We start from the raw sequence: 288,358 nt of genomic DNA, 5'->3' as shown, positions 1-288,358 counted from the left end.
AGCCCTTACTATACATTTGTTTTTCATAGTGGGCTTTTTCCTTTCCTAGTTTTCTTTTTTGTTATACCCTTTTATTTTCTACTTAGAAAAGACCCTTTAACATTTCTTTTAGGGTAGGTTTAGTATTGATGAACTCTTATACTTTCTTTTGTTTTATACTGAGCTTTTTCATTTATTTATGCTCTGCCATGCTCCTGTAAATATTTGAGTTTGTGACCTTGCAGAAACTGGTAACAGAGTTTGTTGGAAAATGCAGTGAGCATCACCGTGGTGAAGGGCCTGTGTACTTATCTATGGCCCCTATTAGATTAAAAGCTCCATGTGGGCAGCAATTCTGTGTTGTAAATTATTGTGACTCCAGCATCTTGCACACCAAAAACCCCGTAAATGCTTGTCAACAGCTTGTAGGACCAGGGCGAAATCTGCAGTCTCCTCAATGACGAGGGCACTCAGTGCCTGAAGTACTGACGTATCAGGCACAGGATGAAGGGCAAGGACTCTAGAGCCAGGAAAGTGTTCAAAGCTGAGTCTTCTTTGCCAGAAAATAAAGAAACTGAATGGGAAAGTTTTAGGTAGACATAAATTAAAGAAAGAAATCAACTGAAATGTAATTGGCCTAATATCTGCCTTGCCTTTATATCTTTAATTTCCCCACTTGAAAATTTTGGTCCCAGAGCCTCAGGTAAGATTGAACTTGCAAGTGAGGTCAAGAGGAGAGATAAAGAAACCAGGCAGGGGGGATGGCCTGAGAGACATTGCCTGGCTAGTGTCTGCCATATTGAAAGCATGGTGTAAATGTCTACATCTGCTGAATAAATGAATAAACTGGGTTACAAAATATCTTGCCACTGCTTCTTTGTGTGGTCATCTACTGTATCAGAGATCACAAAAATCAAATGTCCACAGAGACCATTCAGGACACAGAAAGGAGGGAAGTGGTATCTATCAGGTGCTGTTGACTGTGGCAAATAATCCTTGCTCCATCTGAAAGGGAGCAGTAGCCACTCAGCTCTCACCAATTTGTGTCATGAGAATTTGTGGGCCTATTTAAAAAAAAAAAAACTTTCTGATTTTTCAAGATCAAGTGTATTTTTAAAAAAATGTTAAATCTCCCTAATTTAAATGCTGGCAGCTAATTTGATTTAAAAAAACCAAACCAAAACAAAGCAAAATGCATACACAGAAACCACCACTGGCTAAAAAATGGACAGATACAGATAGTATATCTACTCATAACCATCATGTTTCAGTATTTGGCCAAATATAAGGTGAGGTGAGTGAAGCATTCCCCTTGGATATAAAATTTAAGGTGATATGACAAAGCTCAGTAATCAAAATAAATTATATTTTAAAGAAATATTTTCCAAAATAATCAGAAAAACAGTGCCATGCAGAGCCATATTAAAGCCCGAGGACAAAGGATAAATTAGTAATACTAATCCTGTCTTTATTTAAAACTGAGGTTTTATTTATCATGAGTTTTTGGCATTAATTTTGATTTCTTAAAATTTATTGCATTAAAGTATTGTTTATCTTGATTACTGACGTTTTAAAATTGTTAGATGAGTGCTGGGTGCCTCACTCAATCTCACCCTAGTCTTTCCTTCTACATTCATTTCCTACAGCTATAAATTAAGGGGTTTGGGGCAGATCAGTGTTTCAAAAGCTGTCTAAGCCAAAAGGGCTGAGGGGGCTTCAAAAATTACAAATTCCTATGTCTGACCCCTGGAGAGTCTGAGTCATTAGGCCTGAGTGGGTTTTTGGGGAAAGATATGTGTCTAAAGAGACCCCTGATAATTGATTCTGTTCAGAAACCACTGAGTTAGATGTTGTTTAGGCCCCTTCCGTTTTAATATCATAGGACTTTATGTTCTTTTTTCATTTTCAATGCAAATACCCCCTGGGATTATGGTCCATTAAGTCAGTAACGTCTTTATGTCACTTAATTTAATAGCTTGTTTTTCTCTTGACTTGAAGGACCCTGGAGCACAGGACCTGGTGGGGGGTGCGGCTGATGGGAGGAGAGTGGGGTTCAAAAAGGGGCTGTCCCCTCAAAGAGGTTTCACTAAATCTAGGGAACCAGGAATGCCCCTTGGTCCAACCATGAACAACAGGAAATTGCTTTTAATCAATCTGAAAATAAATGGAAGCGAATGCCAGAGCATCCTTGCTCTGAAGAGATGTTAGGAACACTTTCAATCTTTTATCTTCCCGAAAACAGCGGGAGGAACGCTACTGGAATCAGCCCTGTAATTTCTACCCAGTAATTATACCTGTCACCACTTCCGGCAGAGCAGATATAAATAGCCAGTATCTTACTTTTTCTGCTTTTCTTTGTATTTTTCCTTCTCCCACCATCGACTGTGGTGTCTGATGCTAATACCCGTACAGAACGCCAACCATTCGCAGAAAGTGTGAGGCTAGAACTCAGACCAGTATTCCAAAAAGACACATGCAGTGGATTCAGGGAAGCTCATTTGCCCCCAAACTCTGGTCTCTTAAGATTTATGACAGGTGACAGAGAGAGACAGGCACCAAGGGAAGGGACTTTGCTTTCCATTTCTATTTTCACTTCACTCCTGGTAGGGACGAGCACGTGCATGCCTGCCTGCTGCTCCGTGTGTGCTGTTACACCCACGTACCTCATCTCCTCTGTGCCTGAGTGACTCAGTGGGAGAGAGTCAGGGCTTCTGGTATGTGGATTAACCCTTTCAGGATCTCTGAAAAGCCATGTGAGTATGTCACTGTCCTTAGGACTGGGCACAACAGACATGTACCCAAAAATTATTCCTTATGATGATGGTTATTGCTTTTGATAGTAATAATACTGTTTCACAGTCATATAGGGCATTTACTTGTTCTTCAAAGGGATTTGACATCGATGATCTTGGAACTTCCCACCAGAATAAATGTGTTATAGTGGAAAGAAGATGGATTCTGAAGTCAGACATTCTGAGACTGAAATTCCAGCTTTTCCACTTGCTTGTGGTGGCCTTAGGTGAAATAATGTTTCTGAGTCTCAGACTCCAGATCTGTAAAGTGGGGATAATAATAATGCTTAACTTCGGAGAATTTCTCTTAGAGAATGTTATAACATTGGGTAGATCTTGCCATTGTCTATACACTAGTTCTAAAACTTTAGTGGCATCAGGCTCACCAGGAGGGCTTGTGAAAACAGAATGTTGAGTCTCATTCCCAGAGTTCTTGATACGGTAGTCTGGGGTGGGGCCTGAGAATTTGCATTTCTAACTAGTTCCCGGATGCTGGCCCTGCTACTATTGGTCCAGGGACCGCACTTTGAAAACCACTGGTTGGCAATTCCTCAGTATATATTAGGTTTCCTTGTTTTATGTAGTCAATAAAAATTAATTGTTAAGCACACTTCATGTTCCAGACAATGTGTGTGATACAAAGAAGAGTAAGACAGATAACTTTCTTCCTTTAAAAAACATACTCTAATGGGGAAGACAAATCTCTCCCCCCACTGCCACTTAAAAAATTATGGCATATTCAAGGAACTAAGAGCAAGGTGATAAGGGTTGAGTGGAGTTGAGTGATATGAGAGGGAGAGGGAGGGAAGTGAAATGCTGACCCCCATTATACTTATGGTCTAGTTTGTGAATTGCATGAATTATGTTCAGACGAATACCCAGAGATGGAGCCATGCATTGTGGAGTCTATAGCTTACATATTCTGGGGATTCACTTTAAGAAAATGGGTACAAAATTATGAGTATAAAATTAGGGGTAGAGCTGTGGAGGGAACCCATGCAAGAGAGGGTCCCTGAAACCTCAGTTATCTTCCCCAGCTTCTTTGTACATCCACCTTGGTGCATATATGTGCAGTCGGGGTCCCTGATATCAGGAGTCTATAACATAGCTGGTCAGATCGATCTGACGTAACTGACCTAGAGATAAGAGCATCTGCAAAGAATTAGAGAAATGACACAGAGGGCAAGAAGTTGCTGGGAAAAGGAATCTTGGTTTGTCGCAAGGGGGGCAGGTGTGCTACTGGCATCTAATGGGTGGCTTTCAGAGATGCTGCTAAACATCTTACAACACACAAGATGACAGCCACACAGAAACGTGTCCTGCCTCTGTCTAGGTAGGAATGCTCTCCAAGGAGGAGACCGAGTAGGAAATGACTGAGGCTCTACTATTTTGAGAAGCAACATCTCTCCTTTCCCCTGCTACCCAGCCCCTGGTTCCTCAGCTCTGTCTGGAACACTCTCCTGAAGACACTTTCATGGCTGTCTCCCTCATTGTGGTCAGGTGTCTGCTCAGAAGTCCCGTCCTTGGATACCTTCCCTGACCATCCACCCAGTCTAACTAGCCCCTCCCTTTTCCATGCCTCCTAATCACTTTCCCTACTTGCTTCTTCTTCTCAGCCTTTATTACCTGAAATCACATCGTATTGCTGGATAGTTTATTGTTGGTGTCTGTCTTCCACATGTCAAGTCTATCAAGGCAAGGACTTCGACTTGTTCATTTCTCTAACCTCAGAACCTTATAGCATTCTTGGCACATAGTGGGTGCTTAATAAATATCTGTTGCATGGATGGAGAAAAAAGGGTTTTATTGATAATGCTAAGGTGGTTGAGTAAGTGCTCAATGGATACCGCCTATTGTTATTAATATTGTAATCAAGGTTATTGTGTCCTACTTAGACTGCAGTGTGAGGCTGACCAGAGGATTCTCATGATCTCAGCCTTTGGAAGGAGGAGGCTGACTCTCCCTCCCTGAGCCCTCTGGCTTGGCACCAGCTTCACATTTTTCAGTGTCTGCCTTGAGAATGAAGCTGACGGGCTCTAAAAGGACTGCCATTCATCACTCAGTCCTTCCATCACCTGCTCTGCAAATGACAACCTCTGACAGGAAAGTTGGGAGGGGTGGGTGGAGCTGATTCGGAATTAATGCCCTGCATCTGGAGAGAGGCATGTTAAGACAGCAACTATTCAGGGAGCAAATCCAGGCAGTCAGATCAAGGACAGAGAGGCAAACCCAGATGCCCAGGCTGAGCTTGACTTTGCACCTGGACAACTTCTTTGGGTAAGGCCCTCGAGTAAATGCAGCTTGGATTTTATTTTGTATTTTTTAATGTGTAGAAGGAGGAGAGAATCCTGGAAATGTGAAACCGCCCAGATTGCCCCTTTAGACATGATCCTGAGCAATGGGTGAAATGAAACAAGAATAGAATCAATTTCATTTATTCAACAGACATTTACTGAGTGCTTGCCCTATGCCAGATGCTGTGAAGAAAGTGTTATTCTGGTTTCCAGGAATGAGAATGAGGCTGGGAAAACTGTAGTAACTTGCTCAAGGAAGAATCAACCAGTAAGTGGCTATTCCTCAAATAGGCTCGTTCTCCCTTCAGAGCCTTTGCACATGCTGTTCCCTCAGTTTGATCCATTCTTCCTCCAGGTCATCATGTGGCTGGCTGCTTCCATCATGCACGGTTCAGCTCAGCTGTCACCTCCGCATGGAGTCCCTCCTCGATCCCATTGTTCTAAGTCACCTTTCTCTTCACTCTGTCAAATGACTTTGCTTTATTTTTTTTTTAATCATTTCTGTATTTGAAAATGACCTAATTGAATCTAGTCTGATCATTTATCTATCTATGTATCTGTTCATTTATCTTCCCCCAATAGAATGGAACCTCCATTGAAGCAAAGAACGCACCATTCTCAGTTTTGTTCCCAGTTTCCAGCACTCAAATCAGGACAGCACATAGGAGTTGCTCAATAAATACTTATTGAATACATAAATTGGTGGTGATGGGCCTCAAATCAGATATGTCTGCAGCTGAATCCTACATTCCTGAGTGCTAACTGTCCTGTCTCTGGAAGAGCTCTGTTAATGCTCTGATGCAACATGAAGTGAACTTGTGTGAGTCACTTTCTCTCTCCTGGCTTCAGCTTCCTCTTCTTCACTCTTTCAGACACAGACGGTTGCTCCAAGACACCAGCAATTTAATGCTTCAGAATGTGTGGGATTTTTGGGTAAATATCAAATACTATATATTGTAAGACATTTAAGTAGTGTCTGAAAAATAGTATGTGGGGACTATCTAAGTTCTGAGTTTAAATTCTGATTTCACTACTTATCTATGTGACCTTTGGAAACTTTCTGAACTGCTTTGATATTGGGTTTCTCATCTGTGAGATGGAAATAGTGATACTTTAGAAGGTAGTTGTGGAGATTACATGATGTGTCATATAAAAGACACGGAGAAATTCCTGGCACATGGGAGACATTGAACAGATGCAAATTGCGCTTGTGCTTTAATAGAATCAAGCAACAGTGGCAGAGGCAGTGTCATGGTCGTGAGGACTCCTAGATGGGTTGTAAGTCTCAGGGCTAGTCCTTCTGCCAGACCCATGGGAGAAAAGACCAGAGGGAAGGAGTGGTTAAAAGAATGTATTAACCGTCATTATTAAGCACCTACTCTGTACCCAGCCTTATGATAAATGAGACAAATCTCTAAAACTAGTAAGGACACAGACGTGCAGACTGATAGTGTCTTTTTTATTCTTTCTTTTTTTGTTACTATTTTATTTCTTGGTTCACTCCTTCTTCCCTCCCTTCTTTCCTTTTGTCCTTCCTTCTTTTCTTTTTTCCTTCCTATCATTCTTCTTTTCAGGCAAGGATAACACAGAAGGAGGGCAAAAAACATGAGAAACTGGAGAAGGGTAGAAATGAAAAAAAGAATATGAGTCCAGGAATAAGATAATATATATTTGCTGATCTCCACTCTAAATTTGGCTCTGAGCTTCCCAAGAGCCGAAGTAAGAGGGATAAGTGATCAGTTAAGATATTGTGTCCATAAGAACAAAATAACACAATGTTTTTCTGGTTCCTAAAACCAGAGGAATATTCCATCCTTGGGACTTGCATAGAGGCTGCTTCTCCAAGAAACAGCATCTCAGCAACATTCCTACTAAAATGCAAGAGCAAATATTCTATAAAATTCCTGTCAGTGTTATATAATGCCATATCTCATATCAATAAAGTCAATTCCATAAGTACAACAGTAATCATTGTCATCCAGATATACAGCTCCCTGGTGGGCTGGCTGGGTCTGAGGGTGGGACGAGGACATTAAGAGGAATGTAAGTTCTGTGTATCCTTAAGTAATCTTCCATGTACATTCTTGTTTAGTACAGAGCTTTTGATAAACTATGGGAAGCAACAAATTCTTGGGCTACATCAAGAATGCTACTGTCACCAGTTAAGGACAGATACATGAGCACTGATAGTCAAAAAGCAGAGGACAAATTTGATGTCTTTCTAAGACATTGGAAGCATGTGATGAGGATGGAAGCCTCATGTTACTCAGTTCTAGGAGCAGAATGGACTCGTGGACAAGACCAAGTATTTCCTCAGCAAACAACCCTTGCTCTGTGAAAACCCTGGACAGATGGAAAACAGAGACCCCCAGAGGTGAATTGGGGGCTGACCCCTAAGCCGTATAAGCAAGATTTTAACTGGTGTATTACTTATCTATACTCTGTAGCAAATTACCCTAAAACCTAGTGGTAGAAAACAACAGACATTTATGATCTCACACAGTTTCTGTCGGTCACAGATTGGGTACAATCTTCAACGGGTAGTTCTGACTCAGAATAGTTTCAGGGGCTGCTGTTGAGGTGTTGGTTGGTTCTGCAATCATTTCAAAGCTTTACCTGGGGGAGGATCTGCTTCCAGGAAATGGCTTGTTCCCATGGCTGTCAGCAGATACCAGAAAACCCACTTCCAAGCTCACTTATGTGGACCCTTGTGTAGTGTTGCCTCAGGAAGTGGCAACTGCCTTCCTCCAAAGCAAGTGATCCAAGAGGGAGCAAGAGAGAGAACCAAAGATTGGAGTCATAGCCTTTTGTAACCTAATCTCAGAAATGACATCTCATTATTTCTGGAGTATTCTATTCAGTAGAAGCTAGTCAATAAATTCAGCCCATATTCAGAGGAGAGGATTACATAAGAGCCTATCATATCGGTTTATAATTTTATTTGATAAAAATTGCCCCTGCTACAAATAAAAACATTTGAGAACAACTTCCATAGCCTATGGCCATGATAACTGTAAGCTAGAGCAGTCGTTCTCAATCTTGGCTGCATACTGGATTCACCTGTGTTGCTTTAAAAAATACTGATGTCTGGGTCCCACATCTAAAGAGTCTTATTTAACTGGCTTGCGATGCAGGATGGGAAATAAGATTTTTCAAAAGCTCCCATATAATTCTAACATGTGGCCAACATTGAGAACCACTGGCCTAAAATATTTTCCCAGGAGGTAGTTCTCATCATCTGGCATGATCATTTAAAAATACCTCAATAGCACATTTTAATAACACCAAACTTTGAATCTTGTGACACCGTGGTGAACTCTCAGAGATAAACTAGCTGTGAAAAACAATAAAATAATCAAACGAATTGATCTGCTTATGGAGTTGTTAGCACTGAGCCAACTCAGTGTTGTGAGGTGTTAGATGGTGTCTGCCAAGAATGATTTTGGTTTCAAACTAGTTGAAATTTGGAGCCATTTATTTCTGACAACAATTCGATAGCAAGGATAGTGGTGTATTGAGGACACTCCTGGATCATGAAAATAAAGCCTCATCAGGAAAGTTATAGGAAGATGCCCTTCTGTTTATTCACTGTATCAGGAGAACCTGCAGCTAGCTTTCCAGGAATGGTTTGAATGAAAGACAATACTGATTTTAAAAGAACAGGTTTCTTTTTTCTTATCCCCACTTGAATCATTATTTGACCCAACAAGAGATTTTTTTCCCCTGTGGGTCCTGCTTCTCTCAGTGAGATTCAGATGACCATCCTATATACATAGAACTGACAGAGTGAAGAGGGAGGCATTACAATGAGGTCAAACAGCTCAGTCCAGCTCAGCTTTTGAGGGTTGACTTTTTTTTTCTCTTGCTTCAGCTTATTTATTAGTTTCATCTGGTAGGAATATATATTACATTAGTCTAAAATTTTTTTTAGTAAAGTTTTGTGACTTTCTCTTTCTCTCTCTCTACATGTATATATATGTATATACGTAGGTATATACACACATAATTATAATACAATTAGGTATACATATCAGGTTCTAATTCGAAAACTTATTTTTTTCCTAGAACACGTATTCAAGTTTTGGTACTAAATAGGCACACTTATTTTTTTTTTAAATTGTATTGTTTTTATTGGGTTTTGGAACCAAGCTTACACTGGCTTTGTTTTTTTTTAAATTTTATTGAAGTATAGTTGATTTACAATGTTGTGTAAGTTTCAGATATATAGCACAGTGATTCAATTATATACACACACACACACACACACACACACACACACATATACATAGTGTATTCTTTTGCAGATGCTTTTCCCTTATAGGTTGTTACAAAATATTGAGTATAGCTCCTTGTGCTATACAGTAAGTTGGGATTAACATATACACACTACTGTATATAGAATAGATAACCAACAAGGACCTATTGAGGGTTGATTTTTAAAGGAGTTCATGAAAGGAGAAAGGGAATAGTCATGTGGGCAAAGCAAAATCATTTAATATACAACTAAAGGCAACTGAATTATAAAAAAGAGATTAAAGGAAAATCTAATGATAATAACTGCAGCTACCACCTGTACATTAACCACAGAGATTACACAATGATGCTCAAGAATCATGAGAACAAAAGTAATACACATGCTTGTTTTACAGATGCCCCTTGATGCCAGGACAGGTATGGTATAAATAGTCATGAGCAGAAAGTGAACAATACTTTTCACACTGGAGTTGCTAATATTGCATATGAATTATAAAAGCCATTATTATAATTACTAACATGACCTGCACCAAACTGAGTAGGGACCTAGTTACTGTATTAAACACTCTATAAACATTATCTTATTTAATACTACAACAGTTCTATGAGTTAGGAATTATTGCTTCCTTTTTACTCATGAGGAAATGGAAGCACAGAGAGAGTAGTAACTTTTCCAAAGCCACACAGCTAGGATGTGATAGAGCCAGGGCTTTAATTCAGATCTGTTGATCTTCAAACATATACTCTTTGGATTACATAAGGTGTTACATGAGGGAGGTGGCCTGCACTATACAACTTCAGGGAAAAGTTATTTTTGTGAACTGAATTTGAGATCATTTTGCCCACTCCTGTGATTCTGAGTTCCTGAGTCAGTAGGATCCCACGATTCTGAAAGGCAAGTTCTTTTGGCCTCATGGTATCTCACGTGCCCTTGACTCTTGGGCACAGAATGGAAGGATAGAGGAAACACATGCTGTTTATGTTGTATCTTAAAGATTTCTTCACAAAGTAATGAAAGTCCAACCATGGTAAATAGTGAAATAGTCCTGAATCTAAAGCAGAGCTGCTGCTTCTAAAGACTATTGACTTGAGCAACGCAAAATGCAATGTGTCAGGGAGGGAATCATCATGCATTTTAGATGAGATTTATTGTTAGCTAACGTGCTTGCTAGGATTTAAGATAGAATGAAAAATGTCCTATAAATCTGTGCAAGTCATGTCAAGAGAGCTAAGGTAATTCTAAATGATCCAGAGTTGGGATAAAAGGTGGAAATATAGGAATATTCTAGAAGATGCAGTCACTTGATGTGACTCTTGAAGGATGTGTAGGATTTCTAGAAGCTGACAAAAGGAGTAGTGATGTACCAGAGCTCACTCCTGAGAGCTGACTGTGCACATTTCTCCCCAAATCTGCATTCACTGACATCCCACTGGTGGCTTGGAACTGGCCATAGTGAGAGTATTTGCACCATGGAAATTGGCAAACACAAATCAGAACCAGTATAGCATTAAAAAGGAAGTTAGGAATCCCTTGTAGTTGTAGATGCCCAGACGTGTGAATGTACATTAGGCGAAGTCTGGTGATGTAGGATATCTGGAGGAGAGAGTGGTGGGTGAGGCTGACAAGGTAGGATTGAGCCAGATTATGGGTGTCCTTGAATGTCAATCCAGGGAGACTTGATTTTGTTTTACAGGCCCTCCACTCATCAAAGAATCTTTATGATATAATCCCATTTATATTGTGGACTGATTTCAGTGCCAGAGCCACAGTTAGACTGAAAATGTGAGAGATTGGAAGTGAGAGACCAGTTAAGAGGCTGTAGTAGTAAGTAGCATGATAGAAATCTGATAGAAACCTGGAAAGGGTAGTAACAGTAATAATGGGAGAGAATAATATAGACAGAATGACATGAGAGGAGAAAGAATTTACAAAACTTGAAAACTTGATTGAATGGGAGTTATAGGGGTAAGATAGGGAGGTGTCCAATATCACTTTGAGGACTCAGAGTTCGTGGTGTTATTTGCAAATATAGGAAAGGCAGGGGAACAGTATAACTGAGTGGAAAGTAGTACCCTTAGTTACAGACATGTTGAATTAGAAGATATTTTTGTCCTTGCAGTCTAGAACTCCAGAGAAAGGTCAGGGATAAAGATAAATAGGTGATGATAAAAGTCAAGGGTTAGAGGCTAGAACACGGGAACAGGTATACAGGGCAGTAATGGAACATTCCAGTAAAGCTTTCCTTCTACCCTTTCCTTCATTTACTAATCTACATGTTTGACAAACTTCCACTGTGAGTTGAGTAACCATATATCCTACCTTATCTGGGATGCCCCCAGCTAATATTTTTTGACGCAGTATAATTATAAATAGCATCCCTTAACACCATCAGAAGTGTCCTTGTTTGGGTGATAAGTCATATCTTAATTATGTGCCATGAACCGTGCTAACAATCAAGAATTTAATGATTTTCTACTGTAGATCCTGCTCTTAAGGAGCTCAACAAAATGTTCTTTTTGTTGTGGGTTGTGGGAGCGAAGTAAAAGTTATGCTTTCTTCTGTCATTTAATTTACAATCTGTAGGTAGGGATGTCCCTATCTACCTATTCAATAATTCAAGAAAGCAGAGTACGAGTGAGTGCCAACACCATAGCATCAGTCAGTAGGAACTAAAATACTAGAGAAAGAGATCCATCAATGGGTTGGATGTCTTCATCTTGCCTTTAGATCTATTTTCTGATTTCTCCACCTTCCCTTGTGCCCAGGGAGGCTGATATGCATTGATTGTATCAATGGGCTCTTCTTTTTCTGATTTCCATGGGTTTGGTGAATGGAAGGAACCAACAAGTAGATCCTAGGATAGTGAAATTGGAGTGCTTATTCCTTAGGCTCTGTTAGTGCTGAGTCACTATAAGTTGACTGCATCCCTCCCCTAAAGCACAGCTCCATTCATGTATACTCTCTGGGTTCCAGTAATAACTCCCTCTTCTTTCAGTGCCCTTCCCTTCCATGCCTTGGGAGGGACTCCCCGCCCCCAATGTATCGATATGGTCATGGTCATGTGTTTTTGGATACCTTGCTAAAATAAGATCTTGTAAGAGTCAGAATTCTAAAAATGATCCGGCTGGAACCTGTAAATATGATGAGATATTGCTCCGTGATTATGTAACATTATATGGCACAGTTGGCATTAAGATAGGGAGTTTTTCTGGGCGGGACTGATCTAATCACACACACCCTTAGCTGTGGAGAGCTTTCTACAACTGGTGGCAAAAGAGTAAGGCAGAAAGATTTAAAGTAGGCGCAGGATTTGATGTACCATCGCTGGCGTGAAGATGGAGAGGGTCACGTGGGAAGAAATGCGGGCACCTTTAAGGAAGTGATGGAGCCCCCAGTTGATAGCCATTAACAAGGACCTTTAGCTGTAAGGTACAAAATTCTGCCAACAACCTGAATAAACTTGGAAGCAGATTTCTCCCCAGAACCTCCGGGTGGGGACTCAGCCTGGTGCCTTGATTTTAGCCGTGTGATATCCTGAGCAGAAAATTCAGAGAACTTCTGACTTACAGAACTGTGAGCTAATAAATGGGTGTTGTTTTAAGCTGCTAAGATTGGGATAATTTATTACACACCAAAGAAAAACTAATATAGATAATTCAACTCATACTGTATAAGGCTACAGTCTCTTTCTACTCTGATTTCCCTTTGTAATACTTCCTTTTGTGTCAGGTAATGTAGGGTGACCCTGAGAATTTGAGGGATCTCATTAAGGGGAGCATGAGTTGGGTATACATTTAGTTTGGATTGAGTGGGGCATCATTTTTATGGGGTTCACAGTCACTTCTGTGAATAATTACGGGTAGTCTTCTTGGGAGAAGAATGGCTTCCAGAAGTACTCTTGTAATTCATTGTACTGGTTCATCTGGCATCACCATAAGAAAATGCCTGGCCAGAAGTTGAATTGTGACATGTCTGACGGTGCCTGATACACAAGTATCTGGGTCCTGGAAGAGAAGTAAGGTTTGAAATACAGACAGCCAAAAGCTTGTCTGTGGAGAATTCTTCCAAATCTTATATGGCACATTAAAAGAAACCTGGTAAACATTTTCCCATAATAATTTCAAAGTCATTCTAAACATTTATATGACATTACCTAAAACAAGTTATGGAACTGAAGTAAATAAGAAAAAGATGCTTATAGGTTTTCTCAATTTAGATTTAAATTGTAACAATTTACCTATCATTACCAATAACAATTTATGAAGCAAATCATTGTCATTTGACAAGGTAGTCAGTATGCAGCCAAAAATTTAAGGAAAAAATAATACAGCATTTCATCAGGCAATTAATTAATGTAACTATGCTATTTTTCTAGCTTTTGTAGTTTTTATGGAAGTTGTTTAAGCTTTGTTTAAACTTGTAAGTTATTGTAATTTATTTTCCTATTTGAAAACATTCATTTACAGTATTAATACTGTATTCTTTTTATTAATCAAGTGAGTGAGTAAACTTCAGGTGCCACAAACCCTGGATTTCCCTATAAACCTTCCTTCTGTTGTTAGGCTTGGAGTACTGTGCTGTGTTGTTAGTTTCCTTCAACCTTGTCTGCAATGCGGTAAAAAGCACCTTATTCAGTCTCCTCAAATTGCCCGGTGCTGTGTGCCATCTTTTTCTTCATGGTTCCTCACCTGATACCCTCGGTGTTGTGTTGAGTGACCTTAAATAGTGGTTAGGCTCTCACAGGGGAGAGAAAGAGGAGGTGGACTTTCCTGGGCAAGAGAGTTTCCAGAGCTGAGGAAAAGACAAGGGAGTGTGAAGGACCCTGAGAGGGGCTGGAGCAGTAGTGGGGTTCACAGTAGAGATTAGCCATATACACATTAAAACTGATAATTTAAAAATTCTACACCCATAAACCAACACTAGCCAAATTTGGCCAACTGTTGTTTTTACCTGTAATCTGTGGAGTCTTACCTCTTATTCTTACTTTGCGTTGCTCTTGGAGATGATTGCCATTAATAGATTTGGAAGCTTCTTTCTGCTAAATTACTGAACACCTGGAGGCTTATTGGGAGAATCAAGGTAGCATTTGTCATTGTGCGTGTTATATATATATGTACATTGTATGTATACATGTGTAAACATGCACACACACTACTTAGTGGAGATAGCACCACAAACCTAAATTAGGCCTTTCAGTGGGTGATAGAGAGTACTGTCCCCGAATGATGGCTGACAATTTCTAAAACATTGCAAAGGGCTAAATGGGGCTGCCAAATATGGATACCCAAACTTCAGACAGGACTCCTTGTTAAAGTAGAAATGTCCTGATGATGAAATGTACCACCATTTCGTTCTGTTTTTTTAATAACTTAAAAAATTAACTCATGCTCAGTGGAGAAAACCTGAGAAATGCAACAAAAGAGAAATTGAAGTATAATAAATATAATTACTCAGCAATATTTTACTACGTGCTGTTTAAATTTTTTTCTGTACATATCTGTATTTTAGGTGGCCTTGTCCTACAAATACCATTTTATAACTTCCTTTTTTATTTAGCAACATAGAATGGTTTTTATCAGAGCACAAGTATTCTTCTCTATCTCAACTTTGACAAGTTTTGCTGTTTTGCTTGCTAAGCAAACAACCGAAACAACAACCAAAGAAAAAATCAACAACAAAAAAACACCATCCAGAACGGTCATCGTCATTACTATTAATGATAGTCCCTATTAACATTTTGATATAATGCAATTTTTAATGGCTGTATTATATTTCATCACATGGATATGCTGTAATTTAGTGAAAGAATCCCACACATTAGATATTAGGCTGTTTTCACTTTTTCACTGTTATAGGTAACCTGAGATGAACATCCTTATTCATCCACTTTTGTATATATATCTCTGATTATCTTCTTAGGATTAATTCCACTTTTAATGCTTGGCATATTTTAATGCCATAGAAGTCTAAAATGATAAACGGCTCTTACTTAGCCAGGTGTCCAGGGCTTTGCAACCTTCCTCAAAGTATAGGCTCCCTAGGGCAGCTGCATTATCTGTTGCCTTGCTCAGAGAACATTGGAACCAAAAGCTAACGATTCAAGGAGCATAATATCATATGTCTTAAAGTCTAATTACATCTAATCATTATCAAACATGTAGTTGGCCTTCCAAAGTGTTTTCCTTAGTGCATTTAAAATGTGTATTTTGAGAAAAATCTCATTTTCCTGTAAAATCTCTTCTCCTTTTTAAACTGTCCAATTGTTACCATCGTCAACATCTAGTTCAATGGTACATAATATTTGGGGATAGTCAGAGTACTTCGAGGAGAGCATGTCTCCTGTAAGTTATAGAGCATCTGAGGACCCTGGCTCCCAAAAAACCACAAACATATTTACTGCTTCCCAGCGCAGAGGTCCTGAAAGAGTCATGTTTCTCTTTAGTACTTCACTAATATCAAGTGAACCCTATCCTTCTTGAGTGTGGAAAGTCCAGATGCCTCCCTATGCATTTATGGGTCTCTTTTGGGAATTTTCACACTTGCTCTGATTTATGCTTATCAGCTCCTGCTCTGGATGGATGGATTTATCCATCAGTCCCCTCTTGCAGCTTAAAAAATTTCTTCATACCATGCTACTCTCTGTGATATACTTTAACCCAGGCAAGAATGTAGGCCCTCTCTTAGTTAGCAAAAGCTAATGTCAGATTGAAGAATTGATAGCACTTTATAAAAAGCTAGGGAGTAGAAAGAATTACAGTATAAAGATGGTGGAGATGTGAAATTAAACATTGGGAATAACAGCTGTAAAATCGAATTACTGTGACCCCCACAGGAGGTTTCCCAATCGTCACCTCTCTCCTGGGAGCCTGGTCTTCAGCCACACTGCAGGTGCCTATTGGTCCCCCATAGATAAGAGACCCCAGCTCAGTCTTCACTCTGATCTAGACTCAAATGTCCCTTCCTGTAATGGGGACTGAAGAACGTGGCACTCAGTAAAAATATAATAAACTTTGCAGGGAGGCAACTGTGCCCCCCATGAATGACAATTTTTCATATTCATAAACAAAATGCTTATCCTGAGACATTTGGAATATGTCACTGTTTAAGGGTCTTCTGAGAACAATCGGTAGATACTTGCCTGAAATACCTCTAACTGAATGACTCATCAAAGTGGTCTCTCAAAACAAAGGGCAGACCGGCATGAAGAACACAGTCTAGCTTCACTCTAGAAGGCAGAGCAGATTTTTGACATCCTTCCCCATTCCATCATTTTTATAAGTTCAATGATAATTTTAGTAACTCATCTCCTATAGCTAAAATAAATTGCTGGCATATTTAAATACCAATTTGTCTTTCTCACACAACCATACAATTGGGCTGAATATTTTTAAATGTTTTAGACCCTCTCCAACCCTGCCAATCCCTTTAACAGATTCAATTCATAGCTACTTGCTCCATCTCAAGCCTTTTTGAATTTTTCTCTCACCTGTACTGATATCCATTTCTTCTGAAAAGTGTCTGCATCACAGATGATTACTTGCTAGATTAATGGTCTACTTCACAAACATTGGTCTATATATATTTTTAGTGCAGTTGATTTACAGTATTATGTTAGTTTCAGGGTAGAGCAATGTGATTTGGAGACATATCTCAATTTTTTGATGATTCTTTTCTCTTATAAGTTATTACAAGATATTGAATATAGTTCCCTGGGCTATACAGTAAATCCTTGTTGTTTATCTCTTTTTATTTATGGTGGTTTCTATTTGTTAATCCTATACTCCTAATTTATCTCCCTCCCCACCTTCCCCTTTGGTAACCATAAGTTTGTTTTCTATGTCTGTGACTCTGTTTCTGTTTTGTAAATCATTTGTATCATATTTTAGATATGTATAAGTGATATGATATGGTATTTGTCTTTTTCTTTCTGACTTGCTTCACTTAGTATGATAATCTCTAGGTCCATCTGTATTACTGCAAATGGCATTATTTCATTCTTCTTTATGGCTGAGTAATATTCCATTGTTTATATATCTCACATCTTCTTTATTCTTCTGTGATGGACACTTAGGTTGCTTCCACTGCTCTAGATTTTTGATTGCAAACTCTTTGAAGGCAGAGACCTTGTTCTTACTTTTATGTTTAACAATACGAAACACAATAAATACTGTACTGTTCTCTTTCTTCAGAGATGCTATTGATTGTCAGATTGCCCCATTGATTTAATGAAAGCTCTTCAGAAAACAAACAAGAAACCCACTGCATTAAATGTACATGTTGATTTGAAAAACTCATTCCAATTTTAGAAGCATTAATATGGGGGTAGAGGGAATAAAGAAGTTTATCCTAGATGGAGGAAGTATGGCCTCTCACAGCTCTGAGGACCTCGAAGATCAATTATTCCAGCCTCTCAGCAAATGCTGGAATCTTTCCAGAACAGGTGTGCTTAACCTAGGGTTAATGAGGAATGCAGGTAATACGTTGATTCTCTGAAATTATAAGCAAAAATGTGTGTGTTTGTGTGAATGTGTATAGACTTTTCTTAGGAGATGATCAACATATTTTATTAGCCTCTTAAAGCAACTACTGAACTCAGCATTCTTAAGAACAACTAATCTAGAGTAATACTTGTAGGTGATCATTCAGTCTGGGCTTGAATATCTCCAGAGGGAATTCATTCAGTCACTCACAAGATGTCTTGGCTAAACTTGACCTAAAATTTTCTGCCATGTGTTCCTTGTTCTGAAATATATATTTTCTGTTGGGTGTTTTATTATAAATAGTAATTATGATAGGCATTGATTAGTAGCTTAATTTATATCTGTTGGCTTACTAATATTAGAAAGACCTATGTGAAGACCATGAAATCCGATTTTTTTTTCTTTTCTAGCCAATTAAGTTTTTATTGTTCTTTTTTGGTATAATTTAGAATATGAACCATTTAAGAAGTAAGCTAGTTTGGTGAAGGAATGTTGTATAGTTAGTGCTCAGTAAATGTTGACTGAGTGGGTAATTCAGCAAATAATGAATGAATGAGTGATTAAATGGAAGGATAACTGAAATGTGTGGAGTATGAATTTGTGAATGAATGAATGTGTAGCTCAGTATAATGAGTAAATTAACACATGTGGATCTAATATTCTAACTTTCATACATGTAAATTATTGACATTCTCTGCTGGACCATACCAATATTATTTATGATAACAATTTTAGCGTAGGAAGTCCACTTCGTCTGAAGATAGATTCTTTCAATCTTCTATCCTCCCATCAATCCATTCATCCACCCAACAAACATACCTACTATCCTGCATTACCTTAGATGAAGGAAATATGGTTTAGTGATATAAGTTAGACACTGACAAACAACAGTGGACAAGGAAAGTCCATGCTGCTGAATGATAACTGCCACCAAAACTACAGGAGCACAGGATTTTCCATTTAAAATACACATTAGTGATTATACTTGTTCAGCTTCCTCAGCTTGTTGACAGGAAGAACAGACTCAGAAAAAGACATAACCAGTAGACGATCTATGTTGAGTAGACTCATGGTCCCTAAAATGTGAGACAAAGAAAATAGAATGAGGCATACATGATTAAAAAGGCTCTTAGTTTAGGGGAAAAGTGCAGCTGGTTTCGTAAACATACGATCTTGGAAACCTGGAATAAATTGACATAAACCCTGGAAAATAAACCACAAAAACTCAGTTACATACATACCTACACCATACCTCCTATATAACAATTTTTCTGCTGTTGATAAATGCTAAGTGCATGTAGTGAAGAAACATCAGGAAGAATCAGAAGGTCAAAGAGCCCTCCTTAGCTCGCTGATGGTGTGCTGTGTGTGTTTTGAGCAAGTGGCCATCTCTCTGTGTTTCAAGTGACTCATCTGTAAACCAAGAAGACCATATGCAAAGGTCCTTCCCTCTGGATTTCTCAGATAAAAGACACTTACTGACACAACAACCTGTAAGCACCACTGCTTTCTGGGGAGGGTTTTTGTTGTTTGTTTGTTTTTTGGAAGCGCTGCCTGACATTGGGAGATAGCAGTTATGAACTCTACAAGGTAGTCTTGTCCTTTGGCAAACCATGGTACTTTTATTCCAGCTATATTGTAACCACTTTCAGATTTCACTGGAAAGCCAAATCTAATGAAATAGTACATTATTGAACTTCACGTTTCTTCCCAATACTTGATAGTTCTTTCTTTCTTTTTCTTTCTTTTTCTTCCTTCCTTCTTTCCTTCCTTCCTTCCTTCCTTCCTTCCTTCCTTCCTTCCTTCCTTCCTTCCTTCCTTCCTTCCTTTCTCTCTCTCTCTCTCTTTCTTTTCTTTTCTTTTCTTTTCTTTCTCCTGGCATATAAGAAATCACCAAATTGGCTACATATCTTGGAGGCAGAAAGGAGAAAAAGCTCAGGAATCCTTTATGGCTTTTCTAAGCACCATGGAAAACCTCATAAGGCATTGATTGGCACCATTGTAACTGTTTTTTTTTGCTGTAGCCACTAATCAGTGCTATGACATTAAAAGGTGAGTGCAGACAGCACAGCAATTCAGAGCAGGAAAGTGACAGACAGTGATGAGTATTTAAAAAACTTCTTAAGGGTTGAGGTTTTGGGGAAGATGGGAGGTGAGGTATCTGGAGGAAAGGTCACGAGGACTCTGGGTCCTGTTCAGCCACTCCAAAACCACCAGGAACAGACCCAAAGAGAAGGAGTGGACAAAAGAGAAGGGATGAACCCCTGACATCTATTGAGCATGTTAGATTTGTCAAGTGTCTTAGTGGAAATTCTTCATGAGCATCAATGGGTGAGGTCCACTTCATTCATTTATTCATTCATTTGTTCATTCAATGAATATTCATTCAAAATCTGTTACATGCTAGATACTGTGCTGAGTGCCAGGTATTCAGTAGTGAGCAAAACAGCCCTGACTCTCCTGGAGTTTATCAGTGGAGCTCATGACTATCCTTTTTTATTATTTTTTAAACTTTTCTCTGAGACAGGCAAGATAGGGCTCTGCCAAGCTGGGCCTGGGGCAAAGATTTTGGTGCACAGGGTGTAGTGGGAGTTCATCCTAGGAAGCACAGTGAGGGGATGGTAAGTGAGATAAGGGAGGTGAGCTGAGAAGGGGTTCGTAAGTGAGTGGGTCACCAGTGTGGGCAAGTGGGGCTCAGTCCTCCTGGGGACCCTCTGAGAGACTGTGTAGAATTGACCTACACAGGGTCTCAGAATTGACCTACACAGGGTACAAGGAAGCCAAGGTGTTTATCCAGCAACCCCTGTCCCTCCTTGGTTGAGGCTGCTCCAGTCACTAACTCTCTAGCAGTCTTGTGGGACTGAGCCCTTAACCTGTGGGGTCTGATGCTATCTCTGGGTAGATTGCATCAGAACTGAGTTTAATTGTAGGATCCCCAGCTGGTGTCAGAGACTTGCTTGCTGTGGGGAAAACTGTCCCCACATTTGGTGACCAGAAGTGTCAGAAGTGTTTGCGTGAGTAGTAGAGAAAAACACACAGGTGGGAGACTGAAGTAAAGTCTTTCCTTACAACAGGTGGAAAATTGAGTTTTTCTCATGAACCCTGGCTCTGAGCCCTTGGTTGGTATGGAATGAGGTTAAGAGAAGCAAATGAGTGAGATTTCTTTTTCACCCTGAGGCTTTATAAGTTTTATAAAGCCCACTTGGAAGCACATGATGTTAAGAACAGCTTAGTGCTGTGGAAATTCATTAAGAGTCAAGTGGTTGGGTTCAGTTTTGACTTGCTTGTCAAGCCACTTCACTCTAGAAGCAAGACATTTCCTCATTTATAAGAGAGAAATGTCATCGGTGTCACAGGGTTGCTGTTCAGATTGTCCTGAGGATTAGATGAAATACTACGCGTGCCTTAGCCTCGGTACCTTGGACAGTAGAGTCTGAGGCACAGTTCATATGTAACATATACTTCAGTGTTAACTCTTCAGTGGGGGTTGGGTTGAAAACTCAGAACAGCCTGAGAGATGGAGGAAGAGTGAGCAGGGTGTCTGCCGGCTCCCCATTTGGTGTCCTGTCTCTCACTTGTAAAAGGTTGCCCCTTAAGACATTAACTCCCCCATACTTCTGAGTTATGTCACCTGCCCTCCTGGAAGCTACTAGAGTCATCATTTGGATTGGGGGGTATAAACTGGCACAAGACTCTTGTGAGTCTCACCCCCAGGGAGACGCTAGGAGAGGAGGCCATGGTGGACGTGGCCAGAGTTTTATGACCGTGAGAATGATGTATGTTGCTGCTTCGGCTGCTCTTGGAACAGAGGCGAGAGCTGAGAGGGGAGGGGAACAGGACTGAGAAGTATGAGGAGTTGCACAAACCCGGTCAGGCATAGTATGTGCAAAATACCTTTATATGTGTGAAGAATAAGGCAATATAAGGCAAGTCATTATAAATGACTTTGGATCTCCAGATTTCAGTTCTGGTGCCTAAATTTTATATTTTTCTTTCTTGCCCCTGTTGTGACTTGTCCCAGACAAGTATGTTCTTTCTATGTGTTGTTACAAAATAATTTAAACATGTTAAGTGAACGCATGAATGAAGAATATTGCCTAATTTTATAGGCATCTATCTTTGTAAGACCCCAGAGATGGCTCTTTTCCTCTCAATAAAAATAGATGACATTTATTGTGAACTTACCCATGTACTGGGCCAGACACCTCTCAGGTACCACCTCACTTAATCCTCACTCAGGCCCATTGTTATTCCTACTTTACAGATGAGGAAACTGAGGCTTAGAGAAGTTAAAGATTTTGCTCAGAGTCACACTAGTGAGTTCCAAGAAATGTACTAGAGTTCTGTGGCTTCTGTTTTCTGCTCAATTACTGTATTTTCTTTTTGCATATTAGGGTTCCCAGATTGAGTTTGTATTACTGAGGTAGCAGGAAGTATTACTGGGCATTATCGTCATGTTTCTGTGATCCTAACTATGGAGACAGTCCTAAATGCTCTATCCCAAAACTTGATTGCACATATCCCTATTAGAATTTTGCTCTCAGCTCAGTGATACTGAATATTAAATTCAGTATTAAATACTGAATATTAAAGGAGAGAATCTGTGTCTACTTTACCTTTGCTTTCTCCAGGCCTGGAAGAGTGCTGGATTATATTAAGCCAATGGTAGAACAGATCATATACAGGTTGGAGGTAAGACTCTGAACCTGAGAAGTGCCCTAAAAGGCAGAGGTTAGCAAATCCTGGTGCACAGTCCAAATCCAGCCCACTGCCTGCTTATGTAAATAAAGATTTATTGAAACACAGTTATGTCCATTTGTTTATATATTGTCTATGGCTGCTTTTGTGTTTATGCTAGAATGGCAGAGATGAGAAGTTGTACCAGAGGCTGTATGGCTCACAAAGCCACAAGTATTTCCTGTCTGGCCCTTTGTAGAAAGTGTTTGCCCACCCATGCTCTAAGGTGTGCTTGAAGTAGACTCAGGATCTGCAATAAAAAGTTTAGATGAAAAGAAAAGGATGTGAGCTATAAAGTGCTGTTTTACCTCCCCTCCCTTATCTCTAATGAAAACATAGTTATGATGTCATATTAAATCTATAAAAATGGAACCAAGTTAAATGCCTAACAATTGAGGGGTGATTAAATACATTGTAGAATGCTGTGCCATTGCTAAAAATGCTGCCATCAAAATGTAAACAATAGAAAAATGGTTATGATATAATAAAGGTAAAAAATCAAAATACTAACTTCCATTTAGTTCCACTTTTCTGCCAAGATGTATGTACATTTGTAAAACGAAGTGTAGGGGGGAACACCAGAATGTTACCAATGTTCAAGTGAGAGAATTATGGCTCATTTTGATTTTCTGTTTTATACTTAACTGCATTTTCTATGCTTTTCTACAATGCATAGGCAATTTTCCTCAATAAAAAGTTTCATTTTGAAAATGTTAGAAAATATAGAATATCTCATAATATAATATTAAAAAAAAGTCCAGACAATTGTCTATGTGAAGAGGGTGGCTAGTTATGGGCACATCCAGCTTCTTTCCCTTAAATGTCCTTTTTCTCTGGGGGCTTCTCCATTAGTTTATCGTGGCCTCTACTACATCAGGCTCCAGGGAGCCCTGTTCCCCCTTAAAAACTGCAAATGCGTGAATTGAAACAACTTTTCTTGTTTTCCTTTGCTCAGCTGAGACAGGCTGACATTTTCAAAAAGAACTTTAATACTCAGAGAACAAAAAGGCAATAATTACAGAAAATACAAAAGGCATAACAGTTGTCAGGTTTAAAATGCAAGCTTCCAGTTCTCTAAAGGGCTGGTTCCTTGTGGAATCAGAAGCAAACTTCACACCATGCTGGAGCCTTGGCTCATTCCCCTGAAAGGGGCACCACTGCATTTCTGCCACCTGAAATCAGTGGGGCGAATAGTCTCCATTTTAGTCAAGGTTAAAACATCAGTTGCCAATGCTCCATCCACCTGGGACTTTCCCATTTGGTTCTCCTCCAGGAGAGGTTACAGTACATCCAGAGATTACTGATAAGGTGACATATGTCACCCTTTGTCAGTTTAGCAGCGCCTCACACCATAAACATGCATACGTATCTGCACATACACACAGACATATATTTATATGTCTATAAACATATAAACACATACAGAGATACAAACATGTATTAGACACACATGCATATACACACACATACGCACAGTGCAACTGTAGAGAACGTAATAACTCATTTCCAGGTTAGTGTCTTTTGTCCCTCACAGGCAGGTAAGTGACCAAGTTGAAGTCTATCCGTTACTGGTTTATGACAGTTCGTGACATGCCCATATGTCAAAAACTGCCCATATGCAGTGACAGAACATTTTCAGCGTTCTCCATCTTAATGCACAAGCTAGAAATCCAGGAGGCATCAAATCCCAAAGCGTCTCACCTTTGCCCTTGCCCATGCTATTGATCCTCTTGCCTCCGGGAAGCCTTCTCTGTAAACCCTAGGAAGAAGTGATTCCTCTCTCCACTGAAATAATGAAATCTTGCTCGCGTTTCCCTTGTAGCTTGTACCATAAAAGTGACCTGTGCTAAAACTAATTGCATCCCTCTCTTTTGTCTCTGTAAGCAGCTGAGGGCAACAGCTATTTTTTAAAATTGTGGTATCCCCTGTACAGGTTTTTTTTTAATTTTTCAAACTTCATATGAATTTTTTATTACCTATCTATTTATGTCATTTGTATATTTCTTCCTAACTCAAAAATCAGAAACTAACACAAATAATTTGTAACAAGTGGACTACACTGACATATTATCCTAATAATCCTTATATTTTTCTGGGGGCAGGAAAAGCAAAAAGTTTATCTAAACTACTAAACAAGGTAGAAATTCTAGATTTTAACTAATTCTGTGTATAATTTCTGTATTCTCTGTGGAAGTTTTTAAAATCTGTTTGACATTTTTATTTGAAATAATATGCTTCAGAAAAGTGTGAAAGCGTAATGTCAATTCTGAACAAAATTCAAAACTAAATTATCTACCACATGACAATAGATGACTTGAAAAGTAAAAAGCAATTACAAAGAGATAACCAGTGTTTGTCAAGAACGAATAATGCCAAACTAACCTATTTTTTGCATTGGTAACTTTCCTTCTGAAGTGGGAAAGAGGAGAATCTTACTGATTTTCTATATTTTGGATTTTTAACAAGACTTTTGACAAAATATTTAATATTATTTTTATGACTGAAGTAGGAAAATGTGACCTAAGTGAAACAACTACATAGGTGAATTTGCAGTAATTGAAAACTGTCTTCCAAAGCTGGACTGCTGTACACAATGGTGCATTTGAAGCTATGTGAATACACACCCAGATTTGTGCACTGCACAACCTGTACAACTAAAGATAGAGGCACTGAATTGTTAGTTTATTCATCTATAATTTTTTTTTACATCTTTATTGGAGTATAATTGCTTTACAATGGTGTGTTAGTTTCTGCTGTAAAGTTAATCAGCTATACGTATACATATATCCCCGTATCTCCTCCCTCTTCCGTCTCCCTCCCATCCTCCCTACCTCACCCCCCCATACAGGTTTTGAAAGAGTGGCTTATGTGTGACAGAGGCTCAGTAAACAGCTATTGAATAATTGAATAAATGCATTTTAGTAATTATAGAGAAAGTCTAAAGAGGTAAATCTAGCATTAAAGTGTTAAAGTTCCCAGGAGATCAATTTATACTCAGTTTTAAAAAGTACTTTCTCAGAGTCCACATTACATAATGTTGTGATGACTTGTTCTGGAAAATACCACTGGGTGTATTCTAGTCAAGATGAAAGTCTACTTTTGAGGAATATCATAATGGACATTCACGCTAGAGCTGAAAGATTGAATTAGATGTCTTCTAAAATTCTTTCCAGCTTTATCTTCCTGGTAACTCTAAATCCAAACGCAGGCAAGAAATCTCACTGGAATAAGTTTTATCATTTGCTCAGGTTGTCAACAAGCTAGGCTACGTCTGCACTGTGCATATCCATCATTAGCTATTTTTCTTTTTCCTATCTAGTCCTGCTTTTTTCAGCTATAGCTGTTAAAGTATATTAAGTGACATCATAACAGCTAAAAAGCATTAGCAACCATTGAAGTAATTGATGCTTCTTGGAAATTCACGAAATGCATGTGTCTTGTTTGAGGATAATTTGGCTTTGAGTTAAAATATTTGCTAGGTTTCTCTCCCTATTCTTCCCTAAAATGGCTAGTTTCCTGAAACTGGGTCTTAGTTTCTGAGAATTGCCTTGTTCTACTGCCTAGCCTACCTGTGGTGCTGAAATCCTATTTGCAGCTACCAAATTACTTTCTCTGAATCCAATTTATACAGTGACAGATGGGGGATTCCAAAAGGGAAAGTTTCCATTCATATCCAGCAAATCATCTTTATGGGAAGAAAGAAAGTAAACTTGGTGACATACACCAAGAAATTTAACTTCTGGAAACCGTCATCTTCCATTTTTTAATTATTTCTCTATAAAGTAGCTGGGCCCAGAATAAGTTTGCACCTCACTATTTTCAGACATTCGAGCTAACCATTAATGAGTGATGATGAATTTACTTTATTAAGCAAGATTATAAAATTGGTTTTCATTTTCTTCCTATCTCCCTCTTTGAATGTTTGTACCATTCATGTTGCAAGCACTACTTGATCAGGACATAATTCATTTCAAGAAATTAAATGCCCAATTTCTGATTTTTCCCCTTTTCCCTCTTTTTGAAAAATTCACATTTACAGAATTACTTTGGCTTCAAACTATTGCATATGGATTTTTTAATGTAAATGATCCATTACTAGTTCAATTTCCTTGTCTGTTAACTTATCTTTTGTGGTGGGAGGTTCTTGTTTCTGAAAATCCAGAATGTTGCTTAGGCTGCTGTTTGATAAGCTCATGACGAAAAATCACAAGATTGAAAATGACCTGAACAGAGTGAAACATAGTATGCTAGAATTCCATGGGAACCTCATTCCTGGGAACCCCTGCAAGACTGCTGGGGAGTGGGAACTGAGGCCCTGGGATTGTAAGTGATTTGCAAGAAGTCACACAGAATATTGGTGACAATAATAATAATAATTACCAACTTTATTGTGCACTCATGGAGTTCTGGGCACCCTTCTAAATGCTTTTCAGCTGTCTACTCATTTAATCCATTTAGTCATTCTATGGGATGGTTGCTATTATTAGTAATAGATGAGAAAAAAATGAGATGCAGAAAAGTTAAATATTTTGCCTAAGGTTACAAAACTGGTAAGTGATGGAGTCAGGATCTGAACTCGGGCAGAATGGTTCCCAAACCTTGCTCTTATTCATTATGCTATTCTGCCTTTTTGTCAGAGATACATGGACTCATTTTGGTCAGAGTCTATAAATGTCTGCATATATATATAGGGGAGAAGAAAACACATACACAATACGTATATCCTACATGTATATTGTTCTCTTTCGTTTGCAAAGCTCTGCCTCTAAACAGGGAAAGGATGACTAACAGTTCCTTCTGGTAGGTTGATTATCATATTACAAGTTCCTGCAAATGGAAAACCATTGCCCTAGCTAATCTTAACATCCCCACATCAGTAGCTATTTCAAGAAAAAGCAATTCCCATCTGTTATAGAAACATATTCAGTGACAGCACACATCTCCTTATCCTAGTACCATCCCATTGCAGTGCAATGGTGAAAATAGCATGATTTTCTTCTTTAATTCTGGAAAGCTCTCTCTAAGCCAAAACATGTGAGAGGGTTTAGTGCCTTCTTAATTGTAAGGTACAAAAGGATGACTATAATTTTTGTTCTCTCATTTTGAATTCAGCTAAATCATCAGATGTATCTAACAATCAAACCTTTTGGCTTTATGTGCTTTTTTCAGAATATAATGGTTACTTTTCTACACAGTATAGTTTTCCTTTGGAGAAATGGTCTATCCCCACCTGGTGCGATTGTCATTCACATGGCCCTTCCTCGCCTATGACAGGTGTGGGCTTAAGACCCACTAACCAAACAATGTGTCCCCTACCTGTATGCTGAGGTTGCTTCAGGAATAGGCACATGACCAAAAGTGGGACAGTCAGGGTTTCCCCCTAGATTTCCTGCATGAGGAAGAGGATCTTTCCTCTCTGGAAGATTTCAACGTATGAGGATAATATAATCTGGGATTGTTGAGAGCCTTTGCTGGCATGTGAAATGAGTCTGCCTGAGAATTAAGCCAAAAAAAAAAGATTAAAGAGAGGGGAAGAAGAGATACAAAACCTTAAACTCTTGAATTGAGCCACATCTGATGCTAGGATCTAATTTGGGGTTTTCAATTGTGCAAGCTTAAACAAAAGGAGAGTTTCTGTCATTTGTAACCCAAAGAATCCTAGTACATGGACTCCTAGAACCTGAAAATCAGAAGGGATCTTAATGATGTAATCTCCCACCTGGTATGGAATGCCATGTATTGTACTTCTGTCTTTCGTTACCTAAGTTCTGTCTCTGAATTCCCCTAGTGACAGGAGGTTTGTTATTATACTTGGCAGTTCATTCCACTATTGGCCAACTCTATAGTTTCCAGACAGTTTGTTTTTCCTAATATCAAACAAGTTGCCTTCTCAAGCCTTCCCTTCACTAATCTTACTGATGTTCTCTGGAGCTTCACGGAAAAGTAAACTTCTTAAAATAATTGAAGACAGTTATCTTGTCTCATTTCTTTCAAACATTCCTTCAACTTTATTTGAAAATTAACATACTTCTCTGCTCTTCATCCTGCCCACATCATGCTTTGTAAATATTCTAGTTGCATAAACCCCTAAATCTTCCATTCAGCTGCCTCAGAATCTACCAGGGGAAGGCCAAAGAGACTGTTGTTCAGCCCCACACCCTCTTTAGCTGTGTTTTTGTTTATCTCTGCATACTGCTTCATTTGGAAAACAAAAATAAGAAAGATTGGATAGACATGACTTTTTTTGTTTGTTTTCAGCCTTCTTAAATGCTTTCCTAATGCCAAAATTAATCAGAGTATGAAACAAACCCCTACAGATGAGGGTTGATTTGCTCAAAGATCATTTAGATTATCCTTGGTCATGATGCAGGAGCTATGCTTTTACTGAGGAAGCCTGGAATGGCTTCTAGCTCTGGGAAGCCCAGAATCCATTGAAATTCCCAGATCTTTGATTGTATGAATAGCTCTCAAAGCTAAATGTTCATGTGTTTCCAATTTTTACTGATAATAAAGAGGAAAGGGAGAAATGGGTTAATCTTTGTATTTGAGGATTTTAAGTACATTTTCTTGCTAACATCAATGTGTTTTACATAAAATTAAATTATAATGTTTTTTTCCAAAAGGTCACAAATGTAACCCTTATAATAAGAAGTCAATTAATTCATAAATGCTTAGGGAAAAACTGTAGTAAACTGCCTCATTGCCTCTACTTCTACTCCCTTAAGGGAATCAATGTGGACAGTCTGATTTGTATTCTCCCACGTGAATCTATGTACTCATACATATATGTACACATATATCCATTTACTTTTGTGTCTTTTAAAAATATGTTTATTCATGGATCCAGCCAATGCTTATGGCATGTTTATCATGCATCAGGCACTGTTCTAAGCATTGCAGCTACAGAGTGAACAAAACAAAACCCTGGCCTTCCTGGAGCTTATATTCTTATAATGGGAGAGAGACAATGTACATCAAAATTGGATAAAATACACAGTAAGGAGAAAAGTAAGTGAGAAAGAGGGATTAGAAGTATTGGGGGTTGCATTTTAGTGTAATTGGTGAGGACTTCAGTGCGAGGAACGTCATATTTGGGGAAAGGGAAGAGTAAGTATCAAATCCCTGGGGTGGGAGTGTTCTTGTATGTTCAAGGGACAACCAGGGGCTCAGCTCTGCTGGGGTAAAGTGAGGGATTGCGTAGAAAGGTTAGATCTATGATGGGGGTCAGCCCCTGTAGGGCCTTAAAAGTCTTTGTAAGGACTTTGGATTTTACTCTGAAAGAGACTGAATGGTTTTGATCCAAGGACTAGCACACCATGATTGGCATTTAACAGGATCACTCTGGCTGCTGTGCTGAGAACAGACTGAAGGGTGACAAGGGTCTAAGCAGGGAGCCCAGTTGGAAGGCTGTTGTAATCATCTCGGAGGGAGATGATGGAGCAGGATGGTGGGAGTGGGTGAGGAATGAAGTGACAGCTTTCTGGATAGGTTTTCAAGATTGAGTTCCCAGATTTTCTGAGGCACCAGATACGGAGTGTAAAACAAAATGCAGAGCCAAGGATGGTACCAAGGCTTTAATCCTAAAAAAGTGAAAGAAGAGTTGCCATTCAGATGAGACAGACTGCAAAATGAGCAGGATTTTTAAGAGCAGGACCTGAAATTAAATTTTAAGGCATGTTTAAATTTGAGATACCAATTGGACACTATTTTAGTAGGTGTATAGTGTTTCATAATGTAATTAATCTAACGATCACTTTATTGCTTCAATTCAGGTTATTATAAGATTTTGCAAGTATGAACATCGCTGCAAGTTTTTCAGGGTCAGATTCTTGTTGGTCAAGTCTCGCCTTAAATGTCAGCTGCTTAGAGGGCCCTTTCTTAATCACCCATTTTAAAGTTACATGTTATCACATTGCTCCGTTTAGTATCTACATAACATTTATCTCTGCTGGATACTTTTCCTTCTGTATTTATCATCCATCTCTGTCCCTTACAATGCAAGCTTTGTAAGACCAGAACCTTTGCCTGTCTTTCGTGATTGGCACAGGATAGGTATTCAATAAATACTTGTTGAAAGAATAAACACTATGTACGTAAACAGAGCCTCATGTACTGGCATTTTTGTTTTTATAGGCTAGCTTTCCCAAAAGTGATATTGCTGTGTCAAATTGTATTTTTAATTGTACTGATATTGTCAGATTAATTTCCTAAAAGGTTGTAACAATTCATTCTCCCACCAACAATGTAAGAAAGCAGTTATTTCCCTGCATCAATTGAAGCACTGGGTAATTTTATCCTTTGATGTTTTGCTTCAGCATTGCTTTCTTATTTTTCAATCTTTCTGCTTCTAATGGCTCCAAATAGCTTGAGTAAATCTCGTACAGTTAATGAACTCCTATACCAGGCAGCAACTATTTGTTTAGGTCTCTTTAAGATTATCTTAAAGACTGTATTCACTTTTAACTTCTAGGATTGTTTGATGTTGTGAGTATAAGCAGTTTATCAAGGATGGAGTTAACTCTTCAGTCCTTTCTTCTTTGGTGCTTGGAAACTTGAAACCACTAAGAGAATAAGGTTTTTCCCATTAAAATACCTGATGGTTTTTAAAAGAGAGATTTATGAGAAGAAGTTCTGTAAATCCATATTTTAAAATGCATGCGTGTTGGATCATTCTAGGAGAGGGATGTGAATAATGGTATAATTAGTGTAATAAATGTTGGATCCATGTTGAAAATAATTTATTTCTGCATAAAATCTATGAAGCTGTAAAGCCTTCCAGCTGAAACAGATTATTTACATCTCCATTCAGGAGAGGTAGACACTGATTCCCACCCCCTTCCCTTCTTCCCCCTCAACTGGTCTTGTCAGGATCTTCATCCACGTTATTCATCGGTGAGGAAGCTTTTCTTTTGTTCCTTGACTGTCATTTGCCCTTCATTGTTTGGTTTGAATCTCTTGTTTTCATCCAGCTGTCATATTTTCTTCCCACTCTCACAGTCAGGATAAAGTGAGAGTACACAAAATCTGAGACTCTGTGTTCAGATACCTCTCCTGCTCTGAACCTGCTGTCTGTGATGTTAACCCTGTGTCACAATCTCATTGTTCCAATTTTTCCAGCATAAACATGTTGGGTGCAGGAAAGTGTGCCAGTTAGACTGGCAGGCTTGCAGTGTTAAGGACACACCATCTAGCTAGAAAGAAAGTGTTATGTAAAAATCTCCTTGCTGAGAAATTAGGTGAACAACAGCATTTGTAAAGAACCTGAAAACCAGACACTCTGTAAGGTCTGCCCCCAATCTCTCATCCACATTTCCAAATCCCAACCCTCTAAAAACAGCAAGATCTGATCTGAACTTCTCTGGTGGTAAACGTGACCTGAAATGACTTGAGCCTATTTATAATCTTTATTCCATTTAAAATGAATAGTTACACATTTCTCTGTAGAGATATTAATGTGCACAGTTATGACATACTGATCAGATTCTACTGGAGGAGATAAGTAATATAAGGTTTATATAGCATATTACCTGTTAAAATCTACAATAATTGGAATTTTGAAAACTGGAGGTTTAGGGTGAAAGCTTGTGGACCTGTAGGTAAATCTATATGAATATTGGCTGCATAAATAATTACAGTATCTCATGGATATAAAAAATATAGAGACAAAGTATCCAATAACGGTATCATATCAGTAGTGAAGGAGGTAAATGGAGTTAAGGTGTGCTAAAGTCTTTTCATGGATAAGGAGAATAAGAAGCAAGGGTAATTTCTGAGGTAATACACAAAGAATAGAAAAAAAGTATAAATTTCAAACTAACAGAAAGAAAAATTAAATATAAAAAATCCTTAACAAATCTCAAAACAAGGCAAAAAAAGGAGAGTAAAAGGAACAGAACAAGAAAGGAAAATGTAAAATACACAGAAATATACATTAAATTTAATGAATCTAAAGGCACTGTGCAGAATTAAAAAAAAATAGGATGTTAAAAAAAATAGGATGAATTATAAAAGCAGAACAAAAACAAAAACTCATTTGGGATTTCTCTAAAAACTCAACATTCTACACATAAGGATACAGAGAAGTTGAAAATAAAAGGAAAAGAAAATATATTGCCTGTAAACGGTCACCAAAGGAATGCTAGTGTGCTTATATTAATAACTTATGGCGAAAAAGATTTACTAGAGATAAAGAAGGTCATTTTATAATACTAAAAGTTTTGATTCATAAGGAAGACATAACAACTCTAAAGTTTATGCACATAATAACACATTCTCAAAATATGTGAAGCAAAAATGGAAATACAAGGAGATATAGACAAATTTATAAAACTAATAGGACAAATCTCTTGTAAACAAGAGAAGATATAAAAGAACTTTACAGAATCAGATCTTGTACTGTCACCTATCTTTATCTGCCTCTTAAGCAATGTTTATTCATAAATCATTTCCTGAGAATGAATATAACTGGGAGTATGAGTCTCATTTTGAAATGCACATAGCAAATGAGAACAACTTCCTGAACAGAATCCTCCTCCTCCAAATTATAGATGTGTAAATGTTTAATACATACACAAAAATTTTGTGTTAAAATTCTCAAAGGAAATAAACATTAGAAGTTGTTATTGAAAATATGACCTGAGTTCATCATATGACAGGATCATAATAGGAGAAATTTTGCTATAAACGGCTATTAAGAGATTATTTCTAACCTAACAACATTTCAATAATATTTGTTCATCTTTGTTAAGTTATAATTGACAAAATTATGTTTAATATGTACAAAGTGATGATTTGATATAAGTATAAATTGTAAAAGGATTTCCACCATTGAGTTAATTAACACATTCATCACCTTACGTATTTATCTTTTTTTTTGGTAAGAACACTTAAATTTTCATCTCTTAGCAAATTCAAATTATGCAATACAATAATATCAGCTACCGTCAACACATTATATACTAATCCTGAGACTTTATTAATTTTATAGCTAAAAGTTAGTAACTTTTTAAAAACTCTCCCTATTTCCCATACCCCTCAACCCCTGGTAACCACCATTCTATTTGATGTTTAGTTTTAGATTCCACATGTAAGTGATACCATGCAGTGTTTGTTATTCTCTGTCTGGCTTATTTCACTTAGCATAATGCCCTCCAGCTTCATCCATGATTTTGCAAATTGTAGGGTTTCCTTCATTTTTAAGGCTGAAGAGCATTTCATTATATATGTGTGTGTGTACATATATACTTATATACATATATATAGTATCAGTGTACAGATCTTATGCTTCCTTGGTAAAATTTATCATGATCAAGTTGGGTTTATCTTACTAATGCCATGTTAGTTATCCTTAAAAATCAGTGTAAGTCATCACATTTAACAATATGGAAGAAAAAATATATCAACAGATTCGGAGAAAATCTTTGATAAAATTTACCATCTAATCAGGAAAAAAATTCCTAGTAAACTAGGAACAGAGGTTATGTTCTTCATCTGATAAAAAGGTATTTACAAAAACCACAATAAATGTCATGCTTAATGGTTAAATCTTGAACTTTTTTCTTTGATTTTAGGAGCAATGCAAGCATTCCCAGTATTACCACTTCTGCTTAACATTGCACCTGGTATCCTGATCAGTACTTTAAGGCAAGAAAGAAAAGTAAAGACAAAAGGATTAGAAATAAATAACTTCCATCATTCCTGTATTATTTAATCACATATGTAGACAATCCAAAATAATTTACATATAAATTAATAATAAAAAGAATTCAAAATTGTGTCTAATTTTGCTGGATACAAAAATCAATGTACAAAAACTGACCGTCATTTTGTTTACCAACATTAAACATTGTGAAAATACAGTTTTAAAAAAAGATGTCATTTAGGATAGTTTTCAAAAAGTCAAGTACCTAGGGTCAAATCTAAAAAGAGAAGTACCAAATTTCTATATAGATAATTGTGGAACACCACTGAGAAAATTTAATGAAGAGTTAAATAAATGGAAGACGATGCCATAAGCATGGATTGGAATACTCACTATGTCAGAAAATATGAATTAGCACCAAAATGTCTTACAGATTCAGTGAAATTGCAGTCAAAATCCTAATAGTTTTTATATGTATATACATATATGCATAACTTGACAAGATTATTGTAATATATGTGGAAATGCAAATGAATATTACTCAGCAATAAAATGGAATGAAGTACTAATGTATCTACAACATGGATGAAACTTGAAGACATTTTGCTAATGTGAAAGAAGTCAGACACAAAAGACTATATATTGTATGATTCTGCTTATTTGAAATGTTCAGAATAAGTAAATCTGTATGTAGAGAAAGAAAGTAGGTTATTTTGTCTAGGGCTAGAGTATTTGATTGGAAACAGAAAGTGACTGCTAATGAGTACAGGCTTTCTTTTTGGGGTGAAGAAAATGTTTTAGAATTGATTATAGTGTTGGTTGCACAACTCTGTGAATGTATTAAAACCATTGAATTGTACATTTTAAATGAGCTAATTACATAGTGTGTAAGTTGAATTTCCATAATACTTTTATATTTAAAAAAACCTCAAAACTATAGTGTTTAGAAATGCATGCTTAGGTAGTAAAATTATAAAGAAAAGGAAGTGGTTACTATAAAACTGAGGATAGTTGTTTTCTCTATGGGAGAGAGAAGGAATTAAATTAGGAATGTAGCAGGGAGAGGAGGTGGGTGACTCTGGAGTGCTGTTTATGTCTCTTTCTTTACCCAGGTTATGGTTACACATACCTTTATTTTACATTGGTATATTAAATTGTCCATTTATGTTTTAAATATCTGTATTTGTGTTATACTTCACAGTAAAAATATAACAAAATATAAAAAGCTAATATAAAGACGTGAATACAAAAGATGATAAGGTTAGAAATATGGTAAGTCTATCAAACATCCAGAAATGAAGACACACCTGTACTACTAGGAATGAAGGGTCTGGGTCTCTGTCAACATCAGCTATTCTGTGGATGCTCCCTTTGGCTCTTGGTTGGATTGGGGTCAAATCTTCCATCTCTTGAACATTAAGAGAAGACCATTACCTGAAACAAAGCAGTGAGCATACATTTGTTTTCTTTCATGTTCGTCATACTCTCTTATGCCAGCAAAGTGTAAGTATGATCTAACAGTGATGATGGTGATGATGATCATGATGGTGATGATGGTGATGATGATGATGGTGATGATGATGATAATAATGGCTAGCATTCATTCTGACATACCTTAAGGCAAACAATATAGTTCACCTCATTTAGTTTTCAAAACAATCATATAAAGTAGGTAGTAATTTTCTTCCTGATTTTTCAGTGTAAGAAACAGAGAAATGAAAATTTCAAATGAGTTATGCAAGGTCACCCATTTGGGAAATGAAAGAGCGGTGATTGAAATCTGATCTATCTCCAAAATCTGTTTCTTAGTCTCTACCTTACACTTGAATAATAAGTTTAATATGACTACATCATACCATCTCATATTAACTTTTGTTCCTTTTCCATCACTTGAGAGAGGTAGGGAAGGCAGTATTAATCCCAGTCTATGAGAAAGAAAGGGAGTCTTAGAAGCATCAAGCCATTTATACAAGGACACTGTTAAGATGTGACAGGTGAAATTCAACTCCAGCTTTCTTGTCCCAAGGTCTACAGATTTCCTTGACATGTCATGAGGTCTCATTGGTAATTAGGTGCCCGGGGCATATTTCTATTACTTTTTTTTTTTTTACTGTGGAATTATTGAGGAAAAATCAAACTCACATGTGCATTTCTTCCTGAGTCACTTGAGAATGCTTTAATTAGCTTGAATTGTTTAGCCACAGTGTGTTCTAAGCTGAACTTCCTGCACTGCAAATCACATTTCTCCTCTGCTTCTTTGAGGAACCTGTTTCTCCCTCCTCTCCTTAGCCTTTGCAGGAAGAGCAAAGCCTGGACCACATCCTCCGGAGGTATTTCCTCCCAGTAGTCTCTTCTGCCCTCCTACACAAATGCTGGGATCTCATTAACACCTCCTACAGGAGCTCATTCATTTCTTCCCCTCTAACCACAGTGAATGCAACAATTCCTGGAGCACCTCTCCAGCCAAGTAATAGAATGCATTGACAGTTGTTTCTTTGTCAGCTTGACATAATTCAAGATATTTGCATCTCCTGATTGTTCACACTCCTCAAGAACAATGTGACTTAATGACAGCATAGGGTCCTGGTTTTTCTACTTTCCTTCACAGAATGAAAGAACTGAAAAGAGACCTATTTTAAGAATTGTTTCTTCTTTCCCCAAAGAGGAAATAGGGGTTCAGAGAGGCAATATCCTGCTTAAAGTCTTTGAGTTAGTGACTAAGAAAGAATTAGAAACCAAATTTTCTGACTCTTAGGTCTGTATTCTTTCTGTAATTCAATGTTACGTGAATTTGTAAGATCAAGTATACCTTGGAGCTTGTGTTACTGAGACAAAAGGGGTTGCAATTACAAAAGGAGCATGATTGTAGGAATGTCTAGAGTTTGTAGGAATGTCTTTCAATTCAGGAGTAGCCTCCGATTGCTAAAATTCAAAGAAGCAGAAAATGTTAATGATAAAAATATAATTGCAAGAAGATAGAACAGAAGTAAGAATGGATTGGGAAGAGTAGCACTCAGTATTGTAAGAATATGGTTAATACCTTTTAAACCTTGAATATGGAAATACTATTAGTCATTGTGACACACAGTATCTTTTGGAGCAAGAATGCTCCTCAAAACATCTCTATTAACCCAAATGTGAAAAAATCCAGTTGTATGGGTTCACCTAGGTAGTCTGATTGGTTGGTGGAAAAGGATATGAACATGAAATGAGAAGGCCTGAGTTGTAATTCAGACACCAAAACTGGTTAGCAGAGATGTTTTATCTCATTGATAAAATGAGAAAAATGCACTAGATCTGTAGTTTCTCAAATTTTATTGTACATAAGAATCACCTAGGGGACTTAATAAAATGCAGATTCTAGGGCCCATTTCCAGAGTTTCTGATTCATTGATTTGGGGTAGGGCTGTAGTGTGTGCATTGTATCAAATTCCTAAGAAGCTTCTAATGAATGTGCTTCAAGGACTATGCCTGAAAAAATGAAAATATACTGGGAAAAAGGACCCATCAAAGATTTAGCATTTTTTAACATTTGCTTCCCACCAGCTAAAGCCTAAAACCTTCCTGAAATTCTCTGCCATTTAATAACACTTTCAGAAGATTACCTGTTTGCTGCCTTGGGTCATAATACCATACATTCAATACATGTATCAAATTTATGGGCTTTTGTGGAGACCAATGCTGCCCAGCAGGAGAACACATGAGCCTGAATTCTAAGGCAAAGTATTAGCCTGTTTGACTATGACTTCATTTCCTTTGACTCCTCAGGTAGATGTTAAAGGTCTCTGGTGCCTTCAAAATAGTTGAACAAGAAGAGGTCCTTCCAATTTTTTAATTAAGCAAGCTTTGACCTTCAAGGCTGTAATTGCTCTTGACATCTAACTTATTGCTTAATTAAAACATGGTGAGATACAAGACCTCACTTCTGGAAAAATAGAGAGTCATGGTCATTTCTATTTTATTAAAGTCCCTCTTTTATCTGAAAGGTATGGGCTGAGGTAATCATAGAATAATGTCCCATTGCAGAGAGAAAGGATTTGGCAGGCACCAACCTGAGGTGAGTCATTACCCTTCTGATACAACTAGAGCTTATGAAATTATTAGTCAGAGAGAGAAAAAAAAACTAAATAATTTTTCTGTGTTATGTCAGAAGAATAAACAATGAAAAATTAAGAATGATGGCATTTCCTTGAGCAGTTGAATAGCAATAATTCTTTTCCCCTGTTTTAAAAACAAATACAAAATGATACCAGTTGTCTGTTTTTATGTGTTTTTCTGTATGGCTTCTTTTTTTTTTTTTTTTCATGCCTTTCGACTATTCTTTTTTTTTTTTCTTTTTTTAATGTCTGAAACATTTATATTAACATATTTCCATACATATTTCCATACAAATACAAATATAAGATTTTTAGAAATTTCATGTAATGTCTGAAACATTTATATTAACATATTTCCATACAAATAACCCAATGAAAGTTTAGTATTAGTTGTTTTGTTTGTTTGTTTTTTTATACTTCAGGTTCTTATTAGGCATCAATTTTATACACATCAGTGTATACATGTCAATCCCAATTGCCCAATTCAGCACACCACCATCCCCACCCCACCGCAGTTTTCCCCCCTTGGTGTCCATATGTCCATTCTCTACATCTGTGTCTCAACTTCTGCCCTGCTGTATGGCTTCTTAAGTGCCTTTGCATCTGCAGGGAAAAATATTCGAGAAAGCCTTTTTTTGGACAGTCATTGAGGGTTTTAAATGATAACGTATTTAAAAATTAGAAAGCCAACATCTTTTCCCTCCTCTATTTTCAGAAGAAGGACTTGTAAAAAAGAATGAGGGCAACAGAAAAAGGAAGTTGTTAAGTATGGAGTTATGGGTGATTTCTCTAGATCATCCTGGTAAACTTGGAAAACATTTAGAAGAAGTGTTACTGTACCATTTACTCTATTGGGATGTTACAGTGACTTAACTTGGTAACAGAGCTCCGATTTGCTGAAGAATTGTCAGCCTTCTAGCTTAATTGGTTAGAACTACTCAGCATAAAATTTGTAGTGATAAAATCATGGGGTCCTAACATGTTAGAGTGTGTCTTGGAGATCAGTGATTCCAGATCCTTGTTTTACAGACATGGAATCTGAGGTGGAGGAAAGGACACAGCAAGCATAGTAGGTAGGAGGCAGAACCAGATGAATTCAACCCTTTCTGACTCCCCTTCCTCAATCTGGTGCCATTTTTGCATCACTTTACGAATGAGATACAGTCTAAATGGCCACAGTAGACATCCGCTCTTGGATTTCTCTATTGGGAAAAAGAAACAAAGCTAGTTTGTTCCTAGCAGATTAACACATACTGTTAAGATGTCTTTTTAATTTAAGTGTATCTCTGTGTGTGTATATGTGTGTGTATATATTTACAGTATTTGAATCATTTCTTCTTTCACTTAACAATGTTCCATAAGAATCTTCCCAATGTCATTAATACTCTTTGAAAAAAAATGACTTGGCAGGATTACATCCCACTTTATCACAGGTGATAGTGTATTCTCCACTTATTGGATATTTAATTTTTAAATAACATTTATAGTTTTTTTTTTAATAGTGATGGATACTTTTTATAGAAATCTTTGACTGAAATACTGATTTTCTCCTTGGTTAAATTCCTAGACTCAGAATATCTGGGTCAAAGGGCAAACCCGTTTTTAGGCTTCTGACACATCTTGCCTTGGGAGTCTTCAAAGGAGGTTAACAAATAGGACCCCTCTTCACTGCCTGGATCCTGAACAAAGTGAGAATTAAGACAAAGAGTAAGGCAGATGGAAGTAAAAATGTCACACAATTGTTAAGACTAGTATGGAGGATATATCTTAGCTTAAGAGCCCAGTGGGCTTCCTAACTAAACCCCATGGTTAAACTTATGGCATGTAGAGGAGGATGAATACCTGCTTCCTATGGGCAGTGCCCTCACAAGAAGAAAAAAGGGAGCAGTTGAAGGGAACGTGCATTATTTCTTTTCCCCAAATTACCAATCATATGTTACTCTACTCACTCTTGGTGCAGCCAGTAAATGAGCAGAGACATCTGGGAGTATCATGCATATTGAAACTCCCTCAAGAATGGATGAAGCATCTCCTTCCCCTGAATACTTAGCAAATTGCTCCTTCATTCAACATCTCTTGACTCTACTAAGTGCCAGGTACTGTACAGAACACTGAAGGGAACCAGATGAATTAAGACACAATCTCTGCTCTTAGGTGACTTCAGTTGGTATTTTTCAAGGAACTTTCACACCCCCAGTTTGTTATGGTTTCTTCATGCAGTGCCCTGTGAGAACATTCTGTCTTAGGACTTGGGCACCTATTCTACTGGCAGCAAAAAGAGGCAGCAGAGAGAACCAGTAGCTAGAACTGTATTGATCATACATTCCCTCAAAGCAGGATGACAAATTGAGAAATTAATTTTGCTTCAAGACAAAGGATGGTGTTCAAAAGCTATACTAGTACTTGGTCTGTCCAAGTAGTAATGGTAATAATAATAGTAGGAGTTATTATATATTGAACACTTACTAGATGTCAACCTCTGTGCTAAGCCCTTTGGGAGGGTTTCTCCTTGAATACTCTTTATAACTCTAGGAGTCAGGTGTCAAACTGAGGCTCAGGGAGGTCATTAGTAGCAAGTCCAAGGGTATCCAGCTACCCTTGATGATGGGGAAATGAATTGAAATTCAAATTCAAGTGTGTTTAACACCAGGGCTTGAACTTTTAACTATTACATTTCAGTTAGAGCAAAAGAACAAGTGATTCCACAGATAGGTAGAGCAGTTAGGAAATCTTGGGAGAAAGGGTAGTTCACATATTCAGACAGATGATCAGTGAGCACCTGGGAGATCTCTCAACAGGTTGCATGGCTGAGGTGGAAGATAGAAAGGGGAAATCACAGGAAAGATCAGGTCACAACCATCAGAGGGTTCTGTGGGTACCAGAAGCAGAATTTTCAGGAAGATTGGCTGTAATGCAGACTCTAAATGAAGCAAAAGTTTAGTTCTTAAAACAGGCGTTTTAAGGCTGTACAGTGATTTGAGAATGTATAGTGCTCCTCTTGCATTTGTCAGGGAGGAAGAACTTTTCCTCTGTCTTCTTAGGTTCAGGGGTTGGGGGTGAGGGTGTGACAATTAAACAAACAAAAGGCAGGGTAACAGGAGAAAAGGCGTATAAGTTTTATTAATGTTTTATGTGCACTATGGTTCAAAGTGGCTAGACTGGGGGCTTCTTTACCATTTTAACAAAGGAAAGGGTGTTCGGGCTTCAAGGGATGATATATTGTGGAGAAGTATAGGAAATATGTGGGGGAAGACTAATGGAAGATAACAGTTGTTTTAGTAAGGTCTGTTTATGCAGACTTATCTTGGTGCTCTTTCCTCCAGTAATAAGCGTCACTCTCTTTTTCTTGGTATGGGGGAGAGGTGTACTTTCACAAGGAAAATGTATGCCATTTTCATGAACAGAGATTTATGCTCTACTTCTAGGCAGAAAAGGGGAGGGCAGAGAACTCTTGCATCTGTGGATTCTCAGTTGCCTTCAGGTCAGAGTAATCCGTATGCCAAAGTGGCTACTGCATATCCCGATCCCCTTTATCTCTGTATCCTCTTGTAATGAATCTCATAAAGTGGGATTGATGCTTTATAATGGGCAAACATAAATGGGAGTTATCAGTCCACCTTTTCCAAAGCAGAGGGTATGTCCTTCGAATAGAATTCTCTGAAGTGGATAGTTGGCTGAGACAAGTGCATCAGTCTGGGTCCTCTGTGAAGTAGGTACCAAGATGGGATTGAATGTGCAAGGATTTTATTTTAGGGGAAATGCCTGTGTTAAAGGAAATAGGGAAGGAATCAAGAAGGCTGAGAGAGTTGCAGTGCAATGAGCCCGACGTGAAGGAGAGATAGAAGGCGGGATGAATCATCATCAATGGCCGTGTAATCTACAGAAGGTTCAGCAAGGACATCAGAGAGTCTCAAGATGATGCAGGCCATCAGTGGAGTCCATCTCCTAGGATGGCTCTGTCTTAGTAGCCTCTATGGATCCAGTCATTAGCTGGTAGCCAGAGGGAAGCATGGTATCAATGCCAATGTGGGTATGGATTTCAGTGTTCATCAACTGGGATCCAAAGTCACCCTCCCTGTAGAAGGAGGTGAGAAAGGCACATTCTCAGGACTGTCACAAGTATTTATCAGATCATGCTTCAAAATTAGGGAAGATATTTTGTTTCCATTTTATAGTTAAGAAACTGAGACACGGGGATATTGATGAATTTCCTCCCTTTGAATGCTGACTCTGTGATAGACACTAAGGTTGCCTGGGTGTGAGTTTCCTCTTTCTCAAGAGGCACTCAGTGTAAAGTTCTACTGGAGAAGTTTTCTCAAACTTGAATATGCATCAGAATCCCCTGGAGGGTTGTTAAAAGAATGAACCCTGGAAACCATCCCCAGAGTTTCTGATTCTAGAGATCAGAGCGGGGCCTGAGAATTTGCATTTCTAACAAATTCCCAGGTGAGGCTGATACTGCCAGTGTGGGGACCAAACTTCGAGAGCCTCTGTACTCAGTATTTTATGCTTTTCAATTCTCTAAGCATGTGTGTGTGTGTGTGTGTGTGTGTGTGTGTGTGTGTGTGCGTGCTTGTGTGTGTATGTGATTAGAGGGTTGGGAGAGGGAGGGAGAACAGGGGAAAATGTCATATTTATCTTATAAACTCCCCCTCCTTGCACAGTCCAAACACTGTGCCTGAGCTGTGATAGGTATGTAATAAATATTTGTGAAGTTGAATTTCTTTTATTTGGGAAAATTTTGTAAAATACTCAATATAGTGAAAACAGACCTGTCTTTCTAGAGGAAAGACATTGGAACTGACTCATATTTCTGCCAGCAAGGACTTCTCCTTGGGAGAAATAGAAGTTGCCTTTGTCTGTTTTCCCTAACCCTGTGGCATTTAATATCTCTCCTGCTTCAACCACATTACTGAAGCCAGGGAACACAAGGGGACAGGAACAAGGTGGCGAGCTCAGTGTGATGTCTAGTTTGTGGATGCTTCTATTATGTATGTGTGTGTGTATATATGTATATATATATATATATATATATGCTTCTATTATATATAATAGAATTTATATTATATATAAATATACAATTTATTTATCTTTGATGCATGCAGCAAGTGCAAGGGAAGATGTGTTAGCTGCTAGTTTTCCCATCTGATAATAACTCTAATAGTTCACTTCCTTCAGTCGGGCTGCTGGGTTTGTTATTTTGTGTAGGCAGATGATAAGCAAAAGGTCCTGGAGAGACTTAATCCTTGCTGCAGCTGCTGCCTGGTGACACCATGACCTGGAAAGTCCTGTCTGCAGTGGCAATGAATAATAAGAGTATTGTGTGCCTGGCACTGAGCTAAGAGCTTTACATGCACATTTTATTTATTAATCACAAAAAGTTTATCATGTCGGTTTTATTCTTATTCCCATGTCACCAGTTAAGAGAACTGGGCAGAGTGAATAGAATGGCTTACATATGTGGCTGGTGAGTGGTAGAGCCATGATATGAACCCTGTTCTGTTTGGCTACAGTATCTTTACTTTCAACCAACAACTGTATTGCTTCCCGAGTGCGTGTAGATATATCCTACAGAATAGGATCACTCAACCCACCCAGTATACACAGCAAAGGGATAACAGAGTAGAAAGAGGGCAGGTGATTTTCTCCATGTCATACAGTGAATTAGCAACAGAATCAGAACTAGAACAAAGGTCTCCTTGTTTCCTGAGTCAGTGTCAATGGCTTTCCTAGTTACCGTGTTCTTATGCTTAAGCATCATTATTACTCTCTGTCTTTGTGCTTCTCCATGACAACTGGGTGTCTTTTAGTCGTCCCTCTCATGACTCAATGCTGACATGATTTCTGTCCCATCTATGCTTACTTAGGCTACAAGTCCATTTCCATTCTCTCCCACCACGTAGTCCTGTTAGCTCAGGAGGCCTGAGGATCTTCAGTTACACACATTTTAATTTCTTCACAAGCCATTCATCCCGGATGTTAGGTCTGATTTAGTAGAAACTTTAGGGTGAGGGACAACACCACCACCTCGCCTATCTCATTGCTAAGGGAATGATACTGTGAAAATCATGGACAATCATTTGCTCACTCTTCTTCATTATATATAATTATCAAGAAACCCAAAAAGGAACTTGTAGGGACCTTCATCACATGGACAAACATATGATAGCATGAGTCGGCCAATGATTGCAATCAGTACACTCACTCACCTCGATTAAACCTTGAGAAAATCTGGACAAGCTAGAGCCAGTGGCTTTGTAATCACATCTTCTAAAGCAAAGAAACTACCCAAATTAAAATAAATTGCTCTTCCATTACCTCCTGGAAACATTGTGTCATCCCTTTCTATTGGTGTCCTGTGAAAGTTAGGATGCCACCCCCCATTTTGTGTTACCAGAGAGGGTGATACAGTAATTATGATGTTGATAATCAGTAATATCTTGAATGTGTTACTATTTTGGCTAGCGAGTAGAAAAAAAATGAATTCCAAGCAAGCTTGAGGACTGATTTACCTCATTTCCCACCAAACTCAAATCAAAATAAGACGCCTTCCATGTCCTCTTAGATTCTCTTACTGGGTTTTAATTATTCCAGCTAACATTGATATTCCCTATTCTCCCTTATTATTTCTCATAGAGACACTGGGGCTTATTAACCATAAGATGTGGGAAGTATTGTTCTTCTAGAGTAGTGTTTTCCAAATTCTAGTACAAGAATGGATGTTTGCATGATATTTACACTAGTGCATGGCGGAATGAATAAATAAATCTGTACGATATACAGATTGCAAAGGTTGTTACTCCCCAATCCCCTCCATGTGACCTCCACTGGGTCTTGTCTCCTTCCTCACCACAGTATTTCCACCACCAGGAACACTGTATCACACAACAGGCATTCAATACAATATCCTTTCAGTAAATGAATAAATGCAGTGTCCTATTTTGGGAAGAGCTGTTCTTTATTCTGTGATTATGTCCTAATTTTTGGTGTTAAAATATCTTTTTAAAAAGGAAATAATAGTAATAGAAATTATTTTTAATACCCTTACTTGGAAAAACTAAAGGCTAAGGATCCTGTCTTGGTCATCTAAATTTGATTTTTTAAATTTCACTGGGTTGGAAATATAACAACCTGTAAATCACTGGTATAATCTATTTCTTAATGTTAAAATGGGGGGATTGCTGTCCAGAGAGAGAAAATAACTTGCCTAAAACCTCAGTAACTAGATTTTTATCTATTCTCCCATACCCCTTTTGTTTTATAGAATTATAATTATAGGTTGATTCTTTTTCTTCTCCCTCCCTCCCTCCCTCCCTCCCTTCCTTCCTTCCTTCCTTCCTTCCATTCATTCCTTCATCCTTGTATTTTTATAGATAATTGTGGTCTTTAAATATCGTAAGCTTCTTGAGAATGTGGCTTATGCTATATTCTTGTTTCATAGGATTAACAACCCCCCTTGTTTGGGATGACACTGTGCTTTGTATGCAGCTTCTGCCTTGAAGACTATACTTAGTGGATACAAATAAAAGCAAGGAACTCTTTTTCTTTCCTTTTTGGATATTAATCCCTTTTCTGATGTATGGTTTGCAAAAATTTTTCCCTATTCTGTAGGTTGTCTTTTCATTCTATTAGTTGTTTCTTCTTTTTTTTTTTGAATTTATATTTCTTTTAATGTTGAAACTTTTTTTTTCACACACACACACTGTATTTTATTTTTACAAGAGATAAATAGACTGACACCAAGCATTGTACATGGATGACCACAACAAAAGCAACAATGATTGCAATTACCAAACATGAAACACACTCATACTATGTCATAATATTGACATTCAGTCCAGTAATCCTCCACTGTAACAGCTCCTTTACTTTGCAGTGAAAATTGATTTGTATATTCTTTGCCTCTGAGTCCTTCTGGCATTTTTTTTTTTAATTCAGACAGAAAGTCACAAAAATTATACTCATCCTCATCAGTTCACTCAGTCCCATGTAATTAATTTTTTTTTCATCTTGATCTTTTGTTAGTGCTTTTATGAGTTCATCAGTTTTTCATTAGAGTTCTGAAAATGCTTATTCATTCAGTTCAGCAGTACAGTCAGTTACCAGAAACCTGTACTTGTCAGAGTCTTTTCCATGAATTTCTTGAAGATGAAACCCTTTTATAGGAACATATTTGCCAAAGCATCAGAGTACACCCAGAACTGTCTGTAAATGACAAAAGACTTAAAAATGACCCCAGTTAAAGATTTGATGAACGTTCATAATAATGCAGTTGACAAGAAAATTAGTTATTCCTGAGATATACATTTTAAAGTAATAACTAGGATTATGACTTAGAACATTATACCAGAACATATAAGATTTTTAGAAATTTCATGTAATGTCTGAAACATTTATATTAACATATTTCCATACGAATAACCCAATGAAAGTTTAGTATTAGTTGTATTGTTTGTTTGTTTTTTTATACTGCAAGTTCTTATTAGGCACCAATTTTATACATATCAGTGTATACATGTCAACCCCAATCGCCCAATTCAGCACACCACCATCCCCACCCCACCGCAGTTTTCCCCCCTTGGTGTCCATATGTCCGTTCTCTACATCTGTGTCTCAACTTCTGCCCTGCAAACCGGCTCATCTGTACCATTTTTCTAGGTTCCACATACATGTGTTAATATAGGATATTTGTTTTTCTCTTTCTGACTTACTTCACTCTGTATGACAGTCTCTAGATCCATCCACGTCTCAACAAATGACTCAATTTCGTTCCTTTTTATGGCTGAGTAATATTCCATTGTATATATGTACCACAACTTCTTTATCCATTCGTCTGTTGATGGGCATTTAGGTTGCTTCCATGACCTGGCTATTGTAAATAGTGCTGCAATGAACATTCGGGTGCATGTGCCTGTTTGAATTATGGTTTTCTCTGGGTATATGCCCAGTAGTGGGATTGCTGGGTCATATGGTAATTCTGTTTTTAGTTTTTTAAGGAACCTCCATACTGTTCTCCATAGTGGCTGTATCAATTTACATTCCCACCAACAGTGTAAGGGGGTTCCCTTTTCTCCACACCCTCTCCAGCATTTGTTGTTTGTAGATTTTCTGATGATGCCCATTCTAACTGCTGTGAGGTGATACATCATTGTAGTTTTGATTTGCATTTCTGTAATAATTAGTGATGGTGAGCATCTTTTCATGTGCTTCATGGCCGTCTGTATGTCTTCTTTGGAGAAATGTCTATTTAGGTCTTCTGCCCATTTTGGATTGGGGTGTTTGTTTCTTTAATATTGAGCTGAATGAGCTGTTTATATATTTTGGAGATTAATCCTTTGTCCGTTGATTCATTTGCAAATATTTTCTCCCATTCTGAGGGTTGTCTTTTCGTCTTGTTTATGGTTTCCTTTGCTGTGCAAAAGCTTTGAAGTTTCATTAGGTCCCATTCATTTATTTTTGTTTTTATTTCCATTACTCTAGGAGGTGGATCAAAAAAGATCTTGCTGTGATTTATGTCAAAGAGTGTTCTTCCTATGTTTTCCTCTAAGAGTTTTATAGTGTCCAGTCTTATATTTAGGTCTCGAATCCATTTTGAGTTTATTTTTGTGTATGGTGTTAGGGAGTATTCTAATTTCATTCTTTTACATGTAGCTGTCCAGTTTTCCCAGCACCACTTATTGAAGAGACTGTCTTTTCTCCATTGTATATCTTTGCCTCCTTTGTCATAGATTAGTTGACCATAGGTGCGTGGGTTTATCTCTGGGCTTTCTATCTTGTTCCATTGATCTATGTTTCTGTTTTTGTGCCAGTACCATATTGTCTTGATTACTGTAGCTTTGTAGTATAGTCTGAATTCAGGGATTCTGATTCCTGCAGCTCCGTTTTTTTCCCTCAAGACTGCTTTGGCTATTCGGGGTCTTTTGTGTCTCCATACAAATTTTAAGATGATTTGTTCTAGCTCCGTAAAAAATGCCATTGGTAATTTGATAGGGATTGCATTGAATCTGAAGATTGCTTTGGGTAGTATAGTCATTTTCACAATGTTGATTCTTCCAATCCAAGAACATGGTGTATCTCTCCATCTGTTGGTATCACCTTTAATTTCTTTCAACAGTGTCTTATAGTTTTCTGCATACAGGTCTTTTGTCTCCCTAGGTAGGTTTATTCCTAGGTATTTTATTCTTTTTGTTGCAATGGTAAATGGGAGTGTTTCCATAATTTCTCTTTCAGATTTTTCATCATTAGTGTATAGGAATGCAAGAGATTTCTGTGCATTAATTTTGTATCCTGCAACTTTACCATATTCATTAATTAGCTCTAGCAGTTTTCTGGTGGCAGTGGGATGATCTGTCCATTGGTGTAAGTGAGGTGTTAAAGTCCCCCACTATTATTGTGTTACTGTCGATTTCCTCTTTTATAGCTGTTAGCAGTTGCCTTATGTATTGAGGTGCTCCTATGTTGGGTGCATATATATTTATAATTGTTATATCTTCTTCTTGGATTGATCCCTGGATCATTATGTAGTGTCCTTCCTTGTCTCTTGTAACATTCTTTATTTTAAAGTCTATTTTATCTGATATGAGTATAGCTACTCCAGCTTTCTTTTGATTTCCATTTGCATGGAATATCTTTTTCCATCCCCTCACTTTCAGTCTGTATGTGTCCCTAGGTCTAAAGTGGGTCTCCTGTAGACAGCATATATATGGGTCTTGTTTTGTATCCATTCAGCAAGCCTGTGTCTTTTGGTTGGGGCATTTAATCCATTCACGTTTAAGGTAATTATCGATATGTACGTTCCTATGACCATTTTCTTAATTGTTTTGGGTTTTTTTTTGTAGGTCCTTTTCATCTCTTGTGTTTCCCACTTAGAGAAGTTCCTTTAGCATTTGTTGTAGAGCTGGTTTGGTGGTGCTGAATTCTCTTAGCTTTTGCTTGTCTGTAAAGCTTTTGATTTCTCCATCAAATCTAAATGAGATCCTTGCCGGGTAGAGTAATCTTGGTTGTAGGTTCTTTCCTTTCATCACTTTAAGTATATCATGCCACTCTCTTCTGACTTGTAGCGTTTCTGCTGCGAAATCAGCTGTTATCCTTATGGGAGTTCCCTTGTATGTTATTTGTCGTTTTTCCCTTGCTGCTTTCAATAATTTTTCTTTGTCTTTAATTTTTGCCACTTTGATTACTATGTGTCTCGGCGTGTTTCTCCTTGGGTTTATCCTGTATGGGACTCTCTGTGCTTCCTGGACTTGGGTGGCTTATTCCTTTCCCATGTTAGGGAAGTTTTCGACTATAATCTCTTGAAATATTTTCTCTGGTCCTTTCTCTCTCTCTTCTCCTTCTGGGACCCCTATAATGCGAATGTTGTTGTGTTTAATGTTGTCCCAGAGGTCTCTTAGGCTGTCTTCATTTCTTTTCATTCTTTTTTCTTTAGTCTGTTCCACAGCAGTGAATTCCACCATTCTGTCTTCCAGGTCACTTATCCGTTCTTCTGCCTCAGTTATTCTGCTATTGATTCCTTCTAGTGTAGTTTTCATTTCAGTTATTGTATTGGTCATCTCTGTTTGTTTGTTCTTTAATTCTTCTAAGTCTTTGTTAAACATTTTTTGCATCTTCTCGATGTTTGCCTCCATTCTTATTCCGAGGTCCTGGATCATCTTCACTATCATTATTCTGAATTCTTTTTCTGGAAGGTTGCCTATCTCCACTTCATTTAGTTGTTTTTCTGGGGTTTCTTCATGTTCCTTCATGTGGTATATAGCCCTCTGCCTTTTCATCTTGTGTATATTTCTGTAACTGTGGTTTTTGGTCCACAGGCTGCAGGATTGTAGTTTTTCTTGCTTCTGCTGTCTGCCTTCTGGTGGTTGAGGCTATCTAAGAGGCTTGATGGGAGGCTCTGGTGGTGGGTAGAGCTGACTGTTGCTGTGGTGGTCAGAGCTCCGTAAAACTTTAATCCACTTGACTGCTGATGGGTGGGGCTGGGTTCCCTCCCTGTTGGTTGTTTTGCCTGAGGCAACCCAACACTGGAGCCTACCTGGGCTCTTTGGTGGGGTTAATGGCAGACTCTGGGAGGGCTCATGCCAGGGAACACTTCCCAGAACCTCCACTGCCAGTGTCCTTGTCCCCACGGTGAAACAGAGCCACACCCCGCCTCTTCAGGAGACCCCCCAACACCAGCAGATAAGTCTGGTTCAGTCTCCCCCAGGGTCACTGCTCCTTCCCGTGGGTCCCGATGTGTACACTACTTTATGTGTGCCCTCCAAGAGTGAGGTGTCTGTTTCCCCCAGTCCTGTCGAAGTCCTGCAATCAATTCCCACTAGGCTTCAAAGTCTGATTCTCTAGGAATTCCTCCTCCCGTTGCCGGACCCCCAGGTTGGGAAGCCTGACGTGGGGCTCAGAACCTTCACTCCAGTGGGTGGACTTCTGTGGTATAAGTGTTCGCCAGTCTGTGAGTCACCCACCCAGTAGTTATGGGATTTGATTTTACTCTGATTGTGCCCCTCCTACCGTCTCACTGTGGCTTCTCCTCTGTCCTTGGACGTGGGGTATCCTCCTTGGTGAAGTCCAGTGTCTTCCTGTCGATGATTGTCCAGCAACCAGTTGTGATTTTGGTGCTCTCGCAAGAGGGAGTGAGAGCACGTCCTTCTACTCCACCATCTTTGTTAAATCTATTAGTTGTTTCTTTTGCTCTGCAGAAGCTTTTGAGTTTGATGTAGTTCCATTTATTTATTTTTGCTTTTGTTGTTTGTGCATTTGGTGTCCTGTCCAAAAAATCCTTGCCAAAACCAATATTGATGAACTTCTTCCGTACATTTTCTTCTAACAGTTTTATGGTATCAGGTTTTATGTTTAATCCTTTGATGCATTTTGAGTTAATTTTTGTGAGTTGTGTGAGATAGGGGTCCAGTTTCATTGTCCTGCATGTGTTTCTCCAGTTTTTCTAGCACTATTTGTTGAAGATACTATCTTTTCTCCTTTGGGTGTTCTTGGCTCCCTTGTCAAATATTAGTTGACCATATATACTGAGATTTAATTCTGGGCTCTCTATTCTGCTTCATTGGTCTATGTGTTTATTTTTCTGCTAGTACCATACTGTTTTTATTGCTATGGCTTTGTGGTATAGTTTAAAATCAGGACGCTACCTGCAGATGAAAAGACGCTCAACATCACTAATAATCAGGGAAAACAAATCAAAACCACAATAAGATATCACCTCACACCTGTTGGAATGGTTACCATCAAGAAGATGAGACAACAGGTGCTGTTGAGGATATGATGAAAAGGGAACCCTTATACACTCTTGGTGGGAATGTAAATTTTTCCAACCACTATGGAAAATAATTTGGAGTTTCCTCAAAAAATTAAAAATAGGCCTATCATACAATCAGGCAATTCTACTTCTGGGATAATATTCCCAAAGGAAATGAAAACAGAATTTTGAAGAGATATATGCACTCCCATGTTTTTTGCAGCATTATTTACAGTAGCCAAGATATGGGAGCAGCCCAAATGATCATCAGTGGATGAATGGATAAAAAAGATGTGGTACATATTCACAATAGGATATTATCCAGCCATGATAAAGGAGGATATCTTCCCATTTGCAATGACATAGATGGACCTTGAGCACATTACGCTAAATGAGATAAGTCAGACAGAGAAAGACAAATATGATATCATATCACCTGTATGTAGAATTTAAAAACTCATAAAAAAACAGTAAAATGGTTGCCAGGGGATGGGCGATGGGGGGAAAGATTGATGGTGTTTAAAGGTACAAACCTGCAATTAGTAGTAAATAAGCCATGGAGATCGAATGCATAGTATAGTGAATATAGACAACACTATTGTACTATAATTTTGTAATGTGATAAATATCACTGTGGCAGACATATTATAATATATACATATATACTATATGTATATAAATGTATCAAAATGATACAATGTACACCTTAACTTAATGTTATACATCAAATTTATTCAATTAAAAATCAAGGAAATCCTATTAACTATCACCCTTGTTTCAGAATATAAATGGAGACAAGAAAAAATAAGCCTGAACCTGATATGTAAACCAAGTATTGATAAAAATCTGTTATCTGATCAGTCCCTTGTAGGGAAATAACTTGATTTATAACAGATCAATTAGTTCATAAAAGTGGAATGACACGTAGAGCATTCACCTTGAACATGGATTTTGAGATTAGGTTTGAAAAGATGATTGATACCCCCTGCCCACCCAACCCTTGAAAATGAGAAAAAAGGAGACATTATTCTGGATATTGTTGAAGCTTGTGATATTGCAAAAAAGGACCACATTTCTAATATTTAAGCCAAAGATAAAATATATAGATAAAAACACCTACATGAAATGAACTTTATTAATGATGCAATGAACATTAGATAGATCTAAGAAGAAATATCATAATTTACTTTTGTCTAGGCATTTGCTCTAGATGCCTGAGAAGAAATAACAGACCTCTCTTTATCTATATTCTGTTACACTTTTTGCACCTTTCCACTTTACCTATTATTAGTTATTCATAAAAATCTAATTAGTAATTTGGTTGAAAACTCCTTTTATACTAATTGGTCAGAGTGCACATTCTTACTAAAACTGACCTGACCTACTAAGGACTGTTTTTTCCCTATCTGGTTCTAATTCCAATTATGCTTTATTTTACTTCTAACTTTAATTGTAATTTCTTACATAAGTTGCCCTTGTTTCATACATATATATAAAACTTTTAACATCTTAAATAGTAGTATAATAGGGAAAGCTTCCTCTTTTTTCTGTGCCTTTTTATATTATCTTGCATGCATTAATTGTGCAAATTAAAAATCACACAAGTAAAATAAAAATGCAATTAAGCCCTAATCAACTGAAGGACCAAGTCCCTGTTTTTTCTGCCTGGTTCAAAATTTGCCCATGTTAATAATACCAAGTAAAACGAAATAAATAAAACCTGATAAACTTGGGGAAATTTTTACTGCAGTTTATTATTATTATTATATCTGGAACTCTTAAATACAGCCCTAAATGTTGCCATAAGATAGGTTATTAAGGATGAATCAAGGTGCCAACTTGGATTTCAGTGCAAAATGCCCATATGCCAAAAGGTTGGGGGAGTGAGTAATTTGGGCATGGCAGCTCCCAGCAGACACATTCAGTATCAGTGTTCCAATCAAACACTTGGCTATGAGCCTCTGGATGTCACTTGTCTTCCTCCTACTGCGGAATGTCAGCTGAGGAGAGCCTGTTCTTAATAATAAGAAAAAAGAGTTAATAGAAAAGGAAGCAATCCTTCTGAAATTCCCTTGATGCTCTCAGTGCAGTCATAGCCTCAGGGGGTGAAGTCATCCAGTCAGGCTGCTGCCATTTGGGGGACAGAGTACCCCATCCCAGGTCTGCTCACAGGAGCTTATTAAATTCTAGGAGAAAGACAAAGCTCCTTGTGTGTGCTCCATACCAATGGATCAAATGCATTAGGTCCAGCCCACTAGTGTGCTTCATCCACTTGTCTTGGGGACTGATCTTGCTTTATAGACAGATTGAGGTGTGCATGTGCGCATGCGTGAGTGAGTGTGTGTGTGTGTGTGTGTGTGTGTGTGTGTGTGTAAATGCTTGGGGATGGACATGGGGCACATTTATGAGAAGGATGCAGTATGCAATGCCAGAGCAAAAATTTCTGGTGAATTTAGAAGAGGTTACGTTTTAAGTTTTACCTTTTATTTACACAGCATATTTCCATTTGCAAAGTACTTTCACATTGCAGTCTCTAATTTAATCCTAACAAGACTCCAATGATATTACGAAGACAGGCATAATTATCCATTTTTTTTTTTTTTTCCAAATGATACAACTAAGGTTACACTACTTGCCTTTGGTCACATAGTCAGAGTGGCTAAGTGAGATAGTCATGCCTCCAGCATAGGACCCATCTCTAAGCACAGTGTTCTCTGTCTATTCCCAAAATTGCTGACCAGTAAACATATAATAACTAGTTAGTTTGCCTTTTTATTAACTTTAAATTCTGAATATATCAAATAGTTGTGAAATCTGATTTATACTTTCATGGTGAGGGCATTTTTTCCCTCTGGTATAAAAAGAAAATTTTCTCTTAAAGTTGCAGTAATAATACTACTGACATTCAAATTATCTTCATACAGATTATCTCTTTTGAATTGCAGAACAACTCTTTGAGATGAGCAGGCAGGACATAGTTCTTGTGACAGTTTAGTGTCCCTAGCAGTTCATTTCTTACATATAGGAAGTATCTCAGCCCATCAAATGCACTTCCAGCCTTGGAAAATTTCTCCAACCTTTGTTGGTAACATTGTGTGTTTTCCTCAATCCTTTTTCTCCATATTCTGCAGCCTATATGCCCTATCTTTTGACCGAGCCCTGGCATCCAATACTCTGAACTTGACAGAGAGTTACACATCCTCACTTATTTGGGGAAAGAGCCTGTTAAACTGCTTTGACAGTCAGAGAAACTGAGACCAACAAAGTTAAATGACTTACCTAGAGCCTGCCTATAACTCCCAACCAATAAGGATGTAGGAACTTTGTCATTATGAAGGCCCATCACGGAGTCTCCCACACCAGAGCTGACATCTGAAACAAACATATTTACCATATGTCTTTGGTATAGTTCTTACACATCAAATAAGGAGGCATTCTTTTTGGTATAGTGATTTCAGGGGACATTATATTTCTCTATAATAGCTTCTCCAGTGGTAGATTGATAGCTGCAATTCCACCATTGGATAAATACCTCATTTATGTCTTTCACTTGTCCGTAGGGGATCATAAATGTCACTGAGAGGGGTAAATATTAACCTCCTTTTAACCATTACCTAGTTGACATAAACAAAGTTTTCAGTCCCTTTGTGAACATGATTGAAGAAAGAGAATATGAGGATAGATCATGGGGGGATGGGGACTCAATGACCATCATAACGATGGCTACTTATTATGTTCCGGGCATTGTTACACAACTCTACATACCTCTTATTATCTACTCTTCAAAACAAAGCAGTTTATAATGCATAATGTCATCAGAAGAGGAAATCAGCTTATATAGAAGGAATAATTTTTCCAAGGCCACCATGGTTGAAACAGATTTTTTGTTGTTGTTTGATATGCACAAGATCATGCCTTTCTGCTATACTCTTCTGTCTCAGGCAAGATACTTTCAAGGAATCATACAAAATAGACTTTTAATGCAGAAGTAACCATAGAGCTTCCTGTTATTCCAATGGAAAAGACAGATCTGTCCTACTTCTCTAGGTAGGCCCATCACCATTCTATAACATTGCCCTAGGACCTAAACTTTTACTTATGTACACTTCTTTTCAATTATCCCATGTTGGCCTCAGACCTGCAGAATTTGAGAGCCTACTCAGCAATTTTTAGAAAGAAAGACCAATAAGGACTATTTTTTCCACCTGGTTGAAGTCACAGAAACATTTAATACTGTCACTGAAGCACAGAGCAATTACTCCTGGAAACTGTTCAGCCCACACCTGCCTCAGGGGCAGGCCTCAATCAAGGGGAAAGTCAGAAATGAGTCTTTGACCTTCCTGGGATTGCTAGTTTATCCTCCCACTTTTCTATGGAGGCCCAGTATGTAACTCATTGCACTCTGTTGTGCATTTCTGCCTCTTTTCTACATGTGCAAAGAAAGGTGAGGTTTTCTGGGAAAGAAACATAAGGCATTGTTCAGCACGTTGGGGAGGAATTTTGGGGTGAAAGGCATCCCAAAGAAAACATTGTGATGGTAGAAAGAGCCTTGAACTGGGAATTAGGGGCATCTGGATTCTGGGCTAAGCTCTGACACTGAGCTGCCCTCTGGCCTTGGATAGCCACACTGGGTGACCACACTCCACCCAGCAATTCAGTGTACCCATGGTTCCAACTACCAGTGCTCAGTCCTGCCCTGTAGAAAGCAAGGACTGCTATTGTTGGAGTGCCCACAAAAGTCTCTTCTCCTGGTCCTTCAAAATAAGTGGACAAATATGACACATAGAGATCATCTCTAGAACTGTCAACAGAGGCTAATTTTCATGGATTGTGAAATGGGGAGTGACTGCTAAGGGGTACAAGGTTTTTATATGTGGTGATAAAAAAAGTTCTAAGAAGATTATAGCAATGATTGCATAACTCTGTGAATGTACTAAAAACCATTGAATTGGGGTGAATTGTATGGTATAGGAATTATATCTCAATAGAGCTGCTATTATTATTTTTTAGAAAGGCCTTACAGATCAGTGTCTAATTTTGTCAGTGTGTCAGCTCATTCTTTTTCATTTCTGATTTTATTGATTTGAGTCCTCTCCCTCTTTTTCTTGATGAGTCTGGCTAATGGCTTATCAATTTTGTTTATCTTCTCAAAGAACCAACTTTTAGTTTTATTGATCTTTGCTATTGTTTTCTTTGTTTCTATTTCATTTATTTCTGCTCTGATCTTTATGATTTCTTTCCTTCTGCTAACTTTGGGTTTTGTTTGTTCTTCTTTCTCTAGTTTCTTTAGGTGTAAGGTTAGATTGTTTACTTGAGATTTTTCTTGTTTCTTTAGGTAGCCTTGTATAGCTATAAACTTCCCTCTTAGGACTGCTTTTGCTGCATCCCATAGGTTTTGGGTCATCGTGTTTTCACTGTCATTTGTCTCTAGGTATTTTTTGATTTCCTCTTTGATTTCTTCAGTGATCTCTTGGTTATTTAGTAACGTATTGTTTAGCCTCCATGTGTTTGTCTTTTTTACGTTTTTTCCCCTGTAATTCATTTCTAATCTCATAACATTGTGGTCAGAAAAGATGCTTGATATGATTTCAATTTTCTTAAATTTACTGAGGCTTGATTTGTGACCCAAGATGTGATCTATCCTGGAGAATGTTCCGTGCGCACTTGAGAAGAACGCGTAATCTGCTGTTTTTGGATGGAATGTCCTATATATATCAATTAAATCTATCTGGTCTATTGTGTCATTTAAAGCTTCTGTTTCCTTATTTATTTTCATTTTGGATGATCTGTCCATTGGTGTAAGTGAGGTGTTAAAGTCCCCCACTATTATTGTGTTACTGTCGATTTCCTCTTTTATAGCTGTTAGCAGTTGCCTTATGTATTGAGGTGCTCCTATGTTGGGTGCATATATATTTATAATTGTTATATCTTCTTCTTGGATTGATCCCTGGATCATTATGTAGTGTCCTTCCTTGTCTCTTGTAACGTTCTTTATTTTAAAGTCTATTTTATCTGATATGAGTATAGCTACTCCAGCTTTCTTTTGATTTCCATTTGCATGGAATATCTTTTTCCATCCCCTCACTTTCAGTCTGTATGTGTCCCTAGGTCTAAAGTGGGTCTCTTGTAGACAGCATATAGATGGGTCTTGTTTTTGTACCCATTCAGCCAGTCTATGTCTTTTGGTTGGGGCATTTAATCCATTCACGTTTAAGGTAATTATCGATATGTATGTTCCTATGACCATTTTCTTAATTGTTTTGGGTTTGTTTTTGTAGGTCCTTTTCTTCTCTTGTGTTTCCCACTTAGAGAAGTTCCTTTAGCATTTGTTGCAGAGCTGGTTTGGTGGTGCTGAATTCTCTTAGCCTTTGGTTGTCTGTAAAGCTTTTGATTTCTCCATCAAATCTAAATGAGATCCTTGCCGGGTAGAGTAATCTTGGTTGTAGGTTCTTCCCTTTCATCACTTTAAGTATATCATGCCACTCCCTTCTGGCTTGTCGAGTTTCTGCTAAGAAATCAGCTGTTAACCTTATGGGAGTTCCCTTGTATGTTATTTGTCGTTTTTCCCTTGCTGCTTTCAATAATTTTTCTTTGTCTTTAATTTTTGCCACTTTGATTACTATGTGTCTCGGCGTGTTTCTCCTTGGGTTTATTCTGTATGGGACTCTCTGCGCTTCCTGGACTTGGGTGGCTATTTCCTTTCCCATGTTAGGGAAGTTTTCGACTATAATCTCTTGAAATATTTTCTCTGGTCCTTTCTCTCTCTCTTCTCCTTCTGGGACCCCTATAATGCGAATGTTGTTGCGTTTAATGTTGTCCCAGAGGTTTCTTAGGCTGTCTTCATTTCTTTTCATTCTTTTTTCTTTATTCTTTTCCGCAGCAGTGAATTCCACCATTCTGTCTTCCAGGTCACTTATCCGTTCTTCTGCCTCAGTTATTCTGCTATTGATTCCTTCTAGTGTAGTTTTCATTTCAGTTATTGTATTGGTCATCTCTGTTTGTTTGTTCTTTAATTCTTCTAGGTCTTTGTTAATCATTTCTTGCATCTTCTCAATCTTTGCCTCCATTCTTATTCCGAGGTCCTGGATCATCTTCACTATCATTATTCTGAATTCTTTTTCTGGAAGGTTGCCTATCTCCACTTCATTTAGTTGTTTTTCTGGGGTTTTTTCTTGTTCCTTCATCTGGTACATAGCCCTCTGCCTTTTCATCTTCTCTATCTTTCTGTAACTGTGGTTTTTGGTCCACAGGCTGCAGGATTGTAGTTTTTCTTGCTTCTGCTGTCTGCCCTCTCAGTGTGTCAGCTCATTCTCTTGCCAATTTTGACCTTGAGAAATATGTGCCCTTTGGGACAAGGCTTGCTTCTCCCAAAATAATGGCAATATATTCTTTCCACCAAATATTTAGGGCAAGAGTACACAGTGGGCTTACTGTTTGTGCAGATGATAGGTGAGAAAATTACAATTTCCTCTTTGGTATGACATTAGTCACACTTTTCTGGAGGCAAATTAGAGATGACTTGAGGGGAACTAAAAAGGATCATCCATCTCAAATACCTACCTCTACCCAAAAAAGTCAACTATTCAATCTTAGGAGATGAGCTTTGCAGTTTCTGATTTCTTTTTAAAACCAAATCTTACCTTGAATGAATACTTTAAATATTCAACTTAGGGTTAATTGGTTAATCCAATCTGTTCCCTGTATGATGATGGGTGTGGTGTTTCCAACAGTGTTGAAATTCTGGAAGATGTTGAAAAGTGAGGTGTGGACTTAAAAGTGGGAGAGAACAGAGAGAAGGGATGAAGGCACCAAAACCAGTCTTCACTAAATTTTTAGCCCATGATTTAAAGCTGCTGTGGATGCTGAAGGGAGGAGCGATTAAAATTCAGAAGTCAGGATGTTTTTATTTCATGCGCAAACTAGGTGCAAGTTGAAATTGGGAAAATAACGCTATTCAGAAGAAAAGGGGTGATTTAATTGGAAGTCTTTAAAAATGATTCACTCTACAGGCGTGTGCCCTTAGAAAATGTGTTTGAATAGGAGAGGAAAGGAGGAAAGGGTTTAAAAAGGGAGACAATGGCAACAGAATCAAGACCAAACCCTTTAAATTGAAGACCAGAAATATTCCTTTTATCTAGGTTTCCACTAACCTCAAGCTACGTGGTTCTTCCTCCTTACTTAGCAACTAGGGTGACTCAGCACAGGATGAGATGCAGAGAATAGCTGTGTGGGAGATTACTGTTTTCATGCCCAGCTATCCTGTCCCTCCCAACACAAAATATTCTTTTGGGAAGTGGCCCCTTTCACAAACTCTGCTCATAAGTTTCCCATGGAAGCAGGCGTGTTTTCACATGCCCTCCCCGCTGCCCAGAACTGTTGTCTAAGAGTGAACATGTGACTAATCTATATAAAGAAGTCTCTTCCCTTGGATTTCTGGTGCCCAGTGCTTGTTCTCTGAGTAAATGATTGAGCAAAGTTCAATATAGAACACAATATTATTTTAACATCTAAGTACCCAAAGGGAACTCTGAACAGAATATTTTCAGTTGGCATTTCTAATAAAGTTTGATGTTGTTATTTGCTCTATGGATAGTACTGCATACTTCATGCAATTGACCCCAACCCCATCCAAAAAAAAAAAAAAAAACACCTCTCAGGCTATTGAGAAATTGATATCACTTGAATTGATTTATAATAACCCAAACCACACACAATAAACTGGTAATTGAATCAAACACATCATAAATATTCACCTTGACTTTACCTCCTGGCTGAGCAGATGATGCTGCCTTCAAGTTTTAAATTTCATGGTAATATATTTAAGCTGGTGTAATATAATAATAGGGCATTAGCATCATGGATAAGATCACTTCTCTGCTGCTTTTCTCCTTTAAGTGGGAGAATGTATTGCTATTACTAATGATATTTCAAGGGCGAAATCTTAGCAATTGTTAGGCAAATATTTTTGACATACAAGAAGCTACCTGAAGTAGAGAAAAGCCTGGAACCTTCTTCTGTCTCCAACTCTCCCCCTTTCTAGCCATGTGAACTGGACTAACACCTTTCCCCCTCTGAGCCTTGGTTTCCCCCATTATAAAATTATGGTATAAGATTAGATAAACTTTAAGTCGCAAATCTAAACATGACATGTGTCACATGAACTAGGACATTTAGCCAGACAGACTCTAAATATTGTTATTGCTCTATGAATAATTTTATAAAACAATTCACAATTTAGGTTCAGAGGAACTAGTGTGTAAATGTTAGATTTCCCACTTATTAGTTGTGTGACCTCTTGACTAAGTTACTTAGATGATCTAGAACTCAGTTTCCCTGAAATTGAAAGTGGCGGTAAGTCAAAACAATAATGTCTATCTTACAGAGTTCTTGTAGAGTGCAAATGAAGTATTGCATGGCCAGATACTTAAATTTTTATATGTTTTTCATGGTAGTAAAAAATGGAAGAAATGGTAACAGTAAGTAGTAGTATTAGTATTCAAGCTGTGATAACAGCTAATGTTTATTGAGCACTAACTATATACCATACACTGATTTGAACATTATATACGCACTGTCCCATTTCATCCCCATAACAAGTCTTTCAGAAAGGTATCTTAATTTCCCCACTTTATAGTTAGAGAAAAAAGCTTACAAAATTCAAATTACTCGCTCCATGACACAGTTAATAAATGGTGGTACTCAGATGCAAACCCGGGGCAGTCCGAGTCTGGAATGTGCTTTTACCTACAGTGTTATACTGATTTATTCCTCCAGAATAAACAGATTCAGATTTATATGTGGAGATTTCTACTTCCAGCAATATTCTTGTTTGAAATGAAGAGTTCCACTAAGAATACCGGAAAAGCTATACCATCAAAAAATCAGTTTAAAGATGTTGGAGAAGTACTAAGGCAGGGAGCAATCAAGGGATAAGCCACTAGAGAGAAAAGGAACTCAAAGAACTCAAAGAAGTGAAAGTGACATTCAGCACCTTTTTTTTTTTTTTTTTTTGAGGCATTGACCAATTAAATTGCACCTGAAAGGCTGAAAAGCTGAGTAGGACCTTTGAGAGTTTCATGGGGCTGGGGGACACAAACTGTAGTTCAAAGCCCACCAAACGGATGGTCCTTGGTAAATATTCCAGGTTTTTAATTGTAGGTTTTTTTTTGGCTGTGCTGTGGGTATGCGGGATCTTAGTTCCCCAACCAGGGATCGAACCCACACCCGCTGCATTGGAAGTGTGGAGTCTTAACCACTAGACTGCCAGGAAAGTGCCTTAATTGTGAACACATTCTGATAGTAAGGGTGAACTGGAAATAGATTAATACTCATAAAATACTGAAGTCTCCCTCTAAATTAACCCAATCTATAACTGTATTAAAATAACTTGTGCCAACTCAAACTGCCTGCTAGAAGCAAAAGCAAATCTCTGGGGGCAGAAAACATCATCCAGAGCCTCAAAGATCCTCTGGGATTGTTCATATAATGAAAATAAAAAATCAAATAAAACAAAAAATCACTGGTTGTAAAAAAGACAAACAACTTGGGTGACTCAGCACAGAATTGACCAAAGATGATGAAAACATAACAGGACCACAAGAAACTCAGATATTAAGAGTTATGAATTTAAAGTAACCATAACTACTATGTTCAAGATAGTGAATGACAAGATGGAGAATTTTCATAGAAAACTGATGTCTTCAAAAAAGAATATCGATCTACAAAAAAGAATAGCTAAAAACCACAATATCTCAAATGAATAACACAACAGATAACAGTATATTTGCAGAGTAGAGAAGTGGAAGAAAGGTCAGAAGAAAATAGGTAGTCTGAATCACAGACAACAGGATGAAAATGCAGAAAAAAACCAGAAGGGACATGAGGACACAGTGGAAGGATTAAACATAAGCATAATTCGAGGCCCAGAGGGAGAGGAAAGAATGGAGCAGAACCAATACTTTAAGAGAAGGTGACTTAGAATTTTCCAAAATAAGAATTATTTATATGTGTGTGTATATATGTGTGTGTGTGTGTGTGTGTACCTAAATGTATTTATATGTATATATATGTATTTTTTCTATTTTGACACTGAATTATTATTATTATTTTTTTTAAAGAAATTCACGTTCTTTTATTTATTTATTTATTTATGGCTGTGTTGGGTCTTCGTTTCTGTGTGAGGGCCTTCTCCAGCCGTGGCAAGTGGGGACCACTCTTCATCGCGGTGCGCGGGCCTCCCACCATCGCAGCCTCTCCTGTTGCGGAGCACAGGCTCCAGACGCGCAGGCTCAGTAACTGTGGCTCACGGGCCCAGCCGCTCCGCGGCACGTGGGATCCTCCCAGACCAGGGCTCGAACCCGTGTCCCCTGCATTGGCTGGCAGATTCTTTTTTTTTTTTTAACATCTTTATTAGAGTATAATTGCTTTACAATGGTGTGTTAGTTTCTGCTTTATAACAAAATGAATCAGTTATACATATACATATGTTCCCATATCTCTTCCCTCTTGCGTCTCCCTCCCTCCCACCCTCCCTATCCCACCCCTCTAGGTGGTCACAAAGCACCGAGCTGATCTCCCTGTGCTATGCGGCTGCTTCCCACTAGCTATCTATTTTACATTTGGTAGTGTATATATGTCCATGCCACTCTCTCACCCTGTCACATGCATTCTTCACAGAGTTTTTATGATAACTAACAATGTATGCAAAGAACTGGCCGAGAGCCTGTCACATCCAGTGTGCTCTGTTAATGTTAGTGCCTCCCCACACATTTTTTTTCTTTCCTTTATTAATTATGAAAGTCATTTCTGACTTCTGCACAGGGTTTCTTGTGAACTGGTCGAGGTAGCAAGGGTTTTCTGCCCAGCAGAACCAGAAAACAAGGAATAACAAGGGTTCAGGTACAGTTTTATTATCAGCAATATCAATACCTCTGAGAAAATTTGGTTACCCAGATGTTGGGACAAAAGAGACAAGGCAAGTATTTAGAGTTAACAGGTACTTTTTGAAAAGTTAGTGTCCCAATTAGCAGGGAAGGAATCAGGTAATAGAGAAATCACCCAGTCTTCAAGAACACTAACCAGTAGTCACAGGACTATTTGGGGGAAACCTCCTTTATGATTACTTCTGGTAGAATGGTTTTATTCCATTAGTATATAATGGTTTCCTTTTCTATTTCATCACTTGAGATCATTCCCTTTCCCTAATAGCAGGTAATTTGACGTTTCTTGTGTTCCAGTTTCTCTTTGGTGGTATAATCTCAAAATTCTTATTAAACATATTGGTCCCATTGGAGTTCATGTTTTCTGTATTATCAACCTATCCATAACACGATGTGAAATAGCATGCACTAAGCAGTTTTTACCCAAGGATAGGAAAAGCAAAATGGTCGGAAGTGGGGGGCGGTAGATATGACTAATGTCTGTCCTGGGTTGAATCAAGATCTTCCAGCTGCCCATATCATACTTCCAAAGGTCCCAAATCATTCTAATATATGTTGTCTTTCTACCATATTTATTACATGATAATATTGTTTTGAGAACTGGATGAGGTATCGCAGGTGAAGTCATAATATAGAGAAGTTAATAACTATTAGTTGTTTTAATGGTGAAGCTCTTGATAATGATGGCTGACAGTGTTTTCTAGCAGAAGTTGCAGACAAGCGTTAAGATAAATAAAAGAAAGTTATTCCTCTCCTGTATAAAATATATGAAGTGGGGCTTCCCTGGTGGCGAAGTGGTTGAGAATCTGCCTGCCAATGCAGGGGACGCGGGTTCGAGCCCTGGTCTGGGAAGATCCCACATGCCGCGGAGCGACTAGGCCCGTGAGCCACAACTGCTGAGCCTGCGCGTCTGGAGCCTGTGCTCCGCAACAAGAGAGTCCGCGATAGTGAGAGGCCCGCGCATCGCGATGAAGAGTGGCCCCCACTTGTCGCAACTAGAGAAAGCCCTCGCACAGAAACGAAGACCCAACACAGCCATAAATAAATAAATAAATAAATAAATAAATAAATAAATAAATAAATAAATAGGTAGATAAATAAATAAATAGATAAATAAAAATAAATAAAATATATGAAGCATGCTGGATAAAGAGGTTCTACAGGTTGAAACTACAGGTTTTGGGAAGATGAAATTAATTGAGACTAACTACTAAATCTGCCACAGGTAATTTAGGGGAGGAGGTAACTTTGTCTTGTGATCGTGGATTTAAGTCCTCTAGAATGCCTTCGTAGTTGACTGTCCCTACTCTTTGGGATAAAAACTCACTCTCTAACAAAATGTAAACAATCCAGTCATCTTGTACCATGAGGATGATTGTCAAAGAGTCATTATCTGTGTGTTTTTTTTTTAATTGAAGTATAAATTTACAGTATTGTGCTGTGTTCTTAAATGAGAAGTTTTCTCTCTAGCTCTAGTAAATTTTGGCTTAAAAGGAAGAGCCAAGATGATAAAGTTAGGTCCATATTTCCTTAGATTTCCACCCACATTACTTTGTGCTCCAGAGACATGTTTCTACAGACAAGTTCCATAGTATTTAGGAAGCAACAGGTCATCCCTGTTAGAAAGTTAGGAAGACCAGAAAAATGTGGATTGACTTAGGTGATCATGGTAAGATTGGTGATGAAAGGGAAATGTGCTATTCAGTTTGCCCTTCAAGGAGAAGTAGTGGCCCTGGCTCCTAAGAATGCTGTCAGCAAACAGACTTCAGTTGCTAGCACCTTCCAGGGCTGCATCAGCTGTAGAGAGTTAACCTCATCCAACTGCACATCCTTCCTAGGTGGCCCACATCCAATGACTGATCAAGTTTGGGATATAAAAGCCTAGTCATTTTGGGATAACCTGGGCCACTTTAGTTCTAGAGTTGTCTGTGGGTTTGCTAAGGATATCGTTGGGTCTGTTCCTTGGCTCTCTGCTGAATCCTGATTCCTTCCCTTCCCTTCTACAGGTGTTAATTCCAAGGATACCCAACCCCAATAAATATGCTGCACCTTTAACTGTTTCAGAGTCTGCTCCCCAGAAAACCCAACTTGTGACAGATTTCTACTATATGGGGTAAGTAGAAAATACCCTGAATTTAAAGTCTGAAAATTAAGAATTCTAGTGCTGTCTGTGCCACTTATTTATGTGACCTTGGGCCAGGCATATCACATCTCTCAATGGTAGGTTTTTGTCTGTGTGTTCATATATGTGTGTAAAATACAGATAGAAATACCTTCCTCACAGTGTCATGCAAGAAATAAAAGAAAGAATGATGGTAAAAGTGCTATAAATATGGTAGGACAATTTGTAAACCCCAAAGCATAATGATGATGATAATTACTGAATCCTCATTGTGTATTTCTTTAACCTTTGAGCAAGACCTTTGCAGATTACTGTTCCTGTATTAATACACAAACACGAATGCTAACACATTACTTTCTTGAATGCCCTGGAAAAACCTTTCAAAAAAGTTCTTAAATAGTCATGAGCTTGGAAAATATAGGAATCTATGTTTTTCTCCAAATGAAATAGGTAAAAATATAATGGTAAAAAAATGATGGCTAGAACTTTATTGTAATTACCTGTATTTGTATTCATGTAGCACAACTTTATACCCTTTCATCTCAAAATTGAGATTTCTATGAAAGAGAGATGAATACAGAGAGCTTCTGTTTGATATTTAGTTTGAATTGTATTTTTCTCTTCCAGAGAAAAATTTCAATATTTCGTATATTGAAGATGCCATAAAGAACAAAACAAGACAGAATTTAAATAATTAGGTAGACATGCACCTTATAGTCCTATAAGGGAATCAGGAATCAAAAAATTCAATTCCAGTGCAGAAAACTAGACATTTACATCTTGTTTCAGGGAGCCTATAGTTATGCCTATAGATTGTAAATAAAAAGAAGTCTATCAACTAACCAGACTTCCAAGCCTCAAATATTCCTTTATATTTATTCATTCATTCATTCACCCACAATAATTTAATGTAGTACAATGTACAAAGCACATGGCTCCTTGAAAGCAGCATTTACTTCTTTTTTGTTCACTGTTACATTCCCAAGAGTCTGGCACAGTGGTTGGCACAGGGTCAGTGCTTGAAAGTATTTGTTGAATTCATGCATGAATAAATTAATGAAAACACTCTTCTGGGTTCCTTGGCTGAAAGCCAAAATGAATCAGATGTAGATCATAGGTCCTTGTCACCTCCTACCACCTCCACTTCATATCTCCTCTAATCAGACTGTAAGTATTGCTGGTTGTGAAGGTTTTCACTATCCTTTACATAGGCAAGTTCATCAAACTCAGTATTTTTCTTTTTTTTTAATTAATTGGAAGTACCTATTGAGAAAAGTGCACAAATCGTAAGTATACGGCATCATGAATTTGTACAAGATGAATACACTCATGAAACCAGTACCCAGATCATGATGTCAGATATTACCAGCAACACAGAAGCCTTCCTCAAGCCCAGTCTCAGTCATTATTCCCTATATTTCACAATTTTAGTTTTCGTAAGATTTTAGATTTAGCTGATTTTCAACTTATAAAAAATGGAAACACGCAGAATATATTCTTTCATACCTGGCTTCTTTTGGTTCACATTGTATTTGAGATTGACCTCTGTTGGATATAGTTACTTCATCTTCATTTCTGGATACTACCCATTGTATGAATATACCATGATTGATTTATCCATTCTTCTGTTGATAGACATGTGGCTCTTGGGCTGTTTTTAGTTTTGGCTACTAGGGTTAATGCTACTGTGAGTAACCTTATGTACCCTTTGGTACACATATTAAGCATTGTGTTGAGCATGTATTTAGGAGGGTAATAGGGTATGCACTTTTCAGTTTAAGTATACGTATTGCCAAAGAGTTCTCCAAAGTGGTTGTATTGGATAAGCAGTGTATTAGTGTTCCAACTCCTCCACATCCCTGCCAAAACTTGCTATTTTTGTTGTTTTCATCCTAGTGTATGTGTAATGGTATCTCATTATGATTTTGATTTTCATTTCCTTAATAATTAAATTGAGATGTTTTTCATATGTTTTGGGGTCATTTGGAGATCCTCTTTGGTAAAGTGGCTGCTTGGCCATTTTTCTAATTTTTCTAGAAAAATAGGAGTTTTAGGAGTTTTAATATATTCTGGTTGTGAGTTCTTGGTAGATAAATGTATTGCAAACATATTTTCCCACTCTATTGCTTGTCTTTTCACTCTTTCTATGGTGTTTTGTTCTTTTCTGATGAAAGAAGTTCCTAAATTTGAAATAGTCCAGTATAAAAAAATCTATTTTCCTGTCAAGGTCATAAAGATAATCTCCTGTGGTGTCTTCTAAAAGCTTATTGTTTTCATTTTTCTGTTTAGATTAACATTCTACCTAGAGTCTTTGCATACAATATGAAATAGGACTTAAAATCTATATATATTTTCCATATGGATATCTAATTTATCTAACATAATTTTTTGAAGAGACTATGGTTTTCCATCTTCACTGTAGTATCTGTCACCTTTGCCATCAATCATGTGACCATATGTGTAAGAGTCTGTTTCTGGACTCTTATTATTCCATTTTATTTATCCCATTTTATTTCATCAGTCTTTCTATTTTTATCTTGTACTAATATAGCACTGCCATTATTGTTGTTATTTTGTAATAAATGATGAGACTTGGTAAGTCTTCCAACTTTGTTCTTCTTTCTAAATAGTCTTGGCTTTCTTTTCCTTTGAATTTCTATAACATTTTAGAATCTACCTATAAATTATCTCCCCTCCCCTCTCCTTCCTTCTCCTCTCCTACTCCCCCACCCCCTTCTCTCTCTCTCTCTCTCACGCACACATACACCAAAAAAGCAAAATCAAAAACTCTTTAGTAAAGTTTGTTGAAAATTTGAACATCCATAAATGCAACTTACCATACTACCAGAAAAAGGGTACAAATACAAATATATTAACTCCACATATACTTTGAACTCCACAATACAATATTCTTTTTTTTTTCAGGTGCTGCATAATTTTATATTTCTTTTTTTTTTAAATATCTTTATTGGAGTTTAATTGCTTTACAGTGGTTTGTTAGTTTCTGCTTTATAACAAAGTGAATCAGCTATATATATACATATATCCCCATATCTCCTCCCTCTTGCGTCTCCCTCCCTCCCACCCTCCCTATTCCACCCCTCTAGGTGGTCACAAAGCACCAAGCTGATCTCCCTGTGCTATGTGGCTCTGCTTCCCACTAGCTGTCTATTTTACATTTGGTAGTGTATATATGCCCATGCCACTCTCTTCATCCCAGCTTACCCTTCCCACTCCTCTACAATATTCTTAATGGTTTTATTATTTTTATTTATTTTTGTATTGTTAAGAATTTTTTGTTACTTTCTATTACCATTGCTTACTTTATTTCATGTTTACATGAGGTATCATATTCTTTCTCCCTGAGGAATCACATGTACCTATATATCTGAATTCATATGTATGTATATAGTCTTACCAGTCTTGGTCATTTCACAGTAGCTCATCAACTGCTTCCTTCCTGAGTTGTGCTCTGTCTTTGTGTCATGACAAATCTCTTCTGATTTTCTTCATTCCACCCTGGCTGCACCTTCTCTGTCCCTTGTAGGCTCACTTCCCTCTGCCTGACCCTTAAGTATTAATGTTTTACAGGCTTCTGGTCTGCCATCCTTCACTGATTTCACCTTGTCGTGCTAATGCCCAAGGCAAGTAGAGGACCAGAGAAACCCTGGTGGAAGAAGGTAGGTCATGAAACTTGTATCTTCATCAAAAGGAGAAATGTGTTAAACATTAAGTCAATAATACAGCTTTTCATCTCTTGCTGGTGATTGAATGAAGGTACCCACTTCTGTCTTTTAAATGCTAACTCCTAAACCTCTAGAACTTCCTCAGATTTCTCATCTGAGCATGTTCAAATATCAAATGAATGGTCACATTTAAATGTCCTGCAAATACTAAACACTCAACATGTCCAAAATAAATGTATAACTCAGCCCTGTTCTATTCTACTGGCTACCATAGCTCTGTGAATGATACCCTCGTTGACCCAACTGCTTAAGCCAGCAACCTAGGAGTACTCTAGATTTCCTTCCTGTCAATACTCAGCTCAGATGTTACAACCTACCAACTGCCCGTCCCAAGGATTTTAGCTGCACTGTGTGTGTGTGTGTGTGTGTGTGTGTGTGTGTGTGTGTGTGTGAAAGAGAGAGAGAGAGAGAGAGAGAGAGAGAGAGAGAGAAATATTGTATATATTATACCATGTTATATCTTTGGCATGTCTGTCCCCTCTATCGGACTGTAAGTTGCTCAATGGCAGACACTGTGTCCTATTCATCTCTGAATACCTAGTGTCTAGCATGGCTCACTACTTTGTAAATATTTTTTAACGAATTTGCATATTTCAAGGTTAAGTGGGAAAAATGTCATGGAAATAGATCAGATGGATTTCTGTAGTGGTCACCAGAAGGAAAGGATCCTTGGGACTGGGAATGTCAAAAAGGGCTTCACTGAGCAAATGGCAGTTAGATAGGATTGGATTCTAGACTGATACTTACTACTGGTGTTTCCTGAGACAATTTGTATAACATGTGTAATCCTAAATTTTCTCATATGTAAATTGGGGATCATCATATTTTTTTTACTATATCTGTGAGAATTAAATGAGATGGTCCACTAAGGAGAATGCCTAGCACACAATAACCACTCAGTAAATGTTAGTTGTTAATATTAATAAAAGAACTCAAGCACTGACAGTTGGGAGAGTACAGTGCACAGATGGAGGATAGGGAATCTGTGAGGTTTATACAACAAGACACAAAGGAGAGTATTACAAATTTAGGTTAGAAAGTGAAGAGAGATTTAATTCAGCAGAAGACAGTGAATGTCTTCCTAGGTGCTCTTAATTCTGAAATATGTAATAGTCTGAATAACAGGACTTAGTGGAAAAGGACAAAGGGGGCATATAGCTGGCATGCAAGCCTTCACTTCCTCAGTTCTGTGACCATGTCAGACAGCACTAACCAATGCCGTATCTAGATGTGGCTTCCAAATTCTCAGTGGATTGGTCCAGGCAGGCATTTCCCATCAGTCAGGAACTGACTTACCATCTCTGAGTAGCAAGTATCTCTGTGGCTCCAGTTAATTTTGCATGTGCTGACATAGCCAACGTAAGGGGAGAAACCAGATGATCACTAATTAAATAATATGAGAATAATTGAAAGAATAATTGTTAGTTAGACATATTTCTAGTCTATACCCTGAAATTTCCAGGCTGTTTTTTATCCCTTGCATTAGTATGATCAGGGCTTTCAAAATCCATACACATGATCACATTTTATCCTCAGAACAATCCATGAGGGTTGGGAACCAAACTCACAGAATCCACCTCACAAATAAGCAAATAGATGCTTTGTGATACCTTAAAATTCTCGAAGTGAATTAGTGTTAGCACCAAGGTTGAAACCCTGGCCTTGGACACCTATTTCAGAGCTGGGGAAGGCAGGGGCTGATTGTTCTGAGTAGCTTTTGCCCTCTAGCTCAATATTCTAGTGAGGATCCAGTTTCTAATTAACAGCCATAAGCTTTATCAGAAGCACATTTGCCTTTCTTTTATTACAGTTCCCTTTTGGTTTCTTTAGTTCAGCGGGTGATCTTCGGAAGTGATCTATGAAAAGAATAGATGCTTAATTAATTGCAGGTTTCCTCCTATCTCCTATGTGGGGGCTAGTATCCTAGGTGGAGTTGAGAAGGTATGTTCTGCACTCCTCACCTTGACCTCATCCATCAAATACTTGGGGAAACTCTAAATTGAGCAAAGGTCAACAGGTTTCTTTCTTGCAGGACTCAGAGCCTTTATATCCCCAAGAGAGTAAAATAGTATTCAGTGCCTCATCTTTTCTGTGCATTTGACGTCGGATCACATTTTATTTCACTTTTCATTTTATAGTGAAATTTATCTTTCTCTGCTTTTTTTTTTTTAAACAAGTGAAAAGCTTCTCTCTAAAATTAGACTCTAAGCTTCTTGATACTGATGATACGATAGAATTATTTTCTAGATCCCATAATACGCAGTGTAGTACTGAGGTTATGCTATTAATTCCACGTTTCAGATGTGGAAGTTGGGATTAAGAGAGTAAAGTGAGTTTCTTAGGGTTTCCACTCTTAGCCCAAGGGCTCTTGGGCTGTACTGCCTTGTCTCAGTTTCCTCATCTGTAAAACAGGAATGTTAATAGTATTTACCTCATTTTTTAAATTGGAGTATAATCGATTTACAATGTTGTGTTAGTTTCAGGTGTATAGCAAACTGGTTCAGTTATACATACATATATATCTATTTTTTTCATATTCTTTTCCCTTATAGGTTATTACAAAATATTGAGTATAGTTCGCTGTGCTATACAGTAGGTCCTTGTTGGTTATTACCTCATGGTTTTGTAAAATAAGGATTAATTGAGTTAATTTATGGAAATTCTTTGACATAGTGATTAGCATAGAGTAAATACTCAGTAAAGATTATGTATATTAATATATGCAGAGTAATATATGAAAGAAAATAGAATATATTGTGATCACCCAGCAAAGAACTATTGTAAATTATGTCTTCAGTCAAGTTTTCTGCAGTTCAGCAGCTGTCCTTTTGCCCCTATTTTATCTGAAATAGGAGTAACTTTTTCTCTTGACAACTTCCAAGGGGTTCAGCCAGTCACTGAAAGACAGAACAGCTTGACTGTGGAAGACATTCTATTCCAAGGTGTTGGTCTATAATAGGATTCAACCCTAGGCTCACTGTGTTCTAATCTAGAAAGCTCTGTTCCTGCTTTTTATGACCTTCTTCCAGAAAGAAAATACTCTAATTTAGTACTGGGGGTTCAGGATGGAAGAAACTGATCAATTTTAGCATATCTTAGCTTCACAGTTTTTATAGACCAGGAAACATCAAACGGAAGCTTAAAAGAAGGGAATGGGAAAAATATCAAATGGACACCAAACTCATGACAAGGTTACAAGTGTTTGAGTATTGTGAATTTGGGATTATGAGTGGTGAAGTGGGACAAGAATATGATCTAGAATCAGAGAACCAAGATTCCAGTCCTGGCCAGATCATTAGTTTGTGTGTGACAGTGTAAATTTGTTTTCTCATCTGAAAATGAGTACAATAATAGCAACTACCCCACAGGATTATAGTGAGGGGAAAATGAAATAATGTATGGGAATGCACCCAGTAAACATTCACTATTGTCATTAGAAGTTAAGGACCGATGTTATCATCATTCAACCATCCAGAAAATGTGACACACTCAGCATTGTTCTAGCCTATTGTTCAGATGGAACATAAAGCAATATGCTTAATCTGCAAAAAAAAATAACCTAAGGGCACAAAAAATTACGACCAATGATTTTACTATAGTATGCTTCCAAGTCTTTATTTGAACTTTTCTATGTATTTCCCTTGAAAATAGCTAAATCTTCTTTAGTATATACTTTTAAAAAGTGTATATAAGAGAAGGGCCTTGAGGAAACTTTAAACTTGATTGTTGCTTATTGAGGGTCAATAACAGATAATGATTAAAATACAATACAGTCTATTCAAGCTGTGGAAAATAGCATTTGATTTGCCAACATTAATCACATTTCCTTAACTTTGGGGGTACTGAATGAAGGCTGTTTGTTGAATGGCTAAGAACACAAACTTTGGTTTCTGACCAGGACACAGTTTGCAAACCTGACAATTGTAAGTTACAAACATTTGGACAAGTATGTGACTCTCTTAGCCTCAGTGTCCTCATCAGAAAAGTTGGAATATAGTCCGTGTGGGCTGTAAAGAGGACTGAATGAGATAACATATCTATAGATAATGCCCAGCACTTATTAAACTTTGAATCTAATTTAGTTATCCCTTTTCCTTACTGTTGTACCTAGGGTACTGGGAGGCGGATTGTGCAGAATCCTTTCTCTATCAATTACATCTGCTTGAGATACAGAAATATACAGAACATAAGAGCTGGCCGGGGCATTAGATGTCATCTAGTTTCAAACCATCTTTTCCCGAAGGGTGTCTGATGCTCTGACTAGCTATGTTCTGATTCGAGGCCAGATTGCTATACCTTCCTCCCCTCAGTACTTCATCCTCTTCATCCCTGAGGGACACTTGATAGCACAATGGGAGGGAAGGGACCTGGGGACTTAGAGAGCCTAAAGGGAGATGAGAGCAAAGTTAACCTGTTGGAAAGGAAACTTGGAATAAGTTTAGACTTAAATCAGAAGAGAAATATGCCCCTAAGCCCTTTTCACAAAAGCCCATAGCCAAAGGCAATCACTTGGAGCCAAAGAAAATGTTGAGTTAAATGAATTAAAAGTTGTGTGTGCCAAGGCAGAACAGACTTGCTAACAGTGAGAGACCCATTTAATGAATAGCAGCCAGGTATGGATTTATGCACAATAAAATTCTGCATTTGACAGATTTTTACTACTCTGCATTTCAAGTTTATACAGAGAGCTAATAATTTTTCTCTATAGGCCATTCTTCCCAAATGCATTTAATCAGTGATAAGAACAACAAAAAGACCTCATTCTGTGCTTCAGGCTTTATGGTTCTCTGTATGCTATTTCTATGTTTAAAATAAAATTGCTCTTTGGGGAAAATTTTTAAAAGCCTGGGCAATGCTTTGAATGTGGGTCAGCATTCAGGAATGTCAGAGCTGGAACTTTCTTTAGGAGTCATATTAGAGGTCATTTTCAATATGGGAAACCAAGACACCAAAGTGATTTAGAACAGAAAACCAGGTTCTCCAGTAGAAATGCTTTATAAGCTTCCAGATTCTAAAGTCTTATGCTTGGGGAAAATAAAGTAGGTGTTCATCCACTTGTTATGATTGAGATGCTTCATCTCTCCCTCCCCTATATGACTTTGATGTTTGAAACTCCAGTGCTCTTTTTGTCAGGATTTACCTTTGTCATGCAGGGGGGATCATGGTCACATGCCACTTCCACCCAACAGTGTAAATATAACATAGGGTTTGTCAAGAAAAAAAACTTCTAGGAAAAAAATAGTAGAGTGCATAGGCTAGGCTTAACTGCTCTACAGGCATTATGGCCAACCTTCTAGAAGAGAGGGCCCCTGGCATATGCTCTGCATATTTACAGGGTCAGAAGGATGGGGAACATCCATGTGACTATTTCAGTAGTGCCCTGGGGCAGGCTTCTCCTGTGTCATAAAAGCTGACTGTGCTCACCTTTTCCCAGTTGTGTCTTCATGACTTCACATCGTTAGCTTGATATTGGCCACGGTGAGAGTACTTACACATCAGAAACTGACAAACTCTACAAAGTGAGGATTTTTTTGGGGGGACAGGGAGTAGCTCCTCTACTACAGTATAGCTACAACTGTACAATAATGGAAGCTTTCTGGTTAACGATGTGCCCTTGTTAGAAAGAGGAAGACTTGGGTGTTTACACAGACCTTCTGAGCTCTCTTCTGCAGAGCTACCCGGAAAGGGGGTGGGGGGAGAATGAGCAGTCCAGATCTGTCCCTCACCAGCTCTATTACAAAACCCTCATTCTCCAAGGATTGAAAATAATTATAATAATACTAATAGCTGATATTGAAAAGCCCTTACCATGTTCCAGCCAGTTTGCTAATTTGTCATTTAGTTCTCAAAGCAATAGTTGACACCGTTATCCTCACCATCTTATAGATGAGCAAACCAAGGTCTATAACATACTAAATAACTTGCTTGAGGAATTAGAGCTTTATAAGAGGCAATGGCAAAGGTCTGTCAGATTTTTGACCAGGAACTTCTAAGCATGACTCTTTTCTGTAGATTATTCTTAAGATAGTGGTTTCCAACTTATGGACTGTGGATCCCAGGGAGAAGGAGGTATAAATGAACTGTAGAAGACTTGAAGGGGTAATTGAATCTATACGCACAGGAATCATTGGGTATGAACCAAACAATTATCTCACGTGTTCATACTATGCTATTCAAATTTATGTGAATACTGTTGAGGTGAATACATATTTACTTTTTGAATTTATATTAGCATTAATTAAATGCCTACTTTGTTCTAGACATTTCACCATGTACTGAGCATATAACAACAAAATAGATAAGTATGGTCCTTGACCTAATATAATTTCTTAATTAATAAATGCTAAATACTATGATGTGAGGTGATAAAGTTTTTTGGCAATACAGAGAACACCTTGTTTTGGAAATGTTCGGGAACTCCTGCCTCTGGAGTGAATGCCTCTTGCCTCAGCAGTCTTTTTTTTTTTTTTTTATAATGTCTCAGCAGTCTCATCCCTAAAACTCACTGCCTTTTGTCCTATATGTGCCTCTATGATCCCATCACTGCGACTACTGCTATAGCTTCCTAGCTGATCTATTACCCTCCAATTCCTCTTGAACCAAATCTGCCCTGCCTGCACTGCCAAATGCTTCTTTTTAATGCTTAGATATGATAAAATCATTTTCTTCTGCTGAATGATGGTCAAATCTGACCAACAAAATACAGATCTAAGAATCAACATGTGTTTATCTCTCCAAATTTGGTGTAAGTCTGTGTAAGTGAACAATACTCATGTCATTTTTTTTTAACATCTTTATTGGAGTATAATTGCTTTACAATGGTGTGTTAGTTTCTGCTTTATAACAAAGTGAATCAGCTATACATATACATATGTCCCCATATCTCTTCCCTCTTGCATCTCCCTCCCTCCCACCCTCCCTATCCCACCCCTCTAGGTGGTCACAAAGCACTGAGCTGATCTCCCTGTGCTATGCGGCTGCTTCCCACTAGCTACCTATTTAAATTTGGAAAGAGCGGCATGGACATATATACACTACTCATGTCATTTTTAATGTTCAGTATTTACTTATTGTATTTCCTTCATCCTCCTCAAAACCTCTCTCTCTCCCCCTCTCCCTTTCTCTCCTTCTCTCTATCTCTTCTTATCTCCCTCCCTCCCTCTTTTACACACACACCACACACCCCAACAAAAAAGCAAAACAAAACAAAATAAAATAGTGCCCAAACAACAAAAAACCTTTTTAAAGCATTTTAAAGGCTTTGGCTGAAGCAAAGATCCCATCTGACTTAAAGTTCAAGTACTGATAAACTTTGCAAGTATTCTCCCAGCAAGTCCCAAGTCTCTCCTCTGTCAGATCTAAAATTTGCGTCATTTTCTAATCCACCTGCAATTTTCTTTTAATTTCTGTTATTTTCAAACATAATTCATAACTGAAAAATACAGTATATTAAGCATGATATACCAGATCTAGATACAGTAACCGGCTGTTATTCCTCAGCTAATGTGCTTTTTAAAATCAGTTGGTATTTAACCTGAGAAAACACCTTTTGAAATCTTAATGAAAGCCTATTATGAGAAAGTTAATTAAAATGTGTCACTCTTCTCTCTTCTCCCCCACCCCTGAAGTATGAGGTGTTGCTTTGTACGTGTGTAATCAGGATCTGGAGGGGGAATTTCTCCATATTCAACTTCAGAGACTGCTTCTTGAAAGGAAAGCACACACTCTGATTTTAAGAAACATGATCAATATATTTCTCCTTATGGTGTAGAAAATGTCAAAGCAAATCAAGTGTGATTGGGGAGCTAATTTCTAATTTAGCTGGGCCAGTGTAGAAACGCCTAAACTGGCATGGTGATAAAATCCAAAGAAATCACAGATAAATTGCTATAGATGGGGGGCAGCATCTCTTCCGTCAACCCCCCCATCAAGGCTCCAACACTGTGCTCACGTGGAAATGTTCCTGGTACTGGGATACTTTCTGCGCAGTTTCCTGCTTGTAAAACCACATACTAACACTCTACAGCTTCATTAATGAAAGAAGGATAATTGGGAGATCTCCTTAGATTTCAAAGTGAACATCTGCTTGGGAACATTTGTTAATTTTTTTCTTTTTTTTGGCTTCCAGGGAGGTCCTCACGTTCAGTATCAAGATGGGAGTATAATTGAGACCTTCCCTGCTGACAGTATAACTGCCTTTCATTGCTGAAGCACAAATAATTACTTATAAAACAGAAGGTGGTCTGCTTAAAAAATTCAAATAAATGTTCTAGGTATTTTTAGACATCTTTTGCTACAGACCTTTCTCATCCTCTCTTGGATCAAGTGACCCCTCTTCAAAGAATCAGCATGATGAATACTCTGACAACTGTTTCCTATAGATGCATTCACCTTCATTTCTCGTTTCTTTTTCCACTTGTTGAAGATTGATTTTGTCTCGTCCTTAAAGCCATCTCCATCTGAAGTATATGGAGATCTGTGTTTTTATTTACACAGTTATATCATCCAAGGATCCAATCATGAACTTAGTAACTCATTGTGTTTGCCTGTTTTCATCACCAAGAGAGAGCAGAGAAGTTAAGATGTTTGTTGAGAGAAGATGATGGAGCTTAGAATTCAGCATATCAAATTGGATTTAGGTGTGGTGCTGAATTCCAGCTATATCTCAGAATTGGTTTTTCTCCCCATTATACCTGAGTCTTTCTTTCTTTTTCTGTCCTGCCCTCTATAAAAGCCCCCAAATTGTTGGCTATATGGAAAGCTACTATTATCAGAGTGATATCATGCATTATAAGCAAGATAAACCTAATCTTCCTAACTTAATACATTTATTTTAAAAGGACATTGGCAACACACGGAATCAGTAGGAAGGTTAGAGGACCAGTCATGGACATATGGAGGAACCAATTCATATTCTGCCTTTTTTTTTTTTTTTTCAAGATTCGTAGTCCTGGGAGAGAGGAACCAATTGTCTGAATTTAGGGTGTATGCTCACCATCAAGTTTACCTGGGTGATAAGAGAATGGACCTGGTATAACGTACCTCAAGGAAGTCCTTAACCATGGCAGAGAATCTCAAATAGGTTCTTCAACTAAACTGTAAAACAGAAAATGATTTGTGTGACCATCTTTTTAATTCTTTTAAGGATGGTGTATAACTATTACCATTCTACATGCCTGGGGAGAGAAATAATTATGTACAGTGGTTGCTTAGGCACCGAAACTTAATCCTTTTCTGAAACCCAGTTGGCTCCATTTGATAAAATAGACCTCTTAGTTTACCAGCCCACTAAGACTGCACTCAAGAGAGGAGATACCATTCCTCAAAAGGAAATTAGAGTGCTATTAGAAAGTAGAAGCTGAGCAGCCAAAAAAAAACACATTTCTACTGTGCTACGTATACAATAAATTTTTGGCACTCACAAGGCAGCACTTTTTGAAGTGTTTTACATGGACTACTAATATCCCTCAAGCCACTGATAGCTGTTTCTAGGCAAAAGTGTTCTTAGAAAAAAAAGTTTCAGAAATACTCTATACTATAATCCTTTTCTAGGAGATTAATAATATGAAAGGCTCTAAGAAGTCCTACAATAAATAGTCAAGAGATCTGTTTAACTGTATTTCCCAAACTTCCATGATTTTTGAATCTTTTGGTAGAGTATCCTACAGAATTACTATTGTAAAGAATTTACTTTAGAAAATAGTCTTGAAGAAGTATGTTCTGATACTTTTAGGAATTCTCCAATTTGCTAGTACTACTCAAGGATTTAAATTCCCTAATGGAAATGATAATAGCCAAAGATGAGGATACTGAAATAATGTTTAATTATTTTACTTGTCATTCCTTGCCTGAGTATCCACCATTTTCCTACCTCCTTTCATGTGGCACTGCCCATAAAGAATGGGAAAATTATTTTATGTGTTCCTCTTCCCTTACCGTGTATGTACATTGGGGAATTACCTGGGGAGCTTTAAAAACTATTGTCTTCCATCCTGATCTGTGAACTTAGCCCTATGTATAAATGGTACCTTGAAGCCATCATGATTGGAAGAAGTTTTAAAAATAAGTGTATAGAACATGAAGACAGACAGCAACTAAGATTCTGAAACTTTAGTATGTGCCAGAATCACCTGGAGGGCTTGCTGAAACACAGATGGCTGGGTCACACTTCAGAGTTTCTGTTTTAGTAGGTCTGTGGTGGGGCCTGAACACTTGCACTTCTACTGAGTTTTTGGGTGATGCGGCTGCTTCTGGTCCCAGGAACACACTTTGAGAATCATTTTTCTACAACATGAAAATATACAATTGACAGTGTTTTTAGCCTAGTAGTCCTATTTACTTCCCAAGTTGGCACATGAACTTGTTTAAATGAGAACGTATTGTCTTTTGTCAAGCGCTATGCACACCTACAAGTTTATTACTTTATTTTCACTGTAGCATGTATTGAATCTTGGACCAGTATTGTGTTGCCCAGACTTGTCCACCATACAGTGAAGGAAAGCAGTATTCTCAAAACTGAGTTTTAAGAAGAATCTAGATTTGTGTTCACTGAGGTTTGGAAGCAACAGAGAACATATGAAGTGTGGCTTCATAAGTATTTGACATCAAGGGTAGAGGTCAAGAAGAATTATTCTGTATACATTTTCAGAGACTGTTTCTTGAAAAAAGAAGCAAGTAAACTCTTACTTTGAAAATACTGATTAAGATAGCCCCTGCCTCTGATGGTGGTGTGCTGAATTGGGCGATTGGGATTGACATGTATACACTGATGTGCATAAAATTGATGACTGATTAAAAAAATAAATTAATTAAAAAAAAAAAAAGATAGCCCCTGCCTCTGTGGAGATAACCCAAAATAAAATCAGATGTGGTTTGAACTATTTTCTCAATCATGTTCTGAAAAATCATGTCTTTGTGAGGATCTTTTTCAGCTATTAAAGTATTACATCAATAGAAACATGACCTGAAGCTTAGAACCAAAGCTTCAAATTGTTTTACCACAAAATGTTAAATCAGTATTTTAAAGAAATGATAAATTATTATCACATCATATACCAATAATAAATAGTATAAAATTAAATCTTACTTTTAATTAGTATTTTATAATCTGTTTTAATATTGTTTATTTTATCCTCTAAAACATTTAAAATTATTTTATAACATAATATATTAAAATAGTAGGGCTTATATATAACTTATAGATAAATACACATATGCCAGAGTAGAAGCACATTTATTTGTGAATAAAATTTTCACTGATATAGTGTATAGTAAAAAAGTTTGGAAATCACTTCTTTAAGAAGTTCTTAGAGGTGCTGTTTGAAATTGAGACTCTCATGTGCATGGACCAATTCATCTTAAGTGTATCAGGCAACATGTCAGCCCTAGTACCCATCAGCTAACACTAAACCATCTCTATATGTTGTCAGTAAGTTAACTTTCATTTGAATAGCCACTAAATCCTAAAATATTAGACTGGGTTTTGGTGAAGAGGGGGATTTCTTTGAACTAGAGCTATTAGCTGGCTTTCAACTCATGAAACCAATGATCCTCTAAGAATTAATTACCACATGTTAAATTGTCGTGGGACATGAATGGCAAAAGGTGAGCAGTGCTCTAACGTGCTAGTCATGATCAATGGCTGCTAAGCAAGTGCTTATCCATAAGGAAGCTATCACCTCCTGTTATTCAACTAGCCAACTCTAAGCATAATTGGCAGAAAAAAAGCAAAAAGGGAAACGTGGTGGTCTCGTTAAATCTATGGGGTGAAGAAACCGCCATAGTACATTTCTGGTGTATTTCTGATTCCTAGAATACTAGAATATTAGAGTGTCTCCCGGGCTGTCCAAACATTATATATTCCAAAGGTCTTCAGGACTGGTCCTTGACCAGCTCCTGGAAGATAACCTCTAAGTCCTTGGAATATTCTGCCCGATAAGAGCGTCTTTGTATATGTGAAGACTTGGGCCATGCAAGATAGTTTATGTGAATAGGGTAATTTATGGTGAATACCGGTTTTTATTTACCTAGGGCCCTGGACCATGCTGTATCAGTTTGACGTCTGGGGGCGGTGCTGAAGATTGAGTAGCTAAGGTCAGTCATGTGGGTGCCCCAGGCCTATGTGACTGACCTCCACTCTGGACACCAAGGGTCAGGTGACCTTCCTTGGTTGGCAATGCTTTGTACATGTTGTCACACATAGTTGCTGGGAGAGTTAAGCACTGCTATGTGCCTCTACTGGGAGAAGACAGCTGGAAGCTTGCACCTGCTTTCTCTTGGACTCTGTCCTATTTGCCTTTTACCTTTACTGATTATCATCTGAAGGTGGTCTTGAGGATTTGTGGCAACCCTCCACCTGCCCATAATTTTATCTCCATGAGGTTAGGGATCATACTCATTTTTATGTATGTTTTTTGTCCAGAATGTTGTAGGTCTTCCATTTATATTTGTTGACTAAATTAATTACTTCCATAATGAGGGAAGAGATCTTTACCTGGTGAGCCTTCAAGCTGTTTGTCATCATCATGGTCCTGTCTTTGCCCCATCTTTGCTCTGTCATGGATTCCCCACCTTCCTTAGACGTGGACTGTGGCTTTTGGTAGCACCTACCCATCTCTGCCCTCTTTCTCAAAGTTTGGGGTAAATATCAAGGGGCCTTTCTTTTACAGAAAGTCTGTGGCCTCTAAATAATGGCATTTCCTCCTAAACATGCATCACAGAAGAAGTATGGAGAGCATAGCAAAGGGACCTCTGAGTAGGGAGAGTTCACTTCCTTTCACAGGTTCCCAAAAAGTACATTGAAATTAGATATTAGAAGAGGCAGAGAAAAAAGGCCTTCCTGGCAGGTGGAAAATATGTGAATCCACATCAAATTAGGAAAATGTTTGTCATAAATTGAGAATATTAGGTACTTAGTTTGGGTGAAATCTAGGTAGTATTAAGTGAGTAATTATTTTTAAAAAAAGACAGGGATTAGGTCATGAATGGCCTTAAATGCCACACTAAGACATTTGAATTTTACCCTTAATTCACCAGGAGCTATTGAAAGATTCAGAAGTAGGAAATCAAATAGTAAACTGCACTTTAAGAAGTTGCAAGCTAGATTGGTTGCAGTGAGAAAGAAACTACAAAAGGAGAAACCGGTTAGGAGACTGTTGCAGTGTAAGTTGAGGAGGAAACGGCAAAATCTGCTTTTTAGTCTTTACACCAGTTTGCAACGGAACTGTGAGTTCCTGAATTATCAGAAGCCGCAGCATGTTCATTTTTCTGGAGCCTTGAAACTGGCTTCCTCTTCAAAGGAAGCATTTTGAACCCATTGTAAAAATCATACATCAGCTGGGAACCACAGAATTCCCCTGGCAATTTTCCAAGATCATTAGCGGTAATAGGAATGATTTAGGTAAAAATCAGCATGAAATCCCCTCAGTGACAAAATAAATGAGATTCCCTCTTGTATGTTCCAATTTAATATTGCTTTGTAAAGGTGTGTTAGTAGCTTTGCTGATTTATATTGAGTCTAAACGTGCAGAATGGACACAGGCCAGAATGGAGGCAATTATTAGGAAAATTGAAGCCAAATAATCATTAAAACTTAACTGATTTATGGAATCAGATTCCTAAATTCAATTCAAAATCAATAACTTCAAACCCTCCATTATTTTCATTTCATATATCCCTTTCTCTGAGAACCCCTTCTCCCTAACTCACTGCCTATAGTACCTCAATAATCCTTTGATCCTACCAGGTTCTCTAATCCATGATCCTACAAGATTCTCACTATCCCTCTTCCCTTTGATGCCCTCACTATCCTCCTTACACTGTATCAATTGTTACAGTCAGTTCCTTGATTCTCTTCTCCCTTTCTGTGGCTTGGCAAAACACTACCTGGCTCAGTCCAGCTTTCCTTGTACTCTAGGACACAATCTTCTCTTGGTTTTTCTTCTATTTCCCTGACCACTCCTTAACCTCCTTTGCTGATTCCTCTTCTTCCTATCCTGTTAATGGTAGGGGTGCTCATTCTGTGTACACTCTGCTCTCTTTCTCTGTGCATGCTTCTTTGTTGATCTCATCCCATCTTGGCTTTAAATACAATCTGTATTCCGATGTATGCCTCCATCTGAGACCTCTCTCCTGATTTGCATAGCCAGTGGCTACTCAGCATCTCCATTTGGATATTGTGCTGGTTATTTACCTAATGACTCTTCAGCCCCAAATCTACTCTCTGAAACTCTGCTCATTGATGCTAGTCTTGGGACTCTGAAATATATTTCCCAGATTCCCTTGCCACTGACTTCCTTTAGATTCTCCCAAATGAGGTCTTGAGAGAGAACTGGGTACCTTGCCTCATATGCCGTTGACCCGCCTTTTATTTCAGCTGCAGTGCAGGGAGCAGCGCCATGCATGCCGACAGTGTTCTACTTCAAGGGCTTGCTGTTGTCTTTCAGCTCTTATGCCTCACAGTTCTCTCCCAAGCCAGAGCACCCACTTAGCCTGTATACAGGTGCAGCACAGAAATTCAGGAGAGTTAATACCCCTGCAGAAAACCCTCAACCAATGGCATTGGCTAAATACCCCATCCTCCTGGCTTTCCTGTGGACAATCCTGGGAGGAATTCTGGATACTTCTCATAAAAAGAATCCACTTCCGGTTGCTTACAATCAACAACCTTCATAATATAGTCATTTTTGCTACTTTTTCTTTTGCATCTTATTTTGCCCACCTCCTCACTCCTGCTTCCTGGGGTCATCTCCTAAATAAACTATCTGCACCCAGGTCCTTGTAATTTACTTTTAGGGGAACTCAGACTAAGACAGCAGAAGAATTTGAAGGGGTTCCCTTTGGTTGTTTTGTTTTCTTCTAGTTCCCCCAGGGTCATTCCAGGGTGGCAACAATGAACCCAGCCTCTGGCTCCTTTTGGCACTGCTAGATCCTCATTAATGTACTCTTTAGTGCTAATCACCTTCTAAGATGCTCTTTGCTTTACTTATTTATTTTGTTTATTATTGATGGTTTATTATTTATTTGTTTATTATTTATCTACTTCCCCTCAAATTTAAACTCTTCAAGGACATTTTTTGATGACAGAGATCATGCTTATTTTATCACTGGTGTATCCCAGCTGCCAAAAAGTGTGTCTGAGCACATAGTAAGCACTGAATAAATATTTATCGAACAAAAGAATGAATGGCTTGACCACTTAATTATCCAACTGGAGAAAGTTGATTAGCATCTCAATTTCCATTTCTTTACCTATAAAATATAAAAATAATAGTTACCTTCTTCATAGGTTTATTATATAAACCTATGAGTGAATAAGAGTAAAGGGCCGAGCACAGTGCCTGGTACTTAGTGAGCCCTTGCTACACATTAGTTATTATACGAGTGTTAACACTTCCTCCAATGCATCATAGATATTAGACAATCAGACACACCGTTCATGTTTTCTCAGGCAAAATATAACAATTAGACTGATAAGTTGCTTAATCACGGACAATCAGCATGGTTTGTACAGACCCAACCCAGCTCTGTCACCTCCTGTTTCCTGAACTTGGCTCCATACTACTTAGGGCAACATACTGCCTTCCTTGGAGTTCAGCTGAGAATTTATAACTAGGTATCCTCAGGTTTTTCATGATTAAAATTGAACCTTTGATTCACTCTACCTTCAGGAGAAATTAGTTTATAAATAAAGGCTCCATGCCAAGAAGCCAGATAAGAAGTTAATTAATTGAGTGTTCAGTGTGTACTACTGCCAGAAATTCAATGTTTTATAGAATGTCTTTTCCCTTATGATCCAAAAAAATTTTTTTCCAAACAGCCACGGAATGTGTGTGGTTTTTTTTTTCCCTCTAAGTCATAGAGCCGATGGATATTTGAAGCTGACCTTTGAGATACTCAGGTGCAACAATGATGCATCAGAAATAAATCCAGCTCCCCCAAAAGGCACAGCCAAATAGGATACAGAATAGGAAAACAGGCTATAAGAGAGGGGCATATTTTCTCAACATTACCAAGCAGGTCAGTGGCACAGGTTAGGACTGGACACCTAGTTACCTTATCCTTGGTTGACAACCACCTGTCTGTTTTCTCATCTTTATAGAAATACCACATGCTGTTCTTGAAAAATCAAAATCACACATAGAGGGAGAAATCTGCTTTATCCTCTTTTAACAAGCCTTGAATTTTGTCTTTATTATGCAGGGAGGACTAGGCTTTCATCTTCCTTCTCCCTCTCCACTGGACTTGGACTCTCTTACATTTTTAAAATGCTGCATAAAGAAGAAAAAAAAATCCCCCAAATGGACCACATGCTGACAAGCTCCTGATGTTGTCAAATGGAGCTAGAGCATTATGTTTCAAAATTTCTTGGGCTAGAACCCTGCCTTCTACAATGGTGCTTTCAATTTGGGGGACTAAATGTTCTCTGGAGAAGGAGGTGGGGTAAAAGGGAGGAAGCACTGGCCAAATGGAATTAACCAGAAGTCAAGAGCCTCTTTGTCAGGAGACAATGCCTTTGATGACCTGGTATCATAGAAACCAGACTCCAATGTACAAGTATTTTGGTATACCACACCCCTGCCCATCAAGAACAGAAAGATAATTTTCCTAGGCACATCAGCAGATGGAATTAAGCTGGAACTGGTGTCCTGTCAGCTGTTCCCGTCTGACAGTGAAGCTCTCCAAGTGCTTACTAGAAAAAAACCATATTAAGCCCTATAAGCTCTCAATTTTGTACCCAAGTTGAATATCAAACTATGCTTCAAAACTTTCTCTTGTCAGGTCCAGCCATGCTAGACTTGAAAAAAAAAAAATCCCTCCTATAGGTCATATCATCTTACCTCCATGTCTAAACATATGGGGTTCCCTCTACCTAGAACCACCCTCAGTCTGCCCACCATCCCCTTGCCTAGTGGTTAAGAGCAGTTCTCCCTTAGTTCCAGTCCCAGGTCTTACACTAACTAGTCGTGTAACACTATAGGAAAAGTGCTGAAGCTCTGTGAGCCGTACTGTCCAGCCTCTCAGAAAATGAAAATATCTCAGAAGATTGTCATGAGGAATTAACCCATGTTAGAACATTTAGAAAAGTGACTGGCACATGGTAAGTGCTCAATAAATATTAATCTTATGATTATTATTATCATTATGAATGGGCTTGGATTTTGGAGTCAGACATGCTTGAATCTAATTTAATTTGATTCCTGGCTTGGCCACTTACTAGCTATGTTCCTTACATTTATGTTCCTTACATTTATGTTTCCTCATCTGTAAAAGGTGAGACCACCACCACCACCACCACCATCATCATCATCATCCAACTTATCCACAGAATGTTATAAAAATTAAATGAGTTAGCAGCATGCCTGGAATGTGCTTAATACTAAAAATACTTAATAGTTCCATACCTCATAATTCTCTTATTTTTTTAAGTCTCAGTTGTGATGCTACTTTTTCCAGAAAAATTTCTGTTACTCATTAAGTCAAAGTTATACGCCTCTTGACAGCTCTCACAGCACCCTGAACTTTCTCCTGCTATGACAAGACTTGCCATATCATAATTTCTGTTTACTTGCCTGTTTGCCACTCTAGACTCTGAACTTCACTAAGGCAGGAGTATTGCCTGGTTTATTCGCCATCATCTCCTAATCAGCCAGCACATGGTCTGGTGCATGGTAGGTTCCACAGAAGAGTGAAAGCCTTTGTTTCTATCAGTTTCTTCTCATCCTGTTTTCTTCCTCCTGCTGATGGTAAAGGCATCCATGTATATTTCTTTAAGGACTATGCCAAGACCTGGCAAAGCATGGGATTGCATTGTTCTTTGTTAGACAACGTAGAGTTTAAACACTTTTAATTTAGCCGTCAGTCATCAAAAATCTGAGGATTTAATAATCAAATCTGATTTCTGATTTCTCATGAAAAAATTTTGAGATTTGACAAGACTGAGGCTCATAGACAAATTCCACTTAAATATGTTCAAAGTTTAAAGATCCACTTTGCAAAAATAGCCTAGAGCCTGTCAACTGAAAAAAAAATGCACAACCTAAAAGCTGAGAATTGTTTTATTTGGCAAACTTGCTGAGGACTTAAGCCTGGAAGACAGCCTCTCAGATAGCTCGGGGGGAACTTCTCTGAAGAGGTAAGGGAGGAGCGGAGATATAGGAGTTTTTGCAACAAAAACCAGGTAGTCAGAACATCACAAGATTACTGTTAATTAAAGAAAACCAGACATCTTAAGTTTGTGAACTTAGCACTTTTCTATGTGTGGGAAGATGCAAGAGTCTGGGCTCACTGAAATCATTCCTTTGATGTACACCTTAACTATCTAGGCCAGTATCATGCTTTTCTCCATCCTGGGGCTGCTGTGGCCAATGGCTTGATGGCTCCAACATCCTTTGTTTACTGATATGGCAGGCAACTTTCCTCATCCAGAAGTCAAATAATAGCTGCCCCTTTTGGGATGGTTTGATGAAGTCTTCACTCAGCCTGTTTCACTCATTTGTGTTCCCCTTCTGAACATAAAGCCTTTGACTTTACAACCCTTTGGCTAAGATGAATAAACAAAGTAATATTGGATATGAGGGGAGGGGAGTAAAAAGTTGATAGAATCCCATGATCAAGAAGGGTATTTTGAAAAATTTTTTATTGAAATATATGTGACATATAACATTATGTAAATTTAAGGTATACAACACGTGAATTGGATACACATGTATCATAATAGCTATTGTAGCGATAATTAGCACCGTTATCACGTTACATAAGTATCCTTTGTTTTTAGTGGTTGGAATCATTAATTTCTTATCTCTTAACAAGTTTCATGATTACAATACAATATTGTTGTCTATATTCATTATACTGTGCAGTAGATCCTAGGGCTTATTTACTACTCATTGTAAGTTTGTACTGTTAAAAAATACCTCTCCTATCCCTCCACCCCACAGTCCCTGGTAACCACCATTTTACTATCTGTTTTTACAAGTTTGGCTTTTTTAGATTCCACATTTAAGTGATATCATACAGTACTTGTCTTTCTCTGTCTGACTTATCTCACTTAGCATAATGTGTTCAAGGTCTACCTGTATTGTTGCAAATGGCAGAATGTCCTTCTTTCTAGTGGCTGAGTAATAGTTCATTTTACATACTATACACACACACACACACACACACACTACATATATATATATATATACGCATATATATGTGTATATACATTTATATACTTATATGTGTGTGTGTGTGTGTGTGTGTGGATACATCTTCTTTATCCATTCATCTTTTGATGGGCACTTAAATTGTTTCCATAGCTTGGCTACTGTGAATAATGCTGCAATAAATATAAGAGTGCACATATCTCTTTGATATCTTGTTTGAAGGGTATTTTTTTCTTAACCTAAAAAAATACCTTTTTATGTTCTTTAAATGAGTATTTATTGAGCTGCTATACTCGATGGCAGGCAAAGTTATAGCAAGCCTGTAAAATCAGAATGCATCTACTTCCTCTCATAATACTCTGTGACTCTGGGTGAATGGCATCAGTTGTATGGGCCAGTATCTTCCTCTGAAAACCTGGCTTATGCTGTGTTGCCACAGACACACCACCATCACTTAATACCACACAGCTCAGTTTAATGTGAACATTAAGAGATGTGACTGTGGAACCCAACAGAGTAAGGTTCAAACTACTTACTAGGTGGATGATCTGGGGCAATTTTTAAAACGTCTGTGAATTCAGTTTCCTCTTTGTAAAAGTAGGATAGTAATATTACCTGCATCCGTGTGTTATTACAAAGATTAAATGGGATAATCCATCTAAAGAACTTACATGCTCACACATATAGTAAACTTTCAAATGATAGTTGTTTGTAGCAGTTGAAGCAGTATAAAGGGATTAGTTGCTGAAGAGGTTATAGAATAATGAACAAAAACTTCTGAAGGATAAGAAGCCTCCAGAAGCCATCCACTTTGTAGAAGCAATACTTTTTGAAGTAAATACAATGATCATTAGACAATAATAATATTCCACACACATAAAACATTTCCTCTGATCCCTGATTTATGGGAACTAGTAGAGTAGTATTTATATTATGATCAAAGAATAGAAGCGGGGGAAGCATGGTGATTATAATGGCTTATCTATAACTAACTTGTTGGGATTAGCAGAAGACACCTCCTGCCTTTAAAAAGATAGCTTCCCAGCAAAAATATTTACATAATAGTTAAGATAATGAGCGATGGGATAAGATTACTTGAGTTTGAATTCTGGTTCTACTACTTACCAACTGTATGATCTCAGGCCAGTTGTTTAAATTCTCTTTGCCTCAGTTTCTATATGGGTAAAATAATAAACACTAGAATGTCCCAAAGAGTATTGTGTGGAATAAGTCAGTTAAAATGTGTAAAACACTTAGGACAGTGCATAACACATTATAAATGCTCAATACTTTGTCTCATATAATTATTATCCTATATTTAAGATGACTCTAAACGGAGTTAACTTACAGATATTGCCATAAAGTTGTAATAATAATTAATGCACATGAGAATTAAATTCCTTCATTTGTGTTGTACTCTTTATTGCTGTTTTGTTATTCTTAACGTGTTTCCCTCATGTGAACCAACCAGGAAAATATGCCTAGAGTTATCCTGGAATGTAGAATAAGGCCCTAAATTTAATTACAACCTAAAAGATGTTTTTTAATCAATCCATACCTTTGCCAATAGAATGAGTTTCCCAGAAGGCTGGCAAATCATTAGGTATAAAAAGGCATTTGTAAGAAGATAAAATATGGAGGGATAACATGATTCTTAAGACTGTTACAGCCCTAAGATTGCACATCAGGATCTATTGCCAACATGGAAAAGAATGATCAAATATTGTATTGTTAGACAATTTAAAATTTTACTGAAGAAAATTATAATGACAGTGTACTTTTAAGAATTTCTTTAAACTTTTTTATAGAGACAGAGAGGTAGGGTAGCAAAACAACAGTCATCAGTAATATCTATAATATACACAAAGTATGGAAGCCTGGAGACAAACCGCCACCTGTGTGTGTCCTATTGGGATCTGTGTGGAAAGAAGCAGAGGAAGTAACGGGGTGTTGGATAAAACTGAGAACAGGAGAATTCTAAAATCACAAGTAGGAAATCTGGAACCATGGTGGATTAATTTAAGAAGAACAGCAAACATCAAAGGATTCTTTGCATACTCCAACTCAGGAGTGAGCCCAAGGCATTCATGGTAAGGTATAAGGTGACCAAAATATGATGAGCCCAAAGAATTCTCAAAACTGGCTAACTGATGCTCCATTCGAGGACTGAGAAAAATTACTGAGAATAGAATCCAAACTGAGTAGAATAGATATGATAGGATCAAAGGAAAAAGAAGGCTCAGATGAAGGAAAGCAGAGGAAGAATATCTTGGAAAATGCAAGATTATATTGGAGAGAGAGAGGCTCTGTGTGTGCGTGCGTGTGTGTGTGCATGCACATGTACGCGCATTTCAGAAAAAGGCAGAAGGAGCTCTAGATCAACAAGCTAGAAAAAGAATTTTGGCCCACTCTTCCTTCATACAAGCTTAGGAAAAGTATTCTTATGTAGAAGTGAGCAACAGTTGAAGAATAGCATTCAAATCTCATACAAAGTTATTATAAGAATAAAAGATAAGAAGAAGCAGAAAAATGTCCCTACACTCAATTAGCAAAAAGAAATAAAGTGACACAATAAATATAAGAACGACATAAGTCAGAATAAACATTTGAGAAATCAGAAATGAGGTGATACAATATAGGACAGAATTATAAGTAAAAGAAAATTCATTTCAGAAATGAAGACTAAACCAGAAGGTACATGGGAGCAAATAAACACAGCACAGACAGTTTAATGGAAATTGAAAATTGAAAGGAAGAAAATTATGAAAATTTTAAAAAGGAGTAAAGAGATAAAAGAATTTGAGAGAAAATGGGAGATATAGGAGGCAGGCAAACAATATGTAACATGGATAAAATATAAGATGTCTGAAGCAATGAAACAAAACAAAAACTAGAAGAAAAACTATTTCAAGAAATTGTTCTTGAAATAAAAGCAAAACATGAAACACTGTGTACCTGGGAAAATCCACACATAGTGACTAGAAGATATATTCTTGTAGGTCTACTGAACTTTAAAGACAAAATGGGAAAGAAAATCTTTGGGTACTTGGGCACTCATGAAGGAAAGAAAGTCAAAATTGTTTCAGATTTTCTAAAAGTAAAACTTTGTTAGAAAACCATGGAGTATCATTTTCAAGATTCTCAAAGACAGGATATTTAAGCCATAGTTTGTTTTTTTTTTAATCTAGCCCAACTAACTTTCAAATGTAAAGTTCGTAAACATTCTCTTATAAACATGCAAAACACAGGAAGTATTGTTTCAATGGGACTTTGCTGAGGAATGTGCTAGAAAATACATTTTACATAACTGAAATGCCTGTGGATACACTGTTACATAAGTACTTGTGGTGAGCATTAAATAATGGATTTTTATAGAACTAATAATAAATGATGGTTCTAAGGGAGAGAGTATGGTATAAAACAGCTATGTGCTTTGATATTATAGACACATTATAACTCTAACACATGGGATGAGAATGTGGAAAGTATATGAAAAGTATGCTTGCTAGTTGCCTTCCAGTTATTAATTAGAAGAAAAGAATAGTACTTCATATTAGATGTTAGGCCAGTGAGAAGAGGGGGGAAGAAGAAGTTACTAGCTAGTTCAATATTGCTCACTGTTGTGAACCAGTAGTAAATAACTAAAATGAATAGACAAAATACAAAGAAAGCAAAATAAATAGATCATATTTTTGAATACATATAAATTACTTGTATTAAACAATATGGCAGAAAAGAAGCCAGTCTTATCAATCACCCCAAGAAATTTAATGGGACTTACCAACTTATTAAGAGAAAAAAATTTTTTTCTGACTGGTTAGCAAAGTAAAATGCTGCTGTAGACAATGTGAATACCTAAAATAATGAGATTCATGGGTGGGGGAAGTTTGGACCAGAGAACTGCAAATAAAAAGAAAGAGGAAGTCTTGATATTGTTATCATAACAAGGCAAAATATAAAGAAAAGGCATTACAGAGAAACGAGGAAAACTTATCATGATAGAGGCTCCAATTCACAATGAAGGTGTGTCAGTTATTAATAATTATATACTCAGTAACACAGTATTTTCATAAAGCAGAAACAAAACAAGATGCAAAGATAAATTGACATAGACACACCAATTATAAGAGATTTTTCACACTTTTTTCTCAATCTACAACAAATCACATGAACTAAAATTGAGTTGAAATTTAGAAGACTTAAGTAACATAACCAATAAAATAGATCTAGCAGATATCAAACTATGAGCCCAGATAATAGAGAATATACTTTCTTTTCAGGTGTACATGCAGTGTCCACAAGAATTGATCATCTCATAGACCAAAAAGAAAAGGTTAATAAATTCCAAATAATAGAAATAATACTAAGAGCATTCTCTGGTGGCCGTGCACTAAAACAAGCTACAATAAAAACAAAACCATAAAGGCTCTTCGCCTGGAAATGAAAAGGAAAAGAAAAAATCCTGCTACTAAACAACTCTTGGATCACAGAATTTCTTAAAAATGAATAGGAATGACACCACACACACACACACACACACACACATCAGAATCTACAGTGTACAGCTAAAGTAGTTACCAGAGAAAATTTGAGAGCATTAAATACCGCTAACACTAAAAATCAAACTCTGAATGTAAACAAATTGAAAAATCAAAAACTAGAAAAGAAAACCATAGTAAACAAAAGAGACCAGAAGAAATTCATAAAAGCAGAATTCAGTTAGAAAACAGAGAATGACACCCAACATAGGAGCACCTCAATACATAAGGCAACTGCTAACAGCTATAAAAGAGGAAATTGACAGTAACACAATAATAGTGGGGGACTTTAACACCTCACTTACACCAATGGACAGATCATCCAAAATGAAAATAAATAAGGAAACAGAAGCTTTAAATGACACAATAGACCAGATAGATTTAATTGATATTACAGGACATTCGATCCCAAAACAGCAGATTACACTTTCTTCTCAAGTGTGCATGGACCATTCTCCAGGATATATCACATCTTGGGTCACAAATCAAGCCTCAGTAAATTTAAGAAAATTAAAATCATACCCAGCATCTTTTCTAACCACAACGCTATGAAATTAGAAATGAATTACAGGGGAAAAAATGTAAAAAACATGAACATATGGAGGCTAAACAATACGTTACTAAATAACCAAGAGATCACTGAAGAAATCAAAGAGGAAATCAAAAAATACCTAGAGACAAATGACAATGAAAACACGATGATCCAAAACCTATGGGATGCAGCAAAAGCAGTTCTAAGAGGGAAGTTTATAGCTATACAAGCCTACCTCAAGAAACTAGGAAAATATCAAATAAACAATCTAACCTTACACCTAAAGGAACTAGAGAAAGAAGAACAAACAAAACCCAAAGTTAGCAGAAGGAAAGAAATCATAAAGATCAGAGCAGAAATAAATGAAATAGAAACAAGAAAACAATAGCAAAGATCAATAAAACTAAAGTCTGGCTCTTTGAGAAGATAAACAAAATTGATAAACCATTAGCCAGACTCATCAAGAAAAAGAGGGAGAGGACTCAAATCAATAAACTTAGAAATGAAAAAGAAGTTACAACAGAAACCACAGAAATACAAAGCACCCTAAGAGACTACTACAAACACCTATATGCCAATAAAATGGACAACCTAAAAGAAATGGACAAATTCTTAGAAAGGTATAACCTTCCAAGACTGAACCAAGAAGAAATAGAAGATATGAACAGACCAATCACAAGTAATGAAATTGAAACTGTGATTTAAAATCTTCCAACAGACAAAAGTCCAGGACCAGATGGCTTCACAGGTGAATTCTATCAAACATTTAGAGAAGAGCTAACACCCATCCTTCTCAAACTCTTCCAAAAAATTGCAGAGGAAGGAACACTCCCAAACTCATTCCATGAGGCCACCATCACCCTGATACCAAAACCAGACAAAGATACTACAAAAAAATAAAATTACAGACCAATGTCACTCATGAATATAGATGCAAAAATCCTCAACAAAATACTAGCAAACAGAATCCAACAACACATTAAAAGGATCATACACCATGAGCAAGTGGGATTTATCCCAGAGATGCAAGGATTCTTCAATATATGCAAATCAATCAATGTGATATACCATATTAACAAACTGAAGAATAAAAACCATATGATCATCTCAATAGATGCAGAAAAGCTTTGACAAAATTCAACACCCATTAATGATAAAAACTCTCCAGAAAGTGGGCATAGAGGGAACCTACCTCAACATAATAAAGGCCATATACAACAAACCAACAGCAAACATCATTCTCAATGGTGAAAAACTGAAAGCATTTCCTCTAAGATCAGGAACGAGACAAGGTTGTCCACTCTCACCACTATTATTCAACATAGTTTTGGAAGTCCTAGCCATGGCAATCAGAGAAGAAAAAGAAATAAAAGGAATACAAATTGGAAAAGAAGAAGTAAAACTGTCACTGTTTGCAGATGACATGATACTATACATAGAGAATCCTAAAGATGCCACCAGAAAACTACTAGAGCTAATCAATGAATTTGGTAAAGTTGTAGGATACAAAATTAATGCACAGAAATCTCTTGCATTCCTATACACTAATGATGAAAAATCTGAAAGAGAAATTATGGAAACACTCCCATTTACCATTGCAACAAAAAGAATAAAATACCTAGGAATAAACCTACCCAGGGAGACAAAAGACCTGTATGCAGAAAACTATAAGACACTGATGAAAGAAATTAAAGACAATACCAACAGATGGAGAGATATACTATGTCCTTGGATTGGAAGAATCAATATTGTGAAAATGAGTATACTACCCAAAGCAATCTACAGATTCAATGCAATCCCTATGAAATTACCAATGGCATTTTTTACAGAGCTAGAACAAAAAATCTTAAAATTTGTATGGAGACACAAAAGACCCCAAATAGCCAAAGCAGTCTTGAGGGAAAAAAAGACGGAGCTGGAGGAATCAGACTCCCTGACTTCAGACTATACTACAAAGCTACAGTAATCAAGGCAATATGGTACTGGCACAAAAACAGAAACATAGATCACTGGAACAAGATAGAAAGCCCAGAGATAAACCCACGCACCTATGGTCAACTAATCTATGGACAAAGGAGGCAAGGATATACAGTGGAGAAAAGACAGTCTCTTCAATAAGTGGTGCTGGGAAAACTGGACAGCTACATGTAAAAGAATGAAATTAGAACACTCCCCAACACCATACACAAAAATAAACTCAAAATGGATTCGAGACCTAAATGTAAGACCGGGCACTATAAAACTCTTAGAGGAAAACATAGGAAGAACACTCTTTGACATAAATCACAGCAAGATCTTTTTTGATCCACCTCCTAGCGTAATGGAAATAAAAACAAAAATAAACAAGTGGGACCTAATGAAACTTTAAAGCTTTTGCACAACAAAGGAAACCATAAACAAGACTAAAAGACAACCCTCAGAATGGGAGAAAATATTTGCAAATGAATCAACGGACAAAGGATTAATCTCCAAAATATATAAACAGCTCGTGCAGCTCAATATTAAAGAAACAAACAACCCAATCCAAAAATGGGCAGAAGACCTAAATACACATTTCTCCAAAGAAGACATACAGGTGGCCAAGAAGCACATGAAAAGCTGTTCAATATCACTAATTATTAGAGAAATGCAAATCAAAACTAGAATGAGGTATCACCTCACATCAGTTAGAATGGGCATCATCAGAAAATCTACAAACAACGAATGCTGGAAAGGGTGTGGAGAGAAGGGAACCCTCTTGCACTGTTGGTGGGAATGTAAATTGATACAGCCACTATGGAGAACAGTATGGAGGTTTCTTAAAAAACTAAAAATAGAATTACCATATGATCCAGCAATCCCAGTACTGGGCATATACCCAGAGAAAACCATAATTCAAAAAGAGACATACACCCCAGTGTTCACTGCAGCAGTATTTACAATAGCCAGGTCATGGAAGCAGCCTAAATGCCCATCGACAGACGAATGGATAAAGAAGAGGCGGTACATATATACAATGGAATATTACTCAGCCATAAAGAGGAACGAAATTGGGTCATTTGTTGAGACGTGGATGGATCTAGAGACTGTCATACAGAGTGAAGGAAGTCAGAAAGAGAAAAACAAATATCGTATGTTAACGCATATATGTGGAGCCTAGAAAAATGGTACAGATGAACTGGTTTATAGGGCAGAAATTGAGATACAGATGTAGAGAACAAACGTATGGACACCAAGGGGGGAAAGCCACAGGGGGGTGGGGATGGTGGTGTGATGAACTGGGAGATTGGGATTGACATGTATATACTGATGTGTATAAAACTGATGACTAATAAGAACCTGCTGTATAAAAAAATAAATAAAATAAAATAAAAAAACAGAGAATGAGTAGCATTAATAAGTCCAAGAACTGATTCTTTGGAAGCAAAAAATATAGACAATCTCCTAGCTAACATAAACAAGAAAAAGAACACACACATATATAAAATTAGAAATGACAAGGAAGAAATAATCTTCAAAGCAGAGGGAATTTAAAGGCATCAGAGACTATTTTGTACAGCTCCATGCATTTGAAGTTGAAAACCTAAATGAAATGGGTGATTTCAAAGAAGAATATAACTTATCAAAATTGACCTCATTAAAGACAGAAAGTCTAAAAAGATCAGACATGCATAGAAGAAATAGATAAAATGGTTAAAGAACTCACCCAGAAAAGCATTATGCCCAGTCCCTGCCTCCCCTCCCCCAGTAACACTATAAAAGGACTGAAGTCAACTTGAAGAGGCTCTCAGTGGCCATTTGAACATCAAGAAAGATAACTGCAAAGGACCGAAACATTCAAAATGTCTCATCTATGATGACACCAAAACAAACAAATCCCAACCGGTCACTATGGGAGGATACCAGTAAACCAACCCGTTATTTTGAAAACTGATAAATAGCAGGAAAGAATCAAGCATTTATCCTGTTTTCCTATATGAGCTGTATTGCTTGGTACACAAATAGATGATCAGGGCAACTTTCTCTTTATAGAATTATTACACCTAGTAAATGAATATTATTTTGCAATCTGTAATGAATTAATGGATCACAGTATATATCTTAAAGGTCTGCTCACATCACAAAAAGAGAGACAACCAGACATCACATGCCTCCTGATACAACAGTATAATGTCACTTGTGAATTAGTCTTGCCAAAAAAAAAAAAAAAAAAATCCTCGATCTGATCAAGACTTTAGATCCAAACAATTTGCAAGAAGCCCAGGGATACAAGCATAAAATCCAGACTTCAGGAGCCTCTACAGGACAAATAATCTGGTTTCTTTATTAAATAAATTGAAAGAAAAAGAGATTGAGAAGAACTTATAGATTAAAATAAATTTAAGGCACACATCAACTAATCAATGTATGGACCTTATTTGGATCATCATTGAAGTGTTAAAAAAAGAAAACGTGACATAATTGCAAATTGGACCATGGATTGGATATTTGTTAACATTAAAGAATGATGATTATTAATTTTTGATTGAGGAGTGATAATGATATTGCACTTTTGTTAAAAAAAAAAAAAAAGCCCTTTCCTTACCAAGTTAAATACTGGAATATTTACAGATAAAATGATATGATGTCTGGAATTTGCTTCAAATAAGGGGAAAGTAGGGGGAGAAATAGATAAAACAAGATTGACCATTAGTTGAAAATTGTTAAAGCTGGTTGATGGATGTATGGGAGTTCATGATACTATTCTATTTTTGTGCATATTTGAAATGTTTCATAATATAAAAATGAACAAAAATTACATTACTAAAATTACGGCATAACCCTCATGAATATCACATAGTTATTATGAACTGAACTGGTAGAAAGTGTTCCATTATCTCTGCTTTAACATATTTGAGATCACTCCAACTGCAGTAACAAAGGAAGTATCAAAATGCTAACAGGGGCAATAAATTCTGTTTTTGCTCCTCTGATTCTTTCTCCATTTCCAGACATTCATTCAGCTTGCAGTTATAGAGCTGCTGATATTGTAAAAATGTTGCTTAGCAACATGTTAATGGGGAAAAACACTCCTTAAACCATCAGGGTTTTTGTCTTTTGAAATGTACTAGTTCAGCGTATGATACCTCCCACAGCTCAATTTAACAAGAGGAAAAATATCAACTCTCTGAATATAGTTTTGTTTTGTTTTGTTTTTATCTTCTTAGCTGGGTCTGAATTAATAGGACTATAAGAAATGGCGTATGACATTGACTCTGAACTACATAGAGTTCTATTGGTCTCTTTGGTGAAAGTGGTTTAGAGATGACAGACTACGATAGCACTCTGTCCCTTACCTAGTATCTGGGGTAAGGGTGGAGATGGTGAGGTCCAGAAGGTATGCAGGGAACATGCCCCAATCTTTATCATCCACTTGATTTGAATTAAGTACTCAAGCATCTAGAAGGTGGGCCCAGTGAGTCTCTCTTTAAGCCTTGGTTCCTTTTCCAGGAAATCAGTGTATTTGACCAAATGCTCTGGAAGACCATTTCTGTTACACCAGGTTTCTCTGTGGAAGAGCCCTTAGGCCAACACTTCTCAAACTTCGATGTGTTGGTGTGCCTTTCCTGGACATCTTATGAAAATGTGGATCCTGATTTAGTAGGCCTGGTATGGGGCCTTGAGTTTTTGCATTTCTAACAAGCTCTCAGGAGATGCTAATTCTGCTGGTAAGGGGGAATCACACATTTATAGCAAGTCTCCTGGCCATTGTGAGTGACTGGAGAGATTAGAAGATGTGATTTGTCAGCCTTGGCATGGTATACGGTTAAGAGGGCAGCTTGAGCATCAAAGAGACTTAGGTTCAAATCTTGGCTCTGTCTTTAGAAGTATGGCTGAGCCATGCTGGTCTTCAAATTCTACATCTGCAAAATGAAGCATGGGCATTTTTTGCGAAGACTGAATGAGATATCAATATCACTCGTAATGTCCTTAGCCAGGCACATAGTAAGTGCTCTGTAAGTATTAACTATTGTTGGCATAAAGAAAAACAAAAGAGCATTGATGGAGTTCATGTTGCCATATGAATCTTTGCTCCATATTTATGAATGAGGCAGTATGAAAAATTGGAAAGAGCTTTGGGCTGATTCAGAGTAGAGTTTCTCCTCACTGCCGCAGATGTGGCAGTCATATCCTTTACTGGCCTCAGTTTACACACCTGGCCAGTGGAAAGGCTGAATCCATTCCTACCTGGTCCTAATAGCCTAGGGATGTGTTTTAGCTCCCTTGAATGATCCAGTCCATGCTCTGCACCAAGGAGCTCCAAGGAATCAGCTCTGCAGTTAATAAACTGAGGGGAGAGGAGAGTTAGGTGGCAAAAAGCTTATCAGGATTGGATGAAAAGCCCAGACCCACAAGAATTTGCTAAGCAGTAGATCTATTTTAAAACCCACTTCTTTTTAGCAACAGAGAGCCAGGGCAGTGATTTAATTACCGATGGGCTACATAAGAAGCAAAATTGGAGCTAACATCCCTGAATTGGGGCAAAGAACAGATTAACCAGTTCTGGGGAGGACAGGTCTTCTGAACCTTCCCACTACTTTCCCGTTTCTACGTCTTTTATGTCTCCCATGTGCCAAGCTTTAGATTTTTAGACAAACGTCCTTGGGACTGTAAAATTTTGTCCATTTTCTAAAAGATTTTCTAAGCATCTGTCAGCTTCTGTCTGAATCATACATAAATGTGCATATGAATCACTTCCTGTTTCACACCATGATCCCCACCCCTACTCTTTCACAGATATCCTCCTCCTTTCCCCCGCCACTCCCCACCATTTGAAAAGAATAAATGAAGAAACTGATTCTGTGGTGATTAACAGGGTTAATCTTTCGAAACCACCAGGGTTCAGAATCCTTTGGGGAGGCTTCTTCATGAGAGAGATTCTGGGGGATCCTTAAGAGTGGGGCTGGCACTGAGAGCAGCTCATTCTACAGAGTTCAGTGACTGACACAGCTGCTCTGAACCAGGAAAGAACTTGTGTATCCTGTGAGCCTCAACATGGTGATTAAGAAAGTCCTAGATTCTTCGAGAGGGAAGCTTCATAAATATTACTTAATAAAACCTATGTAACTTGGTAACAAGGACAGACTTTTGAGTGGGATAACTTTGGCTCACGTTCCTGCTTCATCGTATGCCAAATTTGCTTAACTAAATAGGTGACCTTGAACAAGTTACCTCACCTTTCTCATCCTCCTTGCTCTCTAATGTAAAAGGGATAATGAACTACCTTTGTCTCAGGGTTGTTGTAAAGATAAAATGAGAGTTCACATTTAAAATACTTGGGATGGTGTCTGAAACAATGTCTTAGTTTTTGTAAAGATAATAACAATAATAGAAAATTGCCCTAACGAGTGGGTTTTCAGATGCTTTTCTAACTTCTCCAGTGTAGGATTTAGAGCAAAGGTGTCACACAGACAGCCTCTGGGTTGGATTTCACCTGCAGAATTATTTTGTCTGCCCTTTTTGGCAGTGGTCAGGGAGCTTTTTTGTTGTGATTTGCCAATACTTTAAAATTGGGCATCCTCATCTCCTCAGGATAATTTTGCATCCTCATCTACATTTCTTGAAACTTTTTGAATGATCAGAGGATCTGGCAAACACCAACCCCACATTTCTACATGAAAATGGTCAGTCCGAGGTGAGAAGGGGCTGCCCCCTTTGTATAAAGCTTTTTCCTCCCCCTTGCTGCAGTCACCAGCATTCCCTGCTGTAGTACTATTGCACTACTTTACTTCATGTGCGTTGTCTTCTGTATCTGAATCGGTATTTGAGTCTGCCATCCCTTGGTATGGTACCTAGAATGTAACACCATGCTTTAGCGTGGTGTGACTAGCAACAGCAATTGTGAGCATGTTATTAGACACAGATGCATTCGTTAATGAGTTGAGAGAATGTCATGTATCAGGGTACATTATTAGAGTAGCCCATTTTGGGATACCTTCCCAGGTCATGCTGGATTCTTTCAAATTATTTGCTCTTCCCACCCACAACCCTGCTGAAGAGAGAGGAGTTAGCCAGACAGCTCCAGGAATCTTGTGAGACTACCCTCACTTTGGTCACAGATGGATGGAGCAAAAGTCAACACCTGATCTGAGAGAAACCAATCAGATGCTCTCTCCCAGAAGTTCTGAACTGCAATAGTGAGAAGTTGGCTCTGTGTCTGATGATGGCAGCACTGAAACTAAAAGCTCATGCAGAGCTGAGTCTGGATGGGGGTGATGGGAGACAAAGACAAAGACCATGTAAACCAGCGTTCTGGAGGAGCATAGGGTAGCCAGGAGTCATCAGAGGAAGTCTGTCTGTTAAGTGAAATAGGAAAGCAGAAGAGACTTGTGGAAATGAGCAGTGGAAATAACCATGTGGCCCCCCAGAAGGAAAAAGGGTATCCATTACTGACCTTCCAGTCTGGTTGTAAATGCTTCACCATCTTCAATCACTTATTCCTTGACCTTCTTCCTTTTTTATTTCTATGATACCATCCTATCTTATTACTCTCCTACCTCTTAGAATCATTCTCTCAGTCCCCTCTGTTGGCTTCTTTTCCTACGCTGACCTCAAAATGTGGAGTTTCCTGGACTCCATTATAAGTTCCCTTCTCTTCTCTCTTCACATTTACTCTGCTATGGGCTGAAAGTTCGTGTCCCCCCAAAATTCATATGTTGAAATCTAATCTGCGATATGGTAGTATTTGGAGGTGAAGCCTTTGGGGTGATCAGGTCATGATGGTGGAATCCTCAGGAATGGGATTAGTACCCTTATACAAGAGACCCCAGAGAGCTCCCTCACCACTTTCACCCTGTGATGGTACATCAAGAGAACAGCTGTCTGTGAACTAGGAAGCAAGCTCTCGCCATATACTGAATCTGCTGGTACATTGGTCTTGGACTTCCCAGCCTTCAGAACTGTTAGAAATAAATGGCTGTTGTTTATAAGCAACCCAGTCCATGGTATTCTGTTACAGCATTTTGAACAGACTAAGACACACTTCACAGATGATCTCAGTGTAATGATAGTCATATGCTGACATATTCTAAGTTTTCATGTATATATTCATTTTTTAAAAATTGTCTTATTCCTTATTAGAATGTGGGTTCAGTCACCTTGGGCAAACTTCACCTGTCTGGTGTACAGCAGTGCCTGACACAAAGTAGATACTCAGTAAATGTGTACTAAATGCATGGATGAATGAATAAATGAACTAGATTTGTGTCTCCTGCCCGGACCTAAGCCATCCCCCTTATGTCCTATACCAAGCCCCTGACACATTGGATGCCTCTCAACTTCTCTGATTTGCCAAGGTCTTGCCTTCCTTAAAGTCTTGGAAGATGCATTCCTTCTGCCTCCAAAGCTTTCCTTGGGCTCTTCCTTCAAGTGTGGACATCAAAGCTTTCTCCTCTGTGGTATCCTGCCATTTCCCACATGCTTTCTGTAATGATAACACTATTCATTACATGCATAGCCTCACTTTCTTTTCTTAATTTGTAAATATGCATGAGCTTTTTGTTTGCCGTATATTTGCCTGTTTCCCACCCTACATTTCATTTTCTTTCCTCAAATATGCTGTTAACTTCTTGATGCATCTTAATATACTTAATGCCAAGCACAGTTTCTAGAACAGAGTAAGTGTTCAATAATATATGTTTAATGAATGAATGGATACCCGTGATGTGTTATTTTATTCTCTCCACAAACCTCATTTTTACGTGAGCAGTTTGATTTGATTTTGGTTTCTTGTAATGAGAGAGCTTTGACTCTGGCAATTGTTAGTGATGAGCAGAAATTTATACATTTTATGTGCTTTTGCTATTATCCTCTTAATAGACTTGAAAAAAATCAATGACATTCACAGATGACTTCCTAATGACATTAATTATGTACATTTCTATAGTTTACAAAGTGCATTTACATCTATTATCACAGTTAATTCTCAAGACAATATGGCACAGCAGAGGGCAGTTGAGACAAAGAGGTCAAAAGAGCTAATAGGAGCCAGGATCAGAGCCCAAGTGTTCTGTTTACCAGCCCGTTGCTCTATTGCTATATCACCCGGCCTCCACTGTTAAATTTATACTGCTGCTACTGCTGCTACTAATACTACTACTCATACTACTACGGGCTATGATTTATTGAGCACTTACTACAAACCAGGCACCTAGCTATGTACCTTCCCTTAGTTACATCAGTTAATATTCACAGCCTCATGGGGTTGATACTTTTATTGACCTTTTAAGCCAGATAAGGAAATTGAGGCAGAGAGATGTCAGAGATCTAATAAATGGGTAAACCAAGATGTGAGTCCAAGGTTTTTCTGATCTCTGAAACCAAACTACAAACTACTATACTAAAGTCTTTCTTGCTACAAAGAAAAGTAAAAGAACAACTGGGACTTTGGAAGTCACTCATGCAGAATAATCTAGGGTCACGTTTTTTGGTACTAATCCCAAACCCTTCGAGGTACAGTGAAAAGTTATTCAAAACTTTATGGGAAGAGGAAGCACAGAAGGATGGGACTGAATATGAGCCACTTCACCAACATCCTCTTTGAAATGGGGACTTAATTAATGCACTTAATTGTTGAGAGATACGTAATGAGATTATTGAGAGCCTTGGCTGTGCACGTCTTTCCTTTTGTTAACTATGTTAATTTGCAAAGATGCTCAAGGTGCTGGCTGAATGGGAACAGGCTAAATGAAAACTCTATTTTTTTTCAGAGTGGGAGAAAAGGTGATCACACTGAGTAATTTGATTTTGATGCACTGCTTTCTGCCCTCCCCTTTTTTAAATACACATACTCTTTATAAATAGGTGAAAGAGTGTGATCATTCGGTGAGCATAGGAAGGCTGATTATCACAAATGTGACAAAGGGAACTCCGTCAAGCCTCCCTCCATGTGGAGGATCCCTGGCTCATCTTCCATTCAGGTAGAACAGAAAGGAAGGAGGGAGGGGTAAAGAAAACATTCAATGAGTGTGGCTCTGTAGAAAGCATCATGTCAGGAGCTCTCACACCCATTCTTTAGCTGAATCTTAACAAAGCTTCTGGGTGCAGCTATGTGTACAGATTGAAAGGAGCCCATTTTACAGATGAAAGGAGTCCTTGACTTGATTCCTCCTGTGACAGGAACTAAGAAAAATAGTTAAAACACCCAACTGTCACATCTAGGAATATACAAAGAGGACATATTAAGAGATGTGGGAAAAAATAGAAAAGAGGGATGGGGGCAGAAGTGGGGCTGTGGAGATGGGCTTATGTTATATTAGCATGAAAGAGCCCAAGTATCTATATTCCCAAAATAGATTTGATAGTCAAACACAGGCTTACTTAGTTTAAAAATATATTCGGTTACCTCATTCAAACTTATAATAATAGTAATGATAATAGAAACTTGCATTTTCAAATTCAAAGTATTTTTTTAAATTTTATTCCCCACCCCCCAACTGACTGAATCACACTTGAGTACTTCTGTTGCCCTTCTTTCAACCTTCCAAATCTGAGGTTTAGTTAAAAAGCAAATTATCTTTATAAAGAGCCCAACCCTCTTGTCTCTGGACCTCAGAGGGAATGGTTTTTGAAATCATTTTTCACTCAGTTCACACTCTGAAAGATCAAAGAACTGTGCTGTGTGCTCATTCCAGAAGCCCCTCTGGGATTAGCCCATCATGAATATAAATCACTGTGTTTGTTATGTTTCCAAAATACCCATTCATCATCCATCTTTGCACTGTTCAAAGAGACTTGGGGTCAGTTCAGCTCCCACCTTCACAAGGCTTCGTGCTTCCGTTTGTGCAGCCAAAGGAGCACTGGAGACAATTAGCTACTTGCTGCTGTGGCTGCAGCCAAAGGTCTCCCCCAGGGGGCTGAGAAGAGCCGTCCTCAGGAGGAAGCTCCATTCAGGCATCAGTGTGGCTCTTAGCCAAGGAGGCAGTGCCTTTTTCTACCCTCCAACTCAGGGCCTTTTTTGTGTAGCAGGACAAAAGCACACAGTGGCCACCTCCTCTCTCCTGGAGGTGACAAGCAGAGGAAAGTATAAAGCTAGCTTTTGAAAACTCAGCCATTGAACTCCCTGCCACCCCAAGAACCTGACCTGAATCCACTTTTTGACAACCACAGGAGGCGATTGTCCTTTTCTTTAAGAAGCTCTCAGCTTGGAACAAGACCACCAAGAGGGAAAGGGATTGCCCTGCAAAAGGGTCTTAAAGAATATCAAAGCTGAAAGGTCTCTTAGTGACTACTGAGTCCCACCTCCTTAATTTATAAAATGAAACCCTGAGGACAAGAAGGACTGAATCCAAACCCTACAGCCCAATGCAGGCTCCCCCAAATATTATCAGAACAGCTCATTGGTAAGTCAGAGCTGAGTTTGTCACTCACTGTGGGAAGAGAAGACACTACCTACATTGCCAGCGTTGATTGCATCTAGTGGGGGAAAGAGCAGTCAGAGTATTTGTTGAAGTCTGGTTTAAGGAGGGTCCCTCAGGGGAGTAGGGGGGTCTTGTTAGGATCAGATGGGATCATGATACGATAGTTTAGAGTTGGTGGACACAACAAGGCAAGGATTTTGAGGTGAACAATTGAAAGGGTCTTGGGGCATAAACAGCTGATGTTTTCTGTTGAAGAATTGATGGATCTTTCAGGTAAGTTCTTGGAATGTACAATAAAGTTATTTTCTCTTCCTGGGAAACATATCCTGAAATAGTCAACTTATGTTGATGAAGACAGAGGACTAGCGAAGTCATATCAGAGTAGACAGGAAGCTGTGTGGGGATAGATAGTTCTGGGTGTCAGAATCCAAGCCCTCAATTTATAAAGGAAACCCTGCTCCAAGCCACACAACTCCTTCAGTGCAAAAGATGAACTGGAAACCAGGTCCCAGACTCCCCACCCTCTGGCCATTTTATGACCCAATGATGGGTTATGTGAGCCAAATGAATAAAACCAGTCTCTGGACTTAAAAACTTTTTTTTTTTTTGAAATATTGGAGGAAGAAAATAAAAGATAGGAATGAAATAGAGAGTATGTGTGTGGGAGGAGCCTGGATGCCTCAGAGAGGAATTCTGGAACATCTTTCTGAGGAGGTGACATTTGAGATGTGACCAGAATATGCAAAGAACTCAGGAGCTCTTCAAGCTGAAAGAGAGCAATTACAAAAGAAGAAGACCGCTTGGGGTTTGAAGAAAAGAAAGAGCATGCGTGACTCAAACCCAGTGAGCAAGAGAAGAGAGGTAGGAGAAGAGTTGAGGCTGGAAAATGGGACCAGATCCTTGGAGGACTTTTGGGTGCTCTCAGAATGCCTGACTGGGATGGATTTGTCCTGATGTTGCATATGCAAAATGTGCTCTGCTTGTTTACCTTGTGAAAACTCACAGTAGAAGCTATTCTTCCAGAAGTGTTGAAGACCTTGTCCACATTTTCCAAGGAGAGGGTCTGGGAGATATTCATTCAGTTATTCATTTTGCCTGAGCAAAGTAAGAAATACATCAACTAAGCCAGCTGTAGGGCTTCACAGAGCAGTAAATTATCTGTTTTTCTTTTAGCTTGTCTGCAAGAAATGCCTATGATTCCAGGATATTCTCCTCTTATTCTTAGCTATTATCACGCTCCAGCATTCATTTTCAATTTCTAATGTTGAGCTGGATGGTTTTCATGGCATCTCAGCTGGAGAAAAATGAAAATGAATGAACAAAATGAAAGACAAGATTTATTTGGGGGTGGGGCATATTCTTGGTAGTTTGTCCTCAAGCAAAAAAGAAACTTTTGGTAGGACATAATTATGTGCACCATTTGTTTTTAAAATGTACACACAGGCACTAATTGGACAATTCACATCTTCTACACCTAGCATTATCAACAGATGATGATTAAAAAGTTTAAGAGCGTTGCTTGATTCTTTCAGGAAACCACTCAATAGTCTATATGCAAGCTTACCAAGGCTGTGTAACAGATCCAAAATGCCAGGAAATCGGTGAGTAATAGAAAATAGCAAAGCACTCAATTCATCAACTGGAATACTCGTTTTTATTTCATGAATTCAAACACGGGAAAGTATTTGTGTACTGACACCTGGGTGTGTGTGAGCTGTTTTAAAACTCATTCTGTTTCCATTATTAATTCTCAAGAAATGAATACCACCATTGCAGAAAAAATCACTGGGCAGAGTCTGGGGAAGTTCAAGGGTGTTAGTTTTACAGTAGTCTTTCCCTCAGGACAGGGTAGGGCATTGTAAATAATCTGGGAGAGAGTATTGCTCAGCAGTTAATGGTGTGAATTTTCAGTTTTGAGTCTCACTTTTATCCTGAAAAGCTACTTCATGACCTTGGGAAAGTTATTTAACTTCTATGATCCTCAGTTTTCCAGCCTTTAATATGGGAATGACAATAGTAACTAACTCATAGGTTGTCTCTGAGGATTAAATCAGACTGTGTAAAGCTTTTTCTTTCTTCATCTAGCTTTATTGAGATATAATTGACATACAGCACTGTATAAGTTTAAGGTGTACAGCATAATGATTTTACTTATATACATCATGAAATGATTATAATAAATTTATCGAACATCGATCATCTTATACAGATACAAAATTAAAGAAATAGAAAAAAAATGTTTCCTTGTGATGAGAATTCTTAGGACTTACTCTCTTAAAAACTTTCATGTATAACATACAGCAGTGTTAATTATATTTATCATGTTGTATATTACATCCCTAGTACTAATCTGTCTTAGAACTGGAAGTTTGTACCTTTTGACCATCTTTGTTCAAGTCCCCCCACCCAACCTCCCTCCACTCCCCGCCTCTGGTAACCACAAATATAAATCTCTTTTTCTATGAGTTTATTTTTGAAGTATGGTTGACCTATGTTAGTTCCTGTTACCCAACATAGTGAGTCTATATTTCTGTACATTTCAAAATGATCACCACAATGAATCTGGTTATGGTCTGTCACCATGCAAAGATATTACATAGTTATCGACTATATTCCCCACACTATGCATTTCATACCCGTGACTCATTTATTTTGCAGCTGGCAGTTTGCACCTCAATCTCCCTCACCTATTTCTTTCCTCTCCCCACACCCTCCCCTCTGGCAACCACCTGTTTTTTCTCTGTATCTACAAATCTGTTTCTGTTTTATGTTTTTCCATTTGTTTTTTAGACTCCACATATAAGTGAAATCATACAGTATCTGTCTTTCTCTGTCTGATTTATTTCACTTAGCAGAATACCCTTAACTCAAGGCCTAAAGCTTTTAATATATTTATTATTATTGTATAGAATGATTAAGAGATATATTACAGTCAATTCCAGAAAAAAATGGCTGCTGCCTTTATGTGTGTGTGTGTGTGTGTACATGTGTGTGTGTTTCTTTTTGGACATAGCGGTTCAGGTATAAGGCAAAATATAGAGTTTATAATGAAAAGCTGCAGTCCCCAGCTTGCCTTTTTCTAGTCTCTGTTTTCCTCAGAGGAAAACCCTCTTAACTATTTCTATCTTTCTTTTTCCTGAAGGTATCCAATATATCTAAATAGTGTGGCTGAACACCATTTCTTGACTCATCAACTTTAGGCAATATCTTTTTACTCCATGGTGTAAGAACTGAAGATTTATTTGTTCTATTATTTTTCCTTCTTAACCTCTTGTCTTCCCCCAATGTTTGATGATTTTATTAATATTTTTATTTTTTCTATTGCTTATTTTTATAACTTTTAAACAATAAAGTTGTACATATTTTTTTTATATTCTATCAATTTCACAAACTATCTGGACTTGCAAGTATGCGTTCCTTACTCCTTTCCTCCCTAATTTCTGAATGCTGTCTCTGTGTGTGTTTGGAAGATGTCTTAGGAAAAAGTTTCTCAAAGTAGAGCTTGCAATGGGGGTTCTTGTGCCTGTGATTTATGGAGGGTGTGCTTCCAGTGGGAACCTGTAAAGGAGTGAGGGGAGGCAGGGCAGGGAAAGGGCAGAAGCCAGGGAGGATGTGGTTTTCAGCTGGGGTCTGGTTTCAGGCAGCTCTCATGAGGAGCTCTAGAATGTGAATTGTACCCCAGAATAAAGCCGCCCTTTGGACATCCCTTATTTGGCAATCACTGTCTGTAGGCTTCCTGCAGGAGAAGCAGACTCTGGCAGCTAAGGACAGTGCCCCAGAGAAGGGGGCAGCTGTGAGCTCTTATCAGCCAGCAGTCTCAGCAGCTAGAGGACGGGTGCACAGGCCAGGGAAAGGGGTCTGGGTGGAGGACCAACAATCCAACAATCTCTAACACGTAGGTGATGAGGAGGGGGGTGTGATGAAGACAGTGGTCTCTGCTGCCTCATCGACTTTTACATTATTTGAGATTCATTGTTTACAAAGCATTTTCACTTGTATTTTCCATTTGGTCTTCACTCAGACATGCATACACACACACACACACGCCCCATCACCACCACCACCAATACTGATAACATCAACAGAGCAATAGGAGGTGATGCTGGTGTTATTCTCTCTGTTTTAAAAATTAAATACGTGATCCCAAAGTGGTTTTGTGGCTTGTCCAATACAAACAGTAACTGGGAAAAATGAGACCTAATTCCAGTTTCAGAATCTGGTTTCTATATGAACATCCTTGGTTTCTTTCTTCATAGTTCTTTGCATTAAATCCATCTGCCATATATTTATGTTCCTCCATATTTGACCTAACTTTGCAGATCACTTTTTTTTTCTCTGAACCCATTTTTTTCTTTTGCATTTCACATTGGTCTCTCAGTCTTCCTGGTGGTTTTGTTCATTTCCATCCTATTACTCCTCCATCAGCCAGGGCACTTTGAAGCCACAGACAACAGACTAACTAGCCATGGCCTAAACAGTAGAGATGTTTACTATTTCACATAAAAAGTCCAGAGCCATAGTAGTCCTGTATCAATCCTGTCACATCATCAATGTCATTAGGACCAGGCTTTCTCCCTCTTCCTCTGCCTCCTCTGGGCAGTGGCTTTCCCTCTTAGGTCAGTCATGCCAAGATGGTGAAGAGACTGCTGCAGCCCCAGGCTTCACATTCTCACCATGGGTCTCACATGCAGAAAAGGGGCAGTTTCTCTTCAGTCATCCTCTCTCTTTCAGAGGAGGGAGGGAACGTATCTCAGAGCCCCCAATTCTCCTCATGCCCCATTGACCAAGGTTCACCATATAGACTTTGCTTCCAGCAAAGGAAGCTGGGAAATTAAGGACCTGACATTTCAACACTGTGTGTGTGTGTGTATGTGTGTGTGTGTGTGCACGCGCATGTGTGTGTAGGGGGGCCTCTGTCAGCAAGGAAGGAGTGGAAAGAGTTTTTAGATAGGCATCTAATAGCCTTTCTCTCTAGCCTCTCTTCCCACCATTAATACACACATACACATGCATGAGCACAAAGAGAGAGAGAAACAGATGATAGACAGACAGACAGATAGTAGATAGACAGATAGATATAAAAGATAGATACATAGATAGGTAGATAGATAGATAGATAGATAGATAGATAAATAGATAGATAGATAGATGATAGATAGATGATTCATTTATCTTACCTCATTTTTGTGTATAGCTGGTTAGTTCCCTGTTGGTGAAGTCCCAATTAATGAAGTTGTTGTTGCTTTCTTTCTACCTTGAGGTTCTGCTAATAGAGCACAAAGTGATCTGGTAGTAATTTTGTAACTCTTTTTAATGAAGCAGAGTACAAAATGCTGTCTGAGATCTGTCTTACCCTACTATACTGTCTATCTGTGGTCCGTGAATTGACTGTTCTGAGGCTGACCATGGCAAATATACCATCAAATACTGTGACTGCCTATTGCCTAGATTATTCTCTTTGGAGAATTGTGGGACAGGATGTGTGCACATTTGGAAGAGTTATGAGGATCGCAGGAGCAAATGGCAGTAAACATTTACTTCTGGGAGGGCAAAAGTTGATACACACAGTTCTGAAATAACGATGGGCAAAATCAAAGTTCACTGACAGGAGAGACAAGTGTCCAGCGTGCATTCCTCAGAAATTACTTGGGATGTTAGAAGAAAGATTCTCGTCAAAAAATGGACTTCTGGAGATCTGTGGGATGATGGCTTTGTTGCAAGTGTAAGAAAACCCAACTAGTGGTTGCTTATGCTAAAAGAGTCTTTGTTGGCTCAGATAAATAAGAACAGCTGAACACAGGGTATAACTGACTTCAAGTTCTGCTGGCGTTAAAGGCTCAAACATTGTCATCAGGATCTGGTCATCTTCCATCCTCCCTCAATTAGCAAACTTTGCAGATCTGTGTGGTGGCAAGATGGCTCACCAGCTCTGGGTTCACATCCTTTTGTGTTCAGGTAGGGAGCTCCTTGAACACAAAAAGAAGGAGCTTCTTTTTTTAGTAGCTTCTTCAAAGGGCCTGAGATGCACTCTGTTTAGCCAGTTTATATTAGCTTAAGGAAGGAGATACTTTTCAGCTTCGACCTAAGTCACTCTCAAATTAGTGATGTCTCACCCAAATCATATAGACTAGAAGTGGGGTGAGGGTGACTTGCCAGAAGAAATACAAAGTAGGAGGAATGAACAATGGGCTTTAGACAACATCTGTCCACACTAACCGTTTTAAAGGAAAGACTGACCTCTAAAGTCTGGAAAACTGAAGATCAACCAGTTTATACTTCTTTGAAAGGGAATTTCACCAGCAAAAGAAAAATTCACATGTGCTGGTTTGGGTACTTCTCTGAAAGTACTTGTATTGGGATTCACATAAGCCAAATAGTTTTGTCCCCATGAGCTTTATAGCATGACAAATAAAAGATTGCAGTACAGTTTCCTACTGCAGCCCACATGACTTGGGAAAGTGAATCTAAGCTCTCCTAAACCCATCTCCCTGCCAGAGCAAGTGGTAAATAAAACATAAACCACTTTAGTACATGTTTCAAATTCTGGTGTAGATGAAAGGCAATTTACTCGTGCCTGAAAACGAAATTCCTGGCAAAAAGAAATGCCTCTTAACAAATGGAACAGTCCCCTGGTGACAAGATGGAGGTGTGCAACTGGGTACATTTGTCATTTTAACTCCAGGGGCAGAGTTGAGGTACTTTAATCATGCTGAAGTAGAATTACAGGTAGAAACAGCATCTTATTTGATATAGGAAAGAATGCAAGCATTGCTCCTTTGAACAGGTTACTTTCTACATGTGAATGATTTGATAAGAGAACTTAATATTCTATATTTACTTAATTCCTAGGTATCTAAAAAAGGTATAAATGGCAAATCTTTTTCAAACTTATCTTTCCATCCATATGCCTGCAAACTACTCCTGTGAATGTACTATTTTAACCAAGCTGTCTCTGTGCTCAAACACCTTCAAAAGCTCTCATTGTCTAGCCAGGACATGGAAGCAACCTAAGTGTCCATCAACAGATGAGTGGATAAAGAAGATGTGGCACATATATACAATGGAATATTACTCAGCCATAAAAGGAAACGAAACTGAGTTATTTGTAGTGAGGTGGATGGACCTAGAGACTTGTCATACAGAGTGAAATAAGTCAGAAAGAGAAAAACAAATACCATATGCTAACACATATATATGGAATCTAAAAAAAAAAAAAAGGTTCTGAAGAGCCTAGGGGCAGGACAGGAGTAAAGACGCAGACATAGAGAATGGACTTGAGGACACGGGGAGGGGGAAGGGTAAGCTGGGACGAAGTGAGAGAGTGGCATGGACATATACACACTACCAAATGTAAAACAGATAGCTAGTGGGAAGCAGCCGCATAGCACAGGGAGATCAGCTCGGTGCTTTGTGTCCACCTAAAGGGGTGGGATAGGGAGGGTGGGAGGGAGACGCAAGAGGGAGGAGATATGGGGATGTATGTATATGTATAGCTGATTCACTTTGTTATACAGCAGAAACTAACACACCATTGTAAAGCAGTTATACTCCAGTAAAGATGTTAAAAAAAATTAAAAATAAAAAGAAGCTCTCATGGTCCACAGAAAAGCTGTGACTCAGTAGCTAGGCATCTTAGGGCTTCTGAAGGAGAGACCTCAAATACTTTTCTAGACTTCATTTCCACCATTTTTGTATGAATGAGGAGAAGCTAGTTTATGTTGTGTGCCTTAGGTTTCTACTGCTGTGTAACAAATTATGACAGACCTCACAGGTAAAAGAAATGTTCATTTGTTACCTCCCAGTTTCTGTGGGTCAGGAAACTGGGCACAGCTTACTTGGGTCCTCTGCTCAGGGTCTCACAGGCTACAGTCTAGGTACAGGCTAGATAGCTACCCTTTCTGGAGTTTGAGGGCATCTTCCAAGTTCACCTGGTTGCTGGCAGAATTAAATTCTTTGCAGTTGTAGGTGGGTGAAGGAGTTCCTGTCTTTCCTGTGGCTGTCAGCTAGAGGTCACTCTTAGCTCCTAAAGGCCCCACCATCCCTGCAACGTGTCCTTCTCAGACCATGGAAGTTTACTTCTTCACAGTCAGAGGGGAATCTGTTAAGATGGAGTCTAATATTACATTAGGTGATCACAGAGGTACTTTTCCATCACCTTTGCCGAATTCAGCTGGTTAGAAGAGAGTCACTATTCAAGGGGAGAGGATTACCCAAAGGTTAGGCTACCAGGAGATGGAAATCATGCAGACTGTCTTAGAATTCTGCCTACCACACTGTGATAACAAACAGCCCTTACATTTCAGTGCCTTAAAACAATGGCTTGTGTCTGTCAAGGGTTGGCTGAGGGCCTTAGCTCTGTGTCATTGGCAGGGAACCATCCTGAAGGAGGCTCCAACTCCACACTCCACTGCTGCCGAGGTAGGATAAATGACATGTAGCAAATCTTGCTTCCTCTCAAATGTCTGTGGTCAAAACAAGTGACATAGCTACCTCTAGCTTTAAGGGGTTGGGGAAGGTGCCCAGACATAACACTGGAACTATTTGGTGAGGAACACAAATGAGGACTGACTTCTCCTCCAACAAAATGTGTTCTTGCTGCATTCTGGAGAGAGCTATTTCTCTTGTCAGGTCATTGATTCATTCTATTCTCTCAACCGAATGACATTTCTGCCACATCCCTATTTCAAATTCCTCCTGTCCTATAAGGTCCAGCTCAAAATCTACTTTCTCAGTTAAGTATTTTCTGATCTTTCCCATCAAAATTAATTTTCCCTTCTTGGATATCCCGTAACACTCCTCTGTACTTTCTCCATGTGTCTTATATGGCTTTTATTTTATTTTATTCTATCTGGAGAAAACTCTAATTCGAAAAGATACGTGCATCCCAATGTTCATAGCAACACTGTTTACATAGCCAAGCATGGAAGCAACCTAAATGTCCACCAACAGATGAATGGATAAAGACGATGTGATATATATATGTCTGTGTGTATATATATATAAATTATATGGCATTTATAATTTCTTAATTTTATCCCAGCTATTTATTTTAGATACCTTAGCTCCCATATTGGATTGTGAACATCTTGAGACAGGAAACATGTCTGAGTCACAATTCTCAATTCAGGGCTATACTCAATGTAGTGATAATGTTGTTGGTTGAGTGAAATTGATCTTGCTCCCCTGGAATGTCTATTTACAAAGATAACTTTTAGCCAAACTTTGAATTATTTAGGGAAAAGATTTGCCTAATTTCCTTATTCTATCATAAACTCTAATTTTTTTTCCAGTTAAACTCTTTTCTGAATATAACCTAAATCTATCCTTAAAGCAGAAAAGCAGTGCTTTATTTTCCTTCTCATTTCCTCTTGTTTATCCGTAATGAAGACCATAGATCACATAACACAGTTGGAACAATCTTAGAGATTGTCTAGGTCAGTGATTTGAAAGTTTTTGTTTAAGAAGCTGGCTCCTTAATTCAGATGAAACTTTAAGCAGAGCACAAAACTATAAAACAGCAACAATAACAACAAAAAGCTGATTATCTGATTGAAATGAGAATGGCAAGTTCAGAATTCTGGTCACTTAATGTCTCCTGACCAATCTCCAGTCCCAAGGGGACTTGGGGACACCTCTACGAAATGCTAGACACTTAGTTTGAAACCCCTTGATGTTGATTCAGCTTTTCGTATTATGGACAGGAAAACTGAAGCTAAAGAGACTAAGGCCTTGTTCAAAGCCCCACAGGCATAGAGTTGGAGAATCTATTTCCATAAACATTTACGGAGCACCTACCATGAGTTTGGCTAATAACAAAGATACAGCAAGCTTCTTGATATAGGTAGCAATAGAAGCCACATTTCCTAACTCTCTGCCTTATGACTTAGATGGGTCCAATGGTCCAGACTTCCATTTCCTTTGAGTCTGTTTCTGTGACTTAGCAAAGTCAAGGTCAAAGAATAAATGGTTAATTTTAAAGTCAGCTTCTACAGTAGATTTGAGAGTTGAGTTCATGCTGAGTTCAAAGCCAAATGAGATCCTAGCTCACAGTCAGAGCCTCCTGTGAAGCTGTAGGGCAGCGCCATTTACTCACCTTGAATTCCTAGAACTCTCCACTCTCGTCAAACACAGGAGAAATGTCAGTCTCTTAGAGGAGCTCACTCTTGCTGGGAATTCATTTATATTTTATGCAGATTGGCATCCATGTGCATGAAAAGATCAGAAGAAATAAGTTGGTCTTATCCATCCAGCTGCTCCTGCACAGGGTAGTCATGTGGCTACTTAGTTATAATTAAAAGCTGACTTTCCTCACACATGTGGGTGACTTCAATCCATTGGCATCCACTCAACATCAATTGTTGCCCACAACAATATATCATCCTCATATCATCATAGAATTTATATACTGTTAGGAAGTTTGAAAAATTGTACAGACAAAACAAATGGAAAATATGTTAATATATGATAAAGTTCTAAATTACATAGTATGAGCTCTAACTGCTACTGGAGTTTGAAAATGGCACTAATCAGTATATATTAGAATAATTGGTAGAAATCTTCCATGGGGAGGAAATGTCAACGAGGCTCTTGACAGAAAGTCAAATGTGAATTGGATAGATGGGTGGTGGTTAAGGGAGATGAGTGTCCATAGCTATGCCATGGGCAAAGGCCTGAAAGATGGAATGAGCATATTTTCATAGTAACTAAAATAAATTGAGAACCTAAAATGTGTTATGCTTTGTATTTCTCATTTGACTCTGATAATCTTCTGAACAGCCTCATGAGGAAGAACTGATATTAACCTTGTTTTACAAATGAAGAACTAAAAGTGGTTAAATAATTTGTTTAAGATTATACAGTTAGGGCTTCCCTGGTGGCGCAGTGTTTGAGAGTCTGCCTGCTAATGCAGGGGACACGGGTTCGAGCCCTGGTCTGGGAAGATCCCACGTGCCGCGGAGCGACTGGGCCCGTGAGCCACAATTACTGAGCCTGAGCGTCTGGAGCCTCTGCTCCGCCAAGAGAGGCCGCGATAGTGAGAGGCCCACGCACCGCGATGGGGAGTGGCCCCCACTTGCCGCAACTAGAGAAAGCCCTCGCACAGAAACGAAGACCCAACACAGCCAAAAATAAATAAATAAATAATTTAAAAAAAAAAAAAAAAAAAAAAAAGATTATACAGTTAGTGAATTATGGAGCTAGGATAACCCAGGTCTGTATGATGCTGAAAATGACATTATCAAACAAAGCTCCCTACGGTCTTCTGATACATGTAGGAAATAGTGAGGACAAAAATGTGATGGTCCAGGGTAAGGCACGTTGGGGAAAGAACACAGGAAGTTGCATAGTGAAGGTGGAATCAACACAGGTTAATGGTCTTCAAAAGGTGTGACTTTGCCCCCCTCTGGAGACATTTTTGGTTGTCAAAACTTGGGCAGAGGGAGCTGCTTCTGGCTTCTAGTGGGTAGAGGCCAGGGACACTGCTCATCATAGTACAACACACAGGAATTATCCAGTGCCAAATATCAGTAGTGCTGAGAAAATTTGTTATAGATAGATTGAGAAGACTGACCTTTTCTCTTTAGGTAGTAGATCCTTGACTATAGAACTGAAAAGGCCAATGTGACCTTCTAGGTTTGACATCTCGCATCAGTGATCACCCGTCACTTAGTTCTCCAAGGCAGACTCATCATTCTGCCCCAAATGATGTGTTTTCAGTGTTTCTCTCATGTTTCCACTCATCTCCAGGTCCCCCTCCAGCATTCTGTGGAGCCCCCATCTTCTCCTTCCTGGAGTATGGCACTGACCTCGAGTTAGGCCTGCCTTCTCCCTCCTTGAGTCCCCATTGGGAAGTTCTCTACAGAATAGTTGGAGTCATTCTCACAAAAAGTAAATCTGATCAAGTTACCTTAATGCATAAACATCTCTAAAAGGCTTTCTCCACTGCTCGATCTAGAGGGCCTGGCATGATCTTTTCATGGCAAATCTTTCTCTCCTGTCCTCTTTCTTTCAGTTCCTTGAAAGTGGCCCCCACCCCACCCTCTTCTTTTCCTCTAGGACTTGTAGTACTTATTCCTTTGCCTGGAAGCTTAGCGCTCACCCCAGCCCTTATTCTTCATTCTTTCCACCTGGATCATGCTTCCTCATCCTTCAGATTTCAGCTTAAACATCACTTCCTAAGAGAGAACTAAGTCATGACGTACCACCCTGTATTTCCTCTTTCATAATGCTTCTCACATGACTAATTATTAGATCAACATCTATCATCCCTGATGGACTATAAACTTCATGTAGGTGGGAACCGTTTCTGTCAGTATCATATCCTCAGCGCTTAGTCGGGACTCAATAAATATTTGTTGAGTTAACAAATGAGCACAGTCCTGGGCGCTGAATAGGAAAAGAAAGATATGCTTGATTCTCCATCCATTTAAAGCTCCCGCATTTCAAAATATGTGTGGCATGGGCAGGAATAGAAGTAAGCACAGATGTTTCTCATCCAAGGAAAAGGAACACTGGGCAAATGAGGAATTCAGATGGACATGGGATTTGGATAATTGATGGCAAAAACATTTTAGAGACAAAGTAAAAGCTATAGTATCCTGAGCAATCAAAACCTTTCTTTTCCCCTCAGCATCTTCACCATGGCTTTTTAAAATAAGGACTTTTTGTTGACTAGGAACATTACAGCCATACAGAATGCAGACAGTATCATACAATTATTTATACCTTAAGCTAAAATCACTAATTTCCCCTCAGCCTGAGAAGACACAGACAAGGTTCAGAACATTCTCCCTCAGAGCAGCAAGCCACTAAAATACCATTTTTAATGGGAGAACAAGGGCTTCCCACATTTTCCCTGTGAAAATGTCAAATCTTTCTCCTTCCTTTCTTTTATTGCTGCTAATCCCTAGCCTTCCATCTGAAAGAAGATGCCATTTCAAGACTAATTCTGCCACTACTTAACAAAGAGAAACTGGTGAACACGCTTACCTCAAATTTACTGCCATCTGACACACCAGATCCCCTAAGTGGTATATAGAAAAAATTTTTTTTTTGCATTTTTGTTTATTTATTTATTGGGAGGTAAACAGATAGCCCACCACAGTTTGATTTTCTTCTTTGTGTAATTGTTTATAATGATCTTTAATTTCACTCTTGCAGTGAAAATTCAAGTCTCATTACTAGGAACTTGATTAATTGGACTTTAGCTATGAATGACAAATTACATGTGAAAAATACCTTGCTTGAAGACAACTTCTGTTCTATAAAAGATAATAAATAGCACAATTCTCTATTCTCTTCTGTGTTTGAAGGGTGAGTGTACCTTTATGAGTATAAATTTGGCATCATAGACTTATTATTTTTAATGGAATCAGGCATATAGCCAGTTCTAAAGGCATTTTTTTTTTTACAGGCAATTGCCATTTGCCTTTCTGTCCTTTCTTCCTTGCTCCTTTCCTTCCTTCCTCCCTTCCTTCCCTTCTTCCTCACTCCCTTCCTACAAATGCACATTAAAGTCCACTCTGGACATAGTTCTATTTTAGACATTGCAGATTTGGGAGAGAATTACATACAAATAACAAGTTCTCATAGACATTAAATTCGAACAAGAAGGAGAAAATAAAGACATAATAGAAAATTAAGTGAAATATCAAAACCAGGATAGTTGCTGTAAATAAGACAGGAAAAGGAAAAAAAAAATTGATGAGGTTAATCCGGTCACATAAAGATTTAAGAGAAGGGTGTTCTAGACGGAGAGACCAGCAAAGTCAAAGACCCTGACCTAGAACCCAGTTTGGCATATTTATGGAAAAGAACGAAGGCTAGTGTAGCCGGAGCAGACTGAACACTGGGTGTGAGAAGGGGACCACTGAGTTGGGCAAAGAGGTGATGGAAAGGCCTGATATTGTGAGGCTGTGACAGCCATTATCAAGATTAAAAAAACAAACAAACAAACAAAAAAACAACTAATATTGGGGAACTATGGGGAGAGTTTTAGAAAGAAACGTGATAAAAACATTTTTTACATTTTCTATTGTAAAAGTTTATTTTACCTTTGAAAAGTTTATTCTGGCTTATGTGTGGAGGAGAAACTTTAGGGGGTGGCAATATTGGAGAGAGGAGATCGTTCATGGGCTATTGCAGTGTTTCAGGAGAAAGATGTTGGTGATTCGGACCAGGTGATAACAGTAGAGACAGAGAGAGTGGATGCACTTGGCATACTGAAGGGCTGCTGCCCTGTGTACTTGGGAGGAAGGCAAACAGTATCCATTCTGCAGTGTCTGTGAATGACACCTCCTGCACCCCAACTCTATTGTGTATGAGGACACCCATCTCCCTTTAGCATCAGACAATAGTATTTCAGGGTTTGAAAGATACCTAAGTTATTATCATCTAGTCAATTCTCTAGGACTCTATCCCTAATAAATTTCAACTTTTAAAATTCTTTTTATTATCGCAACGCATCTAAAATGATTATGCAAAATGTTTACTGCTTCTTTCAGCTTTGCAGCCTCTGCAAATTTGATTCAAAATGCAATCAATGTCTTTATCCAGCTCAGAATAAAAATATTTACTGGGACTTGATTGAGGATGAGGCTGTGTGGCAAGGAGATTAGAGTCTGGTCTCCTATTTGACCTCAGTGCACTAATCCACACTCTAATTATGGTGATTTACTTGTTTTAAAATCCAATTAAATACACCATTGTTAGTCCTTCCAACTGATGGAAATTTTAAGTATTTCAGTTCATTTATAGGAGAGATATATATGGTCATACAGGCCTTTTGTGGTCCTCATTTCACACCACGCAGATATCCCTTTCAATCTTATACAACAATGTCTAAACTCATGGTTTTGCTCATAATTTCTATTCCAGGGCTAGGGTGAGCCAAAAGGGAATAGAGTTTGGGAAGTAAAGAGATTAAACTAAGATTTGCTTTATTTTACTTTACAAAAAAACTTTTTTTGCCATGCCGTGAGAATATCATACACCTCTTTTTTGATTGACTGCTAGGAAGCTCAAAAACTATATTAATTTAGATTTTTTAGAATGTAATTTCTACTTTATGTGTATGGTGTTTGCTAACCTGATTTCTATTTTATAAACATCTTTTTCACTAGTACCTTTTATTGTAATCCACTTCAAGATATTTTATACTTATCTGCTAATTTTAAGTAGGTTCCCACTTTTATAACTAATGTGTTACTTAAAATGTCTACACATAAAAGTTAAACAATGCATGTGCATGACTTAATCATGATTTCATTTCACAGAACTAAAATTGATAAAACTTTAATCTTATTGTAATTTTAGACATAATATAATCCCAACATCTCCTCAATATTTCTGAAGATTGAATTTAACAGTCCCAATTCCCAATAAACTACAGTAAAGGGCAAGGTGGCTTTCCAAATGACCAATGGAAATGACTTGTACACACCAGTTGTGTGTACGAGTGTGTATATGTGTGTGCACACACCATATGTTTGAAACAGGCTTCACCGATGAGTGCATTATCTTGAAACGTTATTCATTATCTGATGTATGAAGTCTAGATGTGGTACTCTAGAGCTGGGTTAGAGCTGTCAATATATGATGCTTCAAACTGTGGATTGTTGGAAAATTGAACTAATAAAAGACAAGGGCAGCCTGTTAAGTATGAATTAAAATACACCCATAATGAATGACAGTGCTTCAAACATTGGAAGAGTGATCCTTCTCTTCATTTTAAACAGCTGCAGTCTAACAGAGAACTTAGCCATTCCAGAGAGTTAACAAGTTATACAATCCCAAGTTTCACCCCACCTTATGGACAGACATCTACTTGCAGCTTCTCCTCAATAACTCTAGGCTCTGAAAGCTTAGGCTCTCTGCTGTTGGGAGGATTTGATGAGATGGTGAATATAAAGCACTTAGATGGGTCAATGGTACACACTGAGTGATCGATACACACTGGTCGTTATTGTTCCTATGATTCCACCATCTCCATTCCTCTGATGATGTGGTTTGGAGAATGCCCTCACCACCCTGGCTTGCTCTTCTCTGCATGAGCTCTGTTTGTTGAATTGGGCACCTCCCGTCAACACCTTTCATCCTCTTAGACTTACCTTGAACTTCAGCCATGGCGACCACACATAGTTCTGCAAAGATTTTGACTCACTTCCTGCTGGCAAAACCTCATCTCAGAGTTGCACTGTGTCTCTGCCTTCCTTTCTGGGACTTCTCTGATACTACTGAATCCCCAGGAACCTGTTTGCTCCTCACACATGTGCAATCGAGAAGTGTAGGGCTGATAAGTGTATGGTGCCACCTGTGACCAATGGGGCGACAGGAGATGAATCGATGTAATGTTTCTCCCTTTTTTTTTCTCTCAGGCAAGCGTTCTCAGAGCTGCTCATAAGAGTTGATCCAATAACCGGTTGCTTGCACTGGTGGCCCACTTGGTAACACTTCTTCCTCTTACTGGTTTTTACTCTTTCTCTATTTACTCCCCTGTGCCTCAAAAAATATCTTATTTGCAAGTCTTTGTCTCAAGTGCTTCTTTCAGATGACATCCAGGAGAATATAATTATGTGCAGCACTTTTAGGCAGAATATCCTGAAAAACATTCATTTACTCACTCGTTCAAAAGATGTTTAGTGAGCAGTTACTCTATGAATAAAACTAAGACAAGTGTGATCTTTATATTTTCTGATCTTCTGAAGTACTTATAATTAAAGGTACAGTTTAAGAGATAGTTATAAACTGTCCTGCGTATCTGATGTTATTTCATATTTGTCAGTTATGTAACAATAAAAATAATAGTTTATTTATTGAACACTGTGTGTCTGAAGTGCTTTCCATGCATTAACTTGTTTAATCCTAAAACCTACCCTATTAAGTAGATTCTATTATCCCAATATTAGAGAAGATGGAAAAGAGGCTAAAGAGATTAAATCACAGGCACTAGGTCAAATCTCTAGTAAAGTAGCTGGCCTGAGACAGAACAAATGCTTTTCATCATTATTTTGTTCTATACCCAGCAACTGGGTTCTCTCTCCATCTCCCTCTCCCTATCTTTCTCTCTCTCTCTCTCTCACACACACACACATTTACTTAATACTTGACTGATTTCAGGAGTGTACACTCAAGAATTACAGCATATGAGCCATGAAAGACATAATGGTAACCTCAACATTCCTTCTCATTTTATGGATGGAAAAACTGATGCTAGAAACGTGATGCAACTTGACGAGATAAACATTAATGAACAGGGGGAAAAGTGCAACAATACATTAGAGCTCTTGATTCCCAAATAGGTCTTCTTTCCAAATGGGTGTCAACTCAAATCTAGAAATGACAATGCAAATATAACGGGGTGTCTGTCTGAGGCCAGAGTTTAGCTGAGGAATGAGGTAGCTTGTGATATCTTTAGGTGTTTACTGAAGTTGTTCTTATACATGGAGACTTTTTGCTTTTTTTTTTTTTTTTTTTGTAAAGCACATACTTTGTCTATGTCTGTTTATAGACCCAAGGAGGGGGAAATATGGAAATAATAAAGAATGAAGTGCCATCTGTCCCATATCTGGTCTCTTGGACAAGGTATAAACTTCTCTTCAAGGAAGATGGTGAATTGAAGAAGCCAAGTATTATTTTAAAGTAAAAATTTGTGAGTCTCTGAGTGCAAATAGAGCTGTAAGGCCCTGGAACAATCTTTGTCTCTGGATTGAGGGGACGTTGTTCTCATCACACTTGCAAGAGCTCCTCAAAGACAGATGGTTTGAGGAACCCGGGAGAAGGTACTCTTCATGTAGACATTGAGCATCCAAGACTGGCAACCGCCAAGTCCCCATAAGCTCATAAAACAGCTTGGTGAAAAGAATACACCCAAATCTGAACAAGGCGACTATGGGCTAGGGAAGAAAAGAAACAGAAAACAACATGGTAGCTGCCTTGAGTGTTCAAGAGGAGAAGAGCGCACCACCAGGAAGTCCCCAAAAAGTATGAGGTGCAAGAACCTGGAAATCAATTTTTCAGTCTGATATAACCTGATTTGTATCCCTGGGACAGCGAGACCTTGAGCAACATGAATTCTATCATAGGGAGTAAGAATTCCTAGGGTTGACTGACTACCAAGTAGACCCAAAGGCCATTAGGAGAATGGGCACATTTCCTTTGATCTTTACATTCTGATAATTGAAAAGCAGCACACACATTCTTATCAGACCTTTTCAAACTGTTTCTTCTGCCTACCCACTGATTTCCTAAGAAATACACTAAAAATATAAAACAAATATAGATTTTACATCTAGGGGCTTTATAAAAAATCAAGTAGGAATGACTCAAGCCAGTGCTTTCCAATCTCTTTCATGTTGTAACACATAAAATCTTAACATATTTATATACAGACTGAGGTAATTGGATGAAGTTAATTGGCCCAAGGCAACAGTTGCTATCCCAAGGCTGAGGGATGAAGACACAGGCCCACCGATTAGAAGCTCTGACTTAAGAAGCAAATGATGAAAGTTAGAATAGCCTGAAGTTATGTTTTAGGAAAATGTGACTTTATTACAGATCACTAATTTGAGTTAGTGATCATTTAGTCTCAGCATATCTGGCATTTACTTTTGTGCTAGCAGAAAAATTAAACTATCTAGTGGTGATGTGTTAGATGAATCATAATGGAGGAAGACCAGAAGCAGTGAGATCTATCAGGAGTCTATTACAGAAATTCAGGTGAAAGGGAATAAAATGAAGGATTAGGATGAAGTCTTAGGAACACATCTGATTCACTATCTCTCGTAGCACCTTGCCCTTAGATTCCTCTTTAAGTTAAAAAAAAAATGTGGTGAGAACACTTAAGATCTACCCTCTTAGAAAATTTCAAGCATATGATGATACAGTATTGTTAACAGTAGTCACCATGCTATACATTAGATTCCCAGAATTTATTCATCTTGCATAACTGAAACTTTGTACCCTTTGGCCAACATCACTCCATTTCCCCCCAGCCCCTAGCAGTCACTATTCTACTCTCTAGTTCTATGAGTTTGATTATTTTAGATTCCATGTGTAAGTGAGATCATGTAGTATATGTCTTCCTGTGTCTGGCTTATCTCATTTAGCATAATGTTCTCCAGATTATTCCATGTTATTGAAAATGGCGGGATTTCTTCTTTTTAAGGCTAATACTCCTTTGTGTGTGTGTGGGGGGGTATGTGTGTGTGTATATATATATTTCTTTACCCATTCATCCATTGACATTTAGGTTGTTTTCATATCTTGGCTATTGTGAATAATGCTACAATGAACATACAAGAGTTGCACTTAGATTCCTTTATTTTTTTTAAAGTTTCCTTTTTTTTTCCCCACAACTCACACACACATTGTATTTTATTTTTACAAGAGATAAATAAACTGACACCAAGCATTGTAAATGTATGACCACAACAAAAGCAACAATGATTGCAATTACCAAACATGAAACACACTCATACTATGTCATAATATTGACATTCAGTCCAGTAATCCTCCACTGTAACAGCTCCTTTACTTTGCAGTGAAAATTGATTTGTATATTTTTTGCCTCTGAGTCCTTGTGGGATTTTTTTTTTAATTAAAACAGAAAGTCACAAAAATTATAATCATCCTCATCAGTTCACTCAGTCCCATGTAATTAATTTTTTTTTTATCTTGATCTTTTGTTAGCACTTTTATGAATTCATCAGTTTTCCATTAGAGTTCTGAAAATGCGTATTCATTCAGTTCTGCAATATAGTCAGTTACCAGAAACCTGTACTTCTCAGAGTCTTTTCCATGAATTCCTTGAAGATGAAACCCTTTTATAGGAACATTTTTGCGAAAGCATCAGAGTACACCCAGAACTGTCTGTAATGACAAAAGACTTAAAAATGACCACGGTTAAAGATTTGATGACAGTTCATAATGATGCAATTGGCAAGGAAATTTAGTTATTTCTGAGATATACATTTTAAAGTAATAACTAGAATTATGGCTTAGAACATTATACCAGAACATGTAAGATTTTTAGAAATTTCATGTAATGTCTGATACACTTATATTAACATATTTCCATACAAATAACCCAAAGAAAGTTTAGTATTAGTTTTTTTGTTTGTTTGTTTGTTTGTTTTTTACTTCAGGTTCTTATTAGTCATCAATTTTATACACATCAGTGTATACATGTCAATCCCAATCGCCCAATTCAGCACACCACCATCCCCACCACACCACGGTTTTCCCCCCTTGCTGTGCATATGTTTGTTCTCTACATCTGTGTCTCAACTTCTGCCCTGTAAACCAGTTCATCTGTACGATTTTTCTAGGTTCCACATACATGCATTAATATACGATATTTGCTTTTCTCTTTCTGACTTACTTCACTCTGTATGACAGTCTCTAGATCCATCCACATCTCAACAAATGACCCAATTTCGTTCCTTTTTATGGCTGAGTAATATTCCATTGTATATATGTACCAAATCTTCCTTACCCATTCATCTGTCGATGGGCATTTAGGTTGCTTCCGTGACCTGGCTATTGTAAATAGTGCTGCAATGAACATTGGAGTGCATGTGTCTTTTTGAATTATAGTTTTCTCTGGGTATATGCCCAGTAGTGAGATTGCTGGGTCATATGGTAATTCTATTTTTAGTTTTTTAAGGAACTTCCATACTGTTCTCCATAGTGGCTGTATCAATTTACATTCCCACCAGCAGTGCAAGAGGGTTCCCTTTTCTCCACACCCTCTCCAGCATTTGTTGTTTGTAGATTTTCTGATGATGCCCATTCTAACTGGTGTGAGGTGATACCTCATTGTAGTTTTGATTTGCATTTCTCTAATAATTAGTGATGTTGAGCAGCTTTTCATGTGCTTCTTGGCCATCTGTATGTCTTCTTTGGAGAAATGTCTATTTAGGTCTTCTGCCCATTTGTGGATTGGGTTGTTTGTTTCTTTAATATTGAGCTGCACGAGCTGTTTATATATTTTGGAGATTAATCCTTTGTCCATTGATTCGTTTGCGAATATTTTCTCCCATTCTGAGGGTTGTCTTTTCGTCTTGTTTATGGTTTCCTTTGCTGTGCAAAAGCTTTGAAGTTTCATTAGGTCCCATTTGTTTATTTTTGTTTTTGTTTCCATTGCTCTAGGAGGTGGATCAAAAAAGATCTTGCTGTGATTTATGTCAAAGAGTGTTCTTCCTATGTTTTCCTCTAAGAGTTTTATAGTGTCCGGTCTTACATTTAGGTCTCGAATCCATTTTGATGCACTAAGATTCTTGATAATTATTTGGAAGATGAATAGGTGGAGTTGTTGTTAAAGACAGATTATCCATTAAAATAATAATAATTATTATTATTGTAGTAATAAAATAATATTTTTGTCATGACCCTTTAATGTTCTTTTTTTTGATAAACTGCATTCTGAGTGCTAGAAGTGAGCCTGGGAGTGTTTGAAATTATTACAACATTTTATAGTATGTTAAATTGTTGGTAATTATACATATAGGGAAATGAGTAGTCTTTTAAACTGCTGGCAAGAGTGAAAATTAATGAAATGAACTGAAAAGCCATTTGGTAGGCCTTTGCCCCAGGAAGAAATAGCACATTATGATCTTTTTCTTACCTCTAGATTAATGGTAGTTTATAATTAAAGTGAAAACTTCTTTTATAATTATATACTTTTTTGGTTTACTTCCAATTTAGATAGAGGTTTTCTGTTGTCCTCTAAACCTATTAAAGAAATTGTGGAAAAATTTTCTCTATTCAAGTCCTTACCTATATTGTCTTGAAATTTTTATATCTTTTTGTCCTTCTGTACTCAAATCTTTGCATATTTTAGGAAATTTAATGAAGATTAAAATGTTTATCTCCTATGCCTCCCAGCATTTCCCAAGTATCACTTAGGTAAAATCTGGCAAGGGGTGGAGAATCAATGGATTGTTTTGGGAAAGGGTTTTGCAATTTTACTTGCCAAGGAAAATGATGAGTAAATTCCATGTCTCAGTGTAAATATAAACAGAGAATCGGTTTATCTCCTTTCAGGTCCATATGACTGTAAGAATTCCCAGGGGTCTCTCTAAACTCTGGAGAGGAAGATAATCAAAACTTGCTAGTAATATCCTTCCAACAGAAGAAGCCAAAATTTCCAAGATTATGAGTGATCTGTTAATGTCTAGATTGTAGGGGCTGCTACTTTGGGGTCTGTGGTCCCAGTTTCCCAGCATCCTTAAGCAACATTAGATTAATTTGAGAATTAAATCAGGCAGGAGTATATTTGGCTGCAAGAAAACAGAAAACCCTACTTCACTGGCTTTAAGAAATACGAGTTTACTTGTCTCGTGCTACAAGCAGTCAGGAGGTAGGCAATCCAGGGCTGCTATAGTCATTCTATGATCTTTTGTCCTCACGTATGTTGTCTCATGGTTATAAGATGGCTGCTGTATCTCTAGGCCTCATTTCCACTTTCCAGGCAGGAAGAAGAAATTAAAGGCCTATTTCTAGCAGGTCTCTGTCTTTATGTGCAGAAAATAAAGCCCTTCCCAGGAATATTTTCCCAATCTCATCGTTCACCTCTGTGTGACAGGGCCATTCGTATGTGTAAATAAGAGCAGAAAATCAAGAATTTTAGTTTTCCATCTTTTGTAGTATAGAAAGGTAAGAGAGAAGTGGGTTGTGGATAAACTTGGGGTAGCATTCCATAGGAAGCTCAACTTGAAAACCAAAATAGCACAAATTTTTATGCACAGAGCCATTGATACGAATCTAAGCATCATGATTTGTTTCCATGACTAAGTGCTAGATTGGTTTTGCCAACTCTCTCCTCAAAATTAATATATTTCAAGGCCTGCAAAATAATTGAATGACTAATTTCTGTTGAGATTATTTTACAATAAATGGACACTGTTTAATATAGAGTTTATGTTTTGTCCTTCCATAGTGAACATCTGTTCTGTTTGCTGCCAAAATCCACTCCTCCTTCCTCTGGCAACAGAAAATCCAAGTTTCCTTGCTGGAGCCAAACCACCCATACCTTCAGTCCATATGGTTGAAATGGGACTGACCTTATCTCTGCAGGGGCCAATGAGTCATGCATAAGCCAGTCAGCACATGACATTTACTCAGATTGATTGGATTGGTTGATTTCTTAGGGATGGACATGTGACTCATTTTAAGCCAGTGAGAGATAAGCCTAAACCTGGGTTGATACTGCTGAGGAAAAGAGGCTTCCTTTTCCATTAGCTCAGAGCTGTGGGTGTCTAAACTTGGAAATATTGTAGGACACTGCATGGAGAGAGCCTTACTGAAGGTGACACAAACCTGGAGGACAGCAGAATAGAGGTGGAAAAGAAGACTATACCCTGCATCCAGCCATGTCTGATGCCAGTATATCCCTAAACTTTCCAGTTATATTAACCAGTAAATCCGCATTCTTTTATTTTTGCTTAAGCCAGTTGTTTTGGTCTCCTGCTCTGACAAAGCCCTGAATAATACACTATCTAGAGGAAATTTTCTCTTTTAAAGTAGACTGTGGGGCTTCCCTGGTGGCGCAGTGGTTGAGAATCTGCCTGCCAGTGCAGGGGACACGGATTCGAGCCCTGGTCTGGGAAGATCCCACATGCCGCGGAGCAACTAGGCCCGTGAGCCACAATTACTGAGCCTGTGCGTCTAGAGCCCGTGTTCCGCAACAAGAGAGGTCACGATAGTGAGAGGCCCGCGCACCGTGATGAAGAGTGGCCCTCGCTTGCCACAACTAGAGAAAGCCCTCGCACAGAAGCGAAGACTCAACACAGCCATAAATAAATAAATTAATTAATTAAAGTAGACTGTGTCCTTAGTCAAAGAAATAAATTTCTATTGTGAAAATCTGAGCACAAGTTCATACCAGTGTGGGAGGTATATTTCACTCCTTTAAATCACATTATATACGTGACCAAATACTTGCCCATGAGTAGATACGAAGGTAACAAGATATTGTAGTTCACCAGCTGGCAGAATAGGTGTTCAGGGACCAGAGTTCTAGTTCTGACCCTGCAAATGACTTGTTCTGTGATCCTGTTCAAGTGGCTTCAGCTTTCTGCACCTTAGCACTTGCATTTATAAAATTGGGTTCAAAACACCTGCTATGTCAAATTGCCAGTTGAGTCTCCAATGAGACAATATATTTCATGGCCCTATGTAAAATATATACAGCAGCAAACAAGCAAAACACATGACCTAGAACAGGGATCACCAAACTCTTGCCTACAGGCCAAATTCTGTCTGCCACCTATTTTTGTAAATAAAATTTTATTGGAATATAGCTATGTTTAATCATTTAAGTGTTGTCTACAGCTGCTTTTGTTCTAAAGTGAGGAGTTTCAGCAGAAAGTATACAGCCTAATTATCTACTATCTAGACCTTTGCAGTAAAAGTTTGCTTTCTCTCAGTCTAGAATTAGGAAACCTTTTTAGCACTAAGCAGAAAAATTCTCATGTCTAATCAGCATCCTCTGAGAGATTAGTGGATATTCACTTTGCTCCTTCCTTCTTCTTTTCAACTCTTCTCAACTATGATTTTAATAGCATCAATATAGAAAAACTGAGCAGCGTGGAAAAATGGAAATGGGAGTAATTCAAAAAATGTTCTTTTTAAATATGCGTTGCACACAGCTGTTGAACTAAAATTTGATTATTATTCTATTGGAACAAAGGCATTTTGGACAGCTAGATTGGTGCTTTAAAATACAAGCAAAAAATGTCTCCAGTTGGAATCTAAAGAATAACTTCTGCTTCATCAGCTTGTGTGCGTCAGCTTGCAGTTGAACAAGTTGAATCAATTGCTTAAAGAGCCTTGCCCTCAGGGTTTTATAAAGGGAAGGACGGAATAGGAGTATTGCTCTTTAGAATGGGTCACTAAGCACAACTCTGCATCATGCATTTATTCATTGATACAAAATGTATTTCCTGAGAACCTGATATGGGCCTGGCACTGTGCCGGATGCTGCAATTAAGGCTTTGGACAAGACAGGATGATTGCTCATGATGCAGACCCTCATGGGACTTCAGTTCTACTGAAGATACAATTTTCATTTAGTTCCTTCTTGATTCTGATATGCCAGTGCTTAGCTTTTGCTTAAGCACACTAGCAATGCAGAGTGCATTTCTTCGTTGAATAGATTTATTCATTAGAGAATTTATTATTATTATTGCTATTATTATTAATCTGAAATAAAGTTCCTTGTAGCATCCCTCTTTTTGTCCTGGCAGTATACTCAGGACATCACAGATTACATCTGCTCTCATTTTCGCATAGCAGTCTCTTTCAGATACTGAAAGTGTTCTTATGATCCATTGCTCATCTCCAAGCTAAAAATCCTTTTATTCTTCCAAATACAGATTTCAGAATTTTAGTTGATATTCTACTAAATGCTAACCCATGTTACTTTCATTCCAAATTATCCTAAGTGTATTAGGATATGCTTGTTGAAATTTGTAACAAAAGTCCTGTGAGGCTGAGATTAATTTATTTTGCTCCTGAATATGATAGGAATAATACATAACAACTCCTTATTAGGGCCATTTCTAATTCTAAGAAACTCATCCGATTACTCACATTAACTGTGAGAATGGGAGCCAGTTACTAGCTTGAAAATTGAATCGGGGCATATAAGAAGTTCTGGTTTCCAGAAATTTTTAATTAATGATAAATGTCAGGTAACGTATCTTTTTACTACTTTTAGGTTTAGCTTAAAAGTGTTTTGAGTTGCTTTGTAAATGACCTTTTGTGCCAGCAAATGAATTCATTCTCGGTTACATTATCCCACAAGAAGAAAAGGCATGGGTTCTCAACATTCTAAGTATATACTGAAATCCTAATCTTCTCAGCCTTTGCCTTATTTAAAACAATTTATTGATTTTTAAAATAGCACATGTCTTTAAAAACTGTACCATTGCATCCAGGAGCAGATCAAATAACTCCTTTATTCCCACACTGCCCTCCAGGATTACTTCTTCCTCTGTTTAATTTTTGCCTGATAGGGCCAGAGTAAGATCACTGGTTTGAGCCAAATCTCAAAAGCACTTATGATGAAATGCTGTGACCTTTTAATATGGTTAATCTCATAGTCTCAATGGTGAGTAGGAGGTGCCAGAATGGCCATCCCATTATTCTGATCATCACAATCACCCCAAAAAGATCATTGAGCTTGTCCACAGCTATTTTCCCAAACAAGAGGCAGGTGGGATAGTGTTCCAATTACCTAATAAACCAGCACAGAACTTAATGACTTAACATTTATTTTTCTCACACTTCAACAATATGAGCAGGGCTTGGTAGAGACTTGAAATCAGCTGGGCAGCTCAAAATGTGGGAGAAGGAAGCAACTAAAGCCTTGCTCACTCTCCTGTCTGGTGTCTGGGCTAGAAAGAGGCAAGCAGTGGGGGCCTGGAACACATGGGACCCCTCTATCACTCTGTAGATTCAACATGTGATCTCTCCAGCATGGCAGCCTCATGGAAACTGGACTTCTTACCTATTGTCTTAGAGCTTCCAAGGTACATGTTTCAAAAGGGTGAGCAGAGCAGAAGCTGTACTACCCTTCATAGCCCAGCTTCAGAAATCATGCAGCATCACTCCCTCTGTAGTCACGTGCCCACCCAAATTCAAGGAGGAATTCTTGAAGAAGGAATGACAAGATCACATTGTAAGAAGATCATGTGGATTGGAGATATTTTGTGTGGACATCTTTGGAAAATGCAATCTGTTACAGGTAAGGACAGAAGCTCTCCCTCAGATCTTGCTGTTGAGAATATTTTGCATTGGGGAAGCTTATTTAAAGGTCAGTGTGAAGCTAAGAGGAGTCTAGGCATCACTTTCCACAATCACTGGCGCTCTCTCTGGGTCTATAGGTTTGTAAGGTGAGGGGAACATGCCCTCCTCAGCCTCCACCCATCTCTCAGTAATCTGTAACTTCTTTCTCTAAATCTTCCAGTGCTCAATCTGACCTACAACCTCTGCTTACACCCCCCCTTCAGCCTGATTCTTTCCTCTTCTCTGAAGTGCCACCTTTCCTTGTTCTCAGTCCCAGTACTATTCCTCCTTCAGCTTTGAAGTTGCTTGGCCACCCCACCTAGTGTTCTGCTCAGGCTCCATTCTTCACTCTGTCCCTGGAAGAACTTGCCCAGAACACAGCCTCACTTTCATCTACCACTACTAGCCCTCAAATATTGCCTCAGTCTCTAATCCCCAGCTCCATCCTTCCATGCTTCTATCCCTGGACCAGAGTCTTCTTTCCAGGCTACCACTTCTAACTTTCCCATGCCTCCATCACATGCCCCAAATCCTGCATTCTCTCTGTTGTTCACATTAGCTTCTTTCCTTCTATTGTTTTAATAGCTTAGAACCTTGATAAGTGAGCTAGACTCACTTCCCTCTGCCTGGCTCTGGCATTTCTGGTCTCAGTCCTCTAACGTGAGGTAGGAGGCTTGTCTTTCTCATTACCACTGTGGTCCTTGTTTACATGTTTTTGTACTTTTCTGTCTTATCTACTTATTTTTTTTTCAAGAGGTCCACCATTGTCATCTCCTAATAGTTGCATAATATTTCATTTAACCTAACTAGTTAACTATTGGTGGGCACTTAGGTTGCTTTCAGTTTAGTGAAAGAATAAACAATGCTGCAATAAACACGTTTGTTATAAGTCCTGTTCCTGGGAAACAGACTCAGAGAGATTTGCATTCAGATGGTTTATTGGGAGAGTTCTTGAGAATAACACCTATAGAGAAATGAGGAATATGATACACTTACAACAGAAACCTCAGCCAATCCCATAGGAACATTTGAAACTGAGATGGCCAGGATGCTGTAGCCCTGGGAAAAGACAGCATGATTCCAACAGCCAACACTACTGGCATCTGGGAAAATGAGTACCTCAGTATTGTAAGGGGTATATGGGCAAAATAACAATATACTACAATGGCCCATTATCGTGGGTCAGTGGAAAAGTACATTTAAAAAATATCCTTTGGTCAAAAAACATACTTTGTATAACTCGAAATCTTTAAAATTTATTGAGCCTTGTTTTATGGCCAAAAATAGAATCTACCTTGGTCAATACTGTGTGCACTTGAAAAGATTCTGTACTCGGTTGATGTTGAGTGGAGTGTGCCTTGAATGTCAATTAGATCAATCAGTTTGAGCATCTTGTTAAAGACTTGTATCTTGAATGACTTTTCTGACTTCTTGATCTATCAGTTATAGGAAGGGAGTATTACAGTCTCCAACTATAATTATAAATCTGTCTGTTTTCCTTATGGTTCTCAATTTTTGCTTAATGAATTTTAAAGCTTTACCTGGTATATAAACTTTCAAGATTGCTATGTATTCCTGATAAATTGACCTGTTTATCATCATAAAATTACTTTCTTTATCTTTGGAAATATACTTTACTCTGAAATTTACTTTGTCTGATATTAATATAACCACTTTAGCTTTCTTTTGGTTAGTGTTATCATGGCATGTCATCTTTTTCCTTTAAACCTATTTGTGTCTTTATATTTAAAGAGTATTTCTTGTGGGCACCATACATTTGAATCTTAAATTTTTATCCAATTTGATAATCTCTGATGTTTAATTGTGGGTTTTTAGACCATCTATATTTAATGTAATTATTGATATGGTTAGGTTTAAATCTATTGTCTTGTTATATGTTTTCTAGTGCCCACTTTCTCTTTTTTTCTGCTTTCTTTTAAATTGAATACATAAGACTTCATTTAGTCTCCTTTGTTGACTTGTTCGCTATAAGTCTGTTTTATTATTTTTTGGCTGCTTTAAGGTTTTTAGTCTACATCTTTAATTTATCATAGTCTACCTTCAAGTGATACATATCACTTCACATATAATTTAAAATACTTATAATAGTATACTTTTATTTTATCCCTTCTGGACTTTATGATCATAAAATTTACTTTTATAAATGTTGTAATGCCCTAAATGCATTGTCATTACTTTTATTTAAGCTTAACTTTATATTTTAAAGAGATTTAAATAATAAGAAATTTTATATATTTACCCATATATTCACCATTTCTGTTTCTCTTCTGTGCTTTATGTAGATCCATATTTACATCTGGTACTGTTTTCCTTCTTCCTGAAGGACTCCTTCTAATATGTCTTTTAGTGTGAGTTTCCTGCTGATGCATTCTTTATTTCATTTTGGTTTTGAAAGATATTTCGCAAGGAATAGAATTACAAGTTGACAGATTTTTTTTCTACCAGTACGTTAAAAATGTTGTTTCATTGTTTTCTTGCTCTCATTGTTTCCAACAAGATATCTGATTTAACTTTATCTCTGTTCCTGCATGTATAATGTGTTTCCTTTCTTCAGCTGCTTTTCAGATTATTTCTTTATCTAGTTTTGAGCAATTTGATTATTATGTGCCTTGGTTAAGTATTCTTCATGTTTCTGGTGCTTGAGTTTCATTGAGCTTCTTGAATGTGTGGGTTTATAATTTTCATCAAATTTGGAAATTTTTTCAGCCATTATTTCTTCAGGTATTTTTTTTCTTCTTCCCCCAGTAGTTTTTGGATATTCCAGTTATGTCTGTATTAAGCAATTTGATGCTCACAAATCTCACTAGTGCTCTTTTCTCTCTTCTTTTTTACTGCTTTTTTCCACGTTTTATTTGAAACAATTTATATTGCTGTGAATTCAAATTTACTAATCTTTTCTTTTGAAATGGTTAAGCTGCTATTAATTCCATCCTGTGTATTTTTCATCTGAGATATTACATTTTTCTTCCCTAGAAGTTATTTTGGTCCTTTTTTTTGTATCTTGAACATCTCTGCTTAACCTTTTGATCATATATAATACAATTATAACAACTGTCTTTATTCATTGTTTAATAATTCTATTGTAATATCTGTGTTAATTTTTTATTGGTTTTGACTGACTGATCGATTATTCTTCTTATAATGAGTCAGGTCTTCCTGCTTCTTTACATCTCTGGTAATCCTTGATTGGATGCTAAACATTGTGAATTTTACCTTGTTGGGTGATGTGTATTTCTTGAGCTTTGTTATGGTAGGTGGTTTAGTTATTTGAAAACAGTTTGCATTTTTTGGGCTCTTGATTTTATGATTCATTAGGTGGGTCCAGAGCAGTACTTCATCTAGAATTAATTTTCCCTCACTAATGAGGTAAGGCCTTCCTTAATATTTAACCCAATGCCCCATGACTGCCCCATGAATTTTCCTTTCTGTCTTGTGGGAACCAGTTCTATTTCCAGCCCAGTTTGAGAGTCAGGTACTGTTCCCTCTAATCCCATCAGAGGTTTTTTTCTCTGGCCTTGAGTAGTTTACACACACATGCGCACACATCCACTTACTTGCTCATTAATATTCTGCTGAATACCTGAGGGGGACACTCCTTAGGTCTCTCTGTGATGCTTTCTCCTTTCTGGTACTTATTCCTATGAATTCTAGTTGCTTTGGTTTCTCCCCTCTGTCTCCTCAACTCAGGGAATCTTCCAGGCTCTACCTCAGTTCCTTCTCCCTGTCCAGGGCCTGAAAACTCTCTCAATACAGTAACCTAGGACAATCATGGGGTTCACTTTATTTATTGTCTCACTGCCTGATGTCCAGGGTCTTAAAACCATTGTTTTATATATTTTGTTTGTTGCTTGTATTTGGTAGTTTCACTCAGGAGGACAAATTGGGTCTCTTTTATTCCATCTTGGTCAGATATAAAGGTCTGGAACTTATTTTTAAAAGTCATATTCATGGAGTGGTTTCTGAGTGATCCTGCCCTAATACAGATGAATGAATGAAATGACCTGCTCAAATCCATCTCCCTCTGTCAGTCCTGTTTTCTGCTGCTTGGATGCTGTTCTGAGACAGAATTTCTCCAGTAATCTGAGTTTCCTCTTGGGGTCCATGATTTGTCCTGCCTGAATCATATCAGGCTGTAATCACAGTTAGCTCTTAAGAAAGAATTTTTAAATACTGTCACTCTCAGGCTGCAAGTCTTCACAAGCTGGCATTGTCATTATTACCTTTATCTGATTCAGTGTCATAGAAACACAAGTCTCAGACACATCATCAGTAGAGTGTTTAAAAAGGCTAACATCTGATAAATAATCTCCCACCTCCCTTACCCACACATACTTTTATGGAGAAAAAATTGTTTCTGACAAATGAAGGCACTGTCAAAATTATTATTGTTAAGAAGGTGGTGAATATAGAGCTGGAGGTTTACCTCCTCTTGTGCTTCTTTTTTAATTCCATTTTCTAATCTAAAATGCTACAGACCTACCTACAGTATGGGCCTCCACTTGGACAATTACAGCTTGATGGAAATATTGAATTGGCTTCGGTGGTAGGGGCAGAATTTGATTCTTAAAGCCAGGTATTATCCATGGGAGTCCATGGTGTTTCTTAACAGTGGCGGCTGCCTGCCCTTCTCTCTCTCTCCCCGCTAGATCTCCTGGGATCCCCAGCCCAGGCCTCAGCTCCATGGGAACCCATTACAGCATATTGACTCCCTGACTCTACAGTAGAGCTGCTTATTGTTCAGTCAGCTTTCAATTGTGAAACATGAGATTCAAGCTGCAAAGACCTAATTCAGTCCTCTTTTTAGAGATGGGGAGGTGGAGGTTTGAGAAGGAAAAGGGAAATGCCCAGGTCACACAACAAGGTTATGACTAAACCAGAGGTAGAATACAGCACAGCCCACTACTAGCAAAGTTAAATACCATAGTCATCAAGTCAGGTTCTCTAGAAATACCCATCAAAAGAGATGGGTATTTCCTGCAGTCCTTCATAGCATTTTCATGGGATTAGAGGATGTGGCAGCACTTCTTTGGATGACCTCATTACACGGGAGGTTAATCAGGCCCCCAGTTCAATATCTTTTTTCAGTCTCCCTGCTCAGACTTCTTTGCCAATACTGTCAGATCCTATAATTAATAATTATATATAATAGCAGGAGGACAATAATTATCTTCTCTATTGGTATATGACTCTATACTTTTAAAAACACCAGTACTTTTTTTCATTTTTTTTTGTTTTTGTTATGGAAACTGGTCATATTGAGCCATCCAGCACCTAATCACCCACTCCCTCTTCCCGACAGCAGGGCATGTGTGTGATGAGTGTGAGAAATTTCTTCTCCTGTATCATGTGACCTCAATGAGACTGCAAATCAAGTTACCCTGCCTTTTTATTGCAGAGATCAGTGTTACCAGAAGATTTCTTTCTTCAGATTTTTCCTTTTGCTGGCCTTGTACAGACAAAGGGAAGTCATGTGACTCAAGCTTTTTCCAATCAAACTCTCTCTCCCAGGACTATAAATCTTGAATATGGTGGCTTCAGGATAGGGACAAATTTAGAGGTCATTCATTAGGGTTGTAAAGGATATAAAATTGATGTTGTGACAGATTGCACCATGATGATCAGATGATCATGTATCATTAAAAGCTAACTAACACTCACTTGCTTTCAAGGATATGGGTCCAGGGATGTGCCAAGATCATGAATGATATTCAATAACTGTTATTTGCATAGTGCATTTCCATTTCCCCTAGGTTTCTTTGGTTTTCCCCATTAAGTGCACCCAAATATCAGAAGCCTGCTTGAAATGGAGCTCCATCAAATCTGAGGCACATACTTCAAAAGTGAGAGTCCTCCAAGCATGACTGATGAAGGTACTTATCAAATTAGTATCTAACTCAACAGTATATAGATTCAACAGATTACAACTGAAACATATTTGATTTATTTACACCTTTAGATAATTTCCCTTGTGGGGTTCATGGTCCTGGCTTTGTTTTCATATGACCCTCTGCTACATCAGCATCCTTCCACAGGCAGGGGGGTCAAGTAGTGTCTGCTGACATGGAAAATGCTTGTTCCTATCAGTTTCCAACTCTGTAAGTTATCTGATAACCTTCTAATAAAGTCCTTTTTTATTGCTTAGGGCAGCTAGAATAACCTTCTATTACTTATAGTCAAAGAATTGTTAGCGATACACATCCTCCCACTGTCTGTAGAAGTTAGTCAAGGCTGAGATTGATACATACATTTACTATATAATGAAATCGAAGCTTAGAGAGATTTAATCACTCAGTGTTTTAAGATTAGTGAGTTAGCTACAAATCTGGAATTACAGTTTGTCTCTTGACTTTTAATTCTGTACATTAACCATGTTGACGTAAACATTGTGTGCTTTTTTTTTAACATTTATTTAGCTTTGCTCTTCTTCTTCTTCTTCTTATTTATTTTTTTGGCTGCATGTGGGCTTTCTCTAGTTGCAGCGAGCGGGGGCTACTCTTCATTGCGGTGTGCGGGCTTCTCTTTGCGGTGGCTTCTCTTGTTGCGGAGCACGGGATCTAGGCGTGCGGGCTTCAGTAGTTGCACCATTCAGGCTCAGTAGTTGCGGCATGCAGACCCTAGAACATGCGGGCTTCAGTAGTTGCAGCACGTGGGCACAGTAGTTGCAGCGCACCAGCTCTAAGGCACGCGGGCTTCAGTAGTTGTGGATCATGGGCTTAGTTGCTCCATGGCATGTGGGATCTTCCCAGACCAGGGATCAAACCCGTGTCCCTGCACTGGCAGGCAGATTCTTAACCACTGCGCCATCAGGGAAGTCCTACATTGTGTGCTTGTAAAAGTAAGCACTTGATAAAAGAACAATGATTGTCTGAGTTTGCACGGTCATAGAATTAGGTCCTGACATAAGGACTGGCACACAAATAGTTGGTCTGGAATGTGATTCCAGGAAATACCAGTAAGGGAGTGAGGAACTGAGTCATAATGGAAGACCGACAAAGGGTGTGTTCTCAATACCTGGAGCTTAACTGCCTGGAGAGTTCTGAAAGCTTGTGTTATGGACTGACTTGTGTCCCCCCAAATTCATATGTGGAAGCCCTCACCTCCGATGTGACTGCCTTTGGAGACAGGGCCTTTAGAGGGGTAATTAAGGTTAAATGAGGTCATAAGGGTGGGCTCTAATTCAATTAGACTGGCATTCTTACAAGGAGAGGAAAAGATACTCAGGAAGCATGTATACAGAGCAAAGGCCATGTGAGGACACAGCAAGAAGGCAGACATCTGAAGGGCAAGGAGAGAGGCCTCAGGAAAAACCAACCCTGATGACACATGATCTTGGACTTCTAGGCTCCAGAACAGTGAGAAAATAAATTTCTGTTGTTAAATCACCCAATCTGTGGTATTCTGTTATAGCAGCAGACTAATATAGCCAGTGTGGATGACGTACCTCAGAGTTACCCCAGCTGAAGGGTGATGACAGTAGGATATGTGCACCCTACTGTTACTCAAAGTGTGATGTCTGGACCAGCAGAATCCCCATCATTTGGGAACTTGTTAGAAATGTAAGTTCTCAGACTCATCTCAGACCTACTGAATCAGAAGCTCTGGGATAGACCCAGCAGCACGTGATTTAATCAAAGCCTTGCCAGGTGATTTTGATTCCCACTAAAATTTGAGAACCTCTGGTATTTACCAATTCTCACCAAGGATTGATTAAAGGCTGCTCCTAAAGGCTGCCCCGCATCTATGGCCAGGCAGATGAACAGAGTATATTCCAGTAGCTAGTGAAAGCCAAAGACAAACTGACTCATGTTTGGAAGGTAAGCTGATATGAGCTGAAAGGAGAAGGCCCAAGGGGGATATGTGTGAAGTAGCACCTGCTCAACTCACCATGATGATACTGAGTAAGCATTCTATCATGGGGTACTTGAAAGCAGCATTCCTTTGCAACTTCCCTATGGTCTTCCCTTTTGTCACAACTTCCAAGTGACTAAGGTTTGTCTCTCCACATAGGTGGTAATATTTTTGAGAGCAGAAGAGCAAGAGAGAAAAAAAATATGTGTTATTACGTTTCAGGAACTGCAATCAGGACCTTAAATGTGCTTAATCTTTGCAATAATCTTGAAGAGTAAATATCATTATCCTAATTTTACAGTTGAGGAGGTTGATATATAAAGAAATGTGCCCAAGATCATATGGAAAAGGAAGTGGTGAAGCTAGGATCTGAACCTGCATGGGCCTGACTCTAGATATTCATGCTCGTTCCACTCTCTGAACCCCTAGGAGTTCATAGTGATTTCTCAAATATAATATATTTTGAGATTTTTTTGTGAGCATGTCTGGAAGAATCAACATTTTAGCCTGCAGTTGGAAACTTTCCCTTAGTCTACATGAGTACTGGGGGAGGAAGCCAAGCCTTAGACTATAACTATCACTACCACTGAGATTTGCTCAAAAGGCAAAAAAATGGGTCTCTATTACAAATGGCTGTTCCTAGGAGATTCCTAGTCTCCTCTAATAAACTATCCTCAGTGCAGTTTCTTAAGAAGCCTGGGCACCAGGCCAACACTCCTAGCTGTGGTCTTATATTTCTCATCTGTTGAGTTTAATTGTGTGCACAATGTTCCTTTAATAAGAAAGCTGGGATACCTCTGTTTTCACTGCCCCAGCAATGTAAGGAGCCCATATAAAGGTTCTTGTGCAGGAAGACTACTTAGAAAAAAATCCTCATTGGAACAAAATTTCTGGATAAGTGGGAATTAGAAGATTTTTGAGTGAAGAGAGCTCTCGCAGTGCCATCCAGTCTAAACTCACCCTTAAGGATGAAATCCTCCTTGGACTAGATGGTAGGCATAAGCCTCCTTGGACCACCAAGCACACAAGCTATGAGGCAGCCACTTCCAGTGGAGAGCAATTGGGAAAGCAAAAGGAAAATCAGAGTTTTTTCAGAGAATTATGACCTGAATGTGGCCTTCATTAGTGGGACCAAAGCATGACTCTCTTTGCACTAGAGTATATCGCTACCAAGCTACATCTTTCCTATTTCTTCTGGTTAAGAGTATGGAAATCATGAAGCAGGCAAAATTTATCTCTAGGTCCTCAGCACTTCATCTTTTGATTTTGCCTCCATTGTGGGAGACCAAGAGATCCGACAGTCAGGGCTCACATGTCTCTGCTCATATATTGTATAGATACCAGCCTCTCTCCACACTGTTGTCTGGGAGATCTTTAACCATCATTCAATAAAGCAATTCCTGCCAGACCTCTTCCTGGGGAGTTGTCCTTGTGAAAAGCAACTCAATGGCAAACAAACCTGCAATTTGGGCATCTGTTCCTATGCCTAGACTTGAGATTCTTACTTAAAACTATGGTTTGTTTTTTCTGTCCATGGTATCTAATGTGTTTGGAGTACTGCTTGGGAGTAAGAGTAACTTGATCTCCCGCTGAATCTTTCTTTTTTTTAGTTTCTCATGAAGGGGCCTGGTTTTTTTCCCTGGGGTGCCTCCCAGAACCCCACAGAGATAATATTTTTAAATTATACCCTTCTAAACTCATGCTTCAAAATTAACAAATATCTTTCCAGCATTTTTCATATGATGTGGTATCATATAAAGAAATACATTGCAAATTATTTATAAAGCTTTGAATATGCATTATACATATCAATATATATGACTGTATCCTTTTGGCATATGATTTTAAAATCAATAATTATGTCAGCTGGCACTTCTTGTATCTTCTTTTGATAGACTTGGGTAAGGTTACCTTCAGGGGCCTAATTTCTTGACCTTGTTGCTTTTCTTTCAATAATCAGTTTTTTTTAATTGAAATATAGTTAATTTACAATGTTGTGTTAGCGTCAGGTGTACAGCAAAATGATTCAGTTTTATATGTACATATATATATATATTTTTTCTTTTTAAGATTCTTTTCCATTATAGGTTATTATAAGACATTGAATATAGTTCCCTGTGCTATACAGTAGGTCCTTGTTGTTTATCTATTTTATACATAGTGGTGTGTATGTGTTAATCCCAAACTCCTAATTTATCTCCACGCATCACCCCCACCCTGCTATCCCCTGCTAACCATAAGTTTGTTTTCTATATCTGTGAGTCTATTTCTGTTTTGTAAATAAGTTCATTTATATCATTTTTAAAAATTCCACATATAAGTGATATCATATGATATCTGATACTGTCCTTCAGTATCATCTCAAAAATTTTGGGGAATTACTGGGACCTTCTATGTATGTATGTATGTATGTATGTGTCTATCTACCAAGTGTAGTCCACTTTAATAATTTCCCAATTATGTTAAACATTTCCCCATTTTTATTCATTCACATCATGATGTTAATGGCTGCACTATATTCTAATATGTGAATGTGCCGTAATTTATGTAACACATCCAAATCTCATTTCAAGACAATTTATTTCCAATTTAATTAATATTCTTTTGCAGTTTCCCTCACTCATATTTCTCATGATTTCCTTCGAATAAATTCCTAGTGACAGAATGGCTGGGTCAAAGATTGTGCTTATTTAAGGCTCCTGATATATACCACTGATTGTAAGGGGCACTAAATTATATTCTCGGTAGCAGGGAATGGGAGTTCTTGATTCTCTACATCCTGGGTATTAGCCTTCTTTTTCCTCTCAGGTAAAATTATGCCCTTGTCCTGACTAGCCTTTGGCACAAAATGGGGATTCTAGAGAAGGCAAATCATAAAATAAAAAGAAGAAATAAACACACACACAATACCCCATGGTTGTATTTTTCTTAATTAACCTTGTAAATTAAATTCTTCTGCATTGATGAAAATATATTTTCTTCTGCCTGACTCAATTTGGGCTGTGAAACATTATCCTTCAGACTCTTGTTGCCATTGGCCTCTTCTTGAATATAAGGTGTAGCTTTTATGACACACATAATATGCATGTTCAGTAAGATTTAACAATCATTTGTCAAGTCTGTGCTAAGAGCAAGGCTATGCCTGACACTGGGCAATGCTGGGGAATGACATGGATATGACAAGGCCCCTGTCCATTGCGGGCTCCCTCACAACTTAGTGAAAGATTGTAGCTATCACCCAAGGCCCATCGGGTATGCAGAGGCTGTATCAGAGGAATCAAACTCAGTGAGAGAACAGATAAGTAATAATGAAATAACAATAATAATAATAATAATAATAATAATATGGTTGCTACTCTTAAAACCCTTTTAAATTCTCGTTGTGGACCATGTAACTTATTCGTGCTTTAGATATCCTATTTCATTCAGTGATCACCACATTAATGTGAAGTAGCTACTGTTATCTATTTTTGTATATGAGGAAACTGAGGAGAAACAAGTTGCCTGAGGTTGTGTTGTTAGAAAACATTGGAAGCAATGAAAAGGCCTTTTGGAGAAGGTAGGGTATGAGATCTAGAAGAAGGGTCAAGGTTTCAGCATACAGCCTGGAGAAAGGGGTATGCCAGGCAGGGAACACGGCCTGAGCAACAGCACTGCAGTAGGGCCAGGGCAGGTCACGTATGAGGAAGCAGGATTGTGGAACGGAAGCCAGGACATGGTAGAAGACAAAGGAGGATGGGATTTGGTATGGAAAGCCTAGAATGCCAGATTAAGGGGTGCAGATTTTATTGTGTTGGTAGCCAAAGGGATGTGTTCTAAAGTCTTTGCAGAGGCTGTGTGATCTGATCAGAGCATTAGAAGGTAAGTAACATTTTGTTAGATGAGGCTATTACCCTAGACTAGGAGTTTTATAAAGCATGATAGATGAACTCATGATATATTTATGTATCTAGGTTTCATATTTGAGATCTTGTGGCTAGAGATGGAGCCATAGAAACAATAATAACCCAGATTTCATTGGCATTTGCTCCTGAAATTGGACTGTCCCTTGGAACCCCACAGTACTCTCCTTCTATCTCACAGAGCAATTTCATCTTACCAGTTCTTAGCCCAAATGTACATACTCATGTCCAACTCAGAAGAACAAAGGTAGCTAAGTGTGTAAGAAGCTTTTCACTACCCCCTTTTATTATCTCTGTGTATTTTATTTTTATAAATTAATTTATTTGTTTTTGGCTGCGTTGGGTCTTCATTGCTGTGTGCGGGCTTTCTCTAGTTGTAGCGAGCAGGGGGCTACTCTTCATTGCAGTGCACAGGCTTCTCATTACAGTGGCTTATCTTGCTGCGGAGCATGGGCTCTAGGTGCACGGGCTTCAGTATTGTGGCACGTAGACTCAGTAGTTGTGGCTCGCAGACTCTAGAGCGCAGGCTTAGTAGTTGTGCATGGGCTTAGTTGCTCCGCAGCATGTGGGATCTTCCCGGACTAGGGCTCAAACCCATGCCCCCTGCATTGTCAAGTGGATTCTTAACCACTGTGCCACCAGGGAAGTCCCTATCTCTGTGTATTTTTATCTAATTTCTAAATAGACTTGGTGTTTTTTCAGGGTAGGATTGCCCTTTGATTTATTTTTTCCTAAGTGTGCAGTACTTAGCACAGCATTTTGTGTGTGATCAGTGTTAAGCATTGAGTGAATAAACCACAGGTGGAACCCAGACTAGTATCCCAAACTTTGTTGCCTATGTCTGACCACAAATCTAGAGCTACATCTGGGTCTCTACCAAACTTGAGCCAATGTCCATTAACAGGGATAACATTTAGCACATTTAGACATGAGGAACCTATTTACATTTATATTGGTGTCTAAAATCATCTGATGGGACTGAGCTCATTTTAATTTATTACAGCCTTTACCACCTGCCAGGAAGCAATGAAGTGCTCAAATTTCACTTGCGTTTCTTAGCAGGAGCCCGGCCTCAATCAATATTTGGGGGAGTGGGGGGAATGACAGTTTTTGGGAAGGCTCAGTGTCTGATTCTAGCTAATACATTATGATCATTCAGAATAGAACTATCATGAAGATTCTGATGAAGGAATTTGCCACCAGTTGTTCTCTGTAGTTAGAATTGTTTCTGAATCCCATGGAAAATCAGCGGGCACATTTCTCTGAGAATAGATCTTGGCCACCAGAAGTTACTTATGAAAAGAGCACTGGATTGGGAGTCTGGAGATCTGCTTTTTCTTCAGAGCTCAGCTGCCAGTGAGCTGTTTGAAATTGATAACGGGTCATCTGAAAGATGGAGGTGATAATTCAGCCTTAGGACTTTGGAATCACCTTAAGGCTCACTTGCTCTGGGCAAGGTCAATAAAGCCATCACAGTCAACTGAGAAGCAGGTGGGCAGAAACTGTACTGGGGAAATCTGATCAAAGTTTGATCAAAACAAGAGTTTGGGGGTGAGATGAACCTTTGGAACCACCACATGGAAATTTCCCTATTTGCTTTATAAACCATCAGCCTTTATAACCTTTTTATGAGGTCTTCTCTTATGTGAAGTCATACTTTGCTTTACATCTCTTCCCTATAATATTGTTACCATTCCCTTTTGATCCTTACAAACCCTCATGCTTTGCAGAAAAATACTCGGGAGGTAAGGAAGCAGGCATCCATTTTAGAAAAACAAAAAGAAGAGGTTGTCTTGAGTGCATTTTCAGGACCTCTTTCTTTGCTCAATTGTGCCTTAGTGCTTTGCAGACAGTCAGCAAGGCAGGCAGGAAAGAAGAAGCTGGGCCTGATCTGTGTATGAAAGGTAACTGATAATTATTATCTGTCTTTTTTTCATTCAACGAACACTGATGGAGGGTGTTAAAAACAATGTGCAGCTGTGGAGTCAGACAGACTGGGTTTGTGTATCCGCTCTATTATGAGAGGGTTTGGGGAACCTTGTGCAGCCAGATTAACTTCTTAACTTCTCCCAGTCTTTGTGCCTTTGTGTGTAAAGCGGAAATGATAATAGTATCTGCTTTGTAAGGTTACTGGAAAATTAAATAAATAAGGCATTTAAAGTGCTCTGTATAGTCTGATTTTGATAAATGGAACAATTACCATTAGAGGGCGTGCTCTACTTGATGTTCTGGAGGATGCAAAGTTGAATGAGGTAAGGGCCTTGTCTACAGAAGTCCATACCTAGTCTGATGGCTGACATATACCATCCAGATGAGCATCATGGAAACTCAGAGAAAGCATACATTTCAGCCGAGATATTGGGAATCTGGAAATCACGGAGCAGGTGATATTGGATCTGAGTAATGAAGGATGGGAAGAATTGGGATACGGGGAGGGAGTAGGGAGGCTGTATATATAATATGATGTATGTGTAATGGAGGTACTACCATCCTCCAGTTACCTTCTACCCATCTTTCCCTCATGTCCCTTCCAATGAATTAGATGGTGCCTCTTTGTGACTTTGTATCTCCCTGTGGACAGTCAATGATACCCAGTTTTAGTATTCTTTCACCTACATAAATATACTGCAAGGCTCTTCCTATGATATTCTGAACGCTTTACTACCCTCACCTCAATAGCCTTCCTTGATGTTCTTTCTCCTTCCCTCCTAGCCATTTCTATACATTTTGTAGGACTAAATTTCAGCCAATGAAAGGAAGTAGGTAAAGGAGTTACTGAGCTCCTTCTGTGAGCCAGGCACTGTAGAGAACATTTTATATACTTTATCACAGACATATAGGTAGGTAGTATTATCTCATTAGAGGTTAGAGAATTGAAGCTGAGAAAAATTAAGTACGTTGTCTGTAGGAGTCAAAAACAGGAAACAAAAAGAACGTTGAATTTCAGGGGAAAATAACGAAGGTATGTTTCTTTGTCTTTCTCATTCATCAAAAGCTCCTATTAATCCTGGGTTTTCTGGAGGCTCCATTTTACATGTCTTCAGCCTGGGACTTAGGCCAACAGAAAGAACACTCTCAATCATGGTCAGTCCATGAGGCAGAGGGACAGAGGAAACATGGTGAATGGGGTGCTTATTCTGAAGCACTCCACCCAGAAATAATGTGTGTTACTTCTCATCTTTCAATGGACATGGCAAGTCACAAGGCCACGTTTCCCTTCAAGAAGGAAGGGACGTCCAATCTCATAATCTAGTCCATGAAGAACTTAGAATATTTAGTGAACAGACTGGTGACTGCCATATTGCCCAAAGTCACCCAGCGGTGCCTAGGTCCATCCAATTCTTAAACATGTGCTCTTAGACACAGCTCCCATTGCATCTTAGCTAGGGATCAGATAATCCCCACTAAGCTAATAATTGATGAGGCTTTCAATCATTGCCTATATCAAGGGTATTTACCTTTAAGGACTGAACATTTGATTTCTAATGGTGAAATTTCGACCCTGCATGAGGAAGAGATGGAAGATTTAAGTTAAGGGTGTTGAGGGCTCTTCAGATTACACAGTGCAGGACTCTATTTATGGGAGGTAATGGATGTCACACTTTAAAATGACAAAGAATTATTCTGTGGCCTATGAGCTCTCATGTTTAAGTGTGTACCGATTCCTGATGAGGATGAGTCAGATGCTGCGGATTGTAAAACAGAGAGGCAGAGGGTAGTGACAAGAGCGTTAGACACCTGTGCAAGACCTAGGTCCTGTGCACAGCTTTGCCACCAATAACCAACAGGCTGTATGAACTTGAACACGTGCATTCCCCTTTCTCAGCCTCAGTTTTCCCTTCCGAAAGATGGAGCTGTGTTAGATGGAATATTCTCAAGCTGTAACGTGTTTATGAATGCCTTGGGTATTTTGTTAAAATGCAGATTCTGAATCAGTAGATCTGGGGTAAGGGCTGAGAGTCTGCATTTCAACAAATTCCTGGGTGATGCTGAAACTGGACCGCTGGACTGTACTTTGAGTGCCAAGACCTAGTTTCTAAGGTGAACTCTAAGAAGTCAACACACATTTATTTGCTTCCTCTTATGTGCCAGGCACTCTGCTAGGGGCTGTTGATACTGAGATAAAGAAGACTAGGTTCTACCAACTGGAAATACTTTCCAATCGGGAAGTGAGACAAATAGATCATTTCAAAATAGTCTGATAAATAACAAAATTGAAGTTTGTATAAGGAAAAGAGATGCCACGAACAAGAAAGGAGTGATTGACTTGAGGATGGGAGGGTGAGGGTATAGATGTCAGAAAGTCACAGATCATGTGGAAGAGTGCTGAAAACTGTCAAATGCACGTATAAAGCGAGTCTCTTTATCTCTGAGGGCACTCAAGAATTCCTTTGTCCAAGGGAGGCACAGCTGTGGGTATTGGAGAGGAATTATTTTGATCAGTAATCTTGACTACTTCATCTCACTCCATGATTGCTTTCTCTGTGCCTTCCCATACCATGGCTGTCTGTTAGCACCCTGCTGATGAAAGATTTACTCCCCTGGCTGAAACTGGGGTCTGTAAAGAGGAAGCAGGTGGGGATGTGACAAAAGCAGCACCTTCGCCCCCCACTTAGCTCCCAATGGGCCAGAAGCAGTGAGTCAGGAAAGGAAAAGCAGGTGGGCGGAGAGAGGATGCAATCTGCATCTGTACCAGGCAGGGATGAAGTTTTCTAAAAGAACACCTGAACACACAGCCAGCCACCCGGAAGGAGACAGGGGCTGTTCCCATCCCCTGAATAACAGGGGGCTAAGAAGAAAGCAGCTTGATTCAAGGATTTTGGGGAAGGGGAGAGGACAGGTGAAGGAGGAAACATCTAGGTGTGCAGTCTTCCTCTGGCTCAACATTGGTTTTATATTGAAACAGTTAATGTGATGCCAAAAGGTGATCATACTAAAACGAGTCCTCAGGTGGCAGTTGGGAGAACGGCCTTCTGGTGCCAGCTCACAGTGTGACCTTGGGCAGGTCAATCTCTTTCTGAGACTCAGTTTTCCCAGCCATGTCATGAGAATGTTGGGCACAATTTCTTGGGTGACTTCTAACTTAAACAGTCTATGATTAAATTTTCATGTCCAAGTTCAGTTACCCTGTCCCATCAGTATCTAACAGAGATCAGCCCTTGCATCCTCAGCACCTCCACCTGCCACTTCTCCTGTACAACTAGATTTGTGGCCGAATTGGTGATCTCAGAATCTATATATTTGTTCCCACCAATTAGATAACTACCCAGATAATTATGTTTTTATTCAGGCATCTAGCCTGAACCTTCATTTGCTTTCAGAGAGGGAACTGGGCATTGAAAACCATCGTCATCCCTGCTGGGACTGTTGTAGCAGTTCCCTGGCCACCCTGGAGCCACTCCTGTACCTCAACACTTTCGTATCCAGGTGCAGCCAAAGAGCTCTTCTACAACATAAATAAGATGGCATCACTCCCTGCTTACATCGGCCTCCTTATGTGTACAATAGAAATAGAAACTCTAAAATAGAAACTCCCATGTGGCCTACAAAATCTTTCACCTTCTGACCTCTATTAATCTTTGCAATCCCAATTCTCATCCTCACCCCATGGTTAGTGTGTCCCAGGCATTCAGACCTGTCTTCTGTTCCTTGAAAACTCCAAGCTAGTTCCTACCCCAGGGCCTTTGATCTTGCTGTTAGTGCTGCCTGAAATGTCCTCTCTCCAGACCTTTGCATGTGAATGAAGCTCATTCTCATTCAGTTCTCAGTGCAAATGATGCATCATCATTGAGACCACCCTTGATCACACTGACAAAAGCACTCCCCCTACCACATGTCACCCTCCGACCCTTAACTTTGGTTTGTTGCCTTTATAGCATTAATCATCACCTGATATTATCCTATTTACCCTTTGCTTCCTGTGTACTGTCAGCCCCACTGACGTATAAGAGCTCTGAGATCAGGGGCTTTGTCTTCTTGCCTCTAGAGCAGTGCAGGTCTCAAAGTAGGTGCTCAGGGAATATGGTTGGAAAAATGGATGGAAAAATGAAAGAAAGGGAGGGACAAAAAGAAAAAGGGGTAAAGAGAGAAGGAGGCGGAGGAAAGTCACATTACTGACAAGGTATAATCCTGGATGTTCTTCTTTTAAAGCTCTTGTGATATAACTTCATCTTCATAACCACACTGCAAGGAAATGGAAAAGTACTCTGTGTATGATTTGAATTCAGCTCTTTATGGCTTCAAAACTCAGAGTAGTTAAGCAAGGTGTTGGGTTGGTTTGAGCCTTGACAGGTACAATGTGATGCCACCTAAGTAAAGAGCCAATTTCAGCCACAGGAGAAAGGATGCAGTTTCAGAAGTGGTAGAAATGGCTTCCAGCTCCACTGTGCCTCCTGTCCTCCCTGGACGAGGCCTTAACTGCGCTTCATCAGAGCCTGATGGGATCGCTTAAGACTTTGATCCCTATTTTTAAAGCAAATCCATCCGAGACGAGTAAGGCTTGTAGCTCCTCTCTTTTCTATCTCTTTGTGACTAGCATTAGCGTCAGTAGATTTAAGTGTGTGTTGAGAGATGGGAGGTGAGGACAGAGGAGCAGACCCTGAAAGACAGTGTAAAGAGGGATCCTCAAGACTGGCTCCATATTACAGCCACTGGGAAGATTTTAAAAATATTCATGCCCAGGTTCATGTCGAGATTCTGATTCGAGGGGTCTGGGGTGATGCCCAGGATAAGATACTTTCTGAAAGCTCCCCAGATGATTGTATGGTACAGCCAAAGTTGGGACAACTAAAGATTAGCCTCCTGGAAGACACAGCTTGTGCCAAGACGTCCCCTTCGTCATTTGGGGATTTTTGCAGTGGGATTTGCCAGGCAATTGACAATCTCTGAAAGCCAGCCACATATAAGGCATGGGGACAGAAGCTTTGGGGAAGACGGTAGAAAAATTTCTCAGACAGGCCTCTTACCCCCAGGACCTTACAAAACAAACAAAATATGGATTGCAGACATTAATTAAGTATCAAATAAATGATACCCGTTAAGAGCAGGGTTTCTCAGCCTCGTCACTGCTGACAGTTTGTGCCAGACAGCTCTTTGTGGTGGAGGCTGCCCCGCCCATCACAAGATGTTTAGCAGCACCCCGGCCTCGCTTGAAATTGCCCTTGCTTGAAAACACTTGTGGTTTACAGAGATCAAAGCTCCTATGGCAAGGTGTCAATTTAATGAAATCTTCATAGATGGGTAAGATGTGAATGAATGGAAAACTGAGCATAAGTATGCATTAAATTCTTCCAATGTATGCATGATGAAATTGTGGAGATGGTAGTTGGTGATTTTCTGTTTTCTTTTATTTAAACAGTACAGTTAAGCAGCTTTTTGCAGACCATTTGAAATGATGGAAATGGTAGCAGGGGTGGAGGCAGAGAAGTTGAGTGTCTAATTTCAATTACACAACACCAAAGAAACAACTGATTTTGAAGGTTTTGAAGGCCCAGTGAGACCTTTGAAGCTTTATTACCTGGGAAGAGGAGAGGACTGAGGATTCCTGTTTCAAGAGCAGAAAACAGGTGGTCCTATTCCCAGGGGAGGGTTGATTGTACTCCTTGGGATTCTGACAGGGGACTTAGATTTTTGTGGGTTCTGGGGCAGAGGCCCAAATCCCTCAGTGCAGTTCCCTTGAGGTGGTACCACCTCCAGTGGGGGCTACCTGAAGTGGATGCTTGTCAGGGCTGGGAACTCATCCCCTTGACCTTGGCAGCTGGGGCTGGTTTCCAAAATTGGGGAGATTGACAGCTCAATCTCAGTTCAAGTTGCCTTCACTTCAAATTGCTGTTGAAGCACCAGCAAACATGCAACACAAAGAAAGTGCTCCAGATAGAGATACAAGTGAATGGAAGCAGCCTCCAGGGTCATCGTAGTCTTTAGGGAGTGAGGGACCCTCCAGGTTGGAGAAGTAAAGGAACCATGGGCTCCATGACTGTTGCCACAGGTATACTTTGAAGGGCCATTGACCATATTATGAGACAATTATTTTCTGAAACTCGATTACATACTTCCATGTCAACTGGCTCAAACAGGACCCAAAAGACCCCAAAGTGGCTGTACCCTAAGCAGGTGGGATACTTGTCACTGTCTGCAACAATGGAGGCATGATGATGGCATTACTAGAGCACTGAGGACTACAGAGGCCTTGCCCCCATTTTTCTGGAATACATGAGGCCCCCGGAGCTATGTAACTCAAGGGGGTGGTAGAGCAACAGGGAGGATGATGAGTATTAAAGTCACTGGTGACTCAGGGCTGGATTTGTTTTGATCTAAGAAAATAAATCCATGTGTTCTCTCTTGTACTTGAGTAATATCGAGTAATTCATTCTTGTTATAATAATGAGTCCACTCTTAGAATTTTATCCCAATGAACTAAACACAATTGTATGAAAAGTGAGCTACAGGGATGTACATTACAGCACTTTCTATTAGAGTGAAAAATCGACAAAGATGTAGATGGTTATCAATCGAATACGAGTTAAATAGATTTTAGTTCATTTACACCAAGTGGTATGCAAACTATAAACATGGTATTGTGGAAATTTCTTTAATTAGTAGGAGGAAGTGAATACATTTTAAGTGGAAAATAGGTTACCAACAGTACACATTTTTGAAAAAAATTGAAATGGAACTAGCCTAGGTACATATGCATCAAAAGAGTCTGGAACATACACATCAAGGGGTAACAGGAATGTCTCGTTGGTGGAATAATATGTTATTTAATTTTTATCTTTTTGCTTGTATTCTGATTTCTCTACAATTTAAAAAATAAGGGGATAAGTATTAGGGGAAAAAGAACAAATCTTACCCAATAGTACCTGGCAGTATTGAAGAAACATGGATTTGAAATGGCTTTCATTCTTCCTTGGCAAATGCCCCTTCTGTTACCCTGTTTCCTCGATAAAACAGCCATGTTGATGGATTGACAAGGGTTCTTTCACCTTTAAAACTATATCTTCTTTCAACTGCTGAAACTTCCCACTGAGGCCACTTCGAGCTCACTGAGGGGAAGCATTTTCATTAGAAGGTTGCCTCTGTTTCTCAAGGAGGAATAAGAGCAAGAGGCACATCTCCCCCCTAACCCTACCCCCCCACCCAATTCCAATCTGCATGGTTCTTTCCCTCTTTGAAACTCCCAGATTGTTTATTTTTATACTGTAAAATTTAGCTGGATTGCAGAGCATCTTACGTTATTCTCTAATGGTATATGTCTTTTCTTCAAGCTGGATTAAACCTCAAATCCAGGATCCCTCTTTTACATGGTTTTTAGGTTGTTGTTCTTTTTTCTTATTATCATTACCATCATTAACATGATTGTTGAATGGCTGAGAGAGAATTTCCCAGCGAGGTGGAGTTTGAGTTTTGATAAGATTTGGCTTTGAGAATGTGTTGGTCAAACTATCTTCCATAAATCCAAGGGCAAATGGAAAATATCACTCAATATTTATAATAGTAAAGGTAATAATGTATATGTGAACACTGTATAAATGTTTTATTCTTCCAAATCATTTTCACAAATATTACTTCATCAATCCTCATAGAATACCAGTGAAGTGAGTAGGGTAAATGAGTAGGAACTTTCTCCACTTTTACAGATGAGAGAAATGAAATACAGAGAAATTAAGTGACCATCTAAATGATTTACAGTGGATTAGTTTGCAGAACTGAGACTAGAATGTAGGTTTCTTGATTTCCTAACTGAAACTGGTTTCATATCAGCACAAATCCACTCTTGGCTGAACTTTAATATGTGCTTATTTGTTTTTGGATTTTCAAGTCATATAAACAACAGTCCTCTCCTCTAACATTGTAAATTGTAGATCCTTTGTAATGAAGACCAGAGAACTTAAAGGTGGAACAAATATTGGAATTTATCCTTTCCCATAAGTCTGGACCCGTGAAGAATACACACAAGGGTCACTAGTTCAGTGTAATAAAAGTAACAGCATTTTTAACATCCACAGAAGCAACCCAATATTCCACCTAAAGCAGGGTAGCCTAGAAGGATGGACTGGGAGAATAAACCCTAGACCTGAGGCTGATTAGAACCTACTTTTCCCTTCTCAAACCATCCTTTCCACCAAGCCTTTGGCAGAACTGGGTCCACAGAGCAGGCCTTGAGGCCAGCTTCAAAGGCTACACAGCAGGAGAACGGCCAGCTTGCACACCACGGGGAGATCCACTAATCAGGTGTGACTAGGTATGCAGTGGGAAATGGGAGCAAGCCAGTTTCCTGACTTTAAAGGGTAGGAGCCATTCCCATTGATAAAACATTGTCCAAAGGACAATGTTAGGTTGCAAAGGTCTGGGAAAATCATTCCTACCTTCTTCCTTGGGCAGAGTAGGAGAGGGTAGATGTTCATTCCAATCTTCTTTGTTTCAGCAAAAGACAAAAGTAATACAGAAGTCAATAGATATTATCTGTTACTCACTTAGAATTAAACCCAACTTACAACAACCTATGAGGTTGTACTCTGTTGGTTCCCTAATCTCTCTTTGGAGTCATTTCTTATTGTTCCTCTTGCTTCCTTCCCCCTCCCCCAGGCCCCATCCATCCCTACCCCCCTTCCTTTTCTCCAGCCACACTGGCCTTCAGACTGTTTTCCACCATGCCTGGCATACTCCTGTCTCAGGACCTTTGCACTAGCGGTTGCCTTTGCTTAGAGCAATCTTCACCCAGATATCCACATGATTCAAACCCTTGCCTTCTTCAGGTCTTTATGCCAGTATCATTCCCTTATTGAGAACTTCCATATCCACTGTCTCTGGCATCCCACCTAACACTCCCTTGCTATATCTTACTCCATAGCACTTATCACCCTCTAACATAATATGTATTCTAGTGTGCTCTGCTTTGATCATTGCCTTCTCCCCTCACTAACTTCTACCTTGTGAGAGCAGACAGAGACTTTTATCTGTCTTGGTCATTGCTATATTCACGTGACCTCTGTGGCAGGCATAGAATATTCAATATATATTGTTGAATGACTGAGTGAATAAATAACCACACTGACATGATATATGGGCAGATAGAGGCCCAGAGAAATGAAGTGGCTCTCCCAAGGTGACTGGAGAAGTTTCCTGGCAGAGAGAATTTATCACCCATTGGAACTCAGGTCTCCTGACTCCTGCTTTGGTTCACATCCCACCACATCATGGTGTATTTCCAGATAGGGAGTCCTGATGTTATCAAATGGCTATGCATTTAAAGATTACAGAGTGGCATTTTACTTTAGCAAATTAGCATAGAGACAAAGGAAGGGGAGAAATTCAGTTCCCCAGAGAGAGAAGGCAACCCCTGTTGTTTGGACTTTCAGAATTGGGGTTTTCCATTCTACTCCTCCACAGAACTGCTTCTGAACCAGGAAAATGCAATTTTGCACGACAATGAAAGCACAGGAACTTTCTCTTCTGGTAGAGAATCTCACTAGCTGTTTCAGGAACAAAGTACAAACTCACAAACTAGGACAGGGATTCCCTACCGTTATGGATTTTTGTTGGACTTCACGGTACTCCTTTCTTCCTAAAGCCCTCTGTAACAGTAAGGAATCATCAAATTACAGGAGCCTAGCCCTTTTGAACTGCGAGGCCCCAGGAAGGTTGCAGGCTGTGCGCAAGGGGTAGCAAGATACCCTTTAAGAAGCTGGGAGTTAAAGATGTTCCTGTTCTCCTAAAGCCAAGGACCTTTATCTATACATGATGGATTAGTACAGAAATTAGAGAAGTCCTCATTAGGGGATGGACTATTTCTTAAGCCAGAACACGATTTGATGACTTTTTGGTCTGTGACATCCAGAGTTTTTCCATTTGAGTTTCAGTTCTCCCATAATATTATAGCACTAGGTAGAGTCAGCTGTCCCATTTCCCTGCATAAAACAGTCTGATAACTTCCCACGGACACGCATGCCTCTCAGGCCTCCTCCCCTTTCACTTCCTGCTCCCTTTTTCTTTTCTAAGCATGGTGGTCATTCTTTAGCTCCTTGCACAGACCATACTCCCTCACATATAGAGGCCTCCCTGTAGGACATCTCATGATGCTCTTTCTGAGTAAATGATCCCCAGCTTTCAGATCCCTGCTGAGGTGTTGCCTCCTCCTCTGGCCCTCTGATTGGGTGTTTAAGAGCTGTCATAAGGGCTGTCATAGAACCCTGCTCTACTGCTCTGGGTCTCTTTAGTTTGCCCCTCTTCTGATCCACTTCGATCTTTCTCCATCCTCCCGTGTGCCACAGAAGGCTGATCTTTAGACTATACTGCAACAGGATCCTTGCCCTGCAGTTTCCAGTTAGGTTTACCAGGCAGGAGATGAGTGGGGAGGGAGACGAGGGAGAGAGAGGGTGGGCTGCAGTGGGTTGTTCATGGCTCTACCCCAGGCTATAGCTTTTGTCAAGCAGCTCCCTCCACGCAGCTCTCTCCTTGGTAGTCACCCTTTCCTCTGGCCCTTTAGACTCAGGCATCAGAAGAGCTCCCAGCTCTTCTAGCTTCAGGGCACTGCACTATTCCTTGTTGGGTTTCCTCTATTCACGCCTTTGGGAAACAGTCTCTCTACTATCCAAAATACATATGCCATTTGTTTCTGTCAGACCAGACTGATGTATTTGTTAATTACATTTGTTAATTCCCTAGTTTCTCATCTTGTCTCTATTCCCTCCTGGCCTACCCCACCCTCCCTCCAAGTAGAGAGTTAATTCCATGGGAGAAAAGAGATTTCTCATTCCCTTTCATATTTAAGACACTCCTGGAATTACAATTGCACATTGTCAATATTAGATTTTTTTGAATAAAATTTAAAATAAAACATAGTAGATTTATTTATGTGTTTTTATTTGCCCAGAAATAAAAATCTTGGAGTTTGAGTTTGGTTTCATTTGGAAGATGTAAAGACTGTAATAAAATTGTCTTGTAACAAAGATCAGAAATTTAAATGAAAGAGACAAGGAGAACTGTGGGTGAGGGAAGGGATTTTTGTTGTTGTGTAAAGGCCAAATTAGGAAGAAATAGAAGAAAAGATACACGGGACAAGGACCTTAGGAAGCAGACATAGACTATTAGCTAAAGAAAAGTGGTGAGAATCAGCCGTCAGTGCAAATATCTGACACACAGTTCAGACACCTGAGCTTTTGTCTTGATTTTACCCTACCTCTCAGTGACATTTATGAAAGAATTCGTTGTCAAACTCATGATCTCAGTCTACAGTTTTTTCACACAATAAAATGTCTTTAGGGGTGTTGAATTAATATTTTTTTAAGTGACGTACTTAGTTTGCTAATAGAACGTGTGTTTCAGTCTTTGGAGAATCAAGGTCAGTTTTATCTTCTCTCTCCATTAGACCTTTTGTAAATTGACTTTTTCACAACATCCACATTCAGTAAAGTGTATTAGTCAAAAAGTATCTAGGTATTTATTCCTCTAACAGCTATAAGTGGGTAACAATCAAATACAATTACTTAAACTGTACTGAGGTTAAATAATTGAATTACATACTTTTTGAGCTAGAAGGAAAGTGGGATATTGTTGTAAAATACAATAAATCTTCATGTAGTTTTGTAACTGATTGTTCATTCATTCACTTATCCTTTTATTCTAGAAATAATTACTGAGTGTGTATTTTGTGCCAAAGTGCCAGGCTTTGTGAATTCAGAGATGACTCCTGCCCCATGGGCTATGCAATCTAATGCAAATATCTCACTTTTGGTCCGTGAATCACCTACTGAACCTCTGAAGAGAATCTTGGAAAGTATATTTTCCAAAAGTTCCCCAGAAGATTTAATAACCACTAATTGGTCTCTGCAAAGTTCTGGCAATTCATGGACTAGAAAACTGGGTTGGAGGGGAAAGGGAAACTTCTACTAAACACAAATGATCCTGGATAAAATTCAGGAAGAGTTAATTTTTTATTTTTTAAAATTTATTTATTTATTTATTTATTTATTTATTTATGGCTGTGTTGGGTCTTCATTTCTGTGCGAGGGCTTTCTTTAGTTGTGGCAAGCGGGGGCCACTCTTCATCGCGGTGCGCGGGCCTTTCACTGTCGCGGCCTCTCTTGTTGCGGAGCACAGGCTCCAGACACGCAGGCTCAGTAGTTGTGGCTCACGGGCCTAGTTGCTCCGCGGCATGTGGAATCTTCCCAGACCAGGGCTCGAACCCGTGTCCCCTGCATTGGCAGGCAGATTCTCAACCACTGCGCCACCAGGGAAGCCACCAGGAAGAGTTATTTAAATACACAGCTGACCTTGTTAAACCTTGAGGAAATTTTACAGGATCCAAACACAAGATCAAGGCAGAAATCCAGTCTACTAAAGCAAAGAATTAAGACTGAAAGAGTAGCTGCCCTGAGGGACACTAGGAACCTCAGCCTGGGGTTCCATCAGACAAACCAAGAGCAGGAGACCAGGCCCTACATCTGCAGCTGGTGGGTGTTTGGGAATGAGACCCCACTCCAATCCTTGCCTGGTAAAGTAGAGACTCTCAGGGGGAAGGTGCCCACATTCTCACTTGCCCCGAGCAGTCGTGGTTTATGCCCATTTTCTCTGTATCATTACTAATAGCACCCACTTCCCTCTCAGAAATACCCAGGCTTGGACAATGAATGACACTGTCAGTCTACTCAAGGGCTACTTAGTGAAAGGATGGGCAAGGAAAGAGAAGAAGCATCCAGCTTCTGAGAGAGAGAGAGAGAGAGAGAGAGAGAGAGAGAAAGAGAGATGCTGAGAAGGGGAGAAAGCATCCGTCTTGGCCTTGGCTATGGGTAAAAAGAGATTTAAACGTTAATAAAAATATGTCCCCTGAAAATTAATAACTAGAACTGTGTCGTTACTTAGCATGCGGGTCAAAAATTTGTATATATGCATTGTATTTAAAACCTGAGGAATTTTTAAAAAGAGGGACAATCACTCATATTTTAACCAAATAAAGATAATGTTAATATCACCTTTTTTCCCCTCTCTTCAGTCTTATTTTTGGATGAGTTTATTTTTTCTTCACTTTTATATTGGATCATATTTTACAAAATAATGTTATGTACTGAATTTTCACTAAACATAATGAAGAATTTTATATACATGTTGTAAACTTTACAAACAATATTTAGGATGCCTGTTTTTATTCTACTGAGTGATTGCAATTTAAGCAAAACCCTATGTTGGACATTTAAGCTGTTACCAATGTTTGCTATTCGAACAAATATCATGATAGACATTTTGGGTATAAATCTTTCCTGACATTTAGAATAGATTCTCCAAAGTGAAATTACTGGGTCAGAGAAAAAGGTCACTGTTAAATTTCTTGATCCATGTTATTGCTGATTGGTTTCCCAAAGGCCATATCAATTTTCATTCTGTTTCTTTTTGACAGGACTGGGCAGTCATTTATTGAAACATCTTCCTGTACAGGTTATGAATATCCAAAGCACCTTGGAAGAGAGCACTGTTCCTTCACCACTGAGGGCCTTGCCCAGGAGTTATTCATAAATAGCTGGCAAGTTCAGGGCCATGAATCTGAGATGGGGAAAGGAGGAGGGCAAGAAACCACGGGCACCACAGCCTGTCACTGTGAATCTTGGCAGTAGGAATTCCATAACTCAGACAGCCAAGATATAAACGGGATATTAAAGCTGTAAATAATTTCCAGTTAGCACCGTTTTCTATGTTTTGGGCTGCTTAGCACTCAGATTTCTGTTGGTAACGAGGGAGTTGGGATGCTCCTTCACCACGCTGAAGAAAAGCCCTCACACCCTCTCTGGCAGAAGAGAGAGAACACCCATAGCCCAGCCCAAGGGTCATCCTTGGATTTTAAAGGACACAGACCCTATTCAATGAATAAATACACCCACTTTATTTGAGAGAATCCTGAGACTTAAAGGTATTTCTGAAGATGGATGTTCCATAATAGAAATGGAGAGAGCATTGCATATGAGGATTAGGGATGCGGGTTTAAGTTTTGCTCTTTCCAAAATAACCATATGACATTGGATGAAGGTGAGGAGGATGATAATGATGATAAAGATGCATTCAATAGATAGTTATTGTGTGCCTACAATGCGTCAGATATTGTTCCTGACTCTGGGGATGCATTAGTGAATGAAACAGACAAATACTGCCCCAGTGGAGCCAGCTTACATGCTATCAGTATGTGACAGGGAAGAAACATAATAAAGAAGTATGCTATGTAGTAGGTTAGAGGGTGACATGATGGTTAATTTTATATGTCAACTTGGCTGGGCCACAGTGCCCAGATATTTGGTCAAACATGATTCTGGATGTTTCTATGAGGGTTTTTTTTTTTTTTTTTTTAATATATGAGATGAACTTTTAAATGGGTGGACTTTGAGTAAAGCAGATTGCTTTCCATAGTGTGGGTTGTCCATACCCAGTAAATTGAAGGCCTTAATAGAACGAAGATTGACCTCCCTCAAAGGGGAAGGAATTATACCAGCAGAAAGTCTTTGACCTTAAATTGCAACATCTATTCTTCCCCGGATCTCAAACCTGCAGCCTGCAGATTTTGGTCTTGTCTGCTTCCACAATTTTGTGAGTCAATTCCTTCAAATTAAACCTCTCTCTCTCCCCCCACCACTCTCAATATATCCTATTGGTTCTGTTTCGCTGGACAACCCTAATATAGGTGATAAGCGCTGTGACAAAAATAAGAAGATGGGTAAGGGGGATTGAAAGTCTATTGCTTTCCCCCTTGAATCTTCTTACCGCTTTCTCTCTGATTCCAAAAAATGGATTTAAACTTGGGAATCTGTGTATGTGTTTTGTTTTATAAGCAGTACGGGTGATCTTAATAGGCAGCTGGGATTTGGGTTATACTTTCAAAATAATCTGTCTGGATTTTAATCCCCAAGGTTCACTTACTCGTGGAGATGATGATTATTGTCTCTTCAGGAGTAGAAAATGACATTATTTTTTTCTTGTATCAACAGACTTTATGGCATCTTTGAGCTAAGAGATACACTAAAAGTTTTGGAGTTCAGCCATGTTCAAACTTTAATGATTATAAAAATCAGCTGGCATGATGGTAAGGATACATAATCTTAGGCTCCAGCCTTAGAATTGGGCCCAGGCATCTGCACTGCACCAGCAGCCCGGGTGATTCAGTTGTAGATGAAAAGAAACACACTCTGAGAAGCATGATCTCATTCAGATGTCTCAGCTGAGGCCAGAAAGGGGAAGGGACGGACTTGAGGTTACTAAGTGCGCCAGGGGTACAGGTCCAATCCTTTCTCATTTTTCAGCTCTGGCTTCTTACCCTCCAGCAGTGTCTTCCTTGGGTTTGCAGCATCAGTATCACCTGCAGTCTTACAAGAAAAGCAAATTCTTAGACCCAGATCTAGGTCTCCTGAATCAGAAACTCTAGACCCAGAAATCTGTACTGCACAACTTCGCCAGGTGATTCTAATGCATGCTAATTTACAAACCTCTGCTCTACCCCACATTTCTTGGAGCTGCTGGTTTCAGTACATGGTAGTCAAACTGTAACCATGTGCCCCTCATTAGAGGCGTTAGGCATCTCCACGGTGACATCGTGAGACCTAACCTCCTTTAGCCAGGTGTTGCCCATCAGCATTACCGTGGCTCTACTTAACTGAACCCAGGGGCTGGCTTCTGCTGTTTTGCTCACCCTCTTCTAGCCAGTCCTCTCCGTGGGCCTTGAAGCGTGCTCATCCATCCAGCTTCTCCCTTGGTACCCACAATGTGCTTCCACCTTCAGTGCCAACGCTAGGGTGAGTCACTTCTGATTGTTAGATGTAAAGCGCGTATTGTTTGCTCAGGGGGGCAAGGACTTGGGTCAGAACCTGGCCTAAGAATTTCAAAGCATTCGTAAAAGGAGAACAAGGCACGGTGTCTATTAAGGACCCTGGGCTCAAAAATCAAATGTCAATATTTCCTCCTGTGCCGCATTTTCTGCTATCAATGGACAGGGACCAATTCAGTCCTTTTCTTCACTATGGGAAGGAGAGGATGGGGAGGCAGAGCTTTGCTCATCTCGCCCGAACAGCTGCTTAATGATAATGATAATGAGTTGCGTTTATGTGGTGACTTTCATCCAAGTAACTCTACAGGCTGATTTTCTGTTCACTATTGCTTAAAACATACTTCAGAGTCCCAAGGGTGTATCTCTCGGAGCCCCGTAACCTCTGCATTTGTTAAGTGTTCCGTGGTCTCTCTGCTTACACAGTCTGCAAAGAAAGATGGGTAATGAGCAGAGGAGGTGCTGTAATTAAGCCTGCAGACTGACAGAAAGGAGATTTGATCTATTCTGACTTTCTGGTGTGTCACTGGGTCCGATTCATTGATGTGTTCTTCCGATTTTACATCTTTGTCAGGGGTTCTCCGGGGAGGAATTGCTTTAACTCTAAGTGAGAGAGGTGCAGTTGAACTACTGAAAAGCCGATCTGAACGCTTCAGACCGTTTGTAGGAGAGCAGTGCTCCGAGGACTGGCTCCTCTCTGATGAATCCATTGCCAGGAATCAGCTTCCTGGCATGTGGGACTGGGAGAGGAAACCATGTTGAAGTGTGTGGACCCTTGTGGAGAATTAGTAAGTAGGGAAAAGGGTCTATGGCCACGAAGCATGTTGCTTCCAAATCTCTAAACCTGAAGGTAGAGTGTGATTTGGGCTGTGATGTAAATGGCTTTTTGTTGAGGCAAAGGGAGAGGTATAATTGGGAGACCAGGTGTGATTACGCAAGAAGACCTGCCTTCAACAGGGAGCTGGTCCACCTTTGGTGCCCATTAGAATGGCATATTGAGCAAACAGGAGGGTGAAGGAGACTTCATCTGTGAGGTTGTAATTCCTTTTCAAAAAACACACATCCTTGAAGTATATGAAAATTGTTTCATCTCTAGATGGTACACTCAGAAGTATTTTTTTAATGTTCTTTGTGCTTATCCCTAATTTCCTTAAATGCTCAAAAATAAAGTCCCGGTGATTCCATTTAGACCTGTTACCGAACCAAACTTGGGACCACTCACCTGAATGCAGTAAAGCTGATCTACTGAAACCAGGTTGTGGTGAAGGAAGGTGCAACGTTTATTGCAGGGTGCAAGGAATCCAGGTAGCTAGTGCTCAAAAGACCCAAAATCCCCGGAGGCTTTCAGTGAAAGGTTTTTAAATATAGGGTGACGGGGTGGGGGGCGGGGTTGTGGTGTGTGTGATCAGCTTGTGGACATTCTTCTGATTGGTTGGTGGTGAGGTAATTGGGAGTCAGCATCATGAACCTTCTAGCTTCAACCCCTCTGAGGTCTGCGTGCTTGTGGTCAGCATACAGTTAACTTCTTCCACCTGGTGGGGGTTTCAGTATCTGCATTTTAAACAGCTCAAAGTACACGGCTCAGGATATTATCTATAGCCCTTGAGGAGTAGATAAGGTCCTTGAGTTTGTTTAATGGCTAGACTATTATTATTTTGTCTTACTTGACTGTTTCCCTTTCTATCTGCATTTTCTCACTTCTGATTAAATTATTCTTTGACTAAAGTTTTTCTACAGACAAAAGGCAGGTGGAGGACATGGGGCAGTGAGGTGTGGGAGGGTGTCTATCCTGGGAAGACCCCATAGGGTCCTGCTCGGTTACAGACCTACTGCATGAGATCTTCTTCCCTCCTAAGGTGTGGCCCAGGGACTCCTATTATTAAAAGCTGCTCCAGAGATTGTGATGACTGTTCTCAGATATGTTTGACAGTTGGTCCATGGGAAATGCCTAATTACAACTCAAAGTTGAGTTTTATCTACAAGTATCCACTCCATTTCCACTTTTTATTGCTCCAAGTCACCCAGAGTCTCTCCGTTATTCAGGTTTGATTCTGACTTGGGCTGATTAATAGAGTGGTGTTAATTCTGGCTACAGTTCCTGAGCATTTGCTGGGTAGCAGATCTGGGCCATGTGTTCATGCATTGCCTCCTTTAATTCTCCCAATCATACATTTTGTGCTTGAGGCAACTGAGGCTTAAAATTATGGGAGCTTAAAATTATTTGTTCGAGGCAACATAATACGAAAGTGATGGAGCCAACATTTGAACCCAAGTATATTTGACCCTAGAGCCTACACTTTTGATAACAATGATATATCAAGACTCACTTATGAGATTTCTTAATTATATAGTTAAAGCCATGAGTCTGGAAGAGCAGAAGAGAAGGTTCCAAGTCCAATAATATTAGAGCCTGTGACAGAACCTCCTGGTGACTCCTCTTTCAGCTCTGGGTTCTTTTCCAGGTGCTTGGTCTGTACACACGTAGGCCACTGACAGCTTGCCATGATCAAGCCTGTCTCTAGTCTTATCTTCTGTAAGAACCCAAGAGCTTCTCATCTACATGGTCTGTTGCTTTAATTCTCAATCCCAGTGTGGAAAGTTGCTCTTTCTCCATTCTTCACCTCTGGTTCCTTCAATAAAACGTGTTCCATTTGTCATGGCACAACCTCTCTCTTGGCAAGTGTGCAAACAGTCTAGAGACTTAGGCTTTCTGAGACTGCCCGAATCACAGTACAGAGTCTGGCTGAATTACAAAACTGATAGGTAGGGCATCATTAAATGGGGAAAAACTGAACAACTGACAAGGAATCTATGAGTCATGTGTTGATTTCCTGGAATCTTTACGTTTTCTATAATAGTTTTCCCAAGAAATGGGATATACAGACCTATGTGATAGCAGATGTGTCTCTAATCACCCTAAAGTCTACTCTCCTCTTTTGCATGATTAAGTCAGGGTCAAACCTTTTTATTCCTTAGGGATATTAAGAGACATACCACTGGGATTTGAAACCCTTAGATTATGGAACACAGTAGGCACACACTGAATAAGTAAATGAATTAATGAAGGCAGTATTTCCCAAAGATGGAATGAATACCACAGGTATGCAAAATGTGTTGGGTTGATTCATGGACATTTTTCAAGTTTTAGTAGTCACCTTTAATTGGTATTACAGCAAAATTAGCACATTAAGCTGTACACTAGGATATAAATTTCAGTAGAAGTGAGTTATGGTAATTAAATAATCGAGTTGCACAAGTATGGCATATATGCATGCTTTACATAGAAGTTCATCTTTAGAAACAATAGGTGGATTTGTAGTAAGATATGAATTAAACTTAATAATCTAAAGTGGAAATAGAAAAAAAAATGTGTGGCAGGCAAAGCTGGGGACACTGAAATGAAGAGAGGTACCTTGAAATGAGAAAGGAATCGGGAGGAACCACCTGATGTTATGAATTTGAAGAACACTGATCTTTCCATTTTTTGTCTATAGGTTTATCCTATCTTCTTTCTCTATTGAGCTCTTATAATCATCCTGCCTAGGAAAACCCCCTTACCAAAAGGTAGAAGGGTTTCATAGCTGTTAGTTGTTGAGAGAAATCTCATCCTAGTTTCTTAGAATAAATGAAATAAAATTGTTTAATTTTTCCTCTGGGTGGGAACTAGATGGGGAGGGAGTGATTGAAGGAAATCTGGAGGCATGATAATTTATCCAGTAAAAGTCATGAAGTAGTCATGGTGGGCTGAGGAATAGGTATCATTTTGTAATGATCTCCTGGTCTTAGGAGATATCAGGAAAGACCTTAGAAAATTATTTTGTCCAGGACTGTTACACGTCTTTGAAGATGACAGTATCTGAAGCTCAGAGATAAGCAGTGACATGAATGAAGCAGCACAGTGACAGGCAAATTCTCCTTTTAATTAGTTTGGGAGCTAATGGTGGATTCCATACAAGCTGTCTCGGAGTAGCCCAGGTTCTCATGGGGAGAGAGAAGGAAGTGAGGGAAAAATACAAAGAAAATTTTCAATAAATCTCATATGGGCAATTGAGGAAGTTGGACTACATATTCTCCAAGTATTGTTCAACTCCCTCTTTTACTAAAAAAGTAATTTAAAAAATTATTTTTTGAAACAAGAACATTTTGGGAATCTAGTTGGAACCATGCATTTTCTCTCCAGAAAAACACATACACAGGTAATTTTGCATTTCAAGGGATATAGTCTCCCCCTAAATCTAAAGTCCCCTGAATGGTGCCCTCAAAAGATATGTCCATGTCCTAATTGGAACCTGTGAATGTTATTTATATGATAAGAGTAAATATTACCTTATATGCCAAAATATGTGTTTAAGTTAAGGATTTTGAGAGAAGAATCTTATCCTGGATTATCTAGGTGGACACTAAAAAACAGTAAGTGTTCTTATAAGAGTGAAGCAGAGGGAGATTTGACCAACGGAGTAAAGGAGATAATATGACCAAAGGGGAAGGGATTGGTATGATGTGGTCATAAGTCAAGAATGCCAACAGTTACCAGAGGCTGGAAGAGGCAAAGAGTGGGTTCTCCCCTAGAGCCTCCAGAGGGAGTATGGAGATGCTGGCACCATGATTTCAGAATTCTGCCTCCAAGACTGTGGAAGAATAAATTTCTGTTGCTTTAAGTTATCCAGGTTATGGTAATTTGTTACAGCAACCAAAGCAAACAAATACAACCTCCTATTCCAGAAAGTAAACGCAAGGCTCTTGAGAATCCATACTACTGTGATTAAGAAACCTGATAGGAAGGTGACAGCTTAATTGTCACTATACTGGTTACACCCACAAAAACTCCCTTTTCTGATGATCTTTAGTTTAAATCTTTCCATACACCTGGTTCCTTTTTATCTTCGGAGACTTATTCTTCCCATATCTTTGATCCATATGAATGGGAAACTTGTTAAAGATTAAGTCCTTAGCATATTTGGAAAGGATAAACACAAGGGTCATGATGGATACATTCTGGTTTAAACTGCTTCAGTAGTTGCTGACCATTACAAAATATTTCTAACACGTCTTTGCCAAGACATAATGTCTCTATATTTACGTTAATTTTGGATTCCCTAATTAAAATGAAGAGGGTAAAGCAATAATTATATCCAGCTTCTGTGCGATTATAAGAATAAAGAAATCCCAATTCTGATGCATTGATCAATGGGGAAACAAACCACAGAGAAGCAGAACCTGTTTCTGCTGGATAGGACTTGAAGAAAAACTCTGTATAAGATCTAGCCCCTGCCTGGAGATGAAGTAGCACTTTTGTATGATTTGTTAAAACTCACTTTGAGCCCATAGGTCACTGGTTCCCTAATGTGAAAGTGTTCAAGGACAGCTCAGGTGGCTTATTAAGATGCAGGTCCCAGGGCCTTCCACAGTAATCTATTGAAAAAAGTCTTGGGAGGACTGGCCAGGGAATCTGCATTTTTAAGCAAGTTCCCCAGTGGATTATTTTGCAGGTTGTTTATGTAGCATATTTTTAGACTCATCACCCTCATCTTCTCTCCAGAGAGTTGTCTTGATGGGACCCAGAGAAGGGATATTAAGATCCAAGTGGAAGAAGTCATTGATATTATATCCTCTGCTAGCCAGTCCAACTAGAGAGAACGATCATATCATGAGATGATCATGTATTGGGATCAACTTGGGAGAAGAAGAATGAGAGATTGGTGTAACTTCTTTGTCCAAACTGGCATCCTCTTTTTTTTTTTTTTTTTTTTAGTATTAGTTGTTTTGTTTGTTTTTTTATACTGCAGGTTCTTATTGGTCATCAATTTTATACACATCAGTGTATACATGTCAATCCCAATCACCCAATTCAGCACACCACCATCCCCACCCCACCGCAGTTTTCCCCCCTTGGTGTCCGTATGTCTGTTCTCTACATGTGTGTCTCAACCTCTGCCCTTCAAACCGCCTCATCTGTACCATCTTTCTAGGTTCCACATATATGCATTAATATACGATACTTGTTTTTCTCTTTCTGACTTACTTCACTCTGTATGACAGTCTCTAGATCCATCCACATCTCAACAAATGACTCAATTTCGTTCCTTTTTATGGCTGAGTAATATTCCATTGTATATATGTACCACCTCATCTTTATCCATTCGTCTGTTGATGGGCATTTAGGTTGCTTCCATGACCTGGCTATTGTAAATAGTGCTGCAGTGAACATTGGGGTGCATGTGTCTTTTTGAATTATGGTTTTCTCTGGGTATACGCCCAGTAGTGGGATCGCTGGATCATATGGTAAATCTATTTTTAGTTTTTTAAGGAACCTCCATACTGTTCTCCATAGTGGCTGTATCAATTTACATTCCCACAAACAGTGCAAGAGGGTTCCCTTTTCTCCACACCCTCTCCAGCATTTGTTGTTTGTAGATTTTCTGATGATGCCCATTCTAACTGGTGTGAGGTGACACCTCATTGTAGTTTTGATTTGCATTTCTCTAATAATGAGTGATGTTGAGCAGCTTTTCATGTGCTTCTTGGCCATCTGTATGTCTTCTTTGGAGAAATGTCTATTTAGGTCTTCTGTCCATTTTTGGATTGGGTTGTTTGTTTCTTTAATATTGAGCTGCATGAGGTGTTTATATATTTTGGAGATTAATCCTTTGTCCGTTGATTCATTTGCAAATATTTTCTCCCATTCTGAGGGTTGTATTTTCGTCTTGTTTATGGTTTCCTTTGCTGTGCAAAAGCTTTGAAGTTTCATTAGGTCCCATTTGTTTATTTTTGTTTTTATTTCCATTACTCTAGGAGGTGGATATAAAAAGATCTTGCCTGTGATTTATGTCCAAGAGTGTTCTTCCTATGTTTTCCTCTAAGAGTTTTATAGTGTCCGGTCTTACATTTAGGTCTTGAATCCATTTTGAGTTTATTTTTGTGTATGGTGTTAGGGAGTATTCAAATTTCATTGTTTTACATGTAGCTGTCCAGTTTTCCCAGCACCACTTCTTGAAGAGGCTGTCTTTTCTCCATTGTATATCCTTGCCTCCTTTGTCCATAGATTAGTTGACCATAGGTGTGTGGGTTTATCTCTGGGCTTTCTATCCTGTTCCACTGATCTATGTTTCTGTTTTTGTGCCAGTACCATATTGTCTTGATTACTGTAGCTTTGTAGTATAGTCTGAAGTCAGGGAGTCTGATTCCTCCAGCTCTGTTTTTTTCCCTCAAGACTGCTTTGGCTATTCGGTGTCTTTTGTGTCTCCATACAAATTTTAAGATGATTTGTTCTAGTTCAGTAAAAAATGCTATTGGTAATTTGATAGGGATTGCATAGTAGAGTCATTTTCACAATATTGATTCTTCCAATCCAAGAACATGGTATATCTGTCCATCTGTTGGTATCATCTTTAATTTCTTTCATCAGTGTCTTATAGTTTTCTGCATACAGGTCTTTTGTCTCCCTGGCATCCTCTTTTTAAAGTGTCTGGTATTCAGTGGTTAATTTGATCAGCCTGCGTGGACTTGTCAAGTAGATTCGAGAAAAGATCACGCTCCCTTTTCCATTATCCCCCAAGCCAGGTTTTTGCCTCCTTGTGCTAATTTGTCTCTGTCTTATGTCTAGTGTTCTTATGTGTGCAACATTCCTACTTCATTCAGGGTTGTTAGTAGAATACAATAGAAACCACCTCTGGTTAGTTTCAATAGAGCATGATGCATTTATGAAAAGAATGTATAGTAGCTATAAGAATATTCAGGAGAGCCAGAAAGCCAAGCTTTGAGGCCATGAAGCTATAAACAATGCCCCAAATTGTCTCAAATTGGTCTAGAGAACATCCTCTGCAGCTGGTCACTTGGCAAATGATCCTTACTTTCTTCAGCATCCAGCTTCTGATTAAGAGCCTGAGACAGGAACATTTGATATGGCAAACGCAGGTCATGTGTCCATGCCTAAACTGAAGGGGCTAATTGGAAATAAGATCATGTGGTATCTTCAGCTTCTGTATTGGCCAATTCTATCTTACACAGCAGGGAACTCCTCAAACATAGGAGAAATGTTCAGATAATGGGTTGCCAAAACTTTTTTTTTTAATTTATTTATTTTATTTATTTATTTTTGGCTGTGTTGGGTCTTTGTTGCTGTGCAGAGGCTTTCTCTAGTTGCAGCGAGCGGGGGCTACTCTTTGTTGCAATGCTTGGGCTTCTCATTGCAGTGGCTTCTCTTGTTGTGGAGCACGTGCTCTAGGTGCACGGGCTTCAGTAGTTGCAGCACGTGGGCTCAGTAGTTGTGGCTCGTGGGCTCTAGAGCACATGCTCAGTAGTTGTGGTGCACAGGCTTAGTTGCTCCGTGGCATGTGGGATCTTCCCAGACCAGGGCTCGAACCCATGTCCCCTGCATTGGCAGGCAGATTCTTAACCACTGTGCCACCAGGGAAGCCCCAAAACTATTTTTTAATTCCTTCTTCTCTCTTACCTCCTTACAGCTCTTACCCACCTTTCAAGTGCCAATACACATTTAGCCTCCTCTAAAACTTTCTTAGTGACTCAAAGCACATTGATGTGTCTTTTCTGATCTATCTCACTAATAGACTGAGTCCCCCAGTACAAAATCTAATTATAAGCCATTTCAGCCTGTTTGCCGATCGTCTCACGTGCACACGTCTGTTCTCCCAAAAATCAATCGTCAGCAACTTGAGAGGAGACTCTATATTGACTACTTACACAGCTGGGTATCGGGGAGCATGTGTGGCTCTGTTGGAGGTCATCCGCTAATGCTTGTTGATGGGCTTCAGTAATTATAAACAGAAAAATATCAACTGACTGCAGTCTGTGAGATGAATATAAGTATAATAAATAGTTAAGAGAAGGAAGATCAGAAGAAACCATGGCATGGACTCAGCCATAAAGGACGTCAACTTTGGAGAGGGACTTAGAATAATGTCACCTATTCTAACTATGAGATCACTTCCAAAGTGACTGGAAGATAATATTTCCATAAAAGAAACATGCTTCTGTCCTAGCAGCAGGCCCACCTGAAACTTTCCCCCCAAATTTTCTTGTACTCCTGGGTAGACACAGTTGGAGTAGAACATGTGGACTCTTCATTAAAAAGCTACTGGGCAGCTTGTTCTTTGAATACTGTTCTTTGCACAGTGGCAGTATCTGTTGGTTGAAATAATTAAGGAATTGTATCTCTACCTTCCTCTGTAGTATCCTCAGTGTTCTACCAAGCAATTAGTATCTTCTTTCCCATTTCAATCTGTCATTAGTAAAGGTACTTGATAATCTAAGTAACTTTGCTCTTTGATCATCAGCCTGTGAGAATAAATGAGGTCACACTAACTTTTAATTGACAAATTAATTGAAATTTCCCCTAAGTGATCTGCCCTCTGGGAACATCCATCTTAGCCACACCTCTGTCTTTTCCTCCTTCCCAACTATGCAGTGGGTTTTCTCAAATCCCCAGGAAGGTATGCATGGGTGCTCACGGGTGTGTCCACCCTGCCGAGCACCAAGCTGCAAGGGGTACATTCGCCAATGTGCTGGAGCCTCCCTGGTGCCATGGCTGCACAGTGGTGTGTGGTCAAGTGAGTGGAAGGCCCCTCTGCCCTTGGAATTTCACCATTAAGTGGTCCCCAAAGCAATGCTGCTTGGGTCTCCTAAGTTTATTCCAATAAACTCGTTGGACAGTTCTTTCCTCTTTCGTTGAGTGAATCAAGAAACTTCTTCCTGCCCCTTCTTTCCCTCCTTCATGCCCCATCTTGACATGTCTAGGATCAGATGAAGTATGGATCTATAACAGCCATCATAGTATGTACAAGGACTGGACTTCCCCACCGTGGTTGACTTTGTCACTGTGTCAATATGGTTCTGCTTGGCACCTTCATTTCATGGGATGTGCCGTCCTGCAGGAGGCCCCTTGGCCCTCTCCCTTCTCTTTCTACCTCCCCTCAAAGGGATTCCCAGCATCAGCAAGCTGATGCAGGAGATTTGAATGTGTGGGGGCAGGAAAGAAACTGGGAGAGATGGATACATCCAAGTAGTCCTGTCCTGAAAAGACATCAGACTTTGAACCTCCAATGAGAATGTTCCTTGTTCCCAATCATTTGCTTAGCCATGATAGAGAATTTGCTTCTAAACCTGATCAAAGATACTGTATAGAAAGAAATACTAGTTAATAAACTTCAGTTCTTACGTTTTTTTCAGCTTATTTTGCCCCTGTTGGTAGGAAGAGTCTAATGCTCAAATCTTGAATCCCAGGAGGCTGGCCATGAAGCCCTTTAATACTATAGCCACCGAGACAGCAAATCTCATCAGGCAGATGTCAGCTGAACCTGTCTGGTTACTTTTGCCTAAGCCATGTGGTCGTTGAATATGGATTCTTCATGCTGAGGGTTTCTGTCATCTCTGGGTCCTGGTTTTCCCAGGGGCATCTATGTTCCAGGAATCCAATGGGTTTGACATGGTTTACAGGTTTTGGTAAGGTAGAGAAGCAGAAAGAGTGAGCCCTGAGTGTTCAGTGCAGTATAAGCAAAGGCACATTTGGGCTAAAGAAACTAAAACTTAACATAGGTAGGAAAGACCACACTCTGAAGAGGGCTGTGTGAAGCCAGGAGAAAAATCAGGGACAGGATAGCTATCTCAAACCAAGTTCTATTTAACAAGCATTTATTGAACATCTTTTATGTGTGGACCTTGTATTATGTTCAAGCATGGTAGTTATTAATTAGAGCTGGACATTGGAATCGTCTGTAGAATTTGTTTTGTTTTTGAAAAAGCATGCCCATACCCGCCCTCAGTCTACATATACCTCATCAATTTCTTTGGGGATAAAATTTGCAGTTCTAAATGAAAATAATAAAATAACCATCGCAAAAAATCCTCCATAGTTGATTCTATGCTCATGCCTATTTAAGAGCTCTTCTGTCATGGTGTCCAAATGGAAAATTCATAGTGCTTGTTATTGAAATGCTAACAACCTAGTGGGAGAGTCTGGTGTCTCAACAGTTAGGACTATGTGACTTATCTATACTGGATTAGAACATTCATGAATAATGTATTTAGATCCCAGCACACCCCACCCCCAATCTTTTTACATTCATGTACACAAAGGAAATGGTCTAATTTTCTTTTCTAAAAACTTCTTTGGTTTGGTGTCAAACTATACCAGCCTCATAATAATTGGAAGTTTTCTTTTTTTTTCTCCTATTTTCTGAATCTATTACATAATAAAAGAACTATCTGCTCCTTGCTGGTTAGTGTCATTGATGGTAGATTTAAAAAAATATTGAGGTGAAATATTTGATAACTAATTTGTTTTCTACTGTTTTGGGTGGTTTTGATAATTAGTATTTGTTGTAGAAAACCAGCCATTTTATGTGTTTTTGTATTTATCTTTTTCATTCAGACAACAGATAGAAATTCTGTCCTATCTCCAGTTATGTCTTTCCTCTTTCTCAGTATTTATTTTCCCTCCAATAAGCTTAGCTGAAGCTTGTCTAGTTTATAAGATAATGTTTTTGACTTTATTTACCCTTTTTATCACATCATGTTTTCTATTAGAATAATTTGTGCTTTAATGTTTACTTCTTTATTCTTGCATATTTCATTTGGTTTATTATGTTCTGTTTCAGCTTTTGTAAGTGGATGCTTATTTAAAGTTTAAAAAAAATAAATTCAGTATGGCTATAATTCTACTTCTAAGTACCATTTTAGTTCATACCAGTTGAAACATGATATTTTGATTGTCATTCAGTTATAAGAATATCCAATTCTCATAAGAATATTTCCAAATTGATTTTCTTTGTTATCACATGAATTATTTTAAGCTTCCAGATCTTTAAGACTCTTCTTTTTGTTGATTTCTAATCTAATAAATTGTTGTCAGTGGTCCTTTGTGACAAAATATCTAGGCAGGCTATCTATATGTTACATGAGTTTTGAAACATGTATATTTATTTCTTATTGGGTACAGGACTATGTATGTCCAAGTGTATTATCAAATTTTCTTTTCAAAATGATGTAAAGCATTAATTTATTACAATAAAAGTAGATTAAAAATCTATCACTGAAGTTTTTCTTCTATTTTTCAAGACTATGAATATCCAAGGACATGCAAGAGGTTTCAACTTTTAATTTCAAAATAATACTTCCAGAAAAATGTTATAATAGTAAAAATATCTATATACACCTTACCTAGATTCATAGATTGTTAATATTTTACTCATTTTATGTTTTATCATTAATGTGCATACTGTCTGTGTATGTGTATACACAGTTTTTTCCTGAACTGTTTGAGGATAAGTTAATCATGGCCCTTTAAGCTGAATACTTAAGTATATATTTCCTAAGACTAGGGGTATTTTCTTAAATAGCAGTTGTCAACTTCAGTAAATATAACATTAATATAATACTTAAATATATTATCCATATTCCATTTTTGTCAGTTGACCCCATGTGTTTTATAGCTTTTTTCCCCTTTAATATAGAATCTAGTCTAGAGTTAGGTGCTGTATTTAGTTGTCATGTGTTCTTTAATTTGGTATGTTTCTATAGCCTTTCTTGGTTTTTTATGACATTGAAGTATTTGAAGAATAAAATCTACACCCCCTCTCCTTTTTAATGAGATGTTCTCATTTTGGATTTATCTGTTGTTTCCTCAGGGTTGGTTTTAAATTATGCCTTCCAATTTGGAATACTACATACGTGGCCTGTCATTCTCAGGGTATCACACTAGGTGTATCTGCTCCTCATTAGTGATGTCAACTTTGATCACCCAGTTAAAGTGTTGTCTTATGTCTCCACTGTGTATACTTTTTCCCTTACAACTAGTTACTTGAAAATGAATAAACAAGAATAATCTTTTTTTTTGAATTTTTGAATTTTATTTTTTTATACAGCAGGTTATTATTAGTTATCTATTTTATGCATATTAGGGTATATATGTCAATCTCAATCTCCCAATTCATCACACCACCACCCCCGCCCCACCACTTTCCCCCTGTGGTGTCCATACATTTGTTCTGTACATCTGTATCTCTATTTCTGCCCTGCAAACCGGTTCATCTGTACCATTTTTCTAGGTTCCACATATATGCGTTAATATACGATATTTGTTTTTCTCTTTTTGACTTACTTCACTCTGTATGACAGTCTCTAGGTCCATCCACGTCTCAACAAATGACCCAATTTCGTTCCTTTTTATGGCTGAGTAATATTTCATTGTATATATGTGCCACCTCATCTTTATCCATTCGTCTGTCGATGGGCATTTAGATTGCTTCCATGACCTGGCTATTGTAAATAGTGCTGCAATGAACAATGGGGTGCATGTGTCTTTGAATTATGGTTTTCTCTGGGTATATGCCCAGTAGTGGGATTGCTGGGTCATATGGTAATTCTATTTTTAGTTTTTAAGGAACTTCCATACTGTTCTCCATAGTGGCTGTATCAATTTACATTCCCACCAGCAGTGCAAGAGGGTTCCCTTTTCTCCACACCCTCTCCAGCGTTTGTTGTTTGTAGATTTTCTGATGATGCCCATTCTAACTGGTGTGAGGTGATACCTCATTGTAGTTTTGATTTGCATTTCTCTAATAATTAGTGATGTTGAGCATCTTTTCATGTGCTTCTTGGCCATCTGTATGTCTTCTTTGGAGAAATGTGTATTTAGATCTTCTGCCCATTTTTGGATTGGGTTGTTTTTTTAATATTGAGCTGAATGAGCTGTTATATATATTTTGGAGATTAATCCTTTGTCCGTTGATTAATTTGCAAATATTTTCTCCCATTATGAGGGTTTTCTTTTTGTCTGGTTTATGGTTTCCTTTGCTGTGCAAAAGCTTTGAAGTTTCATTAGGTCCCATTTGTTTATTTTTGTTTTTATTTCCATTACTCTAGGAGGTGGATCAAAAAAGACCTTGTTGTAATTTATATCAAAGAGTGTTCTTCCTATATTTTCCTCTAAGAGTTTTAGTGTCCAGTCTTATATTTAGGTCTCGAATCCATTTTGAGTTTATTTTTGTGTATGGTGTTAGGGAGTGTTGTAATTTCATTCTTTTACATGTAGTTGTCCAGTTTTCCCAGCACCACTTCTTGAAGAGGCTGTCTTTTCTCCATTGTATATCCTTGCCTCCTTTGTCCATAGACTAGTTGACCATAGGTGTGTGGGTTTATCTCTGGGCTTTCTATCCTGTTCCATTGATCTATATTTCTGTTTTTGTGCCAGTACCATATTGTCTTGATTACTGTAAGTTTGTAGTATAGTCTGAAGTCAGGGAGTCTGATTCCTCCAGCTCTGTTTTTTTTTTCCTCAAGATTGCTTTGGCTATTCGGGGTCTTTTCTGTCTCCATACAAATTTTAAGATGATTTGTTCTAGTTCTGTAAAAAATGCTATTGGTAATTTGATAGGGATTGCACTGAACTTGTAGATTGCTTTGGGTAGTATAGTCATTTTCACAATGTTGATTCTTCCATCCAAGAACATGGTATACCTCTCCATCTGTTTGTATCATCTTTAATTTCTTTCATCAGTGTCTTATAGTTTTCTGCATACAGGTCTTTTGTCTCCCTAGGTAGGTTTATTCCTAGGTATTTTATTCTTTTTGTTGCAATGGTAAATGGGAGTGTTTCCTTAATTTCTCTTTCAGATTTTTCATCATTAGTGTATAGGAATGCAAGAGATTTCTGTGCATTAATTTTCTATCCTGCAACTTTACCAAATTCATTGATTAGCTCTAGTAGTTTTCTGGTGGCATCTTTAGGATTCTCTGTGTATAGTATCATGTCATCTGAAAACAGTGACAGTTTTACTTCTTCTTTTCCAATTTGTATTCCTTTTATTTCTTCTCTGATTGCCATGGCTAGGACTTCCAAAACTATGTTGAATAACAGTGGTGTGAGTGGACACCCTTGTCTCATTCCTGATCTTAGAGGAAATGCTTTCAGTTTTTCACCATTGAGAATGATGTTTGCTGTGGGTTTGTTGTATATGGCCTTTATTATGTTGAGGTAGGTTCCCTCTATACCCACTTTCTGGAGAGATTTTATCATAAATGGGTGTTGAATTTTGTTGAAAGCTTTTTCTGCATCTATTGAGATGATCGTATAGTTTTTCTTCTTCAGTTTGTTAATATGGTGCATCACATTGTCTGATTTACGTATATTGAAGAATCCTTGCATCCCTGGGATAAATCCCACTTGATCATGGTGTATGATCCTTTTAATGTGCTGTTGGATTCTGTTTGCTAGTATTTTGTTGAGGATTTTTGCATCTATATTCATCAGTGATATTGGTCTGTAATTTTCTTTTTTTGTAGTATCTTTGTCTGGTTTTGGTATCAGGGTGAGGGTGGCCTCATAGAATGAGTTTGGGAGTGTTCCTTCCTCTGCAATTTTTTGGAAAAGCCTGAGAAGGATGGGTGTTAGCTCTTCTCTAAATGTTTGATAGAATTCACCTGTGAAGCCATCTGGTCCTGGGCTTTTGTTTGTTGCAAGATTTTTATTCAGAGTTTCAATTTCATTACTTGTGATTGGTCTGTTCATATATTCTATTTCTTCCTGGTTCAGTCTTGGAAGGTTATACCTTTCTAAGAATTTGTCCATTTCTTCCAGGTTGTCCATTTTATTGGCATAGAGTTGCTTGTAGTAGTCTCTTAGGATGCTTTGTATTTCTGTGCTGTCTGTTGTAACTTCTCTTTTTTCATTTCTGATTTTATTGATGTGAGTCCTCTCCCTCTTTTTCTTGATGAGTCTTGCTAATGGTTTATCAATTTTGTTTATCTTCTCAACGAACCAGCTTTTACTTTTATTGATCTTTGCTACTGTTTTCTTTGTTTCTATTTCATTTATTTCTTCTCTGATGTTTATGATTTCTTTCCTTCTACCAATTTTGGGTTTTGTTTATTCTTCTTTCTCTAGTTCCTTTAGATGTAAGGTTAGATTGTTTATTTGAAATTTTTCTTGTTTCTTGAGGTAGGTTTGCATTGCTGTAAACTTCCTCTTAGAACTGCTTTTGCTGCATCCTATAGGTTTTGGATTGTAGTGTTTTCATTGTCATTTGTCTCTAGGTATTTTTTGATTTCCTCTTTGATTTCTTCAGTGATCTCTTGGTTATTTAGTAATGTATTTTTTAGCCTCCATGTGTTTGTGTTTTTTACATTTTTTTCCCTGTAACTGATTTCTAATCTCATAACGTTGTGGTCAGAAAGGATGCTTGATATAATATCAATTTTCTTACGTTTACTGTGGTTTGATTTGTGACCCAAGTTGTAATCGATCCTGGAGAATGTTCTGTGTGCACTTGAGAAGAAGGTGTAATTTGCTGTTTTTGGATGGAATGTACTATAAATTTCATTTAAATCTATCTGGTGTATTGTGCCATTTAAAGTTTGTGTTTCCTTATTAATTATCTGTTTGGATGATCTGTCCTTTGGTGTAAGTGAGGTGTTATAGTTCCCCACTATTATTGTTACTGTCAGTTTCCTCTTTTATAGCTGTTAGCATTTGCCTTATGTATTGAGGTGCTCCTATGTTGGGTGCATATATATTTATAATTATTACATCTTCTTGGATTGATCCCTTGATCATTATGTATGTCCTTCCTTGTCTCCTGTAACATTCTTTATTTTAAAGTCTGTTTTATCTGATATGAGTATTACTACTCCAGCTTACTTTTGATTTCCATTTGCATGGAATATCTTTTTCCATCCTCTCACTTTCAGTCTGTATGTGTCCCGAGGTCCAAAGTGGGTCACTTGTAGACAGCATATATAAGGGTCTTGTTTTTGTATCCATTCAGCAAGCCTGTGTCTTTTGGTTGGAGCATTTAATCCATTTACATTTAAGGTAATTATCCATATGTATGTTCCTATTACCATTTTCTTAATTGTTTTTGGTTTGTTTTGGTAGGTCCTTTTCATCTCTTGTGTTTCCCACTTAGAGAAGTTCCTTTAGCATTTGTTGTAGAGCTGGTTTGGTGGCGCTGATTTCTCTTAGCTTTTGCTTGTCTGTAAAGCTTTTGATTTTTCTGTTGAATCTGAATTATATCCTTGCTGGGTAGAGTAATCTTGGTTCATCACTTTAAATATATCATGCCACTCCTTTCTAGTTGTAGAGTTTCTGCTGAGAAATGAGCTGTTAACCTTATGGGAGTTCCCTTGTATGTTATTTGTTGTTTTTCCCTTGTTGCTTTTAATAATTTTTCTGTGTTTTTGATTTTTGTCAATTTGATTACTATGTTTCTTGGCGTGTTTCTCCTTGGCTTTATCCTGCCTGGGACTCTCTGCACTTCCTGGACTTGGGTGGCTATTTCCTTTCCCAAATTAGGGAAGTTTTCTACTCTGACATCTTCAAATATTTCCTCGGATCCTTTCTCTCTCTCTTCTCCTTCTGGGACTCCTATAATGCGAATGTTGTTGCGTTTAATATTGTCCCAGTTGTCCCTTAGGCTGTCTTCATTTCTTTTCATTCTTTTTTCTTCTGTTCTGTGGCAGTGAATTCCACCATTCTGTCTTCCAGGTCACTTATCTGTTCTTCGGCCTCAGTTATTCTGCTATTGATTCCTTCTAGTGTATTTTTCATTTCAGTTATTGTATTGTTCATCTCTGTTTGTTCTTTAATTCTTCTAGGTGGTTGTTCTTTAATTCTTCTAGGTCTTTATTAAACATTTCTTGCATCTTCTCAATCTTTGCCTCCATTCTTATTCCAAGGTCCTGGATCGTCTTCACTATCATTATTCTGAATTCTTTTTCTGGAAGGTTGCCTATCTCCACTTCATTTAGTTGTTTTTCTTTGGTTTTATCTTGTTCCTTCATCTGGTACATAGCCCTCTGCCTTTTCATCCTGTCTGTCTTTCTGTGAGTGTGGTTTTTTTCCCACAGGCTGCAGGATTGTAGTTCTTCTTGCTTCTGCTGTCTGCCCTCTGGTGGATGAGGCTATCTAAGAGGCTTGTGTAAGTTTTCTGATGGGAGGGACTTGTGGTGGGTAAAGCTGGGTGTTGCTCTGGTGGGCAGAGCTCAGTAAAACTTTAATCAGCTTGTCTGCTAATGAGTGGGGCTCAGTTCCCTCCCTGTTAGTTGTTTGGCCTGAGGCAACCCAACACTGGAGCCTACCTGGGCTCTTTGGTGGGGCTAATGGCAGACTGTGGGAGGGCTCACACCAAGGAGTACTTCCCAGAACTTCTGCTGCCAGTGTCCTTTTCCTCACGGTGAGACACAGTCACCCCCCACCTCTGCAGAAGACCCTCCAACACTAGCAAGTTGGTCTGGTTCAGTCTCCTATGGGGTCACTGCTCCTTCCCCTGGGTTCTGATGCACACAGTACTTTGTGTGTGCCCTCCAAGTGTGGAGTCTCTGTTTCCCCCAGTCCTGTCAAAGTCTTGCAATCAAATCCCACTAGGCTTCAAAGTCTGATTCTCTAGGAATTCCTCCTCCCATTGCCGGACCCCCAGGTTGGGAAGCCTGATGTGGGGCTCAGAACCTTCACTCCAGTGGGTGGACTTCTGTTGTATAAGTGTTCTCCAGTTTGTGAGTCACCCACCCAGCAGTTATGGAATTTGATTTTATTGTGATCGTGCCCCTCCTACCATCTCACTGTGGTTTCTCCTTTGTCTTTGGATGTGGGGTATCTTTTTTGGTGAGTTCCAGTGTCTTCCTGTCGATGATTGTTCAGCAGTTAGTTTTGATTCCGGTTCTCTAGCAAGAGGGAGTCTAAACAAGAATAATGTTGAATTCAGGATTCAATCCTGAATAAATGGGATGGACCCCATGCAAAATTTGGTTTGGGTGTTGGAATTGATGATGCCACACACATATTAAGAGGGTATGAAAAGATATATTACTCAAATAAATAAAGATATTTTATTTTTTCTTCTTTGGTAGGCAGCAGGAGGGCAGGCTTCCCAAACAGGTCCAAACATGCCTTGAGAGAGAGTAGGGAAAGGAGACTGGCATTTTATTGAGCTTAGGGGCTACCTCCTGGATGAGAGTTCTTATAGGGCAGGGGCTTGATTGATTTGAAACTCCTGCCTGTGTCAAAGAAGGGAGCACCTTGGCCTTCTTATCCATTTTCTCAGATGGGGACCAGAGAGGGAAAAGAGAGGGATGAGGCTTACAACCTATCACTAGTTCAATGTCAAATGATGAATTCAGGCTCTTTATTTAAAAAAAAAAAAAAAAATCCTGATTCTCAGCATAATATCCCCCATTAATGATTCTTGCATAAATCAGTCTGTATTATAATCAAATAAAAATACCAATTTTATTTTCCTAATCACTGTAGCATGTCCTCCACATTTACCAGTCAGCCCTCAATATTTTAATGTGAACAAGAGCCCGCCATCCTGAGTATTCCCTCCTGAACTGGTCATTTTAGAACTGTGTAGTAATCCACAATTATTTCAAAATAAAAGTTTAATTAAAACAGACTATACAGTTTTTTCTATAGACATCTAAAAATTTACCTGTATTTTAAATTAAGATTTGTGCTCACTGTATTTTGGTAACCTCCATGCCTTCTTATTTGAGTTCACATGATTTTCTTCCCTTAGTAGTTGTTTTGGTTTGGGTAAATCATCTTAGCTGTCATATGCCTGTAAACAGTTGTGTAATGGATTTTGAATGATTGGTTGTATAACATTTCTTGGTTGATGAGTTTTTCATTGTTGTTTCGTTTGTTTGTTATTTGTGTTTTTTTAGCACTGCCCAGAATGGACATGTTTTGTTGCTGACTAAAGTCAGCTTTCAGTTTAGTTGCCCTTCCTTTGAAGATAGTTGTAATTTGAGCTTTCTGGTTTTTTCTTTCTGATGATGATAATATGTCTATATGTGGACATACTGTATTTATCCTTGGCACTAGCAGTTCTGTTGTAATATACAATGTGATTTTTCTTTCATTTTGGAAACATTTCAGCTACTTTTATTCAAATTTTGCTTTTCCATCTTTCCTTTTTTGTTTCTTTAAAACTTCTATCAAGTATGTGCTAGAATCCTCAATCTATGTTCTCTCTTAATTGTTCTTTCATCTCTCTCTCTCCCCTCCCTATCTCTCTATTTATTATTGCCTGGGTGGGCAGTATTTGGGGTAAATTGATGTTGATAGTACAGAAAGATCTATTCCCTTCTTTAATAATGGGAAGGGATTTTTTGTTCGTTTGCTTTTTATTTAACTCAACAGAAGAATGTCTTTTGGTTTTATTATTCTCAGACAATGATGCACTGAATATTTCATCTATGCTACAACTTTCCAAGAGAGTAAACAACTCAAATAGTAGTTCTTTTTATGCTTCCATATGTTTTGTTGTTTTGTTTTGTTTTGCTTTTGCCCTCCATAATACATTTGCTTCTTGAGGCTCCATACTTCCATGGTTTAAGTATTTCTTCAAAATATACCCAATGACACATTTTGTTTTGGAAGAGAGAAAAAAATCTGGTTGACAATCACTTTTGACCCTGAGTATTATTTTGGACTCTGATTTGGAGGACATAAAAGATCCATGAAATTGTTACAGTTTTATGTTCACATAAATGTCAAGTTAAATGACTGATATATTGCCTACTTTGAGGTTTAGATGATTAGAATTTCAAGCTGAGTGCAAATAATAAATCCAGTTCCAAGTTTAAGCCAGTAGTGATATCTGACACTATAAAAGACATTCTCCATTTTAGCTACTGTTGAAAAAGTTAAACAAAACCCTGGATGTGAATAAACACAAAGAACTCTTCTACATATAATGAGCTCACATCAAGTGGTATATAGGTAGCATGGGAAATACATTCATGTAGACATTTAAACTTCCTCTGTGAGGACAAGTGTTAAACTATTGTGATATGAATGACAACTGTTTCCATCAATCACTCAGACTCTCGGAGTTTTATATGAAGTCTCTATTCCTAGTCAATTTTTTCAGTTGTTTTCATTCAATTAAGTGTTGTCCCTAAATTTAAACAGTTCTATATTTGTCCCCTACATAAATTTTTGGTATATAGACATGGTTAGTTGATGTTTTGACTTGTCAAATCATTGAGTTCAAGTATTTCTGTCATCCCCAATTATTTCTGTCTGTCATCCCAACTATAAATGACAAGTATTCACCCAGTTTCCTGGAAGAACCACCAAACCCAGACTACATATTTGGTCAGGTTTTGTTTTAAGTGAGAAATTCAGTAATATTACAAAATGCAAATGTATTAATTCCTTCGAGCCCCCCCTCTCAAATCTTAAATTTAAGATTTAAGCCCCCATCTTAAATCCAATGTTCATTGCTGATTAGGATGTTAAGCAGTAACTTACTTGACTGTTAAAAAACTAGATCTTTATTCTTTCCCCTTGAAAGGTGTTCTTTTTTTAAACTCGCATTCAAGTTGCACCTGGCTTTGTTTACTCAGTTATTCTTGCTTGTGTTTGCCCAGGGCTGGTAGCACTTTTCAACATGGAAAGATGGCTTTTACAGGGGCGGCTGAAGTCACAGTGGGGGATCCAGCGGCCACAGAGTGCTCTGAAAGCAGGGCTCAGTGACAGGTGAAAATGTGATTCTGAGAGGTGTGACGGAAATTCTGAAGCCATAATGTGTCATCCTCTTCCCCCCCCTCAAGTGACCATGTGCACCTGCTCTCTCCAGATATTTACATTTTCTCAGAATAACACTGTTTAAAAAAAAAGTTAAAAAAACAATACCATGGATTCTGTCATATTGAATTGACTTTCCAAAGTGGCTAGGGAAAGAATAACAATGGTGATAAATGTGCTGGGAAGAAAGCCAGATGCTTTTTTTGAATAGATTCACAGTATTTTCAGTTGGAAGGTGTTAAAGAGGTTCTTTTTTATTTTTTCCCCTCTGGGGAGACCTAATACCTAAGCAGAAAACAGAATCAGGCTGCATTGTGCAGATTCACAGGAGCCTTTAGACTTTGACCTCTCCTAAGCTTAGGCTGATGAAGAATTCTATTTTATCCTGGGTCTGATAGTTCTTATGCACTCCCATTGTTCTCATAAACCTCTCTAATATCAGAGGAGGGAACTGAGGGCTTTCTGTTTCCTTTTTGCTGGAGAACCCTGTGATGAAGATACAGGTAAATTTCAGAGAGGGGAAAAATCTCCCCCACTCCTCTTGGTTCTTTTGGCTGTTGTTGTAATTAAGTGGACACAAGGCAGGTTAACAGGAAGAAAAAAAAGAATAATTCATATGGGAGCTCACAGAAATAAGAGACTGAAATAAATGAACAAAGGAGGCAGCTTTTTATAATGTTTGGGGGGGGGGGAAACAATAAATTTGTAAAGAATTGACAAGACAAAGGGGTTTGGGCTGAGGGTAGTGAATTAGAAAATAAAGTGGTAAAGAAGTAATGAGGTTTGTTTCTACAGCCTTCTCTGGTGATAAGGATGTCCTTTTACCTCCTAATACAAAGAGGGCACCTTTGACGTGGGAGATTTATTTCTTGCTTTCAGGGGGACTAAGGAGGGTCAGCGTGTCCTTCTTATATCAGTTGTTTAAGTAACTTTAATTGAAAATAATCAGTATACCAAAGTGACATATTTGGGGGCAGCCTTCCCTGAACGCCATCATAAGGAAAAAACGAAGCAAGTATCTTTCTATAATAATAGTAGTAGTAATTATTATAATGTTAATAACCATTTTTTGAGATAAGTATGACCATGCTTTTTGCTGAGAGATTTTCCCACACTCTCACTGAATCATCAATAGATGTGACCATCATTGTTACCATATTTCATTTGAGAAAAATGACTCTCCACCAGGTTAAGTAGTTGCCTAAGGTCATACTGCAAGTTCATGGCCATGACTGTGCTTGAACCCATGGTGCTCTAACTCCAGTAATACCTTATTACTGGCAAGTATTCACTGATACTCTGTCCATGGTGAAGTGAATCTATGTAAAATAAGACTTTCAAAATGTGGATGTCATATCAATAAATTGTGGGTAGGGTATGTTATGGTGTATTAGAATTTTGGGAACCACTGGAGACCTTTGGAATTGGAGTTACTGGTCATGAAACGTCAAAAAGAAGCAAATGTATACAGCTGTGAGTAAGACTCGGCCTGTTTTGAAGATAACTGTCTGTTTCTTATATGAATCTATAAGTATCAAACAGTTAACAATAATTTTGTGATTATTACTGTTAAGTATTAAAAAGATTAGGAAGTATTTGCAGTAGGAGATCCCTATCTTGCATGTATATAATTTCTTCCTAGCAATGTCTGCCTCTCATCCTAGAAGCTATAAATATACTTTGTTTCCCCACTTGCTTTGCAGTTAGGAAAAAAGACATGTAGCCAGTGCTGGCCAGTTGGAGCTGAGAAGCTTTGGAGATGCTTCTGGGAAATGTTGTACATCCTCATAAAGATAGACATGGAGGGAAGGACCTCCCCCTTCTCTGGAAGCTAAGGGTCTCACTGTGATACCTGGGACTGCTATAGCTATCTTAGGAACCTGAGGAGAGAACAGACAGGTGGGGAGAACCTAGGGACCTGATGAGATGACTGAACACCTGAGTTAATCCTGGGACTCTATCCCTAGATGGATTTTTTACGTGAGGAAATATATTTATTTTTGTTTAAACCATTTAAATTACAGTGTGCTCTTGCTTGCAGCTGTAAAATTCCTAAATGGTAAGGAGGCTTCCCCAAAGAAGAGGCATTAGCATGGGCATATAAAGGATGAGTAGTTCTTGGCTAGATGAAGAAGGAGTAAGAAGAGTTGCACGCACAAGCAGGACAGAAGTTGGTTGAGGCTGGTTGAAGTGCTGTGTCATGTTTGTAAAATAGAAATTAGAACAGTATGGAATAGAGTTTTAAAAAAAAAAGAAGGAAAGCAGTGCATGATGAATTGAGAAGTAAGAAGATACCAGATCATATAAGGATTGTAGGCCCTGGCAAGGAGACTGAACATCATCCTAAGAGTGGGAAGTTTATTCTAAGGTTTTGTTAACAAACAAATATTCATGTGCCTGGCACACAGTGAGGTCAAACAAACTGAAATGTCAGAGTTTAGAGCAGAGAAAGGTTTATTGCAGGGCCTAGCAAGGAGAATGGGTGGCTTATGCTAAAAAAAAAAAACCCCAAACTCCTCAATGGTTTGGGAGAAGTTTTTATAGGCAAAATTTGGGGCGAGGGCTGCAGGGTGTGTGACTTTCTCCTGATTGGTTGGTGGTGAGGTAACAGGGTGGTGCTCCAGGAATCTTGTGCTCAGCCTGAAGTTTCCATCTCCATCTGGATGGGGGTCTTGGTTCTTGCAGGAGAACTCAGATACTGTTCTGTATATCCCTTGAAGTGGAACCAGGATCTTGCCTTAATAGCTGCACTATTGTTTCTTCTTTACTCTTCCTTGGTTTCTGTATTCCCTTACTTCCCTAGTTAGCAACTGTTTGAATCTGCTCTTTGGTATTCTGGAAGGACTAGGAGTCTGAAGCCTTTATCCTGCAAATAAGAAAGGGGGACATGGAAAGGCTTCTGTGCCCAGGAGGACTCGAGAGAGTCCTGCTCAGTTTCAATTTTAAGAAGGATAGAGATCTGCTGAGGACAAGGGCTTAGAATAAGCAGAAGCACTGGTGGAAGTGGAAGAAAGCACAGAAGACTAGAGAACAGAAAACAAAGAGGAGAGGGATTTGTAATGTGGCTGTTCAGTTGGGAGGGAGATCACACAGGAGTTTGCAGATCATGTCAAGAGTAACAACTGTTCTGCTCACGTGGATGTGGGCATGGGGTCTGCAACTCTGTCCGTGGACTTGCTCTTCCTCCCTGACCTCAGCCCCACAGGTACAGATGTGGGACCACGTGGATCTTTAGAATACTAATGTAGTCATCATCTTTTCTGCCCCTCTCCAAAACCTTGCTTTGTTTTAGAAAATGTGGAAACAAAACTGAGACTGTGGCTGATACCTGCCCAGAGTCTCACGTGAATTAGGGACATATTCGGGCCTGGAGACTTGGTCTTTTTTTTTTTTTAATAAATTTATTTTAATTTACTTTATTTTATTTTTGGGTGCATTGGGTCTTCGTTGCTGCACGCAGGCTTTCTCTAGTTGCGGCGAGCGGGGGCTGCTCTTCATTGTGGTGGGTGGGCTTCTCATTGCAGTGGCTTCTCTTGTTGCGGAGCACGGGCTCTAGGCACATGGGCTTCAGCAGTTGTGGCTGCAGGCTCAGTAGTTGTGGCACACAGGCTTAGTTGCTCTGCGGCATGTGGGATCTTCCCAGACCAGGGCTCGAACCCATGTCCTCTGCATTGGCAGGCAGATTCTTAACCACTGTGCCACCAGGGAAGCCCCGGAGCCCTGGTCTTGTGACTCCCAGTCAAGTAATCTTTCCAAAGGGTCATGTTTCCCAGAAATCATCCCCAGAATGTGGGTAAGACTTGATTAGGATCATGCAGTGTTTGTTATTTATTTATTTATTTATTTAATTTTTTTCCTTTTTTTCTTTCTTTTCTTTTTATTTTATCTATATGGGAAAATGGATGTTAGCTGAATCTATTGTAATTATTTTACAATATATATATTGAATAAATCAGACCATCATGCTATATGCCTTAAACATATATAGTGATATATATCAGTTATTTCTCAATAAAACTGGTCAGGAGAGGGAGAAAATCAACGATAAAATAGCTTCACTTAGGAAACAATTGCTCAGAAGTTGTTTCTTCCTGGAAGTTTTCTGAATGTTGTCTTTAATGGAAAAATAAAGAGGCAAAAGTTCAACACTGTGACTGAAAGCCTTCTTTCATAATCCTCCTTTATTTATGATTAATATTAGCCTTATCATCTTATGAGTTCTTCCTGAGTAAGATAGGTAGATAAAGATTTTTTTTGACTTTTATTTTTTTTATACAGCAGCTTCTTACTAGTTATCTATTTTATACATATTAGCGTATACAGAGTGTTTTATTTATAAATCTGTGGCATTACTGTATTAATCATTTGTCTACTAAAACTCGTGGCATCAAATTCTTTGCCCCCACCCCAATGGACTAGCTGATGATCAGAGGACAAAGTACAGAACGTGAGCTAAGAAATACGAAAATGATGGGGCAAGGATATTGGGAAAGGTCAGAAGCTGACAACTTTCACCATCCAAGGACTAGGAAGGTAGGGGTGATGAGCTGGCTGGGTGGTAACCGAGACCATGTATCCCTGAAGGGGCAGCTGATACTCGTCCTCAGCCAGGTGTTGCCCTGTAGGAATGTAGGTCCTGGGTTGCCTGATCTTCCCATTTTTAAAGAGAACCTGGAAATTTGGATTTGCATGTGAAACGATAGTTAACATTTTAAAATGTTTGCTTAAACTGGTATTTAATGCTTGCATAAATTGTTGTAAAACACTTTATAGGCAGCAATGAAAACAAAAACTATCTCAAGTAATTTCCCCTTCTGCGGAGGAGTGATTTTCAGGGTGTTTTTTTTTTTTTTTTTTAATTTTTTTTGAGGAGAAAAATGTTTATAGGTCATATGTAAAATATTACTAATATCATGTGAGTTATTAAACCTACATAGAGCCCAAAGAAAATTAGATGAAATTCACTATGTTAGTTTCCTGTGGCTGCTGTAACAATTATAAGAGTGACTTAAAACAAATATATTTTCCCACAGTTATGGAGTTCAGAATTCCAAAATCAATTTCAATGGGCTGGAACTGTGGTGTCAGCCATATTCCCTCCAGAGGCTCTTGGGGAGAATGCACTCCTTGTCTCTTCCAACTTCTGGTGGCTGCCAGCATTCTTTGGCTTGTGGCAACATCTCTCCAGTTTTCAAAGCTAACATCTTCAATCTCTCTCTGCTCCATCTTTATCTTGCCTTCTCCTCTGTGTCTGACGTGTCTCCCTCTGCGCCCCTGTGACAAATATACACGTGATTAAATTCAGGGTCCACCCTGATAATGCAGGATAAGTTTCTCATCTTAAAATCCTTAATTTAGTCACATTTGCAAAGAAGCTCCTTACATGTAAGGTAATGTTTATAGGCTCTCTGAATTAGGACATGAATGTCTTTTTTTGGAGGGGGGATTTTTCACCCTCTCGCATGGGCATTTTAACGTTTTGCTTAAGAATGCTGTATACCTTAGTTATCTAATATCTCAAGTTACGACATGTACACTTAGGGTGATATTTGATGTTAGTTATTGGTTATGGTTATTGGTTACATATTTAGTTATGAGTATAAATCCTTATTTCAAAAAATCCTTAATGATTTCAGTATATTTTACTGATTTCTTAGCAGAATTGACTGGATCTTCACTGCTTCTACATCATCATGTGGCAGATAAAGCAGCTCAATAGGAGTGGCTGTTCTGCCGTTTTCTTGGTGTTCGTTCATACTTGCATCATTCTTCCTATCTTCATCTGTGTTTTCTTAATGCCACTTGTTAATTCTTTAAAGTTTACTTTATCTAGCTATAGCTAAATTAATCTGTAAATCTGTTTAACCTGGCACAGTTGAAGTATGATATTTTGTAATACACGGAGAGCAAAAAATGAGTCAGTTCATCCTTGTAAACTCCTGTCACAGAACCCCCGCCTTTGCTCAGGTTGCCTGATGCCACGTGTGACTTGCAACTGCTGACATAAAGGACAGAATGATTGTGCGAGTGTCCATCCAAGTCCTGACTGTCAGAAAAACTCAATTTCTTAATTTAGATTAATGATGTATCTAGGTCTTATGTTGGGTTCCCTAGAAGCAGAGCCGAAGATGGGAATTCTTTTTTTTTTAAATTAATTAATTAATATATTTATTTTTGGCTGTGTTGGGTCTTCGTTTCTGTGCGAAGGCTTTCTCTAGTTGTGGCAAGTGGGGGCCACTCTTCATCACGCTGCACGGGCCTCTCACTATTGCGGCCTCTCTTGTTGAGGAGCACAGGCTCCAGACGCGCAGGCTCAGTAGTTGTGGCTCACGGGCCTAGTTGCTCCACGGCATGTGGGATCTTCCCCGGTCTGGGAACCCGTGTCCCCTGCATTGGCAGGCAGATTCTCAACCACTGCGCCACCAGGGAAGCCCCGAAGATGGGAATTCTTGGCAAGCAATTTACTGAAGGGGTGCTCTGAAATACACCCATAAGGGAGCGAGGGAAACAGGATTGCGAACAGGGAAGGTTGTCAGGGACCTAATTTCAGGAGAAATCTAGCCTCAGCCTGATCTCACTGGAGCTCTGGAGTATAAACTGTACCACAGTGGTTGTATAACCCAAAGGTAAGGGAGTCTGGAGTGTTAAACCCAACATCAGTGTTTGATTGTGACGGCCTCCTCCAGGAAGGGTACAGCCTCCAAGGCATGCTCTTGGCAAGACGGTTCCTGTAAGTCAAGGGCAATCCTCTGGACGGTAGTGCGGGTAGGGGCCATTAGCAGCCATCTGCAGCAGCTGGAGGACGGGAGCGCCAGCTAGATTAAGGGAAATGCGGGTGGGATACCATCAGCAGCTGGTACAAAATATGAATAGAAATTGGGTGTGTCAATCCAGTAGCCTACTTTGAAGGCCACTGGGCTAGAGAAGGAACTCTCAACCTTGGCACTATTGATATTTTTGGCCAGGTTATTCTCTGTTGTTGAGAGCTATGCGTTGTATAATGTTTAGAAGAGTCCCTAGCTTTTACCCACTCGATAGCCACTAGTAACCATATCCCACCCTCACACTGCTGTGATAATAAAAATGGCTTCAGGGTGGGGGAAATGAATGTCCTCCACAGGCCTTTCCACATCAATATGGAAAGGAAGGAAGTTGACTATTGAATTAGTACAACTCTACATGTATACAGATAACCCATAAGAGACAACAAAGTAAAAAAAAAAAGTCACATTATTTATATAGCAACACAAATAGAAAGTTCTCCTGGGAATTAAAGTATCTGCTCAGTTAATTGTCCTCCTCTGAAAGAATAAGGAAATGTCTTATATCCCCAAAAGGCATTTAGATTCTCCCTGAATGACAGTTACATCCTGACATGGGCTTCTATGTTAACTCTGTTAATTTTTACCTTTCAAGGGGTAATGGGCCTGTGGCTTTGGAGACATCTCTGCACTGTAGATGGAGGTTTTCTACTCCCTGGAGAGATTTGTCCACAATCTGAGTATTAAAGAAATGTCTCAGTCCCACTATGTCTTCTAGGAGACTCTTTAAAGAGGAGAAGAGGGGGCAGCTGACTCCTTTCCCTTTATAAGCAGAGAAAACTTAGTTAAAAAAAAAAAAAAAAAGTAAGATTGCCAAATGTCCCCTGGGGAACAAGATGAAGCCAGTTGAGAACCATTAGCCTAGAGCAGAGGGTGACCAGATTAGCAGTCAGGTGGCAACGTGAAGTCAAACAAGAACATGGAGAAAGCCACGGGAAAAAAACAATCTTTGCTCATAACAGTTTTGTCTTGGATCTGCTAAATAAAACAGGGAGGCAATCAGACTAAGGAGGCTCTACTGCCCCGGAGACCTATATAAGCAGTAAATAAGCCTGTAAATGGATCAAGGTTATGAAATCGAAACCTGTGGACCACGGATCACAAACAGCCAAGTAGGCTTTAGGCTACAGCACATCGACAATTTCCTTATCTTGCTTCCTCCTCTACTCTGTAGAAGTTTCTCCTTGAGCTCCTGTTGGTGGAGCACTCGTAACCACTTCTGGTTTAGTGTTGCCTGATTTGAGTCGATTTTTGCTAAAATAAACTCTTAAGTTTTTGTTTTGTTTTGTTTTTTAGTGTATGCTTCGGTTTATCTTTTAACTATTCAAAACTGTTCTTTTGATTTTGGGCTCATTTGGTTACTATTAAATCCTTGCATTATTATAATATTACTACTACAGAGACCCAGTATTAGAATAGAAGTGAATTTCAATAAAGGAGAGTTTTGTACATCTTCTCCCTCATCCTTTTTTTCTTGGAACCAGGCAATGGAGCTTATTTCCTCTGGTCAGGAATAGACTGAATGGCTTATCTTTTACTAATTGTCTTTCATTGTTCTCTTTGTTTTCTTAGGAAATTGCTTTTGAATACTTGGCTAACCTTTTTTTTTTTTGTCCCTTTATTCGTGCCTTCTTACGGCTGTCTGATATAAATCTCATTTCCTTCATCTGGTATATTTTTAAGATCTAGCTTCCTTTATCTGCTGTATAATATATTCATAACTTGGGTTCTTTAAAACACAGTGCCAGATTTAAATATGGCAAGAAACTGGGATGTCTAGAGTGGCTGGCAGTGTCCCCCACCCTCAAGTCTGAATTAAAGATGGTATAAGTTATGGGATATCACAAATAGCCCAGAAAGCAAAAACGATACCTATTATTCTGATCATTATAGGTCATTGGTTGTGATGACAGTGGGAGGAAACTGAAGTTGGGAGGAAATTTAAAAAGACTTAGTCATGTTGGGCAGTGAATGGTGCATGTATTCCTCATGGATGTCCCTTGCTTTGAAGAAGGCTTGGGGATTGGATGTTTTCTTCTCTTTGTGCCAATAAAGTCTCCTGAGATAGAGTAGGGTCTCTGCCTTCATTTGTATATTATAACATGAAGATGTCATAACCTTAGAAGAGAGGCTCTTGGTACAGGCACTTCATACAGACTCATGAAATAGTTGAGTATTTAAATGGCATCTATACATGCACAGCTGTTAGAATCCTGGGTTGGAGAGGAAGAAAACTTTACCCTTCTAAGTTCTTCTGGCTGGTTGAAGAATTAAATTGACATGAGACAGATGAACAAGAGAAAATCAAATCTAACTTCATATGCACAGGAACCCTACTTACATGAGAGGTTCAAGGACCCCCCAGACTTGAAATGTTCAGCTACAGAAAGGTAAGATGAAGTATACACAGTTGACCCTTGTAAAATGTGGGAGTTGGGGCACCAACCCCCAAACAGTTGAAAATTGGTGTGTCACTTTACAGTTGGCCCTCTGTATTCATGGTTCCACATTCATGGATTCAAACAGCTGTGGGTCAGGCCATACTGTAGTATGTGTTTACTGAAAAAATGCCTGTATAAGTGGACCCACACAGTTCAAACCTGTGTTGCTCAAGAGTCAACTATATACCATGCTAAGCTAAGGAATGAGATTGGGGCCTGGGGCTTCCAAGGACAAGAGGGTTATTCACAGCAGAAGGAGAGCAGATGTTTGGTAATGAGAGGTTTGCCCTGCCATATAGATGGGGCCACTTAGATAAATTTTACCTCTATTTCTGGGAAAGATCCCCAATTTAAATTCTTCTAGGTAGTTAAGGGAGGGGCCATTGTTTGTCTTGAGCCCACAGTGTGTCCCTTGCCTTTAGCTCAAAATACTTCACGTGCCAAAGTAGTACAACTTGGGGAGATCTGTTCTGAACACCTACACTGGGGTTTGTGTCTGGAGAGTCTGTTCCACATCTTTCTCTATTTCAGGACAAGTAGAAAAATGTCAGGCTCTAGCTTGAACAGTAATAACTGAGGTGTGTGTGGAACAGAGGTAACAACTAGTCAGGATACAAGTGACTAAGTATGAGCTGAGTAGGCTTCCTGTTTTACCCAGAGAGGATGTTTGCAGCTTTATTGTATGCTTATTCCCTCTTCCTAGTTAATACTTTGTGTCAGTGGAAAAGTAGGCATTACCTGTAGTGCACCCTTATGCCTTATATTCTGATTCTATGGGAACTATTTAAAAATTCTGTGAACTGCAGATACCTTGTAGGCATGTGCATTCTGTCTGGTCTGGAAGAGGTTCACTTGGCTTCCTTTCCTGTTCCTTCTCTGTGAGGAACAAACAAAAATTAGTTGTATCGAGACTTCCCTGGTGGCGCAGTGGTTAGGAATCTGCCTGCCAGTGCAGGGGACATGGATTCCATCCCTGGTCTGGGAAGATTCCACATGCTGCTGAGCAACTAAGCCCATGTGCCACAACTACTGAGCCTGCACTCTAGGACCTGTGAACCACAACTACTGAAGCCTGCCTGCCTAGAGCCTGAGCTCTGCAACAAGAGAAACCACTGCAACGAGAAGCCCAAGCACCACAACAAAGAGTAGCCCCCACTCACCGCAACTAGAGAAAGCCTGCGTGCAGCAAGGAAGACCCAACACAACCAAAAATAAAATAAATAAAAATAAATAATTTTATTTATTAATGAAGTCTCAGGAAATTTAAGAAAATTGAAATCATATCAAGCATCTTTTCTGACCACACACTATGAGATTGGAAATCAGTTACAGGGAAAAAAATGTAAAAAACACAAACACATGGAGGCTACACAATACGTTACTAAATAACCAAGAGATCACTGAAGAAATCAAAGAGGAAATCAAAAAATACCTAGAGACAAATGACAGTGAAAACAGGACGATCCAAAACCTATGGGATGCAGCGAAAGCAGTTCTAAGAGGGAAGTTTATAGCTATGCAAGCCTACCTCAAGAAACTAGAAAAATATCAAATAAACAATGTAACTTTACACCTAAAGGAACTAGAGAAAGAAGAACAAACAAAACCCAAAGTTAGCACAAGGAAAGAAATCATAAAGATCAGAGCAGAAATAAATGAAATAGAAACAAAAAAACAATAACAAAGATCAATAAAACTAAAAGCTGGTTCTTTGAGAAGATAAACAAAATTGATAAACCATTAGTCAGACTCATCAAGAAAAAGAGGGAGAGGACTCAAATCAATAAAATTAGAAATGAAAAAGGATAAGTTACAACAGACACCGCAGAAATACAAAGCACCCTAAGAGACTACTACAAGCAACTCTATGCCAATAAAATGGGCAACCTGGAAGAAATGGACAAATTCTTAGAAAGGTATAACCTTCCAAGACTGAACCAGGAAGAAATAGAAAATATGAACAGACAAATCTCAACTAATGAAATTGAAACTGTGATTAAAAATCTTGCAACAAACAAAAATCCAGGACCAGATGGCTTCACAGGTGAATTCTATCTAACATTTAGAGACACGCTAACACCCATCCTTCTCAAACTCTTCCAAAAAATTGCAGAGGAAGGAACTCTCCCAAACTCATTCTATGAGTCCACCCTCACCCTGATACCAAAACCAGACAAAGATACTACAAAAAAAGAAAATTACAGACCAATATCACTGATGAATATAGATGCAAAAATCCTCAACAAAATACTAGCAAACAGAATCCAACAACACATTAAAAGGATCATACAGCATGATCAAGTGGGATTTATCCCAGGGATGCAAGGATTCTTCAATATATGCAAGTCAATCAATGTGATACACCATATTAACAAATTGAAGAAGAAAAACCATATGATCATCTCAATAGATGCAGCAAAAGCTTTGACAAAATTCAACACCCATTTATGATAAAAACTCTCCAGAAAGTGGGCATAGAGGGAACCTACCTCAACATAATAAAGGCCATATATGACAAACCCACAGCAACATCATTCTCAATGGTGAAAAACTGAAAGCATTTCCTCTAAGATCAGGAACGAGACAAGGATGTCCACTCTTACCACTACTATTCAACATAGTTTTGGAAGTCCTAGCCAAGGCAATCAGAGAAGAAAAAGAAATAAAAGGAATACAGAGTGGAAAAGAAGAAGTAAAACTGTCACTGTTTGCAGATGACATGATACTATACATAGAGAATCCTAAAGATGCCACCAGAAAACTACTAGAGCTAATCAATGAATTTGGTAAAGTTGCAGGATAGAAAATTAATGCACAGAAATCTCTTGCATTCCTATACACTAATGATGAAAAATCTGAAAGAGAAATTAAGGAAACACTCCCATTTACCACTGCACCAAACAGAATAAAATACCTAAGAATTAACCACTTAGGGAGCAGAAAGACCTGTATGCAGAAAACTATAAGACACTGATGAAAGAAATCAAAGATGACAAACGCAGATGGAGAGATATACCATGTTCTTGGATTGGAAGAATCAATATTGTGAAAATGACTATACTACCCAAACCAATCTACAGATTCAATGCAATCCCTATCAAACTACCAATGGCATTTTTCACAGAAGTAGAACAAAAAATTTCATAATTTGTATGGAAACACAAAAGAGCCCAAATAGCCAAAGAATTCTTGAGAAAGAAAAACAGAGCTGGAGGAATCAGGCTCCCTGACATCAGACTATACTACAAAGTTACAGTAATCAAGACAATATGGTACTGGCACAAAAACAGAAATATAGCTCAATGGAACAAGAAAAAAAGCCCAGCAATAAACCCACATGCCTCTGGTCAACCAGTCTATGACAAAGGAGGCAAGGATATACAATGGAGAAAAGACAGTCTCTTCAATAAGTGGTGCTGGGAAAACTGGACAGCTACATGTAAAAAAAAAAAAAAAAAAAAAAAGATCTTAGAACACTCCCTAACACCATACACAAAAATAAACTCAAAATGGATTTGAGACCTAAATGTGAGACCGGACACTATAAAACTCTTAGAGGAAAACATAGGAAGAACACTCTTTGACATAAATCACAGCAAGCTATGTTTTGTTCCACCTCCTAGAGTAATGGAAATAGAAACAAAAATAAACAAATGGGACCTAATGAAACTTCAAAGCTTTTGCACAGCAAAGGAAACCATAAACAAGACGAAAAGACAACCTTCAGAATGGGAGAAAATATTTGCAATTGAATCAATGGACAAAGGATTAATCTCCAAAATATATAAACAGCTCATTCAGCTCAATATTAAAGAAACAAACAACCCAATCCAAAAATGGGCAGAAGACCTAAATAGACATTTCTCCAAAGAAGACATACAGGTGGCCAAGAAGCACATGAAAAGCTGCTCAACATCACTAATTATTAGAGAAATGCAAATCAAAACTACAATGAGGTATCACCTCACACCAGTTAGAATGGTCATCATCAGAAAATCTACAGACAACAAATGCTGGAGAGGGTGTGGAGAAAAGGGAACCCTCTTGCACTGTTGGTGAGAATGTAAATTGATACAGCCACTATGGAGAACAATATGGAGGTCCCTTAAGAAACTAAAGATAGATTTACCATATGATCCAGCAATCCCACTACTGGGCATATACCCAGAGAAAACCATAATTCAAAAAGACACATGCACCCCAATGTTCACTGCAGCACTATTTACAATAGCCAGGTCATGGAAGCAACCTAAATGCCCATCAACAGACGAATGGATAAAGATGAGGTGGTACATATATACAATGGAATATTACTCAGCCATAAAAAGGAATGAAATTGAGTCATTTGTAGAGATGTGGATGGATCTAGAGACTCTCATACAGAGTGAAGTAAGTCAAAAAGAGAAAAACAAATATTGTATATTAACGCATATATGTGGAACCTAGAAAAATGGTACAGATGAACCAGTTTGCAGGGCAGAAATAGAGACACCAATGTAGAGAACAAATGTATGGACACCAAGGGGGGAAAGTGGTGGGGCGGGGGTGGTGGTGTGATGAATTGGGAGATTGGGATTGACATGTATACACTGATGTGTATAGAATGGATGACTAATAAGAACCTGCTGTATAAAAACATAAAATTCAAAAAAAAATTAGTTGTACCTCCATTTTGTACTTTATTTCAAGATTTCTTTATAGAAAGGTATGCATCTGTGACTTTTCCTTTGCACAGTTTATAACACCTGCTGGTTACCGCATGAGTCGAGTAAAATCTTTAACCCATGTTAATTTTTATACCTCTATGAGAATCATGATTTTTACCTTCCCCTAATTTTTTCTTTCTTTTTTTTTTTTTTTTAAATTATTTATTTATTTATTTATGGCTCTGTTGGGTCTTCGTTTCTGTGCGAGGGCTTTCTCTAGTTGTGGCAAGCGGGGGCCACTCTTCATCGCGGTGCGCGGGCCTCTCACCGTCGCGGCCTCTCTTGTTGCGGAGCACAGGCTCCAGACGCGCAGGCTCAGTACTTGTGGCACACGGGCCCAGCTGCTCTGCGGCATGTGGGATCTTCCCAGACCAGGGCTCGAACCCGCGTCCCCTGCATTGGCAGGCAGACTCTCAACCACTGCGCCACCAGGGAAGCCCCTAATTTTTTCTTTTTAAACAATAGATTTATCCCCTTTGTCTCTGGAGTGCTGGGAACTGATGTTGTAAAGTTCATCAAAACCAGGTTGATGCTTGAACCTGGACATTAGTCATATTGATGGGATCAGAAATTAGTTTTTATCCCAATGCCCCACACTATATTTAGATATGGCCAGTTGCCTCTGTCTTACTGAAAATGTTCCTTTTTGCTCAATCTATTTGGATAGGCACCGTTTCTTTCTTATACTTAGAAATAATGAAATGACCAATTTTCTATAAATAGGAGAGAAATCATGAATATTGTCCCATTGTTTTGATAGTCCAAAGGACTTAAGTGTTTAAAATAGTGGTTGGGAGATGTAAGTTTCATGATGTAATAGTTTTTTCCCTGGGATTACTTACTTGAGTTGTGCTCATTTTGTAGCATGGGTGAAACCACCAGCTATAGTATAATAAATTCATCAGCCTAGATGTTTGGCATAAAGGGAAGCCATAGGTAGCAATATCAAAATAAGCAATTTAAAGCTAATGTTCTCCTGATTGACAGAGCTATTGTTCCTGAGAATATGACAGGATCAGTTAAATCTATGAAAATCAAACATCGTTCTAGGCTCTTGGTTTGCATCTGCAGAGCTCTTATTCACTGGAGAAGCACACCTAAAGGAATAGATCTTCTTGGCAGGACCATTAATCTTTCTTTATGAGATATGAACATATTAGAGTTGATTCTCATGTGAAATTACTGATGGTGTTAGACTGAAAGATAAAATAGATGAATTCCGTTCAAACTAACAAGATGTGAAATCAGATGCAGGAGATAGATGGACATATACCTTAAACCTTATTTTTAATACATAAAGATCACAAACACCTGGGAGATGTCTTGTGTTCAGGTAGAAAGTAAAAGTGCAATATGTTTAGAAGTATCTGGAGGCTTGATTGCATTTATTTTTGGAAGGGTGAGGTGCTAGTAATACAAACACTGGTATATTCCCAGAGTTTCAAAGCAAGCTCAAGGTGGTTTCACTTAGGAAACATGTCCCACTTCTTGAGATATTCTTGCCTTGATAATAAATAGTAATATGGAGAGAATCTTGTACTGAAATGTGAGCGCCTTTGTAAATGTATATATATTTTTAGTATTTGGTTTGGATTCCATACCTGGGCTGAAAGTAAAATTTTTATCCTGTTGGGTCAGAACATAAGTAGCGACTTGAATAGTGCTGTAATTTTTAGCACTCTCTTCCCTTCCAGCTCTTAAATTCTAAAATTACTTTTTAAAACCTGTTTATTATTATGAATATTTTATTGTCAGTTTGCGTAATGGGTGGATCCTTGCATCAAGGTCCAAGGATGCACTTGAGAGGCTATATGTCCATCCTGTGAGCCTGGGAAGGTCTGAATAAAGATGAATACGACCATAGTTGCCTGTTAATTTCACTTCCCTAACAAGGAGGGTTGACAGTGAACAGGCAAGAATAGTCCTGGTAAACTAAGCCTCCATCTTATTCATTACTTTGATGGATTTATTGAGCACCTTATGTGACGAATACTAATGAACAAAAAACTGGGGATTCATTGGTGAATGTTCAGAGTCAGATCTTATTTTCATAGTTTAAGGTTAACAGGCAAGTCAGAGATTAAAGGAATAGCTTACAAATAAATCACTAAGTATTAAATCACTAAATATTTACCTCTCTTCACATCAATACCAGTGCAGGCACTGAAAAATCTCTTCCTACTCATGTTTCAAAGTCCTTCGTAGAAAGTTATTTTCCCCATATTTTCAACTGAGTAAGCCTGATATTAGTGGGCATAATTTTTGTAATGTTCCCCTCCATTGTTCTTTGCTGATAGAACCACCAGCAATTAACAATGAGGATAAAGGGACAATAGTTAGGGAAGGGGAGGTAGAATAACAAACAGGACTTGGGGAGGACCTAATATTTAGGGGAAAATTGCTTAAAGAGAAAAATTATCTGCAAAGCTGTTCTTCTTGACTTTACTACGTATTGTAAAGAAATGGGGAACTGAGCTCTCTTAATCCTGTCATCATGCGTGATAGCAAAATCGATAACGATTATATCAGTACCTTAAAGTATTACCAATAAAAGAAAGAGGAGCATTTCTATTAAAAGGAATTACAGCCACCTTTAGGATAGTCTTAGAAATTCAAGTGAATAAGTATTATTTTGTTCTGTGCTATACTTTGAGTTCTCTAGCAGTAACATGAGCTTTGTTTCCAAAAAGAAACACGAGATGAACCTGATTCCTTGTGTGTTACTGCTCCCTTTTTTTTTTTTTTTTTTGGCTGACCAATCAACTTGATGGCTCAGTGAAATGGAAGTTTCCTGAACTGGGGACAATGGTCTTCATCCTTTTGAAAAGCCCATTGGCAAGATAATGTTAAGTGCTCATATACAGGTGTAATTCTGGAATAATTTTTCGCCTTGAAAGCCACCATATAAATCAGTCTTAATACCCCCATTAAAATAAATGAATATGTGCTAATGATACCAACTCATGCGTCTTTCCTGAACGGCAGCTGGGGCTGGGGATACAGAGCTATTCTGTGTCCAGTGGAATGTGTCCATGGAGACTGGATTGCTCACTTTCATGGACAAGCTAATCAAACACAGCTCAAAGAGAAATCCAAATCAATCTCTTAATCAGTGACTCACTCCAGCAGTTTCCAGCCCCTGCAATCAACCTGGTAATTGCTTCACCTGGCACTGCCTTGTTGGCGCTGGAAAGTCAAGGTCTGCTGTGCTTTACAAAGCTTGAATTTCAGAGAAAACTGTTTTGCATCGTTGACAAGAAATTTAACCCTCAGCATAGGTTTCTATGATTTTTTTTTTTCCTGTTTGGGTTCAGCCTTAGGAAATAGACATTACCTCAGTTTTCCAGAGGGGGAAATGATGGTTAGCAGAAGTTATTTTATGCAAGTCACATGGCCATTATACATCACAACCAGAATTCAAGCCAATTCTGTATAATTCTAACGTCTGTGTTCATCACTCAGAGAATGAAGCTGAGATGGATGGGCTTGTTGAGTGACTTCATAATCTTTGATTGGAAGAAAATTTCAAAATGTAAAATCTATGCCTCAGCAGCTATTTATAATTGCTTGTTTCTAAACCTTGTTTATATAGATTGGTAATGAAAACTACTTGTTATGAAACTGTCCTAGCATATTATCCCTGACAGGATTTCCACTTTCTTCTGGTTACTTTTCTGTGCTTCCTTCTCTCTTCCCTGATGCCTCTGTATTTTTTCCCACCCTCCCAGCATCTACCCTGTGGTCAGTGTTCATTTTTTTGTTACGTTTTAAAAACTTTGCTTTTCTCCTCCTGGCCTGGCAGGTTAGTGGGCTTCCTTCTAAATAAGAGCAAGTTAAATGACGTTTGCATTTGTTTGCACATTTTACTCTTTCCTTTTTCTGAGGGAATTTAATCATCTAGTGAACATCAAGCTCTATCAACGTTGTGAAATCTGATGGATATTTGGAGACCTGACGTTTGAAGGGAAAAACCTTAAACAGAAGAGCATACACTAGACACTTCTTACAAAGAAACTAACAGACACCCGTTTAATACCTGTCATGTGTGGGGCTTTGTGGCGGGTGGGCTTAAGCTGCAGAAGGTGATGAATCTTTGTTCCTCTATATAAGGTTTAATCCTCTTGTGTATGTCCCCATAGCTGCCTGTGCTTTCCCCTTCATGACATTTCTCACAGTTGCAAATACTCACTGGATTATCTTCTCATAATAGACTATAATTCTGTGAAGGTGAGCACCAATCTGCTAGCTGTTGTGCCTTGAGCACAGTGCCAGGTACAGAATTGCACTTAATACTATTAAGTGCAATTTAAAAATTTAATATTAAGTTTTAATAAGTTGAATTCATCGCCATCATAGTAGATTCAATTATCACTTGAACACTTACTTTTTGCAAGCTATGGTGCTCAGCACTATGGGTCAGGAAGAGGCAGAACAAATCCCTCTCTTTATTGAACTCACAATTTAGTGGGAAGGAAATCAAGAAGATGCATGATATTTATTACACTATTAAAGTGAAAGTAGCAGATACAGGATGTTCTGTGTTGTTAGGTAGTAACATCAATGTGGTTACCATTGATGGTGCTACACGTGTTATGTGATATCAGTCATATGTTCTGCCCCAGGCTGGTGTCATCTCAGGTTTTATAGGTGAGGACTGGAACTCTTCTAAGGCCACACAATCACTCAGTGGTAGATCTGGGATTTGAACCTAAACTATCTGACTCCAAAGCCAGAACATTTGCTCCCAAAGCACAGTGCTTCATGTAACAGTCTCCATACCTCTGTAGGAAGGGACATCTAACACTGATTTGAGGGTTGGACTACAACAAGTCTTCCGGAGGAGGTGATGCCTTGGGGAAATTTTCAAGGAGGTAGGATCCAGCTAAGTGAATTTTAATTACACATTCAAAGTAGAGAGAAAAAAGATACATTTCAGGAAGTGTGGGTAGTGGAGGCTAGATAAAAGGCCAGATCCCAAAAGGAGGTATTTACTAGATGATGGAATTGATTTTATAAGCACAGGAGGAGTTTAAGATGAGGGTTTTATGCAGTCAGATTTACATGTGACCAGAGCAGTGGGGCTGGGGGTAAGTTTCTTAGACAGGAGTGGTGGAAACTTTATTCCCTTAGAATCTTGACAATTCTGTCAAATCAATGCTATGTGCTTCCATAATAAGCAAGGCCTCTCTTCTACGGAGACAGACAACGTAAAAAGTGATTAAATGAGACAATTAAGGACTGGGACAGATGCTATCATGGGCAGGAGCAAGATGAAAGCTACATTGAGAAGCTGCTTTTAGCTGGAGAAAGCTGAGAGCGGTCCTCTGAGGAAGTGCTAATTGAGGCGATATCTGAACAATGGGGAAGGACCCAACCGCACTGTCAAGGCACTGAGGCCAGCGAGTGTAAAGGGGAAAGTTATAAAAAAACCCCAAAAAACAAAAAACTGAAAGGCCCCCAAAGCTGTGGTGTGAAGGAGTTTGGCTAGAGATTGGTGTGAAATCATACAGAGCCGTGTAAGCCATGGCAAGAAGATGAGAATCTGAACAATTTGCAAAGCTTAGTAACTGGGTCTGATTTATTTTTTAAAGTGATCACTTTGTATGCTTGAAGAAAGAAGTTTTTTTTTTCAATTGTAATGACAGTGGTTCAAACATATCAGGGTTAATTACATAGAAAAAAAATGTAGAGAACACAGTATGAGGCTGACACGGGAACTTGATGAAATCATCAGGGACCTAGGCCCCTGTCTTTTTGCTCTGCTATCGTTAGCCCTGGCTTGCATCTTCACATATACAAAATGGCTGCTGGAACTCCACCATCCCTTGCATCTTCCACACAGTGGGGAGGCAGGGTGGGGGGAAGGGCACTGGGATCATATGATAGCTGTCTGCTGGCTCACTGACTTCCAAATAATTAGCTACTTCTAACTGCAAGAGATATCAGGAAATAGAGCCTTTTAAGCTAAGTACACTGCTACCCAGAAGAAAACCAAGTTTCTTTTAGTACTCAAGAATGCTTACTGGGAAGGCAACCAGCAGTTTCTGCCACAAATGTGTTGTGGCCAATGGATTGGAGGTGACAAAATATAAACAAGAAGGACCATTGAGATCTAGAAGATTGAAATTTTTGGCTCAAACTAGAATGAAGAGTGAGGTGGTCATGGAGTAAAAAGTTAGAGATGGAGAAAAGGGTGAACTTGAGAGCTATTCTGAAGTTGGAACAGACAGGATTGACTGAGATTTCCCTCTCCCTTATTCATGCAATCGAGGATTTGAGGACGACTTTTTGACTTTCAGCATGTTTCTTTCTGTTATAAAGTAAGAAAGGAGAGACACAGAAAGTTACTGGACAGGGTGGGGAGAAATGTGAAATTTATTTTTTTTTTGATTTGCAGATAACACACACACACACACACACACATATATACATAAGGCCACTAGATAGCCAAGTTACCTACAGATCTAAGAGCTTCTTCTGTGAGAGAGTTCTCAGGAGAATAAAGGGAACTCTTTTTAATCTTTTCTTTAGAACCTGAAATTCACGCCATGCTGAGTTTTATGCATTTGACAGCTTCCCAATGTAGATAAACTCAGTAATTGCTTTGATAGCAGACTCACCAGAGTCGAAAGGAAAAAGGGGAAAAAAATGCAATGCCATACAAATTTGGGGAAAGGGGGGCATTTTAGCAGCTTTCAGTCTATTTGACTAAATGTAATATGAGAATTCCTTATGTCAAATACAGCCTAGCGAATACTAAACGATGTTGTCATGAAGCAGAGAAAATCAGGTTAAGCCAACTTATGAGTCTGGGTAGATTGACAGGCTTTGGTATTGGAATTCAAATATTAAGAAGCAATAAAGCATGCACTTCCAGATCATGATGACTCTGAAGGGGTTTACAACATAGTGAACTGAAATATTAGCCAAGAAATTAATGCACACACAATACAGCATAACTTGTTTTCAGCACAACATTTGTCAGATTTCCACTTGGGGACCTGCAGGGTAAAATAGTCTTTTTCAAGAATAAAGATTGCACACAGAGCCCTCATAGATTTATGTTAATTTAAGGCAGGTAATTTCCGCAGTGTCCTAGACATAAGTTACGTAGTAGCCAAAGGACACTGGGCGAGCGTTCAGGAGGCTTGAGTTTGAGCCTTGGCTTCTCTATTTCTAGGCTTTGTGACCTGATCCTCAGTTTTCTCTTGTGAACGTGGAAGTTTTTATTACTGGTCGGGATAACAGTAAGCTTACCATGGATACTTCCACAATGTGGGGCAATACTGAGTTATTGATGTTACTGAGAAACTACTTAGGACTGAGTAGGGAGAGAGAAATCCTCTGAAATAACTAATCTTCCCACCTCCCTTGTTATTAGTAATTTTTTTTGCCTTTTGGTTGATTGATTAGAGTAAAAATGACCATCTAGCCTCCTGATGGGTGAATGCACCCTAGAGACAAACTCATAAACCTGTATATACACACATGTACACAGATGTGTATACAAATGAATACACACCATCTCTACCAACTGAGCCCTGCTTTTACCCACAGGTATGTACTTACACACACACACACTTATTCCTATGTGGTGTTGCCTTGTAATGATTTTTAACAATTGAATTGGTTGACAACTTATTTCATGTAAATATATGGACTCCTGGCTTCATAACAAAAAATTGCACCTTCTTAAGTGGCATCTATAACCAGAAGTTCTATACGTTTTTAGGTGGGGCATAGACTTAACAGTTCACTGTAGTTCCTAAGAATTAGTGTGCAATTAACCTTGCCTACTTGACCCCTGCAGATTCTCAAGTTTTCTGTCCTTGAGTTAGAGTATGATTTGACAAAGGATAAGATGCAACCAGTTGAATCTTCTCTCTTGATAATATTAACTTGTCCAGCAGGTCATTTTTTTAAATAGATCTTTCTTGGAGTAGAATTGCTTCGCGATACTGTGTTAGTTTCTGTTGTACAACAAACTGAATCAGCCATATGCATACATATATTCCCATATCCCCTCCCCCTTGAGCCTCCCTCCCACCCTCCCTATCCCACCCCTCTAGGTGGTCGCAAAGCACTGAGCCAATCTCCCTGTGCTATGCGGCTGCTTCCCACTAGCTATCTGTTTTACATTTGGTAGTGTATATATGTCCATGCCACTCTCTCATTTCGTCCCAGCTTACCCTTCCCCCTCCCTGTGTCCTCGTCCATTCTCTATGTCTACATCTTTATTCCTGTCCTGCCCCTAGGTTCTTCAGAACCATTTTTTTTTTTTTAAGATTCCATATATATGTGTTAGTATAGGGTATTTTTCTCTTTCTGACTTACTTCACTCTGTATGACAGACTCTAGGTCTATCCACCTCACTACAAATAACTCAATTTTGTTTCTTTTTATTGGTGAGTAATATTTCATTGCATATATGTGCCACATCATCTTTATCCATTCATCTGTCGATGGACACTTAGGTTGGGTCCATGTCCTGGCTGTTGTAAATAGTGCTGCAGTGAACATTGTGGTACATGACTCTTTTTGAATTGTGGTTTTCTCAAGGTATATGCCCAGTAGTGGGATTGTTGGGTCATATGGTAGTTCTATTTTTAGTTTTTTAAGGAACCTCCATACCGTTCTCCATAGTGGTTGTATCAATTTACATTCCCACCAACAGTGCAGGAGGGTTCCTTTTTCACCACATCCTTTCCACCATTTATCGTTTCTAGATTTTTTGATGATGGCCATTCTGGCTGGTGTGAGATGATAACTCATTGTAGTTTTGATTTACATTTCTCTAATAATTAGTGATGTTGAGCATCTTTTCATGAGCCTCTTGGCCATTGTCTTTGGTGAAATGTCTGTTTAGGTCTTCCACCCATTTTCTGATGGAATTGTTTGTCTTTTTGACATTGTGCTCCATGAACTGTTTATATATTTTGGAGATTAATCCTGTGTCCATTGTTTCATCTGCAAATATTTTCTCCCATTCTGCGTGTTGTCTTTTCGTCTTGTTTTTGGTTTCCTTTGCTGTGCAAAAGCTTTGAAGTTTCATTAGGTCCCATTTGTTTATTTTTGTTTTTATTTCCATTACTCTAGGAGGTGGGTCAAAAAAGATCTTGCTGTGGTTTATGTCAAAGAGTGTTTTTCCTCAGCAAGTCATTTTTGAAATATGTGAAACTTTTGCAGCATATGTCATTCAGTAGTATAAGATTGAGACCAACCATTTCACTCTAAAAAAGCATAATTTGTTTGTAATAACAAATGAAAATTTGAAATGGTCAAGAAAGACGATTCACTATTGAAAGAGTATCATCTCTGTAGCCTTTTATACCAAGGGAACTAATTTGTTAAACTTCCTTGAAATAGGCATAGATTTGCCTAGGGCCATCCATGATCTGCTGTATCCTTCCCCTTGTTGAGATAAAAGATGGGTTCTTCTAAAGCTAATACATCCATTGCTTTTAATTAGTGACCTTGACCAAGTGAGCCTTGCTATTAAGCTTTAACTCAAAGTCAAACAGAGACAGTCTCTTCCAATGTAGTGAATTAATATTTATGTAAAGCAGAATTTTACATAATCAAAAAACATCATCTAGGGAATTAAATGTATAAGCAGCATAACATATAATATATTTTCAGCTAAACATGAGTTTATTCCAAAACAAAGATGCTGCATATTTAGTATCATTCAAAGCAGTGGTTCTCCATTGGAGGCAATTTTGTGCCCCCAGAAAACACTTGGCACTGTCTGAAGATATTTTTGATTGTGAAGACTGGGAGGTGCTACTCCATCTAGTTTGTAGATACCAAGGGTGCTGCTAAACACCCTATAATGCACAGAAAACACCCTGTTACAAAGATTTACCCAATACAAAATGTCAATAGTGCTGAGGTTGAGAAACCTTTTTTTAAAGAGCATAATACCCTTTGCAGAAGCTTTCTTAAATTTAAGAGAAATTTAGACCAGGGAATTTAGTACAAGTTTCCATTTCTGGGTAAGGCTGAAATGTAATTTGTGTACTGAACACCATTCCCTACCTCACTTACAAATTCTTTAATAATAATTGAGGTTAGTTTGTGTTGTATTAATCTAGCTAAACTGAAACTACACTTCCCAGAGTTCCCTTTTTTACCTAGTTATGGATTAGCATGGAGACATTTTGCATGAGATTTGGAAGTCAGAAATGGAACTATAACCATCTTGCCTTGTAGGTTGAGTTGTAGCAGGACATGAGGCACTGAACACCATTGCAGCTTGTCTCCTGCATCACCTGGTTGGCCTGGAACAGCAGGTGAGCCTGCAGCAACTAAAAGTGCTTCTTCTTTCAGCTTCTTTGATTTCTGGACAAGGTGGGTATTGCTCCATATGTTTTCATTTCTTTTGGGTACATGTATATGTAGGGTCTATATACGTATATGAAATTGCTGAGCCTCTATGTTTAACTTTTTGTGGAACTGCCAAGCTGTTTTCCAAAATGCCTGTTGTGAGCTTCTCCACATCCTTACCAACACTTATCTGTCTTATTGATTATTGACATAGAAGTGGTTATGAATTGGTATCTCACTGTAGTTTTGATTTGCCTTTTCCTGATGACTAATCATGTTAAGCATCTTTTCATGTGCTTACTGACTGTATATCTTCTTTGGAGGATTGTGTATTCAGACCCTTGGTCACTTTTTTGTCTTTACTTTTGAGTTGTAATAGTTTTTTGTATATTCTGGATATAAGTCCCTTATCATGCAGATGATTCACAAAAATTTTCTCTCACTCAGTGGGTTGTCTTTTCACTTTCTTTATAGTGTCTGTTAAAGCACAAGTCTACAGTTTTGATAATGTCAGGTTTATCTATTTTTTTTTCTTTCGTTGATTTGCTTTTGGTGTCATATCTTAGAAAACATGGCTTAATCCAACATCATGAAGATTTAGACCTATGTTTTCTTCTAAGAGTTTTATAGTTGTAGCTTTTACATTCAGGTTTCTTATCCATTCTGAGTTATTTTTTGTATATGGTGTTAAGTAGGGATTCAACTTCACTCTTTTGTCTGTGGATATCCAGTTGCCTCAGAACCATTTGTTAGAAAGACCATTCTTTCCCTCATTGAGTTGTCTTGGTATCCTTGTTACAAATCAAATGACTGTAAATTTGAGGATTTATATCTAGACTCTCAATTCTATCCCATTGATCTATATGTCCTTATGCCAGTACGAGACTGTCTTGATTACTCTAGGTTTGTAGTAAGTTTTGCAATTGGAAATTGTGAATCCTCCAACTTCTTTTTCAAGGTTGTTTTGGCTATCTGTGTCCCTTGAATTTCCATATGAATTTTAAAATAAGTTTGTTAATCTCTGCCAAAAATGTGTATTGTTTTAAGACACTAAGTTTTGGGATAATTTGTTACACAACAATAGATAACTACCATACAGCTAATCCAGGGCTTTTGAAGTACGATCCTCTGCATGTGTTGAAAAGCGACACTCAGCTGGATCAGATGTGTGGTCTGCAATTTGTGAGGGCAGAAGATGCAGTGGGAATAAGAAGAGCAGGAAGTCCTGCTCTTCTGTCTCTTGTTTTACATTTCTGTCTCTTTTAAAAATTTTTCTAAAAAATTTCTGTACTAATTGAACATGTATCCCAGATGTAAGTGAATTATGAACTTTTGTTTGTTGTGCATTTAAATAGTGGGTCAGAAGACTTGGACAGGGATGTTCCTGAGTGTAGCTGGTGATATATTGAAATGTTTTACAGGTCAGTGAGGGCTCAGAAAGTGATCACTCTAATTTTACAGCCTTGTCTGTTTCCAGACATGTTCTAATGCAAAAGTTTGCTTAATCTTTCTGAGAAGATAGAATATTCATGTTAAAAATTCAGGCTCTAGAGTCAGAGCTGGAAATTGAATTCAGTCCTGTTGACCGTTTATCAGATGTCTGATTTAGGACAACTACATAGCCTCTCTAAATCCCAGCTTCCTTTTCTGTAAAAAGGGAAAATCTAAGAGTACAAACATCAGAGGTATTTATAGAGATTAAGCCAGAATAGTACTCATAGGCACATAGTAGCTGCCTGGTTGATAAACAGTAGTGGTTAGTCCTATTAATAATAACAGCTTATGCACCCAAACTGAGTTAAGCCCACTTTATAAAAACCAAGATGCAGTTAAATGATCTTGTGAAAGAAGAAAATTGGGATCTCCCAATTTACATTCCCCAAAGAGGCCTCTAAACAGGGGGTTCCACTTAGAATACAGGTGCTCTATGATACCGTATTTTAGGAGCACAAAATTCTTGTCTAGGCTCTGTCTCCAACTGTATTGTACATTGAGAAAGTCTCTTCCCATTCTCTAGAAATCATTTTACGCTGAGAGCATAAAGTCATGGCATAAAGCAGCGATGTCTTAAAGCCCTTTCTACGTCTTGGATGCTACAATAAAACCTACCTGTTAGGATCTGGGGTGGGGGAGTGCAGGGGAGAGAACTAGAACTGTTGTAAGATACAGCCTACTGAAGGTCCATGAGAAGTGCCGATGAAGTGTGTTGTGAATCCTAATGCAAGTTGATTTGGTTTTGCACACACATTGATTTTATAAAAGGAGCATGCTGTGCTATTACTTAATTACTTGCCATATACCTCAGGGGAACTATAGAACAAGTATCATTTTAATATGAAAATACAAGTTGAGTAAATGAAGTGTTGACCATGTAGCTTTTCCATGACATGGGTGAAAGATTGATAGATATATTACTTAAGAGAAAAAGACAGAAACTCAGAATCGGGGCTCTACTATTCCTGACTTCTACCATCTCAACGTGTCTGTCCTTCTGTGTGCATCTGGGATCTTAGTTCCGTGACCAGGGATCGAACCCTTGCCCCCTATATTGGAAGCGTGGCGTCTTAACCACTGGACCGCCAGGGAAGTCCCTGTCCTTCCCTGTTTATTTGCAAAACATTGCTGTTCATTTGTGAGGCCAGGTACATACATGACAAATCAGAAGTTCTGGAAACAGGGTCAAGGATCTGGAAGCATTTCAGCGTCTGAAAACAGAGCAACAGGGCTCTTGGATGTAGACTCAAACTGATGTTAAGGGAAAAAAGAAATAGATGAATTCAGTTTAAAGAAAGAAAAAGCCAGAAAATTCATTACTTGAAGCACAGCTGGAAACAGGGTTTGCAATGATGTGAATTGCATTATCGGGTCTTGTCCCCCACCCCAAAGTATTAGAGTTCTGCTTCCTCTGTTAGCAGCAGGTTCTCTCCACGTAAAGCATTTGCCTCATCTGAGTACTCTGCTGGTCACTGAACCAATTTCTGTGATTTTGCCTCTCCAACGCTGGCCTCAGCCTTTCCTGAAGCTGGAGGTACAGGGTGAATCTACTCTTCCTCCTTCCAACAACTGAAAAATGGCACAATTTGAAAGTGGAGAAGATGGCTTCTATTAGCAGGAGATATGAATGCTGGGCAGTTAAAAATAAAGATTCATTATTGAGATTGTATGTGGAGCAAGTTTTTTTCTTCTGGTTTGGTTTGCTTTTGCTTTTAAGTTCACTTTCATAAGCTTTTGTCTGTGAGGTGAAATTATTTATATAAGTTTGCACAGGGTGGACGAGATGAGAAATAATTTACCTCTAAGTTCTAATCTAAGTGTCATTTTACCATCATACACTGTTACCTCCAACCAGACAACCAGAGAAGTTATGTTTTTCTTTTTGAAGCAATGCTGATAATTGAGAAAATGTGTAGAGAAGAGTGATAGAGATCATCAGAGACCCAGAAAACACACTGTGCAAGGAATAATGAAACCAACTGGAGGTATTTACTTGAAACAAGGGAAGGCTGGAAGACCTGGGGAAAATGGAAGGGGGTATAAAAAGATAGCTGAAGGTTGCTATTGGAAGGACACTGCAGAGTATCATGATTCTCAATGGGTAAAATATGCAGAAAGACAGAATTTATGGCTTAACAAAAAGAATTACTTCTAGTATGCAATCATTAAGCCACAGAATGGACTTTCTCAAGGACCAGTGAATGTTTAATCTGGACAGGTTTTCAAGAAAGCCTGGTTGAACATTTATCAGGAATTCTACAGAGCAGCATTGTCCAAAAGACATATGGTGCAAGCCACTTATGTAAATTTACATTTTCTAGTGGCCACATTAAAAAAGCAAACAGACAGAATTAATTTTAGTAATGTCTTTAACCCAGTACAGTCAGTTCTCTGTAACTGTGAGCTCAATATCCACATATTCAGCCAACCCCAGATCTTGGACTGTGTTTAAGATCCACAGTTGGTTGAATCTGTGGATGTGGAATCTGTGGATACAGACCACCAGCTGGGGATTTGAGCCCCAGCAGATTTTGCTATCCTGCATGGATTTCGGTATGCTCCCCACAGATACAAGGAAACACTGTATATCCAAAATACTATCATGTCTATTGCTAGTCATTATAAAAAAGTTTTAATGAGATCTTACACTTTTTGTTTATACCAAGTCTTCAAAATCCTGTGTGCTTTTTACACTTAGAGCACATCTCAGTTGGGACTAGATGTATTTCAAATATTAAATAGCCGTATGTGATTAGTGCAAAGTGCAGCTATGAACGTCCACAGGGAGGGTGCTTATAACCTCTGAGGTCCTTTTCAACTCAGAGTTTCTGAATCTGTGGGAGGAACAGCTGTGGTCAAATTATTCCCTTCTTGAAAACCCTCAGTAGCTTTCCAGCACCTGAAAAAAGAAAGTATAAACTGAGTCCTCTGATTCATGGTGTGCTAGATTGTAAGGTCTTAGAGGTCAGAGGTTGTGTCTGTCATGTTCGTCTTTGCTCCCTAGGACTAAACATAGTACTGGTCTTACAGAAAGTAGTAAATGATTTTTTGAATGGACGGATGATTTGGACGATTTGGACTTAATCTTGCTCTGCGTTTTATCTTCTGACTCTCTCTTGAATTAACCCTATATTCTACCCAAGTATACCGCCAGTTAATTATACTCTTACTAATGAGAATTAGTAATTATACTCTTACTAATGAGTTAATTATACTCTTACTAATGAGAATTGCTCTCTTAACATCTTTCTTTGAAAGGGAGAAAGATGTCAACCTCCTTAGATTGGCAAAACTTGACACGTCGGTGAGAATCAACTTTCATTTAGAAAAGGGAGTCCAGTACCCATGAGGTGTTGGGTTGCCCTGAGCCTTCTGACCCTATAAATGTTCTACTTTCAGCTCTTGCTTACACCCAGAATGTTGACACAGTCTAGGTCCAGTATGAGAGGACCTCTCAATTCACTTTGAAGCAGCGGTTTACACCAGATGATCTCTGTAAATGGCTTCTCCTCTTTTAGTTGTGTCAGGGTGAGAACCCTTGTCAGAGTGGAAAAGTGAGTTGGATTTCACATCCTGGGGATTTAGATGCTGTTTTAACTTCAACACTTTGAAATGTATTACCTTGAATGTGGCTCTTAACCTCTGTGGACCTCAGTTACTCTATTTTCAAATTGATTGTTATGATAGTTGCTCCAATTAAAATAAGGGATATGACTGGCTTATACTGTATTTGCAGTAAATCACTGGTTGAATGCTAGCTATAGAGTCACATTGCTTAGATTGGAATCTCTACTTCAATCTTTTTTTGCTGAATGACTTTAAAAATGAGGCTCAGATTTTGAATAACTTATTTTAAGTCAGGATCGTAGATTTGTTGCAAGAATTCACTATGGTATTGCGTGAAAAGGGTTAAGCATTTATAAATGCTTATTAAACATTTTTTCTTTTGTTGCTATTAGTGTAATTGAAAGAACATGACTGATGTGACTTATGGCCAGTTCTTCTGGGCTCTGAGCCTTACTTTCATTTTAGAAAAGAAGGAAGTCTTAACATTCATGCTGTTCTTACAAGGTTGTTGGGAGGATGACAAAAAAATGATAGATGTGAGAGGATTTTGTAAAACACAAAGCGCAATAATGCGTGTATTACAGCAGCAAGGCAAACATGTTTGTGATCTGTAAGCTGGACCCATGTTTGTACTAGACTGCCAGCTCCAGGAAGACAGGCCCTTTCTGTTCCTGCTCCATACTTTATCCCCCAGCGCCGAGCACTGTGCCTGATACACAATCAGTGCTGGCTGAAGAAGCACGGGGCCTGATGGCCCATTTGTTACTTGGCAGCAGAAGTGGAAATTTCTCTCAGTACAAGAAAAACATTCAGGATCTCCTGTTATTCTTTTCTCTGAAAGCACGATCGCACCATTGCAAGAGCTACCAAAATAGAAAATGAAATCATTTGAGTTAAAAAACTTTCTGTGTGATTAGAGACCTTTATTTCAGATGAGCTGACATGCTATTAAAACTTTGGAGGGAGAACTATTTTAGAAGCCAGGTGGCATTATGCAGTCTGTGTTTGCTTATCTTTTCATTTCCTCTCTTTTTCAGCATCTAAAACTATTTGTGTAATAACAGATCCATTGTCTTCCTGCAGTTCAGGTTTCTGAGTTGGACCCCACATGAACTCAAAATCCTAGGATTGTGATAGCAAAGTCATTGGTGTGGCAATGCCTTGATGACTCTGAGCAGATCTGGGCCCAGTCTGTCTCAGAGACTGTCTTGATGCTAATACTGTTGGTAATTCATTTTGTTTTTCATTTTCCTAGTGGTAGTTGAGGACCTGGATCTCTATGGCACTGGCTTTCTGATGGGTGTTTGGAATAAAGAGGGAATGGATGTAAAAAAATTGCATATGAGAACAAAGACATAAAAAAAACCTCATAAAGTAGGGTAAAACAGTTTTATGGGTAGGTGGGGTGTACAGGCCAGTTTTCACTGTTTTCCAAAGGACGCCCACTATTTGAGTAGTTTAAGTTAATTCTTGTTGTGGGAAGTGATATCCCTAGCTATTAACATAGGTCATGGTTGTAACTGGAAGTTTCTTCAGTGGTCATCTAATTACTCCACTCCTTTTGTCATTTCCTGAATAACATTCCTTAATGAAGTTCATTGCAGTCAGTAGTCCACAAAGAGTATTTGAGTTCTTATAATCCCACAACGTCTGAGACACTGCACTATGGGTTGGGGAGACTACAGTGAACTAGAGACATGGTCCTTGTATTTCTGGAGCTCACTATCTAGTGATAGTAACCAAATCTTTATATGGCTACATATGCAGAGGTTTTCACAATCTTGTGATAGAAAGGCAAAGCACAAGGTGTAACAGCGAAGAGGAAAGTATGGGCCTAAATTACATCATGACATCTAGGGAGACTTTTCTGAAGGTCAAAGTCACCTGAAGTCAAGTGAAGAATGGAGGGTAGAAGCTTCTGTGAGGGCAGATGGTACCGTGTGCAATTCCTGGGATGGATGTGTGGCTTGACCAGGAAGAGGTGGACCTGCATGGCCCTGCCCACCAGCGTTGGGATGAGGCTGCAGAGGCAGATGGGGTAGATCGTACCGAGTCTTACAGGCCATGGTGGGAACTCAGAGCTGTATCCCAAGTACAGTGGGAAACCATGACAGAGTGTTAGGCAAGGGGGTAATGTAATCAAATTTACTTCAAAAAGAACATCAGGTTGGATTCCACATAGTGAGGTTCCTTCCTCACAGAGAAGCTCTGTCCCTTCTTGAGCAGCTTTTCCATTATTAGAAAGTTGAGTTGAGTGTCACATATTATATTCACTCTGTAGGGCTCCCCCTCTGTTTTGTTGCAGAATGATGGACCTGTTTTTTTGTTTTGTTTTTTTTTAAGCCCCTTCTATGAGTCAGGCCAGGGTAGCATAATAGACAGAGCCCAGCTTTGAAGATAGACAGACAGACAGACTTAGGCTCTGCCACATTTCATCTGGGTGCCTTGAAGCAAGTGCCTTTGAGTCTCAGTTTCCTCATGGGTAAAATGGGCTCTTGTCAAGACTGAATATAGCAGTGTGTCGAAGGCACCCAACATACATATCAGAGACTCAGTAAGTCTTGGCTGCTATGATTAGGTTTGACCTGCAGGCTTACAGAAATCTTCTCACACATCAGCCTCATGGCAGGTATCTAGCCAAGTATCTGTCCATTTCCTTAGAACAGAATTGTAAATTACCAAGAGTTCTTCATCTCCTGAGATGCAGGTTGGCGCCTTTCCCTTCCTCTGGCCTCTCCTCCCCAGCTCATTTGCATTGCCCCTCCCTCCTCCCTCTCTATGTTGGACTTGGAGTCTCCATGAGTCTCTTTTCTTCTCTTTCCTCCTTGGGTGTGGTCTCTTTTTATTTTTCCTTTTCTTAAATATTCTGTCTGTCCCTCTACCTCCCTCATTGCCTTCTTTTGCTCTGTCTTCCCTTCCGCTCTATTTTCTCTCTTGTCTTTCCATGTGGAGGGAAAAATTCTGGCCCTCGCTGACGTTACTGCTCACTGTTGCTCAGCCGTACACAGCGGAGGTGAAGAGTTACATGATTCCCACATGAAACCCTCTATACAATTCTTAAATGCGGTTATCCTTTGCTTTGAGCCATACCATATCAAATGATGGCTTCGCTAAAACCAAAACAGATTTACTTTTCCCACTTGTTTCACAACAGGTGACATACATTCTTGTTTCCTTGGAGAAAATAAACTTCATCCCTCTAAATGCGCAAAACAGAATTTATTTAGTTACTTGATTCTTTTTCTTTCTTGGGCTAAAATATAAGTACTCCCCTCATTTCTTTATTCATCCCAAAACACTGTGCTAGATACTGTCTATACAGACATTTATAAGACACAGTTCCATAAGGAGTTTATATTTTAATGGAGAGAGACAGATATCAAACGTATAACCACCGAAATGATTTCATTATAATTATGGAAATTAGTAGGAAGAAAACATAGCAGATGAATCTTACCTTGTTCTGGCAGGTCAGGAAGTTTCTACTTTTAGAATGATGCCTATGGTTTAACATAAATTAAGAATGGGTATGAGATAGGAAGCTCAAAGAAATGACACTTTTAATGGCCCAAAGTAGACAAGACCTAAGCTTGTAGGAATAAGAAAAAAAGTGCAAGTGTTTCTAGATTTGGAATGTAGTCATCCAGTGAGGAGGTTGGGGAAGGAGACAGAGGCTTGGACAATGGTTTAGTAAGACTTTTCTATTAAGCCAGTGATGCCAATGGTACATTGGTGCTAAAGAGCTAACCACCTAAGGGATTCTGAGAAGGCAAGTGCATATTAATAGGAGAAATGGTTAGTTTGTCATCGAAGCTTCTAGTCTCCTTCCTGTCGGCCACAGAAGCACAATTAGGAAAGAGTGTTGAATGGAGAATAAGAGAACTCATGTTCCTCAAGATTTGATACTGTTTCTTTGGTACCCAAAGAATCAAGAGCCCAAAAGCTGATAAAAGAAAAATGATGTGTATTTAAAAATAAAGGGATACAATACATGAGCAGCTGGAGAGAAAGTTTGGGTTTCTATGGAAACCTCTCCTCAAATGTCTCCCTCAGGCAACGGAGCCAACTTCCCAAATGCCAGCAAGAAGCAGAATATGGGCTGAAGCAGTTCTCACTGGGCTGTCACACTGAGTGCAGCACTGGTGGCTGGAAGGAGAGGACTCTCAAATGGGTCAGGCGTCGCTCACCCGACCTGCCTCTCCTGCAGATGACAGGGTGGTGGGGGACAGGGACTCTGGGAGTGACATCAGGTATTTTCCTGCCAGGTGCGAAGGTAAGGATGACCTAGATGAAATCACATGGCAAACAAAAATGAAAAGGGAATCAGAAAACTGATGCTGTAGCTTAGCCGCCAGGAAACGATGGTGAAATCAGAGGCACGTGCTCTGAGCCCTCCCCTGCTTACAGCCCTATGAGATATGGAGACCACCCCGCCCCCTCCAGCATCACTTGGTGTAATTCTCCCCCCTCGCTCAGCTCCTTTACTCTTCCTGCTGTTCTTCAAAGACCCAGAGCAAGTTCCTTCTTCTGTGTTTCTACTTGGTTCCCTTTGCCTGTGTCGCTTTCCCCCTCAGATCTGTGCGTAGCTGGCTTCTCATGTGTCAGGACTCGTGGCTTCAAAAAGCCCTCCTTTCACTCTCTATAAAATGCAGCTCAGTATCTTTGCTACCCCGGCGTGTATTTCTCACATGTCCTGCTTATTTCATTTATACCATTTGCTAGGAGCAGCTTTTTAATTTTTGGTTATGTTGTTTAATATTTTTTGTTATAATTAATTGATCAGCTGCCTCTCCTCAGGATGTGAGCTCTGTGAGAAGAGAGGTCGCCAGCCTCTCTGAGAGCCCCAGGCTGAGAAAAGTGCCTATGAGAGAGAAGGTACTCAAAATATAATGAACAGTTCTTGTCCTCAGAAGCTTGTGACGTAGTCATTGTGACGAGGATGATAGGGCACACACACACGATACTAGACACTGTTACACAGGTCTGGGTGATCAAGGGTTAACTATTCTCCATGTCATGAGGGGAAAAAAAATCTCTGTGTAAACCAGCCTCTGAAAATAGGCCTTAGGATCACAATTTTTTTCGTTAAAGAAACAGGATCATAGAGGCTAAGCTTGTGAAGTTGAATTTTGAACTACGTTTGGTTGGTCTAATTCTTAATTCCAGGAAAACACAATTCTGATAGACTGAGAATTTTTTGGGTTAAGACTTGAGTCTTTCTGAGACAGGAGGGATTTGGGTAGAGAATAGCGAGCATGCTAGAGCTGAGTGGTAATGGAGGGGAAGCATAGTCCGTGGGGAATTTCTGTAGGGCTGGAGGCAAGAAGATGTGTGGGATTGGGTGAGAGAAGCAACTAAGTGCTTAGCATGTGGGTTGAATTGCCATGTATCCATGGGTCTCCTGCCTCAGGAATTGGAGGCTCCTAGGGTTCCAGAGTGTTGGGATCAGACATGGGGGAGATGAGGTTGGGTGGGTAGGGTTGGACAAGAGGACATATGATCCTTGAACTCCAAAATAAGGAGTTTAAATTTAATACAAAATATTTTAAAGACATGTATAGATTTTTCAATCATATTAGCCTACCTTACATTAGGTATATGTCTGTGGAATGCTTGTCAATTTGCAGAGAGAGTTCATACACACATATCCCTTTTCATACCTAGGTATTATTATACCCATTTGAAATAAGAGGCAACTGAAGCTCGGGAGATTGCTGCCTGGCTAAAGCCACATGCACTGCTGGTTCTAGAACCCAATATCCAGACCCTTGGTGCTATATTATTTTCTATAGGTAAATAGCTCTTGATAGTGGAAAGTTCTTCTTTACAGTAACCTAAAATACTGCCCTGTACCTTCTTCTTTCTTACAGATAAAGGTTAAGTATAACAATACTGAACGCTTTACATGAAACAGATTTATTAGACATCAGCATTAATTCTTCAAAGCATGAGTGAAACAAAAAAAAACAAAAAACGTTAACCATTTTCTTCTCCACAACCATTTCTACTCTACTGACTTCAATGCTTTTGTGAAAGTATTTTTACAAAGAGGAAAACTAATTTATGGTGTTTTCTATAAATGATACTCAGCGTCAGTTTTCCTTTTTTCATAAATTAATGAGTCCTTCTTCCTAGTGCTTATTGTTATGATATTGGGAAGTCATATAACCTCTGAGCCACCATTCCTATGTATTCACTTTCCTTTGGTACTTCCCTCTCATCAATGGTGTTAATAATACCTTTCAGCCTACCTTTGGAATTTATTGTGGGTTCCAATGACATAGTGGATGTGAAAATACCATGTAAACTAGAAAGCATTATATAGCATTCTATATAATCTTTTATCACTAGAGCCTACTCTATTATTTGTCTTTTCCTAGAAGTATTGCCCAGTGTGTTTAGTTTCATGTTCCTTTTCTGTCCTTTGGTCATAATTGAATTTGTCACTGTCCCCCTGAAGTGCTAGTTTTAGGAATCATACTTTATGGCTTTACAGTGTATAGGAGAAGGAAAGCCACAGATGTCCATCGCATTGGATTTAGTGGATGTGTCACTACAGCAGGAAATCTAAAAAGGCATGAGGCGGTAGTCACAAACGGGCAGTTCCTTGTACCTGTGGGAGCACAGGAATGTGTTTAATTTGGTTAATCTACTTAATTTAAAAATAAGCCTTGATCCCACTTTAAAAGCCAGAAAAATACACGTAAGCATTTGTATTTCTGGTTTCTCTTGGAAGTTTGAAACATCTAACAATGTTTATTTCTAACTTTCTTATTCTTATTAGCTGGGGCACAGCGCTTCAGAGGGGGTATGAGTTCTCCAGTCTGGTAGATGCACCACCACTTGAAATTGTCTCCCTGAAACCAAGATCTGTTGTCAATTTTCCATTTATTATCCAAAGACCTGCTGTCTTTCCTGCAGTGAAGAAATCTCTCTCAAAAGTGTGAAAATAAAAAGTAAATGAAGAAGACTGCCATGTTTCCAAAAAGTGAGACAGAATACTTGTTTGTGGAAATGAAAAATACGCCTGTGTGTTTAATATTCCAGCAAAGCGTCTGGTTTTCCTCACACCTGGCCTACTTCATTCATTTACATTACTTGCCTGCCTCCTGGAGGTATTTGAGTTTACCTCCCCTACCCCATAAACTTTCAGCTTTGCTCATCCTTTCCTCGGTGGTAGGGGGCGTATCTCATCTGCTATATTCGTTCTCCCAGCCCTGGATGGTTACCCTTTTACATGAATCATGCCTCACTGCCTCGATATTTCCTTCCTGGGGGGAAGTGTCTGTTTTGATCCCAAGCTTTGGGGCACTTATTCCACATCACTGAATCCCTACCTCTGCCAACTAGGATACAAGACCCTGTCCTTCCTGGAGACTGACGGAGGAACTTTCCCCCTCCCTTCCTTCACCTCTGACTGTCCCAGAATTCTTCTGTGACCAGGGTACCTAGTCTGCCTAGACTCCAGGTCTGTGAATGCCTGCTTTTGACTTCCAGTACTCCAAATTATCCGTTTCTATGTTTTGTGGGAGTTGACCAGTGGGCGAAGTGTATTAAAACAAAAACGTACCTTTGTAGAGAACTTTATAATTTAAAACACTTCACGAGAGAATTCAAGATGGTAGATATACCCCAACAGTGATTGAGAAATTGAGTGGTGTGTATGTACGTTGTTTCTTCTTTTCTTGCCTTTTTGTTTCCTAAGTTAACCGCACAACACAGACTACTTTTGTAATCTGAAAATGAAACTGTGATGAAAAATGAAAAGCACTCTGCATGATCTCATTTGAACTCTAGTTTAAAAAAATTAGGTTAGCACCTAAGGAATAAAGCATGAAGCACAGTCAAGGCATTTTAATACCCTTCTTCCCCCGATCCCTCATCAGACCCTGACCCACTGGCCAGAATCCTGGCTTCTTAGGTTGCTATTTTTTGTTTTGAGCTTTTGCACTTCAGATCCAGAATATCGTTCTAATGCTGAAGCAGTGAGATGTGGATTCTTTTTTCTTGCTTTCTACAAGGTAGAAGGGTACAGTTCCTCAACCAGACAGATATGTGAGTGAAGAGGGTGGGGTGTGAGATAAAAGGGGTGCCAGGGACTGTTAGGAGCTGGGCAGTATGCTCTCTGTCCCTAGACAGTAGGGCTGGCCTGGCTCTGGTAGGTCATTACCAGCAGGAGTGCAGGGCTAGTCTACCCTTATTTCATGACTTTTCAAAGCAAAACTGAATATCCACATTAGAAATAAGAGATGTCTTCATTATCATGTGTTGCATTCACAAGCAGCATTCTGTGTCCTCTGGTTACAGCGTGCAAAGGGATGGCTCACTGCCAGCCCTGTGACATTGTAAGTCGTTGAACTTCTATGGACCTCATTTCCCTTCTGTTGGGGGAGGGGGGAAGATAATACCTGCTTGGCAAAACTAACAGGGGGGTTGTCAACAAGGATACTATATTTAAATAACTACTCATTGGCCACCTCTTCTGTTGGGGTTAGCTAGAGGATTAACGCAAAGAAACAGTGTCAGCGTTCTTAGTCACAAACAGCAGAAGCCAACTCTCATTAAACGGAAAAGGAATTCAGTAAGTAGATAGGAATCTCCAGGAAGATGGGAGAAGCAGGTCCAGAGACTGTGGAGCCAGCAACACCTAAAATCATCTAGCAGGACTGGCCAAGATGTTACTGTCACTGGGCACCAGATGCCTCACCTTATACTGTCGAAAGCAGCAATCCTGCACACTGTGTCCACAAGCACAGGGGCCACTCATCACAGTTTGTTACCCCCACTTCTCCCATCACTGATGTGTGCTTCAACACTTGGTGCTGATACGTCCAGTTGGCAGAGCCCAGATGCCATACCCATGCCCTAGAACCAAAAGAGGCTGGCATTTTAGCTCCTATGGAGGCATGTAGATTGGGTTTCATGAAATACAAGATTCCATTATATAAGAAGGAGGTTTAGACACTGAGGGCCAAACCAAGGAACCATATCCCCTAGAGTTCCTATCCTCTAGGAATTTATAGTCGAACTGGAAATAGGTGATGGTGTTTTAAATATGTCACACAATTGTGACCTATAACTGGTTTCTATTAGCAGACATTTAGCCAGCTTACTACTCAGTGAGTTTATCTAGAAAGATTACCCAGTGGAGGGGCTGTTGCTAGCTTTTCTTTTGAGACACCCAAGTGCTTCCTGGTGCCTGTGTCTCCAGAAGCCTGTGTTTTCCTCTTATTGCTGGTCTTTCCTCATCTGGAATTACTGAGCAGATCGGGGTGCTGTGATCATCTCTAAGGCTAGGAAACTAAAAATACCTTGGGGAGAGGGCAGGCTCCTTCTGGGCTGAACAGGAGCAGCCAATCTGCAATCCATCTTCTCTGTCTACCCTCATTTCCACACCTTTGACTTTCCCCGGAGCTTTGGGATTGATGACAATGTTTTGCAAATTTGCCCTCAGACTCTTCTGGCTTATGGATCTTACTCTTATATTCTGTGCCTCTGTGAAAAGGTGGGATTGATGCTAGATGATCTCGAAGCCTCCCTCCTACCCATTGCAGAAATCCCATTAGAACATCTCAACAATCCCTATGAGACTTTAAACTCTGGAAGTCAGGGACTCCATCTTTGATTATCATCACTTTATCCTAGTGATTAGTACCATGCATGGCTATTGATGGACACTCAAATATTAGTGGAATGAATGATAATGCATTACTCAGTTAAAAAAAAAAAAAAATCACTCGGAAATGAAGGAAACTCAGCACCCAAGTAGGTGAAGTCAGGGGTGTGGGGTCTTAAGTAGAACATGTAACTGTGAAATCTCAGGGTGCCTTCAGGTACAGGTGGATCCAGGAACTCTCTGTTCTTTCCCCATCCTGAGTCTACTCTACAGGGATATATTCTTTCAGACAGACCTTTCCTCTAACTTTCCCAACAGCTCTGGGAGAAAAAGGTTTTACCCCTATTAACTTCCTGAAAATGACCAAAGACTGAATCTAAATGGACAGCTAGATTGCAGGCTGATCCAGGCAGAGAGGCTGTAGGGATGGGCTATTGATTGGCTTGATCTGTGCCACGGATTCACCCTTGGAGTCCCAGAGAGCCCAGCCATGTTTTGTGGGCTGAGCATGAAGTAATTGGGGTATCCTAATGAAAAACTGAGGTATTATTACTAGTAGACTAGAGAGTAGATACTAGATGTAGTGACTTGAGTAGTGTCCCCCAAAAGATGTGTCTACCTGGAACTTTATTTGGAAAAAGGATCTTTGCATATGTAATTAAGGATCTCAAAATGAGATCGTCTGGGATTTGGGTGGGCCCTAAACCCAATGATTGGTATCCTCAGAAGAGAAAGAAAGAAGATGCACAGAGAAAGCGATGTAAATTTGGAAGTACATATTGGAGTGATACATCGATAAGCCAAGAAATCCCAAGGATGGCCAACATTCACTGGAAGCTAGGAGACAGGCATGGGAGAATCTCTCTAGAAGGAATCAACCCTGCTGACACTGGGATTTTTACACTTCTGGCCTCCAGAACTGTGTGAATAAATTTCTGCTCTTTGAAGCTACCAGTCTGTGATAATTTGTTAAAGCACATACATGGGGTAAGTAAAAACTAGTGAGGTTTACTACAGTCAGCAAGTATTGGTTATTCTGGTGTGGAGTGTTCCCCGAAAGTCAGGTGACTACCAAGAGATCAGACGGGGATTTGTACTGACTTCAGCTAGCGTTAACTTCACTCTCACTCCAGTCCGTTAGGAACGCAGCTGTGCTATCAGCCTCTTGGATACACCTCATTTAACAGACAATATGGAATTTAAGCTACCCGGTTCATCAATGGAAAAATAACAGAAGGGCCCACAGGACTGTGATGTGTGCGTGGCAGACAGCACAGGGCTAGTGTCTGTCTGATGGAACGAGGCTGCACTGTCCTCTTTGCAGTATGGTATTTCTTACCCATCCACTCCTGGCGCTTAAGATGTAGAATCTTCCCCTCTGTACAGCCTGGACAGCAGGTTTTACTCTATTGTCAAAGCTGCTGTACAGCAGTTCTGTAACATAGCATCTTCTGGTGCTATGATCCTGGGAGGGAGGGAGAGACAGACACTCGGACAGACGCACTGACACATACATCACATACACACACACAGTAAGACAGGAAGGAGAGAGATCAAGCACCAGGATCGCTACTCCCTGTAACTTGGTGGGAATGTTTGGTGGTGGGGAGATGTTTTCTTTTCTTTTTTTTTTTTCTTGAGTTGATTTTCCTTTTTCTGAGAATAGGAGACATGTAATCTCTATGCTGATTCTTACAAGTGTGTTATTTTTCCAGTTCACTAGCAACATTTGTTTTCCCTATTTTTTTTTTTTTTTTCCTGGGCCACAAGCAGCCCTGACAGAAGTGAGGATGTCTGTCAGAGGCTGGCAGCCAATGTGCAGACCAGAGCCCCACTGAAAGCGGGGCCTGAATGTGCAATGTGGGGCTGTCAGGACTTAGGGAAAAAGTCAGTCATGGGATGCTGGGTTTCGGTTTGTGTTTTTTAGGGGGGTCAGGAGGATACACTAATAGATGGATTTTAAAAATCAAGTGTCTCTCAGTCATACTCCCATGACTATCAGCCGTACTTGGCTTTTTCCAGTGGCCAATACAAGTGGCTTTTCATTCGTCAGGTTAAACATGTTCAATTTGTTTTAGATTCCCTGTAAGAAAGGTAGAAAGGGAGGGAAAGAGAGAGGGAGGGAGGCAAGGAGAAGGAGGGCGAAGGAAGGAAGAGAACGAGGAATATCTTTTTGCGTTTTTTTGGTTAAGATAGAAACAACCACAAGTTGACTAACATGCTTTTCAATGAAATTTAAATCTCAACGCCATCTGCATGTTACGTGCATGTGCACTAAACACACGCATCGAGAACTGAATTATTGGAAAAAAAAAATAGAATGTCCTTGATGGGTCCAGTTCCATCAAATATGGAGTCGAGAATTCAAAACAGATACCTTAAGTCTTTCAAGCAAAGGACATTTTAGTTGAAAAGCAAACTTAATCTATTATTTAAGTTTATATTTTTCAATATAACTGCTTTGCCCTGATTAGGAGTAGGGTGTTGAGTAGGGGCCTCAGGCACAAGCCAAAAGAAAAGTCTCATCACTCCAGGCCATCAGCTTCCAGTGGCCGTTGTAATGCTGAATTCTTTACAAAGCCCTCTTTTTGTGGATTTCTACCCTTTTTCGTTGTCCTCATTCTCAATTTGCTTTTCTTCTCTTACCTTCTGCAAAAGGGGCTTCCTTTTATTTATTTATATATTTAAAAAATTGAGTTACTTTTAACGAATAAAAGCCAAATACTTTGTGGGACTTTGAGAAGAAAAGATGGTTCCCTTTACCAGCAAGTCTGAATCAGTGGGGTTTTTGGTTTTTGTTTTGTTTTGGTCTTTCCTGTTCTATTTTAAAACAACTGTGTTCTTTTTAGTATCGTCCTACCTTGAACTAGCTGCCTATCTAGCACTTCTAAGTAGAATTCTCTGTGGCTTTGATTTAATGAAGACATAAAGTTCTTTCTAATGATAGCTCCCTTTCGGCCATAAGGTGCTAAGCCTGGTGTCTCATGGGCGGCAGAAGTTCCAGGACGTGTTTTCCTACGCAGGAAGCAGTGAATGGCTGAGCGACCTCACACAAGTCTCTGAGCCTGTCTGGGCCCCTTTCATTTTCTGGAAGAGCGCTACACCAGATGATGGCTAAGATCACTTAGGGCTCAGAAATTCTATCATTCTGTGACTTGAGTTATACCAATGATTATTATGATTAAAAATATTAGCTCCAATTTATTGAGAACTAGCTCCATTCTGGTCATTGTGCTAAGCATCTGACAGCCCCTGTTCTGTGATCACCACACCAACCTAGTAATAATGAAGCTACTATTAATATCCCCATTTTACGTGTGAGAAGACTGAGGCTTAAGGAAGCTAATGAACAGGTCCTCCTTTCTTGGGACCATGTTCTTCACAGCTGCACTCTACTGTAAATTTCATTCTAGCTTATGTTCAACTTACCAAATGGGATTTGAATTAATGAGATTTTACTGAACTAGGAAACAGTTCTCGCTTAATGTCTTCCTATCCATCCTGCTAATTGGTCTGATAATTTTAGGCTCAGAGGCTTTCATCCTGCTCGACTTGGAAGGACGAGGGATGGAATAAAGGGCACGGTACCTCAATGCTTACTTTGACCTTTCCCATCAGGGCCTTTACTCAGTTAAATTCCTCCATATTAGACAGGAAGGAACACCAACCCCATTAGACTCTGTGGCTCACAGGATCGTACTCTTGCTCCAAATCCTAACATTCCTGGATTCAGTCTTGCCAGTGCATTTGTTAATGACCGAACAAACTGTCATCCCATTTTTGTCTCCTGCTCAGGACTCCTAAGCAGCCACACTTCTTCTGGGCATCTACTGACTGTGCTTTTCTTTCTTGCAAAATAAAGGGGAGGAGGCGTTATTGGTGCAGACGATCCATTACTGACTTTGTCGGGGAAAAGAAATACCCTGCAGGTTGCCCTATTTAGACAGCAATGTATGTGTTGAGCATTCTCGTGCTCTCAGTCGCTACTTGCTTTAATTCTGTCACTCTCAGCATCTCTCTCTCTCTCCTTCCTGTGTTCCCTCCCGCTCATGTTTTAGGTGCTGGCATCCTCTGCTAACATTCTAGAGAGAGCGCCTTTTTATTTATTTATTTATTTTTATTCCTGTGACCTCTAGAGAAATGTGTTGCATCGGAGGTGTGGCGGGAGCTTGCGCCAGGTGTGTGAAGGACAATCAGTAGCCTCCCTGAGGCTTAATACAAAGCAATAAATGCGGCCTTTAGGTTTCTTTGCCACATGGGGTTCCTTGGAGTTTTTTTTTAAAGAGCTCCTATGATGTGTTCTTTGGATTTTTTTTTTTTTTTTTAAACAAAGGGAGGAAGGAAGAAAGAACCCTTACAGAGTCTTGGAGCATGAATTAAGCAGGACATTCTGCTGTTACTTTCAATACCTCCCAAGCTCTTATACCCATGAGATTTTCCTTTACCCTTTTGTGAAACCTCAGTACATGGGAGAAACCTTGGCAATGTCTCTTTGTCACTAGCTTCTCATGATCTGTTCAGTTTTGCACTGCCTGGGTCACCCCAAAAGAACTTTGGGATCTGTAGCATGGAGGTCAACAATTTTTAAAAAAGGACACTCATTCACTCATTGAGTTCCCCTTAGGTAGTCAGACACTGTACCCAGGTTCCGTAAATGGGTACCATTTCCTTGAATCCTAACAGTAACTCTAATAGGTGATAACGGTCTTATTTCCATTACACATATGGGAGAAAGAAACTTAGAGAGACTACTTTGTCTCAGGTCACTCCAGGAGTAGTGGAAGAGACAGCAGCTGAACAAACATCTCTCTAATTTTACCCCACCATATCTATACCAATTTGAAGCTAACTGCTCTCTTTATATGAGACTTCCTGCAGAAAATCCTTGGGTAAGGAGACAAAATGGGTTGGACCTTACCTCCTCCGTGGAGGAGTGAACACTTTGGTGCAGCTCAGAGAAGTCAGAGTGTCATGCACTTTGAGCAATCTGTCAATATCTAGTGAAGATGTAAATGATCACACCCTACCACCCAGCTCTTGTATATATATATATCCAGGAGTATATATATGTACAACCATATATATGTGTGTAAAACTCACCTAGTGTGCATAAGAAGACACATCTGAGAATGTCTATTGCATCATTGTTGCCATGGTAAAAACTGGAAACAAATGTCCACTAATCAGGGAATGGGTTCATAAATTGTGATAACTTCATATCATACAATAATATAATACATTTACAGTAATAATAATAAAAAATAGTATAATAAATTTACAATAAATATCTACTAGTCATTTACAATAAATGACTTTGAATCAATGTAGATAAAACTAAAACCTGTTGCATTGCAATAGCAAATGGTAAAAAATGTGACCCATATGAAATTTTTAAAAATACATAAAATATTATTTTGAATATGTAATTTAAAGTATGAAAGTTATGTACATATGTAGTAAACATAAGAAAATGAGTGGGAGAGATACACACCTATTTCAGGATATTGGTTTCCTGCACGGTGGGAGAGACGGGGATGGGGAGTAATAGAGGGGGGAGATGTTCCAGTGAATTTATGACACATTTTTTTCTTCAAGTAGAAATTCTGAAAAAAAGGTATGGGAAAAATGTATGATTATTAAATTCCAGGCAATAAGCACATGATTATCTCTGATTAGTCTCTGATTCCCTGTACTTTCCTGTGTGTTAATTTAGTCCATGACTAATTATTTTTCAAGTAAGGGAGAAGCGAGAAAAAGCATCTGCAGGGCGTTTCAGAGGTTGGTTGTTTGTAACCTCCCCGGGCTTCGTGGGGCCTGGGCTTTTCCCAGTACACCCCCCAGGACTGAGCACATGGCAGACGTGAGAGATGAGCTTCTAGGCCTCCAGATGATCTTTCCAGTCATAACTTTTGCTCATTGCCAGCCAGGACGGCTCCCCACATGGACCTGATCATATTTTTCTCATCTAGCTTTCAAAGGCAAAGGCTGTTATCATTCCTGCCTGGTAGGAAAGTCAGCCATGAGTTCGTTTCTCTTGAGGTCTAGACTGAGTGTTGTCTCTTCTCTTCTGCCTACTCTAACTCTGTCTGGAGTGCGTAGGCAAGCCCTGGCTCTCCGGAGAAGGGCACGTTTCCCGACCAGAGTCAAGGAGGGATCCTTCTGTCCATTAACCCCAGAAGTTCTCCTTGACTCTTCCGTTGGCAAACCTGCCAGGCAGTGTGGCCACCTCCTTCCTGTTCCACTTACTGGGCACCTTACTCCCAACAAATGCATCTTCTCATTTTTCTGAAATGTCTTAGGCTCAATAGTGCTCAATTGTTCTCAGCAAAAGCTTGCTGTCTCCCTCCTCCTTCCTCCATCCCCCCCTTCCCCTCTGCATCCCCACTGCCCCCCCTCCTGCTTTGCTGTCTTCTCTCCCCCCTTTTCTTCCTCCAGAGACCTGACTGAAGGGCTCCGGTGGCAGCCTGCCCCACCTCTAGCTTTCCAGTTATATGAACACATAACATCCATAGCAATTAAACCCTGTCACGTTTCTATTCCTTCCAGTTGGAAAAGTTCTAAATGTCATAGAGGTTTTCAGACCTGTGTACTGAAAAGCATGCATTCTGGACCCTATTTGGCCTTGAGTTCATTCTGTGACCTTGGGCAAATCAAATGAGTTGATTAAACAGGACTAATACTCCTTGTCTCCTGCACCAGGCATTATGAGGATCTGAAATAATGTTTGTGAAACAACCAAGATCAACAGGGAGGGAGATAAAAATGTCAGGTGCTGCTGCCGTAACTTCATTGTCAGGGTGACACAGGCCAAGGACTGGGGGCTGAGGTGCTCACTGCCAAACAGGGCTGAGGGCGACTCACAGCAACATCTCCTGTTCTTTCATTGTGTCCTCTTCCTGAGGAAGTATGCCGTAGAGAATTCCTAAGAGGGGAATTTCTAGTTACATACATACATATATTTGTGTATATATGTGTGTGTGTGTGTGTGTGTGTGTGTGTATACATATACATGCAGCCTTTCTTTCTCATTTCTTTTCTTTGACATAAATTAGGATGAATTTGGTTTATTCAAGGTGTATAAACTTCTTAGATCAGTGCAAGGAACACATGTCTTCCTAACAAGTCTGGAAGTGATTCTTTTCTGCTCATTTCCAATTCACTAAGACTTATTCAAGTAATAATCTCTACAACAGGGTGAAAAACGAGGCAATAAATGCATAATGCAATTGATTAAATGGAAAGAGCAGGGCCATTTGTGGAGCGTGACGTGCAGAGCTGGAGAGGGCAAGATGATGACTTAAGGAGCTGAGGTATTTTTCTTGGCTATGGTTCAGGTGGGGCAGGCCAGTGTCTGCAGCCCTGAGAGACCTGCTCAGCAGCAGACGGTCTCCCAGGAAACCCTGCTATGGAGACCTCACGGGCTTTTGGTTCAGCATACCATTTCTCTCACTGGCTTTATTTGTTGCCATGTTGTCTTCTGGGAAGTCCCGTGGACTGCAAATGAGGGGTTAGGGGTTCTAGTCACAGGTCTGGAACTATTTCATGGTGTGATGTGGTCTCTGCCTCTTTAGGTCTCAGATTCTCAATTTTGAGAGCAGTCTTTTTTTTTAAAAAAAAATTATCATTAAACCTGAGGAAAACTGTGGCACTGTACTTCAGTGTCCGTGTTGTCTATTTTTCTGTGTACATAGGACCTTGGTTATTAATGCACTGCCGTTGACACTTCCATGGGTTCCCCTCCCCAAACTTTAAGGGGGATTTGGGGCTATTTCATGGGAAGGGAGTACTGGAGGAACCAGAATAGGGGGCGTGTACCAGGCAAGATGGAGACTGATTTTAGAAAGAAGGTAAATACAGGCTGACAGTAACATCGAGTGGTTTGGGACATCAGCTTCTAAGTGTGGAAGTTAGGGATTGAGTAGAGTATGACACTTTTCAGAAGCTTTCTATAGGTTGCATTGTAGAACTCATTTAATAGTCCTTGTGAGACTTGGGTTAATATTGGATAACTTATATCTTTGGCTGTAAGAATATGCATCTTTAAAGGCAGTTCTGACCTTTAGAGGACCACTGAGGCCCTGGGATTTATGCAGGTTACACATGCTAAGGTTTCCCCAAGGGAAGCCTACTGTTATTGTGGGTCCTTCTAGATGTAAAGGGATTTAAATGTAAAGTATCTTTTCATTCTTTACCTTTTATGCAATTAGGCAGCAAGAAATTTCACTTCAGCATCTAGAGGGAAATGGAATTAAGTAAAGGAATGTTCAGGATGAGGCTGATCCCTGACTTAATTGAAAAAGAGAATTATTGGGTCAATTTATTCAGACAAGTCAGAGACAAAACAAAAGCAAGATTATTTGACAAAAGTTTTTCTGGCAGGTTTTGGGGAACTTTAGTATACAGAATTTGTGTTTTATGAACACATTCACTCCTAGGATTGTTTTGGCTTTTTACCTAGAAAGATAAACATGATATAATATTTAAAAGCTCAGGCTTTTGATATGACAGGCCTGGACTAGCTCCTTAACTTTGCCATTTTACATATTAGCTTTTGGTCTAGAGGAAATTTCTTCAATTCTCTGAGCCTTAATCTTCTCATCTCTAAAACGTGAATCATAATTTAATGCCTACCTCAAAGGATATTATGAGAATATATGTGATACAAAAACAATCTGCTTAACAGAGAATATATAAGCATTCCATACATTTTCTACTTTTATTATTTTCTGTTTAGAGTGTGTATGTGTGTGTGTGTGTGTGTGTGTGTGTGTGTGTGAGAGAGAGAGGGAGACAGGGAAAGTTCAAAAATTTTTTGAAAAATCTGATTCCTTTCTCTACCCAACTAAGGAGAAGTGGTCTTTTCCAACCCAATTCAAGCAATGAATTGAGGCTCAGGTGGCTCAGATGTGTATAGTTATGGCAGTGACTGGATAATAGTTATTTGGCAAACATTTATTTTGAGCCTATGTTCTGGGCACTATATTTGGGAGTAAGAATTAGCACAGCACAATGTATAGTTCTTTTCTGAAGGGCTTTAAGTTCCAGGGATGGAGGCCACATCTGTGGTAGGAAATTCAAGTGCAATGTGGTGAGCTAAAAGCAAAGTAATTTGCAAGATTATTTTAATAACTAAATGAGATAATACATGTGGGATGCTTTAGAGTACTAAAGAGACCACTTTTTTCTGTATCCCTGCATACCCAATACCTAGCACATGACCTGACACATAGTAGGTACACAATTAATACGTGCCAATTGAATGAATGAGTACTGACATAGAACATGTACAAGTGTTGCCATCATATGTATTATTGCATGGGGGACTATAAGTATGAGATTATTTAGTTTAGGGGAATCAGCAAAGAAGGAGATCATACTTAATCTAAGACCCAAAGAGGACAAGTAGGGATTAATTTAGCAAAAGACAGAGGATTTTTTTCAGCAGTGAGAATGGCAGGTGTAAATGCCCCAGGATGAGAGAGAGCTGGGCATGTTGATGGAACTGCTGATGCTTTATTCCGTGTGGCCGGAGAGCAGTGGAAGGTGGGGATGAATGAGTGGCCGTGCTGAGAAGGGAGCGAGGGATTCCCAAGTGTTTTGTCTGCTCAGTCAAGGAATGTGGACTTGAATCCGAGGACCAGGGGCCCACTGAGGGTTGTAAGGCTGAATTTATTTTTGCCTTTTAGGTGGCCAAGTAAAGCTGCCTTCAGTGCTGTGAAAAAACTGGATCTGGGCAAACTTGAAGAGAAAGAGCAGTTTAGGAGAGAGACAGTGTTAGTCCTCACTAATTGGTAGGAGAACAGAGGGAGGAGATTGATTTAAGAGAGAGTAAGACGCCATAACTGACAGATGAGGAAAATGACAACTCTCTTCTGTTTATTAGAAACCAGGTGCTAGTCGAAGACCTTTAGATGAATTTACTTATCTCAGTTATTCAATACTATGAAGGACAGATATGTACTGTTTTTATCCCAAGTTTTCAGATGGGAAAACTGAGGTACAAGAGGGGCTGAGTAACTTCCCCAAAGTTATACTACCACTGAGTGGCAAAGCCTAGATTCATTTATGGTAGGGGGACTTCCAAGTCCATTGTCTTCACATGAACCAAAACGTCTTTTGGTAAAAACCCAGAAGACAAAGTCCCAGCTCCACCCTGGATTCCTTTGCAGTCTGGTGTTTTCTCAAGTAGGGGTTTCAACTATGACTTCAAATAGTCATGAGTGCCTCTTATGAGGCTTGGCAATTAATGAAGCATTATACAGTGGATTATCTCAGGCAGTCTTTACCTGAATTCTGATAATGTAGGTACTGCTATCCTTCATCTGTGGATGAAGATTTTTGAGACTCACATAAGTTCTCTGTCTCCTAGAAAATGCAAATACAACCTTATCACTTTGATCTCAGGACTCCTGTCTCCTAGGAAATGTTGTTTCTGCAGTGATATCTCACAATATGCATTCACTTATCCCACAACCCTTGAAAATGGCCTACTCTATGCTAGCGATTCTGCTTGGAAAAGAAACTTGAATGGCAGTTAATGTGGTCACTAAATGCTCATTGCGGGGTGATAGCCATGTAAAGAAAGCATTTGTACCCAAGGTGGCATATGTTAGAAAGGAGTTCGGACCAAGGTCTGGTAAGATCTAGAAGTTAAAGGAGAGTATCAGAAAAGGAGAGATGTTTGAGAAGGGCTTTGAGGAATTGGTAGAAGTTGTGTCCGGTAAAAAGAATTTTCATGGAAGAAAAAAATTCGATGTAGTGTTAATACCTACAAAATAGGTTTTTGCTCAGGTGTTCTCATGGCCACTATTAGTTCTTTTTTCAGTACAGACATCATTAATTGGAGGAATACAGCACATGTGAGAGCTGTGACTTTTTTTTTTTTTTTTAAAACATCTTTATTGAAGTATAATTGCCTTACAATGGTGTGTTAGCTTCTGCTTTATAACAAAGTTAATCAGTTATACATATACAATATGTTCCCATATCTCTTCCCTCTTGCATCTCCCTCCCTCCCACCCTCCCCATCCCACCCCTCTAGGTGGTCACAAAGCACCGAGCTGATCTCCCTGTGCTATGCGGCTGCTTCCCACTAGCTATCTATTTTACATTTGGTAGTGTATATATGTCCATGACACTCTCTCACCCTGTCACATCTCACCCCACCCCCTCCCCATATCCTCAAGTCCATTCTCTAGTAGGTCTGTGTCTTTATTCCCGTCTTGCCACTAGGTTCTTCATGGCTTTTTTTCCCCTTAGATTCCGTATATATGTGTTAGCATACTGTATTTGTTTTTCTCTTTCTGACTTACTTCACTCTGTATGACAGACTCTAACTCCATCCACCTCATTACAAATACCTCCATTTCATTTCTTTTTATGGCTGAGTAATATTCCATTGTATATATGTGCCACATCTTCTTTATCCATTCATCTGTCGATGGACATTTAGGTTGCTTCCATGTCCTGGCTATTGTAAATAGAGCTGCAATGAACATTTTGGTACATGACTCTTTTTGAACTATGGTTTTCTCAGGGTATATGCCCAGTAGTGGGATTGCTGGATCGTATGGTAGTTCTATTTGTAGTTTTTTAAGGAACCTCCATACTGTTCTCCATAGTGGCTGTATCAATTTACATTCCCACCAACAGTGCAAGAGAGTTCCCTTTCCTCCACACCCTCTCCAGCATTTATTGTTTCTAGATTTTTTGATGATGGCCATTCTGACCGGTGTGAGATGATATCTCATTGTAGTTTTGATTTGCATTTCTCTAATGATTAATGATGTTGAGCATTCTTTCATGTGTCTGTAGGCCATCTGTATATCTTCTTTGGAGAAATGTCTCTTTAGGTCTTCTGCCCATTTTTGGATCGGGTTGTTCGTTTTTTTGTTATTGAGCTGCATGAGCTGCTTGTAAATCTTGGAGATTAATCCTTTGTCAGTTGCTTCATTTGCAAATATTTTCTCCCATTCTGATGGTTGTCTTTTGGTCTTGTTTATGGTTTCCTTTGCTGTGCAAAAGCTTTTAAGTTTCATTAGGTCCCATTTGTTTATTTGTGTTCTTATTTCCATTTCTCTGGGAGCTGGGTCAAAAAGAATCTTGCTGTGATGTGTGTCATAGAGTGTTCTGCCTATGTTTTCCTCTAAGAGTTTGATAGTGTCTGGTCTTACACTTAGGTCTTTAATCCATTTTGAGTTTATTTTTGTGCATGGTGTCAGGGAGTGTTCTAATTTCATACTTTTACATGTATCTGTCCAATTTTCCCAGCACCACTTATTGAAGAGGCTGTCTTTTCTCCACTGTATATGCTTGCCTCCTTTATCAAAGATAAGGTGACCATATGTGCATGGGTTTATCTCTGGGCTTTCTATCCTGTTCCATTGATCAATATTTCTGTTTTTGTGCCAGTACCAAACTGTCTTGATTACTGTAGCTTTGTAATATAGTCTGAAGTCAGGGAGCCTGATTCCCCCAGCTCCATTTTTCGTTCTCAAGATTGCTTTGGCTATTCGGGGTCTTTTGTGTTTCCATACAAATTGTGAAATTTTTTGTTCTAGTTCTGTGAAAAATGCCAGTGGTAGTTTGATAGGGATTGCATTGAATCTGTAGATTGCTTTGGGTAGTAGAGTCATTTTCACAATGTTGATTCTTCCAATCCAGGAACATGGTATATCTTTCCATCTATTTGTATCATCTTTAATTTCTTTCATCAGTGTCTTATAATTTTCTGCATACAGGTCTTTTGTCTCCTTAGGTAGGTTTATTCCTAGATATTTTATTCTTTTTGTTGCAATGGTAAAAGGGAGTGTTTTCTTAATTTCACTTTCAGATTTTTCGTCATTAGTGTATAGAAATGCAAGCGATTTCTGTGCATTAATTTTGTATCCTGCTACTTTACCAAATTCATTGATCAGCTCTAGGAGTTTTCTGGTAGCATCTTTAGGATTCTCTATGTATAGTATCATGTCATCTGCAAACAGTGACAGCTTTACTTCTTCTTTTCCGATTTGGATTCCTTTTATTTCTTTGTCTTCTCTGATTGCTGTGGCTAACACTTCCAAAACTATGTTGAATAATAGTGGTGAGAGTGGGCAACCTTGTCTTGTTCCTGATCTTAGTGGAAATGGTTTCAGTTTTTCACCATTGAGGACAATGTTGGCTGTGGGCTTGTCATATATGGCCTTTATTATGTTGAGGAAAGTTCCCTGTATGCCTACTTTCTGCAGGGCTTTTATCATAAATGGGTGTTGAATTTTGTCGAAAGCTTTCTCTGCATCTATTGAGATGATCATATGGTTTTTCTCCTTCAATTTGTTAATATGGTGTATCACATTGATTGATTTACGTATATTGAAGAATCCTTGCATTCCTGGGATAAACCCCACTTGATCATGGTGTATGATCCTTTTAATGTGCTGTTGGATTCTGTTTGCGAGTATTTTGTTGAGGATTTTTGCATCTATGTTCATCAGTGATATTGGCCTGTAGTTTTCTTTCTTTGTGACATCTTTGTCTGGTTTTGGTATCAGGGTGATGGTGGCCTCGTAGAATGAGTTTGGGAGTGTTCCTCCCTCTGCAATATTTTGGAAGAGTTTGAGAAGGATAGGTGTTAGCTCTTCTCTAAATGTTTGATAGAATTCACCTGTGAAGCCATCTGGTCCTGGGCTTTTGTTTGTTGGAAGGTTTTTAATCACAGTTTCAATTTCAGTGCTTGTGATTGGTCTGTTCATATTTTCTATTTCTTCCTGGTTCAGTCTCGGCAGTTTGTGCATTTCTAAGAATCTGTCCATTTCTTCCAGGTTGTCCATTTTATTGGCGTAGAGTTGCTTGTAGTAATCTCTCATGATCTTTTGTATTTCTGCAGTGTCAGTGGTTACTTCTCCTTTTTCATTTCTAATTCTATTGATTTGAGTCTTCTCCCTTTTTCTCTTGATGAGTCTGGCTAATGGTTTATCAATTTTGTTTATCTTCTCGAAGAACCAGCTTTCAGTTTCATTGATTTTTGCTATTGTTTCCTTCATTTCTTTTTCATTTATTTCTGACCTGATCTTTATGATTTCTTTCCTTCTGCTAGCTTTGGGGTTTTTTTGTTCTTCTTTCTCTAATTGCTTTAGGTGCAAGGTTAGGTTGTTTATTCGAGATGTTTCCTGTTTCTTGAGGTAGGCTTGTATTGCTATAAACTTCCCTCTTAGCACTGCTTTTGCTGCGTCCCATAGGTTTTGGGTCGTCGTATCTCCATTGTCATTTGTTTCTAGGTATTTTTTGATTTCCCCTTTGATTTCTTCAGTGATCACTTCGTTATTAAGTAGTGTATTGTGTAGCCTCCATGTGTTTGTATTTTTTACACATCTTTTCCTGTAATTGATATCTAGTCTCATAGCGTTGTGGTCGGAAAAGATACTTGATACGATTTCAATTTTCTTAAATTTACCAAGGCTTGATTTGTGACCCAAGATATGATCTATCCTGGAGAATGTTCCATGCGCACTTGAGAAAAATGTGTATTCTGTTGTTTTTGGGTGGAATGTCCTATAAATATCAATTAAGTCCATCTTGTTTAATGTATCATTTAAAGCTTGTGTTTCCTTATTTATTTTCATTTTGGATGATCTGTCCATTGGTGAAAGTGGGGTGTTAAAGTCCCCTACTATGATTGTGTTGCTGTCAATTTCCCCTTTTATGGCTGTTAGTATTTGCCTTATGTATTGAGGTGCTCCTATGTTGGGTGCATAAATATTTACAATTGTTATACCTTCCTCTTGGATCGATCCCTTGATCATTATATAGTGTCCTTCTTTGTCTCTTATAATATTCTTTATTTTAAAGTCTATTTTGTCTGATATGAGAATTGCTACTCCAGCTTTCTTTTGATTTCCATTTGCATGGAATATCTTTTTCCATCCCCTCACTTTCAGTCTGTATGTGTCTCTAGGTCTGAAGTGGGTCTCTTGTAGACAGCATATATATGGGTCTTGTTTTTGTATCCATTCAGCCAGCCTGTGTCTTTTGGTGGGAGCATTTAATCCATTTACATTCAAGGTAATTATCGATATGTATGTTCCTATTCCCATTTTCTTAAATGTTTTGGGTTTGTTATTGTAGGTGTTTTCCTTCTCTTGTGTTTCTTGCCTAGAGAAGTTCCTTTAGCATTTGTTGTAAAGCTGGTTTGGTAGTGCTGAACTCTCTCAGCTTTTGCTTGTCTGTAAAGGTTTTAATTTCTCCATCACATCTGAATGAGATCCTTGCTGGGTAGAGTAATCTTGGTTGTAGGTTTTTCTCCTTCATCACTTTAAGTATATCCTGCCACTCCCTTCTGGCTTGCAGAGTTTCTGCTGAAAGATCAGATGTTAACCTTATGGGGATTCCCTTGTGTGTTATTTGTTGTTTTTCCCTTGCTGCTTTTAATATGTTTTCTTTATATTTAATTTTTGACAGTTTGATTAATATGTGTCTTGGCGTGTTTCTCCTTGGGTTTATCCTGTATGGGACTCTCTGTGCTTCCTGGACTTGATTAACTATTTCCTTTCCCATATTAGGGAAGTTTTCAACTATAATCTCTTCAAATATTTTCTCAGTCCCTTTCTTTTTCTCTTCTTCTTCTGGGACCCCTATAATTCGAATGTTGGTGCGTTTAATGTTGTCCCAGAGGTCTCTGAGACTGTCCTCAGTTCTTTTCATTCTTTTTTCTTTATCCTGCTCTGCAGTAGTTATTTCCACCATTTTATCTTCCAGGTCACTTATCCTTTCTTCTGCCTCAGTTATTCTGCTATTGATCCCATCTAGAGTATTTTTAATTTCATTTATTGTGTTTTTCATCGTTGCTTGGTTCCTCTTTAGTTCTTCTACGTCCTTGTTAAATGTTTCTTGCATTTTGTCTATTCTATTTCCAAGATTTTGGATCATCCTTACTATCATTATTCTGAATTCTTTTTCAGGTAGACTACCTATTTCCTCTTCATTTGTTAGGTCTGGTGTGTTTTGACCCTGCTCCTTCATCTGCTGTGTGTTTTTCTGTCGTCTCATTTTGCTTATCTTACTGTGTTTGGGGTCTCCTTTTCACAGGCTGCAGGTTCGTAGTTCCCGTTGTTTTTGGTATCTGTCCCCAGTGGGTAAGATTGGTTCAGTGGGTTGTGTAGGCTTCCTGGTGGAGGGGACTATTGCCTGTGTTCTGGTGGATGAGATTGAATCTTGTCTTTCTGGTGGGCACGTCCACGTCTGGTGGTGTGTTTTGGGGTGTCTGTGGCCTTATGATTTTAGGCAGCCTCCCTGCTAATGGATGGGGCTGTGTTCCTGTCTTGCTAGTTGTTTGGCATAGGGTGTCCAGCCCTGTATCTTGCTGGTCGTTGAGTGAAGCTGGGTCTTGATGTTGAGATGGAGATCTCTGAGAGATTTTTGCCGTTTGGTATTACGTGGAGCTGGTAGGTCTCTTGTGGACCAGTGTCCTGAAGTTGGCTCTCCCACCTCAGAGGCACAGCCCTGATGCCTGGCTGGAGCACCAAGAGCCTTTCATCCACACAGCTCAGAATATAAGGGAGAAAAAAATAGAAAGAAAAAAAGAGGATAAAATAAAATAAAATACAGCTATTATAATAAAAAATAAGAAAAAAAATTATTAAGAGTAAATGTATTCAGAAAAAATTTTTTTTTAATTTTTAAAAATAGATTTATTAATTTTTTATAGTAAAAAATAAGAAAAAATTTTTTAAGAAAAAAATTTATTAAGAAAAAAAATTTTAATTTTTTAAAATAAAAAATATGAAAAAACTTATTAAAAAATTTATTAATTTCTAAAAATAGAAAATACAGAAAAAATTATTAAGAAAGCATATATTAGGAAAAAAAAATTTTTTTAAGTAAAAAGAAAAAAAATGGACGGACCTAACCCTAGGACTGATGGTGAAAGCAAAGCTATACAGACAAAATCTCACCCAGAAGCATACACATATACACTCACAAAAAAAGGAAAAGGGGAAATTAATATATCCTGCTCCTAAAGTCCACCTTTTGAATTTGGGATGATTCGTTGTCTATTCAGGTATTCAACAGATGCAGGCACATCAAGTTGTTTGTGGAGCTTTAATCCGCTGCTTCTGAGGCTGCTGGGGGAGATTTCCCTTTCTCTTCTTTGTTCGTTCAGCTTTGGATTTGGACCCGCCTCTGCATGTACGTCGCCTGAGGGCGTCCGTTCCCGGCCCAGACAGAACGGGGTTAAAGGAGCAGCTGCTTCGGGGGCTCTGGCTCACTCAGGCCGCGGGGAGGGAGGGGTACGGAGGAGGCGGGGCGAGCCTGCGGCGTCAGAGGCGTCGTGACGTTGCAGCAGCCTGAGGCGCCCTTGTGTTCTCCCGGGGAAGTTGTCCCCGGATCACGGGAGCCTGGCAGTGGCGAGCTGCACCGGCTCCCGGGAGGGGCAGTGTGGAGAGTGACCTGTGCTCGCACTCAGGCTTCTTGGTGGCGGCAGCAGCAGCCTTAGCGTTTCCTACCAGTCTCTGGGGTCCGCGCTGATGGCCGCGGCTCGCGCCCGTCTCTGGGGTCCGCGCTGTTAGCCGCGGCTCGCGCCCACCTCTGGAGTTCGTCTAGGCGGCGCTCTGAATCCCCTCTCCTTGCGCGCCGCGAAACAAAGAGGCAAGAAAAAGTCTCTTGCCTCTTCGGCGGCTGCAGACCTCCTCTCCGGCTCCCTCCCAGCTCGCCGCGGCACGCCAACCCCTTCAGGCTGTGTTCACGCCGCCAACCCCGGTCCTCTCCCTGCGATCCGACCGAAGCCCGCGCCTCAGCTCCCAGCCCCGCCTGCCCCAGCGGGTGAGCAGACAAGCCTCTCGGGCTGGTGAGCGCTGCTCGGCGCTGAGCCTCTGTGTGGGAATCTCTCCGTTTTTCCCTCTGCGCCCCTGTTGCTGTGGGATCCGCGCTGATAGCCACGCGGCTCGCACCCGTCTCTGGATTTCGTTTAGGCAGCGCTCTGAATCCCCTCTCCTTGCGCGCCGCGAAACAAAGAGGCAAGAAAAAGTCTCTTGCCTCTTCGGCAGCTGCAGACTTTTTCCCGGACTCCCTCCCGGCTAGCACCAAAGCCCGAGCCTCAGCTCCCAGCCCCCGCCCGCCCCGGCGAGTGAGCAGACAAGCCTCTCGGACTGGTGAGTGCTGGTTGGCGCCGAGCCTCTGTGCGGGAGTCTCTCTGCTTTGCCCTCCGCACCCCTGTGGCTGCGCTCTCCTCCGCGGCTCCGAAGCTTCCCCCCTCTGCCACCCGCAGTCTCTGCCCTCAAAGGGGCTTCCTAGTGCCTGGAAACCTTTCCTCCTTCACGGCTCCCTCCCACTGGCGCAGGTCCTGTCCCTATTCTTTTGTCTCTGTTATTTCTTTTTTCTTCTGCCCTACCCAAGTACGTGGGGATTTTCTTGCCTTTTGGGAGGTCTGACGTCTTCTGCCAGCGTTCAGTGGGTGTTCTGTAGGAGCAGTTCCACTTATAGATGTATTTCTACTGTATCTGTGGGAAGGAAGGTGATATCCGCGTCTTACTCTTCCGCCATCTTGCCCCTACTCCTCCGAGAGCTGTGACTTTATTAAGCTCTTTCATCAGTATCAGTTAATTTTTTTTTTTTTTAACCACTGGGTTGACTTGCTCTATCAACATCAAAAACAAACCAGTCTTAGTCACTCCTGTGTCCTTGAGTAATTTAATTGCAGCCTACAGACTGGAATCAAAATAGCAGGGGACTCAGACTGCATCTGGCCTGTGCTATCTCCAGAATCCAAGACAGGTAACACACATCAACTTCTTTATATCTTTATTCATTTATGTTTAAGGCGATTAGGATAGTTACTTTCAAAATACATATGGAAGAGAAGTAAACTTTAATATGATAATACAGAGTTTAGCTTCATTTTTTTCTAACGTTAGCCATTTCTTGGAAATGAGAAGGAAACGGGGATGATTAGAAATGAGAGAGGATTGAACATCCCTTTCTTGATATGGTCATTCAGTGAATTCTATGTTTCTGACTAGAAAAATATTGTCATAGCCTCTTGGAGTAAAAGAGAGATAGAGAAAATTGGCATTAATGCCTTAGAATGCTAACCACTTCCTTGCTCCAAATCCTAGCCTAGGTAAGATTATACCATGATTCCTGCTTGCCGAGATCTTTTGTCTCAGTTTCTCTCCCCTGAAAGGAATAAGTCAAATATACCACAGAACACTAGGTTTGTCACACCTTCTGAGGTCTTGGGAAATGAGGTACCCTGTGAGATCAAGGTATTACTAGAAGGAAGAGTTCTCACAAACAAAGTACATTCTCACTTGCTTCATAAACCCTGTGAGGTGAAGAAGGTCGAAAAACTCTTCCTAACCTAGCATAACCCAAAGCAGGACTTTTCCCCAGCCCCCCTTTTTTTTCTTGTCCCCCTCTTCCTCCTCTGCTTCACCCCTAGTTAAGACTATCATATATGTTGGTTGATAGTCTTAACATGTTCCTATGGTGGATTTTCCAGATGCATCCTCTTAATGTTATTTTGCTCAAGTTACATAAAACCTAACAGCATAAAGGGCCTCCAGCCAGCACAGCCTGACGATGGCTTCCTTGAGAAGGACAAAAGCTATGGCAGGCAATTTGTGCTGTCTGTTGAAGTGGGCGTTGTAGTTTTTGCCTTCTCAGAACCTCTTTCTTTGATAAATAGAACATTCCTCTCCCCACTTCTAAGACACCTTGCTCAGGATAGGACTGCCTTCTATCCCCAGCTCCAAGGATGGATGGATGGGTAGATAGATGGATGGATAGAAGTCCTGGCCAGTGGGCCTGTTCCAATCCTGGTCACAGTGATGAGTTTGGAGATGGTTATGTGGACTGAGCCAGACCAATAAGGTAGGCTATTGAGACTTTGGTTTGAAATATTCAGAAAGAAAAGCCAACTTTCTGCTATGGTTGCTAAGCTGGGAAGATGTGAGCCTGGCTCTGCTGGTGACCATCTTTGTCACCATTTGGTGGGAAACCTACCTGAGAATAAAGCCTTCGCAGTGGACAAAGTAGAGCTGAGACAGGGAGTATTGACAGTATTTGATACTCTTGCCCCAGGAAGGGCTGACATCTATTTTAACTATTCAGCTTGCTTGTGGCTCAACAGGACCACCCCAGCCTCTCCCTGTATCTAGACCTGCCAAGTTCAACTTCCACTGCCAACTGTCTTACTTATTATATGTTTTAATCATATCAATCGAGAGAGGAAATCCTATTGTTTTTGCTCATCTTTCTGAGCCATAGATTGCCATCCAGACCTTGGGTTGGCTGCCATTGGGCTTGGTGTCGAACTCTGCATGTGGAACTCAGCAATGTGTGTTTTAACAAGCCCTCTAGGTGATTCTGATGCATGCTGTATTTTGAGAATACCTACTCTAGGATGAAATTCTATCACCTGACCTTTTATTAAAGCCTTCCTGTCTCAAGTTACTTTTCAATTTTATTTCACACTGTTCTACATAGTAGACTCTTTGTTCCAGGATTATCAGCTTTTTCATTGTCTTATTGGCATGTATTTTTAAATAATAGTTCAGTTTTAAGTAACAGAAACCTAATTACCATTGGCTAGAGCGAAAAGGGAATTTCTTGGCTCGAGCAAAGTGATCGAGATGTTTAGGGGGTAACTGTGGTTAGTTTCAGACTTGGCTGGATCCAGGTATTCTGATCATCAGAGATAGCTCTCTGGTTCTGATTCTTTCCACGTTGGTTTTATGCTCAGGCCACTTCTCACTAGGATTACAATTCTTGGTATTTCCAGGTTTAGGCCCTACAAAAGTCTAGCAATCTCTGAAGAAAAGGGTGCTTTTCTTTGCTAATAGTTCAGAATTGACTTTCTTTTTGAACTGAGCCAAGTAACCACAGGATGTCCAGTTTTGATGAGCCAGGCCAAAGCCAGAGGCTATTCCTAAAGCCCAGAGCATAGTATCACCTGAGTGTGAGTTGAAGGGGTGGCTCCCCAAAGGAAAGTCAGGACTCTATACCAGAATAAAAATAATGAGTGTGTAGGCAAAAGAATAGATCCCCACTGTCATGGATGATCATTTTAGACTTGAAACATTTGCTTCTGCATTTCTTCCTGCCTGAACTGAAGGTTCCCATATTCTCTACTTTTTCAAAGTACACTTATCCTTTAAAAGCCCTATTACTATCTACCTCCTACCATGAGCTTTCTCTGATGCCTGCTGTCTATACAGTGTGCCATATGTCCTTGTGAGCCCTGCGACCCTGCATGTGTGTCTGCGAAGTCATCCCCTTCACTCTGTGAGCCATCCAACGGTAGGATGACTTCTACAAATTATATCATTAACTCTTGAGTTCTCATCCGCATTGAGTGAAGGAATACATGTGTGAGCGAATGAAAGAGCAGAGAAACCAAATTAATAATAAACAGGTGCAACAGAGTCTGGTATGATAGATGGATTTGGTGAGTAATATCTTTCCTGACCTGAATTCCACTTCTGAAGTTTCTTGCAATGTTGAGCCATGCTTTGTGAGCATTATTCACTACTTCTCCTCTAACGTAGATGCAGTAGTCATAGTCCTTAAGCCTATAGGTAAGGGAGTCTTGAATCGTGTGATAAAATAGCCAAGATAGACTTCATAACACCAGTATAAAATTAGAGGCATAAAATACTTGAGCTAGAAGGAATCTAAAGTTTATTAGAATTGGAGTCTAATTTCCTAAATTTACAGAAGAAGATGCCTGGGTTCAGATATCAACATATTCCCTCAATTCCTTTACCCTTTCAGAATCTTCTCAGGCCAGTCAATCAATAATTGAACCCCACCTCCCCATACCACCCACACAATCAAATGTACTATGTACTATGTGTATTTATCTAGTTTATTGATTTTTCCACTAGGATGTAAACCAGTTTTGTTCCAACTTCCCTCCCCTATTGTGGAAGAAGCCAATTTTGCATCTATTTACAAGCTCCTTTAAATATTGATTATTAAAAGTGCCTGTTCTTTGTTTCCACCCTTGAACTTCCTGATTTAATATCTGCATAGTTCTTCATTAGTAATGAGTTAAATAAAATCCTTAATACATGTCATTTGTATCTGCGTGAAAGTCCTGATTTTACAGTTTTTAAAAAATTATCCTTTAAAAGTTTACTGTTGTATCTTAAGAGTCAGAACAGTACTTGTCACACAGTAGTCACTAAGTAAGTATATAAGAAGAGTTTTGGTCAGCACCATTGGCTTGAAATGCACATCAGTCCCAGGTGGTTTTAGGGCTGAATTGAGCCACACTGTCAAGTTCAGCAGGTTTTCCTCTGGCAGTAGTCTTTGAAACCTATTTTCCTACTTCCTGTTGTTACCTCCCATCAGCGTCAAGGAAGAAAACTACCTTCTTGATCAATGATTCAAACCCCTATTTAATTACATGTAAACTTTACACCAAGTTTTCAATAACTGTTTAAAAACTAATGTGTTTCTTTTTATGGCTGAGTAGTATTCCATTGCATATATGTGCCACATCTTCTTTATCCATTCATCTGTCAATGGACATTTAGGTTGCTTCCGTGTCCTGGCTATTGTAAATAGTGCTGCAATGGACGCTGTGGTATATATGGAATCTAAAAAAAAAAAAAAAAAAATGGTACTGATGAACCTAGTTGCAGGGCAGGAATAAAGACGTAGACATAGAGAATGGACTTGAGGACATGGGGAGGGAGGGGGAAGCTTGGGCGAAGTGAGAGTAGCATCGACATATATACACATATGTATACACATACATAAATATACACACATATATATATACACATGTATACATAAATCCTAATGATGCTGAGATCATAAACTGTCTTTTCCTGGTGTGGCTTCTTAAAACTCACCAGTATAGTTGGCTTCTTCAAATTGGAGGTTGTGAAGGAGCAGAGGAAAGCCTAGAGGCTTCATTCCAGAAACAGTGTGTGTTTTCCACCTGACTTAACACCTTCTTTTTGGAAACTCACTATCTGCCCTGAAAAACAGTCCATGGCCTCTACTTTTAATCCTCTTCTTGTCTCAAGGCCAGTATCCAGCTCTGTTAATAGAATCGGAAGACTAAAAACTTACATTTGCAAATGTAAAGTGTCAGCTAGTGGCCCACTTGAAAAAAATAAAAGAAGCCTCACTTTGGGGTGCTACTGTAAGCTAAATATAGGATCATTCTGGGTCAGAGACAGGCCCGGAAAGGGCCATCCTTAGGGTTCCGTGGATCTGGGTTTCCTCATCTGATGAGAGTTGCAGTAGACGGCCTTGAGAAGGGTAGACTGCTTGGAGATGGAGAGGATGCTAAAGGGAGAGGGAGAAGGAGTAGCACATGACCACATGACCTTCCCTGTTGTCCCTTGCAGCCAAAGAAAAACACAAAGGAGGAGGTGCTGGGCGAAGACAGGGCTTATTCTACAATACTGTTTCAGCTTCTCCTAGCTGATTGCAGAAATCACAGCTGCCAGATAGTACTGGGAAAAATCAACAGGGGCTTTGCTGCTTCCAAACATAGGTCTAGGCAATGGGAAACCACCAGGTATTGTAGAAACTGAGTTCCAGAGAGAGAGAAGTGACTTGGCCAAGGTTGCCCCAGATCTTAATAGTGGGCTATGTAAACATCAAAAAATATATATAAAAACTAACACTCTTATTCGGTGCTAAGCACTGTTTTAAGCATTTGCTGTATATGTATTATTTGATGGAATCCTCAGAAGAAGGATTAGTACCCAGCTCATTACTATTAATATTCTACTTATTGTAAGGAAATTTGGCCCAGAGAAGTTAAGTAAATTTCCTAAGGTCACACAGCCGATAAATTGCTGGAATTCAAACCCAGTGCCTGTGGACTAACTGTATCCTTGGCACTGTGCTAAATTCCTTATGTGGATTATTATTTTAAAAATCCTATTATCCACATTCTACAAACTGCGACTTAGAGTTTCGATAACGTCACTAAATGGTAGAATCTGACTTGAATGCTGACATCCTGACTTCTGTGCTCATCCTCTTAACCACACTGTTCTGGAATCCAAGTTCCCAGACTTTTAACCAGGGCTCCTAACAGTGTTCTAGCATGCCATGGAGCTGGGTGGTTGGATGGGGTGAATGGAAACAAGAAACTGTCCAAGAGGTACCATTACCAGAGTTCAAATAGGGCTCTAAAGGAGAGAGAATTTTTGTTTTTCTTTTCCTCCCTTCTACATGCTTTAGTTACAAGGTTAAGGGCTCTATAGACATATACAGTTATGTTTTGTAATAACATTTTATAGAATAATTACTATTGTACTATTATTTAGTACTAGGTGCAGTACTAAATGTTTTATGGTAGCTATTACTCTATTTTACAAATATGAAAATATCTAATTTATCTACTGAACTCTACTATTTAATTCTTTATCTGGTAAAATAATTTGTACCAGAATTTTAGGCTCCCAAACTTAGTTGTTAAGAAAGACTCTGGATTGGGTTGTTTGTTTTTTTGATATTGAGCTGCAGACTGCTAAGTTTTAATAGTGTTAATTGATTTATACTTTACACTATTTCCAGCGTGATCAAATACAAATTTTAATTTAGTAGGCAATGTTTCCGCAACCTTCCTCATTAAAAAAAAAACAAAACAAAACTCTGGTTTGAATGTAGATTCTGTCACTTACTGACGGAAAAATGTATTTAACTTCTCTGAGATTCAGTGTCATATTATATATGGAGTCACTTACAATAGTAGCCACCTGATAGGGTAGTTGAGAAAACTAAATGAGATGCTGCATTGTAAGCATGTAAGTGATGTCTATTATACAGTGAGTCCTTTGTAAGTGATAGCCTGTTATGCTTGGCCTTCAGAGGCAGGTGGAATCTTATTCTGACCTTCTCATTTTCTAGAAATCTGAGTAAGGAAGAGGCTCGTTCAAGGCCACACAGCAACTAGCAGTCCTGGAATCAAGGCTCTACATAGTTGATCTCATGCAGAGTAGAAATTGTGATATTAATGTAATAATGTTCTCCTTTATAATTTTATGTATATATGTATATAATGAGAGGACTGATCTAGAGGTTTATTTGGCAATTGCTTTCAAATTGTAGCCAAGAGAAGTGATGGATTTTCTTGCCTCTAGCTAAGGCTAATTCTAGTCTTTAAAGATGAATGAAGATTAGTGATTAGGAAGGAATAACACCAAGAAGAAGCTATGATCTTAGAAATAGGGTCAAAAACATTTTAGATAAACTGTTTCACAAGCCATAATGTCCATGAAGGGCTGTTGAGAATTTTGTAGTCATGTCATTAACACTTTCAAAAGCCAGTGCTAATAATACTTATGTTTGAATGAGACTTAGTACTTTATCACAGCTTTTCTACGCATTATTCTAGTTAAGATCTTGGGTTAGATCATCAGTTCCCATATATTTGGATTTAAGGAGTAAAATTTTAAAAATGAAGAAAAGGAAATGCCTGACATGGAATTGCTAAATATTTTCCTCCCTCAAACTAGAAGCTTAAATGACAAAAACAAAACCTACCACCATCTATAATCACTATGCTTTTTATAAAAGGAAGGATATTTTAACTCTCCAAGTGTACGAAGTACATGAACTCAGAATGAAGGGTACTGATTAAAAGGGAATGTTATTTTTGTGAAAAATGTCATTATTTTCCTAGTTTTATTCCAGGTGATGAGAACTTAGCGATGGACCAGCACTGTCCCTGACCTAGTTTTAGAAATTACTAGACCAGAATCTGGGGAGTCCCAAAGCCCCTCCCCCTTCCCTAGGGTACATGAAACCATAACCCGGTGAAGGTTTTCCCAAGTCATATGCTCCTCCCTCCTTGGAGGTCCTACTGTGTGTGCTTCTTGGTTCCTTTTCTTTTAGTCTATCCATATGCTATAGAGATTCTTGGCCATTATGAACTACTGTTGTTGCTGGAATGCGTCACAACTCCTGAGCAGTGTTGTAGGAAAACAAAACAAAACCCCCAAAATGAACCTGTTGATAATCTAATCCAGGGGTTATGATTGAAAGTCCATTTCTGCAGAGCCTATGATTTCGTATCTATAGAATTTACCTGGTGCATTGGTTTAAACTAGCTCTGCACAAGAACAGAGTGGCAGTGTAGGAGGAAAAAACAGTGGGATTACTTAGTATAACCTTTCATCCAGTGTACACGTTCCTTCTACTCTGTCTTCAGGTTCTAGACAGAATCATAAAATCCACCCCTTCAGATTTAAGCTAGATTGATTTACCAGTTACCTACTTGTGCCAGGAACTGCGCTAGGCTTCATAAGCGCTCTCTCCTTTACATACTTGGAGCTGCTCTGGCCATCTTCTCCCTCTCCCAGATGAGGCAAGTGAGGCTCTGACAGGCTCGATGCCTGTGTCACACAGCCAGTATCCACATGCAGATGCTCTTAGCCTGCATTTTTCTTGTGAGGATGTTGATGTTTTGTAACCCAGGGAACACCTTAGCATGTTAGTCTTGTTTGTCCTGAGCTTCTGTTCATCCTATTAAAATAACATTTCTTTTTCTGTCTCTGCCAATATTCCATCATCAACACTGAGCACACCTGGGTAGCAAACAGAGTGTGATAGCGCAGTAGTTCCTGCTGTAGGCTCTGGAATGGCCTTGGGCAGTTTCTCTCTCTGTGTTTTCATTGCTGTCTGTAAAATGAACATCATGATAGCACCTACCTCATAGGGTTCTTGTAAGGCAAAACGGGTATAACCACTGTTGACAGATGAAAATGCACAATGTGAGAGCTGTGAGTTTCACTTTTATTTGGGGATTTACTGAGGACTATTAACCTGGGAGACAGCCTTTCTGATAGCTCTGAAGAACTGTCCCAAAGAGGTGAGTGGGGGAGGTCAGTATATGTGATTTTCATGAAGCAGCTACGTGCAACCAAGCATACATCTCAGTACAAGGTCACAAGGAACAGATGTGTCAGTTAATGATTTTAGTGCTTTTCTAAGGATGGGAAGATGAAAGAATCCAGGGACATAAAAAATTTCTCCTGAAAATAATAACTATCTGAAAGCCCGTTCTGCCAGTTTTCCCAGAGCGTAGAGTGCCTCATCCTGATCTCTGCCCTGAACTCCTTTCAGGGTGTGTTGAAGGTCAGCGGCTAAAGTGACTAGTGACTTCATTCATGTAGAACCAGATGGCAAGTGAGATTTTTCAGTTGGCAACGCTTAGCTCAATTGACATGTCTTGAGCATCTTTACTAGCTCTTAGTGTTACCTAAAATAGAAATTAAAATATCAATTATAGATTTTTAAATCAATATTGCATATTGCAGCCAATTTCTTCAAAAAGTTTGGTAGATTGCACTGTACTAGCCTGTCTATCCTAAAACATCTGGGAGCAGGTGCTGTTGCTTTTCTCCTTCCATTTTTCTTATCACATGGTGATTTAGTAGCTGAGATCTGAAAAGGTCTGAAAGATTTCGTGGTTGACCTAAGGCTTGGCTCTTGCAAAGTTGCTGGGGACAAAAGCAAAGAGAATTGAGCCTGGTGTGGTGAAGAAGGAAGGCCTCGATGCCGTATGCTTGGCCCCTGGCCAGTACCTTGAGGGTAGTAAGTACTCAGTCTTTAATTGAATGAATGGTTCAAAAAACTATTCATGCATGAGGATATTCTAGGTCAGTGGATTGTAATTGGACCTCAGTGTATACAACACCATGCTTTTGTTAGAACATGTTATGTTTGCTGGTTAAAACTCTTGAATGAGTGGCTAAAGGCAGCCAGAAGTGAAATACAGGGGTACTAGTCACTAAACAAAAAGTAGTAGATGCCCGTGCTTTGCACTGCTTTGTATACATCTTTATTGCTTTTTCTATGTAAAACAATACAAGTTTGTGGAAATGAAATGTTATAGAAAATATTGTTGGAAGATTTTTTTCTACTCTTCTAGGTTCTTCTGGGTGGTCTAAGAATTGACATGAGGCAGATTAACAGGAGAAAATCAAAGTTTAATAACATGTATACATGGGGGAGACCCAGAAAAACTGAGTAACTCACTAAAATGGCAAAACCCTCACCTTAAATACCATCTTCAGCTTAAGACAAAGGAGACTGTCGTAAGGGTTTGAGAGTTCAGAGGGAAGGAAGGCAATTTACATGGAGATGGAAAAGCAAATTTTTGGTGAATAAATGTTTGCTGCACCGTGTAAAGACAATGAGACGCAGAGTGGGCTCTGATCTGTAAGCCAGGTTCCCCCCATCACACCTAGCCTATATTCATTGCAGATATCTCTGTTGATAAAGAGCCTATTGCAGGAATAGAGCTATCAAAATTCTTCAGGCAGTTCAGGGGAAGGTCAAAGTCTCTTCCTGAGTCTTCTGAGCTTTAATTGCTTTCAGCTTAAACTAATCAGCATGCCAAAGAGACATCTTGGGGTGGGAAGTTTTGTTCCCCCATGATGTATGATGTATCTGTACTGGTCTAAGTCATTTTCACTGGTCGAATGTTCAATGACGTGTAAGGTCTTCAAAGCTTTTGTGTTATTTTTTGCTTTTCCACAGCCTCCAAAATAGATCTGGGCCCAGGGTGGTAGCTCAATACATGTATAGGGGGAAATTATCACTGAAAGAGCAACTGTTCCTCCAAGTGGGAGACTTTGTATCAATTGTTAAAATTGTACACTTAGGAGTAGAGCAGAAACCCTCTGAGAGGGACTAATTCTGTGATTGTGGCTCAAAATTCTCTGAGCCTCTTTTGCCCCATTTGTAAAATGGGGATAATAATATCCACTTTTATAGAGCTGATGTGAAGACTAAATGGAATGTGAAGATTATTTGAAGCCCCTAGCACAGTGCCAGACACATAGTAGAATCAAAGTACTTCAGAACACCTGGTGAAAGACATGCTTACCCATCATCCACGAGATTTATTCTTTTTCTGTCCCTCTGAACCTGTAACCATGACCGGTGAGATTTAATGAGCTCTTAGCTCATCTTTTATAAAGTAGAGGTGCTAATATTTAATACCCATGAAATCTTGTAGGAATTCTCTAGATAAAATGAAAGAATATTCAGCAGAGAAAAGTTAATTTGGAAATAATTTAGAGTTGTAGGCCAACTCGTAATTACTTGCAGGTAATATTCATTCTGTATCAGCTAAAAAATCTCAGAATTCCTTTCTCAGCTTTTAATCGACATCTTGACTACCTTCCAGCTGTATATTGGGTAGAAATTAATTTAATTTAAATCAAAAGGTTAAGTAACTGGGAAAGATAGCAAATAGGTCCCTGGAACTCAATTTTTTGGCAACAAATTTGGGTTTAGTTTGAATTTTGAAGACATTGTGGAAGAAGAGATTCATGGATTGTGTGACATTGACAATGACTCTATTGAATGAATGCATGAGTGAAAGGAATTTCTTAGACCTTGGGCTCATTGCCATTTGAAGTCTCTTCTAAATCTGAGAATCAAAGACTGCAAGTCTTAGTTTCTCTGCTCTTAGTTTAACGAAAAAAAATACAAAAATCAAGAGATGAAATAAAGAACATGTAATTTTTTTTTCCCCCTTGCACCTGACAAAGCCACAGGAAGGAGAAGAAGTAGATTCACTGCAGGGAAAATTGGCCTCACTTTTCTCTGCTAATGCACATTAATCCCCCACAGAGGAACTCTCTGGTTTTTCAGAGAGTGGTGTACATTAGCACAGTTGGGCTCATATTTTGCTCTCAAGTGCAACAGTGCACACACCAATGCTAATAAAATAAAGCTGGAACTGGCAGGCTGTTCCTTGGAACCTCATTCCTATGTTCTTGGCAGTTACCTCTAGGGCCCTCAACCTGTTACCAGGGAGACACAGAGGAACACTGTGTCCACAGCTTATGAAAAGATCTTTTGCATCTGTAGATAGGGCTCTTGAATTTATCTCTCATTTTAAGAGATTCCTAAAGCCAGCCCATCCTGTGAGTTTTAAATTACTTTTTCTTGAGCAAGTTAGGATTGTGTTTTTGGTTACTTGCAATGAAAAGTGTTCTGATAAAAGTGCCATCTATGTGTGGGGTCATGGCTGAGGCTTTGGGAATTCTATGGAAATCAACCACTGTTGCGTGTCCCCATGGTGTACATGGTTTAGAGGAACAGACATATTAATTGGGGAAACACCAGTTTAGTAGATATTTCTAAAACAGCCACTCTAAAAAGTATAGCACATAGTTCAATGAGAATTTATAACAGACTGGAAAAGAACACTAGTAAAGGCTTTCCTGAGAAAGCAATACATAAGCTTAAATCTGTAGAATAAATAGGAATGAAGTAGGTGAACAGAAAAGGCAAAGGCATTTCAAAGAGAGGAAACAGAATAGGTGGGAGGAAACAAGGCATAAATGCCCTATGGTGGGAGGAATGAGGCATGATCGGGGGTGGGAAAGAGGTCTTTGTAGCAAGCTTTGAGAACAAGAAGCAGAGTGGTTGGGGGTGACGATGGCTAGAGATGAGTAGGCAGATCGTGTAAGACCTTGAAGGCTATTTTAAGGAGTTTTGTCTTTTATTGTAAAAATAATAAAAAGCTGTGTAGTCCATGCTCTTATTTTGTAAATCCAAGGCTCATAGAGTCAATAGAGGGTTTGTCCAAGGTAGCATATCCCTCATACAGCAAAGTTCAGTCCAGAACACGCACCTCTGACTCTCAGGTGACCTACAGAAAGAACCTCTGGTAGTCCCTAGTGTTTGGAACATCCCAGTGGGACAAAGACCTTAAATGGACTTGGGAAATCACAATGTTGCCTTGGATGTACATTCCCAACATAAAACAAATCATATCTGTCAAAATTTTTATATGAACTTAATATAATTACGCATATGACGTATGCTATGACCTCTAAAAACACATATCTACCAACAGTTTAAAAAGTGATACCCTTATAACTTCACACCCATTAGGATGGTTATGATTAAGAAAAACTAAAGTGCTGATGAAGACGCAGAAAAATTAGAACTCTTGTGCATTGCTAGTGGGAATGGAAAATATTGCAGCTATTGTGAAAAACAGTATGGCAGTTCCTCAAAAAATTAAACATAGAATTGCCATATGATCCAGTTATTCCATGTTTAGGCATATACCCAAAAGAATTGAAAGCAGGGATTTGAACACATGTTTGTACTCTAATGTTCATAGTAACATTATTCACAATAGTCAAAAAGTGGGAACAACCCAAAGTTCATCAACAGGTGAATGGATAAACAGAATGTGGTCTATATGTATAATGGAATATTACTCAGCCTTATAAAGGAACAAAATTCTGAAACTAAAACATAAAACAGAAGGAATATTGTAACAAATTCAATAAAGACTTTAAAAATGGTCCACGACAAAACAATCTTTAAAAAAAATAAAGGAACAAAATTCTGACAAGTGCTACAACATGGATGAACCTTGAAAACATTATGCTAGGTGGAATGAGCCACTTTTAAAAAGACAAGTATTGTGTGATTTCACTTATATGAGATACCTAGAATAGTCAAATTCATAGACAGAAAGTAGAATAATGGTTACCAGGGGCTGGGGGAAGGGGTGAAGGTATTGTTTAATGGATACAGAGTTTCACTATGGGATGATGAAAAAGTTCTGGATATGGATAGTGGTGATGGTTGCACAACAATGTGAATGTATTTAAGGCCACTGAATTGTACACTTAAAAATGGTTAATACTGAACTTTACATTTTACTACAAAAAGTCTTTAAAATATGTTAATTCTCTTTATAGTCATACTATAAGTGCATTTATAAGTAAAACAAGAATTTGTTACTTGATAAAACTATAAAGAAAAATTATATACATTTTCTCCTGTTTATGCACATAAAGGATGTCCTTTCTCAATACAGAAGGCAGTACTATTAAAAGTTTTTTTCTTAATAAAAAGAGATGGCTGGAAGGAAGAGAAGCAGTCATGAACTTTTATTATTGTGTGTTTACTCCACCACAAAATGAAGTTCTGCCTGAGGAATGTTTTTATAGTCCTTTCATATTTTTGTTTGTTAAAGAGTCCATAAATAAATATAGCATGTGGTTTTAGATTTCTGTAACACTGAGATTATCTCTTCAGAAATAACTTGAAACTCAGTGTTTTCTTTGATCACGTACCCTATCTCTAGGTCAGAAGTATGTTTTCACTTTAGATTATTTAGATCGTTATGTACAGTTCCAGAGTAAGTCTTTTCCTAGAGTGTTTTATACTGGCATTCCTCAGTCTCAGTTCCCTGTCCTTGAGGCTCAGACTCCTGGAGAGAAATAGACCAATGGGAACAGCAAAATGCACACTTGATATTTCTGGGCAGAGTATCTTTGCCAAGCTGGTTTGCCCTCTAAGACGGCAAGAAGTGTGAACAGTCCTTCAAATGCTAGAAGTTAATGATTGTGTTTCCCATGCAATATCTTCCTTAGGAACAGAGGTTCATTGAAGTGTTTCCGAGAGGCCGTGTTTTCTAATCGTCTCCCCAGGGTGGTAGCCCTGGTGGACCAGGCTCCCTTGAGACCTTGGCTCTTGGAAATAAGCATAATACTCCAACTGTTCTTGGATAAACATGGAATGGAGGACTATTGTCACCTCCTTAATTCTAGTCACTATATTTTTCTTAACATGACCTTCAGCCTTTATGAAAGCCACAGTCAATTCTGCTTATTTCTCACTTAAAACTTAAATTTGATCTTCTCATGTCCCTGCTGAAATCCCTTCTGTGTCAGTCCATTGTTCTTAGGAAAAAATTAAAAATTCTTAATGTAGTCTCTAGGGAAAGAGTTTGGGGTAATGGAAAACAGGGTCCAAAGTTTTTTATTTTTAACGGTCCTTTTTAGTCTTCCTACTCAACTTTATGTGCTTGGCTTCTTTCAGCCTTCATTACTCTTTCTAGAACCCAGCACATTAAAAGGTTGAAAATGTACATTTTGAATCATAATAAAAGTACACCTAACAAAACACTTTTAGAGTCTAATTTTTCCCTTTGGGGGGCATTCCACCTCTGTAACTTAATTCTCTGTCTGGAGATTTTTATATCTGGGAAAAAATACAATGCTTAAGCAAGTACCTTATATTCTTTCCCCCTTCCCTCCTTCCCTTAATAGTAGTTAAACCCATTACTGTCTCTGGGGATACCATCTCATAATAAGCATCTATGGTAATGAAAAGATTATGTAACCTCCCAGTGGAAGCCATATCATTTAAAATTTTGAATTCCAGTATTCATTTGTTTTTAGGGAGCCTGTTGCTCAGACCTCTGCTAGATCAGCAGTGAGATGGAGCTTCCAAAACTATACTTGCTCCCAAGTAATAACCTAATAACCTTCACTGTTACATAACAACAATGCTGTCACAGGTTTAAATATAGTTTAACAAGGACTTTGATGTACATTATCCCTCTAATCCTTGGAATAATTCTTTCAAGGCTGTTTAGGAATCAGCACTCTGATTTTACAGTTGAAAAACTTGAGTCTTAGAGAATTAAGTGGTTTGCTCCAGGACTCACTATTGTTAGGAATAAGGGTGGGGACATAGACTGAGCTCTTCTGACTCCTGGTTCATTGTGACTTTTGGATGCTTTGTTTTTACTGATTATAAAAGTAACATCTTCATTGCAGAAAATAAAGAGAAAATAAGAAAGTATCAAGATGAAAATTAGAAATGCTTTCATTCCCACCATCCGGTGAGCCATTGTTAACATTTTAGTGTATTTCCTTCCAAGTTCTTCTGTATGGATGTGTGTGTGCAGTTTTGTGGATGTGCATATGTGAATCCTCACAAAATTGGGCTCATTTCATTGAAACTGAATGAAAACAGGTGCGCGGCAATGATAATGGAGCTGCCTCAGTGTATGTGTAATGTAAACTGGGTCTCGTTTTCTCCTCCTATCTGTTAAGAAGGAAGGAGCAAATTAGGGCCAGAGAAAGGGTTCACCCCAATTCAACCTGTTTTTATTCTCTTCCAATTTCAGAGAGAATATTCCTGGGTACCTAAAACCAGAGGGAGAGAAATATGTGATCTATCAGAGCCAAGTAGATAGAACACATATCAGCCAGGGAGACCTGATTTAGGACTATGAACTGTTATGGCAGGTGGTTTCACTAGCATTCCAGGCACTACAGGGTCTCCTGGCTGGCTGAGGAGCAGACCACGCAGTGTGACACAGAGCAATGGCAGGGCAAGGCAAGGAAGAAGTGTTGGGTAGAGACTTAAGCCTTGGGCTGGAAGATTGACAAACTAGGGTCTGAAGTTCTGCTCTGCAGCCTAACTAGCCACGCAACAATAGGGGAGTCTCTGATCCCTAGTTGTCGCCTATGTAAAATGGGGATCAATATACAATTGATGTAAACCCTTTTTATAGTACCTGGCACATAAAATGCATTCAGCGCATAGAAAGTAAAAATACGTCAGTTTATCAGACCCTTGGTTGCGTGATGTGGTCTGGCTAGCTTTTGTTGCACTTTGAGGGAGACCCTCCACTGATTTGTTGGTGAAATTCCTTGATTCTCACAGTGTCTCTTCTTATTATGTAGACACTACTACCTTGGAGATAGTCTCTGCTCCCACCTCTGCCACATCCACCTGGCGGGATCTGCTAACTCAATGCAGAGCATGTTTGTAAAGGGCCTGCAGTGTGTTATCTGTTATGGTAGGCACCCTGGGTTTAAAAAGAGAAATAGGAATATGACTCTTCAGGAATGAAAACAGAGAAATAAACAAAACAATGATACATCCACATGAAAAGTGGAAAGTGTGGTGCATGTGTCTGATGGAGGCTCACAAGATTGTATAAGACTCAGACCCAGCTATGAAAGGGGGCGAGAGCATCCCTTTATGCCCTTTCAGAAATAACTCAGGAAGTGGGGAAGCAGGCATGCCACACAGCAGAAGCTGATTAAAAGCCTAAAAAAAATAATGTACCTTGAGGGCTCAGATAATTATTGCTGCCTCCTGTGGGGAAATGTGGCAAGTAGGGTCATTTGGGGACTGGGGGACAGAATACATTTTCTTCTCAACTGCTCATGAAACATTTTCCAGGATAGATCACATCTTGGGTCACAAATCAAACCTTGGTAAATTTAAGGAAATTGAAATCGTATCAAGTATCTTTCCCCACCACAACACTATGAGACTAGATATGAATTACAGGAAAAAAACTGGAAAAAACACAAACACATGGAGGCTAAAGAATACACTACTAAATAACCAAGAGATCACTGAAGAAATCAAAGAGGAAATCAAAAAATACCTAGAAAGAAATGACAATGAAAACACGATGACCCAAAACCTATGGGATGCAGCAAAAGGAGTTCTAAAAGGGAAATTCAGAGCAATACAATCCTACCTCAAGAAACAAGAAACATATCAAATAACCTAAACTTACACCTAAAGCAATCAGAGAAAGAAGAACAGAAACCCCCCAAAGTTAGCAGAAGGAAAGAAATCATAAAGATCAGATCAGAAATTAATGAAAAAGAAATGAAGGAAACGATAGGAAAGATCAATAAAACTAAAAGCTGGTTCTTTGAGAAGATAAAATTGATAAACCATTAGCCAGACTCATCAAGAAAAAAAGGGAAAAGACTCAAATGAATAGAATTAGAAATGAAAAAGGAGAAGTAATAAATGGCCCTGCAGAAATACAAAGGATCATGAGAGATTACTAAAAGCAACTATATGCTAATAAAATGGACAACTTGGAAGACATGAACAAATTCTTAGGAAAGCACAACCTTCCGAGACTGAACCAGTAAGAAACAGAAAATATAGACAGACCAATCACAAGGAGTGAAATTGAGACTGTGATTAAAAATCTTCCAACAAACAAAAGCCCAGGACCAGATGGCTTCACAGGTGAATTCTATCAGACATTTAGAGAAGAGCTAACACCTATCCTTCTCAGACTCTTCCAAAATACAGCAGAGGAAGGAACACTCCCAAACTCATTCTATGAGGCCACCATCACCCTGATACCAAAACCAGACAAAGATGTCACAAAGAAAGACAACTACAGGCCAATATCATTGATGAACATAGATGCAAAAATGCTCAACAAAATACTAGCAAAGAGAATCCAACAGCATATTAAAAAGATCATACACCATGATCAAGCGGGGTTTATCCCAGGAATGCAAGGATTCTTCAATATATGCAAATCAATCAATGTGATGCACCATATTAACAAACTGAAGGAGAAACACCATATGATCATCTCAATAGATGCAGAAAAAGCTTTTGACAAAATTCAACACCCATTTATGATAAAAACTCTCCAGAAAGTGGGCATAGAGGGAACCTACCTCAACATAATAAAGGCCATATATGACAAACCCACAGCAAACATCATTCTCAGTGGTGAAAACCTGAAAGCATTTCCTCTAAGATCAGGAACAAGACAAGGATGTCCACTCTCACCACTATTATTCAACATAGTTTTGGAAGTCCTAGCCACAGCAATCAGAGAAGAAAAAGAAATAAAAGGAATACAAATTGGAAAAGAAGAAGTAAAACTGTCATTGTTTGCAGATGACATGATACTATACATAGAGAATCCTAAAGATGCCACCAGAAAACTACTAGAGCTAATTAATGAATATGGTAAAGTTGCAGGATACAAAATTAATGCACAGAAATCTCTTGCATTCCTATACACTAATGATGAAAAATCTGAAAGAGAAATTAAGGAAACACTCCCATTTACCATTGCAACAAAAAGAATAAAATACCTAGGAACAAACCTACCTAGGGAGAAAAAAGACCTGTATGCAGAAAACTATAAGACACTGATGAAAGAAATTAAAGATGATACCAACAGATGGAGAGATATACCATGTTCTTGGATTGGAAGAATCAGTATTGTGAAAATGACTATACTACCCAAAGCAATCTACAGATTCAATGCAATCCCTATCAAATTACCAATGGCATTTTTTACAGAACTAGAACAAAAAATCTTAAAATTTGTATGGAGACACAAAAGACCCCGAATAGCCAAAGCAGTCTTGAGGGAAAACAACAGAGCTGGAGGAATCAGACTCCCTGACTTCAGACTATACTACAAAGCTACAGTAATCTAGACAATATGGTACTGGCACAAAAACAGAAACATAGATCAGTGGAACAAGATAGAAAGCCCAGAGATAAACCCATGCACCTATGGTCAACTAATCTATGACAAAGGAGGCAAGGATATACAATGGAGAAAAGACAGTCTCTTCAATAAGTGGTGCTGGGAAAACTAGACAGCTACATGTAAAAGAATGAAATTAGAACACTCCCTAACACCATACACAAAAATAAACTCAAAATGGATTAGAGACCTAAATGTAAGACCAGACACTATAAAACTCTTAGAGGAAAACATAGGAGGAACACTCTTTGACATAAATCACAGCAAGATCTTTTTTGATCCACCTCCTAGAGTAATGGAAATAAAAACAAAAATAAACGAATGGGACCTGATGAAACTTCAAAGCTTTTGCACAGCAAAGGAAACCATAAACAAGATGAAAAGACAGTCCTCAGAATGGGAGAAAATATTTGCAATTACTGTATCAAGATGTTAAAAAAAAAAAAAAAAAACGTTTTGGGTGAAGTAGATAAGAATAGCTTTATTGCTTTGCCAGGCAAAGGGGGCCACAGTGGGCTCATACCCTCAAAACTGTGTGTCCTGACCTGGAGAGGGTAGTGAGGAGTTTTATAGTAATGGTTCAAAGAGGGTGTGATCAGCTCATGGACATTCTTCTGATTGGCTGGTGGTGAGGTAGTTGGGAGTCAGCATCACCAACCTTCTGGTTCCAACCAGTCTGGGGTCTATGTGCTTGTGGGCAACAGTTAACTCCTCCTACTTGGTGGGGGTTTCAGTAGCTGCAAAACAGCTCAAAGATATTGTTATGTGTATCCCTTGAGGGGGAACCAGGACCCTGCCCCAAGGCTGAACTTTTGACTTTTCCTCCCTTGTCTCCGCATCTCCTTCCTTCCCTAATTAATAGCTGTTTGAACCTGCTCATTGGAACTCAGGGAAGGTCATGAAGGCTAAATGAAGCCTATTTTCTGTAATCAGTAAATGGGGGACACAGAAAGGCTTTTGTGCCCAGGAGCCCCACAAGTTTCTGCTAGGTATCAGTACCATAACTCACCCAATGGCTTAATTCAAATACCTACAACTCCATCTTGATTCTTCTTCTCCATTCATCTTGCATTCAGTCAATCATCAAATTCTTTGAGCATAACCTACAAAAATATACCTAGGATCTGTTCACATCTTTTCTTCCCTGTGGATATTAACTGACTCAGGCCTCTGTGACCTTTCAGGAGGAATATGGTGATGGTCCCCTAAACTGCCCTCTCTCATTGCACTCTGGTAACACCCACAGTGCCCCAGCCTTGTATCTACTCATCAGTCAGAGCATGCATCTGAAACATAAACCACATCATGTCATTCCCATACTTAAAATTCCAATGGCTTTCCCATGAATTTGAGCTGAAAGTCAAGTTCTGTATTGTCTCCTTCCCTGTCCCCTAGACTTCATCTGCTTATAGAACACAAGCCCCCTTTCTTTCTTTTTTTTAATTTTAATTTTAATTTTTTGAATTTTATTTATTTTTTTATAGAGCAGGTCTTATTATCCATTTTATACATATTAGTGTATATATGTCAATCCCAATCTCCCAATTCATCCCACCACCACCACCCCCACCACTTTCCCCCCTTGGTGTCCATACGTTTGTTCTCTACATCTGTATCTCAATTTCTGCCCTATAAACCAGTTCATCTGTACCATTTTTCTAGGTTCCACATATATGCATTAATACACGATATTTGTTTTTCACTTTCTGACTTACTTCACTCTGTATGACAGTCTCTAGATGCATCCATGTCTCTACAAATGACCCAATTTCGTTCCTTTTTATGGCTGAGTAATATTCCATTGTATATATGTACCACCTCATCTTTATCCATTCGTCTGTTGATGGGCATTTAGGTTGCTTCCATGACCTGGCTATTGTAAATAGTGCTGCAATGAACACTGGGGTGCATGTGTCTTTTTGAACTATGGTTTTCTCTGGGTATATGCCCAGTAGTGGGATTCCTGGGTCATATGGTAGTTCTATTTTTAGTTTTTTAAGGAACCTCCATATTGTTCTCCATAGTGGCTGTATCAATTTACATTCCCACCAACAGTGCAAGAGGGTTCCCTTTTCTCCACACCCTCTCCAGCATTTGTTGTTTGTAGATTTTCTGATGATGCCCATTCTAACTGGTATGAGGTGATACCTCATTGTAGTTTTGACTTGCATTTCTCTAATAATTAGTGATGTTGAGGAGCTTTTCATGTGCTTCTTGGCCATCTGTATGTCTTCTTTGGAGAAATGTCTATTTAGGTCTTCTGCCCATTTTTGGATTGGGTTGTTTGTTTTTTCAGTATTGAGCTGCATGAGCTGTTTATATATTTTGGAGATTAATCCTTTGTCCATTGATTCGTTTGCAAATATTTTCTCCCATTCTGAGGGTTGTGTTTTCGTCACAAGCCCCCTTTCTTATTGGTCTCCACCCTTACTGTCATCTTTTGGTTCTTAGAAAATGACCACTTTTATATCCTGCCTCAGAGCCTTTGCATTTGCTGGGCCTTCCATCTGAAATGCTCTTCTACAACCTTTCCACGGATAGCTTCTAATCATTGAGTCACATCTTAAATGTCATTCTTCAGAGAGAGCTTTTTTTTAACCTCACAATCTGAAGTACCTCATTTCTTCTGCTAGTCATTCTCTAGGATCTTAATTTACTATAGTTTTCTTCTGGTACAGTAGATTATCACTTCTTTCTTTGGGTGCCACAGTGTAAAAAGTTTGGGAAGCTCTGTTTGACCAGCCCCTGTGGACCCCTTTTTCTTTCTTACCCTGTGTTGCCCTCATTGTTTGTGCTCTTCTACATCCATCATTTTGTTTTCAGAAAATCCTAGCCCTGGTTCAGGGCTTCTGTTACCAGGTCAAACTTGGGTCTGCTCATCCACTCACAGTAAAGCCCATCTACTGACATGGGGTCGTGGTGAAGGAAAGTACAGCATTTATTGCAGGCCGCCAAGCAAGGAGTCCAGGGCCACTGGTACTCGAAACACCTGAACTCCCTGACGGGTTTCAGCAAAACATTTTTAAAGGCAAGGTGAGGGAGGGAACTCCCAGGGTATATGATCAGCTCATCACAATTCTCTGATTGGTTGATGGTGAGGTAACAGGGCAGTGTCACAGGGATTAACTTTATTAGTCCTTATGTGCCAGTAGGTCTGGGGGATACATGCTCATGGTCATCAAGTAATTAACATCTTGCATTTGGTAGGGGCTTTCACATCTGTAAAACAACTCAGGAAATGTGCATCAGACACTGTTATCTATGTATTTCAGAGAGAAGCTAAAGCAGAGGATATGGGGAAAGGCCTGTCCTGGGGAGGCCCCATAGGATCTTGCTTGGTTACATATCTACTTTCCTTTGTTAGTATCCAGGAGGATAAGATTGCTGTGTGTAAATGGCACAGTGTGGATACTGGCACTCTTGCTGGAGAAAGTCCTTCTGTACTTTTTTTCTTTATTCTCTCCCACTCCCCCCCCCTCTCTCTCTCTCTCTCTCTCTCTCTCTCTATATATATATATATATATAAAGGAACTTTGATTCACTAGTCTGCCCTTCCTAACAGGTAATATTTATTAAATCCTTACTATCTAATGGTTACTTTACATCACGTGTTCCCTCATTGAATCCCCACATCCACCCTGAGACCTGGGTCCTATGACTCTCCTCATTTTACAGTTGTGTTCAAAGCCACACAGCTAGCTGAGTTACAGAGTTAGGATTGAAAACTACATCTGTCTTATTCTATAGCCTCCTATTTATTATCAGATTTAATATACTTATGGGGCAAAATAATTCTACAATAAGCCCACACATCTATTATCTCTTTTAATGAATGTCTCTATCTGTACCACCTAAATAAATAATCATATTAGTAGATGCAGCACAAAAGTAGTTTTCATAGGGAGGGGAAAAGGACCAGTCTCTTCCACATTCTCCAGTTTTTTTTCCTCCTTGGACTGCCTAGTGCTAAATGATTTTTAAATAGCAATTTAACCACCCACAGAGAGACCTTGATTTACAAATTTTTTTCCTGTACATCAGTGCTGTTACTCTTTCCCTGGTTTTGGATGTTTGTTTGAACTTGTGCTTAAAATAATGGATGGGTACAATTTGTAAGAACAACACAACTGACTAAATTTGAAAAGGAAAATGTGTTTATATACATATTTTCCTTTCAGTCTGTTTCTGTGGAGATTAAAAAAATATTTGGCACCTGAAGCTGCAGTTGTAACAGAGAGAAATCTTTTAAAATACATAGAATCACAGAATGTTATAGCTGGAAGGGACCATGTCTGGGAGTTGGTGACAGAGAACACAGGTCCCGTTCTATCTATGATCACGTAGCAAAGGAGTGGCTGTGTGGTGGGGCTGTGAATCATAGTTTATTCAGCAAGCGGGGGATGGCTTACTTTCTAAGTCTAATTTTCCTTCATTTGTAAAATGTGGGCAGTAAGAGCGCTTACCCCAGAGAGTGGTTGTTACATGCCTCACACACAAATTGTTTATCACTATGTCTGACCCACATGGGCTCAAGAAATGCCAGCTGTCCTCCTTTTTCTGTTCCTTTCCTTCTTTTTTCTGTATGATCATTAAACCTTCAGTGACCTTTTTTTTTTTTAACATCTTTATTGGAGTATAATTGCTTTACAATGGTGTGTTAGTTTCTGCTTTATAACAAAGTGAATCAGTTATACATATACATATGTTCCCATATCTCTTCCCTCTTGCATCTCCCTCCCTCCCACCCTCCCTATCCCACCCCTCTAGGTGGTCACAAAGCACCGAGCTGATCTCCCTGTGCTATGTGGCTGCTTCCCACTAGCTATCTATTTTACGTTTGGTAGTGTATATATGTCCATGCCACTCTCTCACTTTGCCCCAGCTTACCCTTCCCCCTCCCCGTATCCTCAAGTCCATTCTCTAGTAGGTCTGTGTCTTTATTCCCATCTTGCCCCTAGGCTCTTCATGACCATTTTGGTTTTTCTTTTAGATTCCATATATATGTGTTAGCATACGGTATTTGTTTTTCTCTTTCTGACTTACTTCACTCTGTATGACAGGCTCTATGTCCATCCACCTCACTACAAATAACTCAATTTCGTTTCTTTTTATGGCTGAGTAATATTCCATTGTATATATGTGCCACATCTTCTTTATCCATTCATCCGATGATGGACACTTAGGTTGCTTCCATGTCCTGGCTATTGTAAATAGAGCTGCAATGAATATTTTGGTACATGACTCTTTTTGAATTATGGTTTTCTCAGGGTATATGCCCAGTAGTGGGATTGCTGGGTCGTATGGTAGTTCTATTATTAGTTTTTTAAGGAACCTCCATTCAGTGACCTTTTTTAAAAGCCTTCTGGGTTTTGCATACTATTTTCTTTGATGCCAGAGATTTGTAATTTATTTGGGAGGTAAATGATCATTGTTTGTTTTGTACATTTCAATAGATGCCATTTTCCCCTTCATTTTCAAATAAAACCTAGTTCTGGTATCTTCACGATCTAGACCATTCTTCTCTCCCATCATTCCCACAAAAACTCTGGAGTGTTTATTAGAGGTCAGTCACTGAACTTGATGTTTACCTACACATAATTACTTTATTCACCTCATGCAAAACAGCTAAAGTCAGCATTATCTTCACTTTTTGGTTGGATAACTTAACTGAGAGAGGTTAAGTAACTTACCCAAAGTTATGGCTTGTAAGAGGCAGAGTCAAGATTTGAAATCTGGACTATTTTAACTCCAAGCACAGCATCTTACCTACTGTGCCATAAAGCCAATAGGGACCAAGAATACTTAACCTTCTGTCATATAAAACTGTCATAGAACTAGTTGCTTGTTTATGACATAGATTCCAATCCCTTCATGATTAGGGGTTAAGCTTCAGAGCCACTGGAGAAGACCCAAACCCACCGTGGCTACTGTGCCATCACTTTCACCTGAACGTGTCTATTAGAACCCTAGAAAAGCCTGTAATTTCCTGAGTTTTAATTCCAAAACAAACCCATGGATCATTTCTTCCTACATCCTCCCTCTTGTGTGGAGATATTGCTGGACAGCAGCTGCCCCCTTGATGACAACTTCAAATGTTGCCAGAGATACACCTTCTGAGTTGTACAAGTCTCAAGTTCTCGTAATTAATTCTAATGAACAGGAATTCTCTTATTTATGAAGGAGAGGGCGGGTCATGCTTTTCTGTGTGAATGTATCTGGTACTCCTAGGCCATGAGGTAGATCATCCCTTTGGGCAGTTCTAGTTACTGTTCATTTTTTCAAAACACTATTGTATTCCTTAGTAATTCACTACATTTATACCAACGATGAATTTATTTCACAAGAGTTACATTTTATTAGCTTTACATCTTGCTTCTGATGTATTATCTACCTACAACAAAGGCATAATCTTCGCCTCTTCAAATTTTACCCATCATTTGGATTTCATTTCAAAAGCTACCTCAGGCACAAAATTTTCCTTGTCCTTTCATTTGACCCTATCCTTCCAACCCCACTCCACCAGAGACAGACAAAACAACTAGACAAGACTACACCTGCCCCTGAACTTTCATAGTGTTTTAGCTTTTCCCTCCTGTGACAATTAACAGTGTATACTTTGTACAATAAATTTCTCTGTACCTGTCCCATCCTCTAGTCTGTGCTCTAACAATGTAGAAATTATTGTATAATTAGGATGCTATGAGTTTTTAAGAAACAGAAAACCCAACTAAAATTGACTTACACAGTGAACTATTATCTCATTTAACAGAAGTTCTGAGTTAACAGAGAGTTCCAGAATTGCTTAATTCAACTGCTCCACAATTCTGGGCCTGGAGATTCTATTCCATGGATCTCTTCATTTGTCCCTCATGGACTCAAGGTGGCTGCCACAGCTGCAAACAACATCTCCCCAGAGGTCAACATTCAAGAAGATGAAGGAAGCAGGTCCATTGCCCCTATAAACTCTATATTATTATTCCCAGTTATTCTTCTGGGAAGAAAAGATTTCCCAAGAGTTCTCCATTAGAATTTCTCTGTGTTTCATTAGCCATAACTGATTCACAAGCCTGCCCTCAAACCAATGACTAGCAAAGGGGAATGTATAGATTATCACCATTGGTCAAGATCATTCTAAGTTTAGATCAGCTAAAATCTATCCCCTGGGACTGAGGGAGGGACCTGTCTTTGCTGAGCACATTGCCATCTGTTTGCTGAATAAAACTGGAGTTCTATTAGCAATCAAGGAGGAAATGGCTCTGTTAAATAGCATCAAGAGTATTTAAATACATTGAATCTGTGTCCTGTAGATGAAATATTCGCCACAGCTTTGACTTAGCTCTCTCTGCATTTCTCACATTGGCTGGTAAGATCTCAACAACCACTTTTGGACATAATTAATTCATTATTTTATTCAACAAATATTTATTTAAAAATCTACTATATGATGAGACTGTCCTAGGGGTTAGATATACAATGTTATATAAAATACATACATACCATTGTATAGATGGGATCCCCACCATTAACATAAAACAATAGCTAAGCTTACAGTGTACCAGGTACAGTGCTCAAACTTTACACGCATTATTTTAATTAATCCTCAAAACCCTATAGGATACGTTCTATTAAAAATCATGATTTTTCTGATGAGAAAACTGTGACCCAAAACAGTAAAGAATCTTGATAAAGGTGACAAAGGTAAGATTCAAGCCAAGTTTTGCACGAATCCTTTTTAAATAATGTGTGTGTTTGTGTGTGTGTGTGTGTGTGTGTGTACATGTATGTGATAGATAGGTCTATCTTGCTTGCTGGCGTAGTGAGTTCTCTGATTTTATTTTGATTTAAAGGATATCTTTTATTATGTTCTCTTAAACTCCATACAAGCCACTTTTATATTATGGGGGATTTGGGGGAAGAGCCTATTTACCTACATGGTGTTTCAGGTGATGATCCTCTCCTCTTATTTTGTGACTTTACTATCTGAAGAGTAAGCTCTGACTTTTGAGGAGTCCACTTGTAGACTGGGAAAAGAAATTCAGTCATCATTTTAACTCCTCTTAGTTTGAACCACCTTATATTTTCATCAGCATCAGGAAAGAAAACTCATGGTTCAGTGCTAAGCAAGATCTAGACAACAGAAGGATTTTGTTGTCCCTGTAAAATATCTTAAAAATTAAGCTACCCATGTTAAAAAGTGGAATTATTTCACATAGAATGGGGATTTCCACCCAGTAATGAAAAACAGACTGGCAGCACTGGGGGTGCATGCTGGCAGGGGTGCATCCTCACAGGGCCACCGTTGGCAGGAACTGAGTAGCTCCTGCCTGTCTTGGATGGGGCCAAGACATCCAGTTTGCCGTGATAACAACACTTTTACAGCCGATTGCTTTACTCATTTTAGGTGTCTGTTATATTAGCATCTGCTACAGCAAGCAACTCCAATATTTTAGTGGCAACATCAAAAACTGAGTGCAACAACAAACATTGCTTGTTCACATTGTGTGAGACCTGGGGCTCAGTCCAAGCTCTTCCCAGCAGGGCTGGCTTCATGGATGTGCCGCCTATAGGATCACAAAGGGTCTTATGCTCAGAGGGGTCCCACATTTGGTTTAATGTTCTGTTGTCACGTTCTTAAAATTCTTAATTTTAGAACAAGGGGCCGTAGATTGTCATTTTTTACCAGGTCCTGTAAACCGTGTAGCCAGTTCTACTGTCAGGTGCACTATGTCTTCTCATGTAGGGCTCAGGTTGAAGGAGCAGCCACTTCCAGGGCATGACGTTCTCATGGCAGAAGGCTGAAGGTCGTGGGGCTGGACTCACACCACAGCATGCCTCTTTTAAGAATACTTTATTGAAGTATAGTCGATCTACAAAGTGTTAATTTCTGCTGTACAGCAAAGTGATTCAGTTATATATATATATAAACACACACATATATAAAACTTATTCTTTTTCATACGGTTGACCACAGGATATTGAGTATAGTTCCCTGTGCTATATGGTAAGACCTTGTTGTTTATCCATCCTATATATAGTAGTTCTCATCTGCTAATCCCAAACTCCCAATCCTTCCCTCCTCCCCCCATCCCCCGTCTCTGGGGCAACCACAAGCCTGTTCTCTATGTCTGTAAGTCTGTTTCTGTTTCATAGCTGGGTTCATTTGTGTAGTATTTTAGATTCCACATATAAGTCATATCCTATAGTATTTGTCTTTCTCCTTCTGACTTACTTTGCTTAGTATGATAATCTCTAGGTCCATCCATGTTGCTGCAAATGGCAATATTTCATTCTTTTTTATGGCTGAGTAATATTTCACTGTGATGTTTATTACATCTTCTTTATCCATTCATCTGTCAATGGACATTTAGGTTGTTTCCATGTCTTGGCTATTTACTGTCATAGCAATAAATAGCACTGCTATGAACATAGGGGTGCATGTATTTTTTCGAACTATAGTTTTGTCTGGGTATATGCCCAGGAGTGGCATTGCTGGATCATATGGTAAATCTGTTTTTAGTATTTTGAGGAAACTCCATACTGTTTTCCATAGTGGCCGCACCAATTTGCATTTCCACCAGCAAGAGGATTCCCTTTTCTCCATACCCTCTCCAACATGTATTATTTGTAGACCTTTTAATGATGACCATTCTGTCTAGTGTGAGGTGGTAAAGAATGCCTCTTAAAAGCCTCTACCAGGAACTGGTACATGGCCACCTTCCATGAGTCAGGCACGTCACATGGCCAAGCCCAAAGTCATAGTTGTGAGGAAGTATGCTTCACCCAAGAAAGCACCTACCATGCCAGTCTAATCCTGCCCTGGAGTTTGTCACACTTGAGGCAGTGACAAATTCTGTTCCTACATACCTGATATCCTGTCTAGAGCCGATGATCAAGACTTAGTTGGATAGAGTGGCCAATTGGTAATGTCATGGGGTCTGTAAGATAATATCACATGGCAGGTAATCAGTTTACCTAGAGTTAATAGTTTGGTCTTTGAAGGGTGTAAAACCAATCATATTGGCTATAGTTTTTCTCACAAATTATTCCTTGTTCAAATTAAAGACCAATTTGAGTCTTTAATTTGAACTCAAATTCAATATCAAATATCAAAATGTGCCGCGAATCATTTTACTGTGTTTAAGTACTAATTTGTCTTCATCACGGGTGTAGTTTTTTCCACTTGGTTTTTCAAGCGAAGATGATAAAATTAAATACATCAATAGCCTATTTAGCTATAATATCAAGATTTTTTTGTGGGCTATTATTGCTCCCTAATTAATTGAGTTTTCAATTCTCTGGTGACTTAGAGAAGCTTCAGTCATGACACATAACCCATCTGCAACTTCAGAACCTAATTACAGGCTTCATCATTATGATTGAGATGAGGATTGTGGCTTTATGAATCTTTATAAAAAGAACAAATAGAGACTTTAAAATTCTGTCCCTGTTACATAGAAATTCTTTTTGACAATCCCCAGAAGTTCCTCTGTTACAGAGAAATCTGTAGTTCACACATAAGACACATTTCTGAATCTGAACTGAGGTTGCGGATTTGTCAGTCACTAAGCTCAGACTTGGGGACTGTGGTTCAGGTCATGCATCTGAAGTGTGAGTCCTCTGATCACAGCGAAGAATGGGTACTGAGGGAGCTGGGGCCTGTGAGGGAGGCAGAACAACAGTGGTAGGGTTGTTGGATCAAAACTTCGGTCAGGAATTTGTACTGAACCATATGACAGTTTATCAATATTGAGTTCCTAAAATGTTGCCAGAAAGCAATCTTCATCATAAAACCTGAAGGAAGTAATTATGAAAACCCTGACCACCTTTGTTGGTATCATACCATCAGGTTTTCAAAGGATCCGTCCATCCACCCTCTCATGTGCTCATTACAACATTCAGGTACCCAAGGCAGTCCCAGTATTACTATTATTTCTATTTTACATACAAGGAAATGAAAATCCAGGGGTCATACAGCCCATAAGGGGAAAAAAAGAGAGATTTCCTGAATTCCGACCATTGCTGCGGTTCTGCTGGAGTGTAAGTTATCTCTGGTGGAAACGAGAATTCCCTCCATGACTCTTCTGTGTACAGCCAGCTCAGCTAAGTGTGCAGGTTTCAGATTTGGAGACAACTGGGTTTGGCTCCCAACCCACTTACTACTGGGAAGACCTTGGGTAAGCTGCACAAACTACTTCAACTTCCTCAAATGCATGAGATAATAACCCTCCAAAGCATGTGTTATTAATATTATCAGGATTACATGAAATATGGCATGAAAAATACTGAGCATGGTCCCTAGGATGCACTAGTCATGGAGATCCTGGAATAGCCTTCCTACATAACTTTGAACAGAGTAAGAAATTAAAAAAAACTAGAGACCAAAATATCACCTTATTGGGCAGGTTGGAGAATTTGGCTTTAAGTCTCATTGCCAAATGGACTTGCTAATAAGTGAGCTCAGAATTGATCTCCAGTCATGGCAGTGCTTATCCGGGACAGGCTGACTTCACAAAAGAGCCTCTTTTACCAGCGATGACATGAAAGAGTAGAGGAGTTGTGCTCCTCCAGGAAGTCAAAGGAGGAGCTGAATGAAATGTTCTTAGTTCCTCTAGCCAAATTTGTCAATCAGAGAAATCTCTCCACTACCCCAGGGACAAAGTGAATAAAAGAGTGGATACGGGCCATGGGTTATACTAATTGAGCTCCCATCATAAGAAATGAACATCAAGAGTGGAGAAACACTCACCACTATCGTAATTTCTCAATAAATCTTAGCTATTATTGTTATTGGAGTTCAAGTAGGAGATTTAAGAGTATACTCAAACATCCATGACTAAAAGGTCTCCAAAGTTCTGCAAAGCCCCCAGTCCTCCATGATAAGTCTGCCTTTTATCTATAACTGGGGTTAAAAACAATCTTGCTGCTAGAAGGGGGTTACATGAACAAGCTAATCTGTGTCCATGACTTACCCTTATCAAATTGTAGATTCCCTTAGAGGCAGAAGCTATGCCTTATGTATCTTTATATTTCCCACAGTTCCTTGCAGAGTCTTCACCAATAATAATTACACTGATTGCTCATCTAGCTATGAATTTTACAGCTTGCAAAGCACTTTTGTGTTGATGATCTCATTTGGTCTTTTCACCAGTCCCAAGAGGGAGGGAGGGAGGAAAGGAAGAGGTTACTCACCTCATTTCACATCTGAGGATGTTGAGGCCCAGAACAGCCATGTGACTTGTCCACTAATGAAGCAGAGTGCCATCATTTGATTCTGCAAATGGAATGTAGGTCACTGACTCTTAACACAGTGTGCCTTCCATTAATTTTTTTTTTTTTTTTTTTTTTTTTTGGGACTGATTTCCCTGGAACTAGTTGATCTAACATGTGGCATTCTAGGATTTTCAGCAGTGTTCATAAGACAAGGTAAACTTCTCAGACTGGGAGGGTTTGGAGGTTTGCTTTCCTTAGGGTTTCTGCTGATACCTCTGCCATTCATCCGTTTATCGGGAGATATGAGTTGTCATGGTGATAGGAGTAAGGGGGCTGAGCTGGAAGAGAAACACAAAAATGGCCGATGAGATAGCACCACATGTGGAGGTGAAAATGATTGTCATAAAGGGAGAAGGCATTATAGAGTCAATAACATCTCTTATGGGTACGGATATCTGAATTATTGTCTCCCAGAGATCCAGAAGCCAATAGGAGAGAGGCAATTTTAGCAGTAAGAGCAAATTCAGTTACATTTTGCCACAGGTATCAATAATTAGAACCATATCCCTGTGTCACTAGCCCCAGTCACACCCTATAGCACAATGGAAAAAGACAATATGGTAGGCAGAATAATGCCCCCTCCCCAATGTCCACATTCTCATCCTTTGAGCACATGACTTTGTTACCTCCCATGGCAAAAGGGACTTTCAAGATGTGATTAAGTTAAGGATCTTGAAATGGGGAGATTATCTTGAGTTATCTACGTGGGCCCAATGTAATAACAATTGTATAAGTGAAAGGAGGCAGGAGAGTCACAGAAGAATATGTTATAGTAAAAGTAGAGGTTGGAGTGATATAGTTGCTGGCTGGGGGCTATGAGCCAAGGAATGTAGGCTACCTCGAGAGAGTAGAAAAAGCAAGAGATTGATCTCTCAAGTCATCAGAAGGAAACAAGAAATGCAACACTGCCATCACCTTGATTTTAGCATTGAGAGACACATTTTGAACTTCTGACCTCTAGAACTGTGAGATAATACATTTGTTTTATGCCCCTAAATGTTCAGTAATTTTTTACAGCAGCAAGAAGAAACAATATAGGCCAAGTAATGCTTAAATTTTGGTTCCTACGTTTAGTAAGTTCATACTTCAGGGAAGTTATGTCTAAGTAGCAATTACCTAATATTTACAAAGAGATGATAATAGTGTTTTCTTCACTGGATTGTTATGAGGATTAGATGAGACAATACATGGAAGATATTTGCACCCTGTGTGTCACATACTAGGAGGCTGATTAATGGTTTTTATAATGCCACTAAATATTATCTTTTGTTTTTTGCTCTAATATTTCATCAGCTTCAAAATGATAGAAATTAACTTCTAAATCTAAGAATTGCAGCAGGTCTATGTATACCATAGTCCACTTCAGAAAAAAAAAAATTGTTTAGCCTGTTGTATTTCTTGTATACACAAGAAAATAATCAGATCTGAGTACTTCACCTTGGGAATGGGAAGTGGGTTATAGAGAGGGTTATATTACAGGTTCTGTAAGAGAATGCTGAGAGAGGCTCAGAAATATGGTCAGTACTAACCATAGGCTTGTAGCAAGAGGCTTAAATTTTTCCAACAGAGACTAGTTTTTGAGGAAACTCCTAAACTACAAATTTACACAAAGATGATATTTTTTAAAAATGTCAGAAGGCATTTACTTGGAACACTGCCCCCTTTACCCTTGCAACTGGTGGCCAATTCCTATTCATCCATCAGGCCTCAGCTTATTACTCTTCTATCTGCAAAGTGTTTCCTATCCCCCCACCCTCCTACCCCTGTCTGAGCTATGCCATTCTCAAGACACCATGGAAGGAGTCGCAGTACCACTTTGTAACTGTGCATTTTGCTTTACTTTCTCTTTGTCTTTAAATTCCATGAAAGAAGGGGTCCTGACCTTCTTGTTCACTGTTATCCCCATCTCTGAGCACAGGCCTCACTAAATACTTATGTGAGGAAATGAAGGAAGGTGGGCACTAGTTTGAGTCCTAACCCAGATATTATGAGCCTTGTAAACTGGCCAATCTTCTAAGCCTCCATTTCCAAATCTGTAAACTACAGTGTTTTTCCTATCAGTCTCATAGGGGTGTTGTGAGGTTTAAGGAGGGTAAAGCAGATCCAAGCATGCATGGTAGATTATGTAAAAGTGACACACCTTTGCTTCAGATCCACACGAAGGCTAGATTTCATCCGTATGCACTTATGGGCATCTCCCACCTTGAGCACTGTGTTAGGCCTTGAGTGTAGTGTGAACAGAACAGGCAGTCTTTGTTCTATGTGGAATATAAAGGTCTAGTGACTAGCTCAACAATAGCACAGCAACGATTGCCTCCTTTATCTGGATAAAAGGATCTTCTTTTCACTTTCCAAGAAGAAAACATCTCCAAAGAATATGTGCTAGCCTGTGTAAGGAATAAAGAAGTGAAAGAATGTTTTTACCCTACAGAAGTCCAAGTCTAACAGGGAGTAAACACATATGCAAACAGCTCAGAGGTAAGGCAGACTGTGGACCAATCTCTAACATAGATCCCACCAGGGGCATGAGGGGATGGGAAGACAGTGGTACCTCACTTGGAAGGAGGTGGAATCTGAGTTGAGTAGGGCTCTCTAAGTCATTTAATGATCTTTATAAATTGAGTATTCGTGTAGGCAGAGTGGATAATCTATGTAGTTGCTTGTATCGAGGCTGAAAAGGAGAGATTGATTACTAAGAAAACAGAAAAGCCCAGTGCGACATAATGTAGAGTTTTTCAATTAGATAGCAGAGGAAGGATAATGGGAAATAAAACTGTAAAATATAATTTTAATGTTCAAAGCCCATGTTTTAGAGCTTCTCCAAATACCTGCTGAGATAAGGCCTGATTCTGCCCATAGAGAGCCATCACTGGTTTGTGAAGAGTATTGCCGTCGCGCAAAAAAATAGGGAGTAGAGGGAACTCGTGATTTGTTGCTTCCTACCTGTTAGTGCCTGGAAATATGGTCCTATCAACATCTTCCAGTATGATTAGAGAGTAGAAAAATCTTACTGGATTCCCCTATTTATCCCCACATTGAGATTTACATCCCTGGGTAAGCCTTTTTTTTTTTTTTTTTTCTGGTAGAACGTTATGTTTACTGAAGGAAATATCACAGTTGCAATATTTCAGCTAATTTCCTTCTCCCTCTCTCCCTATCTTTCCCTCTTTCCTTCCTTCCTTCATTCATTGAGGTATAATTGACATACAGTAAACAGCATATATTTAAAGTGTACTGTTGAGTTTTGATATATGTATGTACCTCCAAAACCATCATAAAATCAAGTTAGCTAATACATCTATCATCTCAAAGTTTCCTCCTGGCCCTTTCTAATCTCTCCCTCCATTCCCTCCTCATTCCTTGACACCAGGCAACTGCTGAACTGCCTTCTGCCACTATAGATTAGTTTGCATTTCCTAGAATCATATGAATGGAATAGCACAATAGATGTTTTTTTGCCTGATTAGTTTCACTCAATGTTATCTTGAGGATCATTTGTTTCGTTGCTTGTATTAGATTCTTCCTTTTTATTGCTCAGTGGTATTCCATGGTACGAATATGCTACCATTTGTTTATGTATTCACCTTTCGATATGGGTATTTGGGCTGTTTCTAGTTTTGACTATTAAAACAATCTTCTGTGAACATTGGTGTGTAAGTCTTTGTGTGGTCATAGGCTTTATTTTCTCTCATTCATTTCATTTCTTTGCCTTCACTCATTTCCCCTGTAGATTGAGAGTACTCTAAGGGGCAGCCCCAGGTAGTGGGTAAATACCAAAAGGACACACAGAGTATTGGATTCTATGTTTCTATGAATTTTCTTTCATGAGCAATTGAGTAGTAGGAAGAGGCCATTAGGAGCTTTCTTGAAGGTCGTGGAAATTCTAAATAATGAAGCATAATGTAATGATTCATAAAGGTTGCAAATATGTGAACCTAAAAAATGAAAATTAGGAAGAACTTCCTACATGTTTGAACTATGAAGAATGGATTGGGATTTTATTAGAGCAAGTGAGCTTCCAGTTAGGAATGGCATGCAAAAGGACCTGGGCAAACACTCATGGAGGATATTTATCTTTAGTTCATTTCAGTCCATAAGTATGTATTGAATGTGTACTCTGTGCCAGATGCTAGGGCCGTGATGACAGACAAATCACAACAAACTCACAGCCTAGCGGGGGAGACTGGAAAGAGAGCCTGCGATTGCAATACAGTATAATAAGCATTTGTAATAAGTGCGTGCAGAGAGTACCAGGGGAGCATCTTATCAGAAACATCTGGGCCATTAAGGGGTTAGAGCAGTTAGCGGAGGATTCCAGGAAGAGGTCTGCTGCTCTCAATTAGGGAAAGCTGGGCAAGAGAGGGATGGAGAACATCCTCATAGAGAGATAGATGGTGCAGACAAGGAGAGCAGCGGGTGCAAAGATGGGAGTCCTAAGAAAGATGACATGATGGGGGAAGGGCAGGTTCTGAGTGCTGGGAACATGACATGGGTTGGGGAGCCTGCTCTTAAAATATGAAGAGCTGGTGTGCCGTGCTGTGGAGTTTGGCAGTCGGGATCCACAGAAAGGGCTTTCGGTGATCCAGACTCAGATTCGTTTTAGAAGAAGGTCAGCAGGTTGGCAAACATACCCGAATGGGGAAAGACCCTGAGCAGGAAGGTAATATGGGATCCTGAACTAAGGTGAGGATAGTAGGATAGAGAAAAGTGACGGTTTTGAGAGGCTTCTGACATTATTGAGGTGTCCAGTCACCCCACACCAAAACTTTCACCGAGAAATTCAATGAGTCTATCAAAGTTTGCTGCAGGAAATACCCAAATGATAAATGAGGAGTCCACCCCACACAAGTATAGGGGGGCAGTAACCACCAAGGCATTTTTAGACTGCAGGAGCCAGACCTGGGATTTCTAGTTGAAAGTGTTTTCTCTCCTGACTCCCAGACTCAAGGAGTGTTGGTGGTAGTCACCTCTCTCAGGTAATTTTTGATGAATGCCAATCCCTGTTGTTTACTTTCCATTTTTCTCCCTTTAATGTATCGTGCATAGATTTTTATGTGCCCCTATTTCATCTGCGTAACTCTTTTGTTGCCATGGAAATCAGCTTCAATTTTCTCCCATTCTGGCAATTGTGTTTTTATAGTCTCCTGCTTTCAAAAAGATAAGCTGCCTTATATTTATTTCTTGTGGATGCCAAAAGTTGACCTCGCTCAAGACACAGCCAGCCTTTACTTCAAGACTACACTGCAGTTATTTATTGTAGCTGATGCCATTTTGATTTCTGCCTGTGAGATTGGTTTCCAATAAAATTTCTTTTGGCTTTTACATACCTCTGCTATCCAGGGGCTAGAGCTCAGCAAGTCTGCAAGATTAATTTCTAGGTGGGCTCAGGGGCTCAGGGCACTGAGATTGAGCTGCAAACTCTCTATGAAAGATGAGGGAAGCCAGTTTGGATCAAGGGAGGAAACTGCAAGCAGTGAGTTCTGGTCCTAGCTCAGCTGCTAGTTGGCTTTCTCACGTTGGTCTCACCACTTCTATCTGTATCTGCATTTCCTCATCTCTAAAACCAGGAAGATGGAGGAGATTAGAACTCATCATGAAGTGAGGTAGTATATGAAAAAGATAAAAGTACAGCAACTTGGTTAAAGTAGGGGGGAAGTCATTATCTTGATTTGAGGGTTATCTTACCATTTTTATCTTTTGGATTCAAGAAGATTTCCTGTAACTATGAAAAGTCTGCAGTTATGAGACTTGTTTCTGTTGCCTGATGTCTGGTTGTCATATACACAGTTTGAAATCAATTGTAATTAGCTCACCTCTCCTGGCATTTTCCAATTTGGTGTATCTCGAGCTACCCAAGTCTGTGTGTGTTCATGGCACCCACCAATTCTACCTGTATCTTTAACTCATACAATTGGGCATATAAAAGTATCAGGTTGGACAATTTTTCATTGTTTAGATTTTTGTTAGATATTTTAATTCATGAAATATGGAACTTCCATGGAAATTTAAGATTTTGTAGGGCATGGATACAGAAAGAGTAATTCATTCAGTAAATACGGGTTGAATGTGAGAAGTACAAACCATGTTAAACGCTGACGATAAAGCTGCGAATGCAGAGGATTCCATCCTCAAGGAAGCTGCAGTTGAGTAGAAGTGTCAAACGTGGAAGACTGATGGGGTTTAGTGTGATGAGTGCCCCTTTTATAGAAGGAGGCACATTGGGCTTTGTCACCCGGATACAGTGGTGGTGGCAGTAGTGGTAGTGGTGGCCACAGTGGCTGTACGAAGCTTCTCCAAAGAAATGAACACTGAACAGAGTCAATGTGAGCTCAGTGAAAAGGGTGGAGTGGTACCCCATGGCACTGCAGGAAGGGAATGTGTAAGGGAGTAGGGGGAGAATAAGATGCAGAGGTAGATGAGGGCCAAATCTTGAAAGGTCTTCTCTATGGCTTTGTATATGGACAGTAATGCTTAGTGTTTATTGTTGAGGCAGTGGGGAGATGTAGGGGTCACAGGTCTAAAATGGCTATTTAACAGAAACCAGCTAAAAGTGGCTCATGCTAAATAATTGTTTATTTTGTTACAAAGGTAGAAGAGTATCTTACAGGACCTAAGAGGTGATACAACTGGCCATCAAAAAGAGACTGAAAATATGAAGATGTCAGGAGCCTTGAGTATCCAGACTCTGCTTCTCATGGCTTCTAGGCTTCTCTCTTCCTGTCTGCCTCATCCTTCTTTCTCAAATGATTGGCTTGCTTTGCTATTCATGGCCCACAGTGGATATCCGTAACTCCCACATACACAATTTATGATTCTGGCTATGCAAAGACTCTAATGTATAATGTTTCAAACAAATGCAAGTTCACATTTACAAGGGAGAGAATCAGATCAGCTTAGACAGTGTCAAATACATACCTCTGGTCAGATAATCTATAGCTGAAGTTTAGTCCCAGTGTACCAACATGATTTTTAGAGAAACCACTCTGTCTCTCTTTATGGATTAGAGAAAGGACTGGGAGGAGATAGAATAGTTACCAGGGAATAGAAAATATAACTGTGACATTGAAAGGGGCTTAGCAACCTTTGAAGGATAAACAGGGGTATAATCATTTCAGATTGTTTTTTAAATTCTGAATGTAACATGTGCCCATGTTAACAAATGCAAACGACAGAGATGTAAAAATAGGAAGAAAATCCTCCTGACACCCCCCCTTCTCATTTTTATTCAGTGACCTATTCATTCAACAAATATTAAAACAATATGTAATATATGCAAGGCAGCAGGCTGGGCACAGAATACAACTGGAAAAAGACAGATACAGTCCCTGCCTTGACAAAGCTTATGGTCGAAAGTATTTTTTACAATATTTTTCTGTGCATCTTTCCAAAAATATTGTATGTATTTATAGGAAAGGTGTGTATAGATATATTTTTAACCTACAGATTCATTTCATATACATATATGTAATATATATTTTATGTATATCTAATTGGTGGCTTATTTAAATTTAAAATACAAATGTGGGACATATTCTAATGTCAGCATGTGCAGAGCTTCTTCCCTCCTTTAAACACAGGACTCAATCAGACATTCTTGCTGTCTTGGACCATCTCCACCCTAGGAGGTGCTATCGATCTGTAATGCGGCCCTGTTCTCCATCCAGTCCCTGAACTGGGCTGCCTGTCTACCCCCTGCACCTACCAAGCCTCTGTAATAGGGTCTGTTAAACACTTATAAAGACCCCACGTACCTTTTTTGAATTAGTGTTTTTGTTCCTTTCAGATATATAGCCAGGAGAAGGCATTATGCCATGTGGAATAAGTCAGAGAAAGACAAATACTGTATGATATCACTTATATGTGGAATCTAAAAAATACAACAAACTAGTGAATATAAGAAAAAAGAGGCAGACTGACAGATACAGGGAGCAAACTAGCAGTTACCAGTGGGGGTGAGCAATATAGGGGTTGGGGAATGGGATGTACAAACTATTGGGTGTAAGAGAGGCTCAAGGATGTACTGTACAACACAGGGAATATAGCCAGTATTTTGTAATAACTGTAAATGGAGTGTAGCCTTTAAAAATTGTATAAAAAATAAAATAAACATTTATAAAAGTGAAAAAAAAAAAACCCACGGAAAGGACTGACTGGCTCTCAGCACAGTGATGATCTATATTCCTACAGTTTACTTCAAAACTTGTTGCCCTTGTCTGTGCTGTGGGTAGTTATGTCCCACAAAGTTGCCACGAGCACTGACTTAGTGATAGAACCATTACCCCTAAGTGAAATAAAGAGTTAAGTTCCTACAGGCTTCTGGTCACATTTTCATCAACTAGTCAATACATAACTTTGTTTGATGTGTGTTCCTGTTCGGAGACATCATGTTTAATATACATTGTTACTTGATTAACATTGAAATCACGGCCAACAGCAATGTAACTTCATGCCTGCAGAAGGCACGTCACAGCCCTCTTGTGCTTAGGAACACTAGACAGCACTTCAGCGCTGTGCGCTCAGGGAGCTATTTTAAACAGTGATAGCAGCAACTAAAAGCACACAAATGTGGAACACGTGAGACTCAACAGAGTACAAAAGGGATACTTGTTTACAGTATGAGAACTAAAACGAGGAGGCAGAGTGTCCTTTTGTTTGATACCGGGACATGTTGGGAACATGTTTGTTTTGTGGTTCACATTTTCACTGCTCTGTGCATGTCTGCAAATGCCCGCAAGAGCACCGTTGAGGGTGGAGAGCAGCATCTGGGAGCAGAGGTAGCTATGGAGAAAGACCAGGAGTGCTGAACAGCCCCGCTGACCTCCACCTGCAGTATCATTCTTCCTATTTTTCTGAGGCCACTCCTTTTCGGCCCCACCCAACCTGGAAGTCTCCTTCTGGAATTCCAAATAGAAAGCTGATCACAAGCCACGTCTGCTTTCACGTTTTCCCACAACTTTTGTAATACCATTTACTTTGGAATTTCTGCACCAAGGAGGGATTTAGTTTGGTATTTAGTATTTAATATTTAGTTAGTTACGTCTGAAAGCACTGGTAGGTCATTTCCAGATTTAAGCTATTGAAAACAATTTTTTCATTACGCATTCCTTTTTATATTTAGCATCTTTGTAAGAGGAGAGTCATAGGAAGTCACCAGCACTGTAATCACTGGACAGAAGAATATGTGCATTTAAAATTTTGATAAATACTGTATAACTGTCCTCTGTGTGTCATGCCAATTTATCTTATATTGAGATAGAAATACATAAAGTAAAATGCAAAAAATGTACTAGTGTTACCTATGGGTAGTATAGGTGTGTATACACACACACTCAGTAGTAGAGTATACCAAGTGTCTCATACTTTCGCCAATTGTGAGCACTACCAAATTTTAAGGTATTTTATCAATTAGATAGGTGGAAAATGCTAGACCATTTTTAAAATTTGCTTTTCTTTAAGTACGTTTCAGGCTGAGCATCTTTTCATGTTATCTGGCTTTCTTTGAACCGCCTATGCCCGTTTTCTAATTTGCCTAATTGTTTCATTGATTTCTAAGAGCCTTTTTAAAAAATTTTACATTACAGAAATTCTTCCTTTATTTCTTCATATTAAATTGAAGAAATGAGCTATGATATGAACACATGGGGGAAATGCCAACAACACAAGATAATGAATATAGATGCCAATTGAGAGGTGGCAACAAGAAGAACCAGGGACATGCCACAGAGATTGTAGCACAGGGACAGAATCTGAAAATACGATTTTTGTCACCTTCTGTGGCCTGAATTTGTGTGGCCTGCCCTCTTCATAGATTAGCAGCCTTATTGCCATTCTATTCCAACACTGACTGTCTCGTTCATGTGGCCCAAGAAGGTCCTGCCAGCTGGTGCATGTAGAAACAGTGCAGAGGTCAGGACCCAGAGCATCACCAATCAAACTCCACACCACTGCTGCTGGTTTCCATGGATACAATTCAGACCACTGGCCGTGTGTTCACATCCTCACCATAGCACCGCAGCTCAGGATAATGATTTTTATTACTGGTGCCACAGTTCATAACTCTCAGTGAACTGGATAGAATTAGATTGTGCTGGAATCAGCTGAGATGGGAGAGGAGAAGCTGTACTAGAGATGGAGGAGGGGCAGTGTCGCCTAGAGTTTGGAAATGGCTAATATACAAGGAAATATAGATCTACTTGAACAACAGCAGCGTGAAAGGAATAAGCGTGAAATAAATCTGCAAAGTGGTAAGTTGTGGTCAGATTGACCTTTGCTTATCAGTCTACATAGTTAGAACTCCAAGGAGGAACAACCAAGGCTTGGGCAGGGCTGTAGAAGTCCCTGATTTGAGAAGCAGGATAATGAGGTGGTTTAGATCCAGCCACTGGAGCAGTGGGCCCTGGAGATGCCTTGTATGGACTCTGTCATTTTGGGCAATTTATTTATTCTTTGAAAGTTGGTTTCATCAACTACAAAATGGAGGAAAAAACAATATGAACATCATAAGATTATTGTGAGAATTATAAGAGATACTGCATAAAAGGTGCCTAGTCCGGATCCTAGAAAATAGTAAGCTCTCTAAAAGTGTTAATGGTTATTGATGGCTACTGAAAATACTTAACACTACTTTTACAAGGAAAACAGTACTTCTATATTGAGAATCTATATTTTAACATATTATTTATTTAGCAAATGGCATTTAATTTTTTTTCAGATTTCTAAAATTGTACCTCTTGCTAACATAGCCTGAAGCATCAAATATAATAAATGAACACCACTTAAAATATTAAAAAATCCAAACAACAGCCCCCAAACGTACAACAATGAGAAGCATCTTATATATAATGATGAAGAATAAAAATAACCTTCCTGTCCAATCTGATGTAGGTAGGTTGATTTTTGCATTTGTTTCTGAACTTTAGAAAAGTAGTGAATGCTGTCAACTGTGGCTACAGAGGTATAGCGACAGAACTAGTCTTTCTCCAAAATACTCTGCTACTTCCTCCACCAAGGGGCGAGCCCCTGTAATGGTGACACAAATATTGTGACAATTAAAAAATATATATGAATAAGGTATATCTCTGCCTTTATGAATTTATAGTGTGGTTAGGTATATCAGATCCTGTAGTTTGGTTAAAAACACAAAATTTGGAGTTTGAAAAAAATCAAGTTGAATCCAGAATCAACCCCTTATTAAATTTCTTCTACCATGGAGGCAGAATTAACACTATCTGCCCCAATTCTCCTAATGCTTCTCTTCATATTACCAAAGTTTGGTTTGGCAGTTTTCATGGTGAAGTAGATGCGCAAGCTTCTACTGATTAGACAGAATGCTACCTCTTTTTTTTTTAATTTTTTAATTTAATTTTATTTATTTTTTTATACAGCAGGTCCTTATTAGTCATCAATTTTATACACATCACTGTATACATGTCAATCCCAATCTCCCAATTCATCACACCACCACCCCGATCCCCCCGCTGCTTTCCCCCCTTGGTGTCCATACATTTGTTCTCTACATCTGTGTCTCAATTTCTGCTCTGCAAACTGGTTCATCTGTACCATTTTTCCAGGTTCCACATATATGCATTAATATACGATATTTGTTTTTCTCTTTCTGACTTACTTCACTCTGTATGACAGTCTCTAGATCCATCCATGTCTCAACAAATGACCCAATTTTGTTCCTTTTTATGGCTGAGTAATATTCCATTGTATATATGTACCACCTCTTCTTTATCCATTCGTCTGTCGATGGGCATTTAGGTTGCTTCCAAGACCTGGCTATTGTAAATAGTGCTGCAATGAACACTGGGGTGCATGTGTCTTTTTGAATTATGGTTTTCTTTGGGTATATGCCCAGTAGTGGGATTGCTGGATCATATGGTAATTCTATTTTTAGTTTTTTAAGGAATCTCCATACTGTTCTCCATAGTGGCTGTATCAATTTACATTCCCACCAACAGTGCAAGAGGGTTCCCTTTTCTCCACACCCTCTCCAGCATTTGTTGTTTGTAGACTTTCTGATGATGCCTATTCTAACAGGAGTGAGGTGATACCTCATTGTAGTTTTGATTTGCATTTCTCTAATAATTAGTGATGTTAAACAGCTTTTCATGTGCTTCTTGGCCACCTGTATGTCTTCTTTGGAGAAATGTCTATTTAGGTCTTCTGCCCATTTTTGGATTGGGTTGTTTGTTTCTTTAATATTGAGCTGCATGAGCTGTTTATATATTTTGGAGATTAATCCTTTGTCCGTTGATTCGTTTGCAAATATTTTCTCCCATTCTGAGGGGTGTCTTTTCGTCTTGTTTATGGTTTCCTTTGCTGTGCAAAAGCTTTGAAGTTTCATTAGGTCCCATTTGTTTATCTTTGTTTTTATTTCCATTTCTCTAGGAGGTGGATCAAAAAAGATCTTGCTGTGATTTATGTCAAAGAGTGTTCCTCCTATGTTTTCCTCTAAGAGTTTTATAGTGTCTGGTCTTACATTTAGGTCTTGAATCCATTTTGAGTTTATTTTTGTGTATGGTGTTAGGGAGTGTTCTAATTTCATTCTTTTACATGTAGCTGTCCAGTTTTCCCAGCACCACTTATTGAAGAGACTGACTGTCCTTTCTCCAATGTATATCCTTGCCTCCTTTGTCATAGATTAGTTGACCATAGGTGCATGGGTTTATCTCTGGGCTTTCTATCTTGTTCCACTGATCTATGTTTCTGTTTTTGTGCTAGTACCACATTGTCTTGATTACTGTAGCTTTGTAGTATAGTCTGAAGTCAGGGAGTCTGATTCCTCCAGCTCTGTTTTTTTCCCTCAAGACTGCTTTGGCTATTCGGGGTCTTTTGTGTCTCCATACAAATTTTAAGATGTTTTGCTCTAGTTCTGTAAAAAATGCCATTGGTAATTTGATAGGGATTGCATTGAATCTGTAGATTGCTTTGGGTAGTGTAGTCATTTTCACAATATTGATTCTTCCAATCTAAGAACATGGTATAATCTCTCCATCTGTTGGTATTGTCTTTAATTTCTTTCACCAGTGTCTTATAGTTTTCTGCATACAGGTCTTTTATCTCCCTAGGTAGGTTTGTTCCTAGGTATTTTATTCTTTTTGTTGCAGTGGTAAATGGGAGTGTTTCCTTAATTTCTCTTTCATATTTTTCATCATTAGTGTTTAAGAATGCAGGAGATTTCTGTGCATTAATTTTGTATCCTGCAATGTTACCAGATTCATTGATTAGCTCTACTAGTTTTCTGGTGCCATCTTTAGGATTCTCTATGTATAGTATCATATCATCTGCAAACAGTGATAGTTTTACTTCTTCTTTTCCGATTTGTATTCCTTTTATTTCTTTTTCTTCTCTGATTGCCGTTGCTAGGACTTCCCAAACTATGTTGAATAATAGTGGTGAGAGTGGACATCTTTTTCTTGTTCCTGATCTTAGAGGAAATGCTTTCAGGTTTTCACCATTGAGAATGATGTTTACTGTGGGTTTGTCATATATGGCCTTTATTATGTTGAGGTAGGTTCCCTCTATGCCCACTTTCTGGAGAGTTTTTATCATAAATGGGTGTTGAATTTTGTCAAAACCTTTTTCTGCATCTATTGAGAGGATCATATGGTTTTATTCTTCAATTTGTTAATATGGTTTATCACATTGGTTGATTTATGTATATTGAAGAATCCTTGCATCCCTGGGATAAATCCCACTTGATCATGCTGTATGATCCTTTTAATGTGTTGTTGGATTCTGTTTGGTAGTATTTTGTTCAGGATTTTTGCATCTATATTCATCAGTGATATTGGTCTGTAATTTTCTTCTTTCAGAATGCTACTTCTTAATTTATCTGTTGGTATGATAGGTGATATGAAGAAAATGACTGTTCATAAGACTTGAATGCATTTCTACACATCTAATCAAATAATTGTATGCATTTTGAGTACTAATTTAAGATCTAAAAGTTTCATAGACTGTAAGTTTAACTTAAAATTTATAAGAACTCCTGAGAAAGCTAGGAAAAACCCTAAAGGAATGTTAGGTAAGGATCACACAGATGAAGATGAAAGTCATGATTATTATGGACAAAGGGTTTTGACAAGTGAGAAGCAAATGAAACATCCTGGGACTGATAGAATAAAAATACTAGGTGCAAATAGTCCAGCAGCCTTAATTAAAATGTAAAAGCATTGTATGGAAAATTGTGAGTTACTATGAAAGTGCTATAATCTGAGATGCTAGAAAAAGAGTCACCCAACCAATACAGTCAGTAATGTTTTATGAATGTATAAACTCTGCCTGAATAGGGGATGTTTTGCCAGGTGTAGCTACTTACTCCTAAGTCCAGGATCAGAAGCTCCAAGATTTACTGGATCCAGATAGATAAGCAAATCAAGGCATAGAGACATAGTGGAGACTGGATTGAACTACAGTAGACACACCCTTTTACACTGGGCAGCCACTATAGAGCTCCACAGATTTTCATGTAGTATTATTAATCCAGTTGGTTAGGTCTTCTAGTTTTTAGGGGAGGTAAGGATATTTATATGAAAATTTTTAAAAATTTTGATATTAAAGAAAAGCAAAAAAACAGCACTGTGAAGGTCAAACAAAATACTTTTCTAGACAATGAAACTGAGGCTCAGAGAGGAAAAGGGGCTCGGCCAAGATGACCAGGTCAACCAGAGTTGGCAGAGCCAGGATTAGAATATGGTGTCCTAAAGCTCGCGGTTGTCTGTCATGAAAGAGACAGTTTCTGTTTCGGTCTCTCCACCGCCCTATCAGAAAGGTGGAGAGATGTTTAGGTATCAGATTGGGCCATTTAAAAAGAAGTCTACAGGTTCAAGAATAGTTGCTAGCAAGCTGGTAGCCTAGCATTATATACACACAACTTTAGGCCCAAGGAAAAGTTGACTCAGTCTCTTCTTAAAAGCGTCTTTAAAGAAAGGGTGCCACTCTTATTGCATGAACTTTTCAAGAAACAGAATGTCCTACAGGTTGCTTCTCAAAGCAAAGAGCCTCATTTTCTAGACTGTGGGAGGGCACAGAAAGGTTCAGGGGAAAATGTTTGATAACTCTCATAAAAGGGAGGAGGGAAATGATCCTCTGAGGCACTGGCTGAGTTCTGAAATGCATCTCAGTGGAAGGAAACCAGCAACCAGAAAGAAAAACTTAAAGCCTTTATGATCCTGAGCCCCAGGCAGTGTGTGAGAGATGAAACTGCTCTCACTACTTGTTATCAGCGGGTTCTTGATGCCAAAGAAGAGATTTCTAGAGGCTTGGCAAAACCTGTTGGGAAGGGGACAACTCGAGGGAAAGTTTCTAATTATTCTGAGTGCTTTGTTCCTTCTTATTCCTTAATTCTGTCTCAACTACCAGCTCCTGAACTACTGCTGTCTAATTGCCCTATTGTCCATTGGCGGAGAAATAACTTGGGAAAATAAAATGATTTGCAGAAAGTGGATTTAGAGAGAGAAAGTCCAGGATAGGAAATCATAGTTAGGAAATCTGGGTTCTGGTCTTGGATCTGTCCCTGCCATGATGTGTAACCTTGAACATTTCACTTCATGTCTCTGGGTCTGAATGACCTCAAAAAGGGGGGGAGTTTGGAATAGGTCTTTCCAAGTTCTAACTCATTTTAAATAAAGAAAAACAACATCTCTTTGCCTATATGATTGTGGAGTGCTTAATGTCAATTGCCAGGTGTTTACAAGACAGCTCTCCTTGAACCAAAGAACCAGTCATCCATGGTGCCATTTGCGGCATCAGTAGGGGAGATGGACTTAGCCAGACAAGACTTCTCTACATGTCACCCATGTCTCTGAGAAAGGGCAGTTCTTTTCTTGTCTCTGGGTTTTATCTGTGTTCTCCCTACCATTGGCTCCAGCACTCAAAATCACTGACTTTCTGGGAACCTCAGAGACCGTGTTAGCTGTTGCCAAATGGAGGCCGAACATCTTTTCAAATGTAGCCCTGCCTAGTCGTCCTTGTACCCTTCCATTAATGGAACATGCAGGACCTTTTGGAACAATGAACCCTCCGTCATTGTTCACTTGAGGAAGGAATGAGAGACCAAGATCGCCACTTCACAGACCTGGTGCCAAATCCCACATTTACTAGGTGGTCAAATCTAAGGGACGACTGAATGGTAACCAGGTTCTTCAAATTCTAATATGAATTCCAAATGTGTTCTTCTTCTAAAACAGAATTTTTTAAAAAAAATTTTTATTGCAGTA

The sequence above is a fragment of the Balaenoptera musculus genome, chromosome 3 (assembly GCF_009873245.2).
Source record: "Balaenoptera musculus isolate JJ_BM4_2016_0621 chromosome 3, mBalMus1.pri.v3, whole genome shotgun sequence".
Lineage (NCBI taxonomy): Eukaryota > Metazoa > Chordata > Mammalia > Artiodactyla > Balaenopteridae > Balaenoptera > Balaenoptera musculus.
The sequence above is the reverse complement of the archived record's forward strand: the minus strand, read 5'-3'. Positions refer to the sequence as shown.